We start from the raw sequence: 215,335 nt of genomic DNA, 5'->3' as shown, positions 1-215,335 counted from the left end.
TATATATATATATATATATATATATATATCCTCCTAACCTGGAAAAGAGAGGATTCAGGGGGAATATAATAACTACATTAAAGGATGTGAAAGGCTATCATATGAGGGAGGGATTAGATTTGTGCTATTTGGCTTTAGAAAGCAGGAGCAGAGAACAATGTAGAAATTGCAAAAAGGCCAGCTTTGGGTAAGATAGCAAGAAAAATGTCTTGAAATTAAAGGTATCCAAAATGGAATGGGCTGCCTTGAGATGGAGGCAGAGAAATGTTCTGTGACTTTCCTAGGGTCATACAACTATTAGGCATTTGAATTTGGATGTGAACACAGGTCTTGATTACCATCTAATATTTTATCCACTAGGACATATAGCTCCCACTAATGTGAATTAGGGAGTCAGGAAATGACCTGAAATCAGGAAGATGAGTTTTCCTGAATTCAAATCTGGCCTCAAACAGTAATGATGTGTCCTTGGGCAAGTCACTTTACTTTGTTTACCTTTGTTTTCTCATCTGTAAAATGAACTTGAGAAGGAAATGGCAAACCACTCCAGTATCTTTGGCAAGAAAACCCCAAATGGGATTTCAACAGGAAAAAAATATATGAATCAGCATGACTTCATTAACTAGTGAAATGTAACAAGTGGAAGATGGATGATGGTCACTATTCAGACAATCCTCTGTAAAAGCAAGAGATTGCAATATGATATGTTGCAGTAGAAAAAGTGCTGAAATTGAAGTTAAAAGACCTGAATTTGAAGCCTTGATTCATTTGAATTAAGTCTGACTCAACTTAAAAAAACTGAATAAGTGTAGTAACTCAACAGAGTGCATGTGAAGGCTCCTGAGATCCCTTTGAATGAGCAAATTCTGTTTCTGTTGTTTTCCAGAGTAGTTCAATGACTTGTTGACAGTCATAGTGATAGAAAGTAGTAAATTTGGGGTATGACTCTCAAGCCTTCTACTCTGAATTCAGTGCTGTGACTACTATGCCATGGCTAGTAATGCCATGGTTTATTTATTTATTAATTATTTACAGTATGTGCATCTTCATCCATGAAGCCTTCCTTGATCTACCCAGGAAGGAGGGCAACCTCAATGGACTTGACAGAGTTGCACAATGCTCTTTTACATATGCTCTGTTCTCATCTCTGTACTTCCATTAAGTTCTTCCTCCAGTGCGTCAGCATGGTGGGAAGGTGATCACAGAACTCATCCTTTGCTAGCTTCTGCAGAATTGACCAGATTTCAAGAACAAGCCCAGGATTTTGTGTTTGGTTGTCTGAAGGCTGACCTAATGAAATGTTAAAAAGGCTCATCACCAGTTGAATACCTACTATGGGATGATTTTATTTGACTTTTGCATCACATCAGCTAAGATCTTCTCAGTAAAGGAAATAAGCATACTTATGAAAGAGGAATTGTTTAAGTAGAGAAACCAGTAATAGGGATATTTAGGTATCTATCTAACCTTCTTGAGGACAGGGAGGGTATCTTTTATCATTGTGTATATTATACCAGAACCTCCCTACCACAGCATACAGTACATATGGATTATTTGATTTATTGATTGATTATTAAATCCATTATTGTAATGAAATAAAGGAATTATAAGGAAGTCTTGACTAGAAGGTCTGAACTCCAAAATAGTCCTGAAAATTAAGTTCTTGTGGAGTTTAGCATTCATTTGTGCAAGGAACTAAGTCAAATCCCTACATGATGTTGATGTAGGTGGGTCTATGAAAAGGCAAGCTTGTTAACAGATGTCTGATCCCAGTGAGACAATAGACACAAAGAGCTCCAATCGACTTGTCAAATTGGTAATGTCATCAGTATGTGATGTGGAATAAAATACACTATGAGCCAGAGTTGGGTTTTGAGAGTGGAAATGAAAATCTATCTTTCTCTCACATTGTCAGAAAAGATAGAGGCTGGAAAGAAAGGCCAGGAGTAGGGCTGGCCATGAGTCTGACTAGTCCAGGCTAGTTATATTTGGGAGGGCTAGTCCTAGAAAATTTAGTCTAATCTCTTTTTTGTTCTCCTAAAAGCTCTTGCCATCATTCATTGAGTGCAAAATTTCCAACTAGAAGAGATCTTAGAACAGGGGTTCTCAACTTTTTCTGTGTTGAAGAACCCTTCAGTGGTATGTTAAAGCTTATGAATCCCTTCTCAGAACATTGGTTTTTTGTTGTTGTTGTTGTTTCATTCATTCATTCATTCATTTATTTATGTTGTTGTTGTTGTTTTTAGAAAAATTTTCCATGGTTACATGATTCATGTTTTTACTTTCCCCTTCACACACACCCCCATAGCCAACATGCATTTCCACTGGTTTTAGCATGTGTCATCAATCAAGACTTATTTACATATTATTGATAGTTGCATTGGTGTGGTCATTTCTAGTCTACATCCCCAATCTTGCCCACCTCAACCCATGTGTTCAAGCAGTTGTTTTTCTTCTATGTTTCTACTCCCACAGTTCTTCCTCTGAATGTGGGTAGCGTTCTTTTCCATAGATTCCTCAGAATTGTCCTGGGTCATTGCATTGCTGCTAGTAAAGAAGTCCATTACATTCAATTTTACCATAGTATATCAATCTCTGTGTACAATGTTCTTCTGGCTCTGCTCCTTTCACTCTGCATCAATTCCTGGAAGTCTTTCCAATTCACATGGAACTCCTCCAGTTTATTATTCCTTTGAGCACAATAGTATTCCATCACCAGCATATAACACAATTTGTTCGGCCATCCCCCAATTAAAGGGCATACCCTCGTTTTCCAGTTTTTTGCCACCACAAAAAGCACGGCTATAAATATTTTTGTACAAGTCTTTTTATCTATGATCTCTTTGGGGTACAAACCCAGCAATGCTATGGCTGGACCAAAGGGCAGGCAGTCTTTTAGAGCTCTTTGGGCATAGCAGAACATTATTTTTAAAGCATTAGATAGAATCTGTGATTACAAAAAAATTGGTTATATGGAAATAAAATGGTCAAAATATATTTCTAAAATTCTAAGTTCATAGACACCAGATTAAAAACCTCTGAGGCAGCGAGGTGTCTTGGTAGATCGAGAGCCAGTCCAGGAGCTAGAAGGTCCTAGATCAAATCTGGTTTCAGATACTTCTTAGCAATGTGACCCTGGGCAATTCACTTAACCCTCATAGCCTAGCCCTTACTGTTCTTTTGCCATAGAGACAATATATTCTATCAATTCTAAGATGGAAGGTAAGGTTTTTTAAAAAGAGCCTCTGATTTAGAGGCACTCCAAGTTGGCCTCCTCCAATTCCCTTATTATGATGTAAATGAGGAAATTGAATCACATTCTCCTAACTGCTATTTTTTCAGCTATCTGCTAATCTGAGTACCTCAGGCCATTGAGCACAGGGGCAGTTTAAGTAACAATCATGGGGTCACATAGGCAGTAAGTGGCAAAGCTAGAATTTAGATATTCTCATTTCAAATCTAACATTCTTTCGACAGTATAAGGACAGTGAAATTTGAATCTAGGTCTCCTGATCCAATGTCCTTTCCAGGATATAGGAACATCACACTAGGTGGTTTTGAGGGATTAAATTAAGACCAACCTTACTCAAAAGTGAATTTAACCAGTGGCTTTTACAGTAATTTAAGGGAATATACAAAGAGTCTCTTACTCCTAACCCTGTCCTAGATGCTCTCTGAAATTCTCCATTTCTCTTTTTCATTTCAATTAAAATTCCATCAATGATATTCTTTTCGGCTAACCAGACACAAGAAAATTTTAAAAAGGTTGTGGGGGTGGGGTGGGGGAGGGAGAGTAAGGTGGTTCAGTGGATTGAGAATCAGGGCTAGAGATGGGGAGGTCCTGGGTTCAAATTTGATCTCAGAAACTTACTAGCAGTATGACCCTGGGCCAGTCACTTACCCCCCATTGCCTAGACCTTATTGCTCTGCTGCCTTGGAACTGATATTTGTGTGGATTCTAAGATTCTAAAAACAACTAAGAGGTTGTTTGTTTTTTTTTAAGTATGTGTGGGTAGGACTGACTACCAACCATTTCATAATTCAATGGGAATAAATTTAATCTGATTGCTTTCCTAGTGAGATGCCTCAAGAGAAGGGAATTAAGAGTTCTATAAGTAAGAGAAGAGAAAGGAAGGAAAGAGGGAATTTTTTAGCATAAGGCATTGCTAGTAGTGGGCAGAGCTGACTGAGATGTCCGAATAGGGGCTTTGAATAAAGGAGAATATTAGTAAGAAGGTCTTAAGGGCCACAATATGTTCAAGAAGAGCTAAGATTGGGCTAAAACTCTTCTAGATCTGTATGTGTGTGTGTGTCTCTCTCTCTGTCTTTCTCTCAAGTCCCTTTCTTTTGTCCTTCATTTTTGTTTCTCCTGTTTATTCTATAGCCCCTGATGCTCCTTATACCCACTGGAAGCAGACAGTTTTCTACTTAGAAGATTATCTCACTGTCAGGAGGGGTGAAGAGATCTATGGGACCATTTCCATGAAACCAAATGCAAAAAATGTGGTGAGTACAAGGGTGAACAACATATAAGAGATACTATTTGATCTGGAGTTTGAGGGAGGAAAAGGGAAGCTTAAAAAGCTCCTTAAGAGAGATTTCAAGGGAAGGTAGGTACCTCAATGGATAGAGAGTCAGGCCTGGAGATGGAAAGTCCTGGGTTTAAATCTAGCCTCAGAAACTTCCTAGCTGTGTGACCCTGGGCAAGTCACTTAACCCCCACTGCCTAGCCCTTACTGCTCTTTTCCTTGGAACTATGGATTCTAAGATGGAAGGTAAGGGTTTAAAAAAAAAGGGATTGTAACAAATTATTCCCAAATATGGCTTCATTGCAGAGTGTACATCACCAGCAGGAGTTTTTAAGTAACTTGAGCACACTCAAAGGAGGGAGGGAAGGGATCCAGAAGTTCCTTTTGAATATAGCTTGATGGAAGTAAAGGAATGGGTTTACCCAGCAGGCTATTACAGTACTAAGCCAAGCATAAGGTGATGAGAGCCAGCACTAAGATGGTGGTACTACCAGAGAGATTGGCTAAGAAAGAGTGAGAGAGAGTAAGGAATTCCGGAATATACACAGGCACATAGATGATCCTGGGTGACTGGGAAGATGTACCCTTAATAATAGTAGGAAAGGTTGGAAGAGAAGGGAATTTGGGAGGAGAAAATAACGAGTCCAGTTTTGGACATGTTGAATGTAAGATATTGGCAAAATACCTAGTTCAAGGTGTCCAATAGGCAGTTGAAGATTGAAGACTATCAGTCAGGAAATCTCGTATCCAAGACCAGGGCTCTTTGGCCTGCCATATTATTTCCCAACAAGATTTGCATTCGAACAGAGACTTAATTCAAAGATTTCAAAAGAACCTCCTGCAAGGATGGCAAGCCATTGGAATAGGGTGCTGGCCATGGTTTGTCTTTGGTAGAAAGTTGCAAGAGTAAGAGAAATGCCTCCCTGTGTAGGAGGGGCTTGACAAGTTCTGTCCAGAGGAAGGGCAGGAAGTCGATTGACCCTTCATCTCTTCTCTTGGCAGCGGGACCTTGATTTCACAGTGGACTTGGACTTTAAGGGACAGCTGTGTGAAACATCTGTTTCTAATGACTACAAAATGCGTTAGCACACAAAGAAACTTGAAGAAAGCAAAAAAAGAAGCACTGTCTCATCTCGATCTGCTGCATTTGCCCACCAAGGAAAACTGTTTGCAGGACTACACACACACGGGGACTTCAGAGTGTTAACTCGGCCCAGAAGTTTGGTCACCTCAAGAGGTTCCCAGCAGGCCTTGCTCTAGGTTGGAGATTCAAAAGAACCCCTAGCCCGGCTCTGAAAGTCCAACCTAAAGGCCATCTAGGCAAAGAGGCTCTGGTGCTCCAACAAAACCACCCAAGGATGGAAAAGGACACATGCGTACCAATTGTATTCCTTAACTGTGAATCTCTGGATCTTCCAAGTTTTGCATGCTGCAGGCAATTAGAGCAGACTGTTTACATTAAAACACGGAGACATAGTGTCTTTGATAGCTTAACCAAGATTATCTGTCTATCTGTGTGGTGTGTGTGTGTGTGTGTGTGTGTGTGTGTGTGTGTGTGTGTGTGTGTATGTGTGTGCGTGTATGTGTGTGTGTGCAAATATATATTCATTTCTATATCCACATATGCCTGTATATGCATGCATATACAATCAAGTGGGTATACCTAGACATTAATGCAGAGTGGTATGTAAGTATGTATATATGTGCAGATATATGCATATATATATTTGTATTTATATCTATATATCTCACTTAGAGGGTTTCTGTTGCTTTTGGATAAGGACTTTGTTTTGTGGTTAGTTTCTCCCCCTTAAACAGATGTTAAGTAGCCAGTGAAAGTTATCTGTATGGGCACTGGTTTTTCTGGAACTGGACCTGTCTCCTAGTGCCTAGCATAGTTCTACATGTCTAGAGGGCACTGAATAAAAATGGATGAAAGTGAGTTGGACTGAAGTAAAGTGCTTCTTTTGTCCAAAATGTCTCTTGCCCCCGAAGGTTTGCAGAGAAGACCCACCTAGATGATCTTGAAGTTGAAAGAGCAATAGGAAATCAGCTGCTTCGTCTTATCCAAAGCCCCAAACCCAAACCCAGCAGAACAAAACATAAGAACTTCTTGGTAGTGTGCCCATTCACTCCGTGGAGTCTTCAAGAAAATGCTCAGTGGAGATCAGCTTCCAAGCAGCAGGGGAACCTTTGTTTCCGTAAGAGGCATTTGAGTTGACTTACTCATGAAGGAAGACCTTGAAAGAAGGCTTTATTCCATAGAGATCTGCCCCATTAATGTGGGTAAAAACCTTCCCTTTCTCACCTCCACTTTTCTTGGAGATTTAAGCTCCTGCCCTGAAACGCCAATTTGCCCATTCACCTGCAAGCTCAAGCGCCTAATGTGCAGCAGCCACTAAATAAGTGGGAAAAAGACCCAGATGAGTTAGACGGCATTTGGGGAATCATTTCGTCCAATCCCACCATTTCTCCTATATGGACACTAAAACCCAGAGAAAGGAAATGATTTGCCCAGTAAAAGGAGGATTCAAATTACTTCTTAACTCCAAATGCTAAATTTTTTTCCATTTTGCATAGATCTATGTCTTCTCTAGACATCCTTTCTTTTTAAAATTATAAACCCCTACCTTCAGTCTTGGAATCAATATTGTGTATTGGCTCCAAGGCAGAAGAGTGGTAAGGGTGGGCAATGGGGGTCAAGTGACTTGCCCAGGGTCACACAGCTGGGAAGTGTCTGAGGTCAGATTTGAACCTAGGACCTCCCATCTCTAGGCCTGGCTCTCAATCCACTGAGCTACCCAGCTGCCCCCTTTAGACATCCTTTCTCTAATATTTTGAAATCTGACAATTCAGACAACTATAGAATCAAATTTGGTAGTACAGTGAGCAAGATAACTCCCTATGCTACATCACATACTTGGGGGACCTAGAGAGGTTTGGATTGGACTTTTAAGAATGAATAGGAACACACATACATGGTTACAGTAGGAAGATGTTTTTTAGTCTTCATATAGACTCAATAAGCAACATAATACTTCTTAATAGCAAGGAAAATTGTGAAATAAAAACAAAGTGACATCTCCCAAGACATTATGAACCTGCAACTCTTCTAAACCCTAAGATATAGGTTTAATCTGGACCTAGAACTTCTTGGCTATTTGTGACATGATTTTATTTTTTTCCTTATAACCCCTGTGATTGGGCAAAGGAGTATGAATAACAGTTTCCACAAGATGTTTAACTCCTATTTCCAAAGAACTGACCATCAGCTGCAGAGGCAAACCTTGGAATAAGCTGGTGCCTTGGATTCATAGATAGGAACGTGTATCTGATGGGGAATGGATCTTAGAAGAATTGTTTCTTCCCCAGGTTCCAGTTGTATGGTTGTTGGTGAACACTTTTAAGTATTTCTTCCCATCCCTAGCCTGGTGCAGAACAGGGTGAGTGGCTTCAACAGGCAGCTCTGGCAAGGAGCTGTGCTTCCATGTTGCCTTGTCCTTTCTGATTTTGTCCTTCTGTATTGCACCTCTTATTTCACTTGAACCCAAACCCTATGCCTCTGAGAAGCAGAGGAGGGACAGAGAAAGTGGGAAAGAGAAGCATACTATGTTTCTCAAAAGTAACAACCAGAACTGAACACACTACTTCAGATGTGACCTGACCAGGGCAGAGCAGAGTAAGACTATTGGGTCTTTGTGCCTGTAAACTTACCTTCTGTCTTAGAATGAATACTATGTATTCATTCCAAGGCAAAAGAACAGTAAGGACTAGGGAACCTGGATTAAGTGACTTGCCCAGGGTCACACAGGTAGGAAATGTCTGAGGCCACATTTGAGCCCAGGACCTCCCATCTTCAAGTCTGGCTCTTTCCACTAAGCTGCTTTGCTGTCCCTACCTGTAAACTCTTAATGCCTCTTAACTGTACTCCAAGATAATGCTTGTTTGGTTGTCATAATAATAATAGCTAGCCTGTATATAGTACATTAAAATTTGCAAAGAATGGTACAAATATGCCATTTTGTCCTCCCAACAATCCTGGAAAGTAAATGTTATTATTTGCCCCCATTTTTCAAATGAGGAAATGGAGATAGACAGCAAATGACTTGCCCATAGTGACAGGACTAGAAAGTGTCTGAGGCTGGCTTGGAACTCAGGCATTCCTAACTTCAGCTTTAATTCCATCACTGCCCTGCAGAGAGAGGGCCACTCTCAGAGAACTGGAGAAACCTTGGAACTTCCTCAGTATTTTTGTCTAGTTGGATGAGTGCATGTGCAGCCTTCAGGGTAAACATGGAAAAGCCAAGACCGACATCATCTCATTGCTGTTAAATAGCAGGGTGGAAAGTCCCCCAGTGCTCTGTCTTGGGCCATCTTCTCTCTACACATTCTCTCTCTTGGTGACCTTATCAGCTCTCATGGTCCAGTTACCTCCTCTATGCAGATGGCTCTCAGATACTGCTCCTGGTCCTGCCAGAAGCTAAGTATCCCCTGGCTTTTCCATCTGCCATGAACCTAATGTGAACAAGAGCCTTCCTCTCTGTGTTGTCTCTCTAAATTAGAACTCAGGCTCTTTGAAAGCATAGAGCGTCGCACATTTCTATTTGGATCTTCAACTCTTTGCTTCATAAACGCGTTTCTCTCCCATTTCATAGCATGCTGTTCCCTCCTATTGAGTTTGGAGCCTATTAAAACTCTTACACTTTTTCAGATCAACTACTTTCTAGATATAATTTTTCTATTATGGCATTATAAAGTTGATTTTTAAACAATAACTCATTAAGATTTAACCTTTGGCCTTTTAAGGTTTCATCATGTTATCCTTGTTCCAATATTCCAGTCTGTGAAAATCTTTTTAGATTCAGAATAGAAGGTGCGGTGGATAGAGAGCTGCGTCTAGAGACAGCTGGGTTCAGGTCCAGCTTCAGAGACTTCCTCACTCCATGATCCTAGGCAAGTCACTTAACCTCTGTCTGTCTCAATTTCCTCAGTTGTTAAATGGAGAGAATAATAATACCTAATTTACAGGGTTGTCATGAAGATCAAATGAGATAATATTTGAAAAATGCAGCATCATGTCTGACACCTACTAAGCACCTAAGAAATACTTATTCCTTCCCTTTCCCTATTCTTTTCCTCCTCCCCTTCTAAAATGTTAGATGTTTCCCCCTCCAGACCCTTCAAAGCTTGTAAGGACTAGGAACTTCTAGATTTGAGATCATGCAATGTATATATACATATATATATATATATATATATGACCATATGTATATATAGGATCCAGAATACAGGACAAAATTCTACTTCCAACTGGAAACTTCCCATCTGCTATCATTTCACTTCATCCAATGGTTTTCTCTTTTTGAGTGGTAATTTTAAAAATTATTTTTCTGTTAGTTACACCAAAATTCGCTGCTGTATCCCTCCTTTCCATCTCTTCCCACACCATAGAAAGCATCATCTGACAAAAAGTTACATCTCTCACGCTTCTATTTATCAGTTCTCTCTTTGGAAGTATAAATTCTCAAGTTATTCTTAAAATATGAATTCTTTAGCTGTATATAATAATTCTCTTGTTTCTACTCATTTGTTCTTCATAATTTCACGTAGGTCTTTCCAAGTGTAAAAAAATTAACCTGTTTATCATATCTTACATCACAGTAGTATTCTGTCCCGATCATATGCTACAACTTGTTCATTATTCCACAATTGATGGACATCCCCTCTATTTCTAGTTCTGTGCCACCACAAAGGGCTACTATAACTAGAATTTTTTCATTATATATATATTTTTCATACACACACACACACACACACTCACATATATAAAAGTATAGTTTAATTCTTGTCAAAAGTAATTCTAAAGACTGTACATGATTTGAAAATGAGAATGTTTGATTCCTGGCTTTTAATGAGTTGTCCATTTAACTCTTTTACATCATCACTCAGAAATATGATATTTTCAGCTATGGTTTTTGTGACTTGTCATTTCAATATCATTTTTATCAGCGTTCTCATCATTGTCTATTTTCCATTCCACAAAAATTTGAGTCCCTTTTTTTACATATTAATATGCCAGATCCCTCAGTNGAACCTGCAACTCTTCTAAACCCTAAGATATAGGTTTAATCTGGACCTAGAACTTCTTGGCTATTTGTGACATGATTTTATTTTTTTCCTTATAACCCCTGTGATTGGGCAAAGGAGTATGAATAACAGTTTCCACAAGATGTTTAACTCCTATTTCCAAAGAACTGACCATCAGCTGCAGAGGCAAACCTTGGAATAAGCTGGTGCCTTGGATTCATAGATAGGAACGTGTATCTGATGGGGAATGGATCTTAGAAGAATTGTTTCTTCCCCAGGTTCCAGTTGTATGGTTGTTGGTGAACACTTTTAAGTATTTCTTCCCATCCCTAGCCTGGTGCAGAACAGGGTGAGTGGCTTCAACAGGCAGCTCTGGCAAGGAGCTGTGCTTCCATGTTGCCTTGTCCTTTCTGATTTTGTCCTTCTGTATTGCACCTCTTATTTCACTTGAACCCAAACCCTATGCCTCTGAGAAGCAGAGGAGGGACAGAGAAAGTGGGAAAGAGAAGCATACTATGTTTCTCAAAAGTAACAACCAGAACTGAACACACTACTTCAGATGTGACCTGACCAGGGCAGAGCAGAGTAAGACTATTGGGTCTTTGTGCCTGTAAACTTACCTTCTGTCTTAGAATGAATACTATGTATTCATTCCAAGGCAAAAGAACAGTAAGGACTAGGGAACCGGGATTAAGTGACTTGCCCAGGGTCACACAGGTAGGAAATGTCTGAGGCCACATTTGAGCCCAGGACCTCCCATCTTCAAGTCTGGCTCTTTCCACTAAGCTGCTTTGCTGTCCCTACCTGTAAACTCTTAATGCCTCTTAACTGTACTCCAAGATAATGCTTGTTTGGTTGTCATAATAATAATAGCTAGCCTGTATATAGTACATTAAAATTTGCAAAGAATGGTACAAATATGCCATTTTGTCCTCCCAACAATCCTGGAAAGTAAATGTTATTATTTGCCCCCATTTTTCAAATGAGGAAATGGAGATAGACAGCAAATGACTTGCCCATAGTGACAGGACTAGAAAGTGTCTGAGGCTGGCTTGGAACTCAGGCATTCCTAACTTCAGCTTTAATTCCATCACTGCCCTGCAGAGAGAGGGCCACTCTCAGAGAACTGGAGAAACCTTGGAACTTCCTCAGTATTTTTGTCTAGTTGGATGAGTGCATGTGCAGCCTTCAGGGTAAACATGGAAAAGCCAAGACCGACATCATCTCATTGCTGTTAAATAGCAGGGTGGAAAGTCCCCCAGTGCTCTGTCTTGGGCCATCTTCTCTCTACACATTCTCTCTCTTGGTGACCTTATCAGCTCTCATGGTCCAGTTACCTCCTCTATGCAGATGGCTCTCAGATACTGCTCCTGGTCCTGCCAGAAGCTAAGTATCCCCTGGCTTTTCCATCTGCCATGAACCGAATGTGAACAAGAGCCTTCCTCTCTGTGTTGTCTCTCTAAATTAGAACTCAGGCTCTTTGAAAGCATAGAGCGTCGCACATTTCTATTTGGATCTTCAACTCTTTGCTTCATAAACGCGTTTCTCTCCCATTTCATAGCATGCTGTTCCCTCCTATTGAGTTTGGAGCCTATTAAAACTCTTACACTTTTTCAGATCAACTACTTTCTAGATATAATTTTTCTATTATGGCATTATAAAGTTGATTTTTAAAAAATAACTCATTAAGATTTAACCTTTAGCCTTTTAAGGTTTCATCATGTTATCCTTGTTCCAATATTCCAGTCTGTGAAAATCTTTTTAGATTCAGAATAGAAGGTGCGGTGGATAGAGAGCTGCGTCTAGAGACAGCTGGGTTCAGGTCCAGCTTCAGAGACTTCCTCACTCCATGATCCTAGGCAAGTCACTTAACCTCTGTCTGTCTCAATTTCCTCAGTTGTTAAATGGAGAGAATAATAATACCTAATTTACAGGGTTGTCATGAAGATCAAATGAGATAATATTTGAAAAATGCAGCATCATGTCTGACACCTACTAAGCACCTAAGAAATACTTATTCCTTCCCTTTCCCTATTCTTTTCCTCCTCCCCTTCTAAAATGTTAGATGTTTCCCCCTCCAGACCCTTCAAAGCTTGTAAGGACTAGGAACTTCTAGATTTGAGATCATTCAATGCATATATACATATATATATATATATATATATGGCTATATGTATATATAGGATCCAGAATACAGGACAAAATTCTACTTCCAACTGGAAACTTCCCATCTGCTATCATTTCACTTCATCCAATGGTTTTCTCTTTTTGAGTGGTAATTTTAAAAATTATTTTTCTGTTAGTTACACCAAAATTCGCTGCTGTATCCCTCCTTTCCATCTCTTCCCACACCATAGAAAGCATCATCTGACAAAAAGTTACATCTCTCACGCTTCTATTTATCAGTTCTCTCTTTGGAAGTATAAATTCTCAAGTTATTCTTAAAATATGAATTCTTTAGCTGTATATAATAATTCTCTTGTTTCTACTCATTTGTTCTTCATAATTTCACGTAGGTCTTTCCAAGTGTAAAAAAATTAACCTGTTTATCATATCTTACATCACAGTAGTATTCTGTCCCGATCATATGCTACAACTTGTTCATTATTCCACAATTGATGGACATCCCCTCTATTTCTAGTTCTGTGCCACCACAAAGGGCTACTATAACTAGAATTTTTTCATTATATATATATTTTTCATACACACACACACACACACACTCACATATATAAAAGTATAGTTTAATTCTTGTCAAAAGTAATTCTAAAGACTGTACATGATTTGAAAATGAGAATGTTTGATTCCTGGCTTTTAATGAGTTGTCCATTTAACTCTTTTACATCATCACTCAGAAATATGATATTTTCAGCTATGGTTTTTGTGACTTGTCATTTCAATATCATTTTTATCAGCGTTCTCATCATTGTCTATTTTCCATTCCACAAAAATTTGAGTCCCTTTTTTTACATATTAATATGCCAGATCCCTCAGTCCTGGCCTGAAAACTAAAGGTTCCTTTGCTTCTTCCCTGATCTCCTTAGGAAAGAGACACAACGGTGGCATTGTTGGGTTTAATATACTGTTTTATAACTCTGTAGGCATCATCCAATGGCTTTTAAAGATTTCCCACATTTGGTGTAAAGTTTTAGAATAAAATTAATTCATTCATTGAGTATGTTATTACTTACAATAAATAGGGCAGAATAACTTGATTGATTTATTTAATCACCCCAAACTTTGATGTATGTGTGTATTTTACATTACAAACATGAGATACAGCATAGCATGGTGACCATAATCTTGGATCCAAGAAGACCTGGGTTCTAGTCCTACTTCTGATATCTACAGGCTGTGTAACCATGGACAATTTATGTAACTTCTGCACATCCTTATCACAAAGCCTCACATCCATTGCTTAGCTCCAGATGTTCTATTTTTCCCTTTATTTGTCACATTCTCTTACCTTCCAACCTCTAAATATAGGTCATGTATCTTTATGTCATATCATCTCAGCTTATATAATTTCTAATGCATTACTCCTCAGATTATTGTTCTTTGTTTTGACATTGAAGCCCTTCTTCTTTGAATCTTTTTGTTTGTTTGTGTTTAAGGAACATTTCATTCTCTCTGATAACGAAGAGAAGCATTCTTTCCTTATCCTCTCAGAAAAGGCCAGCCTGTACTCTGAGCATATATTAAATTTCTTTACTATGGCATAAAGGCAACCACTGTGTACTCCTTGAAGTTATAAGTAATATCCTTAGTCTTTTTTCCCATTCTTGTTAGCCAGGTTACCTCAAGAAATTCTTTGACAACTATGTATAGATCTCAGAATATTCTAGAGTATCCACTTTCCTTCTTACCTTGCTACCACCCTTATAAACTTTTTTTTATTTCTCTCAGATCCTTATCCTTAAATCATTCTACCATTCCTCCTTGGATTTTCTATGTATTTCTGCTATTTTTTCCTTTTTAAACTCAAATCCTCCTTTTCTTTTTTGAATTCATCACAGTCCTTTTCCTTGAGTCTTTCCAAGATTTCAATAAATGACCTTCCAAATCTCCTTTACATTTTTTCTCCTTCTTCAACTTGAGTCCTCCTTTTTCTTCAACTCAAAATTTCCCACTATTATGTTTTTGATCAAGTTTTTTAAAGCTATTATCTCAAATGTTTGTAAATCTAAATAAAACAAGCAGTTTCATATGTAAAGAAAAAGAAGGTATGAATGAAATGAAATCACACATCTACTATACGTTTAACTATTTTTCTTCATATCTACATAATTATGTCCATAAGGGTCCCAATCCTTCCTCAGAACCTCCTACTCCTACCTCATATAGGTATCATCAAGAAGGCCAATGTGTTCATATAAAATAAATCTTTCATGTTTTATCTTTCTCTTCATTGCTTTCTCAGTTTATTTTTCCAGTACCAGTTCTGTGGCTATGTATGATATTCTGGTTCTCATTTCACTGTTCATTATGTTGTATATAGTTCTTTCCAGATTTTTAAAAAAATCAGTTTGTTCATCATTTCCTATGGTGCAACAGTATTCTATCACAATCATATAACAACAGCCATTCCCCAATTTATGGGTATCCCCTCATTTTCCAGTTCTTTGTCACTAAAAAGAGAACTGCTATAAATATTTTGGAACATATGGGTTCTTTTCTTATTTCTCTAATCTCCTTGGAAACTCATCCCTGGGTCTAAGGGTATACAATTGGGTATAATTCTAAATTGCTCTACAAAATGGTTGGATCAGTTCACAGCTCCACTAATAGTGCATTAGTATCTCTGCTTTTTCACATCCCCTCCAACATTTATCACTTTACCCTTTTGTCATTTTAGCCAGTCTGGTGGGTGTGAGGTTATTTCTTAGAGTAACATTTCTTCAGTTTCCATTCCTCTAATCCGTAGTTATTTGGAGCATTTTTTCATATACCTATATATGACTTTGATTTCTTCATCTGAAACTTACCTGTTCATACTTTTTGCCCATTTATCAACAGGGGGATAGGTTTTATTCTTATAAATTTGACAGAGTTCACTATATATTGTAGATATAAGATCTCAATCCAAGGGATTGTCTATAAAAATTCCCCTTTAATTTTCTCCTTTTTTCTCCTAATTTTGGCAGTGTTTATTTTGTTTATCCTTAAACTTTTCAATTTAATGTATTCAAAATTATCAATTTTGCATTTTTACAATGCTCTCCATCTCTTGTTAACTCGTAAATTTATCTCCCATCCATAATTCAGATAGGGTTATCTGATATTCCTTCTTCTAATTTACTTACAGTATCTATTTTTTATGTCTAGATCATGCACCCATTTTGATCTTACCTTAGTGAATGGTATAAGATGTCTGTCTAAGTAATAAAAACCATATGATTACATCAATAGATGCAGAAAAAGCCTTTGACAAAATACAATATTCATTCTCATTAAAATCACTGGAAAGCATAGGTATAAATGGAGTTTTTCTTAAAATGATATGAAACATCTACCTAAAACCAGCAGCAAGTATTATTAGTAATGGGGAGAAGCTAGAAACCTTCCCCAAAACATAGTATTAGAAGTACTAGCAATAGCAATAAGAGAAGAAAAAAGAAATAAAAGAAACCAGATGGTCAAAAAGGTAATAAAACTATCTCTGTATGCTGATGGCATGATGGTACATGTAGAAAATTCCAGAAAATCATCTAAAAGTTAGTTGAAACTATAGATAATTTTAGCAAAGTAGCAGATTACAAAAAATTCATTTAAATCATCAGCATTTTAATATATTACTGACTAAGTCCTTTATGAAGAGATAGAAAGAAATACTTCATTCAAAATAACTACAGATAGAATGAAATACTTGGGAATATACCTGCCAAAACAAACCCAGAAACTACATGAACGCAATTATAAAACAGTTTTTACACAAATAAAATCAGATCTAAGTAAATGGGAAAAAATGAATTATTCCTGGATGGGCAGAGCTAATATAATTAAGGTAATAGTCCTACCTAATGTGTTTAATCATTGCCATCCCAATTAAATTACCAAAAATATTACAAAATTTATATAGAAGAATAAAAGGTCAAGAATACAAAAGGAATTGATGAAAAAATGAAAAGGATTCAATTCTTTTCCTCTGGAAGTAAATGGCATTTTTCTTCATGAGTCCCTTGAGATAAATTGTATTGCTGAGAATAGCTGTTGTTTACAGTTGTTCATTGTAAAGTATTCCTGTTATCTCACAGTGTTCTTCTGGTTCTGCTTATTTCACTCTGCTTCTGTTCATGTAAGTCTTTCCAGATTTTTCTAAGCTCTTTTTGCTTCTCATTCCTAACAACACAATAGTATTCCATTATAATCATACACTATCACTTATTCATCCATTCCAGAATTGGTGGATATCCCCTCACTTTCCAAATTTTTGCCCTCCTAAAAAGAGCTTAAGTGTTTATGTGTGTGTGTGTGTATATCTATAGATATGTATCTATATATCTATATCTATAGATATAGATATATATCTATCCTTGCCCTTGCTATTTTTTTATCTCTGGGATACAAACCTAGTGTCAAAGAATATGTTCTCTTTTATAGCCTTTTGCATAGATCCGAATTACTCTCCTAAATGATTGAATCAGTTCACAACTTCCCCCATAATGCATTCATGTTTTAGCTTTTCTACATTCCCTTCAAGTTTTATCATTTTCTTTTTCTGTCATGATAGCCAATTTGATAGGTGTTGCAAGAATCATCTCCCCATGTAGGGAGTTATACAGTTTAACCTTATTAAATGTCTTTTGATTTATCTTTCCTGTTTACCCTTTTATGGCTCTCTGGAGTCTTATATTTGAGAGTCAAATTTTCCATCCAGCTCTGGTCTTTTCATTTGGAATATTTGAAAATCTCTATTTCATTGAATAACCATTTTTTCTTCCTGAAGGAATGTTCTCAGTTTTGCTGGGTAAGTGATTCTTGGTTGAAGTCATAGCTCCTTTGCCCTCTGGAATATTATATTCCAGGTCCTCCAGTCATTTAATGTAGAAACTGCTAAGTCTTGTGTTATCCTGATGATGACTCCATTATATTTGAATTGTTTCTTTTTGGCTGCTTGCAATATTTTCTACTTGACCTGGGAGGTTTGGAATTTGGCCATAATATTCCTGGGAATTATCCTATTGAGATCTCTTTCAGGAGGTTATCAATGGATTTTTTTTATTTCTATTTTGTCCTCCAGTTCTAGAAAATTAGGGCAGTTTTCCTTAATGATTTTTTGAAAGATGATATCTAAGTTCTTTTTTTGATCATGGATTCCAGGTAGTCCAATAGTTCTCAAATGATCTCTTCCAGATTTATTTTCCAGATTAGTTGTTTTTCCCACGAGATACTTCACATTTTCTTCTATTTTTTCATTCTTTTCACTTTGATTGTCTATATCTCATGGAATCATTGGTTACCACTTGCCCAATTCTAATTTTTATGATATGATTTTCTTGGGTGAGCTTTTGTAATCTCCTTTTCCATTTGGCCAATTCTAGTTTGTAAAGAATTCTTTTCATCAGTGAACTTTTGTACCTTGTTTTCCAAAGGACCAATGCTGTCTTTCAAGAAGTTTTTCTCTTGAGTGAATTTTTGTACATCTTTTTCCATTCGGCCAATTCTGCTTTTTTAAAGATTTCTTCTCTCATTTGTATTTTTGTGGCTTTTTTTGCTAGTTGGCCAATCTGCTTATTAAGGTATTAATTTCTTCATGATTTTACCTTTACCAAGTTATTGTCCCTTTCTTCATGATTTTCCTGTATCATTTTTATTTCTTTGCCCACTTTTCTTCTGCATCTCTTATTTAAATTTTAAAATCCATTTTGAGCTCTTCCTTTAATTCTTTTTGGCCTTGAGAACAATTAATATTTTTCTTGGAAGCTTTGAATGCAGAAGTATTGACTTTGTGGTCTTCTCCTGAGTATGAGTCTACCTAGTCACCAAAATAACTTTCTCCATTGAGTTTCCTTTTTTTGTTGTTGTTTTCTCATTTTCTTTCTTTTTTTCTTTTCTTTTAAATTAAAAAAACTGTTAAAGTTGGGATGAAGTTCTAAATTCAGGTTTTTTGTGCAGCTGCCTTCAGAACTGCCACTAAGGATACATCTGTTCTCAGTTCTTCCAAGATTTTATGATATAAGGTGTGTTTAATACTCTCCTAGTCTGTGGTCTCGTCTGTGAGTAATCACAAGCACTCTTTTTACCCCTTGGAACTGTGACTAGAGTCCCTTGCTGCCCTGTGACTATAAGTGCGGGGATATGTTAGCATTCCTCCTCACTCTGCAAATGCAACCCAGGACTGCAACCTGGTTCTGCATATGGGCAATGCAATAGTCTTGCACCCAGAGCTAGCAAAGGAACCCTTGTAATTTCCTTCTGAGCAGTTGTCCACCCACCCCCTCCACTCCTTACCATCTATTGCTGACAGTTCCAGAAGCCTTGGCTGCTGCTTCAGCTGTGCCCAAGGTCTGTTTTGTCTGTGGGCCCTGCCTTGATGAGCTGAACTCCGCTTCTACCCCAGTGCACGAGATCCCTTGTGCAGGCCTTCTAAATTATTTGGGGCTGAAAATTACTTTACTTTGTCTTTTTGTGGGTCCAAAATTCATTTTGAGGCATTATATCATAGCTTTTGGGAGGATAATTTAGTAGGAATTTGATGGGTCACTGTACCTTCTCTACCATTTTCTTTCTTTCTTTTTTTGGTCATTGATCAAGATCTATTTCCATATTATTGATATTTGCACTAGGGTGATCATTTAGAGTCTACATCCCCAGTCATATCTCCATCAACCCATGTGTCACCACCATTTTCCATTCATGTTTTAGGGTTTGCAAAATGCTTTTCTCATAGTAACCTTGTGAAGCAAATATTATAGTTATTATTTTCCTTGCACAGATGAGAAAAGTGAGATTCTGCATAAGGCAGTCATGTGCTAGGCACTGTCCTGAGTTTACAAAGAGAGGCTGAAAACAGACTATATCCTCAAAGAGCTTATATCATAATGGAGTGTGGGGAGAAGATAACATGCAAATAACAAGGAAAATATAGAATAGATACAGAGAAGACATAAGATAGTCTTATAAAGGAAGGTATTGCAGGAGGATAGGTCTTTTGACTCCAAATTCCAATTATCAAATTGGAAACATACCAAGAGTATAGATTAACTCATTAACCCATCAGAGCAACTATCCCAGATGCCCTCTCTGGGGTCCTCGTGTCCTGGAAAGCACCTTGGAAAACCTGTAGGGAGGCAGGTCTTCCGTCTGGCTGAAGTAGCTGCCCTACAGTGCCAGCTGGAGACATGCTCTCATGCTCTGTGCTTCATGCTGGGCTTTTTCATTTGCCTTCTGGCCCAGCATGACACAAATGTTTGTGCCAACCTTCTTTTCATAAGGATTGCTTATACTGTATACCTATCTCTGTCCCTTCATCTCTCTTGTAGTTAGCTCGACAGAAATTTAACCCATTTCATCAAACAAGACCTTTTATGATGAGACTAGAAGAGGAGTCTTAGTTTCCTAATCTGTAAAATGGGAATAGTATATCACTTATAGGCTAATGTGAAGCACACATAAAAAACCTCACTTTGCGAACTTTAAAGCACTATTTAAATATCCATTATTATAGTAAGCAAGGAGTTCTTTGGCATCTGGGGCTTATGGTTCAAAAGGTGCTATGAAAGTGCCTCTCTCTTGGCCCTTCCTTCACAGGCTTTTAGAATTAGAAAAGCCATATAGATCAGGGGTCTCCAAATCATGTGCCTGTATCAGCAAATAAATGAGTGCTTATACTCAATATATATATGCAATTTTAAAGAGGTGCAAGAAATAGACTATTATAAAGGATGAGATGAAGTAAACAATGTATTTTATTTGGTTTATTGGGTTGAGTCTGGACCTGTGATTTCATTGCTATGGAGAACTCCCAAGAGAGGAAATTCCCTTTACCAATACAGGCGGATAACTTATCTGCAAAATTATAGTCTTAGAAAATTACCTAGAGCATTAAGTGGTGAAATAACTTTCCCAAGGTCACATAGTCAGAGGTAACACTGGTACACAGGTCTTCCTGGCTTCAAGGGTCTTCTCTATCCATTTAGTCATACTACTTCACATTTTATTCATTAAAAGTACAAATAAAGCTTTTGCTCTCATTGAAATATCATCAACAAAAATATTTTTAGTGAGAGTGGCATGACTGAATAAACTTCTTAATTCCTGTGGGTATACTGGGGATAGGGCCAACCTATAAATAATATTTATTTATTACTAATTAATTCTTCAATAAGTATAGTTAATGAGGAGAATTTCTTTCTTTAGATGCTTTTAAAACATACATACTATAAAAATTAATTTATAGATAATAGCATTTAAGTGAATATAACTTTTCAATAAGTCACGTTTCTCTGTGTGCAAATATCACCACACAGAACAAAAATTATAGGCAAAATAAATTGTCTCTGATTTCAATTTAACAGATAGTTTTATTTTTAAAAAATTAGTTTAATATTTTATTTTCCCCAATTACATAAAAAACAAATCTTAACATCCATTTAAAAAATTCGGGTTCCAAATTCTCTTCTTCCTTACCCCTCTTTGAGAAGGGAAACAATTTGATATAGGCTATAAATATGAGGTTATGCAAAAACAAAGGAAAAATAAAGTAAAAAACAAAATGTTTCAAGTTGTATTTAGAGTTCATCAGTCTTTTCTTTGGAGGTGGATAGCATTTTTATCACAAATACTTCAGAACTGTCTTGTTTCATTGTATTGTTGAGAATAGCTAAGTCATTCACAGTTGATCATTATATAATGTTGTTGTTACCATGTGCAGTATTCTTGTTCTTCTTGCTTCACTTTGCAGCAGTTCATTTAAATCTTTTCAGGTTTTTCTGAAAACATCCATTTTGTTATTTCTTATAGCACAAGAATATTCTATCACAAGCATATACCACAACTTATTCAGCCATGCCCCAATTGACTGGCATCCCTTGAATTTCCAATTCATTGACACCACCAGAAAAGTTGCTATCTATTTCCATATCTATGTTTTGTACATGCAGATCATTTTCCTTTTTTTGTCTCTGGGAAACAGTTTTAATACTAGCATTGATGGGCAAAGGATATTCCTGATTTTATTGCCCTTTGGGAATAGATCCAAATTACTTTGTAGAACAGTTGAATCAGTTCACAACTCTACAAACAGTACATTAGTGTCTCAATTTTTCTTCATCCCCTCCAATATCTGTCATTTTCCTTTTCTGTCTTATTAGCTAATCTGTTAGGTATGGGATAATGCCTGAGTTGTTTAAATTTGCATTTCTTTAATCAATAGTGATTTAGAGCATTTTTTCATGTGACTTTGATTACTTCATTTGAAACTTTTGCCTGTTCATATCCTTTGATCATTTATGAATTGTGGAATAACTTGTATTCTTATAAATTTGACTCAGTTATCTATTTATTTGAGAAATGAGTCCTTTATCAAAGAAACTTGCCATAAATTTTTTCACAGTTTTGAGTACTTTGTATTTCCTCCACATCCTTTCCCCCCATTTTTCTACTTTCTCTCTTTCCTTTCATCCTGTGCATCCTAAAAATTATTTTCCTTCTGACTTTTGCCTTCTCCAATCTACCCTCCCTTCAATCACCCTTAAGCCCTTTTCCTTATCCTTTTCCCCTCCTTCTTTCCTATAGGGTAAGGTAGATTTCTATACCCAACTAAATGTGTATGTTATTTCCTCTTTTAGCCAATTTGGATGAGAGTAAGATTCCCCTCTAATCTAGTCCCCTCTAATGCAAAAACTCTTTTGGGCTTTTTTTTTATAAGAAATAATTTACCACATTCTACCTTACCCTTTCCCCTTTGCCCAGTCAATTACTCTTTCTCATCTCTTATTTTTATTATTTTTCAAATATTATCTCATATTTAACCCATGGTCATGCCCTTTGTTTATGTATAATCCTTCTAACTGCCCTAATAATGACAAAGTTCTTAGAAGTTAAAAGTATCTTCTTCCCAGATAGGAATGTTAATAGATTAGCTTTATTGAACCCCTTATGATTTTTCTTCATTGTTTATCTTTTTATGCTTCTCTTGAGTTTGAACATCAAATTTTCTATTCATCTCTGCTCTTTTTATCAGAAATATTTGAAAGTTCTTTATTTCACTGAATATTCATGCTTCCCTTGAAGAATTATTATCAGTTTTACTTGGTAGATTATTCTTGGCTATAATGCTAGCTCCTTTGCCCTCTGGAATATTATACATCAAGCCCTCTGTTTCTTTATTGTAGAAACTGCTAAATTTTATGTTATCTTAACTATGGCTTCCTGATATTTGAATGACTTCTTTTTGGCTGTTTGCAAGATTTTCTCCTTGACCTTCAAGTTCTGGAATTCTACTACTTTATTTCCGGGAGTTTTGATTTTGGGATTCTTTTCAAGAGGCTATTAGTGAATTCTTTTAATTTCTGTTTTAATTTCTATTTTATTCTCTGGTTCTAGGAAATGACAATTTCTTCAAAGATGACATTTAAATTATTATTTTTTAAATCATGGCTTTCAAGTAGTCCAATAATCTTTAAATTGTACCTCCTAGATCTATTTTCCGGGATAGTTATTTTTCCAATGAAATATTTTATGTTTTCTTCTATTTTTAAATTCTTTTGATTTTGTTTTATGGTTTCTTGATGTCTCATGGGGTCATTAGCTTCCACTTGCCTGATTCTAATTTTTAAGAAATTATTTTCTTCAATAAGCTTTTATATCTCCTTTTCCATTTGGCCATTTCTGTTTTAAGAAAGTTCTTCTCTTCAATGGATTTTTGTGCCTCTCTTTTCATTTGACCTATTCTGTTTTTCTAAGGTGTTATTTTCTTCAGTATTTTTGTGCCTTCTTTACCAAGCTGTCCACCCTTTTTCCCTTGATTTTTCTTGTATCACTCTCATTTCTTTTCTGCCTTTTCCTGCTATGTTTCTTATTTGAATTTTTAAAATCTTTTTTGACTTCTCTAGGAATTTTATTTCTTTATTGTGGGTGTGGGGGGAGAGAGATCTGAAACCAATTCATTTTTTTTTTGGATTTAGCAATTTTGGCTTTGTTTTTTCTTCTGTGTTTCTTTCACCATAGTAACCTAGCATGGTCAGGTGGTTTTCATTTGCTCATTTGTTATTTTAAAGTTGTTTGGAGGGGAACTTGGGAGACCTTAGGTGAGTCTCTGCCATTTCTCTGGCATCTTGGCTCCACCATCCAGATATTTTTCAATATTGATCTATTCCTATTTCTTTACATGGTTCCATTCATTGGAAGATAGTCTCCCTTATTTTCTTATTCATGTTTGACTATCTTCATTGTGTTTTGTGTGAATGAGGGGGAAAGAAAGGATAGTTTATAAAAAATAGGTCAGGACCAGGTTGTGAAAAGCCTTAAATATCAAATAGAGGAGTTTATATTCTAACATGTAAGTAATAGGGGGCCAATGGAATTTATTAAGTAAGGGAATAAGATGAATAGATGTATATTTTAGGAAAATTATTTGGTAGATATGTAGAAGATAGATTGGGTCTGAAGAAAAGTTTTAAAGCAGGTATACCAAGTATGAGCCATGAGATAATAGGAGAGAAGAGTAGAAATCTTGAGGGGGAAATGGGGATTTTTTCAATGGTACTTTTGTAACTACTTCTGTGGAGGAATATGTTTAAGGGCTGGCACAAAAGAAAAAAGATCAGGTTGTAAAAAGAGAGTATGGAATGGACAAGTATTATGAGATAATGGGTGAGAGATAGTTGTGGTCATGTTAGGGGGGAAATGGTTGGCTATTAGGAGAGGATAGAGTGCAGCCCATCTTCCCACCTTCTGATTATTGATCACATACCCCTTGGGGTCATACCATGCCCTCTTGGAAATCACCCCACAGCTGCTATTTTAGAGAACACTGTATCAGGAAGTATCTCTTCTACTTTTGTTGTTGTTTTATTGGGTCTGATTCTTCTTGCCATTTGAGGTTTTCTTGGCAAAGATACTAAAGTGGTTTGCCATTTCCTTTTCCAGATCATTTTACACATGAGGAAACTGAGGTAAACAAGTTATTTAGCCTGGGTCACATAGCTACTACGTGTTTGAAGCTCGTTTGAACTCTGGTGTTCCTGACTTCAGGCCCTGTGTTCTGTCCACTGTACTACCAAGTTGCTACCATCTCTTCTACAACACCCCCCCAAATGGTTATCCAGACTACATTTTAAGACTTTAAGTAGTAGCAAACTCATTACCTTATGAAGAAGCCCATTACATTTTATGACTGCTCCAACCCATTAAGTAGGTTTTTTTCTATATGTTAAACTGAAAAATGCTTCTCTAAAACTCTGGCACATTGTATTTAATCAATGTTCTGAAGCCAGACTGAACAAGTCTAATCCCTTTTCAATGTGACAGCCCCTCAAAGACTGCAAGATAGTGTCTGGCAGCCTTTTCTTCCTCAAGTTAAATTTCCTTCAAGTGGTGTTTGCCCAGCCAATTACATGCCATTTCACTTTAAACATCATCTACTGTTGTTTCTGGCCCTTTCAGTCCTTTGCTAGTTGGGTGATAATCCCCGACCTAGCCCTGTGGTACAGCAGCTGCCCCCTCATTACTGAATGCCCTGTAACATCTGTAATATCATTCCAAAACTATAGAATTGGAGTCAGAGAACCTGAGTTCTCTGACTTCCCTTCAGCCATTTCCTGTATGACCTGAAGTGATTTAATTACCCTTTAAACCTCAATTTAGATATCTATAAATCTGTAAGATCTGTAAAAATATGGGAGTTAGACTAGATGATCTCTAATGGCTATCCCTGTTCTAAATCGATATACCTATGATTATCTTCAGAGTTGTAATGACTAAAATCCGAAAACAATTCCTCAAAAACAAAAACAAATACCTCCCTCTCCCTACTCCCCACTAACTCAAATGTTCTTTTTCACAGCTTGAAAATGTCTCTCTAACTATAGTGTGGCTGACTATCTAGAGCAGTGGTTCCCAAACTTTTTTGGCCTACTGCCCCCCTTTCCAGAAAAAATATTACTTAGTCCCCTGGAAATTAATTTTTAAAATTTTAATAGCAATTAATAGGAAAAATAAATACACCCATGGCCATCACCGCTTCCCCTGGATCACTGCAGCACCCACCAGGGGGTGGTAGCACTCACTTTGGGAATCACTGATCTAGAGAGATGGTACTATCTCCAAGAAAGGTACTGAGACACCAAAGAAGGGGCAGTCCATGCCAACATGGGAATAAATTGGTTTCACTGGGGGGAGCTTACTTACAAGGCTGGTCCTGGGCAGTGGCGGGGTAGTGGTGCATGGCACTTAGGCTAAGTCAGATATTATATAGAACATTATATAGAAACAAAACAAAGAATGCTTAGTGTCCAAAGATGGTCCAGAGTCCCAAGCAAAATTTCCCATGAAACTTGCATTACAGTTTACAATAACTGTGATGACATGAGTCATGTTCTCAGCCTCTTGTTCCCATTGTACACTGACACAGAAGGTAAATGATTCTGTGTAGATGCTGTGTTGGCTGCCATTTTGGCCAATGACATGAGGTTGTGCATTTTATTTATGTATCATTCCTTTCATCCCCACTCTTCCTGTGCTATCCCAGAGAGCTGGGCTGCCTGTCATTTTCCTCTGGCACTCTGTAGAATATAAATAAGCAAAATTTTAGTCAATAAGCAGATAACATTAGCAACTTGATCAAAATACATTTGGGAGGAGGAGAAGCATACTAAATATACAAATAAATAAAATTATTTAATCAGTTGATTGATTAATGAGTTTGCCTTGATGCTTTACACCTTCTTCTGTTTCCACAAAGACTTGAGTTTCATCATCCCACCAGTTGAATTTCCTGGGGTCTCAGTTCATGTGTTTTCTCCAGACAGAAAGGGCAGCCCTGATATTAGCAGAAAGAGGTTTGGATGTGGAATCAGAGAATTTCTATCTGTTAGTACTTGCAAGACCTTAGGGAACTCTCTTTAGGTCTTAGATTCACCATTTGTAAAACATCTGTGATTATCTCTAATCATAACCTCAGATTCTATGATCGTATGATTCTTCCAAAGTCACCTGCACTTTATTTTTCCAAGAGGAAGAGTGAGCAGTGACCAAAGTACTTAGAAACTTTCTGGTGACCAGGCAAACAGTAGTTCATTTCCCTGTACTTCCTGTCCTGTCCTTCCCTTCTCCTACAAATGCCAAAACTCTACTGAGAATTGAGATTTCTCTCTGATTCGCTAGGATAAGCAATATTGCCCTTGACTGTATTATGAATGGAAGATAGGGCATAAAAACAATACTTAGAATGACAGTGTATAAAGTGCCATTCAATTATTCTTCTTTTCACAACCTGTCTCTTCTTTCCTCTTAACTATACAAAATCCTAAACTTAGTGATGTTTTCCAATCACCAGAATGTCCAGAGGGATTCTTCTTTCCCTTCCCACACTTGTATCTTCAGCCATGACATCTACCTCATTATGCAATTTGTACTCAATCATTCTAAATATGTTTCCAGGTGCCCTACTCATCTCCTGGTGTCTCATTTCTCTGATTAGCCTGGGAGTAGATCCCAGAAAATGCAAAGAACCCAAAGTTTATTCCAGAGGAAGCCTGTAGATATAGCATCTAGTAACTTTAGCGTCCTTCTTCAACTTTATCTTATATTGAAAAGTCATGTCCCCAGAATGTGTCTACTTGGGCTAGGGGCTCCAAGGTAACCCTGAGAGGCATCTTTCAGCTGTTCTACTTTACATGCCCCCATCGCTACCTCATGATTATCAGTTGATTTCAATTAGTCAGCCAGATTTAATTGGCTTTTAGAAGGACTATATACTAAGGTGGCATAGTAAGAACAATTGGTATAAAACATTTCCCTACAAAAACCTGTAATGCACTTTTCCTCTAGTACATTCAGAGTGTGGGGAAAGTGGGCTCCAATTTAGAGAGAATATATACAAAGGAGTAACATTCCTTTACTCTAACACTCTGGTCTGTATTTTGTCATCACTTATTCAAAAGGTGGGGACCCAATTCTTGCTCCTTTCAAGAACTGGGATAAAGAGGGTAGCTAGGTGGCTCGGTGGACTGAGAACAAGGTCTAGAGACAGGAGGCCCTGGGTTCAAATTTGGCCTCAGACACTTCCTAGCTGTGAGACCCTGGGCAAGTCACTTAACCCCCATTGCTTAGCCCTTACTGCTCTTCTGCCTTGGAGCCAATACACAGTATCTATTCTAAGATGGAGGGTAAAGGTTTAAAAAAATTGGGGTTAGATTCTTCCTTGCAGGTTTCTTGGCTACCATTAGCAACAACCCTCCTAATACTCATTGTGATGGAGATGGATAATAAAATAAAATAATTGATTGTTCCAACTTCACAATGTCACTTATTAATGGTATTCTTTGTAAGTAGTAAAAAGATTATTATTTCTTTGAGGAACCACTTGTAAGAAGAACACTAAGCCTAAGTAATTGAGGAGGAAATCCCATACATAGAATGGGAACATACAGGGTAAAATGGCCTAGAGGAGAAAAGAGGATAGAGGAAAAAACCAATTATCTTTTGGATAGAATGAATTTCTATGTGCATGCAGAGCCTAGTACTAGATGGATACCAATAAAACAAGTTTCATCATACTGTGTGCAGATGGAAACAACTAATATAATAGGTTATAATAGAGAGAAAACCAAACACTAATTATAACATTGAATGCAAGTAGAGTGAACTCATCTATAAAAAAAGAGAGATACACAATGGAAAAAAAAAAACAGAATCCAACAATATGGTGATTATGTTGTTATTGTTTGTGTCTTACTCTTTGTGACTGCATTTGGGTTGATTTTTGGCAAAGATACTAGAGTCGTTTGCAATTTTCTTCTCCAGCTCATTTTATTGAAGAAGAAACTGAGGCGACCAGGGTTAAGAGACTTGCCCAGGATAAAACAGCTAATAAGTGTCTGATGTTACATTTGAATTCAGATCTTCTTGACTCCAGACTCAGTGGGATCTATGCCATATAGCTGCCTCAATAATGTTGATTATAAAAACCCTTAATATAGAATTACATGCAGATTTTAGGTGAGACACTAGAATAAAATGTATTGTTTCAGGTAAATCTAAAAAAGCAGGAATTTCAAGCATAAAATCTCAGCTAAGATTGAAATCAAATTATCTCATTAAGAGATAAACGCAAGGAAACATTATGCTTAAAGGCACCATAGGCAAATGTTATACATATGGGCACCAAAGAGCACTTCATTATGGCTAAAAATGTCAAAAAGATTTAGATGGCAAAGCATTAACAACAGAAGATAACATTTTTTATTTTTAAAAAACTTAATTTATTTATTTAGAATATTTTCCCATGGTTACATGATTCATGTACTTTCCCTCCCCTCTTCCCTCTCCCCTCCTGGAGCAGACAAGCAATTCCTGGATTATACATCTAAGAATATAATATTTCTAAATTATATTCCTGGATTATACATCTAAGAATATAATATTTCTAAATACTTGGGTTAATGAAAAGAGAAAAAAAGGAATAATGAAAATATTTTTTAAAAATTAAAAACAAGACAAATTATGATCCCAAAGCAAATACAGAAGAGAAAATATTAAAAATCTAAAGGGAAATAATAAGAAAATTAAATAAAAAATAATTAAAACAATAAATTTTTTGAAAGTGTTATTTTTGAAAAATCCAATAAATTTGACAAACCATTTGCCCATTTCATTTTTTTTTAAACCCTTGTACTTTGGTGTATTGTCTCATAGGTGGAAGATTGGTAAGGGTGGGCAATGAGGGTCAAGTGACTTGCCCAGGGTCACACAGCTGGGAAGTGGCTGAGGCCGGGTTTGAACCTAGGACCTCCTGTCTCTAGGCCTGACTCTCACTCCACTGAGCTACCCAGCTGCCCCCCCCCCATTTCATTTTTAAGGAAGCAAATCAAATTAATAAAATAAAAAACAAAAAAGTACAAATATTATTGAATGGAAAAGAAATAAAGAAAATTATTAGAAATGAGGGTTCTCAATTATAAGTCAACTAAACTAAAAATGCAAACTAGGCAATTATCTTTAAAAAATACAAAATATCTAAAATGGAAAAACTGGGAAAAGATAATTTGAATATCTCAGTATTAGAAAGAGAATTCAAGCGAGTCATAAAAAAATAAAAATAAATAAAAAATAAAAACTACAAGAAGAATGGGAGGACTTTTGGAACAGAGAAATTTCTAAGTGAATTTCATCAAATGTTTAAAGCATGAATAATCTCTATACCACAAAGAGAGCTAGTCCTTCTCTTTGCCATGTCCAAGTCCTCTTCTCGAGTACATGATACCAAACCCTTCTGTCTCTTCTGGAAACTTTCCTTATTAATCCTTCTCCTTCCTTTCCCCTTTATTTAAAAACTTAGTTTACTATCTGTTTTCTTACTTCTTACAAACATACCGAGATCTATCATTTGACTTTCATTCTACCTAACCTTCCTTCAAGCTATCATTTTTAATCTTTCTTTTTACTCCTCAAACCCTAGCAAGACCCACCCACAATTATTACCTCTACTTCTACTCTTCTCATGTTAGTCCCTTGTAGAAGAGTTATCTAGTTTCCTCTGGCTTCCATGATACTATGTTCCCTCAGATTTCCTCTTACTTAGCTTAACTGACACACTTAGAGGAGAGAAAGTTTGGTGAGGAAAAGAGGAAGAGGGTCATATAGAGATGATAGCTGTCCTCAAATATCTATAGTGTTGTTAGATAGAAGAGAGATTTGATATGTTCTGCTTGACATAGGAGCTATGGGTGGAAATTCTATAAATGAGTCTAGATTTGATATAAGGAAAAACTTCCTAAGAGAACTAATTAAAAGCAAAATACCTTGGAAGATAATGGGTTCTCTCTTGAAAAGTTGTCTCTTGAAGACTTCTTATTTGGGTTATTATAGAGGAGATTTTCAGGCTAATTCTGAGGCGTTGTGATTTGTCTTCCCTAAACGCTTCCTCTGGGCAGACTTCCAGTTATGATTCAATACAAGATAGCCCTCATTCCCATTTGATCCACCAAAGCCCTACTAGTGTCTTTGCCACCCTCTATCTCCTCCCCATTCCCTGACAAACGGAGTAAGACTATAATGCTCTTTACTTCAGCCTGTAATATGTATGAGACATTTTTTTTAAAAACTACTCCTAGACAGAAGATCTGAAAAATCAAAGTTGTTTTTATTGTCAGATACCATGTGAAACAAAAGAGAGACAGAGACAGAGACAGACAGAGAGAAACAGAGAGAAAGAGAGAGAGAGAGAGAGAGAGAGAGAGAGAGAGAGAGAGAGAGAAAGAGAGAGAGACTTTTCTTCACTCTCATCCTTCTTGACCTTCCTGCAGTTTTTCAGTCATCCTTGAATACTCTTTCCTCTCTTTAAGTTGTTGTGGCACTATTTTTTCCTGGTTCTCCTCCTAACTATGGACCTTTCCTCAGTCTTATATACTAGATTTTCATCCAGGACATGTTCATAAACTGTGGGAGATGGTCTATCCTTAGCCCTCTTTTTTCTATATATTATCTTATCTCATCATTTCCCATGGGATTAATTATTATCTCAGTGCATATGATTCTAGCATTTATCTATCCATCCCTAGCCTCTCCTTTGACTTCCAATCTCATCTTACCAATTACCTATTGGATATGTTGAATTGGATGTCGAATAAACATCTCAAACTCAATATGATCAAAACAAAATTAATAATTTTCTGCATAAAATTGTTCCCTCTTCCTAATTTCATTATTACTTTTGAAGTGTACCACTATCCTTCAGTCCCCGAGGCTGAGAAATCTCAGGGCCTTGCTCAGTTCCTCATTTATACTCATTCTATATATTCAATCTGTTGCCAAGTCTTGTCCTTTCATTCCTTCCTTTGTTCCTTTGTTCTTTTGTTCGTTCCTTTATTCATTCATTCCTTCTTTCCATCCTTCCCTCCTCTGATATTGCCACCACTCTGTTGCAAACCCTTATCACCTCATGTCTGAATGACTGCAGAAAAACTGCTGGTTGGTCTCCCTGCATCAAGTTTATCCTCACTCCAGTTCGTCATCTAGAGAGACAGGAGAGAAGACAGGAGAGAAAAGAGGGATGGTAGGATCAGTTCCTTTCTTCAAAATCAAACCTCCACAGACTATAAGACAAGCAGAGAGGCAAATGGATGTATTTTTGTATGTTTGTTTATTTTTTCATCAGGTGTACTCCAGTAGCTGGAGCTCTGAGAGAGAAACAAAGAACCTGGCAGTCTTTACTTCCACTCCTTATTTCCTCACTGTATAACTGGTCCATTTCTAATCGTGTCCTTTCTTATTCTGTAAAATACTGCATATGATGGGTCTAATCTCATTTCCCAGATGGGCCTGTGGTTTACCCTTTCCTTACATTTTCTGGTGTCACTTTCTTTGTGGCATGACAATACAGACAGCTCTGGGAGCCACAGAGGAGAGAGAGTGACCTTTCCTAGAGCAGGGAGGGGAATCTCATCTCACCAGCACATTGTGAGTTTTTGTTCTCTGAAAGGAGACCTCATCATGAACTATTTCATAACTACTCTTCCAAGGGGAGAATTACTGCAAACTTAGGTCATTAAAAATTTTAAAAGAGGGAGCAGCCAGGCAGCCCAGTGCATAGAGTCTCAGGCGTGGGGTTGGGAGGACCTGGGTTCAAATCTAGCCTCAAACTAGCCTAAGTGTCACTTAACCCCAACTGCCTAGCCCTTGCCCTTCTTTCTATCTTAGAGTTGTTACTAAGATAGAAGGGGTTTAAAAAACTTAGTGACCAAAGATTACAGTTCGTAACCTAGCACTTAGCACAACCATTTGTGATGATGATTATATTGATGCTGTAGTGGAAAGAGTCCAAGTTTTGAAGTTAATGAGACCTGGTTTCAAATCCCAGTTTTGCTGTTTTGAGGGCTTCGCCTTATTTTCTCTAGGCTTCAGTTTCCTAGACTAGTTAACCTCTAAGATCCCATCAGCTCTAACATTCTGTGATCCTACAAGTACATTAGGGTCTCTGATCAGCTGGATGTGAAATATATCGCTGCCTTTCGGTAGTCATCCTCCATATCTATTCGAGACAGAAAACTAGCTATTGTTTCTGACTTTGTGTTATGGTGTTTCAGTGATTTATCTGGCTTTGTGCTCTATAGTGAGTTTCTGATAGACCTAATATTGTTATCTGCCTGGTGGTTGGGAGCTCTGTAGGTTAGATTCATGGTTCAACGAGACCAAAGTCATAGGCTCACAGAAAATCTGCAGAGTGTGTCAGCAATGTTCATGTACCAGATTTGCCATTTTTTGGTTGGGTGACCTTGGGGAAGTCATATCTTTATCTGAAAAAAGGGAGTATGTACTTGAAAAAAACTGTCTGGGATTTCATCAGCTTAAGGAACACCTGGTGAGGAACTTTCTCCACCAGTACAGATCTCTGCAATTTGTAATTCAATAAACATTTATTAAATGTCTGCTATGTGCCATGAAATGTGCTGGGCTCTGGAGATACAAGAAAAATAATCTTTCCCTCAAGGAGCGTAAGCTCTAAGTCTATTGGGGGAAGGTAATACACAAAATGAAATTGAAATGAAAAGGGAGGTTCCACTAGAGAGTACCTGACTCAGGGGGGTGTCCCAAACAGAACTGCTGGTGCAAAGTGAAGAATTACCTGGAAAGGCCTCCATGAAGGAAGGATTTGGGAGGAATTCTGTGCTCTACCCTCCAGCCTTCCAACCAGAAGACAGAGAGGCTGAGGGGCTGAGAAGATGTTGAGGGTCAAAAACTGAGACAATCAACATAATGACGAATTTTCAGGTCATTGGCTTTTTCTGGATGAGTCACAATGTTCTGTGAAGTCCAAATCAAGCAAAGTTGCTTCTGAGAAGCGTTATAGTGATCTTAGAGAGATCTACCTAAAAGGACTGAGAAATTAAGTGACTTCCCAGAGTCACAGTCAGCAAGTGTCTGAGTTGAGTTGGGCTCTGCTGGACTCTCTATCCAGTACTTCAGTGATGATCTGATAAAAAACTAGACATAAATACTCTGCTCAAGATCTCTGAAGATAAGGGATTATTGTCATTATTGGCAAAATAACAATAGCATTTATTGGCAGTTACAATAGAAATTCTGGACCTGGAATCAAGAAGACCTGAATTAAAATCTGGCCTTAGACACTTAATAGCTGTGTGAATTTGGGCAAGTTACTTAATTCTGTTGACCTTAGTTTCCTCATCTATAAAATGAGTTGGAGAAGGAAATGGAAAACCACTCTACTCTCTTTGTCAAGAAAACCTCAAATGGGGTCACCAACAGTTGGACACGACTGAAGCACCTGAATGACAACAAAGTACTTCAAGGTTTAATTTTTACATGTTCACATGTGGTTCTTCACATGTAATCTCATTTAGTACCTCATAGGATCACAGGAGCATATATTTAGAATTGAAAGGGACCTTAGAAGTCCAATCTACTCATTTTAAAGTTGAAGGAAATGAAGCCCAAAAGATAAAATAATTTGCCCAAATTCACACAGGTGGTAAATAGGAGAGATAAGAAAGAATCAAACCAAGGTCTTCTGACTCCAAATCTGATTCTCTTCCCATCTCCTTATGAGATTCTCAGTCTGGTGAATATCTCATTTCAATTAAATCCAACAAAAATTGATCAGGGAATGTAATTAGCACAGTGGATAAAGTACCAGGTCTGGAGCTAGGAGGACCTGGGTTCAAACCTGGCCTCAGACATTTCCTAGCTGTGTAATTCTGGGCATGATATTTAATCCTTATTGCCTAGCTCTTGCAGTAATTAGAACTGATATTAAGGCAGAAGGGAAGAGTTAGAAAAAATAATTGATTAAGGGATCATTATATACCAGGTGAGATTCAACTTGGTATAATGGAGAGAGAGCCAGTCTTAAAATCGTGATGACTTGGATTCGAGTCCTGCTCATCTAAGATTGTGAAAGACAGATGAGTTGCTGATCTTCATTAATGGAGAAAGGCTTTGCCCCTAGAAATTTCTACCACTAGAATTCTAGATATCTATATCTATATCTATATCTATATCTATATCTATATCTTTCTCTCTCAAGGGGCAATTAGTTATTGTTTAGTCACATCAGTCATACCCAATTTTTGGTGGCCCCATTTGGGGTTTTCTTGACAAAGATGCTGGAGTGGTTTCTCACTTTCTTCTCTACCTCATTTTATGGATGAGGAAACTGAAACAAATAGAATTAATTGATTTGCCTAAAGTTACACTACTAGTAAATGTCTGAAGCCAGATTTGAACCCAGGTCTTCCTGACTGGTATTCTATCCACTCTACTATCTAGCTGCATGCACTTAAATAGAAAGAGCTGTCTTAAGAAGAAGTGAACTTCCTACCAACTAACATCTCAAAATATGTCATCTTCATGTATTGAAGGAGAAAACATAAATTATTATTATTATTATTATGGTCATTTGGTAATGATCCAGAATGCATGAGTTTGAGAACCTATTGAGCTCTCAATAGAGGTTTCTATTCCAATGATATTTTTTCTGTACTGTACACAAAGGCTCATGATGTTAGAACAAGATTGTGTTATGGTAAATTCACCTGAGGCATAAAAATAAGTGCATCAAATTATCATTATGTGATATTGATAACAACAGTAATAACAAATTGGAGCAAAGATCATAGAACTGGAAGAGATGTTAGCCCTTCTCCATTAATGAAGTTCAGCAACTCATCTATCTCTCACAATCTTAGATGAGCAGGATTTGAATCCAAGTCATCATTATTTTAAGACTGGCTCTCTCTCCATTATACCAAGTTGAATCTCAGCTGGTATATAATGATCCCTTAATCAATTATTTTTTCTAACTCTTCCCTTCTGCCTTATTATCAGTTCTAATTACTGTAAGAACTAGGCAACCAGGATTAATCAATACTTTCAAATGATAACAGTGAAAACAGAAGTTTCCCAGAACTACACATATAGAGTGGAGCCAAACTTACTATTTGTGTGACTCTGGGAAAATCATTTAATTTTTCTTTGCTTCAGTTTCCTCAACTATAAAAGGGAATTATAATAGTACTTTTCTCCCAGGGTTGTTGCCAGAATAAAATGACATAATTGTTGTTCATCCTTCATTTCAGAGAAGACCAGTGAAATCATGATGTTGATATCTCGACTTGAGCATGAGTGGGATTTTTAATGAGGCAGAGTTGTACAAAGTTGTTAGCCTAACTCTCCCTTCCAGAGTCGTCCAAGTCTGGTGATAAGACATAAGTCAGGATGATTGACAATGACCCAGGATGCAATGGAAGACCTTGGCACCTTAGATATCTGGACAAGCTCTAAGAACTCCACAGCAACTGCTTCGGCCACCTGCATGGCCATGAAAACAAATTGTCTTAATCTACCCATTCTGCTGTGGGAAGTCTTCACATGCTCAGGACAGAAATATAACTAATTCAATGACAGGTTTGAGACTCCCCTCAACCTGGCTTTATTTGTCTTCTGAGACAGTTTTACTGGGTGAGGCCATGGCATATGTTTAGCTTCTTGGAGTCAGGGGGACAGGTGGACACCAAAAATGCATAAGCAACCCTGAAAAGGGCTCAGCAAGCACTCCCACCAGAGATACTAGTTTTCCCTGAATACTCCCTACACCCCACCTGGTACATAGTAGATGCTTTGCTTAACTAATTCTTCTTTCTTTGGTATCCCACTGGATTGATCATTGATCCAAAAGTCCTGGCATTCGAATTACCTCATGAAGTAAGCTCCTTCTAAATAAATATGTTATTGTCCCAGGCTTAATAAATGATCTATCATATATGTTATGTTGCATGATATTCTAGTGTTTTCTACTTAGAGTGCAAATAACTAGCTAACTTTGATGAGTACTTTTAGCCCTCAGTTTCTTCTTTTTTAAAATGAGTGATCAGGTGCTTGCTTCAGCAGCACATATACTAAAATTGGAACAATACAGAGAAGATTAGCATGGCCCCTGCGCAAGGATGACATGCAAATTCATGAAGTGTTCCATATTTTATACTTATAACTCTGAATATGAATGGGATAAATTCACCCTTAAAATGGAAGCAAATAGCAGAATGAATTAGAAACCAAAATCCTACCATATGTTGTCTACAAGAAACACATATGAGGCAGGTGGACATACACAGGTTTAAGGTCAAGGGCTGGAGCAAAATATTTTGGGCTTCAAATGAGAAAAAGAAGGCAGGAGTGGCGATTAAGATTTCTGACAAAGTCAAAGTAAAAATAGATATGATTAAAAGAGACAGGGAAGGTAATTACATTCTGATAAAAGGCATTTTAGACAATGAGGAAATAACAGTACTCAACATGTATGCATCAAATGGTATAGCATCCAAATTCCTAAAGGAGAAAATGGCAGAGTTCAAGAAGGAAATAGATAGTAAAACCATACTAGTGGGAGATCTAAATATTCCTCTTTCAGATCTAGATAAATCAAACTAAAAAAAGAAATAAGAAAGAAATAAGAGAGGTGTATGAAATCCTAGAAAAATTAGATTTAATAGATATATGGAGAAAAATAAATAGGGACAAAAAGGAATACACCTTCTTTTCAGCTGCACATGGTACATTTACAAAGATTGACCATGTAATAGGGCATAGAATCATTGCAAACAAATGCAAAAGAGCAGAAATAATAAATGTAACCTCAGATCATAATGCAATAAAAATAATAATAGTAAGAGCACATGGACAGGCAAACCAAAAACTAATTGGAAAATTAAATAATAATTGGAAAAATAAATAATTTGGAGAAAAATTCTCCAAAATCAGTTAGTTAAAGAAGAAATCATAGAAAAAATCAATAATTTTATTGAAGAGAATGACAATGATGAGACATCTTACCAAACTCTGTGGGATACAGCTAAGACAGTACTCAGAGAAATTTGTATCCTTGAGTGCATGTATTAACAAATTAGAGAGGGCAAAGATCAATGAAACTAGAAAGGGAATAAATAAAAAATCCCCAGCTAAAGACCAAATTAGAGATTATAAAAATTAAAGGAGAAATCAATAAAATTGAAAGTAAAATAACTATTAAATTAATAAATAAGACTAGAAGCTGGTACTTTGAAAAAACAAACAAAATTGACAAAGTACTGGTCAATCTAGTTTAAAAAAGGAAAGAAGAAAACCAAATCATCAGTATCAAAGATGAAAAGGGAGACCTCATCTCTAATGAAGAGGAAATCAAGGCAGTCATTAAAATCTATTTTGCCCAATTATATGGCAACAAATATAGCAACTTAGGTGAGATGAATATTTACAAAAATATAAATTGCCTAGATTAGCAGCAGAAGAAATAGAATACTTAAATAATTCCATATCAGAAAAAGAAATTGAACAAGCCAACAAAGAACTCCCTAAGAAAAAATCCCTAGGACAAGATGGATTCACAAGTGAATTCTATCAAACATTCAAAGAACAACTAATTCCAATACTATACAAACTATTTGACATAATAAACAAAGAAGGAGTTCTACCAAATTCCTTTTATGATACAAATATGGTACTGATCCCAAAGCCAGGTAGATCAAAAACAGAGAAAGGAAACTACAGACCAATCTCCTTAATGAATATAGATGCAAAAATCTTAAACAGAATACTAACAAAAAGACTCCAGCAAGTGATCACAAGGGTTATTCATTATGATCAGGTGGGATTTGTACCAGGAATGCAAGGATAGTTCAACATCAGGAAAACCATCCACATAACTGACTATATCAACAAGCAACAAAAACTACATGATTATCTCAATAGATGTTGAAAAAGCCTTTGACATAATACGACATCCATTCCTATTGAAAACACTAGAAAGTATAGGAATAGAAGGACCTTTCCTAAAAATAATAAACAGTATATATCTAAAACCATTAGCAAAGGGGATAAATTAGAAGCCTTCCAAATAAGATCAGGTGTGAAACAACGATACTCACTATCACCTCTATTATGTAACATTGTACTAGAAACACTAGCAGTAGCAATTAGAGGAGAAAAAGAAATTGAGGGTATTAAAATAGGCAATGAGGAGACTAAGCTGTTACTCTTTGCAGATGATATGATGGTCTACTTAAAAAATCCTAGAGAATCAATTAAAAAGCTAGTAGAAATAATTAACAACTTTTGCAAAGTTGCAGGATACACAATAAATGCACATAAATCATCAGCATTTCTATATATTTCCAACACACCACAGAAGCAAGAGGTAGAAAGAGAAACACCATTTAAAATCACCCTAGATAATACAAAATACTTAGGAATCTACCTACCAAAACAAACACAGGAATTATACGAAAACAACTACAAAACACTTTCCATATAGTTAAAACTAGATCTAAACAATTGGTAAAACATTGATTGCTCATGGGTAGGATGAGCTAACATAATAAAAATGACCATTCTACCCAAATTCATTTACCTATTGTTATAAAGAAATAAAAAGATGCTACTAGGGGGATATATGGATATTGGTGAGTGAAGTTGTGTCTTTGTATTCCCCTAGGTTGCTGGTGACTGGGGAACACCAAATCAGTCACTTTTGTTTGATGGTATAATTCCCTTTCTAAATGATAGTGCCCAGGTAGGACCCTAACTGGTCAGGTGGATGGGTAACCCTTCAGGTCCCAACTGGGGTTGGATAAATTATTAGTATTGGACTCTTATTAGCCTTGGATCACGTTGTTTATCTGACTGCATTTGCTCCCTCCCCAAAGGAAATGATATAATGAACACTCAGGAAGGTACTTATTAAATATTTATCTTTGATCTTAATTAGGGAAAGGATTATAAGGATATGGATTGGGGATTGGAGACCCTGTCAAACTATTATTTATAGGCTATAATCCCTCAGGACTGGAGGCTTATTGATTTATAAAGCTGGAGCTATTGTTCTTCACAACCCCTCTGATTCAGCTTGGCCACTGCCAATCCAGAGAGACTGCTCTGCTGGATGCACTGTATTGATGATTTCTCTCTCAGCTTCCTATTATCAGTTTGAGATGTGTTAGCCTTCACAGCCTTCAGGAAGTAACCACCCTTTAAAAAAACCACCCTTCTTCTTCTTATACCTCCCTCCTCCTGGTCACCACCTGAGCCCAGAGATCTAAATAGCTATGATGATTTAGATGCCTAAAGATCTAGGGAGATTTAGAGAGAACCAATGACCAACTGTCAGAGACCCACAGATCGATGGCCAAGGACCAAGGCCCCAAAGATCAATGGTCAAAGGCCTCTTCCAGATGGCTGTTGGGGTATTTATACTCTCAGGCCAACCAACTTTTGCCCCTGGCTCATGGCATCTGAGAACATTTTGATGTCTTCAATTGCCTCCCTTGTCAATCAAGGTGAGACCAACATTCCCAGGGTTTGAACATAACACTATTTTGTGCTATACCTATCAAACTACCAAAAAAACTTTTTTACTGAATTAGAAAAAACTATAACAAAGTTCATTTGGAAGAACAAAAGATCAAGAATATCAAGGGAAATAATGAAAACAAAGTGAAGGAAGGTGGCCTAGCAGTACCAGATATTAAACTATAATATAAAGTAAGTGACATCAGCAAGACAGTGTATGATAAACCCAAAGAGCCTAATTTTGGGGACAAAAATCCACTATTTGACAAAAACCGTTGGGAAAATTGGAAAACAATATGGGAGATATTAGGCTTAGATCAATATCTCACACCCTATACCAAGATAAATTCAGAATGGCTGAAAGACCTGAATATAAAGAAGGAAACTATAAGTAAATTAAGTGAATGTAGAATAGTATAGTTGTCAGATCTATGGGAAAGGGAAAAATTTAAAACTAAGCAAGAGTTAGAAAAATTACAAAATGTAAAATAAATAATTTTGATTAAATTAAATTAAAAAGGTTTTTTTTGTACAAACAAAAACAAGGCAACCAAAATCAGAAAGGAAACAACAAACTGGGAAAAAATCTCTAAACAAAAAACTCTGACAGAGGTATAATTACTCAAATATACAAGGAGCTAAATCAATTTTATGAAAAATCAAGCCATTTCCTAATTGATAAATGGGCAAGGGACATGAATAGGCAATTTTCAGTTAAAGAAATCAAAAGTATCAATAAGCACATGAGAAAGTGTTCTAAATCTCTAATAATTAGAGAAATGCAAATCAAAACAACTCTGAGGTAGCACCTCACATCTAACAGATTGGCTAAAATGAGAGAAGGGGAGAGTAATGAATGGTGGAGGGGATGTGGCAAAATTGGGACATTAATGCATTGCTGGTGGAGTTGTGAATTGATCCAACTATTCTGGATGGCAATTTGGAACTATGCTCAAAGGGTCATAAAAGATTGCCTTCCCTTTGATCCAGCCATACCATTGTTGGGTCTTTACCCCAAAGAGATCATAGATAAACAGACTTTTACAAAAATATTTATAGCCTCACTTTTTGTGATGGCAAAAAATTGGAAAACAAGGGTAAGCCCTTTAATTGGGGAATGGCTGAACAAATTGTGGTATATGCTGGTGATGGAATACTATTGTGCTCAAAGGAATAATAAACTGGGGGAATTCCATGTGAACTGGAAAGACTTCCAGGAATTGATGCAGAATGGAAGGAGCAGAGCTAGAAGAACATTGTACACAGAGACTGATACACTGTGGTAAAATCAAATGTAATGGACTTCTGTACTAGCAGCAAAGCAATGACCCAGGACAATTCTGAGGGACTTATGGTAAAGAACACTACCCACATTCAGAAGAAGAACTACAGGAGTAGAAACACAGAAGAAAAACAACTGCTTGAACACATGGGTTGATGCAGACATGATTGGGGATGTAGACTCGAAATGACCACACTATCAATAATATGGAAATACGTCTTGATTGATGACACATGTTAAAACCAATGGAAATATGTGTAGGCTATGTGGGGGATGAGGGGGTTAAGGGGAAAGTAAAAACATGTAATCATGGAAATTTTTCTAAAAAAATAAAATATTTAAATTAAAAAAAAAAGAAACCTAAAAATAAAATAAAATGAGTGGTCAGACCATGTAAGATACCCCAAAATTCTAAACCTCTTCATGGAAGGAGAATGATAGAAATTGCAAAGTGGAAGAGAAGGTGGAAATCAGATAATCCAATCCTCTCCTCTTTTATAAGGGTCTGTGTGGTCTTGGGGGTAATCTGAGACTTTGAGGTACCATTCCTTCCTCAGTGAGCACCAGAGAATGAGATCACGCAGCTACTTAGTGGTAGAGATGTGGCTTGAACCTGGATTGTCTGATTCTGTGATATCACATATGGCTCTTCTACACCATGGGCAGAAGACAAATGAATTCCCTGACAGTGAAGCCAGAAAGGCATTGTAGGGAGCTTGTCAAAAAAATGTCTAAGGAAAAGGAAGTGGAATTTGAGACAGCAAAGCTTCCACTGGTCTTTGATTTTAAGTTACTAGTGTCTAAGGCTCCTGTGGAGATGAAGCTATCTTTTGGAAAAATCATTTTAATAACAGAAAAGAAAGAGAATTAAGAACGTTTATTGCCTGCAGTAACACTGAGGTCACCCTGCTGTCAATTGGGAGGGAATTTAATTTGGCTTAGCTAATGTTGTCTATTGATCGCAGCCGATTAGATTCTTTTTCACATGTCTTAGTTAAATAAATCCCTGACATGTTTATAAGCAGCAGCTCTTGGGAGATGGGATGAGAAGTGGTTAGCCCAGGGGTAGGGAAACATGTAAAGAGTAGGGTAGGGAAGTTCAGCAAGATAGGCATTCTGGGAGGACTGGTCAATAAAGCCTTTGAGCTGATGCTAGAATAGTGAGTTTGTGGTCTCTTTAATTTCTCCCAGTCACTTATAATATGGGCATAACAAATTCTTAATTATCCTTTGAGGGCTCATAGGTACAATCAAGATATATACAGAATATAGGGAAGGGAATCTTTTAGGAGACTCCATTAGCAGCGAGAGAGACTGAAACAGACCTCCTATAGAAGGTAGGACTTGAGCTGAGTCTTGAAGGAAGCCAGGGAAACTAGAGAGGCAGGGCATTCCAGGAGCATGGGACAAGTGCAAATGCATAAAGATGGTTATTGCCCATCCTTCATTTTTAAAAAAATCCTTACCTTCCATCTTAGAATCAATATCATGTATTGGTTCTAAGGCAGAAGAACGGTAAAAGTTAGGAAATAGTAGTTCAGTGACTTGCCCAGGGTCACAACATCTAGGAAGTGTCTGAGGCCAGATTTGAACCCAGGACCTTTCTCTCTGGGCCTGTCTCTCAATTCACTGGGTCAACTAGCTGCCCCTTCCATCTTTCATTTTTTAAGAGAGTGAGGAAGAATTTTACAAAGTTGTCAGCCTCACTCTTCCACAGCCATTGCAGTCCAATGCCAGGACAAAAGTTAAGATGCCTGGAGATGGCTCAGGATGCATTGAAGACCTTGGTGTCTTCAATATCTGCTGAGCTCTAAAAACTTGTCAAAAAGAAATGTTCAATGTACAAATATAACTGCAGAGGAACTAACATGATGTTAGAAATGAACTTATTACTATGGACAGATCACCTCTCCTTTCGGCCTTAATTTCTTCATCAATAGAAGTAAAGAATTGATACAGATAAATTATGTCCTATAAAGCAAAGTACAAATAGGCCAACAGAGCTGGATTTTAAAGTGCATGCAGGGTAGTACAGTGTAAGCCTAGAAATGTAGGAAGGGACCAGGTTATGAAGACATTTAACAGTCAAACATGGGACTTACTACTATTTGATTGTGCAGATAATAGGCAGCCAGTGGAGTTTATCATCAATGTTATCAACTGTTTTTTGGACATCTGGAACTAAATATCATTAGGAATCCCAAACACAATACAAATAATATGGAAATAGGTCTTGATCAATGACACATGTAAAATCCAGTGTGTGGGCTATGGGAGGGGGGGTAAGAGGAGGGGAAGGAAAGAACATGAATCATGTAACCATGGAAAAATATTCTAAAATAATTAATTAGCGACCCTGGGCAAGTCACTTGACCCCCATTGCCCACCCTTGCCACTCTTCCACCTATGAGACAATACACCGAAGTACAAGGGTTTAAAAAAAATAATTAAAAAATAATAATAATAATTAATTAAATGGAAAAACTTAATTTAAAAAGAAAAACATTCTAAATCAATTAATTAAATAAAAATTTTTAAATAAAAAAGGCTCCTATATTAAAAAATAGTTATAGCAGCCCTTTCTGTAACAACAAAGAACCACAAATTGAGGGATTGCCTAGCAGTTTGGGAATGGTTGAATAAATTATGGTATATGCAATGGTGAGCTCATAAATGTTTGATAAATTACTCTATCTCCCCCCCTCAAAAAGCATGCATGTATATATATAGTATATTATAAATTTAACTCACATAAAAGTCATATAACATAATTGACACATATTAACAAAATATATAATATTCTTTATTCTAAGTTCCATATAGCCAATTGATTTTCACAGAATGTTTTTGTTGATTTTTGTCAAATTCTTCTATCCATAGACAACTGTACCATCATGATTTAACAAGTGGACTTGCCACCCAAATCCACTCTTTCCCAGTAAATTTGTTGTCATTAAATCTGATATGTGATCTTCTATTAAACTATTTCTCACCCTTGTACAAATTACATCCACTAAACTAAAACCTTTTGCAGGTCTGGCACTGCTGACTGTAAGAGCACTATCTTCCTTGATTTTTTGTATAGTTGTAGGGTTTTGAATGTCATTTTGTCCTACATCATTATCTACCAAGTCCCCAAAATAGTTCAAATAATTTCATGTAAACAATGTTTTCACTAGCTATCTATCTGTAGTGTCAAGTCCCTTAGAAGGCCAAGTAGATGGTTCTAATAAATTAACATAATTAGAAATGCTGTCAGAATTGAATCTTTCCAATAAAAAGATAAGTTCATGTGTAAAATTATGTATTCTAGTAATACATTCCTGGAAGACCATTAAGTTTATTATTTTTGTTGAATGGAAAGTCTTTAAACTTATCCGACTTAATAACGATTTTCAACTTGTGAGGCATTCTTTCCAGTTCCAATCTTTAAATTTGCCAGACTCTTATGGATGATCCAAGTGTTATAGGGAATAGAGTTCTATAGGAATACCTGAGGTCCAGTCCAGTCTCAGACCCTTACTAGCTGTGTGAACCTGGGCAAGTCACTTGCCTCATATTTGCTTCAGTTTCCTCATCTATAAAAGGAGCTGGAAAAGGAAACGGCCAACCACTCCTGTATCTTTGCCAAGAAAACCCCAAATAGAGTCACAAAGAGTCAGACATGACTGAACAACAACTCATTGATTAATTTTTGTGCTTTCTGAATACGTTCGTCTTAACTTCAATGTAGTTAGAAATAAAAAAAATTCTTCAAGGATGTCAATTGTTAAAGCAAGGTCTGCAAAAAAAAATTGTTAATTAGCCTCTTTACTAAATTAGAATGTGAAAAATGCATATTTTCTGAGGCACAAGTATTCCTTTCAGTAGAAGCAGCTCCTAAACTACATGCTGTCCAATTCTTGACTGTTTTTAATCATTTCTATTCCAATTACTTTAGCTACAATGTCTAGATCAGTTTGGTTTTTATTAGATTGGTGATAAATGGAATAAATTTTATCTAGAAATATTTTTAAATGATTAACTTCCTTTTTTAGATATTGAATCATCAATGGTAACTGCAATCAACGGTTTGAACAACACCAAATGATTATTTTAGGAAAAATTTCCAACAGCTTCATAACTACTCCAGACTTTCTTCATAGCATTCTATCAGCACCAAAAAGCAGTTAATTTTGCTTCCAAATAGCCATAATCATTTAAAGTGGCATGATAATTCAAAATTCTAAGACTGGCTTCTGGGTAAGAATTTATTGGTCAGACTAGTAATAATCAATAAATTAATGAACTATGATTTTTTTGGCAATCAAAGACAAGGAAATTCCCCCATGCAGATCCATAAATATAATTTTGGGAGCTCGTTATTAAGTCTCTCTCCCTTGGACATCCTAAGACATCTTTAATTGGTGAATAGTCAATTTGTCCATCAAAACTCTCAGCCCTTCCCTATCTCCTAGGTAATGTTTGGTAGTCATGTATTTGGTTCTATGCCCCAATATCTAGGGGGCAAAATGAAATTCTGCCCAGTTAAGAGGGTCCTTCTGTAATGTTTCTTAATGAGAGATTCAAAGCATTAGTTCTGCTATTAGCAGTAACTCCTAAACTAAAGTGGTTCTGATTTACTGAGCAAGATGAACCTACATAATCTCTGCTTTCTATCTACTAGGCTCTAGCATGAGGCATTTCTTGAAGTTCCTCGTAACAAAGGAATGAGTGCAGAGGTCAATGAATTGATTTGAGCCTCTAATTCAAAATGCAGATACAGAAATAATTCAATATATTAAAATAATGTATGGAAAATACACTCTACTAGGATGGCCACCTCTCTCCTCTCCTTCCTTCTCTTCTTCCTTCTCTCCTTCCTTTCTTTTTAATGTACAGGGGGGCATGGAAAGAAAAAAAGGATTTGTTCATCAAAAAGAATTTTTTTGATCAAAGGAACCTTCTTAATTATAGAGGAGACATTCTAGAGGATATAATGGAAGGAGTGGGCTGATCTATAGTGGGACTTTGGTAGGGGTGCTAGGGTTGAAGTAGATGGGGTCAGAGGTGTAGGCAATTAAGAATTTAAAGCTGGAAAGGATCATCTAGCCTATCCTCTTTTTACAGATGAAGAAACTGAGGACCACAGAGGTCATAATCAGGGCCATTCAATTGATAAGTAGCAGAGCTAGGACTCAATCTCAAATCTTCTGATTCCATTTTCCATGCTCTGACTGGTCCTATCTTCAATGAATCCAAGATCTTATCAATACTAGCATTCTCTTCATTATCTGCACCATCTCAATCTGTACCTTCCATACTTTGTGCATTATGATTTATTATAAGTACAGGATTCTAGCTGGTCTATTAATGCTTACGCCTACCAAATAAACATCTCTCCTTTTTTCTATTCATGCATTTCCTTGCTGGCATCTTTCACATTTCCATTTGATTCTTGGTGAAGTGTGTAGCCTCCTTATGTCCTCCATTTATTCATCTCTATTCATCATCTTTTGATCATGTACAATTTTTACTCTTCAAAGACTTATAGTCACATAGCATTATTGGGAGAATATTGATCAAAGATTGTGATGTGTGTGTTTGAGCATGTTTGAGAAAGTGTGTATATATGTCTGTCTATATACGTGTGGACAGTTTAGGATCACTGAAAGTACTTTGTTAGTTCCTGGACGTCATCTAGTCCACTTTTTTCTTTTTATTCCGTCCTGGGCCTCTGCTCATTGTCCACTTGCAGTGAATGTATTGTAGTGGAAAGGGAGTTAAATTGGCAAATACATTAAGCAGACCTGAGCAAGAACCAGCTTAATCCTGAAAACCCAAAGTCTGATAATGTATTTGATGAAGAGAGGGAAGCTTCTGTTTTCTCTTTAACTCTTTCTTGCTAATAAGATATGTAACAACATTCCAAGGTTTGATGACAAACATTGGCTGGTAACTGGGATGGACTAGAGAAGAAGAAAAATTGTGCTAATATAGAAGTATAGTTGCTGCCAAGAGACGAAGGGAATCCTGGAATGCAAAGAGTTTGTTCATCAAATGTACTACAGTTACTGGGGCACCTGGGTAGCTCAGTGGATTGAGAGTCAAGCCTAGAGACGGGAGGTCCTGGGTTCAAATCTGGCCTCAGACACTTCCCAGATGTGTGACCCTGGGCAAGTCACTTGACCCCCATTGCCCACCCTTACCACTCTTCCACCTAGGAGCCAATACACAGAAGTTAAGGGTTTAAAAATAAACAAAACAAAACAAAAACAAAAACAAAAATAATACAGTTACTTACAGACTTGATATATCTGTGGTAAGAGAAGTTATTTTTGCAATGTAGTTGGGATCTTTAGATAGGGAGCAAAGTGGGGCAGGAAAAAGGAATGATATGGGGTCAACAGGGACAGTGTCTACATAGACAATGGAGAAAGAAGACATAAAAGACCCTGTGAGGCTTCTGGGAATTTGATCTAGGAGAGAGTATAAGATACTACTTTTGTGACTAAATTGAGTCATGTGACATAATTCAGTTTCTTGGATTCGCCTTTGGAATCAACAAATCCTCGAAGGAAGGGAGAATATGACTGAAACATGAATTCAAGGATCAATACAGCATCTTGTCTTGAGCTGACTTAATAGGCATCCCACCCAACTATCCTGTGTAGGTCTATCTGGACAAGCCTATCTTTTTGAAATAACATTGGATTAAAGCAGTGATGGGCAAACTATAGCCCTCGGCCAGATGTGGCCCCCTGAAATGTTTTATCCACCCCGAGACATTATTCCTAATCTGACTAATACAATGAGTAGGATACAATACAATGAAACTTCGAAAGAGTTGCCTTAGAAACAGACGGACAGATGAGCATTTCCTTTCCTTTGGCCCCCTCTTTCAAAAGTTTGCCCACACTGGATTAAAGAGTTACTCTAGTATCCTGTAGATAGATGCAAATAGCAAAATGTCATTCACAAAGAGAAGCATCTGGAAGAATTCACTATGGGGAATCTTTTTCCATTTGGACTCCATTCGAGGCATTCTTCATGACAGTGATGAATACCATTGAACATACATATCCCTGCTTTCTGCTTCATTTGAAAATGATAATCAGATTACTGAACAAAATGATCTCTGTAGCTACATTTATCCAAGAATACTTTGCAAAATTAACATGGGAAATACTTTGTTGGAAAAGAGTCTTTAAAACTCTGTTTTGTTCTATTGAGTTAAATGCTTTAAAAAACACATTAACAAATAACATATATTGTGAGATCTCACATTTTTCTAGGCCTTTTAATCAATTGTGTAACTGTGAAAAAGTAATTTGTCATAGAAAACCACCTGCAGGAACTTGCCTGTTCTTTTCTCCTCTTTTTATTAAGGATACTTTTGATGCCTGAGTAGATAATTCTGATAAAACTTTAAAACTGATGAGAAAGTAGAGCTAGTGGTTACTAATATCTTCTTGATTATCTTTTATAAAAAATTATAATACATGGACCCATGAAAGGAATTATAATTCCATTGGTGTAGGTACTCTCCCAATAATACCCATGACTTTATTTCATTCTTTTGATATCATTCCCTCTTTGAGATAGCTTGGAAATCAATGCCTTTGTAACCATATACTATGTCCAGTACAGATTTGAGGGGACTTGTCCAAGTCTAATTGTTTGTCCCATATTCCTTTGTGGAAATCCCATTTCTTCCTGCTCATGCAGCACACCAAGTACTAGTAAGTGGGAGTCAAAATTTGGTGTTTCCATTGTCATTTAGGATGAGAATGGATCGATATGAATACACTCCAAATATGTTCCATTTTGCATCAATTTGTTTCTACCTCCAGGTTTCTCCTATATAGGGTGTCCCAAAAGTCTTAGTACTGTTTTTGCCTTTCAAAACTGCATAAAGATTTTTGGGATACCCTGTGAAGGTGTTTTGGGAAAGACCAACTTAGACTATATCTAAGTTCGTTCAGCTCGCTTTTCACTTCATTGCTTTATTTACTCTAGTATTAATACCTTTGATCTTTGGGCAAAGATCTCACCTTTAGAGGAACAACAGTTAAATTAATGTCTATAAATGGTATCAGAACTGTGATTCCTAACACCTTTTTTTATGCTACTATGCATGCATCTGTATCTGAAGAAGAGGATGAATGTCACATGAATGTGAAGGGACTTAGTATTTTTCTTCATTTTCATTGGGTAGCCATAGGCAAAGAATTCATCACCATTTGGGCAACTTGTTGATTTTTGATTTTCAAGTTGATTTTCAGAGCGAACACATAGTTTACCACTGAATCTGAAGTGTTAACTATTCCGGCATGGCAGAATCTGTACAAGTTTGGCTTTTCAAAGTCATAGCTTTCAAGGTCATAGGATTATCTCTGTAAGATAAGACATGAGTAGGATTAAACCTCTATGAAGAATTACTCAATTCTCCTAACTAAATGCCTTTACCATCTTGTTTGTATTTTTATTGCTGCAAGATGACCTGTCAAGGTTACTCTGGACCAAGGCATCTGTGTACAAGGCTATAAAACTGCAGCAGCAGCAGATATGACCTAATGACTCAATAGGTCCTTTCTATCTTGGTTTACGAAGAAATAATTCACAGCCAGGGCAAACTCTGTGATTTGCAAAGCTGTAGACACTACACAAGAACAGACCTGCCAGATGTCTGTCATTGAAGGTGTGATGGATGGGAATAAATGCTTTGTGACAATAATGCTAAAATGCTAATAGACATAACAAGGGAAATGTCTCATTGTTGCCTATGTGCAGCAGATCCAAGAAGCAAACAAAACAAAGCAAATAAGAAAACAACAGTCTGGAAAAAGTTTTCTGGCTCTTTTGCTCATGCAAAGAAAGAAACCAATGAGCCAGGATTCTTTCTGTTTTCAAAATGACTTCATGTAAGATTTTATCCATCGTAAAATTTCCACATAGTGAGGTGACTTGCCATTATAGCAACTGGAAAGCTAAAAATTGTCAGGTACTTGGTCAGTGGAACAAGCCATAATGGATTTAGAACTGTAGGGGCCTCAGAGACTGTTGAGTTTACTCCCATTCATTGTAGAGATAAGAAATTGAAGTCTAGGAAGATGATGACAAAATTATGTGGTTAATAAGTGATGATACTCACAAGGAGGTCTCTTGATTCTAAACCAAATGCTGTGCCCATTTTCCCATAGTGGTCTCTGACTTTATGTTAGTGTTTCAAATACTGAAATGGCAGGAATAGAAATAAATGGTAGGGCATCACCTGGCTGAGACTTAATGATAGTCAAGGTCAGCACTCATAACTCATCCAGAGATGGGTTTATAAATCACCTGTGAGAGATCTTCTTCCCAGTAGTTATCATCTCTGAATTCTTAGCATTCCCCTCTACCCTCAACTCTCAGGTTTCTCCCAGGGCTAATGCCATTCAAAGAAAGGTCAGACTGACATTTTCCTTGATGTTATTTGGTGTCTTGCCTTTGTATATGAATTCTTATACATTACCCAGAACTCAGCCCCAGACAATAGTGCCTCTCCTTTGTTCCCAGAAAAATATGATTTCTTGGTGAAATTTCCAGCAAAGTCCATTGGTCTGACCATGCCACCAAAAAAGGTAGAATAAATGTTATAGAACTTTATGGCATTAATTAGCGTGGAGAATTGAACATAAACCTTGGGCTGTAAGCCACAGACTAAAGCAATGTTTTCTTAAAAAAAAAACCTGATCTCTACATCCTAGGACTTTGGAGAATTGACTAATATTCTATAGCACATTGAAGGAATTAGTTTGGGTATCTGGCCCTGGTGATTAGAGTGAGGCCTTGAGAGAGGGTGATGGATTGGTCTGAGAGTAGCATAGCATGTAAAGGGAACCCCTTCTTCCCAGGGTCGTGAACTATCTTCCAGCAGAGCAACCAAAGCTGAATCACAGAAAGACCCCCAGCCAAAGACCTCCAGAGAAGAACCTCCTCTCCTCTACTGTCTCATTTTTTTAAAGTCCTCTTTCTCCACATCACTTCCTTTCCCTGTGCGCTGGTCTGTCACACCTCAGGAACTAATCAAAGTCTCTCTGATCTGGACCTGTAACCCTTAGTTCCAGGTCCTGCTCCTAGGGCTGGTTCCATGGAGCAGAAAGTTCATGACCCTGGGGATATAAATGATGCACACTGATATGGTCTTAGGTGGGTTGGGTGGTGAGTGGAGGAATCCAATAATCCCACATTCCTGGGGAACTGGATTTGTCAATTAATTGATCAATCAACAAGCATGTAATAAGTACCTACTATGTGCCAGGCACTGTGCTTGCCACTGTGGATATAAAGACAAAAAATGAAATAGTCCCTGTCCTCAAGGAGTTTACCTCTTAAGACAGATGGGGAAAGACAACATGCAAAATAAAATCATATATAAAAGACATACAAAGATGAGAAAAGGTAGCCTTGAAGGGAAAAACACTAGAAGTTATGGAACAAAGAAAAATTCATGCTTCTGACCACTGACCAAGTACTTGAAAATCTTTAGCTTTCCAGTTGCTATGATGCCAAGTTGCCTCACTAGATAGAACCTTTTAGACTGATAAAATCTTTTGTGTAGCCATGAGTTGAGTTTTGAAGGGAACCATGAACTCAAAGAGACAACAAATATTCCAGGAGAAGGGTACAGCTAGTGAAAAAGAATCAAGATAGCAGAGGGAGTGACACATGTGAGGAAGAGTATGAGTATCTTTGCTGAACTGTGGAGAACATGGGGGGGGGGAATAATGTGAAAGTGGGAAAGGTAGAATGGGGCTAGATTTTTAAATGCCAAGCAGGAGAGTTTATAATTAATCCTAGAGACACTAAGGAGCCATTGGAGTTTATTGAGTAGGGAGTTACATAATCAGACTGGTGCTTGAAGAGAATCACTTTAGTTAGCTATGTGGAGAGTAAATTAGGGTAGGGAGACACATGAGAAGGGGATGCTGGTTGGAAGTCTATTACAATTGACCACGTAAGAGGTAATAAGGGTCTAAACAAGGCTGATGATTGTCTGAATCGAAATAAGGAGATTTGTTGGAGAGAGAATTTTGTGATTAAAAAGATCAAGACTTGGCAAACTGGTGGATACATCGAGTGAATGAGAATGAGTAAAGGATGATACTGAAGCTGAAAATCTGATTGACTGAAAATACATGGTATCTTTCACAGACTTAAGGAAGTTCTGGAAAAGGTTAGGTTTAGGGGGAAAGATAATGAGCTCAGTTTTGAACATAATGAGTTTGAGATGCCTAAGGGAAATCTAGTTCTAAATGTCCAAAAGACAGTTGATGTTGTGGATAGAAGCTGAGGAAAGAGTCTTGGGCTAGGTGTATATATTTCTGGGAATCATCTGCATAGAGAAAATTGTTGAGCCCATGAGAGCTAATACTGAGGTACCAAATGAAAGAGAAAAGAAAAGTGGACCCAGAACAGAACCATTAGGCAAATAGGGGAAAAAACTGAGAGCAGTATCAACACAGAGAGTGACTAAGACAGAAAGACAGAAGGATAGAAAGACAGATAGACAGAGAAAAAGTTACAGAGAGAGAGAGAGAGAGAGAGAGAGAGAGAGAGAGAGAGAGAGAATGGCCAGTAGTGTCCAGTGGTGCAGAGAAGTCAAGAAATGAGAGCTAAGAAAAGGTCTTCATGTAAGGCAATTAAAAGATCACTGTTAACTTTGGAGAGCACAATCTCAGTTGAATAAGGAGGTCAGAAGTCAGATTTATATAAATATAAATAGGTATATGTATATATGTATATATATATATATATATGAAATGAGTGACTAGAGACAGAGCTGACAGCTTTTTCAAAGGAGTTTGGCTGAAAAAGGGAGGAGAGATCTAGTATGATAGCTAAGATGGTAGGAACTTTTTTTCAAATGTAGAGGAGACTTAAACATGTCTATAATCAGTAGGACAGGAACCAGGAGATAAGGAGAAATTAAAAATTAAGGAGAAAATGGATGATAGCAGAAGGCAATTCACTGGAAGAAACAATAAGAGAAGGTATCTAGGATATGTGTAGAGGAATGTACTTTGGGCAGGAGTCTACTCTTGGAGACTGAAGTAAAGGAGGAAATAGTGAGAATTAATATCAGTGAGATATAAGATAAGAAGAAGATAGGGGTGACCTCACCAAAAAATGGCCTTGCTTTTCTTAATAAATTATGAAGTGAGCTAGTGGGTTAAGATGATGGCAGAGTAGAGGCAGGGTGACTTTCTCTCCTTACCAACGGATATAGAGTACCTCCAAAGGACAAAAAAACAAATCCAGGTGAAAGAAGGGACCACACAATAGGGCGCAGTATCGAAGGTATGTGGGATTTGGGCACTTCCACACTATACGCGGGGGGGGGGGAGAGAGGGGGAATAGCTCCATCAAAATGAGAGCAGATCACTCCTCCCCCATCCCCACCCATGGTACCAGAGGCAGAGGCTGCACTTCAGAGTTAGAGTCAGCGGAGTAACAAAATCTAGCCCTTTGGCAGCTAACTGGCACCATTAGGAGCTTGCCCCTGAGAGCAGCAAGACCTGAGGGCCCAGGTAGCTGGAAAACTCAGACCTTGGACATAGGAGTGGGCCTAAGAGAGGCAGCAGCAGAGCACAGTGCGCTCAGACTCAGGGGAAAACCTCATGTGGTGGAGCAAGCGTGGGCCAATTTCCCGGCTCTGGGAAGCCAGCTAGGACCATGGGGGCTTGACCTTGAAAATAGCTAGACCAGAGACCCCAGGAGGCTGGAAAACTAAGACTTTGGGCACTGGAGTGGGGCTGAGAGAGGCAGCACCAGCACCCAATGCACTCAGACTCAGGGGAAAATCCCAGGTAGAGGAGCAAACATGGGCCAAGTTCTGGGCTCTGGGCAGCTGGCTAGGAACAGAGACCCCAGGAGAATCCTCAGAAAAGCCAGGAGACTCACAAAGTAGCCTCAGGCAAAAACTGCTCCCTAACTCCATAAAAAGAGAATCAGATTGCCTTACTCAGACTTCTGGCTGACAGAGCACAATGATGGCAAGCAAAGCCCAAGAAATAAACAAGACAAAGGAAAAAAAATTCTAAAACTTGATAACTTCTTCACAGAAAAAAACCAGAAAACAGAGGAGAACAAACAATTAAAGACATCAAAACCTTCCCAAAAAAATGAAAATGGGTCACAAGATCTTGAAGAGTTCAAATCTGATTTCATAAGAAAGATTGAAGAGATCTGGTAAGAAAATAACAGTTTAAAGGCAGAATTTCACAATTAGAAAGTGAGGCTCAGAAATCAAATGAATTGATAAGCAAATTAAAGACCAGAAACAACCAGATGGAAGCCTTGAAGAACCAGATAGACCAGGCTGAAAAGGAAAACCAAAATATGTTAGCTGAAAACCAGCCTCTAAAGGCTAGAATTGTGTAATTAGAAGCTAATGATGTCACAAGACAACAAGAATTAATAAAGCAAAGTCAAAAGACTGACAAAATAGAAGGAAACATGAAATATCTCAAGGAGAAGTTAATAGATCAAGAAAACAGGTCTTAATAGATCAAGAAAACAGAATCATTAGTCTTCCTGAAAAAGCAGAAAGTAATAGAAATTTGGATTCCATACTAAAAGAAATTATTCAGCAAAACTACCCTGAAGTTCTACAACAAGAGTGAAATATAGACATTGAAAGGATACATAGATCATCCCCTACACTAGGCCCTGAAAAGACAACACCCAGGAATACAATAGCCAAATTCAAGAGCTTCCAAGTAAAAGAAAAAAATGTTACAAGAAGCCAGAAAGAGAAAATTCAGATATCAAGGAGCACCAATCAGGATCACACAGGATCTGGCAGCTTCCACACTACAAGATCTCAAGGCTTGGAATATGATATTCAGAAAGGCAAGAGAACTGGGTCTACAACCAAGGTTCACCTACCAATCAAAACTGATTATATACTTCCAGGGGAAAGTATGGGCACTCAATAAAATAGATTTCCAAGTATTTGCACAGATAAGAACAGGACTAAATGGAAAGTTTGACATCCAACCACAAAAATCAAGAGAAATATGAAAAGGTAAATAAGAAACAAAGGGGAAAGAAAGAAAACTCTTATTTTTAAATTTGCCTCTTTGAGGGCATTAATAAGATAAAATTATTTGTATTCCTATATTGAAAAATGTTATGTGTAATTTTCAAAAATGGTATTCAGTATTATAGTAATTAGAAGAATTATTCTTCTAGGAAGAGGTTGGAGCACTAAATGGTCTAAGATGAGACAGGGTGGGGAAAAAAAGAGGGGAGTAAATAGCAGGGGACACCAAGAGAAAATTGAAAGAATAAGAAAATTGGATATTCTATACCACACAAAGAGAGCATATGAAGGGGAAGGGATCAATATTATTATAAAAAGGAGAAGAAGAGAGCATTAAGAGGTAATATTTAAACCTTACTCTCAGCGGAATTAACCCTAAGATGATATGATGGTATACTTAAAAAATCCTAGAGAATCAACTAAGAAGCTTGTAGAAATAATCAACAACTTTAGCAAACTTGCAGGATACAAAATAAATGCACATAAATCATCAACATTTCTATACATTTCCAACACATTAGAGCAGCAAGAAGTAGAAAGAGAAACACCATTTAAAATCACCCTAGACAATATAAAATACTTAGGAATCTATCTACCAAAATAAACACAGCAATTATATGAAAACAACTACGAAACACTTTCCAAACAAAAAAAAACTATATCTAAACAATTGGAAAGCCATTGATTGCTCACGGGTAGGACGAGCTAACATAATAAAAATGACAATTCTACCCAAATTGATTTACCCTATACACAGAGACTGACATTCTGTGGTAAAATCGAATGTAATGGACCTCTGTACCAGCAGCAATACAATGATCCAGGACAATTCTGAGGGATTTATGGTAAAGATGCTACCCACATTCAGAGGAAGGACTGCAGGAGAGGAAACATATAAGAAAAACAACTGCTTGAACGCATGGGTCGGGGTGGACATGATTGGGGGTGTGGACTCGAAACTACCACACCAATGCAACTACCAACAATTTGGAAATAGGTCTTGATCAAGGACACTTGACAAAACCAGTGGAAATGTGTATCATCCATGGGTAGGAGGAGTGCGGGGGGTGAAGGGGAAAGTAGGAGCATGAATCATGTAACCATGTTAAAAATGAATATTAATAAATGTTTAAATTTTAAAAAAAGAGATTGGGAAGGTAATTACATCCTGATAAAAGGCAGTATAGACAATGAGGAAATAACAGTGCTCAATGAGTATGCACCAAACGGTATAGCATACAAATTCCTAAAGGAGAAACTGGCAGAACTCAAGAAGGAAATAGATAGTAAAACCATACTAGTGGGAGATCTAAATATTCTTCTTTCAGATTTAGATAAATCAAACCAAAAAATAAATAAGAAAGCGATAAGGGAGGTAAATGAAATCCTAGAAAAATTAGATTTAATAGATATGTGGAGAAAAATAAATAGGGACAAAAAGGAATACACCTTCTTTTCAGCTGCACATGGTACATTCACAAAGATTGACCATGTAATAAGGCATAGAAATAATGCAAACAAATGCAAAAAAGCAGAAATAATACCTGTAACCTTCTCAGATCATAATGCAATAAAAATAATAATTACTAAGGGCACATGGACAGGTAAATCAAAAACTAATTGGAAATTAAATAATATGATTCTCCAAAACCAGTTAGTTAAAGAAGAAATCATAGAGACAATCAATAATTTCATTGAAGAGAATGACAATGATGAAACATCCTACCAAACTCTGTGGGATGCAGCTAAGGCAGTACACAGGCGGAAATTTTTATCTTTGAATGCATATATTAACAAATTAAAGAAGGCAAAGATCAATGAACTGGACATGCAAATTAAAAAACTAGAAAGGGAACAAATTAAAAACCCCTAGCTAAAAACCCAACTAGAGATAACAAACATTAAAGGGGAAATCAATAAAATTGAAAGTAAAAGAACTATTAAATAATAAATAAGATTAGAAGCTAATACTTTGAAAAACAAACAAAATTGACAAAGTACTGGTCAATCTAATTTTAAAAAGGAAAGAAGAAAACCAAATCATCAGTATTAAAGATGAAAAGGGAGACCTCACCTCTAATGAAGAGGAAATCAAGGCAATTATTAAAAACTATTTTGCCCAAACATATGGTAATAAATATAGCAATCTAGGAGATATGGATGAATATTTACAAAAATATAAATTGCCTAGATTAACAGTAGAAGAAATAGAATACTTAAATAATCCCATATCAGAAAAAGAAATTAAACAAGCCATCAAAGAACTTCCAAAGAAAAAATCACCAGGACCAGATGCATTCACAAGTGAATCCTATCAAACCTTCAAAGATCAACTAATTCCAATATTATACAAACTATTTGACATAATAAGCAAAGAAGGAATTCTACCAAATTCCTTTTATGATACAAATATGGTACTCATCCCAAAGCCAGGCAGATCAAAAACAGAGAAAGAAAACTACAGTACAATCTCCTTAATGAACATAGACGCAAAAATCTTAAACAGAATACTAGCAAAAAGACTCTAGCAATGACACAAGACAGCTATGAGGGATTTATGGTAAAGAATGCTGCCCACATTCAGAGAAAGAACTGCAGGAGAGGAAACATAGAAGATAATCAATTCCTTGAATGCATGAGTTGAGGTGGACATGATTGGAGATGTAGACTCGAAACGACCACACAAATGCAACTAACAACAATGTGGAAATAGGCCCTGAACAAGGACACAAGTTACAAACAGTGGAAATGTGGGTCAGCCATGGGTGGGGGGAATGCGGGGGGTGAAGGGGAAAGTAGGGGTATGAAGCATGTAAACAGGTTAAAAATGAATATTAATAAATGTTAAAAATGGAAAAAAATTAACCAACATATGGGGGAAAAAAAGACTCTAGCAAGTGATCACAAGGGTTATTCACTATGATAGGGTGGGATTTATGCCAGGAATGCAAGGAAAGTTCAACATCAGGAAAACCATTCACATAATTGACCATATCAACAAGCAAACCAACAAAAACCACATGATTATCTCAATAGATGCTGAAAAAGCCTTTGACAAAATACAACATCCATTCCTATTGAAAACACTAGAAGGTATAGGAATAGAAGGACCTTTCCTAAAAATAATAAACAGTATATACCTAAAACCATCAACAAGCATCATATGCAATGGGGATAAATTAGAAGCCTTCCCAATAAGATCAGGAGTGAAACAAGGATGCCCACTATCACCACTATTATTTAACATTGTACTAGAAACACTAGCAGTAGCAATTAGAGAAGAAAAAGAAATTAAAGGTATTAAGATGGGAAATGAGGAGATTAAACTATCACTCTTTGCAGATGATATGATGGTCTACTTAAAAAATCCTAGAGAATCAACTAAAAAGCTAATAGAAAAAATCATCAACTTTAGCAAAGTTACGGGATACAAAATAAATGCACATAAATCATCAGCATTTCTATGTATTTCCAATACATCACAGCAGCAAGAGGTAGAAAGAGAGACATCATTTAAAATCACCCTAGACAATATAAAATACTTGGGAATCTATCTACCAAAACAAATACAGGAATTATATGAACACAACTACAAAACACTTCCCAAACAATTAAAACTAGATCTAAACAATTGGAAAAACATTAATTGCTCATGGGTAGGACAAGCTAACATAATAAAAATGACCATTCTACCCAAATTAATTTACCTATTTAGTGCCATACCTATCAAACTACCAAAAAACTTTTTTACTGAATTAGAAAAGACTATAACAAAGTTCATTTGGAAGAACAAAAGATCAAGAATATCAAGGGAAATAATGGAAAAAAAAAACCATGAAAGAAGGTGGCCTAGCAGTACCAGATATTAAACTATACTATAAAGCAGAAGTCATCAAAACAATATAGTACTGGCTAAAAGACAGAAGGGAGGATCAGTGGAATAGACTTGGGGTAAGTGACATCAGCAAGACTGTCTATGATAAACCCAAAGAGCCCAATTTTGGGGACAAAAATCCACTATTTGACAAAAACTGCTGGGAAATTTGGAAAACAATATGGGAGAGATTAGGCTTAGATCAATATCTCACACCTTACACCAAGATAAATTCAGAATGGGTGAATGTCTTGAATATAAAGAGGGAAACTATAAGAAAATTAGCTGAACATAGAATGGTATACCTGTCAGATCTATGGGAAAGGGAAAATTTTAAAACCAATCAAGAGTTAGAAAAAATTACAAAATGCATAATAAATAATTTTGCTTGCATTAAATTAAAAAGGTTTTGTACAAACAAAAACAATGCAACCAAAATCTGAAGGGAAACAACAAACTGGAAAAAAATCTTTAAACAAAAAACTCTGACAGAGGTCTAATTACTCAAATATACAAGGAGCTAAATCAATTGTATAAAAAAATCAAGCCATTTCCAATTGATAAATGGGTAAGGGACATGAAGAGGCAATTTTCAGATAAAGAAGTCAAAACTATCAATAAGCACATGAGAAAGTGTTCTAAATCTCTAATATTTAGAGAAATGCAAATCAAAACAACTCTGAGGTACCACCTCACACTTAGCAGATTGGCTAAAATGAGAGAAGGGGAGAGTAATGAATGTTGGAGGGGATGTGGCAAAATCGGGACATTAATGCATTGCTGGTAGAGTTGTGAACTGTAAGAAGGAAAATTTAAGTATTTATAGATATATATTAAATATGTGGCCGCCAGGAATCAACAATTTTGGTTGCTTGCATAATTAAATCAGACCCAAGTCAGCATCGGGTTGAAGAGTTTATTTACAATCAGGTAGGTAAAGAGTAGGAATAAAGATAAAAGGAGAGGCTAGTCCAGACTGAGAGCGAAGGTTACAAAGCTTAATAAATGAAGCTGTAAGCCACAAGGCCCAACAGCCAGATAGGCAGAGTTTAGAATTGGCCCAGCTAGGCCAAGGAAGTCAGCCTAACTTACCCACGTGACAATATAGAGCGTAATCTGTCTGTGGTCTCAGGAGATGCTTCTTCTTCCAGTTCGAGACAGCAACTGCCCCCACAGGAAGTTCACTAACTTACTTAAAGAGATCGTGTCTTTCATCACTTCCTGTGGTCCACCTCTAATTCCAATGGACAAATGGCAGTCTCCACACTGATTTGGACTGCCCAAAGGGCAGTCCCTTATTCTTGATTTGTTACTTATTGTCACGTGTGGGTAACTCATCTCCCCTCCCCACTAAGGGAGGTGGGAGTGACATCATTAGCACGCCTGGGTTGAGTAGAATTTTGACTATTAATGGGCTGGAGCTAATTCTATTTACACAGAACTGATCCAACCATTCTCGATGGCAATTTGGAACTATGCCCAAAGGGCTCTAAAAGACTGCCTGCCCTTCAATCCAGCCATATCATTGCTGGGTTTATACCCCAAAAAGATCATAGATAAACAGACTTGTACAAAAATATTTATAGCCTCACTTTTTATGGTGGCAAAAAACTGGAAAACAAAGGGATGCCCTTCAATTGGGATATGGCTAAACAAATTGTGGTATATGTTGATAATGGAATACTATTGTGCTAAAAGGAATAATAAACTGGGGGAATTCCATGTGAACTGGAAAGACCTCCAGGAATTGATGCAGAGTGAAAGGAGCAGATCCAGAAGAACATTGTACACAGAGACTGATATACTATGGTAAAATCGAATGTAATAGACTCCTGTACTAGCAGCAATGCAATGACCCAGGACAATTCTGAGGGATTTACTGAAAAGAATGCTACCCAAATTCAGAGGAAGAACTATAGGAGTGGAAACAGAAGAAAAACAACTGCTTGAACACATGGGTTGATGCAGACATGGTTAGACAGTAAACGACCATACCAATGCAACTATCAAATAATATGTAAATAAGTCTTGATTGATCACACATGTTAAAACCAGTAAGGTGTTCAGGGGAGGGAGAGAATGGGAGGATTGAGGAGAGAATTTTGGAACAAATACTATGGTAAATGGCATAGAAAATCAGTTAATGGAGGAGACAGCTGGGTTGCTCAATGGATTGAGAGCTAGGCCTAGAGACTGGAAGTCCTAGGTTCAAATCTGACGTCAGACACTTCCCAGGTGTGTGACCCTGGGCAAGTCACTTGACCCCCATTGCCTACCCTTACCACTCTTCTGCCTTGGAGCCAATACACAGTAATGACTCTAAGACAGAAGGTAAGGGTTTAAAAAAAAAAAGAAAAAAAAAAAAGAAAATCAGTTAATGGAGAAATAAAAGAATTGTCTATCTTTAGGGAGGGACCAGTTGAGATTAGTGCACCTCGTTCATCCTCACAATGACCTCTGATATCCCCACCTCTCAGTACTCTCCTGGGTTATCACTCCTGCTTTGTCTCCCTTCTCCCATCCTAATCTTGACCCCTTAGTTGACCATTTAAACTCTACATGATTTTTACTCTCAAATTCCTTGTTCTCTTCTTTTCTCACTGATAATTTCTTGTCTAATCCAACCCTGGATAATTGTCACCATGTATCTCTTCCACTCTTACTACTGAATTTCTCATTGAAGCTGGAGAAAGTCATACAAAAGAATTAAGACACAGAAAGCAATTGAATGATCTTGACTAGATAAAAGAACTTCAGAATTCTTGATCAAAGAATTGTAAGACTTCGATGACCAGCTAGTAGCATTCCTGGGTGTAGCTGGGGTGTAGTGAAGAAGCCTATGGGATTAGAATGAGGAACTGAATGGCCTTTGAGGGAACAATAACATGAATGTTGATGTTCCTTATTATTTGGGCAGGAGCAGAGGTGAAGAAGACTGTGACATAGCCATTAAACTTACTTGAATAGAGGGAGAATGCCCTGAGGATCAATAGATGCCATCCATCAGTTTATAATGATACAATTAAAATCACAAAACAATTTATATGCATTGTTCCCCTTGATCCTTCTGCCATTCTCAGAAGCCTGGTGTCTTCAGGTCTTCTTCAAGTTGGGTCAGCAATCCATCCGCCAACAGCACTCTCTCTCCCTCCCTTATAGAGGAGGAGGGAGATGAGCTTCATGAATGAAAAATTACTTTCTCTCTCTGGGGAGTGGGAAGGGAATAGGAGGGAAATGGAACCTCATCTGCTTGTTTGTGTTTCGCTGTGTTTAAAATGTCGACTCTTAGCATATTTTTAAATTCAGCAGACGTAGAAGGCGGATTTAAATAGCCCCACAGTGTGAAGTTGGTAATTTCACTTGCCATGTTATAGATGCTGGCAGGAGGCTGGAAGGGATACAACAATGTTCATGCAATTTTGGAGAAGTCATGGAACATAGATTCCTCTTTGGTAACCTTTTCTGGTCCAAGAGTGTCCTGATGCCTTCCTACTGGGGTCTGTGATAGTTCTAGAATAAGAGAAGAAAAATGAGAATGGGCAGGAGGGGAAAAATATGTAAAGATGGGCAGAGCGGGGAAAAGGAGGACCATATGTAATTTTTTAATTTTTTACTTGCATAAGTTGGAGTAGATGAAGTCCTTTTCAACAGTCCAATTCTGTGATTCAGTGAAAAAAAAAGAGAAGGAAGAAACGGATGAAGAGAGACAAAGAAAAATAAAGGTAAACAAAAGTTGAAAAAACAGCAGTGAACATTTATTAGGCTCCTATAGTATACAAAATACTATAAGATTAAGTCCCTCCCCTCAAGAACCTAGAGGTATAGGAAATCAGTGTCTAACAGCATTCAGATGGGGCAAGATCCAGTTTCTAGTTCAGGTGAAATCCTGGGCCAAGTTAATATTATATCAAATATTTTAAGGGAAAAAAAGGCAGGCACCAATTCCAACCATAGGACCAGCAGGAGCCTTCCCTATTTTGTTCTCCCACAGTCTAAGCCCTGCGGTCTCCCAGTTTCCAAGCAGAACATATCTCCAAGAGCCAATTTTTAGAATAAAAACAGGGCCATCCCAGCTGGCAAAACCTCTGAGTTTTAGTCTTTTCTTTTCATACCCGTTCTAGAAGGGCAGATAAGAAACCTCACCGTAGCTTATGATGGCTACTTTGTGTTTTACCTAAATTTGCGTCTCTGCAGGCCAGCTCATAATAGCCCATTTCCCCAATGACCTCTGAGCAGATCAAGTATTGGGATTCTCCCCATTTTTTGCCTCTAGGTTTCTCCTACCTGCCCAAATAGATGGCAGAAGGGGCGAGGTGGAAGAAATATAGAGGCTAAGTCACCCAGAAGTCAAGGCCATTGTCTCTGCCAGGCAGAGTGAATTCTAGACCTTTCAGTGCACAGCTATTACTCCTTGAAGTCTTAAAAGGGCTTTGGCACTCACCAGGTGCTAGAGGTCCCAAGCTCCAAATTGGAAGGGGAGCTGAGACTTTTCCATGGAGTCCACATAGCCCAAACTAGTTATATAAAAATACTAAATCTCACTTTAATTTCAAATATGATAGATACCAATAGATGTATTCTACATAAAGAAAGGCTCTTTGGGGAATCTTCAATCATTTTTTAAGAGTTTAAAGGGATTTGGAGATCAGAAATGTTAGAATAGCTGATCTAAGCCATCTAATAGTTAACAAAAAGAAGTTCATGTAGCCCTGTCATGGAAAGAACACCAGCAAGGATACTGAGTCAATTAAGTGAAGATTTCCTGCTTTTATGCAGGTACTCTGTCCGACTGGAGAGGGAGTAAACTTGCTTTCGTGTGGTCTGGCTCCTGTATTTAAGTCATCAGGAAGCTGCACGACACGTGTTTCCCTGTACCAACTGAGTGTGGAGGACAGTTTCAAAGCCTTTTTAGGAGGAACTAACCGCATGGCAAGTATTTCTCCTCCCACAATAGATGTTAGCAAGTTCTTCCTACTTCCTGAAGGACTACAAATGCTGTCTGTAGCATCTAAATTTCAGGGCCCTAGGGCGAAGTTTCAACTGCCTCTCTCTAGTAATAACTCTGCCTGGAAGCACAAAGCTCAGGCAAGAACTTGACCTGATTTGTAGGTCAGAGAAACAAAGAGGACTTATCTCAGACTCTTGGAAAAATATTGACACCCAATAAAAATCAGCTTATCCCCAGGGAACTTGCCACTTATGGTCATGTCCTAGGCTTGCTGCTAAGTTTGTGGGACCTATTATGGTTCTCCAGAGCCCTCAGAAGGGTGCAGGCATCATTTTTGTGGCTCTCCATAGCATCGGCAGGTAGGGTCAATGTCTTTGGGAGTTCTCCACGTTTCTCTTGGTTCTTTGTCCCAAGTCCTGTACATCTACCAGCATTTGGCATAGTATGCCTATTCCCTGCCCTCCTTTAAATTTTTCCCATAGATTCCCTGCTGGCACAGACAAAATCTTCCTAATGTAGAAAGGAATTTCTCTGGACATCCTTGTAAAAGGAGACATTTCCTTGGATAGAGATTCAATATTCCAGACCAGGTGATCCCCTTGAATCCCTCTTCTGCTCAATAGTTCCCTCCCCGCCCCCCAGCCTCTGACCTCCTAGAATTTTCTGTAGGAGTTGCGATCTTCGGTCTTCATCTCTGGTCTTTGGGTGGGTCTCTGTTTCTGACACTGATTCGGGGCAGGGTGAGTCTGCAGTCAGAGGGTCTTTTCCCCCCAGCACCTCAGCATACCACAGAGCTCAACTCTTAGCATGGCAAATTCTTCCAAATTGTCTCTACAGGTCCGGTCTCTCAAGAGTCTACTATATAGGATTATTGAAATGACCCAGATCTGCTGCCCCTAATAAGAGAGAGTGAGAAGATCCAAGCTCCCAACAGACTCAATATAGTCTTTGAAAGTAAGGGGAGATGGAGTTGGGGTGCAGCAGGGAGTAAATCCCTATGAGGTACCTCATATGTAAGCACAATTGCATGTGTTTTCTCTCTACATAGACTGTAATCCCCTGAGAGTTCCTCTGTATCCCTAAGTATGATGGGGCATTTGGGTGACACAGTCAATACAGTATGAGCATAGAGTAGGAAAGATTCCATCTCCCCGAGTTCAAATCTGACTTCAGACACTTAAAACTCTAGGCAAGTCACCAAACCCAGTTTGCCTTAGTTTCCTCATCTGTAAAATGAGCTGGAGAAGGAAATGGTAAATTTCCACTCCAGTGTCTTTGCCAGGAAAACCTCAAATGGAGACAGTAAGAGTCAGACGTGACTGAAAAAAATGACAAGACAAAACTCTAGGATAGTACCTTGGCTCAGAGCATGCACTTATTTGAGCCCAAAGGTACCTGGAGAATTATTAATTAGACAGAGGTAAGGAGAGACTGATAGGGAAAATTGTAGGGAGAAGGATCTGGTCATGAGCAGAGAAATATGGGGAACCTTCAGGAAGGCAGCTAATTATCAGATACTGATATAGTTCTTCAGTCATTCTTGAGAAATAGGGAGCAAAACATAAGTGAGAGAAGGAAGGGTTGGAGCTTGGAAGGTGAAGACTAGATGAACAGATAGCATAGAACACAGAATGAACAACTAAAGCCAAGGAATTATCCAGAGATGGAGAATGTTGTTGCTTTGGTTGATTAGTCACATCTGATCTAATTTGAGGTTTTCTTGGCAAAGATCCTGGAATGGTTTGCCATTTTCTTTTCCAACTCATTTTAAAGATGAGGAAACTGAGGCAAACCAGAGTAAGTGACTTGCCCATGATCACATAGTGTCTGAGGTCAAATTTGAACTCAGGTCCTCCTAACTCCACTGGGTCTCTATCCACCTCACTGATTGTGCACAACTAAAACATTGTGCCAAGAGAACATCAGCTACTTGAGGTCAGATACTGCCTTGTTGTGTGTGTGCGGGTATGTCCCAGGCCATAGAACAATGTCTCATTTAGAAAACACTTAATAAATAAATATTTATTGTGATACTGTGCCTTTGTGGTCAATCACAGCTCAGTAGTCCAAGGTGGCGCTCTTCATTTTTGTACTTCAAGAGGTTCCATCCACCCAGATACCCAACAAAGTTCTTTTTTTTTTAAACCTTTAGGTTCCATCTTAGAATCAATCTTGTGTATTGGTTCCAAGGTAGAAGAGCAGAAAGGGCTTGGCAATGGTGGTTAAGACTTGCCCAGGGTCACACAACTGGGAAGTACCTGGAGCCAGATTTGAAACCTGGATTCCCCATCTCTGGTACCTAACTGTCCTCCCTAGAGAAGTTCTGATAGTTGACTGAATTCAGGAAAGCAGGGCTGAAAAAACATCTAGCTTGCATTAAAGCAGATTTATGGTGTTCCACCTCCATTTCCACCCTAGGGTCACTTTATACCATAACGGGAAGATAGGAAGTAACTCCAGAACTCTAATCAATGCAATGACTTGACTGATGATGAAGTATGCCTTGGATCTTGAGGCAAAGAGGTGGTGGTAGATTCTGAGTGTGCAACGAGACATACATTTTCAGACATGGCCAATATATTGGTCTGCTTTGTTTGACTGCTTACATGTAACAAGGGAATTCTTTATTGAGTCAGCAGAAAGGGATAGTGACATTAATTTTTTTTAAAAGTACCAATAATTTATTTTATTTTATTATTTTTTAAACCCTTAACTTCTGTGTATTGGCTCCTTGGTGGAAGAGTGGTAAGGGTGGGCAATGGGGGTCAAGTGACTTGCCCAGGGTCACACAGCTGGGAAGTGTCTGAAGCCGAATTTGAACCTAGGATCTCCCGTCTCTAGGCCTGACTCTCAATCCACTGAGCACCCAGCTGCCCCCCCCCAATAATTATTTTTTAAAGATCCCCACTCCTCAGACACTTTTTAGCTGTGTGACCTGGAACAGTCACTTAACCCCAGTTGCCTCGTTGTTTATAAATATCCATCACCACTAGAAAGAAAAAAAGAGAGAAGTATCCTCACTTTGAAGGGCCTTTTACACTCACAAATAGGGGTATCCTGCTCCCCCCAACCCGCAGCCCTTGATCAAAGGTCTCCTGAGCAAATCTGAGGGAAAGGCTAGAATGGGCTTGGTGTGGTGGAAGGAGTGCTAGACTGAGAGGAAGGAAACCCAAGTACTCTTCCTGCCTTTATCATCACCTCCCCGATTGTCCTCTGCTCTATGGGCTTCAGGTTCCATATTTGTCTAATAAGGAAGTCAGATAAAGTCATCTCTAAAGTCCTTTTGTTCTTCTTCCTTCTCTTCCTCCTCCTCTTCCTTTTTTTTTTAAAACCCATACTTTGCATCTTAGAATCAATACTGTGTATTGGCTCCAAGGCAGAATTGCTGTAAAGGCTAGAGAGTTATGGTTAATGACTTGCCCAGAGTCACATAACTGTAAAGTGTCCAAGGCCAGATTTGAAGCCAGGACCCCCCCCCCATCTCTAGGTCTGGCTCTCAATCCAGTGAGTCACCCAGCTGCCCCCAGTCCTCTTTTCTTCTAATTTCTACAGTCCTGTGATGAAAGTATTTATAAGTCCTGCTTTAGCTCTGACAATTTTGGATATCAGGCTTTAGAGAGGGAATGTGGTTTAGGGGAATGAAGAGCGTACTTCAAATGAGATGAAATCCAGGTTGATTTTTATTGGTGATATGATGCTGGCAAGCCTCGCTTTTCCTTCTGTAAAATGGGGTTAATTATTTCTACACTACCTACCTCAGAATGTTGTTATGAGGAACAAATTAGGTAAAGTGCTCTCTTGATTATATTCCTCTGCCTCCAAATACCCAGGACCGATGGAACTGATGGAGGAGGCATATGAAAAAGAGAGGGGGTGGCACCTGTTTGTTTCTGCAGGAAGCAAAGGGAACAGAGGCTTGGAAGCATTTTTTTTCCTGTATGGCAATGAGTGAGCCAAAGTGATATTGAGTTGTTATTTTTCATGTAATAAATTGTCACAGGTAGCAGTGAGAAGGAGGCTCTCAGGGAAGGGAAGGGAAGTACTTTGATATGCATCACACTGCCTGAGAGAAAGGCCGATCAGACCCCAGACACTGGCACGCTCCTGCTGTATTTTATTTTACAAAGTCAACAGCATGCAGCTCTTTGCCCATTAGCACAGAGAAAAGCAAATTCCAGGCAGTCACCTGCCTGCCCTTGGACACATTTGCCAGGCCCCTCGATGCAAAGCCTTTGGAGACGGGATTCTGAGCCGAAATATCATCGTTAGCTTTGTTCATTATTTTTAGTAAGAGGAGCGTTTGCTTTCGATCACGCTGTGGGGGAATGGAGGAAGGAGTGGATTTAGAATCAGAAATCCGGGTTTGAAGCCATCCTTTTCTATTTGCTAGCATTGTGATGCTGAGCGAGTCATTCCATAATTCCAGGCCTTGGGGTTGCAGTGCCAGCACTCTAACTTAGGTGGCTGCCCATCTCTCACTTGCTCAGATGAGGCTGGCTGGACATAGAAGAGTACTAAGGGCAAGAGCGGCAGAGGAAAGCTGATTGTTAAATGTTCAGAGAGCCCATCTCAGATATCAGAACTTGACTTCTGGTTCTGTTGATTGTCTAGAATTACGAAAGTGGAGAAAATGTAAATCATGCAGATTAAACTAAAAAGTGTGTTTTGTTAAATATTTACCATTTTCCTACATGCATTCTATTGTTGTTTGTATGACAGATATAGACAGTGAATCCTAGATCATAAATATTAACCTGCTTCCACATTTGTCCTGTCTACTCAAATTCCACTTGTTTTAAGAGGAGGACACTTGGAATTGGTTGAGACCTGGGTTCAGATTCTGATGTTATTGAGAGCCAGGCCTCAAGACAGGAGGTCCTGACTTCAAATCTGGCCTCAGATATTTTCCTAGCTATGTGACCCTGGGCAAGTCACTTAACCCCCATTGCCTAGCCCTTACCACTCTTCTGCCTTGGAACCAATATATGATATAGTTTCTAAGACAGAAGGTAAGGGTTTAAGAAAAATTCTGATGTTAACACTTTTACCTACACAAGCCATTTAAACTTTTTGGTTCTTAGTTACTTTTTGCTATAAAATAAGAATAAAAATATCTGTCCTACTTACCTCACAAGGCTATAATATTAAAGGTGAATTATTGTTAATTGTTGATTATTTGAATTTATCTGAATAATCTGAATATTCTATTTGATTATTTACAAATTATTTGAATTGTTAATTTTTTATTAATGTTGTGGTTAATGTCAATATTTGTGGCAGAGCTACATTGTTCAGAATTTCCCTGTGTGTTCTCAGAAGTTATTTCTCTGCAATGTGAAACAATGTCATCATCACTGCTGTTTAGTTTAATAGCCCAGATGAATCTGGTCTTGTATGTGCTTTTTTGGAACAATGCTTTGTAAAAATCAGTTGTTGGGATACTTATTTCCTGCTGATAAGACAAGTGTCTGGATGTTCTTTCTGAACTCAGGTTAAAGGAGGATAGATCCCATTTGGAAAGTTGCCTGGTTAATGTATGACATTGCCCTGGTTTTCAAGGAGATGAAAAGGTTTATTTGGGTGCTTCTCACTTACCATATTGAATTTACTCCTTCTCTCAGAATCACATGGTTTCTTTCCAGTAAAGTGATCAGTTCCAGCAATTCCCTTTGCTGCACTGTTTGAAAAATGACATTCTTGTTGCCTATTTTGTGCTGCCTTGTTTTTAACTTCTTTTGGCCAGTGTATGGATAGAAATGGTCCTTAGATGAGTTGATATCCTGCTATTAGTCCTCTGTATTCAAGTTTTATAGGCTGTTGCAGAGATGGATAAAATAACTGCTTTTGGGAGTAGATGAAATGATTAGTTTTGGTCTGAATCTGAGATTCCATTGAGGTTGGAAATTCCCAATGAGGAGGCTCCTTCCACAGATGCAGATCAACATTTGTCCTAAAACTTAAGAGTCTCAGAGAGTTTTCTGTGGTCCTGAGAAGTTAAATGAATTGTTAGAGATGGATCAGAACCTGAATATGAACCCAGGTCCTTTTCATCCACACACTATGATGATTCACTTACTCCTATTTTTGCCAAGGACAATATAGTCAGAGTTGAGGACTAAGATATGGAGAGGAGTATCAAGAGATCTGAGTTCAGCCTTCATTGAGTCTTCATGGAGTCTGACCACCAGAGAAAGGAGTCAGGCTTTAGCACTTCTACATGTACCTTTGATATCCTCTTCCTCCTCCTCCTACTCCACCTCCTCCTTCTCCTCCTTCCTCACACCACATATTTAATCCATTAACAAATCTTTTTGCTTCTATAATCACCTCTTGCCTGCACTATTGCAACACTTTTGTAAAGTTTCTTTAAGATCTTTGAGATCTTTCTTTAAGATACGGACCTACTTGCTATTTCTTGATATTTCCTCCTAGGATGTTCCATCTCTCTTCTCTGACACAAGTGTCCTTACTCAGTGGCCTTCTCACCCTTGGCCATCCTCCCCTTTAACTCTTGTATAGTCTTTGAGAAATCGAGTCACATCCAAGGAATAAAAAATCAAACTCAACAACCCATTAATTGATGTAGAATTGGCAAGATCATTGATCATTCTGGTCATTCAGCAGACTTAGTCTACTCTAATTCATTGTACTATTCATACTCTCAAGGAAAGAATAGGGATAGATGCTGCCTGTGATTTCACTGGTAAAGGGATCTCCTGGAAGAGAAAATACTTCTTAGTCTTGTGGGGCTCATTCCTCTGATGAATTCCTTCCAGGGATCTCCATTTTTGAACAGACTCCAATCATGCTTCATTCCCTTCCTAACTGTGCTTTTGACTTTCTGGTCTTTCTACCATGATACTTTAACTACTCTCTATATGTCTGTGTGTCTGTCTGTCTCTTTCTCTCAACCTTTTTGTTTCTTTGTTCTGTCTTTCAATCTTCCCCCCACCTTCAGCTCCCCACTCCCATTCTTTCTCTCCCCCTAATTCTGTTTCTTTCTCTGTATCTGTCTTTTTCTTAACCTCTCTGTGTCTCTGTTGCCATCTCTGTCTCTTTCTTCTTTTTTTGTTCAGTCCCCACTACCTTCTCTTTCTCTTTCTCTCCCTCTATTCTCTCTTCTATCCCATCACTTTCTCTCTCTCTCTCTCTCTCTCTCTCTCTCTCTCTCTCTCTGTGTGTGTGTGTGTGTGTGTGTGTGTGTGTGTGTGTGTGTGTGTGTGTGTATACAGTACCCCTACTGGAGGGTATCTTGTATAGCTATGCTGGTGATACCACAATACCTTGGCAATGCTACTAGTGTTCAAATTCATTCAAAAGCCACTCCTCTTGAGATAATAAAGGATATCAGTGCTGAGAACTTGGCTATATGAAGCAAAATCATAATGGTCACAAGATATGAGGCATGGGAGATAGAACCATAGAGTCTTTGAAGAGTGGCCATCACTTGGTGGAAGATGTTGGGAACTATCAGAAGCAGAGTATGATGGTAAGCAGCAAATATAGACCCTCCTCTACTCCAGGGATTGGGATGGGGTTACCTAATAGAAGGAAAATTGATTTGGGGGAGGAAATGGTTAGAAGCAAGATGCTTGTGAGGAGGGACAGAGTGAAAAGAGAGAGAAAGAGTAGTATCAAAAGGGGAAAATAGGGTGTAAAGGAATGCATAGTTAGTAATCATAACTGTGAATATGAATGGGATGAACTCATAAACCAGCAGAGTGGATTAAAAACTAGAACCTTACAATATGTTGTTTGTAAAAACACATTTGAAGCAAGGAGACACAGAGAATGTGAGGAGCTGGAGCAGAATCTATTATGCTTCAGATGAAATTTAAAAAGTAGGAATAGCCATCATGATCTCAGACAAAGCTAAAGCAAAAAATAGATCTAATAAAAAAGAGATAAGGAGTGAAATTAAATCCTGAAAAAAGGAAACATAGATAATGAAGTAATATCAATACTAGACATATATACACCAAATGGTATAGCATCCAGATTTTTAAAGGAGGAATTAAATGAGGTATAGGAGGAAATAGAGAATAAAACTATACTGGTAGGGGAGCTCAGCTTTCCCTTCTCCAAACTAGATAAATATAGCCAAAAAGTAGACAAGAAAGAAGTTAATGAAGTGAATGGAATAAAAGTTTGATTTAATAGATTTCTGGAGAAAACTGAATGGGATTAGAAGGGAATAGATGTCCTCAGTAGTACATGACACTTACATGAAAAATGGCCATGTATCAGGGCACAACAAAATGAAAAAAAGCAGAATAAAGGCATTTTTTTCAGATCATAATGCAATAAAAGTTACAATCAATAAAGAGCTATGGAAAGATAAATTTAAAATTACTTGGAATCTAAGTAATTGAATTCTAAAGAATATGTGGGTAAAAGAAAAAATCATAGAAAGAATCATTAATTTCATCAAAGAGAATGAAGAGACGTTAAAATTTATGGGATATAGCCAAAGCAGTTCTTAAGGGAAATTTTATATCTCTAAACATTTACAACAATAAAATAGAGAGGAAAAAAAGATAAATGAATTGGGTATGCAACTTTTAAAAAAAGAAGTTAAAAACCCCCAATAAAAAACAAATTGGAAATCCTAAAAATCAAAAGAGAAATTAATAAAAATTGAAAATAAGAAAACCATTTAATTAATAAATAAGACTAGCAATTGGTATTATAAAAATGAATAAAGTAGATAATTGGTTAATTTGGTTTAGAAAAGGAAAGAAAACCAAATTTTTATTATGAAAAATGAAATAAGTGAATTCACCTTTAATGAGCAGAAAATTAAAGTAATCATTAGGTGCTACTTTGCTCAGTGACATGCCAATAAATCTAATAATCTAAGTGAAATGGATGAATATGCAAAAACACAAATTGCTCAGATTAACAAAAAAGGAAATACTTCAATAAGTCTTTCTCAGAAAAGAAATTGAACAAGCTAGCAACAAACTCCCTAAGAAACATCCCTAAAGCCAGATGGATTTATTAATGAATTCTACGAAACATTTAAAGAGTAATCAATCTCGAGATAAATAAACTATCTGAAATAATTGGCAAAGAAAGAGTCCTTTTATGACATAAATATGGTGCTGACACCTAAGCCAGGAAAAGCAAACAGAGAAAGAAAATTATAGACCAATTTCCTTAATGAATAGAGATGCAAAAATTTAAATTAAATACTAGCAAGGAGACTAAAGCAATATATCATAAAGATACAAAGATCATTCACTATGACCAGGTAGGAGTTATACCAGGAATATAGGGTTTGTACTGGCTAAGAAATAGAATGGTGAACCAATGGATTAGATCAGTTATACAATAAAAGTTGTAAATGACTATAGCAATGTAATGTTTGATAAAACCAAAGCTACCAGCTTTTGGAACAAGAACTCACTGACAAAAACTGCTGGGAAAACTGAAAAACAGTTTGGTAGAAACAAGATACAGACCAATATTTCACACTCTACACCAAGATGAGGTCAAATTAGAGGAGCATGGAATAGTTTAGCTATGTTTATCCAGATCTATGGATAAGGGAAGGCTTTGTGAACAGAAAAGAGCTAGAGAATGTTATGAGATATAAAATGAATAATTTTGATTATATTACGTTGAAAGGGCTTTGTATAAAGAAAAACAATGCAAGATTAGAAAGGAAACAATAAACGAGAGGAAAACTTTTCCAGTGAATTTCTTGGGTAAAGGCCTTACTTCTCAAAGGCCTCATTCTCAAAAATATGCAGAACTCTGAGTCAAATTTATAATATGTCATTTCCCCAATTGATAAATGATCAAAAAATGTGAAAAGGTAGTTTTCAGATGAAGAAATCAAAGCTATATAGAATCATATAAAATGATTTAAATCACTCTTGATTATTAGAGCAATACAAATTAAAACAACTCTGATGTAACTGGCTAATATGACAATAAATGAGAAATGTTGGAGATGATGTGGCAAAATTGGGACACTAATGAACTGTTGATAGAATTGTGAACTGATCCAACCATTCTGGAGGGCAATTTGGAACTATGTCCAAAAGACAATAAAATTGTGTATTCTCTTTGATCCAATAATATTCCTGCTAGGTCTGTATCCCAAAGAGATAATAAAAAAGGGGAAATGGACTATTTGTACAAAAATATTTATAATAGCTCTCTTAATGGGGGCAAGGAATTGGAAAATGAGGCAATATCAATCAACTGGGGAATAAATGGTGGTATATGATTGTAATGGAATACTACTGAGCTATAAGAAATAATGAGGAAAAAAAACTAGAAAGATCTTCAGGAACTGATGCAAATTGAAGTAAACAGAACCAAGAGAACATTATACAGTAACAGCAACATTGTATGGTGATCAGCTGCGATAGACTTAGTTACTCTCAGCAATACAATGATCCAAGACAATTCTGAAGGATTTATAACAAAGAATGCTATCCATCTCCAGAGAAAGTACTGATGATAGTCTGAATGCAAATTGAAGAATACTATTTTTCATTTTATTTTATTTGTGTGTGTTTTTTATTTTGGGGACTTTGATTTTATCTGAGCATTCTCTCACAACAACCAATAAGGAAATGTGTTTTGTGTGACCATACATGTATAATCCAGATTAAATTGCTTAACATTTAAGGAAGGGATGGAGACAATTTGGATTTTATCACTTTGGAAAACACAAGTTAAAAATTGTTATTACAGTAATTGGGAAAATAAATTAAAAAAAGAACAAAACGCCACCCCTCCAACTTGCTGAATCCTTATCAAGGCAGCATTGTAAATAGTAGAGATCATACAGATGAATGAAGAAGGTTTTCACTATGCAATGCGGTTCTGTTTAGTCTCTGTGGGCTCAGAAGAGAATCCTTTCTATCTTCCACATAAGCTTTAGTTAGGAAAAGAACCTTAGAGGTCAAAGAATCTAGCCCCTTTATTTTAAATGTGAGAAACACACCCAAAGAGCTAACATGAATTACCCAAAGCCATACAGGAAGAAAATAGCATAGCTGGGATTTAAATCTAGTCTTTAACCCCAGAATCTGCACCATTTATGTCATTCTGGCCTTTCTAGAAAATTATTCTAAGCACCCTTTCCCCCAACCCCATTGATGCCATGCTACAAATTATTGGGGCAGTAAATAGCACTCTTAGAACTTTTGCTAGCTACAATTCAGGGAAATGGCAGCATTGGCCTGAAACCCTGGAATCTTCCCAGCTGAATGGCACACTATGAATCTGCCTAACTGCCAGTGGGCAGAGGGAAAATTGACTTCAGTATTAGGATTTTATCTGTCTCCTTTTCCCTTTCTCCAAATCTATGTAAGAACAGGACACTTCCCAGAGTGACCTCTGGTTTGGAAACTAACAGAATATAACCACACATGGCATTTAGGGTAACAATTCATCGAACTACAGAACTAGACAAAATCTAGTTCACCCATCTACCAACCTTCCTCCAGAAACTGAGCCTCAGTTACGCCCGTTCTTTTTCCATTCCATCCATGAAATAGCAACATTTCTTTTCTTTCTCAAATTCCATTAGAATATCAAAAGACACAACTACAGATTTTTTTAATTTAGTTTTTAAAATATGATTTCCTGGGGAAGGGGTGTGGGAGGAGGGAGAGAGGGAAGGAAGGAGGGGAAAAAAAGAATATTAAATTGGTAACTATGAACCTAGTGTGGGGCCTCTCTGGCATATCTGAAAGCATAGTGATTTTTCTTGCCTGAGTGTCAATCTAGCCCATTAATCATCAATTACAGTTTTTCTAGAAGCTATTTTGAGAAACATTTAGAAAATGGCTTTTATATATTTATTTATATCCCCTAGAAATGGTTTCTGTTTTAGCAGCAGATGGGCAGATGGCTCTCCTTCCTTCCTTCCTTTTTCTTTTTCTTCTTTCTTTTTCTCTTTCTTCTTTCTCTCTCTCTTTCTTTTACTTTCCTGCTCTTTCTTCCTTTTTCTCTTTTTTCTTTTGCTCTCTCCCTTCCTTCCTTCCTCTTTCTTTTTTCTTTCTTTTTCTTCCTTCCTTCCTTCCTTCCTTCCTTCCTTCCTTTCTTTCTTTCTTTCTTTCTTTCTTTCTTTTTCTTCCTACCTTCCTTCCTATTTATTTTTCTCCATTCTCTTTCTTCTTATATCTCTTTCATTCTCTCCCTCTCTGTCTCTGTCTCTTCCTTTTTTATCTCTTTCATCTATAATGTGTTCCAATAAGCTCACTTTTATAACACCTGATGTAGTACAATTGCCCCAGTTTTAGTGTGAGTGGGGGGATCTATAGGCTTGGTGGAGAGGCCATGGGTCCTTTGTAAAGCACACTTCCAAGGAAACTGAAGGTGACCAATAGAATGAGTAGAATCACTGGCCCTAAAGTAATAGTTAATCCAGATGTTGCTCAGCTTGGGTCATGGCTGGACTAGTGCAAATGGAATGGAGATTTGGCTTATTATGAACCTCTGCTGCACAAGGATTTGAAGGGGCCTTGAGGTATCATCCAATCCAACCTTCTCTTTTTATAGATAAGTAACTGAAGCTCAGTCCCACGGCCTTTTGTTAGTCAGGGTATCCTGGAGAAATTTAGAATGAGAATATGAGTAGCTCTGGTCTTGGTATTTTCATAAGAAATGTTTGTTGAATTAAGTAACTTTAACATAAATAAATAAAATCAAGGCCTAGGAAGTGCGTACAGAGAAAGTTCAATCTCCTGATGTAGTCCCTGAGGAATGCTCAAATTGCTGTTCAAAAAGCAGCAAATCTATAAAAGTTGCCTGGGTCATTATTATTTTGAGGATATCCTGGATTGGGGAAGAAAAGTAGATGTGTAGAAAGGCACACAGTGACCTTTGTCAGACCTATATTTCCTCTCCCCAGTCCTTCTCACTTTCTCATCATAGGAAACCAGTTTTTAAAAATGGACATGTGAGGTTGAGGAAGAGGAGAGGGGAAAATGGACCCTTTGGGTCTAACAATAGCTTCCTCTAGGTTAGGCTGTTACAAAAAGGAAGAAGTCATAAAAATGAATCAAGCTCTGGGTACATCTTGGCTGGTAGTTTCAGCAAAGAACTTGCTCTCAGGATCTGATACGGGATCTCCAAGTACAGTTTCGGTTCTCTACTGCTGGCCACAGCAGGCCTTTTTCTTGGATTGAAGGTGGACCTGGACAATATTCTCTCTTACAGTGTCTTCTTGTTCCTTGAGGATCCTGGGAAAGGAAGAAGATGAATCATTAGTTATGGAGAAGCAACCCCCAAATGAGTCATAGGGAAGGTTAGAGGTAGGCACTATAAGTATAATTTATTTCCATCTGAGAGATCAGGAAACTGAGGTTCACAGAAAGAAGATGACTTGCCCATAGCTATATGACATTTACTCCTTAGTAAGTAGCAGTTACAATTTGATCTATGATTAGAATGTCAGACAGTACGTTTTAGCCAACATTGTTCTGCTGAAAGGTTTATGGCTATAGCCACAAGGTAATATGGGAGGTGAGTGCCAGAGACTTTCAAGTAACAGCAGTGATATCTTGTAATCATATAAAACTTTATATTTTTTAATGTTAGTTCCTTTCTATTTAGCTCAGTGCTTTGAATATCTTAATTTATTAATAAATGTTTTGTTCATTCATTAAATGGTTCATTTCATTCTTTTAAAATTCATTTAGAAATGTTATTGGTGTTTTTATATCACTTCCATTTCTCCTGTATCCTTCTCCCTCCCAGAGAGTTGTCCCTTAAAATAAAGAATTATTTTTTCAATATGAATCTCTTTCTCAACATGATGAACATGGAAATATATATATATATTGCAAGATAGCATATGTACAACCTATATCATATTATCTATTGTCTTGAGGAGAAGGGAGAGATGGGAAGAAGGAAGAGAACATGGATCACAAAATGTCAGAAAATGATTATTAAAATTGTATCAATATATAATCTAGGAAAAATATTATTTTTGAAAAAAGACAGAACATGGCAGGATTGCTGCATAAGAATGAATTATTTTTAAGAGAAAAATCTGAAAAGAAAAAATTTGTAAGGCCAATCAATAGATTTCTTAAAAAACTTACAAAATATGCAATGTATCATGCTTGAGGACTCTAGCCTGTGCAAAGGAATGGGAGAGGTCTTCTTGAGACTTTGGAATATTGCCCATCCCCATTTTACAAATGTGAAAACTGAGACTCAGAGAAGTTAAGAGACTTGTCCAAACTTTAAAAAGGGTCACTTAGCAGCTAATACGAGAAAGAATTACATCTCCTGGCTTCTAGTTCAACATTCTTTCCACTGATACTCTCTACTGGATACACAAATTAATTGTTAGTACAGGAGTATTTTTAGAAAATCTTTAAGCCCTCAGGAAAGAGGCCAAGTGCCCACAATGTGCTATGTGGTTTGTGATACTATGTGATATGGGTGGCTAAAGGTCACACTTTCAACGTTATCTTTGTTTCATCTATCTATCTATCTATCTATCTATCTATCTATCTATCTATCTATCTATCTATCTATCTGTNTCTATCTATCTATCTATCTATCTATCTATCTATCTATCTATCTATCTGTTTATCAGAGCTTCTTTCCATTTACCCCAGGGGCTGCTTAATCTTGCATTCTTATCTGGTTTTCTCTTTAAGTCTTAGCTTGGTTACTTATTATCTGAGTGACCTTGGGCAAGTAACTTCATCTCTTTGGGTATCCCTTTCTTTAGTTATAAAAAGAGGATAATAATGTCTTAATTACTTATCCAACTCGGCAGTTATAAGGCTCCAGTGAGTTAATGTGTGGGAAGCACATTATAGACTAAGACATTATGTAAATCACTACTTCTACTATTATTCCACTACTCTGATGCACTTATCATGAATTAGATGTGTTGTAGTCATCTGTGTTGGTGTCTTATCCCCAACTAGGCTGTTAGTTGTATGAGAACACAGATCATATTTGATCTAAATTTCCCTTCTCTCCTACTGGTTGGAACATATGCTTCTATACCCAGCAGGTACTTAATACATTTGGAATTCTTATATTATATTGTGTATTGTTGTGTTGTGTCATGTTGTTTTAGGTTGTACTGTATTTTATTTCATTGAGGCCAGTCCTGTCTATCTTTGGTTGTCAGTCAACCAGGAAACATAAGACCACACCATTTGGTACTTGAAGGGATGTTAAATTATCTAATCTAACCCCCTCATTATAGAGATGAGTAAGCTGAGACCTGAGGAAATAGCAGAAGTAGGTCCTTTGACTTCAAATTTAGCACTCTACCCACTCTACCATGCTGTCTCTCCCTCCAACCCCCAAACAGATGAGAAAACTGAGGCCCAGAGAGAAGTCGAAATATTACCCACAATCTGACTGCTAATCATTGTGAGATTATAGAGGATGATCCCAGGTCTCCTGAATTGTACTTCAGGACTCTTTCCATGACATGCGAGTTACTTTTTCTAATGCTGTATCTCTCATCATTTCCATGCTTTAATCCTCTGTCCACTTGGACTGAACCCACACCCTTGAAACTGATGACCACAATTTGTGGTGATCATTAACTCCAAGCTTTGGGGATTCATTTTCTTGTTAAAAGTTAAAATGTTATCTAATCTAGAGATGAGGTTGTCACCCGGAAGAAGGTTCTATTTCTCCTTACATTTGTTTTCTTAAAAGATGATTATTCTAGAATCATGCTCCAACTATGGCAGAAACTGTTTTGTCTTGGAATGAGGATGAAGGGACTAAAATGATCACCAGCAAACTAACTCCAACCCTTATTCTATCTGACATTTGTTTTCTTTAACAAGCCAATTATTTTCTTCTCTCTTTTTTCTATTGTTGATTCATTCATTTTTTCCGACTCTTCATGACTTGATGGATCATAGCATACCTGGACCTTCTATCCTCCACTATCTCCCAAAGTATGTCCAAGCACATGTCTGTTGCTTCCACGACATGATCTGTCCATCTCACTCTGCTATCTCCTCTTTCTTTCTAATACCTTCACACTATGGCAAATTTTAGACACATTAAACAAACGATTCACTTAAAAGGACCATGTCTTTTCTAATAGCAGCTGCCTTCAAAGATAATAAGGAGACACAGCAGATTAATTTCTAAAGTTACTTCTGGGTCCACATCACTGAACACAAGGGCAAAAATGACAGAAAAAAGAAAAGCTGACCTTACAATTTTTTTAAACCTTGATTCCAAAATCTGCAAATTCCAATTAAATTCAATCCACCAAAAATTTTAAATTATCTTATATATGCAAGGTACATAGTATGCCTTTCCCATTGATTACTATACTTCTCAAATCTCTTGAAGGGAAAGATTTTTAAGATCTTTAAGCCCCCACCCCCATTCTAAGTCTAATCAGTACTCTTCCTCTGCTCTGTTCCTCTGAAGAGATGGATTAGACCTTCTCCATCTAAACGCAATGGCATTCACTCCTGCCATGTCCTGTGGGGAACACTACAATGACTATAGTTAAACTGAGTCACAACTAGATTCGGTTCCTGCATTCTTTTCCTCCTTGGTTCTCATATTCCTTTTCTTTTTGAAGAAAAGACATTCATAACACAGTGAGTGGTAAAGTATTATTTTTTTCTTTACCTGGCAAGGTGAAGTAGAGATTCCTTGACATTATGGCCTGAATACGCACTGCATTCATAGAAGATCAAATCATTATCCTAGATTCATGAGACAGAAGGAAAAGAAGTGTTTTCAGAGAGGCAGGAGGGTACAGATTTTTAGGAAAAACATTAAGATCGAAAAGCATTCTGCTGTCCTTCATCCAGAAGCCTGGATGGCTTCTATTAAGACTCACTAGCTCCTTCCCACACCTCCCTAACTCAACATTATTCTGCTTATACTTTATATCCTTTAAGCTCCCTGACCCAGAGGAAGCCAGTGTCAAAGCAAGATACTTGCAATTTACCATTTTCATCATATGAGAAGGATTCCAAAATTGCTCTCATTAGACTGAGTCACATGTAGGTTTGGTTGTTCTATATTCTCTTTCTTTTTTAAGAAAAGAGATTCATTAAGCTATGGGTTGTAGGTATTTCCAAAAAGTTTTTAAGGCATTCGTTTGGTCCAGATTAATACCCTAACTCTGCCACTTTTTAACTATGTATGGACAAAATAATTTCACCCTCTAAGCCTCAGTTCAGGTATTGTTGTTTAATCATTTTTCAGTTGCGTCCAATTCTTCATAACCCCCTTTGGGGGGTTTTCTTGGAAAAAATACTGGAGTGATTTGCTATTTCTTTCTCCAGCACATTTTACAGATGAGGAAACTGGGGCAAATACGTTTGAGTCTTGCACACAACTAGCAAGTATCTCAGGCTGGATTTGAACTCAAGAAGCTCAGCTTCAGCAGTCTGTCCACTGTGCCACCTAGGTGTCATGCCTATAAAACAAAAACACTAATTCATACACTGGGCAGCAATGTATGTCCTCAAAGTGCTGGGGGAACTGTTTTGACTCCTATTTTTGCTATTTCTTTGAAGCAAATGTTTCTTTATAAAAGCTAATTGATGCTAATTGGTTAAAAGGAATAAAGAATTAGTCACTGAGATTAGCAGTAGCTGGCCCATGCTGGAATGGGGTCCCAAGACAATGACATTAGAGAAAGACCCCACAACCCCTTAGGGGTAACTCTAGATCTCTGAAAGGGATATGTAGCTGGTCTTACTCAAGGCACACTTTTTCCCCTACTGGCTGCTTTCAGGCCCTCTTTCCCTCTCCCCACAGAAGTGACCAGCCCTTTAAGAACATAAAAACTTCAGGGTCTCATGGAATGCTTTAATGGTGAGTCTCTATGTCTGTGACTCTTAATTACACACGTGTGCACATACACACACACTCACACATAATACTCTCGCCTTTATTGGTAGTCTAGAGGAATGCTAATGATTTATGTGAGCTTTTTTCCTATCCTGCAACTTTGCTAAAGTTGCTAATTGCTTGGATAATTTTGGGGCTAGTTCTCTAGCACTTTCTAAGCATGCCATCATAATCATATCATCTGCAAAGCGTGATAGCTTTATGTCTTCACTGATGACTCTAATTCCTTCAATTCCTTCTCCTTCTCTTATTGCTATAGCCAGCATTTCTAGTACAGTATTGAATAGTGGTAGTGATAATGAGCATCCTTCCTTCACTCCTGATGTTACTGGGAAGGCTTCTAGTTCATCCCCTTTAGAGAGAATGCTTGTTGATGTTATTTGTCACTTTAAGGAATGTTCCATTTATTCCAATGTTCTCTAATGTGTTTTAAAAGGAATGGGTCATACACACACTTCTCTGGAGGCAATTTATAGGGCCCAAGTGAAAGAACCATCGTGGAAAAAGAGTGTAGTCCAAATCATGGTATAAGAGACAAGAAAAAGACATTCCAGGTCAAGTCAGAGATTATGTGGTCATCAAATCCTAGGGGTTGACGGGATGGAGTGAAGGGAAAATTCAGCAGTAATATAGTCAATAACTTAGCACAGAATCAGGGGCACCTTAATATAAAGGGAGCAATAGGCTGGTGAGATGATCATCTGCCTCAAAAATGTTCCTACAAGAAAGAAAGTGTGCTTTCTTGGCATTGAAGAGATAACCATGCCCCCTCTCTGTGGCACTGGCATGGGACCAGCATGGTCTTCATCAAAATTCAGTTCTCCTACCCCTAAGGTTGGTAAGGCATCATCCAAAAACCCCAACACACACACACACACACAAACCAAAGAAACAAACAAAAACCTGCCATAACCCTATATACATATCTGGATAATAGCCTGGCAGAGCATTTAAAAAAATTTTGAGTATCTACCACCCACTCCTAATGCTAGACTAACTCACCTTTTTGCTCTACTTTGGCTCTTTCTCCATGCCATATGTAGATATATTATATCCTATATCACATATATGATATTATTTATATATATATATATATATATATACATATGTATACATACACACACACACNGGCTGGTGAGATGATCATCTGCCTCAAAAATGTTCCTACAAGAAAGAAAGTGTGCTTTCTTGGCATTGAAGAGATAACCATGCCCCCTCTCTGTGGCACTGGCATGGGACCAGCATGGTCTTCATCAAAATTCAGTTCTCCTACCCCTAAGGTTGGTAAGGCATCATCCAAAAACCCCAACACACACACACACACACAAACCAAAGAAACAAACAAAAACCTGCCATAACCCTATATACATATCTGGATAATAGCCTGGCAGAGCATTTAAAAAAATTTTGAGTATCTACCACCCACTCCTAATGCTAGACTAACTCACCTTTTTGCTCTACTTTGGCTCTTTCTCCATGCCATATGTAGATATATTATATCCTATATCACATATATGATATTATATATATATATATATATATACATATGTATACATACACACACACACACACACACACACACACACGCACGCACTTTCCTGTAACCAACATGATCAATCATTCCCACCTTGGCTCTGACTAACCTTCTGCTCACAAACAAGAATTCCCAGAAAACCAAATATAGAGAATAAAAACAACCAAAGAAAATGCTTTCCCCTCTGGGTCACTGACTGGTTTTCATTAAGTCTGGTCTTATTTCACTGCTCTCCTAGGCTTGGAGGATTATGTGTGTTTTCAAAGCACATTTAGTTTAGCAGTTTCTTCCTGAAAATTGTCCCTCCATCACATCCCCATCATCTTGACTTTTGAGCTGCTGATGGTTTGAGAGATTTACTTCAATCCCTTGTGACCTTTTATGAAATTCTATTGATCATCTGTGACTTGCCCCAGGAGGAACCCTTTTCCCATCTATATGGATAGATGTACCTGCTTCTTACCTTAGCAAGCCGTTCTCCATGTCCCTGGGGGACTTCTCTTTCTTTTTCATTGTCAACTTTATTTCCCAGAAGGAGGATGGGAATGTTCTCTCCCACAGCTTCCTGTAGGACAAATGAGCCCCAGCTAGATCCAGCCCAAAGGCAGTAGAACCCAGAGCCCTGAAGGGCTTACAAAGACTAGCTTATAGGAAATAATTGGTACAGTTTAGATCCTTCTGTGATAGGAGATAACAAAGTCATCAGAAAGAAAAGAGACAGGAAAGCAGATTTCTCATCAGGGCTGAATAGTGCCAAGTATTTTCAAAATTCATTGGTTATAGTCATACGTCTAAGTGTTAAGTCTTAGTTGTGCTTCCTAATTGATCTTGGAGAAGTTATTTTCTGCAGACATTAGCTTCCTCACTGATAAAATAAGGGGGAGTAGACTATATGATTTCAATGATTTCTCCTAATGCTAAATCTTATGACAATTATCAGGTTTGTCAATGAATTATATGTGGTCCCCAAAGTGTACCTTGCCCTGGCTGGCACTGTAACTGGTTCAGTGCCATACATACCCCCAGAGGGGTGTAGGGTCTTTTGATTCAGTATAAACTGAGGTCTTGTGGTATTGTGGGTATCCCTTTCTTTACACCAGGGGTCGGCAAGGTATGGCTCTCAAGCCATATCTGGCTCCACCTCCTGACCAGCCAATCCAGGCAGAGCCCCAGGTTGTGCCCCAGGGGGCCCTTCAGCCCCTGCCCCATATTCCAGCGCCTTCCGCCTCCATCCTCCTCCTTCTGCAGGCATTTATGGCTCTCATGGCCAAAAAGGTTGCCGACCGTTGCTCTATACCTTCAAGGAGAGCCCAAGGCATTTCCAGGAACACCAGAGATGCCAAGGCTATAGGCAGTAAACAGTAAGGGTCTAGGGAGACCATCCAGGTTTGCAGCTGCTTTCTTGGAAACTTTTCTAGAGGGCTGTCCTAATGAACACATTACCTAGGACCTTAGCATATCTCTCTGGGATATGCATCTATTTCTTTTCTGGATTGCCTATGTTTTGAAGAAACTCCATCCAGAAAAATATATTCCTGAGTTATAAAGGCTCTACACATACAATCAGGTCAGTAGACTGGAGCTCACTTTCACCCTAGCTAGTCGTGTGACCATTAGTAGGTAAGTCTGTACAATAAGGGTATAAGAATATGAGGGTTTAAGACTGGATGATCCCTAGCATTTTCCTTCAGTTCTAAATTTCAAGATTCTACAAGTCCCTGAAGCTCTCGAACCCCTCTCTCAGGTTTATAGTGAAGAAATGATCAATTAACAAGCTTTCAAAAGCACCTATGTGTCGGGAAGTATGCTAAGTGCTAGTGAAGAACTTTGTAAACCTTAAAGAAACTGTGACTTCGTTTTTTAAAAATTATTATAACAACATTATATTACTATTAATGTAATATATAATAAAATTATTATTTTACTATTAAGGAGTTAAAATAGGGTAATATGTAATTCACTCTCATGATGATTGTTTTTTAATAAAGTTCCTATACTTAGACTTTAGGACAAAATATTTGTGTATTCACTTTTCCAAATCCACAAAATGCAATATATATTTGCCTCACCTCTCTCCTGAGTCTGAATAATGGGCCTAGTAAGTGGGAAGCACAATATGAATAAAATAATAATGTCCACATTTAATAACCCAAGGCAAGCTATTATTTTTATTTTGTGAAAAATCTAATTAGCACTTTAATACTTATTTGACAACTCATGCTAATTCCTAGGAACTGAATTTAAAAAATAAACTAAATAGAGGTGCTATGGAGTCATAGAAGCTATGAAACTTGATAGTCTTATGCATTCTTTTAATAATCACCATAATTCCAAATAAATGGCTAAGTCTCATCTAATAGTCATAATAGTTTTGAGTTTAATTCACAATTATACTTGAAGATTTTCAATGAATTCTTAATAGGTATATGCAACAACATAGACAATTTTGTTGAATTTCAATAGTTTAAAATAATATATAACTTATTTATAGAAGGGAGAACCAGGGCCCAGAGAGACTGAGACTATTTCAAAAGGATCCACAGTACTTGAACCATGACATTAAGCCTCAATTTGCCTCTTAGTAGCTTCTATTTATTGTCCTTTGGGAGCAAAGAGAACAAGAACAAAGTTGATCCTTCTTTCAAATGACAGAGTTTCAAAAACTTAGTTATTTCCTCCAATATTTCCTCCATGGATCCCCCACCCCACCTGAAGCTAAACATTCCCAGTTCTTTCAAATGATCTTACTATAACATTGGACTCAAGGCTTTTCACCTCCTGTTTACTCTCATTTTATCAATGTCTTTCCTGAAAGTGACAACTAGAAGTGGCCACAATATTCCAGAATTGGTCTGATCATGGAAGAATCCAGAGGAACTATCACCTTCTTTTCCTGGCACTGATGTCATTCCTGATGCAGATCAATATCATATCAGTTTTGGAAGCTACCATATCACAACTATAAAATTTAGTCTGCTTGCCATTCTGACTGAAGTTATTGGCCTCTGTTTTTTGGACTACCTATGGGCATTTATACCTCACCCCTAAATTCCTAGTTAAAAACTTTGTATATCCTCTAGTCACCTTTTAGTAACTTGATAGCTATATCCAAATTCATTTCTTTTATTCTCAATAATTCCTCTTCTTTCCAACCTCCAACCTATTTCATTAACTTGCCTCATCTCCAAATGACTTTTCTAGTCTGTTTTACATAGCAATTCACTTCATTTAACCTCATCTTACTTAACCTGCATTGCCAAATACCTTCGCCTTGAGCTTTCCTCTTCAGGTCCCTACTTCTTTTTTTTTAAACCCTCACCTTCCATCTTGGAGTCAATACTTTGTATTGGCAAGGGATAGGCAGTGGAGGTTAAGCAACTTGTCCAAGATCACATAGCTAGGAAGTGTGTGAGGCCAGATTTGAACACAGGACCTCTCATCTCTAGGCCTGGCTCTCATCCACTGAGCTATGCAGCTGCCCCCCAGGTCTCTATTTCTTAATCTCACCCTTCTTCAACCTTTTCTCACAGAAGGCAGAAGTAGAATATGAACCTGGAAATTGTTCTTTAAATTTTCTTTGCTTTTTCCCAAGTTTGTATGAACTTCTGAAATTCAAAACTTCCTCACAAACCCATATCCTACAAGTTCTGCCTCCTCCTCCAGCCCTGCACTGAAATCATCCATAAGATTTCCTTCTCTTTCTGTTCAAGTCCTCAAATTTCTTCTGCAATGCACTCCCCATTAAAGCCAGAAGTAACAGAAGTAACATAACTACCTTGTGAGGTAGTGAAGTATTATTAGGTTAATTTTATAGATGAAGAAATTAAAGTAATGGCAGGTAAAATTGCTTGTCCATGGCTCTGGAATAATTAGATATCAGAGGAAGGATATCCTGGGTTTGGAGAACATGAGATTAGATATAGATTCTGCCAGGTATAGAGTCCAAGTTCAACTTGGAACATGTGGCTCTGTCGAGTGATGTCATTTTGCTGGACTTCAGTTTCTTTATCTGTAAAATGATATTAGACTAAATATTTGAGATCTCTTTCAGCTTTAAATCCCATGATTTATTTCCACATCATTGCCACCTGAGATCAAACCCATAGTCCTACTAATCCAAGATGCTGCCTCTGATCATGGCCCCAGGAGATAGTCTATGGGACAATAGTCTCCTTTCATTACATCAACCTTGAAACTAAAACATTTCCCCTCACACTTCTCTACCCTTTCATCCCCCCTCCCATTTCTCATTTCTCTTTGGAAACTCTTAAGGGTCCATCATTTATTAATGTATATACTCTCCTTGAACATATACTTCCTTGAACATTCTAGCTCTTCCCAAACCTTGGAGTAGGGACATCTAAGTTTGTTCTCTCTCTATAGGGTGAGTAAAGTCCACAGAATTCTCCTTTAAATGTAATATGGACTGGAAAATGAGGGTATGCCCTTCAATTGGGGAATGGCTGAACAAATTGTGGTATATGCTGCTGATGGAATACTACTGTGCTCAAAGGAATAATAAACTGGAGGAATTCCATGTGAACTGGAAAGACTTCCAGGAATTGATGCAGAGTAAAAGGAGCAGAGCCAAAAAACAAACAAACAAAAAAAAAAAACATTGTACACAGAGACCAATACACTGTGGTAAAATTGAATGTAATGGACTTCTGTACTGGCAGCAATGCAATGACCCAGGACAATTCTGAGGGATTTATGGAAAAGAACCCTACCCACATTCAGAGGAAGAACTACAGGAATGGAAACACAGAAGAAAAACAACTGCTTGAACACATAGGTTGATGAGGATATGATTGGGGATGTAGACTCAAAATGGCCACACCAATGCAACTGTCAATAATATGGAAATAGGTCTTGATCTATGACACATTTTAAAACCAGTGGAAATGCGCATTGGCTATTGGGGTGGGGGAGCAAAGGGGAAAGTAAGAACATGAATCATGTAACCATGGAAAATTTTTCTAAAAAATAAAATTTAAATGTGATTTGGTGATTCCAATTCTATTCTTCTTTGATCTGTGATTCCATGAACAAGTCTCTGTTTGTTCTTCCCATACTCTATAATTTTATAGATCTCAAACAAATCCCTTGTCAGTCTTTGACTTTGCAGACTGATGAGTCACAAAATTGTAGAATCTTGATTAGTTGGAAGAGTCATCAGGGGTCACCTAATCCTACACTTATTCCTCTTTGGCATTCCTAAAAAGTAGTCAGGCGCTCTCTCTTTAAACATCACAAGGGTCAAGGAGCACACATTCATAGGGGCAAACCCATTTATTTTTAGACAACATTTCCTAAGGAAATCTTAAAAAGTATTTTCTTATACTAAGCCAAATTTGATCTCCCTTAACCAGTCATGTAGACTCTCTTTAGCAAGCCCAGGTACCATCACAGGTTCTTCTGATAACTAGTCATGAGATCTTGGGCAAGTTCCTTTTCACTGGATCTGAATTTTCTCATGAATAAAATAGGGGGCTGGAGCAGACTGTCACTGAGGTCCTTCTCAGCTTTGAGATCACGGAATATGGAAGATTTTCTCTCTTTATGATGAGGGAATTGAGGGGATTAGGATAGCTAATGGTTAATGGTGATCTAGTCCAAATTGTCTTGTGAGAAAACTTTATTCAATTGTGAGAACTGGGAGAGAATCTAATTGTATTGTTTGAACTTAGCTCTGCATGGCTGGAAAACTGAACCAGCTCAATTTGTTGTTTAGAGACCCTTAACTAAGGACCAAGGTTGTGCCGGCCAAAAATGCAGTCAGATCCAAAGACTGATGCAAGGAGTTTTTTCCATCATATATCTCAAGCAACCCATTCGTCTCATCTGAAAACTGGACCCATAGCAATCAATCAATGACTGTCGCCATGTTCCTTTGATTGTATACAGATACTTGGGGTGGGGGGAGTGGGACACCTCCTTTACTGATTTCAGGGAATCGCGCCCATTCATTTTCCCTGTTCCCTTCCCAACTTGGAAAGTCCTTAATCTGTCCTTCAATTAAAAATCAGCTTACCAAATGTTATATTGTTTCCTTTTAATTCACTGGCCTTAATTGGTTCCTTGTTTTTAATGTATAGAAGTCTGTCTCCCTCTGTATTTGGAGAATGTGGTCCCAGGCAATTGGCATGCATTACTTAATAAACCAAAATGCTGGAACATCTAGGTAGCTCAGTGGATTGGAAGTCAGGCCTAGAGACTAGACATCCTGGGTTCAAATCTGGCTTCAGACACTTCCCAGCTTTGACCCTGGGCAAGTCACTTAACCCCCAGTACCTAGCCTTTACCTGCCTTCTGCTTTGGAACCAATGATTCTAAGATTCTAAGATGAAAGGTAAGGGTTTAAAAATAAAATAAAATAAACCAAAATGCTTAGGAGCTTGAACTTTGTTTTCTGAGTCATTTCATCTCTCACCTGCCATGATGATTGTTTTCGATGATCATCTCTGAACTTTAAACTTGGGGAAGATAAGACTCTGGAATTTACAACCCTACCTCTTTCTGATTTTAAATATGACAGGCTGTAACTCAGAAAGGCAGCCTGCTTTTTGGTATAGAATATGGAGTTGTTATATTTGGGGGATGTGGTGTGAATGTGTGTGTGTTTCAATATATATTTATTTGGTGAGAGGCAAGAAAAAAAAAACATTTAAGCCTGGATAGTGCTGGTGTTTCTCTGGAGCAAGAACAAAAAAATTTCTCTGCATAATAAAATGTGCCATTATGCTCAGGAAAAATGACTGCAAAATTATATCTTGGGGGTTTCCATATTTATCCAGCCCCTGGACTATGAGTCAAAACAAGATTTATTTGTGTAGTTCATTCTAAACTGCCAGCACTTCAAGCTCAACTTGGAACATGGAAAAAAACCAAACCAAACCTCCAACTGTGCTATTTTTTGCTCTGTGCTTTAAGGTGCCACCACTCACAAAGACTGTGCAATGTGAATTAGCTAGCAACCGGGGAGGGGTGAGTGAAGCAGCCCTGCGCATGCGATTTGAGAAGAGAAGAACTGGGTTCCTCCCATGCTGGGGTGGCGAGGCCAGGAGCCTTGTGATGACCAAACGCAGTCTCCAACAGAGGCCCCCTGGACACAAGGGTGGCCACAAGATAGGACAGAGAGAACAAATTACTGGGAGACCAAAGATGGAATTTCTGATCTTGGCTCTGCCATGAGCTTGCTGTGTGGCCCAGGACAAGTCACCAAGTCTCTGAGCCCGTTTTGTTTTGTTTTTTTATATATATGTTTAGTGAATAGGTTAAACCAGATCCCTTTTGTCCCATCGTTCTGTGCTTTATGCTGGAGATGGAGAACAATTACAAAACTCTCTGGCATAGGCACTAAACATTTTTTAGGTTAGGCAAGTTCCTTTGACTCCAGTAGGTAGAGAAGGCTCCAAGAGAGAAAGAGGCCACAGAGATTCCCAGGTGCTTCGGGTTATGGTAAATGCAATGAAAATATATGTAATCAACAGCAAGTATTTTCTAGGCAAAAGTTTGGACTCCTTTGAAGAGAAATGTCTATTCTCATTCCTAAAGCAAGCCAGAATCTAATGAGTAGCTAATGAAAGAAGATCAGTAGGGAAGGAGATAAAAAAAGTACAGTCCTGATAGGAACTGAAATGTGGAGCTAGAAGGAGTCCTTGAAAGCATCTAATCCAACCCCCTCTATTTTTACAGGTAAGGAAACCGAGGCCCCAAGGAAGGGAAATGACTTATCCAAGCTCACCTAGGTAGTAAGTGGCATATCTAGGATCCAAATCCAGGACTTTCAGTGGAATCCTGTTCCTCCCCTTTCCTGAGATATCTTCATCAAGGAAAAATTGATATTAAATGTGGACTATTCTGTGGCTTTAGAGAAGGATTATGAGAATCTTCGCACTGTAAGAGACTACTATAAGTTTCAGTGAGGCTGATTTTTGTTCAATGTGAGGGGAAAAAACTACTTCATCATAAAAAATCTATCCACCCTTCTACATCCAAGCAAGACTGTACTTATGACAGCCTTAATATATCAGGATCTCCTTCACCAAAGAATTTCCTAGAGAGGTGAGTGGGCCACCCCACATGTCAGAGCTTGTTAATGGTAGAGCTGGGATAGGGGTCCTGCTTCTCCTTGAAGCTTCCTTGGGAGTTACTCCCAGGCACCTGCTCCAGTCCTCTTTCCAGCAGAAAATGTGTTCTTCTGTCTAACCTGCAGCAATTTAAGCCCATTCCTTCTTGTTCTGCCTCTCGGGGGAGGAGAGAAATAAAGAACAGCTGGTCACCATTCTCTTAATAATAACTCTTCAAATACTTGAAGGCTGTTATTAGATCTCCCCCTCTGTCTTCCCTTTGCCAATTCAAGTGACTTAGAACTCCTTGGAAAAAATATGGTAGAGCACAAATACAAAGCATTGCTTGTCAGTACCCCCCTCTGTCAAATGAGGTGTCAGGTTTTAATACATCAGCTGACATCTCTGATTGCTGGTTGCCAAGGCAGAATGACTTAGCTTTTCAAGAGCCTTGAAAACAAGTGTCTCAATGATGCCAGTGTTCCATACCTTGAACATGCCTCCTTTCCCACGACACAGTTCTGCTCCCTTCACAAGCCACTCACAATAACACTCAGAGACGCCATGATTTCATGGCGGCCGGGGGCTCTCGCAGGATCACTCAATGGGCAGCCTTCTGGTGAGTCAACTCCATTTAACTCAATAAGAATTTATTAAGCCTCTACAACATACAAAATACTGTGCTAGGTGCTGGGGAAATGAGGACAAAACAGAAAACTGGGTTGTAGGACAGGCGTATAACCAGTTCCTTGGTCCACCGTACAAGACTTTCCAGTTTGGTAAGGTCTGCCACAACTCTATGGGCATCTGTCGGCTTTGGGAACTGAGGCTTATCTGGATGTTGGGATGAAGCATTTGAGTTGGACTTTAGTGGTTTTCCTCCATGCATATTTAGGCTGAATATACATACCACATCTAACCATAACTACTATCATCTATAGAGCACTTGAAGGTTTCCAGGATGTTCCTACACAGTGTACCTTAAAGGAAATAGTACAACTATTAATGACTCTCCATTTTCCCTTGGGAAAACTGAAGCTCAGAGAAGTTAAGTGATTTGCTCAAGGTCATGTTGGTAAGCGGAAGCACTGGGATTTGAACTCAAGACCTTCTGACTTGAAGAGCAGTATTCTTTTCACCTTCTTCTAGGCTGCTTATGATGATGTGCTTGCCAATGGAACACAAAAGCTGAAAGTCAATTATCCTTTGTTCTCACTACAGGACTGGCCTGCCTCTTTGAGCATAACTTTTCTGTTATAACACTTCTTACACACAATCTTTCACTGGCATTCAGCTGCAGCCTATTTGTATCCAACATGCATCTTCTCTGTTGCCTTTTCAAATTTGAATTCTTTAGAAGAGCTTGTCACATTCTATAGAGGATTCATTATAAACGTCACACCAATTTTGAAGGGAAAAAATATCTTACATCATAGGGAAATTGGTAAGGAGCACCAGAAAGTAGGATCTCTCTTAGTTACAATTTTTTTTAGTACATAAGGGTTGAGGGAGAAAACTAAGGTCAGCATTCAATATTAGTTGAACACAGATCCCATGTGGGATAGAATATATATCTTGTACACTATGTATTAAACACTTTCTGGAGTCATGAAAACTTTAATCTGAATCCAGTGTCAGATAGTTATTAGTGAAGTGTTAAGTCACTTATTTTCTGAATGCCTCATTTTCCTCACCTGCAAAAATGAGGATAATAATATTAATTGCTTTTTAGGGTTGTGAGATTCAAAATAAGATATTTTTAAGTACTTAGCATAGTGCCTAGAGAATGGTAGAAACTTAATGATCACTTCCTTTCATCCATTCATTCTTCCTTGCTTCCTTCCTTCCTTTTCCCCAGTTTTTCTTCAATCTTACCATGTGATCTGCCCATCTTTTTTGCCATATACTTATCTATTGATATTTTCTCTACTCTACTTTTTATTATATTATGTTGCAGTCTGCTTTCTTCCCAATCTCTCCACTGCCTTCTGAGTAATACTCATTTTTGATTCTTCAGAGACTAGAAATGTTCCATGACTCACAGTCATACAACAACGTCGTTAGAATAATAGCATTAAAAAGATGGGTGTTTGTTACCTGGAGAAGATTGAGATCATTAAAGGAGCTCTATAAATCCCCAAAGCCTGCTCTCTTCTTCTGGTTTAACTCTGGACCCAACTTATGGTCCATTTGTAATAAGACATACACACTCACCCTCCTCCATACTCACTCACTCATGAACAACCTATATCTATATCTTTGCTCCTCCTGACTCTCTTTCTCCCTTTCTCTCTCTCTCTCTCTCCTCATGATGAACAAGCTCTGTGGGCTGTCTATCTAACTGCTTGCTATATAATCTGTACAATAAACAATTTTCATTCATGTTGTTCTTCCTAGGGGTTTCTAAATTCATTAGAGTAGTTACAAATCTCTCCAAAAAGCTCTACCTATTTCCTCGAATTGTTGTGAGGATCAAATGAGATAATATTTGCAAAGTGATCTGCATAGTGCCTTGTATATAGTAAGTGCTTAATAAATGTTTAATTTCTTCCCATTCCTTATCTACAGTGTTCCATGGCATATTTCAAATAAGGCAGTGTCATCAGCAAAAAGAACACATGGAGGACCTTACTATCTAGTCTTATTCATTGTGAAATCAGCACTGGTTTTCCTTCATTCCTTTGGCAAATATCCCAGATTTGTGGTTTACTTAATATTAATAATTGGTCAATTGCTTAACAAGGTTACCTCTATTTTTCCTATTCTGTGGAATTTTAAATAATTTGAATGCTTTCATGGGACCATTTTATTAGAAGAGAGCCTTTAAGACTATGTATTGCTCTATTTAATCTAATTTTTTAAAAAATCGGCAAAAAAGAATGAGTAAGATATTGTATTCTCTATATCTTTCAGTCAGTTCTTCGATGGTAAAGATATTGCCCAATGTAGAATATCACTTGCAAAGGCCTGACTGTTTCCTACTAATATTTTCAACAAGGAAGTTTTGATACATGTGTTCAAGATTATCACAAAAATTATATGTAGGTAGGAAAGTAGACAGAGAGAGAGAGGCAGTTGCTAATGCTCTTTAAGTCATCTTTTTTAGTATTGATACAATCCAAGGGTTTTTTTCCCATGGATTTGACATCTCTTCTTTCATATGCTTTTTAGAGCAGAAACAATGTTTTATACAACTTTGTACATTTTACACAGTCTGGTACAATTGGGTGTAGCCTAGTGGAAAGTGCCCTGAACTCTGTGAACCAGTATCTTAAAGTCCTCAAAATCTTCTAATATCCCACTTTTCTCTCTCTTACGTACAATTTGTCTGATCCAGCTGCTTTCCCTGCATTATTATTCTCTGTAGTTCCATTTCTACTTTCTCTATAAACATAACTAGAACTATGTCAATAGAATTACAAGTGGGATGGCTCCATTGTCCTTGATGGCAAAAAAAAGTGTTATAAATCTCTTTGTAGATCTTTGTTTTATAAAATCTTTTTTTTTCCTGTTTGTTTTCCTTTTATTACACCCACTATCCCTTAAGCAGTGAAAAGAATCCCGAGCTCTTAATGCAAGAAGGGACCTCAGGGGTCATCTTAGTCTAGGCCCTATTTTAAGTAAGGTTTTTCCCAATTTACATATACAGGAACTGAAACCCACAATTCACTTGCCCACATTGTCCTTGGCCTTGGAAAGTTTTTAATAAAGTTGAAATGACAAGAATTACATGGAGGAGTAGAGACCTGCAAACCAAAGATTTTTATAGCTTTCAAGAATGGAGAACTGAGGTCCCAAATGTGAAGTAACTTTGTTTAGCTAGTAAATGGTAGAGTATGTATTCAACCTAGATCCTTATACTACATCTCAGATGACCGTGAAGGAAGGCACTATATAAAATTTTATATATTCCTCAAAGCCCAGTATGGCTCTGGGTTCACAATGAATATATTAACTTATATAAACAAATGAAATTAAGGTCCTGTAATCTCATTACAGCTACCAAGGAATTAATTATGATAAATGATCTCTCATGGACCCTGCCCCAAAACATGAAATACCTACAAGTCCTATGCTTTGTTCCACCTTCACCTGTTACAAGATATCATCCTAATAAGGATGCTTCAAGGACTCCAAATTCTATTTTCTGCTTTTTCTCACTTACTCCTCCCCCAAACCTTCAAGAAATAGATAATGTAGATGTTAGCAATATTTTTACAGATGAAGAAACCAGGGCCCAAAAGAATAAAATAATTTGGCCACTATCACTCAGAATATTAAAGGGATCAGGACTTAAACAAAGATCTTTTTTACTCTAAGGTTAGTGTTATTTCCATCATACCATTTGTGTATGTAAATACATACACCCATACATGTAAATTAAGTGTCAGTTAAGTACATTAGGGGCTGAGGAGATAGAGAAAATAAATGAATTGAGATGGGTGGAGATAACCAGGGAAATTTTGTGGAAATAGGCAAATATTGAGCCAGGTTGCTAAAAATGGAGAGGAATATAGATTGGCAGAGAGGAAGATCATTCTAGAATGAATGAAAGTAGAAGATAGGGGTTGAGGTAAAGTAAGAGGCAGAGAGGGAGGCAAAAGAACTGAAAGTAGCTATAAGCTATGATTAGTATTCGCTGGTTTGCTAGGAATTCAAGTAATGGCATCAGCTCACCTCAACACTTGTCAGCCACTGCCGGATGGACATGAATGTCTGCTTGGCTGTGATGTCGTACATCACGATGACACCATCTGCCTTGCGGAAGAACTGCTGGGTGATGCAGCGATACCTGCCAATAGTGGGTGTCCCCCAGCTCTGTCAGAAATGTAACATTCCCTCCCCGACCCCTAAGAAATAGAGGAAACTGTATCTTCAGCTATATTCTGGGAGGACTACTCAATATGGGGTCAGAGGGAAAGGGGAGCATGGAAGAAAGTTAAGCTGGGACCAGAAAAGTAGAAAAAAAAGGCATTTCCTCACCTCTCTTGCCCAGCTGTGTCCCACAGCTGCAAAGCTACCTGGGATTTGTCCACTCTCACTGTCTTCACATGGTAGTCTAACCCTGAAAGATTAAAAAAAAAGCTTATCAGGGTTGCTCTGGGCCTATCACAGGGAACAGTTGAATTGGGTTGTAGAATCAGAAATTTAGATGTAGAATGAACTATTATAACTTTACCATCTTACAGCTGAAGAAGCTGAGGCTCAAAGATATGAAGTAACTAGAGTTGTTTTCTGAAGTAGAATGTCCAAACTGGATTTACCCACTCCTTCACAAAAGGGAGAAGCTTAGAGAAGGCTCACTTCCTTCCTCCTTAAAGGCTTTTTAGGAGTTCATTCTTAAAATGAAAGGATGTCAGGGGCAGCTAGGTAGTCCAGTGTCTAAAGAGTCTGTCCTGGAAATGGGAGGTCCTGGGTTCAAATCTGACCTCTTACCTGCCACTTAATCCCAAATGCCTAGCCTCTACCATTCTTATGTCTCGGAAGGAAGGAAGGAAGGAAGGAAGGAAGGAAGGAAGGAAGGAAGGAAGGAAGGAAGGAAGGAAGGAAGGAAGGAAGGAAAGGAGGGAGGAAGGGAGGGAGGGAGGGAGAGAGAGAGGGAGGAGGGAAGGAAGGAGGAAGGAAGGAAGGAAGGAAGGAAGGAAGGAAGGAAGGAAGGAAGGAAGGAAGAAAGGAAGGAAGGAAGGAAGGAAGGGAGGGGGGGGAAGAAACACAAGCCTGCCTGGAAGAGGTCATACCATTAACTTTTATAACACATGGTGGAGAATGGGAGAGATAGAAAAAATCAAAATCAAATTTCATATTTTTGTCTAGAGAAAGATGGCTAGAGAAGCCTAGAGAAAGATGGCACCCACAATGCTCTTCCCATTCCTGGCTACCCACACCACTAAATGTCATCATCACAGAGGCCTCTTAGAGAGTAGGTATATGTCTTGGTAAGGATCAACACCAGGACCTCTCAAAGAAAAGGGCTTTTCTCCTAAAGGCTTAGTCCTCCTAAAAATATTAATGAAGGTTAATTGATTAAAAAAGACCCATGAAGTAAATGACATTATGGGGTAAACTCCTCCCACAAGAATAAGGTTACTTAAATTCTCACTGGATCACAGACCAAACTTGTAATAGGATATGTCAGGGGGTGGTTAATTATGTTGATCAGGGAAATCTTAGTAAACCTCTTTAGAGGATAAACAGTGTTCTGTCTAACTTGGCATACTTTCCCATCTCCTTGGGAAAAGTGCCCTGGACTCTGGGATCCCATCCTATCTCTGCCACTTACTGTGTGGTTCTTAGCCAGTGGCCACCCTGAGCATCAGTTTCCTTTTTAAAATGGAGACAATAATACTAGTGCCACCGATTTCATAGGGTTGTTGTATGAATCCAACAAGATGACAAGTGGATGTAAAGTACTTTGCAAACCTTTAATAATAGCATCTTTATATTACTTTCAGATTTACAAAGTACTATATAAATAGTATCCCATTTTATCCTCATAAAAACCATGACAGATAGGTGCTATTATTTTCTTCATTTTACATATGAGGAAACTGATGTAGTCAATGGTTAAACAACTTGCCTGGGACCACATAGCTAATAAGTGTCTAAGAATGGATTTGAATTTCTTTTCCTGAGTCCAGGTCCAGGGCTCTAACTATTGTGTCACCTGTCTGTACTATATGAAAATAAGCCACTGTAATAACAGATGTTTAATAAATAAGTGTTCTTTGGTCAATTGATTCTTCTCCCCTGAGTTTTTCCCAGATGTATCTCCCCAGGGTCATGTGGAAATGCTGAAAGATTGAAACTTCTTTTTTGATGCGACCAGAGCAGAATTATATGGATGTTCAGTTTCTTAGTCTGATGAATTGGGATAGAATAGGGCAGCTCTGGCTATTCAGACTGAGAGAAAGCAGACAGACAACAAATGGATTAAGCAGAATGCAGGTAACAAAAATGTAATTAAGTGGAAACTATCAGATATTAGCATTACTTCTGGGATGCAGGGGCAGTGAGTGGGGGAAAGCCAAAGGAATCTGACATTTAGATAGACTAGGAAGAAGAAGACCAATTATTTACAGACATTCCAAAGGACTTTCACATTCATCACCCAATATGGTCACCAAAGCATCCTATGAAGGAGACAGGTTAGATATCAATTCCCTTTTCAAATGAAGAAACTGAGCATTAGGAAGGTGGTGATTTGCTTAAGGTCTCCAGACTCTTGTTCAGTGATCTGTCCTTTGCTAAGGACAACCAGCATGGAGTAATGGAAAGTGCACTAGATTTGGATTTAGGAGCCCTGAGGTCTAGACCCAGCTCTGCCATCTGTTGGGCAAATCATTTCTGACTTTCTGAATCTCAGGGTTTTTTATCTGTAAGATGGAGATGGTAATAGTCGCACTATTATTATAACTCACAGGGTTGTTGTGAGGGCCAGAGAACATGCCGTATGTGAGGCACTAGACAAATGTTATTTTAATATGCTGTGGATAAGGACTGGGAGAACTCACTGAGCTTCAGCCTTTATCTTTCTTTTTTAACTGGGAAATCTCAGGGCTATCTGCTCATTATCAAAGCCATTTAAAACAGACTGGGAAATGAATCCAAAGTTAGTTTAAGTTAATTTTTTCCCAAAGTCTGGGAATCTGAGAAAGTTGTAGGAAAGAATGAGCCTATTCTTTGCTCTGTCTGGCAAAAAGGCAACCTGTGTGTAGGGTTGTAAACAGGAGCTAGAGCTTAATATAGGGGAGCAAAAAGCAGAGATAAGCCATGGAATCAGAGAATGTTTGATGTAGAAGAGAATCGAGCTCAATTTTCCCATTTTTTACAAGTGAAGAAACCAGGGTCTAGAGAATAAGTGTGGCTTATATAAGATGAGTGAGTAGCACACAGGGGACTTGTTCTTTGTTTGCCACTCTCTAAATGTTTTGTTCCCAGATATCTTTATCTTGGAAATTGGACCACAAGTTTAAACCTCTTAGAATGCAAGTGACTCCTGCTTTTGAGAGAGAGAGAGAGAGAGAGAGAGAGAGAGAGAGAGAGAGAGAGACAAAGAAAGAGTCAAAATGGAGAGACAGAGTCGAGAAACAGAAATAGAGAGCAGTCCTAAGTAGTACTTGTTATTATGCTAGCTGATAGCATCACTCCTGTGGATTAACATCTAGTTCACCTCAGTGGCTAAGGAAATTCCTCTTTGTCTCTGGTCTAGAGATATAGGTACAGGCTAAGTGATGCAAGGAAAAGGAAAAGGAAAAGGAGAAGGAAAACATTCTATACTGCAGATGTTCCAAAAGATCTGGTGAAAAGTCAATGGATTTCTTCTCTTTATACTGTCAGTTGGTCAACCAATCAATCACAGGAGCCTCGACTGAGTGCCTGAGGTATGGCTGGAGCAGAGTGTCAAGAGCACTCAAGGAGTTCACCGTCTAATGAAGAAAGGCAGATTGATTATTATAGGACCAGAGGAGGTTGGACTAAGCCAACTGGTGGTAGAATGTTGATATTATATAAGCACCACAATGGTGGAATTCAGAGGGGAAGGGCTGAGTGGATGGATGCCTGGCTTGTCGAATGGAGGAGAATGGTGAGTTTTATTCAGGAAAGCAATGAGAAGGTGAATCCCATGATATAATTTAAGTAAAGGGAAACTTTCAGCATTTTGTTGTGAAGAAGAATGGCATGGAAAAAATCCAAGATCTGAAGTTGAGACCTGGGTATGAGTTCCGGCTCTTAAACATCTGAGCTAGCCTTTATTTCCTCATCTGGAAAGGGGTGATAATGATATTTGTCCCACCTGACTCACAGAAGATTGTTATAAAGAAAGTACTTTATAAACCTTAAAGTTCTATATAAATGTGTTTTTTTAAGGACAGAGAGCATTACCAAAAAAAACCAATAGGGATTAAATCACATCTACCAGAGGAGGGTGAAAGCAGAATACTTTGGCAACCTCTGATGTCCAGAATGGGGCTCAGATGAAGAACCTTTGCCAGAATTTTGCCTAGATCTGACCCTTCTAAAGAGATAAGTGACGCAAGGACATCTACTTTCTGCTAAAAGGGCAGCTGGGTGGCTCAGTGGATTGAGAGCCAGGCCCAGAGATGGGTGGTCCTGGGTTCAAATCTGGCCTCAGACACTTCCTAGCTGTGTGACCCTGGACAAGTCACTTGACCCCCATTACCTAGCCCTTGACACTCTTCTGCCTTGAAACCAATACACAGTTTTGATTCCAACATGGAAGATAAGGGTTTAAAAAAAATTTTTTTTAAATAAAGGGACATGATGGTGTAATGGAAAGGAATATGGAATAAGATTCAAATGACTTGACTTCTATGCCAAATCCTGCCACTTGCTAGCTCTGTGAAATTAGATATATTATTTAATTTGTCTTGGCCTCAGTTTCCTTATCCACAAAATGAGAATATCTAACTATGTGAATCACAAAGGCTTTGCCAGATCTAAAATGTTATGATTCTATTATTCCATGCATCATCATTTGATGGGAGAACTCATCTTGCTTCTCCTGCACCCACTATGTACCACCTATTGAGCTACTAAACTGAAGAGACATGATTGTCAGCACACCTCCCACTTCTGTCCTCCTAGCCTTCTGCCTCCAGATCCAGTTGAAAGGTTCATCCTAAGGTCCCTTATACCCATTCAAAAAAAATTTTTTTTCTAAAACTCTTACCTGCTGGCTTAGAATCAATATTAAATATCAATTCCAAGGTAGAAGAGTGGTAAGGGCTAGGCAGTTGAGATTAAGTGACTTGTCCAGGGTCACACAGCTAGAGTGTGTCAGATACCAGATTTTAACCCAAGACGTCCCGTCTCCAGGCCTGATTCTCTATCTGCCGAGTCACTTATCTTCACCCATTCTCATTTGCTAACCATCCATTAGGTATCTACTATGTGTAAGGTATTGTGCTAAGTACTGGAGGTAATGACAAAAATGAAACAGTTCTTGTTGTCAAAGAATTTACATTCTACCAGGATGCTACAAATATATCAATAATGAGTTTACATCAAGGAAACTGTATCAGGGAAAGAGTCACCTCTTCTTCAAAGAGAAGAAAATTTCAAGCAGCTGAGGGGCTGCCATGGGGGAGCAACTCACCAACTGTGGCTGCGGTGCCTGGGCAAAATCGGTCTTCACAAAACCTTCTCAGAAAAGACGTCTTCCCCACGCTAGAATTGCCCACAAACACAATCTTGAAAAGTCGATCTGGGGAGGTGGCAGCGCTCTCCTCCTATGGAGAGGTAGATAAGTCTGCCCACTGCTTAGCCAGCCCTCTAACCCATCCTCCTGTCCAACCTCCCCACATTCCCTGGACAGAGTTGTTAGGGGAACGAATGCTCAATTTGGAGTTGGAGGACCTAGCTTTGAACCCTGGCTCTGCTACTCATTACTGTCCGTGTGACCTTGCACAAGGTATGACCAGACAACCTCCCTTAGAGCTCAGCTTCATTATCTCTAAACTGATGGAGACTGACTAGATGACATGCAGTTCCTTCTAGTTCTAAATCCTGGATTACTGGTGGGATCTCCCAGTGTCGATTCATAAAATGGGCATGGAGTGAACCAGGGTTCAAGGAGGACTTGGCTGCCAATATGGCAAGTCCTGACCTCCAGGACAGAGTTATCTTTGGACTTGGAACAGAAAACACCTTATGGTGTGGAAGAGAAAAACCTTTCAACCCTGTATCAGTCATCACACAGAATGTGTCCATTTTACTGTGCTGGTTGTTAAGGAAGTCATAGATGAGGATTTAGGGATCCTTGTTCCTATCTCAATAATGAAGTTATGGATTATATGCAATAATTACTAGGGGGCAGCTAGGTGGTAATGTCTAGAGTCAGAAAGACCTAAGTTCAAATCTGGTGTCAGATACTTACTGGTTGTATGACTTTGAACAAGTCACTTAATGTCTGTTTGCCTCAGTTTGCTCATCAACAAAATAAAGGATAATAACAGCATCAGAGTTGTTTCGAGAACCAAGTGAAATAATAATGATAAAGCACTTAGCCCAGTGTCTGGCACATAGGAAGGACTATTTAAAGGTTAGTTGTTATTATTATTATTATTATTATTATTATTATTATTATTACTAGTGATGCATTACTTCTATTAGCCTTTGCTTCCTCACCTATGAAATTAGATGTAAACCCTTATCACTCTGCTACTTCTGAGGGTTGTTATGAGGAAAACATTTGGTAAATCTTAAAGCATTATAGACATTTGGATGGTTATTCTGATTGTTAAGTAGAGAGCACATTTTCTCCCTTCCACAGTAGCTTGTTTTAGCTTAGACAAGATCATATTAACCTGGAATCTATGATCTTATTCTTTAAAAATAAATTGGTATTCGTATTTCAATATGTGACATTCTTTGTAATATTTTATTATAGACATTTAAAAACATTATTCTGACAAAGGACCCATAGTCTTCGCCAGATTGCCAAAGAGGCCCATGGCTAAGAAAAGAAAATGTCAAGAACCCTTGGTTAAGGCTAGGATTTTCCCATCTTTCTTATAAGCCAACAGGATAGGAAAGTTAGGTCAATCAATCTAATTCCAAGTAGGGACAAAGAGATGGAAAAGAGCTTTTGCCCTCCATTTTTAACATGGGGAAACTGAGGTCCAGAATGATGAAGTAAGGTGAACGAAGTGCCATACAGGGAATTATTGGCAGAACTGGACCAAGAGAATAAAAGCATTTTAGCTCAGGGCTTTTTCCAGTAGCCTACACATCCTCTCCAGGAAGCTGCTTACTCACCCAGGAATTTTGCCTCTGAGTTCAGGCGTAATATTTTCTGAATAAATGAGAAGCATCTTTTGGATCTACTTAAAAGTGGATTTGGTGGAATTAGCTCTCCTCATTAAAAATAAATCTGTAATGTGACAGTAAATGTTCTTGAGTTGTAGAAAAAAAATTATCCTAGCCTTTTGGGGAGAAATCGATACTTAGGAACAAATTCAAGGACAATTACAGGAATTTAAATGAAAGACAAAACATTTACTTTACAGGGTGCCTACCACTCAGTCCTCCCACCTTCTCTTTTTTCCCCCTTAATTCTTCTATATTGACAAGGACTAATTTTCATCAGACAACATTACTCAGACGCTCATGGTCATCACTTTTCAGACAAAAACCCCGATGACTAATTGTATCATTCTTCCAGGCTATTTGCTACCAAGTCAAATTTTCAATAGTTTCAGGGATTTGAGATCATAGGGTTTAGAGTGTGAAGGAACACAGAGATCCTCTAGTCCAACCCTTTCATTTTACAGATAATAGAAATGAGGTTGAGAAAAGGGAAATGAATAGTTCCAAGTCTCTCAGATAGCTCTTGTGCCACGTATATATAATACATGCTCTGTGCCTACAGTGTGTTGTGACATTAGGGAAGAAGTCTATAAATGGAGACCTAGATTACATGCAAATAAAAACTTAGAGAAGTTTCAGGATAGTAAGGGCTTTGTTGTAAAGGATAACACTCAAAATGCACATAGAGCATTTCATTGGAACTCAGAAGACCTGGGTTCAAATCTTTGAACTGCCTACCTATATGGCCTTAGGCTTGTCAAAGCTCCTCTTTGAATCTCAGTTTGTGCCTCTATAAAATGGAGGAGACTGTACAGAAGTCCTAGTTAGCATTGAATCTTTTGACTGATGGAAAATGTTCAAAACACTGTAGAAGAGAGAGTAGACATTTTGGGAGCCCAAAGTCTCTAATTGGGGGCATGAGCTAAAAGACCAAAAAGATTCCTCAAAATTTTAGGAAGATTTCTCAAGAATTTAAATACTAGGAAGGTCCCAAGAGGATCCAACCACATTTTTTTAAAATTATAAACCCTTACCTTCTGTCTTGGAATCAATACTGTGTATTGGTTCCAAGGCAGAAGAGTGGTAAGGGCTAGGCAATGGGGGTTAAGTAACTTGCCCAGGGTCACACAGCTAGGAAGTGTCTGAGGTCAGATTTGAACTCAGGACCTCCGGTCTCTGGACCAACCACATTTTTTGATGTTCGGTCCTTTCAGTTGTGTGTGGCACCTGATGATCCTATTCAGAATTTTCCTGACAAAGAGTCAGAACCTGAAACTAGATCTTCCTTACTTTGTGACTCTATTCATGATGCTACATTGCCTTTCTGAGTTATCATTAGGAATAATAATTTGAATGCAATATAAGGAAGCTCCTTGGGAAACCCAGAGGGAAAATAAAGATGAATGCAAGACTACATACAGTCAAATTTCTGTGTTGTCCTTTGTGTCCTTTGAGATGGGATGGCTACTGTGGGACACAAGTAGAAGAAGGAAACACATCAGAAAAAACATCACGAAATATCCCCTTACATGGACCACTGTTTCTTTTCCTACTGGTTGCTCTCGAGGAGATGCCAATGTGGATTCCAAGGATGGTGCTTGTTGGTTCGTTTCCTCTTGGTGCTGCCTAGTGCTCTCTTCTGACTCTGGACACCTACTCAGTTGTCTCTCAGAGTGCCCATCTAAGAGCTGAGGCAGGGGATCTTCCTCAATGGAGATAATCCTCCTCAGAGTCCGAAGAGATGGCCCACTGGTTCCAGGGTCACCATCTGTGATTCCATTCAGGCCAACGGAGCTTCTCCTTCTTGGTATACTGAACACATCTTCCTCTTCAATTGACTGGCTATAGGGATGGGGCAGAGGAAGAGGTAGAGGGGAAGAAGGGGAGGGAAGCATACACATAGAAATAAATTAGTACAAGGAAATTTGGGGACTCTGGCAAACATGAGATTAGTAGGCTTAGCTGGACTCCTCCCACACTAGGGAGGTCTCTAGGAAAGAATGAGAACAGCATTTAATGAATTTTAGATTCAGGGAATTGTCACAGCTGGGAGAGACCACTGAGGGCACCTAGTCTAACCTTTAACTAAAGAATGTTTCTTCTGCAATATCCCTGACAATTGGAACGTTATCATCCTCTAAGAAATATTATATTCCAGTTTTAGATAGTTCTAATTATTAGGAAGTTTTTTTTTTATTTTCTCATGTTGAACCAAAATCTAACTCTCTATAACTTCAAATTACTGATCCTAATTGTGCTTCCTGGGGCCAAGAAGAATAAGTCTAATCCATCTTCTGAATAATTCCTACAACCCAGCTGTACACTGGGTTAAGATCCTAGTGCCACTATTTATTAGCTGAGTGACCATGGACAAATCAGCTTCTCTGGGCCTCAATTTCCTCAAGTGTAAAATAAGCCCTACCCTTTTAGTTCTAAGCACTTTGATCATGAATAACTCCAGTAAAGTAGCAGGCTACAAGAAACTCATAAAAATCAACAGCATTTCTATATAGCAATAACAAAATCCAGCAAGGAATAATAAAAGCAAAGTCTGATTAAAAATAATTACAAAATGCATAAAGTATCTAGGAGTCAATTTAAGCAAAAAATCAATACCTGTACAGATATAATTAAAAATGCTCCTTAAAGAATTAAACTAACAAATAACTAAAGGGAGATTCAGTACTCATAAATACTCATTATAATAAAAATGACAATACAACAAAATTAGTTTATAGATTTAGTGTTATATCAACTTAACCACCAAAGGGATATTTTACAGATATAGACAAAAAAACAACATTTATTTGGAGGAATGGAAAAATCTATAAAGTTAAGGGAAATATTTTAAGTAGGAATGAAATGAGGAATAAGCACTTCCAGACTTCAAATTCATTATAAAATTGTAATTATTAAAACTATTTAATACTCATTAAAGATAGGAAATTAGTTCAGTGGAATTGATTAAACAATAAGAAGCAGAAATAACTGAACACAATAGTTCAGTATTTGGTAAACCTAAGAAATAAACAACCAAGAAAAAAATCTTATTTGGCAAGAATTGCTGGAAAAGAGGACAAGCAATGTGGCATAAATTAGGTTTAGACCAACATCTTATACCATATACAACAACAAACTGGAAATGGATGTGACCTAAATATTAAAGATGTCATATCACAAAACAGTGGAAAGGGGACCACATCAAGTACCTTTGATTTCTGTGGGTGGGAAGTGAATTCTTTTTTTTTTTTTTACTTTAAACCCTTAACTTCTGTGTATTGACTTATAGGTGGAAGAGTGATAAGGGTAGGCAATGGGGGTCAAGTGACTTGCCCAGGGTCACACAGCTGGGAAGTGTCTGAGGCCGGATTTGAACCTAGGACCTCCCGTCTCTAGGCCTGACTCTCACTCCACTGAGCTACCCAGCTGCCCCGGGAGATGAATTCTTAACAAACAAGGGGAAAATTATGTAGATAATTTTGGTTATATGAAATTGAAATGGTTTTATATGAACAAAATTAATGCAGCAAGAACAAGAGAAGTTGTTGAGTAGGAAACTATCTCTAATAAAAGTCTTATATGCACAATATATAGGCAACTATCATAAATAATGTAAGACAAAAACCCATTCTAGCAAATCATCAAAGGATATGAACAACTTTCAAAAAGAAGAATTGTAGAGTATTAACAATCAGATGAAAGAATGCAATAGATCCCTGAAAATAAGTGAAATGCATATCAAAATAGCCCTGAAGTTTAACAACACACCTTTCAAAGGTGACAAATGTTGGAGATGCTATGGAAAAATGGGTACCCTGATGCACTATTGATGGAGCTATGACTTAATCTAACCATTCTGGAAAGTAATTTGAAATACATGAAATGGAAGAAGGAAAGAAGAATACAGAGTACTCATTAGACACTATGCTAAGAATTTACACATCTTTCCTCATCAGATCATCACAACAACCCTGTATTAGCACCTACACTTTACAAATGAAGAAACTAAATCTGAGAGAGGTTAAGTGATTTACCCAGGTCACCAGGCTCAAAAATGAGTGAGGTAAGACTTGAACTCAGGTATTCCTGATTCCAAAGTACAGCACTCAATCCATTTAACTGCCTCTAATACTAGAATAAGCCTTATAAGTACAAGCCTTCAGGGCTTCCTTAGGGACCAGGCTTGGGTTCTACTGTTCAATAACAGGAGTATGAGATAGAAGAGAAGAATAGAAATAAGGTTTCTGAATAATTCATGCTCTGAATTATCATAAATCTTGTTCTGTGTTGACATAATATTCATAAAGTTCTTAGCACTGTGCCTAACATATAACAGGTGCTATATAAATACTAGCAAATCAATCAATTAATAGTACCTATTATTGTGCCAGGGTCTGGGCTAAGCACTGGGGGTACATAAAGGGACAAAAGACAGTCCTTGCCCTCAAGGAGCTTATACTCTAATAGGAGAAACAACATGCAAATAAATATATACCCAGCATAGGAAATTATTAACAGACGGAAGGCACTAGAAATAAGTGGAAATAGGAAAGATTGCATATAGGAGATAAGATTTTAGTTGGGACTTAAAAGGAAATCAAGGTCATAAGCAAAGTGGAAGAAGGAGAGCTTCCAGATATGGTGGATAACTGGAGAAAATGTGTGGAATGGAGGGAAGGAGTGACTGGTCCATGGAACAGTGTTACTGGATCAAAGCATATGTATGGAGTATATAAGAAGATTGGAAATGGAGGAAGTGAAAGATTGTAAAGAGCTTTGAATGCCAAATAAAGAATTTTGTATTTGATCTTAGAGGTAATTGGAAGTCACAGGATTTTATTGAATGGGGGTTGGGAGTCGGGGAGAGACCTGTGCTTTAGGAAGATCACCTCAGTACCTGAATGGAGGATGGTTTCGAATGGGAAGAGACTTGAAGAAGTCACACCTACCAGCAGACTATCACAGTGGTCAAAGTGTAAGGTGATGGGATCTTTATCAGTGATGGCAGCTTCAGAGGAGAGAGAGGGACTTACTCACGAGATGGTGCAAAGGTGAGATTGGCAAGATTTGGCAACAGTTTGGATATGGGGATAAGAGACAAGCAGGAATCCAGGAAATCTCCTAGGTTGTGAGCCTGAGGGACTTGGAGGATAATGCTGCCCTCTGTAATTGGGAAGGGAAAGTTAATAAGCTATTAGCACTATTTTGTGCTTGTCATTTCATTCATACAAAGTTTCCCCACTGGAAGTCAAGAAACTCCCTCTACCAGGGCAACTCCTCTGAAACTTTTCATCTTAAGATTGCTGCTCAGGGTACCAGAGATGAAGTGATTTTCCAAGTAAGGTCATGCACTCCTCGTGTGTATGAGGCAGGACTTAAGCCTTCCTGATTGAGAGTTCTGCTCTTCACACACAATTGCCACTCAAGTTATTGATATAGAAATAGAAGGTACTTCAGGGATTCTATATACGTTTTAGTGGACAGAGCACTGGACTTGGTGTTAAGGGAAATGAATCTGAGCACTGACTCTACTATAAAGTACCTGTATTATATTGGGCAAGTCACATTCTCTTTCTAGGTCAGCTTCTTTATTTGAAGAATTAAAGATAGGTTTGAGGGGCAGCTGGGTAGCTCAGTGGAATGAGAGTCAGGCCTAGAGATGGGAGGTCCTAGGTTCAAATTGACCTCAGACACTTCCTAGCTGTGTGACCCTGGGCAAGTCACTTGACCCCCATTGCCCACCCTTACCACTCTTCCACCAAGGAGCCAATACACAGAAGTTAAGAGTTTAAAAAAAAAGATAGATTTGTATTTAATCAGGGTCTCCTAATGCGAGGTCCATGAACTTAAAAAATTGTTTGATGACTTTTTCAATATTATTGGTTTCTTTTGTAATCCTATCTAATTTATTTTATGCACTTTAAAAATGCTATTGGGGGGCAGCTAGGTGGCTCAGTGGATTGAGAACCAGATGTAGAGACAGGAGGTTCTGGGTTCAAATCTAGCCTCGGACACTTCATAATTGTGTGTCCCTGGGCAAGTCACTTAACTCCCACAGCTAGCCTCTTCCTCCTCTTCTGCCTTAGAACCAACACAAAATATTGATTCTAAGACAGAAGGCAAGAATTTTTTTTAAGTATTATTTCGAGAACTAGTCAATAAGCTTTACCAGACTACCAATAGGGTCCATGATACAAGTTAAGAACCCTGGACTAGATGGTCTTTAATATTATTGGCAGTGATGAAATCCTCTGATTCTATAATTCCAAAGACAAGGAGTGGGGAAATCCCTTCTTTACTTCTCTTGAAGCTCTGGGCTGACCATTAGTACAAACAAGACCAAATTAGGGCTGCACCTAACAAATAAAATCTTGAAGAGAGCAGAAATGATGGAAGGGCAACGAGCTGTCTCTTCAGAATTTAAGAGGAGCTGTAAGCTTACGCCAGAAATCAAAGCTGAATGCCTTGACCCCTACCCTGCCCTGGCTCGAGAGTGTTAACCAAGCAAGCCATCAATGCCATATTCAGTTTTGATTTGAGGGAGAAGGAACAGATTTCAGTTCTAGAATTGAACTTCATTATGCAGGCAGCGAATGTTCAGCTGCTTGGCACAAATCACAATGTACCACAGGCAAGTAGGCAGGGGGGCTATTTTCTAGGCTGCCAAGTGGGTGGTTAGTTCTCAGAATGGAACATTAGTAACACCAAGATTCCATGTTATATACAGAAGCTCTGCTGGGCTTGCAGGGCAGTCCTATGATTGAGAATGGTCCATGGGTCAAAAGGATGCTAGGCATCAAGCTTAAAATCCACATCTTATTTTTCTCTCTTCCTTTTCAGTATATTTTCTCCATAGAAATCCAGTTGGAAGGGACAAAGAGAGAGGCAAGCAGGAACACTGAGTATAATTGCTCCAGGCTAACCATGAGTCTCAATGAGTAGAAGGAACACTAGAAGGAAAGCTAAGGTTGGAACTTGCCCAGCTAAATGCTGAACTTGGAGTCAGGAAGTCCTGAGTTCATATCCATCTACAGATGCTAGCTATGTGATCCTGATCACTTAACCTCCATCTGCCTCAGTTTCTTTATCTGAAAAATAGAGAGAACAATAACATCTACCTCTCTGGGTTGCCATGAGGATAAAATGAGATAATATTTGTAAAGTGTTTAAGTGAAAAGTGAAAGTACATTATAAATGCTGGCTCAGTAATAATAGTGGTGGTAATAATAATAATAATAATAATAATAATAATAATAATAATAATAATAATAATATGGATGTGACCAAAACAGTTTGTGCTTTAGAGATATATAGCACAGACCTGAAGATATTTCTAGTTGCTCCCTAAAAAGTATACCATTGGGCTGTGTACAAAAAGAAAATCATGAAGTGAAAACGATGAGGGTGATAGGAAACTGAAATCCAGAGCTGTGGTGCACTTGACTGGGAATTAGAAGACCAGGGCTAGGGGGCAGCTGGGTAGCTCAGTGGATTGAGAGTCAGGCCTAGAGACAGGAGGTCCTAGGTTCAAATCCGGCCTCAGACACTTCCCAGCTGTGTGACCCTGGGCAAGTCACTTGACCCCCATTGCCCACCCTTACCACTCTTCCACCTAGGAGCCTTCCACAGAACTTAAGGGTTTAAAAAAAAAAGAAGAAGACCAGGGCTATTCTATACCTGGCTCTGCCATGAACCAGGTAGGTAACTTTCAGCAAAATGTTGTCTTTTCTGGCCTTCAGTTTACTCAGCTGTAAAATTAGAGGGTGGGACTAGAGCAGAGCTTCTTCATTTGTGTGTGTGTGTGTGTGTGTGTGTGTGTGTGTGTGTGTGTGTGTGTGTGTGTGATGAACCCTTTTGGCAGCCTAGAGAGGACCATTTCAAATAAGACACAATTTCCAAAAAGTGCTTAGGACAGTGTTGGGCACATAGTAGGCACTAAAAAAAGTGATTATTCCTTTCTCTTCCCTGCCTGCTTTCTTTATGGATCTCTTTTAAAAATATTTTAAATATGTAAAATAAAATATTTAGGACACCAGTTAGATTGAAAAATGTTTGTGAAATTTAAAGTAAAACAAACCAAACCAAATCAATAGACCTTTGGTTAATAGCTCCTGATTCAAACACATCAAAGACAGAGGATGAGAGAAAAAAATACAAAGAAGAGAAGGAAAGAAAAGGATGAGAGGATATTTGAGCTTGAGAAAGAAAAGAGGAAATAAGTTCCTTCCCTTTTTTTGCCACCCCTGACATATGACATATATTACTACTAAAGACAGCACCATCTGCATATAGAACATGGGGAAAAACAACGAATGATCACATATTTGATTCACATTTTTATTAGAGACAATAGTTTAAGTTAGATTGCACTTTCTCTTGTAAGTACCAGCATTCAGGAGATGAAGCCTATACTTAGGAGAAATAAATACTAGCCAAGGAAACAGGAATGTTGGCTTAATGATGGTAGACTAAATGACCTCTTCGATATCTATGCTTTCTTAAAAACCTAGAAGCTAGAGGCAGCTAGGTAGCACAGTGATAGAGAGCCAAGCCTGGAGTCTGGAGGACCTGAACTCAAATTTGACCTCAGACATTTCTTAGTTGTGTGACCCTGGTCAAGTCACTTAACCTCAATTTCCTAACCCTTTCTGTTTTCTGTCTTAGAATCCATACTTTAAGACAGAAGATAGAGGTTAGAAAAAACCCAACAACTTTGAAACTATGTTATAAAAACTATAAAAAACTAACCTTATGGAAATGCAAATATTTTCATTTGCTTATGGGCACTAATGACTTTAGGAAGGGGGAGAGGAAATGGACTCGTGTAATGTCATTGCAACAGAGAAGTCCTCCAAGTGGAAACTCCCTCCACTGATGCAAATTGGCGCCTTTTCTGCAACTTAGGGTTTGCAGATCTGCCTAAACCACTGGAAGTGACTTATCCAGGAATACAAAGTTAATACCTCTGCTCTGTAAATGGCATTAATGGAGACAAAGCATCTTATTCAAAACAAAATTTTAAACAGTTTTGACAATTCAATTGTTAATACTTTAACTAATGAATTTCTAGCTATTCCTTCTTTCTTCTAAACATCAGTTGCTGTTCATCTTTTACTCAGACAATTTCTTACCAGAAGAACAGCAGATCTGAAGGAAATAATAATAATAATAATAATAATAATAATAATAATAATAATAGCTAGTATTAATGTAGCACTTTAAGGGGAGCAAAGCACTTTTGAAATATCTCGTTTGATTTTCATAGCAACCTTGTGAGCTAGGTGCTATCATTATTTCCATTTTATAGGTAAGAAAATGAGGCAGACAGAGATTGACTTGCCCAGTGTCCCATAGCTGGCAAGCATCTGAGGATTTGAATGTGGTTCTTCCTAATTCCATGTTTAGGGTAAGAACTACTCTGTACCCTAGCTGCATCACCTCACAGAGAAATGCATTTCAGCTTATTGAATTAAAATTTAATTATGATTCAAAATGTTTAAATATCCAGTAGGAATCTCAAAAGGCAATGTGGCATGGTTTCAGAGAGAGGAAGGCACAGGTTGAAGTCCTACCTCTGACACTTTCTGATTGTGTGATCCTGGTCTGGGTAACACTGGTTCTTGATTATTCTACGTGAGAAGAGGTAAGTTCCTCATTGGTAGCAGGTAGATGAAATCAAAGGTCTGAACCATTTTTTAAAATAACAGCCTCCACTAAAAAATTAGGTGTACAGCTGGGTGGCTCGGTGGATTGAGAGCCAGACCCAGAGATGGGAAGTCCTGGGTTCAAATCTGATCTCAGACACTTCCCAGCTGTGTGACCCTGGGCAAGTCACTTCATCCCCATTGCCTAACCCTTACCACTTTTCTGCCTTAGAATAAATACATAGTATTTATTCTAAGACAGAAGGTAAGGGTTTAAAAAAATTAGGTATTGATAAATGCAAATAATGAATCCACAAGTGGTATTATTCTAAGTTTAATTCTGTATTTCCATTGAGCTGGAACCAATTACCATTATTTTATATAATCATAACGTAAAATAGTGGCGATCTGAATACATGTGATCACTTCATGGGATTCATTAGTCATACTAATCAGACCTAGATATAAATTTCTGGTTTCTCATCTTGGTGTAGTGTTGACATTGGGGTCTTGAAATCTATGCCAATAGAACATGAGTCCTCCTAGGTCCTACTAAAGAGCTTGCAGGACTCTTAGTGTGGACATGACGATGGACTATGTGCTTCTCCTTTGGAGACCAGCCTTGCTAAGTCTTGAGAGGCTTGTCATCAGAAAGTTGGCCATCAAGGGAGAAGCTGGGTAGCTCAGTGGATTGAGAGCCAGGCCTAGAGACGGGAGGTCCTAGGTTCAAATCTGGCCTCAGACACTTCCCAGCTATGTGACCCTAGGCAAGTCACTTGACTACCATTGCCCACCCTTACCACTCTTCTGCCTTGGAGCCAATACACAGTATTGACTCCAAGATGGAAGGTAAGGGTTTAAAAAAATTAAAAAAAAAAAAGAAAGTTGGCCATCAAGTGATGACTTTGTCTTTTTTTTATCACAGAAATTGATGAAGACCACTTCTTTATGCATGGAGGGGTTCTGTTCCTCTTCACAATAGCAATAACAGTGACAAAATTTGACCTGGCAGACTGTCCCGTGCTGAAGTTCAGTTACATGTCCAGATGTGAAAGGGGCATGTAAAGACCCATTACTTATCCATGGGATACTGCCAGTTCTTTCTTCCCTGCCAATTAGCATTGGCAGAAAGTAAACTCAAAGATGTTTGGTTCAAAGGTGGAGTTGATGGACTACATAAGTGAGATCCCCACTGCATCATCCTTACCGTATATAGCTATGCTTTTGTAGTATAATATTTGTTTTATGGTTAGATGACTAAAATGGATCACAAAGCAAGTACTTTTCATTTTTGTGCATGCTATGGATCCTTTTAACCATCTGGTGAAGCCTGTGAAGCCTTTCTCAAAATAATACTAGGTGATCTACATTCAAAATTGAATGGAAAGCTAAATTTCACTTAGAGATTATTGAAAATAAAGATGTCATAATGGACTTTTCTACTATCAGCAATGCAAGGATCCAGAGCAAGGTTGAGGGACTTATGAGAAAGAACACTAGCCACATTCAGAGGAAGAACTGTGGGAGGAGAAACACAGAAGAAAAACAACCGCTTGAACACATGGGCTGATGGGGATATTATTGGGGATGTAGACACTAAAAGATAACTCTAGTCCAACTATCAACAATATGGAATTAGGTCTTGATCAATGATACATGTAAAACCCAGTGAAACTGTGTGTCAGCTAAGGGGAGTTAGGAGGGGAGAGGGAAAGAACATGAAACATGTAACTATGGGGAAAATATTCAAAAAAAAACTTTAAAAAAAGAGAAGAAAAGAAAGATGTCAGACATGTTAAAAATGAAGTAGCTAGCTAATATAGATAGAGAGTAGGATCTGCCATGAGGAAGACCTGAGTTCAAACCTAGCCTCAACATATATTAGCTCTGTAACCCTGAGCAAGTCGCTCAACCTCTGTCTGCTTCAGTTTTCTCATCTTTAAATGGGGATAATAATAGCACCCACCTTCTCAGGGTTGTTGAGAGAATAAAATGAGATAATATTTGTATGAGCATTATATAAATGCTATTGTTACTTTCTCATCTAAGTTCATGAACCTCCTAAGATCTATCCAAGAATTTCCATTTTGGGATTCCAGATTAAGAACCACTGCCTTAGAAATAATTTAATTAAAAAATGTTGATAATAGCTTTTTCCCTTGGTCCCCAAGAACAGAAGTAGGAACCATTGTTGTGAAAGTCACAAAGAGATGGGTTACAGTTAGGCAAAAGGAAAAATTTGCAAACAATCAGAGCTGACCCGAAGTAGAGGGATCATGATTCTAGTCACTGGAGGTCTTCAGGAGAAGGCTGAATCATCACTTGTTGGGGATGTTTCAATGAAGATTCCTGTTCAGGCACAGGTTAGATTCAATGGTCTCTGAGGCTCCTTCCCACTGAGAGCTTCTTGCTCCTAACAGGCACTTAGGAAATGTTTATTGATTGAATAATAAAGCCCTCTCATTCTTCAAGTGATAAAAATCAAGCCTGAGAGATGAAGTGACTTGCCCTCGGTCACAGAACTAGTTAGTGTCAGGGCTGGAACCAAATTCCGAGACTCTGGATTCTCGAATTCCACTCCATTAGGTTGGCCTCACACTGGAGGATTCCTCATAATTTAGAGCATTTGTGTTAGATTGTCTCCTTCGGGCTCTCTATGTGGCTGGGGGAAAAGCCTTGCCAAAGGAGGACAAAATGTTATTGGTTGGCCTTCTTTTTGGATAAGCAATGAGCCAACACTTCAGGGAATCAAGTTCAGTCACACTGTATCCCTGCAGCAGCAAAATGTTACCTTTGAGTTAATTAAATATGACTCACTGGAATTATCTGTCATGCACTTGCCCTGCTCTCACTTTCAAGGAGAAGTTAAGAACTAGAGATTCCATACCGTTATTTAATGAACCTCCCCCATTCCTCTGCCCTCCCTGTAATGATTGAACACAGTCTTTTGTTTGACAGATGATGGAGCTTCAGTCAAGCTCACTTTCTCAGCGGCTTTATTTCTCCTACTCCTCACTTTGTTGTAAAAAGTTAGGGTTCATATGGGTTCATTTAGACTTAGAACTGGAAGAGAGACCTTCCAGACTGAGTCCAACTCTTATATTTCACAGATGAAGAAACTGTGGCTCAGAGAAATTAAGACACTTAACCCAAGGCCAAGTAGCTAGTAAATAACACAGACGGGTTTCAAATTGAGGTCTTCTGACTCTAAATCTGGATTATTTTCTCTCCACTGGCCTAGACTTTGGTTTCATATTCTGTCTAAGCCTTGCGATCCTGAGCAAATAACTTGGGGCTTATCTGTAAAAGGGAGATGGTATCTGGCCTGCTTACATCGCACAGGGTTATTGTTTTATTGTTATTATTGCTAAGATCACAGAGTTTGGCCCTAGAAGGCACCTCAGAGATCAGACAGTCCTACTCCATTTTATTGACAAGGAAATTGAGGGTGAGAGAAAGGAAGTGATTTTTTTAAAGAACACATAGGTAATAAAGTAAGTGGAACACAACTTTGCAATTTAAATTCTCTGACTCTAACTCCTGTGCTTTTGGAATATATCAACCACACTGTACAGAAGATAGAGTTCTGGATTGGGAATTAGGAAGATCTGAGTTCAAACTCAGTCTCGGACACTTAACTAGCTGCTCAACACTAGGTAATCATCATAATAATTAACATTTAGATAGTACTGACTATGTGCCAGGCACATAGTAAAATAATGATTATCTTACTTAATCCTCACAGCTCTGGGAGGTAGGTTTAGTCACTTAATATGCCTGCCTCAGTTTGCCCATCTGTAAAAGAATTATAGCCATACCTCTTAGGGTTTCTGTGAGGATGAAATGAGATGTTTGTAAATCATTTTGCATGACTTAAATGCTAGATGAAGGCTGCTGCTGCTAATCATAAACTTAAATATTAAATAAACATATATTACTACACTGGTATAAAAATAGGTGACCTCAAGCATAAGCTATACTTCTAATGATAAGATCATTATGAAATGTTTTTAAAGTACACTGAAAAATAACACTGATTATAGGTTGCAGTCAGGTTTGATGCAAGCCAGATTTTCTTCAGGAGAGGTCTATCTTCAGATCAAGAAAATAGTATTATTATTCTCTTCTCTTCTCTTCTATCTCTCTCCTCCCTCCCCTGGCTTCCCTACCCAGTTCTCTACCTCCTCTTTTCTTTCCTGCCCTTAACTCTGCTTTCTTTCTCTACTCTCCATATCTTTTCCTATTAGCCATTTCATTTTGATACTTGTATCCTCATTATAACTTCCCCCTACCTCTACCTCCAGGGTAAGTTCATCACCAGAAAAGCTCATCATTATTGAGATTGCTTTAGCTTTGGTACTCACACTTCATTGATACACTCAGTTACTTCTGTCTCTAATTGGAGTGCTGAAGGGCAGAGAAAAATTTCCTCTCATATCCTTCCTTTAAGAAGACTCAGACTCCCAGCAATCTCTTCATTTGCTCCTAGCTGATCCGCTTGGTTTTAACCAAGCCACCATAATCATCAATGTCCTTTCTCAGGGTACCCTCTGCCTTTAGACTATAAGCTGATTGAGGGCAGAGACTAAACCTAGCATACAGTAGGTGCTCAAGAAATGTTAATCGAAAGATATTCCCCTGTTTAGGTGCCTTATTCTTGCCTCTGGTTTCTTCTTAGAAATATGACAGAGTGCAACTGTTGAAAAGTGCTGCTGGACAGTCGAAAAGCGCTGCTGGTCAGTCGCTCAGAAATTGAGGAACTCTCCTGAAATAAGAGGAAATAGCAGCAGAGAGTCTGTGCAACAGTAAAATGGACACCTGCTTATTTGGAGTTGCCCAGAAGGCTGGTTATCTTTGCTAACTTCCTCTCCACTCTGAATTTCACAGCCAAGTGACTCTGAGTGGGCAACAGCATTAGAGTTCAGAGGAATCTGGCAAACAGTGTCAAAACACTAGGGGACCAGTCAATTATAATGATAATGACAATGGCATCTTAGCTTACACTGAAAATTTAAGTCATTTAATATCTTAAACATCTTAAATATCTTAATAGCTTACATTTACAGTTACAAAAGCACTTTCTACATGTTTTCCTGCTTAATCCTCATCATCAGCTTGGTGATGTTTGGGAGGCTGGCATTATTATTCTCATTTTACATCTGACAAAACTAAGGCTCAGAAAAGTTCCTTTGATTCAATTAAACAAATATTTTAAGCACCTCCTACCATGTTCAAAGCACATTCCAAGTGGTGGGAATAAATACAAAGACAAAAGTGACATAATACTTGCCCTCAAGAAGCTTATATCCTACTGGGCTTTGAAGCATATAGAAGACTATAGGAGAACATATAGATTTATAAGGTTGGAAAAATAATAAGTTCACTGAATTGTTGATAGAGGGTGCCCTATCGGAGTCACTTAGTCTAGCTCCCTCAGTTTATAGATGAGCTTCAGAGAGTTTAAATGGCTTGGCCAAAGAGCCAGTAAATTAGAGTCAAGTTCTGAATACTGGTCCTATGACTTAAAATGCAGTATTCTTTCCATTATACCACACTAGTTATTTAGTTCAACTCCATTATTTTCCATATGAAAAATACTGAGGTCCATTGAAGTTATGTGTTGAGAACCAGGATCCCTTCAACTTCACACAGTGCTTACCATCTAAGGGGACCTTTTCCATCCACATATTTTCCTATGATAGAGCCGGATCTTTGCTTTCTGCTGGCTTTTGATGTAGTTGCTGCTTTATCATTCTGTGGAAACAAAGAAAGATCTTTAGGTCAGAGCCTTTGAGTTTCTGAAAATGTTTCCTCTATTTCATACTTGGCCCTAAGGCCTACTCTGAAGTATTCTGTAGTTGTCTTAAAAGCTCTTTTTTTTCTATTCTTCTTCCCCTTTTAATATATTCTCTAATGCTAAGCCTCTTGTCTTCATGGTATTTTTTCATTCTTGTCACCGTATCCCATAAATTCATTCACAATATGGGTATTAGACAGTATTTGCATTTTATTTTTGAAATTTTTTTATTTTTTAAACCCTCGCCTTCCACCTTAGAATCAATACTATGTGTTGGTTCCTAGGCAGAAGAGTGGTAATGGTTAGCAATGGGGGTTAAGTGACTTGTCCAGGGTCACACAGTTAGGAAGTGTTTGATTCAATTTGAGCCTAGGACCTCCTGTCTCTAGGCCTGACTCTCTATGCACTGAGCTACCCAGCTGCCCTCTAGGATTTGCATTTTAAAGAGTATAATAGAAAGCACAATCTTTAACCCAAAGGAATCCTATCACTGGCTTAGGAATTAGGAGACCTTTACTGGTGATCAAAGTGCCATTTTTTCCAAAACAGTTCATCATTAAATCTGGCTACAGAAACTGTCAAAAATAAAGATAGATTAAAGATCTGTATTTCAGTAAGAAATGAGAGCAAGGAGAATTTACTGTGATTTATAATGATATCATCATGCTTGTCATTTACCATAGTCAAACAACTGTTTTCCAAAAATGTAGGATGGTCTCTCTGCCAAAAGAGAAAACAAAGGTATGTAAGGAATATCTTTTCATTCTTCATGTTATGCCTAATGCCTTTTTTTTTAACAGAAGAAAGGTCTCCAGATTTAAAAAGAAGAAAAAATATTGAAAAAGAATAACTTGTATCAGAAGGTTGAAAGATGAGGAAGAAAAGAAAGGGAAGACTCCCTAAAACAAGAATTATGCACAAGTAAAATAATAGCAACTGTGAACAAAGGGTAAGATACCAAGAATCTCAATGATATAAAAACTTGATGGATTAGCAGCTGAAAAATCTAATCCCTAACTCGCAATGTGCTCAGTCAGCATGTTCTCATAAATTAACCCACCATTTTTATTGGGAACCAACAGACCTCAACTATGCCTCCCATCCCAGAGGAGTGGAGATATGGGAAAACAGTGATGTTATGCACCTAGAGCTGCAGCAAGCTGTGCTTCAGCAGGACAAAGTCAAAGAATTTAAAAAGGACCAGGAGAAGGACACCAATGCATATATTGCTCCAGTGCAGAAGAAAAGGAGATTAAAATCTAGCTGAGACTAGCTTTTCCTCCCTAGAAATATTATGGGGAAGGGAATGAATCAAATGAAAAGGGTATTCCTCAGTATAAGAAGAGGCTAAGACAAGCTTTGAGATCAAATCCTTGGGGATCTTTGATCAAAGTGTAAGGAATCAGAAAGTAAGAAAAAATAGGTGAATAAAAGGAAAAATTGACTGAAATTACCCAAAGTCTCAGGAGGAAGAAAACTCAGTTAAAACCCCCAAGTACAAAAAGATAAATGAATAGGGATGACATTAGAAGCAGTAGGGAAGATAGCCTCCTAATCGTCTAAATGAGTACAAACATCTCTAAATAAATATTGCAAGACAAAGGAAAAACAATCATGTATTATTATAAGAAGGCTACGGATCCCTAGTAGGATGTTCCTAAATGGTTTGAGAGAGAAAAGGAATCATAAAAGTAAATTTATAGCTTGCATAGCAGAAATAACTGACAAAATAGAAAAACTCGAATCCATTATGGCAAGTCTCTCCAATGATACAAAAGGCATAACAACCAATTGGGATTGTAATATAGAAGATAAGGACAATCTTAAATAAGAGATGTAAAAAGCAAAAATGTTAAAAGAACATAGGTTCTCTCTATAAGAAAAAATATTGATCTTGAAGACAGGATGCACAGAGATATTTTAAAAATTATAGGTATCCAAGAAGAACATTAGTCAAAAACTTGAACACCGTAATATAAGAAATAATGAAAGAAAACTGACTAGAACTTCTAATGTTCTCTATAAATTGATTGCTAGGATGAAAATGATGGATCCTGGAGGGGGAAATGGTCATGCCATCTTAAAATTTGGCATAGAGAGAAGGAAAGACAAGAGTACCTTGACATGTACTCCAAATTTATGAAAAGTAATATTTTGGTTTTTCCTCCAATTACACTTAAAAACAATTCATCCTGGACTTTTGAAGAACAAATTAAAAAGGTTTCAGCAAAAAGAAAGACAAAATGTGGTTGACAAAATTAGACAGGTGAAGTCCCCTGAGGAAAGACAAGAAGGTATAAAAAAGGAAATTTTTAAGAAGATAAGAAATTCTTCATTGATTTAAATATTTAACATTTTAAATTTAACAAATTATTTTTCCCAATTAAATGTAAAAATAGCTTTTAACATTTGTTTTTTGAAATTTGTGTTCCAAATTATCTTCGTCCTTCTTCTCCTCCCTCTCTGACATGACAAGCAACTTAATATAAGTTATCTGTGTTCGGTCATGCAAAACATTTCCATATTACTCATGTTGTGATAGAAAACATAAACCAGGGGGCAGCTGCGTGACTCAGTGGGTTAAGAGCCAGAGCTAGAGATGGGAGATCCTAGGTTCAAATCTGGCCTCAGACAATTCCCAGCTGTGTGACCCTGGGCAAGTCACTTAACCACCATTGCCTAGCCCAGGGGTTGGCAACATATGGCTCTCGAGCCATATCTGGCTCTTTCGAGGGTCAGATATGGCTCTTCCTGCAGGAGCCATAAAGTCAACTGCGGCACAGTAACTAACAGTTTACACATGACATCATGCGTCACGTGATATGTCACGTGATCCTTTTGGTACCGCGACTATCTTCTAAGATAGAAGCTCCCTCATTGATATTGCCACGTGAGACGAATCCTGGCCTTTAGTTCGGCTTGGAAAGTGTGCTGTGTGTTCCTCCTTCTGCCCTCCTTTTACTCTTTCCACACCTGTTACTGACATCTTGGGGTTCTGTATAGTGATTGATCACTTTTGCCTACATTCTCTACCCCTCTGCCTCTGATTGACATGGCTTTATCTCAGTGCATTCATGGGGTCTGCACTCCCTATTTGTGGGATTGTTATTGTTTTTAACTTTTCTACCTGCTCTTAAAGGGGAACTATAGTCAGATTACATCTTTACATGTGCTTCATTAGTGAGAAGCATTTCTTCCCAGTAGTTGTTTCATTTGATACAGAATGATTGTGTAGGCAGCACTGATAAACACCTGTACCTGGAAATGTGTGTGATGTGTCCTGGCCAGTTTTCCATGAAAAGGTACCTCCTCCCCCACTACTTACTAATGCCTGCACACAGTCATGTTATTTTCTGTAATCTCCTGATCTCCTACTTAATTTATGTGGCCAAATGGCTTAACCAGCAGGCCGGCAGCTTTTTCTTCTCCTGTTGCATGACTTGAGAGAGGGAGAGGAAAAAGTATTCTTCCATGAATTTTTCTCTCTTTATTTCAGCAATTTTCTTAGTGTAAAGGAGTTTTATATGTATGTGTGCAGTTATGTCAGTACTATAATGCCCCATTAAGTCTTATTTTTTTATTAATAATCAAAATAATTTTGATTAATAATCAGCAAAACCATGCAGCACCAGAAGTCACATTAATGTACTTTATTCATCATTGGTTAGCACATAATAACATTATTAAAAATAGTTCAGATACTTATTGTACTTTAAAAGTGTTGTTCTTACATAAAATGTACATATTTACTTGTATTCAGTGTTAAACATATTGTACAGCTCTCATGAAATTACATTTTAAAAAATGTGGCATTTATGGCTCTCATGGCCAAAAAGCTTGCAGACCCCTGGCCTAGCCCTTACCACTCTTCTACCTTGGAATCAATTCATAGCAATGATTCTAAGATGGAAGGTAAGTGTTTTTTAAGTAGTCCAAAACAAATAAATAAGAAAAATAAAGTTTTAAAAAAATATGTTTTGATCTGTATTCAGACTCCATCTTTCTTTGGAGGTGGACAGCATTTTTCATCAAATGCCCTTCAGAACTGTCTTGGATCATTGTATTGCTGAGAACAGATGTCATTCACAGTTGCTCATCTTACAATATTGCTGCTACTGTGTATTATGTTCTTATTATTATACTTACTTAATTTTGCAATTATTCATGTGAATCTTTCTAAGTTTTCCTAAAGTTATCCTGCTTTTAATTTCTTATAGCACAAGAGCATTCCATCACAATAATTTACTACAAATTGTTTGGCCATTTCCCAATTTATGGGCATGCCCTTGATTTCCAATTCTTTGCTGCCACTCTAAGAACTACATTTAGTATTTTTGCACAAATAGATCCTTTTTGTTTTTATCTCTTCAGAATACATATGTAGTAGTGGTATTGCTGGAGCAAAAGGTACAGAGTTTCATAAGACCTTTGGGCATAGTTCCACATCGAGCTCCAGAATGGCTGAAGTAGTTCACAACTCCACCAACAATGCTTTAGTGCAGGGGTTGGCAATGTATGGCTCTCAAGCCATATCTGGCTCTTTTGAGGGCCAGATATGGCTCTTTCTGCAGGAGCCATAAAGTCCATTTTTTTCAGGCGCTGTTACAGGAGCGCACTGTGAGCACTGTACGGCTCTCACGAAATTACATTTTTAAAAATGTGGTGTTTATGGCTCTCACAGCCAAAAAGGTTGCCAACCCCTGCTTTAGTGCCTCAATTTTCCCATACTCCCTCCAACGTTTTTCATTGATATGCATAAAAAGTTCTCTCAGAGTTATTTTAATTTGCATTTCTCTAATTGTTATTTAGAGCATTTTTATATGACTATAAATACCTTCAATTATTCCTTGACTGAAAACTTCCTGTTTGTATTCTTTGACCATTTATCAATTGGAGAATTGCTGGAATTTTTATATTTTTGGAATTTTCATATAGTTAACTCATTTCTTCACAGATATGAGAAATGAGGACTTTCTCAGAGAAACTTAGTATAAAATTTCTTCACAGTTATTATTGTATATTTCCCTCTATCCTGTTTTTCTTTGTTTATCCTACTCTCATTCTCATTTCATTCTGCCTCTCTTAAAAAGCATTTTACTTCTACCACCCCCACAATCTACCCTGCCTTTTGTTAGCACCTCCTTCTGTTTTTCCCTTTCTTTTCTATTTACCTTTGGGTAAGAAAGATCTCTATACCCAAATGAGTATAGTTGTTATTCTCTCTTTGAGCCAATTCACATGAGAGTAAAATCCAAGTGCTCACTTCTCCTATCTCTTTTATGTGAGATAATTTATACCATTCTGCCTCTCCTTTTGCCTTTCTCCCAGTGTATTTTTCCTACTTGCCTCTTATTTTTATTTGCCTAGATATTATTCTAACACATTCAACTCATATGCTTGTGCTGTATCTACGGACAGTCTTTGTAATTGTCCTAATAATGAAAAAGTTCTTGGGAATTACAAGTGCCATTTTACCATGTAGATATGGAAACAGTTTAATCTTATTAAATCCCTTATGATTTCTCATTCCTGCATACCATTTTATGCTTGAGTTTTATATTGAAAAAGATAATTTTCTATTTAGCTCTGTGGTTTTTTTCATTGGGAATTTTTGAAAGTCCTCTATTTCATTGAATATCCATTTTTCCCCTGAAGGATTATGCTCAGTTTTTCTAAATACATAATTCTTAGCTTTAATCCTAGTTTCTTTGCCCTTCTAGAATATTATATTCTAAGTCTTCAGATCCTTAATGTAAAAGCTGCTAAATCATGTGTTATACTGACTGTGGCACCACAATATTTGAAGTGTTCTTTCTCGTTGCTTTCATTATTTTTTCCTTGATTTGGGAGTTTAGGAATTTGGCTATAATATTGCTTAGAGTTTTCCTTGGAGATTCCTTGGAGATCTCTTTCAGGAAGTGATTTAGTGGATTATTTCAATTTCTATTTTACCCTCTGGTTCTTGAATATTGCTGTTTTGCTTAATAATTTCTTTGATGATGATGTCTAGGCTCTTTTTACAATAATAGATTACAGATTGTCCAACAATTCTTAAATGATCTCTCTTATTTTCCAGGGCAGTTGTTTTTCCAAAGAGATATTTTACATTTTTTCTAGTTTTTAATCTTTTGATTTTGTTTTATTCTTTTTTATTTTTAATAATTTATTTTTTATCAATTACGTGTAATAACATATTTCCACATGTTCTCTGAATCATCATATTATCCAGATTCTCTCCCTCCACCCTTCCCTACCCCCTCCTAGAGCTGGCAAATAATTAATTCTGGGTTATACATGTATCATCACACAAAACGTATTTCCATATTGTTCATTTTCATAGGTGACTAATCTTATAAAACCAAAACCCCCAAATATACATACAAATAAATAAGTGAAAAATTGTATGCTTTCATCAAAGGTTATTTAGTGACTTTCCCAGAATAACACAGCTAATAAGGGCCTGAGAAATCAGATTTGAAGTCTTGTCTTCCTGACCCCAAGGGCTCTCTTTGCTTCATTATCATTTGCTGGAGTTTTATTAATTGTTGATGTCCCATGGAATTATTAGCTTCCATTTGCCCAATTCTAATTTTTAAGAAATTATTTTCTTCAGTGAGCTTCTGTATCTCCTTTTATGTCTGGCAAATTCTATTTTTAAAAGAGTTCTTTTCAGTGACTTTTTAAATATCTTTTTCCCATTTGATCAGCTATACTTTTCAAGAAGTGTCTGTGTATCGTTTACCATTTGGCCTATTTTGGTTTATTTTATTTTCTTCATTATTCTTTATGTTTCCCTTACCAAGCTATTGATTTATTTTTTCATGATTTTCCTAAGTAACTTTCATTTCTTTTCCCAATTTTCTCCTAACTCTACTTGATTTTAAAATCCTTTTTGAGCTCTTCCAGAATTTTTTGGGGGCCTGAGACCTATTCGCATTTTTCTTTGAAATTTGGATGTAGAAGTTTAGACTTTGTATCTTCTTATGAATTAGTGCTTAGATTTTCTCTGTCACCATAGTAACTGCCCAAGATTTAGGACTTTTTGTGCAGCTGTTCTTAGAGCTAGTTTTTTTTTTCTTTTTGAGTGGGGGACAGTCTATAAGTTGTCAGTTCTTTCAAGATGATTTGATATAATGAGAGATGTATTTACTACTCTTCTGGACTGTGTTCTGGTCTGTGAATGACTAAAAACACACTTTTCTTCTAAGGAGCTCTCACCAGGGTTTCCAAATCTGCTGAGGCTACAAGCTCTGGCGTGCCAGGGTTCTTCCTCTCACTGGGACTGAGAACCAGGAGTGTAACCAGGATTCGCATATGGATAATGAGACAGAGTCTTGCATCATGTGTCAGCAAAGGGACTCCCATAATCTCTTTGTGATTAGTTGTCTGTCCCTCTTACTTTTTGTGAGCTGAGAGCTCCAGAATCCACTGCTATTGATTTAGTTGTTCTCCCAGGCCTGCTGCTGACTTGCCAAGGCAGTGTCTGCCCTGGTATCATCCAGGCTTGTCTACACTCCATTCTCATCCCAGTGAGACAGACTTTTTCTGCCGACCCTCTAATTTGTCCTGGGTAGAAAATGTTTTCATTCTATTCTTTTGTGGTTTCCCTGCTCCAGATTTTGTTTTGAGGCATTATTTTAAAGTCATTTATAGGGGAATTTGGGAGAGCTTAGGCAGATCTCTGACTTTTCTCTTTCATCTTGGCTCTGCCCTTAACACAGATTTTTAAAAAGACACATAGAAGAGAGGCAGTAGGAGCAAGTCAGGAAGAATAAATGAAAAAGCATGGTATAGTCTTATAATAAGTGTCAGTAACTCTAAAGATCAGTGAATTAATAAGGAAAACTTTTTTTCAAAGTGGGGGGTCTTTTTAAAGCTACGTTAAAAAAGAAGACTCAAAGAAGGGAAATAATTGTTTTACAGAGTGCAGAGGAAAATGATAATGGATATTTGAAAGAACCAAGAATTAATTATAATTTTGCTCCTGTTTTCTCTTTGGAAATAAAATTCTTGTCTCAAAAGACCAGAACAAAAATGGCTAAATGTCATTGAAATCCAGATAATTAAGGAGATAGTGAAAACTTTTCAGCCTTCAATGAGTTCAAGACACCCAGGCAAACTACCTTTAAGGATACTGAAAGAATTGGTAGATATGATGGTTGAAGAAATGGAAACTACCAACAGGACTGGAAAAGGGAAGGAAGACAGTAAGCCTACAGCAATAGGCTTTTGACTTGACTTTGATTTGTGGCAAATTTCTACACCGTATTATCTAATAGTTGGTCAATGAGCATGTAGAAAAGGATCATAAAGAGCAATGGATTTGTGCTTTATGGTCTTCTTGACAATTCTCTTTCTGCGCTAATAATGTCTTCCAGAATACCCTGCTCCTGCTCTCACTCCACCTTGTTCAATTGTTTCATTTGTGTGTGAGTCTTTGTGATCCTCATTTGACATTTTCTTGGCAAAGATACTGGAATGGTTTGCCATTTCTTTCTCTAGAATATCCCATTTTACAAATAAGGAAACAGACAAAACTGAGGTTAAATACCACCCCCACTCTAATACATCTTTCACATGCCTGCCAAATTGGTTCTCCCCTTCTCAAGAGGCTTCAGTGGCTCCCTAATGTTTCTAGTCAGGAATGATAAGCTTTTCTATTTGATATTTAAATATTTTTGCAGTCTGGATCTAGCCTATCCCTCCAGATTTTTTGCACATTACTCTAACTTTGGGCACTCAGTCTTCTTCTCATACTGTGGCACTTGCTATAGGAAACAGAGGCAGCTGGCAATGTAGCAGGTAGCATGCTGGGCCATGAGTCAAGAAGATCTGAGTTCAAATCTCGACCCAGACACTTAGTAGTTGTGTCACCCTGGGTAAATCACTTAACCTCTGTTTTGGGGAGAATGATAGTACTTACCTTATAGGACTATTATAAGGAGCAAATGATATAATATTTGTAAAAAGTACTTAGCACAGTGCCTGGTACATAGTAGTTGCTTAATAAATTCTCATTCCCTCCTCTTTCCCTTCTCCATATATGATGATCCACTACCTCCTTCCTCTGTACTATTTCATATGCTTTACCATCCTCTGACCTTCCTTTCATGTATTTCCTACTCAAGTATTCAATACTCAAGTCCCCTCAATCCACACAAAAACTTCGATTCAGTTTAGGAGGCTTGTTTACTAGTGCCTTTTTCTGAAACTACAATGTATTTAATTTGTGTATATACATATTTATCTCTATGGCTATACAACTGAAAATCTTCTTAGGATAGAAATTATTTCTTTTCTATCTTTGTATCTCTAGAAATTACATGGTGCCTGATACACTGTGGACACAAATATTTTTTAAATGAATGAACTAGGAATGTTTAGTTTGGAAAGGAAAAAAAATCAAGGAGGTGCATGATATTTGTCTTCAAGAATATGAAAGACTTTTACATGGAAAAGGAACTAGACTGGTTCTGTTTAGCCTCAGAGGGCAGAGAGTTGCAAAGAATAGAAGATGCAGCCAGGAATCTTCAGACATGATAGAAGAAAAACAAAGTAGAGCTAGGCAAGCTTTCTCATAGTACCAGGGGTCCCTTCTTACTAGAGAGCTTTAAAAAGACAATGGCCAGGGGGCAGTGAGGTGGAATGAGAGCCAGGGCTAGAGAAATGAGGTTCTGGGTTCTAATATGACCTCAGACATTTCCTAGTTGTGTGACCCTGGGCAAGTCACTTACCCCCATTGCTGAGCCCTTACTGTCCTTCTGCCTTGGAACTGATACACAATATTGATTCTAAGACAGAAAGGAAGGGTTAAAAAAACAAAACAACAATGACCATTTGGTGGAGATGGTGTTCAGAGGGGATTTGGGTGTATGGCGGGACTAGATGTTCTTCAAAGTTTCTTCTATCGCAGAGATTCTATGTTTCTTGTTCTAGTCTCATTTTTTCAGTGTCACTGTGACCTTTGGCAAGTCCCTTTACTTATTTCTTCATCTATAAAAGGAGGCAAGGTGGTAATAGTCCTAGATTCTTGAAGTACAGAGAGACTTCATGACCTCTAAGGTCTCTTAGATTCTATGGCTCTCCTATTGTGTAAATTGCTAATGGGAAGACTTTCAAATATGAGATTAGAAAGGTATTTTTGGTCAAGTCAACCTTGCTTCTAAAATCACATACATATAGGTATTATTCTGTCTATTCTGTTGATAAAGTCAGCTCTCCTCTCTACTTAGCTTCAAATTCGAATAGATAATGAAAAAAGGGGAAATTTCAACTAATCCCTTAACCTTTATTCTGCTTCCTTTCCATCTATAAGAAAGGATTTGAAGATGGTGTTGGCAGAAAGGGAGGGGCACCTTATGCTCTATTTGTCTGTGTCCCCCTGACAGAAGTCTTGGGGGTAGGGAGGAAGCAGAATCACATCACAGAAAGAATTTCATGTTAATCAGCTAACCTTATGTTTTCAAACACAGTTTAATAGGGGGAAAGGATGTGCTGCTGCTTCCCAGGTGCCTGAAGATATGAGCTATGATGACTTCCCAATTAATTTTTAATTATTATTTGGTAGTTGCATTTTTCCTACATACTTCACTTTCTCAATGATCTCTTTTTCTTTTCTTAAACAATCCTGAGTTCACCAGACAGAAGAGGGAGCAGGGCATCAGGGTCATTTTTATTCAAAAGTTTTAAAACAAGTTCTCTATTGTTTTAATTGTTAACACCCTTATTATGGAACTGGAACACAAATAGATTGATGCTGGACCCTTAGCAATGACAGCCAGGAAGCGGGACAAGTGTGCTGCAGGTCTGCTTTACAAAAGAAACAGAATTATAATGAGATCTTTTGCAATTAAACCACCTTGGACAAGACTCAAAGCAGAGCTGCTTTATAATAATAGCTCATACTTAAATAGCTCTCTAACATATGTTGTCTCTTTGGATCCTCACAACAACCCAGGAAATAGACAACCATTCCCATTTTATAGATGAGGAAAGTAAGGCTCTGAAGGGTTAAAAAGATAACCAAAACTCATGTGGCTAGTAAATGGTATGGCAAAGGCTCAAAACCTGATCATCTTACTTTAGAGGCAATGTGATAAAAAAAAGGGGGGGGGGAGCACTGGACTCAAAGTCAGGAAACATGAATTCAGTTCTTGGCTCTGCCATTAAATGGTTATGCAAGTCTGTGCAAATCATTTGACTTCAGTTTCCTTAACTATAAGATGTAGGAATTGGACTAGTCAATGGGTTCTTAACCTGTGTTTTTTTTGTGTTAAAAAAGACAACAAACTTGTATTTTAAAAAAATATACATTTTGTAAATGCATTTCAATTGAATGTTTCTTTGTAATTCTATTTATTTTATTTTAAAATGTTATTACATTTATATTTATAAAATTAAAATGTATAGATTACTCTGAGAAGCCTTCATGACACTGCCAAAGGAGTACATGACACAAAAAAGGTTCAGAACCCTCGGCCTAGAATCAGTGGTTCCCAAACTTTTTTGGCCTACCGCCTCCTTTCCAGAAAAAATATTACTTAGTGTCCCCTGTCACATACTATCTCCACCCCCTTACAGTTATTCACCACCCCCAAATACACCTGTGGCCATCACTGCTTCCCTGGATCGCTGCAGCACCCACCAGAGGGCAGTGGCACCCACTTTGGGAATCACTGGCTTAGATGATCTCTAAGGTCTTTCCCAGACCTATATCCTGTGATATCTGCCTTCTAAGAATCTCAACTCAAAACCTCCCTATAAAACAGGAAGTAAGTGGGAGAATATTCTTCTTTATGTTATCACAGAACATAAAGAAGTTAAGTGATTCACCTCAGATCACATAACAAGCAAGGTGGGATTACTTCCCTAGTTGTAAGGAAGTACATCTGTCTGATGCTACCCCAGGGCCTCTTCCTATCTTCCCAGGTAAGGTGCTCATGTGCAGATGCTGTAAAAAGTAGCATCTTCACAGAGAGTTTAAAAGGAATCGGTATCAAAAAGGGAGGTTTTAAGGTCATTTTAGCACTTTGCACTATTTGGGAAGTATCCTCATAGAAGCACAGAAATAGAAGACACTTTAGAGGCCAGCTAGTCCAAAATGGATCTAACTGACAATAAATGGTTATCTGGCTTTTAAGTCAAGACTTCTATGAAGGGGAACACACCATCTCACTATCCGTGCCATTTTGGGTAGCTCTAGCTAGGATAACTAGGAAGTTTTTCCTGACATAAAGTGTAAATTTGCATCTCTGAAAATCTCACCCTCTCATAGCAAATAGAATGAGTCTAGTCCTTTTTCCAAGTGACAACCCTTCAAATACTTAAAAACAATGATTATATTTCCTTTAGAAGTCTTCTCTTTTCATAGATAAACAGGCTTGTACGAAAATATTTTTGTGGTGGCAAAAAACTGGAAAACAAAGGGATGCCCTTCAACTGGGATATGGCTAAACGAATTGTGGTATATGTTGATGATGGAATACTATTGTGCCCAAAGGAATAATAAACTGGAGGAATTCCATGTGAACTGGAAAGACCTCCAAGAATTGATGCAGAGTGAAAGGAGCAGAGCCAGAAGAACATTGTACACAGATACCAATACACTGTGGTAAAACAGAATGTAATAGACTTCTGTACTAGCAGCAGTGCGATCACCCAGGACAATTCTGAGGGATTTATGGAAAAGAATTCTACCCACATTCAGAGGAAGAACTGCAGGAGTAGAAACACAGAAGAAAAGCAACTGCTTGAACACAATGGGTTGAGGCGGACATGATAGGGGATGTAGACTCGAAACTACCACACCAATGCAACTATCAACAATTTGGAAATAGGTCTTGATTGATGACACATGTTAAAACCACTGGAAATGCGCATTGGCTATAGGGGAGGGAGGTGAGGGTGGTGAAGGGGAAAGTAAGAGCATGAATCATGAAACCATGTTAACTTTTCTAAAACATAAATATTATTAAGTGAAAAAAGAAATCTTCTCTTTTCCATAAACATCTGCAGTTCTTTCAACAGATATGTGGCTATTGACCAAATTATGGCAAAGTTGGCTAGCCACTCTTTCTTTTTATAACAATGTCCTTCCCATAGAAACAAAAATATTTAACATAATTCTCTTCACCAGAATCTGGAACCATCTTAGGTCATGCAGAGGATATAGCTCAATTCCTAGATTGCCTAATGCCTTTTAGTCCATTCCTTGGGAGATGGGGGGTCTTGATTTATTACCTGCAAACAAATGTCCCGTTCATCCCGTAGGTGCTTGTTCCTTTCCCTGTGAGATAGAAAGAAAAATAAAGCAAGGAGAAATAGTCATATATAAAACTCATTCACAGGACTGGCTTATTCTGAACACTTTATATGCCATCTTGGTGGGACCTGAGAGACAGAGAAGGCAAGAGGGAGTTTGGAATCTCTTCTTCTGGAGAATGTGAGCTAGATGATGGTTTACTTGTAGACCTTGTGAGGCAGAGTGAGTAGGAATGAGTAAGATTAAGGCTTTTAGATCTTTTTTGATTTTCATGTCCTTTGACTTTCAGTAAATCTTTCTTTACCCCATATTTAATATGAAATTAAATAAATTCTAGAATTTATTGGCTATGTGCATATAAGAAATAAAATCTAGTTGCAAAATATTCCTTGAATTCTCTTAATAAATTTTTTCCTATTCCAGGTTGGGGACCCCTAATTAGCTGATTTTAAGGTCACTTTGATAACCATGATTCCCAGAGCTTTTGAGAATTTTTACTACAGACAGATTTTCACACATAGCAGTGTTCCAAGGGAGAAGCATTACTCAACAAACATTTATACTGTGCTAGATGCTAGGAGATACAAAGGCAAAAAGGAAACAGTTCATGACCACTGCATGGAGGTCTAAGGAAACAAAAGGTAATTTTAAAAGAAATACAACATTATAATTGGAAAGAAGAGATATAAGACAATGTCTTATAGGGGAGGAAGGAGAGAAAGTATGAGTGCTGAAGAGAAAATGAGAATGAATAAAAGTGGCTAAAAGGTCAAGTTCCTGGAAGACAGATGAGAGGGCTTAGAATCAAGAATGCAGTTACAGGTGCTGGTCTTGGCAAGGAAATAGGTCATTAAAATAAAAAAATTAATTTCCAAGGGGCTAAGTAATATGCTCAGTTATTCTATGTGGTATTTTAACATTATTATATGAAAATTAAATCAATAAGCAATATGTAATAAAATATCTACAGTGTAATTTGATGCTCAAAGCTTCTTCAGACAATATACAGACTGCTTCAAACCCAGGAATTCTAGGAAAGGCTAAATCAGTTTGCTTAACAAAACCCCTTCCACTACTCCCATTACTACATCACCCACAAATGGCTTAAACAACATAGACAATGTTACACATTTCCTAGATGATGTTTGGCTTAGATCAAAGGGAGGATCCATCATTATGTATAGACTTAGAAACTCTGAACTCCATCTGCTTGGGACCAGGTACAGGCTGAAGTTCTTGTCTACTGCCATTTTGTTCACTTCCTTTCAATGGCATGGAACTATGATTACTTCTTGCCATAACTAGTTCATCACTCATGGAAGGGATTATAAACAAGGGCAGGGATATGCAGAAAAAAAATCTCTTGGTCTGATTCATCCTCTTTTTCCTTTCTTTCCTTAATTCTTCTGAATTTCCATTCTAACGTGCAATGGCCCAGAAATGTGGCCCATATCCTCTTAGTCTCCAAGTCCTATTCATCTATAGTACCTCTCTTTGCTGCTACATCTAATCTTTTTTGCTTGCATAATTCCTCTGTCACTTCTCATTTAGTCAGATGTAATATCATGCTTCTATACACAGCAAGGGAGGCAAGACAAAGCGAGAGGGAAGCTTTATTGGTCAATTAACCCTTCTTTTTTAGAAAAGTATTTGCTTGTTTCATCCTTCCATGGTCGCAATTTAACTTCCTTCTGAGATCTCCCATCTCATCCCTGTTTCCTCTTTTGCTCATCTCCAGATCTCTATCCTTTCTGCCAAAATCTCTTCATTTCACTTTGGTGGCAATGTCTGCCTTCTGGATCTGTGCTCCACATCTCAGTATCCTGACTTTAATTTATCAGCTCAGTGTTACCCTGGTCATTGTGCAGTAACAGCTTCTTTGGGAATATTTGTCTACTTTTAAAAAAATAACCAGTTTTATGTATTTTTCAAGGGTTTTCTGCTCTTTCCTTCCTTCCTTTTTTGTCAGAATTTGCCCTCTTATTTTTTCTAAATAAAAAGGCAAAGAACATACTGCTTGCAAGTGATGACCTTGTACATCATGTGCTGTTTTTTTTAATCGTGAAGAAATAAGTTGTTGTTGATGTTTTCCCCCTAGTTCTGCTAGAACCTGGACTTTTTACTTCCTTATACCCTTCTTGTTGAGACTGATTTTAATCACATATCGAGTGGTACAAATCTGAAATGCATTATATTTAACATATGCTTAAAATTGTTAACATTTCAGACACTAGATGCTGTGGCTCAGTTATCCTTTAAAGTAAGAGATTTCATGCTAACTCGAGAAAGTGAATTCAAAATATGTCTAGTTTTTAACTCTCCCACTTTTCTCCAGCAGTGATCTAAAAAGAGCACTAAATGGAACAATGGCCAAAAAAAAAAAAACAAAGAAAATCCAATACACTTAGCCTAGTACAGAACAACAATAAGAAGAAAATTAGAAGTTATGTACACTGGAAGGTGGGTCTTGCCAAAGAAGCCAGCATGAACACAGGGAAATAGGCCAGAAATCCCTTAGCATGGGAGTTCCCAGTATTACCCTTACCAGAAAAACCCCAAAGGATCAATATCCATAGAACCCTGACCAAGAGAGCCTCAAGGGATGCAGAAGCAGCAGTGCTCTGAGTTGGAAATCCCAGAAGAAGGGGATTTGAACACAGAACAGGGAAATAGGTCCTGGGAAATATATAACAGGCAATACATTGATCAAGAAAGTTCCAGGGAATTAAATGCCTTCCCAATAAGATCAGGAGTAAAGCAGGGATATCCATTATCACCACTATTATTTAATATTGTACTAGAAAGGCTAGCTTTAGTCATTAGAGAAGAAAAAGAAATTGAAGGAATTAAAGTAGGCAATGAAGAAACTAAACTACCACTCTTTGTGAATGATATGATAATATACTTGGAGAATTCTAGAAAATCAACTAAAAAACTCATTGAAATAATTAAAACGTTGGCAAAGTTTTAGGATATAAAATAAACCCACATAAATAATTAGTATTTCTATATATTTCCAACAAAAGTCAGCAGAAAAAGTAAGAATGAGAAAATCCATTTGAAACCACTCTGGACAACATAAAATACTTAGGAATCTATTTTCCAAGAAAAACACAAGCATTATATGAACACAATTACAAAACACTTTTTATACAAATAAAGTTAGATCTAAACAACTATAAAAATTGCTCCTGGGTAGGCTGAGCTAATATAACAAAAATAACTCTCTTATATAAATTAATTTACTTTTTCAGGGCCATACCAAACTACCAAAACAGTACTTTATAAAATTAGAAAAATTATAACAAAATTCATATGGAAGAACAAAAGATCAAGAATAGCAAGAGAACTAGTGAAAAAAAAAAATGAAGGATGGTGGCCTAACACTACCAGATCTTAAACTGTATTATAAAGCAGTAATCATCAACACAATCTTGTACCGACTAAGAAATAGAAGGAAGGATCAATGGAACAGATTAAGGGTAAAAGACCTTAACAATCTAGTTTTTGATAAACAAAAAGATTCCAGTTTTGGGGATAAGAACTCACTATTTGACAAAAACTGGTAGGAAAACTGGAAAAGAGTATAGCAAAAATTAGATTTCGATGAATATCTCACACCCTATACCAAGATAAGGTCAAAATGGATATATGATTTAGACATAAAAAGTGATATTATAAGTAAATTAAGGGAGCAAAGAATAGTTTACCTATCAGATCTATGGAGAAGGGAAGAATTTATGACCAAACATGAGAGAGAATTATAAGGTGTAAAATCAATCATTCTGATTATATTAAACAAACAAAAACCAATGCAGCCAAGATTAGAAGGGAAACAACAAACAGAAAAAAATTTATAATAAATTTCTCTGATAAAGATCTCATTTCTCAAATATATAGGAAAAAGTCAAATTTATAAGCATATATTCACTCCACAATTGAAAAATGATCAAAGGATATTGTGATAATTAGATTAAGTCTACACTGCCCATCTTTAGATTTAATCACCAAAGGTGATTTAAAAAGATGACTGTGCTGAAGTGGGTAAAATTGGAATCCACTGACTGCTGCCTAGGCAGTCCTAAGAGAAACTAGGAGGGAAGCACAGGAAGTGACACATAAGTGACCCCTTTAAAAAAGAGAAGGTCTTCTGCTGGAGAGAGGTCTTCTGGAGAAGAAGGCTTCTGGAGAAGGAGCTCTTCTGGTGAAGGAGCTCTTCTGGTTCATGGAGGAGTGCTGGCTGGGACCCTGAAACCTTGGTGAGACCATTCTTAAAATCTTTCTTTGAAATTCCACATGGTGAGTTTAAAGACTGAATCTTCCAGAACTTCTCTTAAAGAAATTCCCTTTAATAGAGACTCTGTGACTGAAGCCTTTGTTTCATTCGCCTCCAGGCACCCTGGCCCTCTGACTCTCAGATGACTCTGACTCATCTTCCCAGAATTCCCCAATTCACTAATGCATTGTTGGTGGTAGAGTTGACAATTTGGAATTATGCCCAAAAGGCTATAAAAGAATGCATACCTTTTGATTCAATAATACCACTACTAGGACTGTATCCCAAAGAGATAAAAAAAAATAAGAAAGGATCTGTTTGTACATTATTACTTATGACTACTCTTTTTGTGGTGGCAAAGAATTGGAAACTAAAAGAATGTCCTTTCAGTCAGAGAATGGCTAAACAAATTGTGGTATATGATGGTGACGGAATACTATTGTGTTATAAGGAATGATGAATAGGATGATTTCAGAAAAAAAGCCAGAAAGACCTATATGAACTGATGTAGAGTGAAATAAGAAGAAGCAGGAAAACATTGTATACAATGATAACAATATTTGTAGAATGATCAAATGTGAAACTCTGCTAACAGCAATCCAGTATAATTCTGAGGGATTTATGAAAAAGAATGCTATCCACTTCAAGAGAAAGAACTGTTGGAGTAGGAATACAAATGGAAGCATATGATTTATCACTTGCTTATTTGAGTATATGTTTTGGGGTTTGAGTTTTATAAGATTGTTCACTTACAAAAATGAATACTATGAAAATATATTTTGCATGATAATACATGTATAACCCAGATTAAATTGCCTGCCAGCTCTGAGAGGAAGGAGGGGAGTAGGGAGGGAGACAATTTGAATCATATAACTTCAGAAAACTTGTGTGGAAATTCGTTATTAAAATACATTAAATTAAAGAAAAAGTCCCAGGGAAGAAAGAAAACTTCCCAGCATGCTGACTGGAGAAAGTCAACCACTGAGCTCTGACTTTGGAGTCCTGAAACTTTCCATGACTCTATGTACAAACATATTAAGGACAATAGAAGCCAGCAGCAGAAAGCCAAGGAAGGAAGATCATGACCAAAAAGGCCTGAACCCATTCAAAAATGTGGAAGAAAGTGGGGTCAGCCACTAAATCTGAACTTAAGAACTCGGGTTAGGGATGTGAGTAAACAGAAGAATATATCAAATATTATAAAGAAGTGTAATAAGCCAAGAGTCATCTAGAAAGAAAATTAGGAATAACGTCATAATATTTAAATGCAGAACATCAGAGAAGAGGATGCTTTGGTGAAAAGGGTTATGATAGCATCTTTGTAGAAATGTAGTAAGAATTGTAAATGGAAGTAAAGAAAGGAAGAATAATAACTTAGAACAGAAGCTAGTAAGCCTCACCAAGGAAACAGAACTCTTGAAAATTAGAATGTATGAATCAGAAATCAGTGACCCCATGAGAAAGTAGTAAATATTAAGCAAAACCAAGACTGGAAAAAATAGAAGACAATATAAAGTATTATCTATGAAAAACAACTAACCTAGAAAACCAATCAAATAGAGGTAGTATAATTCATGATCCAAAAGAAGTACCTGATGTCATATTTCAAGAAGTCATAAATGAAAATTGTCCAGCTATATTAGAACCAGTTTGTAAGGTAAAAATAGAAAGACTCTACTAGACACCTCCTGAAGAAAAATCTAAAATGAAAGTTTCCAATCAATATCATAGTAAAATCTAGAACTTCCAGGTCAAAGAAAAATTACTATAAGCCTCAAAGAATAAAGTTCAAGTTCCAAGAAACCATAACCAGAATCTCATAAAATTTGGCAGATGTGATATCAGAATATGATATTGCAAAGGGCAAAATATAAAAACTTATAGTGATGAATAATTTGTATTGCAAAACCATGTATAATCCTACAAGGGGGAAATAGAGTTTTAATAGAATAAGAATATAAAAATAATAAGTAAATATTTAATAGAATAATGCCAGCATTCCTTACGAAAATATTAGGAAAGGGTAGTAGTTACATGATAATGAGGTTCTTTTTTTCTAGTGGGATGAAAATAAACAAATGTCCTTCTGAATCCTAATGCTATTTGATATAGTGTCATTTCTTGTTTAGTCTTTTCAGTTGGGTCCAACTCTTTGTGACCCCATTTGAGATTTTCTTGGCAAAGATACTAGTGGTTTGCTATTTCCTTCTTTAATTTATTTTAAATTGGAGCAAATAGAGTTAAGTGACTTATGCAGGTCACATAGTAGGAAGTGTCTGAGTCCAGATTTGAACTCAAGGAGATGATATCTTCCTGACTCTGGACCTGGCACTCTTTCACTGTGCCACCTAGTTGCCCATCAAGGGTCATATAGGAGTTAAATAATACAAACAGAGCATCTAGGGTAGTTTTGTTCTGCTGTAATGATCTAAAGAAAAGAGAGATAAAAGTGAATATATGAGGCAACAGAAGAAGAAGGAAAAGGAACATACTGAAAATAGGGTGAACAAAGTAAAGACTACAAACAGGGAGGAAGGTATAGGGAGAATGGACATCACATGAATCTTACATCTGAACTAGACAAATGAGGGTTGAATTTACGCGCAAAAAAAAGTTTAGAGAAAAAAAAATATTAAACCCAAGAGAGAAGTAGGTTTGGATTGGGTGAGGGGAGAAGAAGTTTTAAAAAGATCAGTAAGAGAGGCAGCTAGGTGGCTCAATGTAGAGCACCAGACCTGGAGAGATGAGGTTCTGGGTTCAAATCTGGTCTTAGACATTTCCTACCTATGTGACTCTGGGCAAATCACGTAACCCCAATTGCCTAGTCTTTAGTGCTCTTCTGCCTTGGAACTGATACCTAGCGTTAATTCTAAGATAAGAGGTAAGGGTTTGGTTTTTTTTTTAAAGAATCAGTAAGAGATAAATTAATGCAACATAAACTCCAGTGACAGTGAATTTTGAAGAGGGATTCTGTTTGTGCATAGAAAATGAATTAAACAAGTTAAAACCCTTTTACCATATTCTACCTATACTCACATACAGAACATGAGGTAGGAAACACTGATTCTTAATATACTATGGTTCTTGACCATCATTTGTGGAATGGCTGAACAAATTGTGGTATATGATTGTGGTGGAACACTATTGTGCTGTAAGAAATGATCAGTAGGATGATTTCAGAAGAACCTGGGAAGACTTACATGAACTGATACAAAATGAAATGAGCAGAACCAGAGAATATTATATACACAACCAGCAATATTATATTTATTAAATTTTGTTTGCAATTGAGAAAAAATAAAATAAGGGAAAAAACATTGTTATGATTCTGTGATTTTCAGGGAATTAACTTTGAAATGGTACTTCCAAGTTGATTTATCTAGAATTCAATCTTGTGAACACAAGCTATGGACTTACCTCAGGAAATCCAGCTGCTTCAAAAGTCCTGACTTTTCCCTCTGCAAACTTTCCGTCACACGGTATACTTCCCTGGGAAATATGAAACCACAGACTTTGTTAGTCATAGTAGGCAAAGTAAAGGTAGTGGGTAAGATGAAGAAGTCAGAATTACACATGAAGCCCTTCCTAATGGGAAAAGAGTGTCAAGACAATAGATAATGCTGCATGATAGAGGATGGGTGGGATTTGAACCAAAGAGAGATGCTCTAAAGCCATTTAGAAGATTGTTGAATTTATCTTTGTTTCTAAGTTCCAAAATGAACTGGGCTCTTATTTGATGGGGTTGCTTAATGTTTTTAGGGTCTAAAGGCATACATATCAATCCCTAATCTTATCTCCTTTCCCTGAAGATTTCCATTAAATGGGAAGAGCAAAGTATCTCCAAAAAAGAATTAGGGGGCAGGGGGCATGTTAAGAACCTCTGTGACCCTCCACTAAGGCATCTTTCAATATTTGCCTCTGTATCCCCAGTAGCTGGCATAGTGTCTGACACATAGAAGACAGTTAAAAAGTGATTTTTAATCTTAGTCCCAGGTTTGAATGGAGAAAATGTCTCTCTTATTTTTTAATCAATATGGAAGTGGGGAAGTATAAATCTTAATCAATATCCTGTCAGGTATATTGATTGATTTGGCTGATTTTTTTCTTTCTTTAAAAATCTGTGTTCCAAAAAATTTTTTCCCTAGTTAACTGTTTTCCCCTTATTATCTTAGCTGCATTTGTTCTATCAAAAACTTATTTGTTTTATGAAATCAAAATTGTCCATTTTACATTTGTAATCCTCTCAATCCCTTGTTTGGTCATGAATAAAGAATCCCCTGTCCAATCCACATTTTTTCATTGCTCCTCTAATCTGCTTATGATGTGACCTTTAATATCAGTCATTTATCCATTTGGAACTTGTCTCAATGTATGTGAGATGTTTATCAAAACCTAAATTCTACTGTTCTCTCTTTCCAGTTTTCTCAGTACTTCTTGTTCAATCGTGGGCCTTTATGTCAGTCACTGTGATCTTTGGTTTTAAAGAACATTAGGTTACTGTGTTCACTTGCTTTTGAATATGGTGTTCCTAATTTATTTCACTAATCAACCTCTCTTTTTTAACGAGCCACAAACCATTTAATGATCATTCTTTTGTAGTACATTTTGAGATCTGGCACTGATAGGTCCCTTTCCTTCCTACTTTTTTTTTTATTACTTCCTTTGAGATTCTTAATCTTTTGTTCTTCCATGTGAATTCTGCATTTTTTTCTAGTTCTGCAAAGTAAACTTTTGATAGTTGGTATAAAAACGAACAAGAAATTAATATAGGTAGTATAATTTTTATTATTTTGTCTTGGCCTACCTATGGACAATTAATATTTTCTCACTCATTTGGTCAGTCTTTATTACCATAAAGTATTTTATAACTGAATTCATATAGTTCCTGCATGTGCCTGGGAGGTATGGAGATGTGTCCTGGCAACTGCTTCTGTGGACACTGCAGCCACAGCTACTAAAGCTACTAAGCTACTGAAAATGCAGAAAACAAAGTTTGCACCACCAAAATATTTGCCACTGTCAATGGTTCAAGATCAGAAACTGATATAATTTTATCAGTGGAAATGGCATTAAAGAAGATGCATTATCTTCTGCTTGTCGTCTATACCCTGAGACCCTGGGGCTTGGAACCATCTGACTAGCACCTGAAACCTTCTGAATGTATTATCTATTTGAAAGGGAGCTCCTTGGGAGTCAGGTCTGTTTTCTAGTTTTTTCCCTAGAGTTTTGGACATTGTGAATGACTTAATACATGCATTTTAATTCATTCATTTGCTCTTTCATCCATATAAATACAGGATAGAACAATCCCCATCCAGGTAGTGTTGATGGTAAAGAAGGAAGTCATGTCACCGGGCCAACAGTAGACCACTAGTAAGTAAGTGTGTAATGGCTGAGAGAGAAAATAATGGGAGAGTGCGAGATCCCTGGAAGCAACAGCAGTAGGACTGGAGATTTCCTGCCAAGCTGATAATAACTTGATTCCTTTGGAGGTCTATGTGGAATGAAGCTCTTTCCTCCCCACCTCCCATAATCCCTCTAGAATTCCCCTCTATAATTATGTAATAATTACAGAGTTGATATGAAACAACAGCAAACAAATCAAATTTTGGCTCACCTCATACAATCCTAATTATGTAACAAAACTTCCCTGTATCCTGCAGAGCTAGAAATTCCAAACGTTTTATTACCAATGATTTTTAATTTCAACTTGAGGAGAAAGCAATGTATTTTCCATTATCTATGCTGGGTCCCTAAATACCTGCCCATCTGAGAATTCTGCTTTAATTTGTACTATGCTCAGGTAGGCTGCTCCAGCTCTACTAACTTTCACCCTTTACCTTTCCTCCTCATCCTGTTTCTTCTCCTCCTTCTTTTAAAAAATTCTTTATCTTTTTTCTAAGAATCAACACTAAATGTTGGGTTAAGGGCAGAAGAGTGGTAAGTGCTAGGCAATGGGGGTTAAGTTATTTGTCTAGGATTGCACAACTAGGTAGTGTCTGAGGCCAGATTTGAAATTAGGACCTCTTTTCTCCAAGCCTGGCTCTCTATCCACTGCAACACCAAGCTTTCCCACTTCTGACTCCTTCCCAACTCTACTTCACCCCTCCTAAACCTCTTCTTTCCATCTAGGTTCTGCCTAGAAAACCAGAAATAGAATGAAAAAAAGCTCTGCAGAAACCTTAAACCTGGACTCCCTCAAAAAGGGTCTGTCTGTGCCCCTGCCCACTATCTCATTATCACATTACCCAAAATTCTGTGGCCCCTTTGGGCATGGCACCGAGCCAACATATGAAGAGATTGAAAGAAAGAAAAACTAAGTATTTGACAGATTCTATATAAGTTGATCCTCACAACAATCCTGGGAGGTAGGTGGTATTATTATCCCTATTTAACAGATGAGGAAACTGAGGCAAACAGAGGCTCAGTGACTTGCCAAAAGTCACACAGTTACCTATCTGAGGATGGATTTGAACTCAGTTCTTCTTAACCCCAAGCCTGGTACTCTATCCCCTGGGTCACCGAAATGCCTCCAAAATGATGTAAATAATTAGGTATCTTGTGAAGAGGCTACTTTTTTGAGTATGCATTGGATTATATGGGTCCAGAGGCCCCTTCCAAATCTGAAATTTCATGATTCTATGGCCTATTTCTTCATTAGATTCTTTTTCTATTGAGTTTGAGGGTACAGTCCATGGCATTTTTGTGTTTGTATTCCAAGTGCCACTTGTGGTTAGGAGTTGTTCTGAGAGCCACTTTTCTGTGTCTGGCTAGCCACATGAGCAATTAGTGCAGAGGGAGGTTGTCACTTTGAGATTATCCCCTTGTTAATCATTGATCAAGAAGAGCAGATGACTGAAGGAACCTTTAAAGAAGAGTTCATTCCTAGTCCTGTCCTGTTTGACCCTCCAGGTGGCATCCTGCAGCTCTGAGATTTCCCATGACAATCCGGGAGAAGGGTAGTGCCTCATCCTATCTTTCACCCTTGTCACTATGAAAAGTCCTGAGGGAGTCTGATTGCAGTTCTGTGGCTTACTCTTCTGCCTGTATTTTTTCCTGATTTTAAGTGAATGAGTGCTGATGCCAAGGTGGACTCATTAAGTACCAACTCTATCTTTTACAAAATATTAGAACTGGGAAGGACCTTTGAACTTATCAAATCTCTTATGCACTTTTCACAAACAAGAAAGCTAAGGTCTGAGAAAGTAAAACTGACCAACGGAATTTATTAGCGGCAGAGCCCAAATTCAAATTCAGGTCTTCCTTTCTTCCAGGTCTAGTAATTTTTATTTTACTAAATTACTTTTTCCCCCATTCATTTTAATTCAACAAACATTAAGCTACCATGGGAAAAGCACTGAGCTAAACACTGAGAGAACTATACAGATGAGGTAAGATATTAGTCTCCTACCTGATGAATTTACAAAAGAATAAAGAAATAATACAGATCTTTCTCCCCTCACCTCCTCTCCAATGACTCTGCCATCATCCTCATTCAGGCCCTCATTATTTCTTATCTAAATATTCTAATAGTAGCCTAATTCAACTCCTTGCACCCAGTCTCTTCTTTCTCTGAACCACTGTCTATGCAGACCAAGGCACAGGTCTGACCCTTCAATTCCTCTGTTAAAAAGCTTCGGAGGCTGCCCAGGTATTCATTGACTGAATGTCCTGGAGAAACTTAAGTTGCAGATGAGTGGAGTATTGGAGAAATAGACTTAGAACCAGAGAATGTTAGAACTGGAAGGAACATCTTACAACCTGAGCATTTTATAGATGAGGGCACTGAGGCCCAAGAAGGTTAAATAATTTGTCTCAAGTCACACAGCTACTTTACAGCAGAGCCAGTACTAGAAGATCAGTCAGTCCAATGAGAACGTTACTACACCATACTTCCTCTTTCATGGAAAGGCAACTGCCTGCTTTCCCAGTCTAAGCTTTCATGATAGGAACTCTGCAAAGTTGGGACTAGATTTCCCATCTTCTGACTCTCATTCCAAACTCTTTCCATCATTTCAATCTGTCTTGACAACGGTAAGCTGTTAAAGGTTTACCAATGGCTACAGGGCATACCTCTAAGTGTAATCAGCATTATTAATGTTTTCTCTTTAACTTCCTTATAACAATAAGTTATAACATAAGTTATAACTTATAACTAAGTCTAGATAATCAACAAAACAATAAATCAAGCCCTGATTGGTAGTGTTTGCTGATCACTGAGTTATAAATGCTTGCAATGAATTTAACAATCAACTCTCACTTTGAATTTAACAATGCAGTTGAACTCCAGCACACCCTTAGCTAGGGCTTTATGTCTACAAGACATAAAGACATTAAAAAACTAAATTTAAAGATTAATTCATGAATAGTCATCAACACTAGATCAATTTTTTGATCAGATAATGAGTTGTAATCTTAGAAGGAAAAAAGAAGAGCCTAAATTCCATAAGACACAAGATGGATAACTTATTATTTTCTTTTTAAACCTTACTTTCTTTCTTAGAACCAATGTGTATTGGTTCTAACGCAGAAGAATGGTAAGGGCTAGGCAATGAGGGTTAAGTGACTCACCCAGTCACACAGCTGGGAAGTTTCTGAGGCCAGATTTGAACCTAGGACCTCCCATCTCTAGTCCTGGCTCTCAATACAGTGAACCACCCAGCTGCCTCCAAGATGGGTAACTTTTGACAGGAGTAGAGAAGAAGGTTAGTTCTGGCATGTGAAATTTAATCAGAGGCTCGCCAACATGATTTGCACCACAGCTCACCACTCACATCTCCTTCTCCTCTTGCAGCTTGCAGGCCTCTTTCTGAAGGCTCTCTAGCTGCAGCTGGGCATGCTGGAGCTCACTTGAGGTCCTTTCCAGTTCCTTGGCCAGCTCCTGGTTGGTGAGCTTAAGCTTAGTGTTCTCTGCTTTGGTTTCATGTTTGTCGTTGTTGAGGGCCATACACTGACCTTCCAGCTGGAAAGGCGCAACAGAGGGGAGGAGAAAAGGATGAGTCAAACAGACATTATTAGCCCCCCAGAACAGAACATTCTCAGGTGCTCTCCCTCTCCCCATGTTATTCGCTCAGTTCTACCAGACTGTGGATGCTGTTCAGACTACAGCTTCTTGGAGCCACAGGTGAGCATTAGATAAAAGGTAGACAGTAAAGGTGGATGAGCAGCCCTGGATAAAGGGTTCAGCAAGCCAACTACCAGAGGTGCTGGTCCTCCCTGGGTAGTGAGGTAGTGCCACAGTCCACAGAACACTAATCCTCACACTAGAGGTTTTAGTCCTACCTTAATACCCTATACACCCCTTAGAAGTCCAAGACCTTGACCTCCCTCCCTCCCTCTGTAACTTTCAGGATTAATTGATTCCCTATTTTACATCCACATTTTCATGTAAGAAATATATCCTTTAAGCCATCTCTTGCATCTAGGAAAGACCTCAATAAATCAACCCAGACAGATCAATCAAATATCCAGGAAATAGCATCCTTTATCTGATAATCGTGAAAGGATATTCTTCCTAGGGTCTAACTTAAATCAGCTAGGACTGAGGCAAAGAACAATTATGAGTCAGTCTTCACAAAACTGTCCTCCTTAAGTATGTGAAGAAATATTAAATTATATATTTCCTTAGCCTTCTCTTCTTTATATTAAATAATCCCAATTATTTTCATCTTGAGGAGCCTGACATGGTACTCTGCTTAGCAAACAACTCTAACAGATCAATCAAAGTTTAAGTAAAAAGGTGCATCCTAGCACCATGGTATGAGTCATGGATTTAGAGTCCAAGAATCTCAACTTGAATCCCATCCTGCTACTTATGACCTGTCTGACCTTGAGCAAATCACTTGACCTCTCTGGGACTGAGTTTCCACTCCTATAAAAGGAGAAATTGGACTATGAGCTCTGAAATCTCTTCCAGCTGTGGGTTCTAGGGCAAGTCATTTTTCGCTCTCTGGTTTTCGTATTCCTTGTCCATCAAACTAAAGAGCTGGACTAGATCTCTATCTCTAAATTCTATGATCTTTTTTCTTCATCCTGAAACCACTTACCATGGTAAGAGGAAAACACAATGAACTCGGATAACAATAATAGCAGAAACTGCTTTTTATGTAATACTTGAAGTTTTCCTAACAGCCACCCTATGATGTTGAGCAACTATTATTACTCTTACTTTACAATTGAGGAAACAAAGGATGAAAAAAAGTTAAGTGATTTTCCTAGAATGACACAGCCAGAACTAGAAGTCATACCAAGGCCTTCTGACTCTAGGAACTATATTTTACTTTTCACTATGCCCCACTCTCCTGAGTTCAAATCCCAGATCTGTCATTTTCCAGTTTGGGTGACCATTGGCTGAAACCTTCCATTTGGATGATCTCCATTAGAGTGTAAGCTCTCTGAAAACAAGAACTGTTACTTTTCTCTTACCATTCCCGGCACTCAGCAGAGTGCTTTGCTGGTAATAACATCTTAATTAATGCCTTATTCACTCCTTCAAGTCATCTCATTTCCCAATATAGAAAATGCAGTGTAAAGCAGTTCCCATATCCCTTTTTCTACCTCCTATATTGGGCAGGGAAAGGACTTTGTAAACAGTAAGGCACCATAGAAATGGGATCCTCCAACTTCTCTCTCACAGCAGACTATCTGTATAATTTCAACTCTTTCACTAGACAAAGAATTGTACCATTAGAAATATATTACCAAAAAAAAAACTGGACTAATTAATGCAGCTGGTGGAAGACAGAGAAGGATGAGAATAACAACAAGTTCTGGAAGATTCCTCAGGGGCTCTTGGGTAATTAGGCAAGCATTTAGTAATTAAATAGCATTGCCATCATTCATTTAATAGATAAATCTAATTGGCAAAAACTTCATGGGTAATCGGGATAAAGAGGAGAGGAAAAAGGAGATATCCCCAGACCACTAAAATGAGCAAATTACCCTTTCCACAAGCATTTATTAAAACTTGACTTTTCCTCTTCCTTATCCCTCATTTCCAAACAGTTGCCAAGTCATGTTGTTTCGGCTTGGACAATATCTCCCCCTTTCTCTCCACTCACACCATTACCACCCAAGTCCTGGCCCTCGTTATCTGCCACCTGGACTGCTGCAATTGCCTCCCGATTGGCTCCCCTGCCTTCAGTCTCTTCCTTCTCCAATTTATCCTCCACACAGCTGCCAAATTGATATTCCTAAAGCACAGTTCTCACAATGTCACTCCATTGCTCAAGAAGCTGCAATGACTCACTCTTATCTCTAGGAGAAAGTACAAACAGTTCAGTTTGGCTTTTAAAGCCCTTCACAATTTGGCTCCGGCCTCCCTGCCCAGTTTTAGACGTGACAGTCTCCTTTCTGCACTCCAGCTAGCAGTCAGGGTTGTCTACGGGCAGTTCAGTACACAACGCTCCATCTCCTGACTCAGGGTCTTTAAGGCAATGGCCCCAAGTCCCTGGAATGTTCTGCCTCCTCCCCTTGGGATCCCTAACTTCTTTCAAAGTTCTGCAATGAAACAGATAAAACTTCAGGAATAGTTAATACTGATTACTTCCATGATTTATTTCTTAACAGTCAGTCCTAGCAACTAAGTTAAACTAATATAAATGCTTGCTTTAGGAGTCAATTACCTATAAATTCAGTCCAGAATGAATCATTTAGGGGCAGATAAATGAAAGTAAGAAATGTATTTACAGGAATAAGACTAGATATTGTGTTAAGGTAGAGATCAGAGGTTTTAAATCTCCTTTCTCATAGCTGGCTGCTAAGGGGAAACTTGTCTTTTTTTCAGCAGCATCAGTGACCTTGAACCCCTGCAGTAAGCAATATTCAATATCAAACCTCTTGTGGCATCAAGCTTCTTAAACCACAAAGTCATCCTGAAGGTGCCCATTGCCTAAAAGTTGGCAATAGTGGAAAAACTGAGGCAAGAATCACCCCCAAACTTGCATCTTCTCTGTTATAAGAGCTCCTATTGTAAATTCTCTCTGTAAGTTCCTCTTTTCCACCTTAAAAGAAGCTCCATGTATCAGGCAGGGGTCTTTGGCCAAACTGGAGGCTCAGAAGACCACTGATCTATTATAAAGCTGGCTTAAATTAATCATGCTCACAAATCTGCTTTCCCAACTTTTTCCTTTCTAGGTAAAGGAATTTGTCTTTTATTTATTCATGCATTTTCATAACTCTCATCTTCTATCTTAGAGTCAATACTGTGTATTATTTCCCAGGCAGAAGAGCAGTAAAGCGCTAGGCAATGGGAGTTAAGTGACTTGCCCAGGGTCACACAGTTAGGAAGTGTCAGAGATCACATTTGAACCCAAGTTCTCCTGTCTCAAGCCTTGGCTCTCAATCCACTGAGCCACCTATCTGCCCCCCCGCCCCATGAAATGTATTTTTAATTGCTTGAGTCATCTCTTCCATAAAGCCAGCCCTAAGCCACCTTGGTGGTTACAACTCTACTTCCCTGAAATGACTTTTACATATTTTTGTTGACTTTTTTTCCATTCATGGTCTTCCCTTCCACTACTTCCACTAATAGAGAACAGTGAGGCATAGCACATTGCATACACATACCATGTGTAGGCATTATTTAAGCCCCTGTTACATTCCAGGCGGGCAGCTGGGTGGTTTGGAAGATAGAGTGCCAGACCTGGGGTCAGGAAGACTCATCTTCCAGAGTTCGAATCTGTCCTCAGACCTTTATTAACAAGGTGACTCTGGGCAAGTCGTGTAACCCTGTGTGCCTCAGTTTCCTCATCTATAAAATGAACTAGAGAAGGAAATGGCAAGCCACTCCAGTATCTTTGTCAGGAAAACCCCAAATAGGGCCACAAAGAGTCAAACATGACTAAATAACAACAATAATACATGCCAGGTACTGGGCTTTGTGCCAGGAACACAAAGATAAAAATGAACCAGCCATTTTGATAGCAGAGCATTAAATAGGATTCTTCTGTAGGCAGAAGAATACTCAAACCACCCCACTATAGTCAGATGTATGGGAAAATCCCCATTTTGGGAGATGCAGAGACTGAGCCCAAAGCCTTACTCTGCTCCTGTGTGACCTTGGGAACCCCCCTGACCTTTCTGGGTCTCAGTTTCCTCCCCTGCAAAATGAAGAGGTTTAGACATGACTATCCCTTTCTAGCTCTAAAGCTATGATCATATGATCTTTGAGTCAATCCATCAGTAAGCATTTTAGGAGGCAACTACGTGGACACTTCCTAGCTGTGTGACTGGGCAAGTCTCTGAATGAACCCTCGCTGCCTAGCCCTTACCACTCTTTGGCCTTGGAACCTATACTCAGTATGGACTATTAAAACAGAAGATAAGGGTTTTAAAAAGAGAGAGAGAAAGCATTATTAAGTGTTAACCATATGCCAGGCATTATGTTAAGTGCTTGGAAAACAAAGCCCTCAAACAGTCCCCTGCCCATCAGTGTTATGATCTGAGTCCCTTCTGCCCCTGATCTGGACACTAGCTGGTGTGGCACTATCCCTGAGAGCTCCAAACCAGTCGGCTCCTGCACACACAGGGCTTTCCAAGAGGATTTGATGGTCCCACTAAAAATAGATTCCTACCATTCAAACCGAAGTACTGACAGATTGTGTCTGGGTCTGTCCACAGCAGAGATGTTTCCAACTGCAGGCAAGGCAGATTAAACAGTTGGATAACATTCCTCTTCCCTGGACATTCCCTGCCCTCTCACCTCTCATCTATGCCTTTGCTCATGCTAACCCCCATTTTCTCCTTCTTTTAGACAAAAGTCTGAGCCACCTTTTAAAGTTCAACTCACTGGGCTGCTTGCTAGGTGACTCAATGAATAAGAACACCAGGGCTGGAGACAAGAGGTCCTGGGTTCAAATTTGACTTCAGATATTTCTTAGCTCTATGACTCTGGGCAAGTCACTTTAACCCCCTTGACCAGCTCTCACCACTCTTCTGCCTTGGAACCAATACACTGATTCCAAAACAGAAGGTAGGGATTTAAAATAATAATACTTATTATTGTAGTAGTATTTACCTAGGACTTTATATGCTTTATTTCATTTAATCTTTGCAACAACTCTGGGAGTTCAGTCTTTTACATATTATTTCCTCCATTTTACAAAAAAAGAAACCCAGGCTCAAAACTGTTAAGGGACTCATTTATGCTTTGTCCATGCCCACAGAATGAGCAGATGGTCAAGGCAGTCCTTGGCCACAAGCCTTCTGACTCTGGATCAAATTTTTTTTAACCAACCCTTATTTTGTGTCTCAGTAACAATTCTAAGACAGAAGGTCAAGAGCTAGGCAATCAGGGTTAAGTGACTTGCCCAGGGTCACACAGCTAGGAAATATCTGAGGCCAGATTTCAACCCAGGTCCTCTTGAGTCCAAGCCTGGTGCTCTATCCATTGTGCTCCCTAGCTGCCCCAATCTTGTGCTCTTTCGACAAAATAAAAATTAGTATTTGCAAAATGCTTCCTCTCCACAACCTAGGAAGGTAAAGAGTTCCAGAACTGGCACTATTCCACCCGGGGAACTGAGGGGCTGCAGTGGAGTCAAGAAGAACTGAAACTCAGACTTGCCTCTGATACCTACTACTTCTAGTTCTTTGATTCAACAAAATATGTCACCATAAATATTTTTGTGTGTCTTTTCCCTTTATCTTTGACCTCTTTGGGGTACGTGACTGATAGTATAATCACTGAATCAAAGAGTATGAACAGTTTAGTGTTCTGAGCATGTATTTCAAATTGCTTTCAAGAATGGTTGGATGAATCCATGATTCTACCACATTTTTTAAACCCTTACTTTCCATCTTAGAATCAGTACTATGGAAGGGAAAGGGCTAGGCAATGACAGTTAAGTAATTTTTCAAGGGTCACACAGCTAAGAAGTATCTGAGGCCACATTTGAACCCAGGACCTCCCTCTCTAGGCATGGCTCTCAACTGTATCACTTTCATCATTAACTATCATCAGCAAGTTCTTGAGTTTTTGCTCACTATTTGCCAGGCACTGTGCTAAGTGCCAAGGATACAGAGAAAGGGGAAAAACATGATCTCTGCCCTTAGAAAGTTCATATTCTAATGAGGGAAAAAGCATACTAACAACTATGTATATAAAAGGATATATGTGATATAAATGGGAGATAATTCAAAATGTCTTTTAATAGGTGAGATTTGAGTTCAGTCTTGGAGGACTTCTAATTGCCAAATCATATGGTCTTTTCTTAATCCTCATCTTTCTCTTCTTCAGTAGCCTTTAACAATGACCTCTTCTCTTGGCTAGTCTATTCTCTCTAGATTTTCCTGACACCAAGACCTGGAAATAAAGCGGATGTCCATCAATTAGGGAAGTGATAAATAAAATATGATACAAAAATGGAATGTGTTGAAATGTGAAATGCTTCTGTACTGTAATGTTACTCTAACACTGTAACAAATAATGGCTATGACAATTTCTTCCCAGAATTCTGGGATGACCTGCATGAATTGGTAAAAAGTGAACAGGAGAACAATTTTCCACAATAACATAAAACTCAACTCTTTCAGAAAGAAACAACTCTTTCTGAAAGTCTACGGAATAGCTCAATGCAACAATCTTTGCTTCAAAGAACTGTTGATAAAGAATTATACCCATCTCTTGGCAAAGAAATGATGGACAAGAGCTATAGAATGAGACCTGAAATTGCAGACATGGGCAATATGTTGCCTTTTTCGATTCACTATACTCATTTTTATATGCAAAGGCTTCTATGGGTCAGAGGGAGTAGGGAGTGATAGGGATGCCAAAGAAAGAATAAATAATATGTTTTAAAACAAAGAAGAAGAGAAAAAAGATTTATAAGGGGACCCAAAGAAACAGGGCAATTTTTGCTACTGCTACTGTGTTGTTTTATAGAAAGAAGGATCTCTATAAAGGGATCTCTATATTAGAGAAAGGCCATATCTGTTAAATTTAGTATACACAATAAAAACTACAGAATAGAAAATCATGAGATCATATACAATCCTCTTCTGTCCTTTATATGGTAAACTGTTCATATTTATTAATGATGTTAAATAAAAAAAAAGAAAATGGGGGGAAAATAGGAAAATGCCTCTCATCACCTCATGGGAAATCAAAAGCAATTTTCCCAAGTTCTGCTCCTAGAATTAGAGTTAGCATTCATTTGATTGCCTGTGTTTTGAAAGACTTTTACTTTGACAGCTAAATGGAATCTTCCAGAAATTTTTTAAAGTGAAGGGCATGGCCCAGAGAATATAAGAGAGGTATGTAAGTATAGGAATGTAATACAGGTACTATTTTGAAGTGGTATGAAATACCCGTTTCTGCTTCTGGACAAGTTGCTCCAGCTCCTGCTCCTTTGATACCAATTTTTGTTCCAGCTCTTGACTCTGGCACTGAAATCTCTTCATATCCTGTCCAACCAGAAGAGAAAAAAATTAAATCCAGATACAACCTAGTAAGAAATATCTTGAGATTCAGTCAAAGAATAAGTTGGAGCTGGAAGGGACATCAGAGACCATCTAGTCACAGGATTTATATCAAATGCTGAAAAGACACTCAGAGGTCATCTACTCCAGCCCCCTCATTGGAAAAATAAAGAAACTTGGATCAAGGAGTTTTAAATGACTTGCCTAAGGTCCACTCACAGGTAAGAAGACTCAGAGGAAGCATTTGAACCCAGATCCTTTCCCTAAGAGTAGATGGGTGGTACAGAAGTTGGCTGGGTCTGGGGTCAAGAAGACCTAAGTTCAATTATGGCCTCAGACATAGGTCTTACTAGCTATGTGACCCCGGGCAAGTCACTTAACCCCAACTGTCTCAGTTTTCTCATCTATAAAATAAGCTGGAGAAGGAAATGGCAAACCACTCCAGTATCTTTACCAAGAAAACCCCAAAAGGGGTCACCAAAAGTTGGACATGACTGAAAAAAGGAATAAACAATATACATTCTATCTTCTCTGTGTATCTCATTCTATACATGGTTTTCTTTAGGAGCAGGGACTATTCTGTTTTTGTCTTTGTGGTCTTAGCCGAGTGCTTTGGATAGATAGAGTGAACACTTGATGTTTATTCAATTGAAATGAATTTATATCAAACCTAAATCTGTCCTTTAAGATTTCTACTGATTGCTACTCATTTTGCACTCTGGGGACAAAAAGAGCAACTGAAATTTTCGTTCTAAATGATAGTCCTTCAAATACTCAAAGACAGTTATCATATCCTGGAAGTCTTCTCATCTCCGGGCTAGACATACCCATTTCCTTTAACTGATTCTCATGGGCAGGCTGTGAGGCCCCTGGTCATCCTATTTACCCTTTTCTGGACATGTCCCAGTTTTTCAATGTCTTTCCAGAAATCAAGACTGAGATAATAGACCTAAATCAGTGTTCTTAAAAAAAAAAAAAACAATGAATTTGAACCCAGACAGCCACTAATGAGCTTTTCCTTCCTCTCCCCAATCCACTCCAACCTTTTAGGCCAATGTAATTGTTTGGTGTTCCCATGCCAGGATTTCTTATGAGAGTACCTAAATTTTTCTGCATTTTCCCTGGCAGGACTGGCTGAACTACAAATTACATAGAACCATTTCTTTTTTTCTTTCTACTCTCCCTACACCAAACTCCCATGCTACTTAAAGAAATAAAGGTTCCTTTTCCTCTTATCTTCTCCCACTTCTTCCTGGAAAATAATCCTTTGGTTTAAGGAGAAAAAAAAATTAGGAATTTGGAAGTTAACAACAAAATATGGTGCCCTTACCCACTCCACCCCCTATCTCCCATCTCTATCACCATCCCCACTCCTACTCTTCTCCTTGCCTCAAAAACAATGCATGCTTTTTAGTGGTGCTACAGATTATGTATCAGTCATCTCTGCTTTTGTTAAAAAGCATAACTACTCAATCTAGTCAGTTTCACAGATATTGTGTTAAAAAGGAAGTTGAGGGAGTTGAGGGTGAGTACTGTCAGGTTCTGATTATGTTAAATTGCACTCATTTGTTCTTTAATTTTTTTTCCTCCATCCCCTTTACTCTCTGGAAGTTTGCCTTCAATGTTTTCTTTATTCACAAGGGCCCATGTTTGACCAAGAAGATAGTGGCGCATGAGTTAAGGGCAATAATAACCCAACAAACTCTGGTCACCTAGTAGATTAAACCCAATGGGATAAAAGAAGTAGCATGGAGTTTGCCAGTAACAATTGCTGGTCCCAGAAGATCACTCTGCAGTGTCTGACAGACATGAGAGCGTGGGTTTTGACTATGGCTTACTCATCCAGCCAAACTGATGGTCTGGGAGCAGACAGAATTTTCTGGCTGTGTTTTAGAGCCTGGGGGTGGGTGAGGAGTAGAGAACAGTGCAGCAACACTGACATGCCTTCATTGGGTCTACAGCTGTTGGCTATGACTAGTCTTTTCTCATGGAGATTTAAGTTTCTGGGTGTAGTCACAGGAAGTATGATGTAAGGAAAAGGGCCTTTTTTAGATAACAATTTGGAATCAGAAAACTTGGGCTTAAATTTCCAATTCTAGGTCTTACTATCTGTGATATAATAATAATAATAATAATAATAATAATAACCCTACCACTTATTAGCTATGATATCATATAAGCAGTACTATAATAATCATAATCAAAAATTAATTCAGTCTCATTGATTTAAATCAACCTCATTGGTGTAAATGTTTTATCCACTGATACAATTCACAGCTCACTGACACCTGTCCGTCCCATGCTTGTCCATGCTCTCCCCTAAACTCACTAAAGGGGTCCCTCCACTCAATATGGTAGAAGTCTTACTTGCCTTCTCCTGACATCAAAAGCATTCCAGCCATCCAGCTGTAATCTCTTACAGTGTGACCAACCTATCTTTTCTAATTGTAGATTTCTCTAATACGATTTACTCAGATTCTTCTTTGAAGTTCTCACGTTGATACTGTATTGCTAACCTGTTCGTACATACCATGGGCTTCTCTCTTGCATTCATGGCAAAACATAATAACAACAACGACAACAACAAATAACAGCAGATATTTATAAAGTCCTTTAAAGTTTGCAAAGTGACTGCATTCAATAAAGAATTTGAACTTAACCTTACGGAGTAGCTTAAGAATACAAAGTATTACTACCCTCATTTTATAGGTAAAGAAACTGAGATCGAGAGAGTTTAAGTAATTTGTCACCCAGTAAGGGTCAGAGGAGAAATTTAAACAAAAGAATTCTTGAATTAAGAGCAGCCAGGCGGCACAGTGGATAATGGTCCAGGTCTGGAGTAAGGAAAACCTGAGTTCAAATCTGGCTTCAGACACTTACTAACTGTGTGACCCTGGGCAAAGGGAGCTTGTTTACCCCAGTTTTCTCATCTGTAAAATGAGCTGGAGAAGGAAATGGCAAATCACTCCAGGATCTTTACCAAGAAACCATGATTAGAATAACTAAACAAATCCCTGAATTAATGTCTCATAGTTTTTTCAGCTGCAAAAGATTGGATTGGACTTGATGGTTTCTAATAATCTTTCCAGGTTCAAATCTTAGAGCCTAAGCAAATAAGAAACAATGTTGAATAATGGTAAGAGAGCTGAAACTAAAGTTAGGAGATAAGGGTTCAAATTATGGACTGACCACTTACTACCTAAATAACCATGAGCAAGTTCTTTGTTTTTGAGTTTCATTTTCTTCATATAACAAATAACCTACACACTTATATAAAGTTTTGCTTCAAAAGTTTTAAAGAGCTATAAAAGGATGTCATTTTTACTTATGGAGAATCAGGGCGAGTTTCTATCACAGGTCGGTTCAAGAATCATCTCAGACATGAATGGCTTTTCCTGATCTCCCTCACTGCTTGTGTCCCCCTCCCCCAGATTTTCTTTGTATATTTTTACATTTACTCATATTTGCAAATGTTATAGACAAAACTATAAGCTCTCTAAGGACAAGAACAGTTTGATCTTTTTTTTTTTTTTGCCTTTGTACTTCTAGTGCCTGGCTTGTAATAGGCATTTAAGAAATGTTTGATTTATTGACAATTTTTAAGGGAGAATAAACTTTTTAAATCACCAGTTTGGTCTTCCAGGTCCAGCTACTTACCTTTAGTAGAAACTGTTCCTTCTCATTTTTTATCTGCTGCTCCATTTCCTCATAGAGATTCTGAACTTCTTCATCGTATGTAGCAATTTTCCTAAACAGATGGTAAAAAGAGGGTTTTGACTAAATCTATACTGAGGTTACTGCCACTTTACATATATAACATATGTGATTTGGGAGACATAACTGATTTAGAAGCAAGCAGTGTAATTGGTGAATGTAGGAGTTTTGTTTCAGCCAAGGGGGAAGCTCAATTCTAAATCAACAAAAAAGGCACATATAATATGGCGATGCAAATTAGATACAATAATACTTTTTATTTTTGAGGAGAGAGCTCTGTCCTGTGATTTTATCGGTTCTAGGAATTTCCAGTGATACAATTCCCTCTACCAATGAAAATATACTATTATTGGATAATTTGTAGTCAAGGCAATAAACATTTGTTAAACACTGGCAATTTGCATGGACACATAATATAATTTCATATTATCTAATGTGTCTTGGGCACTCATTGCTGCTTGGTAATACTTTAATTCTTTTATAATTTTTAAATAGCTTCTTCTCTCTTCAAACCCTTTTAACCACCCCCAACATTTTCCTCATTCAGCATATAAACTTGCTGACTTTATTGAAAAAATGAAGGCCATCCCCCATGACACTCCCCAACATGCCAACCTTGTTCTCTTCTAACTTGGCTCAGCTCCTGATTCTCCAGAATACTTTTCATCCCCCCCCCCCTTCAACTTCCTATTATGTGCTATCTCTCCCATGAGAATTAAACCCTTTGAGGATAAGGACTGTCTTTCTTTAGTTTATATTTGTGTTCCCAGCAGTCCTCTCCTCTCCTATCCTGCCAAAGCTTCTTTTATTAATAAAAATTATAATAATAAACTTCATTCAAGTCTGCTCATCCATGTATTGTCTTTCATCTCTATAACTTTCTACTTCCAAATTCCCCAAAAGAATTCTATACCCTCTGTGCTTTCACTCCCCCAATAACCATTTATTCCTCAATGCCTTAGAAACAAGATTATGATTCTGCTACTCTATTGCTCTCTCCAAGGATGCCAACGAACTCTTACCTGCTAACTTCAATGACCTTTTCTCAGTCTTTATCCTACATGAATCCTATATAGCTTTTGACACTGCTGACCATAATCTTGGATGCGCTCTACTTTCCTGGTCTCTACTGAATCTACTTCTATCTATGACTTCTCTTTTTAGGCATCATGACCTATTTCTCATATCCCAAGAAAGGTTCTGTCTTGAATTATCTTGTTTTTCTCTCTCTCTGAATTTTCTCTTTGATGATCTTATCAGCTGCCATGGGTACAAATGAGCATTCCTACAGATTTGGGGAAAGGGAAGGCAAATAAGCATTTATATGGCATCTATAACATACCAGGTATACTAAGTACTTTTTACAAATATTATTTCATTTGATTCTCAATAACAACCCTGACAGGTAAGTATTATCATTATCCTCATTTTACAGTTGAGTAAACTGAGGCAAAAAAGGGGTTAAGTGCCCAGTCTAGGGAAATATAGTTAATAAGTCTTTGAGGCCAGATTTTAATTCAAGTATTCTCAACTCCAGGCTCAACTCTATCCATCGCACCACTAGCTGCTTCTCAGTTGGCACATATGTGTGTGTGTTTTTCTGTGTGTATACACATATACACATACATATATATTATTTATATATGCATATATACACACATATTATATACACATGCATATGATATATGTAAATAGCTAGATATGGAGATCTAGAAAGATAGAGTTAGATACCTCTTAAGAACTCTACATCTATATATCACTATGCTTCTTCCTCGTCCAAACATACCCATTTCCACCAAGAGCACCACAACCCTCAAAATAACCCAGGTTTACTAAAACCTGGGATATTCTTTGACTCTTCTTTCATTCACCATTCTATTCAGCTGCCAAATCTTGATTCCACCTCCACAAAATCAATTGCATCAATTCCTTTCTCTTTTTCTCTTCTCACCTACTCTATTACAATGGCCTCCTAATTAGTCCCCCTAACTTTGAGGCTCATCTCATCCCATGTACAACTAAAAATAATCTTCCTAAGGTACATACCTCGACATACTATTCTTCTGCTCAAACAAAAGCCATCAGTGACTACCTATCACCTTTCAGATAAATGACAAATTCCTTCATTTGACCATCTAAAGTCCTCCTCATTCTGGTTCCAATTGATTTTTCCAGCCCTATTTAAAATTACTTTTTTCTTCAAAATCTATGTACCAGACAAACTGCATTACTAGCTTCCCAGAAACTAGCATTCCATTACTTGCCTCTAGGCAGTTACACTTTGCTCCAAAATCCCCATCATTTACTCTCTCTCCTCATCTCTGCCCCTTAGGATGTTTCTCTTCCTTCAAGGTTTGGTTCAGGTACTACTTCCACTGTGAGGCTCTCTAATCTCTTCCCATTTCCATTTCAGTGTTAGAGTTAACTCTTCTCCTCAAATTGCTTTGTTTTTTTTAATCTCCATAAATATCATACCCTTCAATAGACTATGGCCAGTAAGACTTTCATTTTTGCCTTTGTATCCTTAGCTTCTAGCACAGGGCCTTGACACATTTAATAAATGTCAAATTGAAATTCATTCAGTCCAGCAATGTAGGATTCAGAGTCAACCCACAACTATTTGAAGATTAAAAAAAAATATTTATATATATATATATATGATAAAGTTTCTGCTTTACAAGATCAAAACTTCTATCTAGGCACTGGGGAAACAAAAACAAACATAGATTATGCCCTCAAGGAGCAATAAATACAAAAATAAGTATAGGAAAAGTAATTTCAAGGGGGAGAAAACATTCTTTAAAAACTCTTACCTTCCATCTTATAATCAACACCCTGCTTTGATTCCAAAACAGAAGAACAGAAAAGGCTAGGTAATGGGATCTAAGTGACTTGCCCAGAGTCACACTGCTAGAAAGTTTCTGAGGCTAGATATTGTGTAATTTGAATCTGTTACCCTAAAAACTATGATCCCCAGCAAAACTAGATCCTCAGCAAAACTACAATTTTCAGAACCCCACTCACTTCCTGCCATTACATGCTGAATTAGACAGGATATAAATTGGGTTGAGTTCCATGCCAAGGGCTCTTTTCCTTCCTGTTGGTGGCTTTTGGTTTTGCTTTTTCTCTTTCCTATTTCCCTCTTATCTCTAACTATTGTAGTTTTCTTTTAGAAGGTGCAATATTGTATACACCTGTAATTAGAAGATTTTTAGAGGTATAAGCCAATTACGTTAAATGATCAATTGGGAAAATCAGTATCCCAAATGATTACAGTGGGGATTGTGAAAAAGAGATTAACTCTCCCCTGCCCATTTTTAGATTTAATCACCAGAAGCATTTATGTCCCACTTATTCTTAAGTGGGGGAGGTCTGTGACCCACGTGTGATAGTGGGTGACAAATCAGAATCAACTGACTGACCCAGGAAGTCCTAAGCAAAACTTTAGCTGTAATTGGTCCTTGTAAAGTGGAAGGAAGACACAGGAAGCGACAAAAGGAATGGTCTTTAAAAGTGGCAAGAACTTTCTGTGACCAGCTTTATCACCTTTGAACTTGAACTTAGAGGAGCTCTGGCTAAGGACCTTGGACTGCTCTTTGATTTTTCCCTTAGAACTACCACATGGATGAATGAAAAAGACTGACTCCCTTTCCTGGCTTTTCTGAGGGTACTAGCCTCCAGAGAGGCTCCTCATCTTAGAGGAGGCCTAGTAGCTAAAACCCTTGTTTAATTTACCTCTGGGCCCCCTTTGCGGGGGCCTCTGAAGCCCTGCCTGGTTTGGACTGGGCCAGAGTAATTATCTCTCTCTCGCTCTGATTTTCCTTGTTTTTGCTCTTTCTCCTTTTATAAATAAACTACCATAAAAATTCATTCTGACTTGAATAATAATTTTGGCTACCACATTTCTCATAAATTTATTCCAACCTTTAATTTTTATCCCTTACAATATGAACCCAGAATTTTCTGTATCTGAACTTGGTTCTCAGTGCACTGAGCCTCCTAGTTGCCCCCCATGGAGAGAACATTAACAGTTATGATGATCAAAAAAGGGTCTTACAGAAAGAGATAGACCTGAATTCATCTTTTAAGGAACTAAAGTTTCCAAAAAGTATACATAAGTGAATGTACTCCAGACATGTGAATTTCATCTGTGAAAAGGAATGAGAACAAAAGATGGAATGTTGTGTACAAAGAAACAACAAGCAATCCTGGTTAACACCAAAGTATGTAAAAGGAGGTAATACGAAATAAATGGGGAGGGGGCAGAGAAATAAGATGGAAAAGGTAGTTAAGAACAGATTTTAAAGGACTTTAAGCATCAGGTAAAGGATTTTGTATTTTCACTTAGAAGTCATAGGAGAATATTGCTGATTTTCGCATAAAGATATTGATGTCTTGATATCAGTTTGGCAGCTGTGTAAAGGGTGTTCTCATGGGGGTAAAGGAAGGATAATTTCTTCTTGAAAGCTAGAGTCTTTCTTCATAGCTGGCCATTTTCTTGTCTATTAAAGAAGACTCTCTTCTCTGAACATTCTCCTGCTTTTTATGTCCCCAGGGAACCTGGATAATCTTTTACTAGCTCTATCCAGTGGTATGGGAATTACATGGGAAAAGCAATAATTCTGACATGCTTTTATTTTGGAACAGAAATAGCCATGTGTATATGCTTCTACTGATATTAGGGTGCATTTTGAACACACAGACCTCGACTAAATAAAACTGAACCAAGATAGCTCTCATATTTTTAGTTCATTTTTTGTCAAGTGACTGCAGGGTTTCATGCTATATGCATGTATTTCTACTTTTTATGTTTTTAAATAAGAATTTTAAGACAGGATATTACTTCAAGAAGCCATGCAAATGTTACAGTTCTTAAAAAACATGTATCAATAACTGTTATAAATATTGTGGTAGCAGTTGGTATAGAAAAGTAAAACTTTTTAATAACCTTTCAAGCTACCAAGAAATAGAATTAACCAAAGGAAAGTATGATAGGCAGCAAAAACAACTGCAAGAACTAAGCTATGGCTTAGAAGAACTTAATCAATCTTCAGCAAACAAACAACTTTCAGGGAGACCCAGCAGATAGAAGGGTGACTATTATTACTCTATAGTGTTACATTAGCTTCTGAATGTTAGCAAGAAGATCAGGAAAAGAGGGGGGAAACTCCATTGAGCTTGTGTTAGGAAGAAAGAAATGATTGTCATGGTCAAGACAACAGAAAGACTGGAGTACTTAAGATTTTTGAAAAGGTAATTTTTTTATGGACGAAATTGGATTTTTCATTCAAGACTACCAAAAATTTTGTCAGAAGTCCAGGTGGCACTGTAATATTTGATCATTTTCTTAAGACTGGAAAACATCCAGCCAAAAACTTGTTTGGATCATTTTCTTTACTTTCACATTGGCCTGGAAATCTTGTCACTATTGAAGGAATGATGAACTCTGATGAATATATTGCTATATTGAGATGCAGAATTGTTTGGGAATTATGGAAATTCCCAAATCCAGGTGGGAAGTTATAACATGATCTTATGCTATGCCACATGTTATGAAATGTCCAAGAAATGGCTTAGATAAATATGGTTCAATGGTCTGGGAATTCTCCTGATGTAAACCTCAGAGAAAATCCATGTGATACAGAGAAGATAAATGATTTGCCCAGGTTCACACAGGTAGTAGGCATCAGAGGTAGATTTTTTTAAAAAACGTTACATTATATCTTAGTATCATTTCTAAGACAGAAGAGTAACAAGGGCTAGGCAATCAGGGTTAAATGACTTATTCTGGGACATATAGCTAAGATGTGTCAGCAGTCAGATCTGAACTCAGGTCCTTTCAACTCCAGGCCTATTACTCTATCCATCTAGCTGTCCCTTCAGAGGTAGAGTTTTAACCTGGATTCTCTGACTCTAAATCCATTGGTCTTTCCATGTACTACACTGCCTTTGTCTTTGTATTGCCAGGAATTAGCCCAATGCCTGACACACAGTAGGCATTTAGTAAATGTTTGTGGAATGACTTTTTTAAAAAAGAAAGAAAACTTAAGCTAGAGTAAAGGCTAGACTAGGTCTTCATCAAAGTTATACTCAATGTCAGTTCATTTTATTTAATTAGTTAATATTGATATTGCATGTAATACATGGTTTCATGATGAATTAAAGAATGTCAAAATCTTATAAATTTGATGCAAAATCATGTAAAACAAATGACTGCAACAAAAGGAGAACATATTCCATATTAAAAGTTTTAAAAACATAAAAATGTTGTGAGGCTTATTATATGTCAATAAATGTAATTATTTTACTTTGTCCCAACAATGCACATGTTATTCTATCAAATTAATTGAGGAACAATTTCACATTTCCTAAAGGAATAAGACTTCTTTATTCTTCCTTTACACTGACCCATAAAGTATAAAGAGGGTGAAATGCTTTATGAAATTGGCCATTCCCAGTTTCATACCTTTCATTAATCTTGGTTCTCTTGGGTTGTTAGCCACTTACGGTTTCATAAGCTTTATGAGCTAGGAATGAAACCACTAGGAACCTGGAAGGGGCAAAATCTTATTTCGATTATGCCTTTTGTCTGTTGCTATCACTTACATTCTATAATTTTTAGTGGGTTGGGGTAAATTGTTCAAGGGTCCTCTGATCAACCAATCCTCTTTCTCCACCTTCCCTAACCCTTAGATTAGCTTCAAAGGTCCAGAGGGGCTTTCTTCTCTGCCTCCTCCATGTCACTTTTTCTCATGCTCCAACCTCTTACCAAGTCAGTATTCCCTTTTGCCTCTTCAAATTTTCATTTTTGTTGTCCAGTCACATTTTTAAAGGGACACATTCACTTTCCTGTTTTTTTAGGGTACCTACAACTACTTTGAAAATAGACAATAAATAGTTGGCTATGACAGGAGGCAAATGTACATTCTGTGCGAGGGTCTATGAAATTTTCAAGGAGTAGTATATAGGTCTTCAGTAGTCTATAGTTCTCATTGACAGCTTTTCATGTCCAATTCTTACATCAAAATGCTGAGCCAAACTACCAGTTGCTGGATTTCATGCCTTAAACCTGTGTTTCACGGCTCTTTTGTTATGGTTTTTGTTCTGGGGTTTTAAAAGAATGGCTGTATCTCCAAGGAAACATGATCAAATTGTAGAGACTATTTCCCTGCCGGGCTGGAGTGGGAGCTGTGGGAAGTCCTGAATAAGACTTTTTACCTTTTTTCAACTGCCTTTTAACTTTTCTCAACTGCCTTTTATTGGCAGTTAGCAACTTCCTACAGAGGTCCAATGCCAAAAGCAACAGCCCAATGCAATGTGCAATGAATACTAGAATCAGAGCCAGAGGATCTAGTTAAGAATTTCATGGAAGAGAAGGGTATAAGCATGTATTAAACATTCACTATTACCAGGCATTGACCTGAGTTCTAGGCAAACACCTCATTTGATTCTCATAACAATCCTCAGAGGCTGATGTGGCTATTATCTTCATTTTATAGTTGAAGAAACTAAGGCAGGCAGAGGTTGTGACTTGCCCAGAATCACACAGCTAGCAAGTACTGGTGCCAGTTTTGAACTCCGGCATTTCTCTCTCAGAGTCAGCACTCTGTACCATGGTACCACCAGCTGCCTTCGAGGTTGGCCATATGACATTGGGCTAATCACTGAAACTTTTGCAAGGGTTCCCAGGGTTGGTAAGACAAAAGGAGATCATATTTGTAAATCATTTCGCAAATTTTAAAGCACTGTATAAATGGTAATTATTGTTGTTGTTACATTGCTGTTACTATTACTATTATTTTAGAAAGCTGACTTCAACCCCTCTGATGTCCCACCCATTCGTCCAATCTGGCTTTGTTCTCCCAGATTAAGTAGAACAAATCAAATCCCTCTTCTATACAATGAATATCCAAATATTTGAAAATGACTATTATGTCCTCCCACATTTTCTCTAAGCTAAATATGCTGTTATTTCAATAATTCTCTTATGTCATGGTCTCCAGTCCCCTCTCTATCCTCGTCACCCTCCTTTATATATGCTCCAGCCTGTCAATATCCTTCTAAAAATAAGATATTTAGAAGTGAGTACCAGGGAGGTCAAGATCTAGCTGACACAGGCCAAGTGGAACTCAGTTAAGGGAAAAAACAAGAAGGAAAATGCATGGTCTGGGGGTAATTCATAAATGATCATCATGGGGCAAATGTTATCTAGTCTTTATAAGTCCTGGGTTTGGTAAGTTTAGTTTAGGACCATTTTAGCATGAATCCTGGGATGCTCAAATATATACACATTTGGAATTCATACTACTGAATATTAAGATACTATCATGAAATGTCCAAACTATTTGTGGAGTCCCCTATTGAGGTAATGTTAGGAGTATAATGGATCAACTTCCATAAATCCCTGCTCACCCTAATCTCCTGAAGGGGGTTCATAGTTATCTGGCTTAAAGACACAGGTGGGGTGAAATGACCTTCTTTAAGTTGCTTCCAAACTCTACGAAAACTCTTCCTTGAGCTTTTATCACGTTTTTCTAGATCATGACCTGACCTACTTTAAAAGATGGTTTCACTGCTTAGAAGATGTATTTACCTTTTCTTTGTTTCTGGCCCCGACCTCCTTTCTAGGGTCCTCCCAATTTAGAAATTCCTTGCATTCTTTCTATAAGCCATACTATTCTAAGTAATGAAAGTCCCAAACCCAGCCACACTTTCATCACCTTAGTCATTTTTGGCCTAGATATTAAGCAAAAACTCCTCCTTCCTTCTTTGACCCTTCCCTTCCTCATTCTTTGTTCTGAGACCTGTAATTAGATCAATATTATACTTACTTCTGGAAAGAATGTCAATCAACTGTTTAATTGTTTCATTCACTGTGCTAATGATTTTTGCTACCTATCTGTCTGTCTATCTGTCTCTCTGTCTTCTATCTATTTCTCTGTCTGCACAGACACACACACACACACACACACACACACGTATCTTCTTTTGCATATTGCCTCCTCCTTGAAATAGTGAGCTTCTTGAGAGCATAGAATATCTTTAATTAATTGTATCTCCAGCGCTTAGTATAGTGCCTGGAATGCAGTTGGTCCTTGTCCTTAGTACTCAGAGGATCCAAATGACATCACTGGTGTTGTCTTTTAATGCATGGATTGAAGTGATACATAGCTGCACAAAATTGTCAACCTTATTCTGTCTTCCAGATTCATGAAAATCCAGAGGCAAGACAAAAATCAAAATGACTGGTAATAGCTAATGATGCAGTGGATGACCTTGGAATCTTCAATGTCTAACTAAGACCTAAGTGCTCCATTACTCATACTTCCACTGCCTTCATGGACTTGTTTTCCTCCACCCTTTCTACCAGAGGAAGTCTTCACATGCTTGAAGTAGGCACCCCACCAACTCATCGATAGGTTTGAGGTTGGTTAACTTCAACCTGGTTTAGCCTGCTTGCTTAGATAGTTTACTGGGTTGTGGCTACTAAACATCCTATAGCTTCTTGGAACCACAGGCATGAGCTAGGTGGCAGGTACACAGTAGGTATTTAATAAATATTTATTGAATTGGTTTGAATAATTAATATAAGTTGTTTCTCAAATTCAGGGCCAATATTCCAATTCTTATATTTTTATTCCCAGTGTTTAGCACAATGTCTAGTATACAGTAAGCACTTAATAAATGCTTCTTCCTTTATTCATCCTTTATTCATTTATTCTTTGTTCATTCACTAACACAGCTGAATATATCAGCTGGAACTCAAGAATCTTAAAGAGTTTTCAGGGTACTGAGAAGCTAAGGAACTTGCCAGAATCTCTTCTACTTTTCCTTCTCCCTACATCCAAGTCCATTAGTTGAATATAATGCTATCTTACTAAAGAATGATTTTAAAACATTCTAGGATGTTTAAATGGAAGGTTCAAAAGAAACACTGATGTATCTATTCAGGTAGAGGGAAGACACTGAGAGAAATTAAGTTTGGATGCTCACTTTTTCAGAGCACACTCCAGTTCATCCTTTTCCTTATGGGCTTCTTGGAGCTGGAAGAATATTCTGGAGAGAAACTCTTCAAAGTTGGACAGCAAGTGAGGCTCATCTTTCTTCAGTTGCACCCAAAGTTGCTTAATATCACTTTCACTGTTAAGAAAAAAAAGTGAGAGAGGAATGGAAGAATAGTATGATTACTAGGGTAATATGTAAGATCAAGTCAGTAAAGGCTATGTAATTCCTTCTGAGCCTAGCAACCAACATCAATCTATTACCTGCCTACCTCAGATGTGAATTATGTGACCAAGCATTCTCAATCCAGTAGCTTCTAATATTTAAAGGAAAAGATGGAAAAGGTAGGAGAGTCCAGGTGTGGTAAGAAAAGAGGGTTATGAAGCTGGAAGAGAAGCTCTTCATCCTCACCCCTGAAAAAGATTGGCCTTTGATGCTCCAGCTGAAAGTTTTCCAGAAAAGAGCTAGAAAAAAGTGCTCCTCTGACCACTGGGAATTAATACAAGGAGTGTGACTGAGAGCAGAGACAGAAAAATAAACAAAAGTTGAGGCATATACAGAGAAAGAGAGAGTCAGAAGAGATGAAGAATTTTAATTACATTTATTTGTTTGTTTTAAAGGTCATATGTCCAACTTATTGCTGAAGTACATATACCTGGCAGTCCACAATCCCTCATCTCTAACTGTTATATTCATTTGTTTCAAGGAAAAATTTCATGTGGGTGGGGGTTATCATTGAGAAGTTTTGGTGTTATAAAAAAACAAGTATCAATAAAGCAGAACAGAGCCCTGAAGAGGACAGGAAGTCCTTAAAAATGATATTATGGAAACACAAAAGGAAATCTCTGAAATGGGAGAAAATAGGTAGTTGTCTAAAATGACCAATGTGGATGCAAAGAAAATCACAAACCAACTTCAATTCTAAAAAAAGACAGAGAGGCTGGAGGCAAAAGCAGAGAATGGAGGATGAACACGACATGACACTGTCTTATATGGAAAGTGTCAGAAATGCTAACATCCAGAATATACTAACCCTGTCAAAGAAAATTAAGAGTAGCAAAAGTTTTTAAGCTCAATGGCAAGGGGTTTATAGAAGAAGATATTGGCTCACTGCTAGAGAAGGTTGAAACAATAAGTAAAAAGAGAAAGAAGGAAAAGATGAAAAAATAATAAGGGAAAATAGGAAAAAGGCGAGAAAACAGAACTCCTTATTTTTTTTAATCTCTTCTCTCTGGCAAGTGAAAGATCTTTGAATGGAAAGGCCAGGGGGGGAAATGGCCAACAGTAAGCATGTAGTTATCCTTGAGTTCAAACTACTTGGCCCAAAGAAAGTTCATTGCTGGTTTTCTCATTAGTGGCAGTGAAAATATTTCTATCATCTTTCTCCCAGGGCTTTTATAGCCCAGAATATACACAATTATCAGAAATATCTATAATTTATCAGCTGTCACTGAAATGTGTCACTAACATGTGATATGACTCTATATTAGGTAGCTAGGATTTCCCAGTCTTCCTAGTGAGAAATGGTTTGCCCATAGCTGCACTAAAGCCCTCTGCCTCCCAAGTGACATAACTCCTTCATGTTCCTTAAACTTTGCCCTTCTTATCATGTTTACATTCATTGGCTCCATGACTTTCTTTTTCTCCTTTATAGACTATAGCAAGACATTGGGTGGCAGGGAAGCTCGTTAGAGAATTTTGCCTCTACAGAGGCTCTGATTCCAGTCCTCGTGCTAGAATTAGTTGGAGGAGGTCAGTGAAAAGTGCTAGGGGGAATTCAATCTCACTAGCTTTTGTGAAAGTTGGAGGCACATGCTGCTTTAATTCTCATGCTACCCATGTTATACAATGGGAGTTCACCTTAATGCAGCAGGGTTCATGAACATGTTTAAAAATTTTTTTTTGATAACTGTTTTTTGATATGACTGGTTTCCTTTTTAATCCCATGCATTTTATTTTATACATTTAAAATATTATTCCAAGAAGGGATCCATATGCTTTACGTGACTACCAAAGAGATCCATGATACATAAAAGTTTAAGAACATCTGCCACAAGGGGACCCCAAACCCACCCAGGTACTATATCCAAAGGCCCCTAACTCAACTTAACTAGGGTTCCGCATTCAAACTCATCCCCTCTATTCATATACCCTAACTCGGTGATGTTCCCCTTAGTCAAGCTACTCACTAATCATTCCCTTTCCCTAACTCATATCACAAATCACTCTAAATCCAACAGTACCATTCTCTGTGTTCCTCACACCCTCCTCTAGACCCACTCCATCCTAAGCACTCAGGAGTGAGCCTCCAAACATAGCCCCTCCAACCAGAGTCAATAGAACATACTCAAGCCCCTTTATAGCCCCACAGATTAGTTAATTACTGCAAATAACTTAAGGCACTCTTCAACTAAGCTCTTCTGTTGTTGCCTCTTTACTTAGCATCAATCATGCCTTACCAGAAACTTGTTTTCTTATTCTTCGATTCATTAAGTAGTAAGCTATGTGCAATGTAATAAATAGCCACTAGTCAGAAAGAGAAGTAAATGACATGGTCCCTAATCTCAAGGCAATAAGACAAAATAAAAGATATAACATGAATTTAGGATATAAAAAGCAGAGAATGCTTTGAGATTAGGGAAGCAAGAGATCACTAATAGTTTAGGGAAAGGAGAAATAAGGACAGTTTCACAGAAGAGAGAAAATTCAAGATGACCTTGAAGGATTTCTGCCCTTGGTGGAGATAACTAGTCACTAGTGTCTTAAGCCTGCCCTTTCACTGACCTTCCCTACAGCTTTCTCTTATCTGGGACAGACCCTTTGGGTGGTAGTTTTCTCCCATTCTCTGGCATCAGGACCCAAAGGGACACTTCATGATTTCTATCTACGTATAGGCAGATAGCTACCAAGGCAGTTTGGGAATGTTACTTCTCTCCAAGAAAATCTATCTATTCTTGATGAATGAGGGATATGGTACAATTGATCTGTGAAAGAAAGACAGAAAAAAGGTATTTCCAATAATCCTAATGGGGACATCAGCCTCCATCCCAATCTGAAACTGCCTGTAAAAAAAGAATTTAGACTCCTAACATGGCCTTTCTACCATATCTATAGAGCTTTGTGTGTTCATAGGATGGAGAACAAGAGAGCCAGGCAAGATATTTTTGTGGTGGAGCAGTCAGTGTAACTCTGGGGAGTCTGGTCATTTCAGAAGGCTGTTGTGTGTGTCTCTGCTTTTATTCCACTGTGTTTGTTTGTTGTGTAGACCCCTAGGGAAAGTCCTGTGTGCCAGTTTTTAACTAGAAGCTGCTTGAGGCATTAAGGTCCCAGAATATCACAAAAAAGCTGGGCAATACCAGGTCTGTGTTTCAAGACTAATACAGAGCTAATCTCTGCCACAAGCTGTGCCACCAAGGCAGCCTCCTTGATGACACTTTGCTGAACCTTTCTCTGTTTTCTCAGGTATGTCTGTGCTAGAAGTTAGATCCTCCTCTCAGGAGAAGTCTTCAAACAACAGCAATATTCTGTCACTTGGATTTTTGCAAAGAAGCCAATGCAGGTGACAAATTTTCTGACTGCTCCCTCCCTGTGGCTGCCAGCTGCTGTCTTCTCCTAAAATCCATCCATTCTTGCAGCTGAGCTTATTGCTGCAACAATCATACCCATAAAATTCTCTTTCAGGATTCTGGCAGTGTGCTCATTGCCTGATACACTCTTTCACTGGCCTCTCTTGACCCTGGTATAATGCTGCAAGTCATCTTCTAAAATCCTTTAGTCCACAAACAATATATCTCAGCTAACAAATTGTATACTAGTCCTACTGATATATCCCCTCCACTTTGACTCATTCTTCTACCCTGATCTACATCCTCTTCTATTGTTACCCTTTTTCCCAAGCTCTGAAAGTCAGTCCTCATCTGCAGGGACCTTCCACTTTGGTATATAAGATATTTAATCTGATTCCAGTGGATATAGCACCTACAAATAATGAGATGACAAAAATTATATGAAATTTATTTTAGAGAAAGACCAGTTTCTATTAATCCCAACCCAATTCTTTTTTTAAGAGCCAACACTCAATTTCATTTGATTTAGAGGGTTTTATGGAAAAATGGTGTGTGTACAGGATTATGTGTTTGGTTTGAAGGCCTGGATACCTAAAAAGATCAGTCTAACAACTGATTAATTAATTTACACATTAAGCATTGACTGATGCTTGGGCCTGCTATGAAAAAGGTTCTGGACCCAGGCTGGTCACACTGCTACTTACTACCTGAGCCCGGACGAGTCAATTCATTGAGCTGCTATTTCTTCCTCTGTAATGAGAACATTTTCTTGTAAGTTTGCTTTGATTTCTAAGCCTTTTAAATTATGATTAAATATGCTGAACAACAATTTTGTTGTGGTTATTGAATTCCCAAAGATAAAGAAAGAGGGTATCCTATTTCTAAAAGAAATGAAAGGTTTTTTTTTCCCTCAGAAAAACTGGGCCAGGGACTGTTACAGAGAGTGAGTGCCAGAGCTATTTTTCTAGAGTATTATGGGCTGTTCATGTGTACTGCAGAAGGATGGAGACCAATAAAGATATTGTCTCAGGTACTGAGACTGTGAAGAAAAAAAAGACTAAAAAAAAAATGCTTCATGCTGACAGCCCTAAGTCTCTTGTGGCTCCTTCTAGTCTGGTCAGGCATGAAAGAAAAGCTTGGTTCCAGGGGAAAGGACAGAGGAAGGAAGAGAGAGAGAGAGAGAGAGAGAGAGAGAGAGAGAGAGAGAGAGAGAGAGAGAGAGAGAGAGAGAGAGAGAGAGAGTACTTCAGACAGGTACCATTGTTCTCAGCTGAAGCCCTGGCTGTGTGTAGTGTATAGAACCAATGGTTGTGAAACTGATGGAATAATAGACCCCAAGAAAGAAGAGATGAAAAGTATAGACAGGTTGGCTTCTGCTATACTGTCCATACCTCTTAAACCCAGGTTAGAGAAATACCCTTCAGAGTAACTACCATCTGGAATAGGCTGCTCTTAGCCCTCATCTCTTTTGTGGATGATTCTTGATACAGATTTCTTATTTGTCATTCTTCTCCCCCCAAATGAAGAGGAAGTTTCCCCAGCTCTAAAAAGAGTGCTGACCTCATGTGAGTTATGATGTCCCAGGGCAAGGGGACCCGAGTGGAATAGATGCTGTTGCTTACGGTCATCTTGCATTTCTATCTCCATATCTTTGAATAAAACCTAGCAAGCAAAATCAACCTGGAGATGGCTGTATTTCTCAAATGGTGATTATCCTTTGACCTCAATAAGTTCTTACCAAAAATGAAAGGGAATGAGCAAGTTTTATTCTGTGAAGAATCAGAAAAAAAGAGACATGGATGGGTCACTACAGGAGGCATTAAGAAAGAAGTGTTTCTTTACCAATGGACACATGGTATCAGGAAAAGACTGAGCTAGCAGCTAGGTAACATAGTGGATAGAATTCTGAGCCTGGAGGCAGGAAGACTTGAGTTCAAAACTGGCCTCAGGCACTTACTAGCTGGGTAACCCTAAGTAAGTCATTTAAACTGTTTGCCTTAGTTTCCTCAGCTGTAAAATAGGGAGATTAATAGTACCTACCTCCCAGAGTTGTTTTGAGGATTAAATGAGATAATATTTGTAACAATCACTTAGCACATTATCTGGCACACAGTAAGCATTACATTTCTTATTCCCTTTCCTTCCTTCCCAAGCAGAAAGAACACTAGCTTTGGAATTAGAGGACCTGGGTTTAAATCTCAGTTTTACTGCTTAAGGCTTGTGTGACCCTGAACAAGTCCTTTAATCTTCGTGGGACTTAGCTTTCTCCCTCATAAAATAAAGAAGGTTGGAATGACCCATCTCTACGAGCCCTTCCAAATTTACATCCAATTCAATCATTCAATGCAATGGTATCGGAAGGGAATTTCTCTCTCTATTGTGTTGCTTTGTGGACATTATTTCTCAGAGACCTGGAGGCCAGCTACCACTAAGTAAATCCAGGATAGACATGCCCCTCAAAGAAAGGAAGTAAAAACAAATACAAGAACTAATGAAACAAAAAACTGATCCCACAGGCACTGCCCCCCTGGATGGTGCCAGGCAAATTAAGAAACTATGGTTAGTTCCTGAGATGTGAGGTAAGAGAGTTAGTGAGTGGAGAAAAGAGCTTATAAGGTCAGACCAGGGACCTGGTTGAGGTCTTCTGGTCAGTGCATGGAACCTGAAGGAACCCTTGTGGGTTATGAGCTTCAATCCATTATGGCGGCCAATAAAGTAGTGAGCTAAGTAACTCTCTACCTCTTTCCTACATTTCCCTCTATTATTACTACTTTGATGTAATAAAGTTATTAAAGCTACTAACGGCCTCATAATTTAATTTTAATTATTACAGATGGTCAGGGTAAATGGAGAAGTTCCCTTTCAGGCCAACCCCCAACACCAGGAACCCAAAGCAGTTGTTACTACCTCACAGGACTTACTCTTGTAAAACCTTCTGGGCTCCGAGTTTATCCATTAGCATGTGGAATTGGTCCTCCTCATTTTCATCTCTGTTGTCAATCACCTCTTCCCACCTGGACTGATAGACTTTCTCCTCCTGGGGCTGGGCCCCCTCTTCATCAGACTTAGAGTTATTTTGGCTAAAAAAGAAATGACCTAGGGATCAAAGTGAATAAAACAATTTAATAACTGTAAGGGAAGAAGTTTCTCCTCCCCCTACCTCAGTTGATGGTTAACTGACTGTAGAGATGTGTCTGTGCCCTAGTCCTGCTGGGAAGTGTAAAAACCTCTTCAATTTATTCAACATGGAAATAATTTAATTGGCAAACAAATTAGCCATGCCTCTTATGTGTTTTAAATTTCTAAATCTTGGAGAGACAGAAATTTTATTAAAGAGGAGCTTCATATAGAAGAGACCCCAATTGGGAAGAGGGGGGAAGAAGAGAATCTCTTTATCATTCCTCACATCTTCTATATAGCTTCATAGATGAGCTACTAGACAAGTAGAAGATTTTGCACCTAATAGAGAGCAGAATCACAAACTACAGATAACTATGGATACAGAGGTCATCAAGGAGCTAGCCTCTGGTAACAGAAAAGAGAATGAAATTGGAGGGGAGTTGACACTGGGAACCTAACTAAGGAACCTACCCAACAGAGCTGCTGCACTCAAGGGAAATTACATAAAGATTTTATAAGAGAAAAGGGATTTCTGAGCTTTACAGTAACAGGGGTTATGACTTATCTTTGTCATATGTGTACCTCACTGCATTTGTGCTCTTAAGTTTGAGTCCACTCTTCCCACAGATTCTATATGCAACTGTGGGATAGAGCACCCCAAATTTGTGGGTGAAATGTTTTGTAACTATAATTATTGTCCTTTCTTTTGAGTAAATGACTTGCTAAGAGGCAATTAAATGTAGTGGCTAATTAACTAGAGTATTAAGAGTACAGATCCATAGGATTTATATATTGAACCCAAGAATCGCTACTCTAAGGAGATTCAATTCACAAGTGTGAGTGCAAGTTGCAGGAGTAATCCTGAGGGGATGCTACATAATAATTCATCTCTAGAGACCTTCCAGTTTATCTAGCTATCAGTAGTCCTTTGAAGTCTAAAGAATAAAAAATATATAAAATCAGACTGTAAGTACCACATTCCAAATGTCATGCCCCCTTCTCTACTACTTCTATCTGAAAGATACTTTTGCCACGGTGAAGATTTGGTGCATTATAATAATAATAACAATAATAATAGCAACATTTTACATACATGTAGCACTCTGAGGTTCCAAAAAGTGCTGTGAGGAAAACCTCCTAACAACCCTGTGAGGTAGATAAGACAAGTGTTACCATTACCATTTGAAAGATGAGGGCACTGAGAAGCTTAAAGATATTATGTACCATGTCCACAATCTCAGAACTAGGAGCTGTCAGTGCTTGGATCCACAGAATCACAGTATTAATCAGAACAAACCTTAGAGGTTATCTAGTCCTGGCTTCACCTAAAAAAAAACTCTCTCTAATATACCTGCTAAGTGGTTATTCTCTTGTAGCTAGAACTCTAGTGATGGAGAAAGCATTATCCTCCTGAGGCATCCCATTCCACTTTTGGAGAGCTCTAATAGCCTATTTTTTTTAACCTACATCATCTGATTTGAGTCCATTATTCTTTTTTTAATTGAATTCTATTTTAACTTCCAAATTTTCTCCTTTCTCTTTCTTCTCTCCTACCTATAGAGTCAGAAAGGAAAACAAGACCCATTACAAATATGTATAGTCATGCAAAACAAATTTCCTATTTAACCATGCTTTTTAAAAAAAGGAAAAAGAAAAGAAAATGAAAAAACATCCTTCAGTCAGCATTGTAAGTCTGTCACTTCTGTAACTGGAGGTAGATAGTATATTCCTTCATGAATTCCTTGGAATTGTGATAGATCATTTTGTTAATCAGATTTATTATGTCTTTCAGAGTTGATTATGATATTGCTGATTTTGTATAAATTGTTCTCTTGATTCTGCTCACTTTCCTTTGCATTATTTCATGAAAGTCTTTCTAGATTTTTCTAAAACTATCCTCTTCCCTTTATTTAGAACAATATTCATTGTATTCTACCACAACTTGTTCAGCCATCTTCCAATTTCCTATACATTGTCACCAAAAAAGAATTTTTCTGCATAAGTGTCCTTTCTTTTATTTCTTTGGGATATATACGTAGTGGAAGTATCACTAGGTCAAAGAGTACGTAAAGCTTAATATAATTTGGGTTGCAGTTCCAAATTATTTTCCAGAATTGTTAGGCTAGTTCACTGTTCCACCAACAGTATGTTAATGTACTCATTTCCCAGTAGTCACTCTAGCACTTGTGATTTTCCTTTTCATTTATCTTAGCTAATCTGATGGGCATAAGGTGGTACCTCAGAGTTATATCAAATGTCCACATCTCTATTACTGATTTCAAGCATGTTTTTGTATGGCTCTTCATGCTTTGATATTCTTCCTTTGAAAATTATCTTGAATAGATTTGAATAATCCTTTGATCATTTATCAAATGGAGAATGAGTCCATTATTCCTAATATGTACATGTCACCTACCCTCACAAAGATTATAATATAATATGGGAAGTAACAAATGTTCATGATATTAGATATTAAAATGTGGGAATAATATAAGAGAAGTAGCATATAAGATGTTATATAATTGCACAAGAAGGAATAAAAATAATATTAGTAATAATAATGATAATGATTAACATGTATATAGTGGCCACTATGTGCTAGGCACTGTAGTAAATAAACCTTTTATAAATGTTAATTTATTTGATTCTCACAATAATCCTAGGAGGTAGCTGCTATTATTAGTCCCATTATAAGGCAACTAAGGTAAAACAAAGTTAAGTGATTTGCCTAGGTTCACCCAGTTTGTGAGTGTCTCATGTTAGATTTGAATTTAGGTTTTCCTGAATCTGCACTTGTTATGGACTTTGGTGCAAAAGAGGGAATTCTGACCTGGAAATGAGGAAGTCTGGGTTCCAGGCCCTACCCTGACCACTGACAATCAATTTAACTTTAAATAAATAATTCACCCTCTCTGGGCCTCAGTTTCTTCCTCTGGAAATTGAGGGATATATACACATTGCATCTAAGGTTTCTTCTTTTGGTATACATCATGCCATTCCAATGCCTGTGCATGTAAGTTTACTTTTACTAAGAATCCCTTAACCATATTCATCTGGTAAAAATCACTTCTCCTTTTGTCATAGCTGGTTCTAAAAAGTAACTGTCCTTTGACAATTTTTTTTTAGTTTTGGTGTTAACAAAACAAAAGAAAAAGTAGACTTGTAATCAGTAGGCCCAGATGGTGGAGAAAAAACAGGGAGGGACCTGCCTGATCTTTCCCAAATTCTCCTCCAAACAACTTTAAATGATGTCATAAAACATACTCTGGAACATCAGAACTCAGAAAAGGATAGGTAAAACAATTTTCCTGCCAAAGACAACTTACAAAATCTGAAGAAAAGTAATGTTGCCCAGAGGTGAAAATGGAGCACAGACTTGGACAGTCTGCTTTGGGACAGGTCCTACCTCTACAAACATGCACAGGTTTTGGGGATGTTTGAATTGGCAACAACAGCTACACTTACTAGAGCTCTCAACCCAAGATAGTAAGGGGGTCAGCCAACTAGTCAGAAGGAAATTACAGGGGTTTCTTTGCTGGCACTGAGTGTAGATTCGGTTGCATTGCCTATACACAGATCCTGGTCATAGTTCTGGGTCATAGTAAGGAGGAACACTAGTACACAAGCATTTGCAGTCCCTGGGTAGCAAAGATCCTGGTCACAGTTCCAGGGTGGAAAAGAGTGTTTGTGGTCACTCACAGAACAAAGTACAGGCCAGAAATGTAATAAGTACACCTCTCCTTAAATCATTCTATCTTGAAAGAACTAAAAACTTAGAGATGTCCAGAATCAGCTCTGAAAATAGCTGAACAAAAAACCAGAATGTTAGGACAGTGCTTCCTATAACCCAGGAACAGAATCCAACTTTAACAGTATTTTTTAAGTTAAAAGTCAAGAAATAGACTGGAAAAAAATTAGCAAACAACAACAACAAAAAGACTCTGACCATAGAAAATTACTATGGTGATAGGGAAGATCAAAACAAGCTCAATAGAGGACAACAAAGTCAAAATTGCTACACCTAAACCTCAAAAAAGAGTGAATTTGTATCACGCTCCCAAAATAGTTCTGGAAAAAGTTCAAAAAAGGGCTTAAAAATCAAATAAGATAGGAAAAATTGGGGAAGGAAATGAGAGGGATGAAAGAAAGTCATGAGAAAAAAAGAGTCAACAGATTGGTAAAGGAGGCAGAAAAATACTGAAGAAAATAAGACTTTAAAAAGCAGAACAGACTAACTGGTATAAGAGGTACAAAATACAGAGAACTCCTTTGTTTATTTTTTATTTTAATTATTTTATCTTTATTTTATTTTAATAACAAATTTCTACATATCCAGTGAAAGAACTGATGGAGTCTGAATGCAGAACAAAACATTCTTTTTAAAAACGTTATTTTTCTTGAGTTTTTGTTAGTCCATATTTTCTTTCACAACATGACTAATATGTAAAATATGGGGGGGGTCTGTACACCTCCACAGAAAAAAATAAGCATTTTTAATTTTATTTCTTAAAGGATTTTTCTTTTTTGATATGTCTTTCACCCCACAATATGACTAATATGGAGATGTTTTGCATTTTTACACATGTATAACCTATATCAAATTAGTCACCATCTTGGGGTTGGGGAGGAAAAAGAATTTGGAAATCAGGATGTTAGAAAATAAATGTTGAAAATTGTTTGCCCATGTAATTAGGAAAAAATAAAAAAATTTTCTAAAAATTGGAATCAAGAGACCTATACTTTCTTTGTCACTATCAGCTCCAAGGCCATGGACAAATCATTTAACCTTTCTGAGACTCAGTTTCTTCAACTGTAAAACAGCACTGATAAAATTTGTAATACCTCACAAGACTGAGAAGAAAATATCTCAACTTCAAAGCATAAAGTAGCAATTAAACGAATTATTGTCAAGCAGCAACATGATGATATGATTTCCTAAATATGAGCCTGCTCTTAGCTAAACTCAGATTGGAATGAACTATCCATATAGCCCATTCTCCATCATTCAGGGTGAAGGAAAGTAATACAGTGTGTGGACACATCAATTAAAGAATGCCAGAGCTATCAGGGACCTCAGGAGCCATCTAGTTTGAACCCATACCCTCTATGACAGACCAGTGGTCACAAAATCTTTACTTAAACATCTCTAGTAAAAAGGCACACCCTTCTCAAGAAGCCCATTCTGCCAAAGGCAAATCAAATTGTTAGTAAGTTTTACCTTAATCTAACCCCCTCAAAATACATTCATCACTTCTCCTATTTCTATTTTCTAGGACCAAACAGAAAAAAAAAACCCTAAACTTCCATCCACATGATAGCAAAAAAAATAAAAAATTTTTAAAAAGAGCTATTAATTTCCCTATACATTTTCTCTTCTCCCAGCTATTTCTATTTATTTTCATTTCCTTCCATTCCAGTGGACCTGAGGCTTTTTGCTTTCCTGGTCATTCTCTACATAATAGGACCAATGTCTTTCCTAGAATGTGGTTCTTTGAATGAATGAAGCTCTCTTAGACCTGTGTATAATGCTACAGGCATAACCTGAGGAAATAAAAATATACCAGAATTATTCCCTCCCTAGATCTTGTCTTCAATTCATTCACTCTAAGATTACATTGACTGCTGGGTGGTGCAATGGATAGGGTGCCTGGTCTGGAGTCAGGAAGATTTATCACTTAACCCTGTTTTGCCTCAGTTTCCTCATCTGTAAAATGAGCTGGAGAAGGAAATGGCAAACCACTCCAGTATCTCTGTCTAGAAAACCCCAAATGGAGTCAGGAAGTCATAGACTACTGAAAATAACTGAACAAAAAGATAACATGAGTTGGTTTTTTTTTTTTGTCTGCCATGTCTTACTGTTGATTCAAATTGAACTTGAAATCTACTTAAATCCTCAGATCTTTTTCACACCAAGTGATGTCTAGCCATTCTTTTCCCATCCTATACTTATGTAATAGATGACTTTTAAAAAATTCTTTTTTAAAGTCTTTGGTCTTAGAATAGATACTAAGTAATTGTTCTAAGGCAAAAGAATGGTAAGGACTAGGCAACTGAATATAAGTGACTTGTCCAGGGTCACATAGCTAATAAGTGTCTGAGGCCATATTTGAACCCATGATTTCCTATCTCTGGGCCTGGCTCCCTAATCATTCATGAAAAAAACAATTTTAAACCTTTTTTTTTAAAATTTGAGCCAAATTCTCACCTTCCTTCCCTCCCAGCTCTCCCCCCTCCATGAGATAGCTAGCAATCTGATGTAGATTTTGCATATGTAATAGTGCAAAACAACTTTCCATTTTGTGAAAGAAAGACAAACAAAAAGTGAAAAAAATAAAGTGAAATAAACTGTTTCAGTCTGCTTTCAGTTCTTTCTCTAGAGGCAGATGGCCTTTTTCATCAAGAGTCCTTAAGGATTTTCTTGAATTTCTGTACTGCTATGAATTGCTAAGTCATTCATAAATACTCATCAAATAATATTACTGTTACTATGTACAATGTCCTCCTGATTCTCCCCACTTCATTTTGCATCAGTTCATGAAGGTCTTTCCAAGTTTTTTCTTAAATCATCCTCATAATTTCTTATAGCACTGTAGTATTTCATTACAGTCATATACCACAACTTGTTCATCCAATTGATGAATATCCCTTTGGTTTCTGATTCTTTGCCACCATAAAAAGAACTGCTATAAATATTTTTCTGCAGCTACATCCTTTTCCCTTTTGAAAAAATCTCTTTGGAATATAGACCAAGTAGTGATATTGCTGGATCAAAGGGTATGTACAGTTTTTTGGGCACAGTTCCAAATCACTCTCCAGAATGGCTGGATCAATTCACAAACTCTACCTGCAGTGCATTTGTGTCCCAATTTTCCCACATCCCATCCAGCTTTTATTATTTTTCTTTTCTGTCATATTAGCCAATCTAATAGGCATGAGGTGGTACCTCGGAGTTGTTTTGATTTGCATTTCTCTAATCAAAAGCCATTTAGAGCATTTTTCGCATAATTATATATAGCCTTGATTTCTTCATCTGAAAATTGCCTATTCATATCCTTTGATAGATGACTTTTTAAAAACAAGTATGCTTGCCAGTTCTTGGAGGAGGGAGGGGAGGAAGGGAGACAATTTGGATCATATAACTCCAGGATTCTTATGCGGATATTTGTTGTTACATATAATTGTTAAAATAAAATATCTTTATAATTAAAAAAATAAAAGCAAGTATCTCTTTCCTCATCTCCAATTCCTACTTCCTTCAGGTCCTAGCTAAAGTATCACCTTCCACAGGAAGCATTTCCTGATCCTCCTCAATTCTAGTGCCCTCTTTCTGTTGATTAAGTCCAATATATAAGATATAGGTCTTGTTTATATGTAGTTATTTGCATATTGTCTCCCACTTTAGATTGTGGGTTCCTAGAAAATAGGAACAGTCTTTTATCATTCTTTGTACCTAGTATGTAACAAGTGTTTAACAATTGTTTATTGACTGACAAACATGTAAAACTATTAAATTGTTCCATCCTTCTATCCTGTTAAGAGCTTTTTTGTATTCTTATTCTATAATGTAATAGATTGGCTATTTCTCCCAGTTTTGTGTCATCTTTAAATTTGATAATGACATCATCTATGGAGTGTGAATTCAGGTGAGGAAAGATTTCATGAAGAAAGCAGCAACTAAGTGGGCCCTCAAAGGATGAGTATATAACATTGAACAATCAAAAAGAACAAGGATAATGAAGAGGGTTAAATAAACCACAGCCTTAGAGCATGAGCCTCTGAATCACTGAGCAGGAATGGCAGGAATATGAATCATGGTATATTATTCTCCATCATGTCCAAGTTCACATTCTTCCCAGAAGTGAGAGAACTAGAAGCTACAGATAAATGACCACATGTGAACTGGAGACTCACTAAATCCACAGGTGAACTCCTCTGGCGTCAGGAAGCCATTTCCATCAGCATCCAGGGTATCAAACACATCCTCCAGATCCTCCAAGCTGAGAGGTAATTCATTGTGAAGCCGCTGAAAACAACAAAAACTGTATTTGTTAGAGGGATTAATATTTTCATTGGGGGGCTGACTAGGGTGGCATTTGGGGATTGCATGGATAGAATTTGCTCCCCAGGACTCTCTTACCCAGCATCCCATTTGCACTGTAATAAGTGGGTAACATGGCTAATAAATGGGAGCTGGTGGTATAAGTGAGCCACCTGGGCCTGGGAGCCTGTAACTACAGTAGCAGGTGATTTGAGACTGTCAGGGATGTGTAGCCTGAGCTGTGATGCCCAGTCAGTCTCCCTGCAAAGTCTCTCCTTTAAGGTGGAGAGTGAGGGGCTCCCTCCAGGCTGGAGTGAAAGCAGAACTCAACAAAAAGTGAAGCTCACACACTTCCTGGATACAATGGATGCTTGCCCAGTACTCCCTTTAAAGTCAACTGGTTGATATTCTCCCCTCTCCTCAGCCCCTTAGCCCAAGATGATGTTGTAATAACTATAGAAACTCTCAGTTTCAGGCTAAGAGTTTATTTTAACACGGAAGGGAAAACTGAGGTAAGAGGGTGTAGGGCTCTTGAGAGGCTGTTGCTAGGAGTGACTGGCAAGTGTTGGCTATGGACCTAGAAGGTGAGGTCAGGCTGAGGGAACCAGCCCTCAGCTAGAGATAATTTGGCACTGCCCTGATATTAATAGTCCACCAGCTTAACAGAATAGTTGATGAATTGGTTTAGGGGTATCCCTCTTGCTAGGCTACTCTAAGCTAAATTCTGCCCACTTTCCACAACCCAAACCTCCCTTCAACCTCCCAGGGTCCCCAAGGGAAAGTCAAGGATAGCTGGGTTTTGGGTGAGGTCAAGGAAATCAGAACCCCCAGGTTTGCACCTGCTGGGCCAGAGTTCCATTCTCCTGACAGGATTGCCTAGAGTAATTTTGCAAATGCAAGAAACCTTGTACAAATCCTGCATTACAATTCAAACACTGAGTGTGTACATAAATGGTATGCTGGGTAAGAGAGACCTGAAGAACAAATTCTCTCCACTCCGGAACCACTATAAATTGTCCTAAGGTTTAGCTGATTTCATCCTATGTGTCAGGAACTGCCTCTTTCCCAGAGACTGTTAGATCTAGAGTGAGTTTTGCCTCTCTTTGTGTCCCCAGCACTAAATACTTAACATTTTTAATGAAATGATCTTTAAAGCCAGGAAAAACTTAGTCCAAATCCAAACTTCATATTTTGAATATGAAAAAACTTGAGTCCAAAGCAGTGAACAACTTGTACAATGTCACAGAATTAGTCAGTGAAAGAGTTGAGACTCCAACCTTCCTGGTGTCCTGATTCTCAATTAACTCTTCTTTCTGAATTTGATACACAAGAATATACTTAAAGGTTAGCTCTTCTTAGAAGACCTTTTGAATGAAGTTTTCTGGTTCTTCCTCATGCCTAATGTTGGGTTTTGCTTTAGAAGTAGCATGAAAGAAAACATCAAATAATTTTAGGATAAGAACAAGGAAGTGTGCCAGCCAAGTAACAAAAAATGACAGACAAATAGTGACAAAATGCTACATGGATATCACAGGGATAATCAATTCTTAGATATTCAAAGAGTCATAAAGAAGGCTCTAATACACAGGGTAGTTCCTCCACTGGAGATTTTTTAAAAGACAAGAACAAGAATCACACATCAAGAAAAGACATACATGAGCAGTCATCTGAATTGGTGGAGAAGATACCCATACTCATGATATCATAGAATCTCCAAAGGAGATAACTATAAAAAGACAAAGTCATTCACTAGAAGGGAGAGGTTAGAGTTAGAAGTTCGAGCAGAATAGAGAAGTTTTGTTATGAGAAGGTAAATGTGATAGGAAGTAAACAAAAGGTTTGTTATATGCTTAGAACTTGGGTGGAATCAGCACAAATTTATAATGGGCCAATCATCAATTTAGTGATTTCTAGAAGTTTTTGGCTGTTTCAGAGTAGTTTTGGAAAAATAAATGGAAGGTTTGGAGGTCAAGAGTATGGAAATGGCTTGGGAAGGCATAATGTTTAAATGGCTAATATTGGGTCAAGACTAGGTAGAAAGGGAAGAGAAGCACAGAGATGATGAACTGAGAGAAAAGGTGATAAGAGGAATGAGGTTGAAGTACAAACGAACCTTTGAACTGGAAACAAAGTAGAAATTCATCAAATGGGAAATGGCTGCCCAAATTTTGTTTCATAAACCTAATAGAATATTGCTATGTGGTAGGAAATCATCAGTATGAAAAATTTGGAGAAGCAAGAGAATAAGGGTATGATTAAAAAGTGGCATACTAGAAGAAGTATGGGATCAGGAGTAAGAAGACTTAGATTCCAACTTTGCCTATACTTACTGCCTACCTAAGTGACCTGGGGAAAGTAGCATGTCCCATAAATTTCGTTTCCTCAAATATAAAATGAAATAAATTCTAGACTAGATGACTTTGAAAGTGCAATATTCTATAATGCAAGGTGACTAAGTGACTTATTCTCCATGTATGATATTATCCCAAGGCTAGCTTATTTAGTATCTCCTATTTACTATTCCACCATACTCACTCTATTTCCTTGCACCAGGAAATAACTCTTCTGGAAAACTCTTCAGACTAACTCCACTAGAATCCAGGTCCTCACATAATCCAGGTTCTTACAAAATTTGCATTTATCTCTCTGTACAATCAGTCGTTTACATTTATACTGACCTGGACTAGGTAATTGTAATCTTGAGTCAAAGTTAGCAGGAGAGATAATTTTGAGTGACATGTTTTTTACACAGTCATTACCAATCTATGTTAATTCTTCTTAGAAAGAAACATTCTCCATCTAATCTCCTTCTCTCTGTGTCCCCTTTTCTCTCCTCCTACTCCAGGCCTTCTTATCTAACTGGCTTTAAAACCACCTAGAAAAACTATGAAAGGAAGAAAAATATCATTGTTGCCATCCTTCTCAGACACTTTTCTTTCCTCTACTCTCCACTCCTTTCCTTTTTTCTCCTCTCCCTTTTTTAGGTATTAATCCATGGAAATATAAATTATTAAAGCTGGAGGGGAATTTAGAGATCATCTAGTACAACTCATATTCAAGTCAATTTTCTACTTGAAAAAAACAATAGAAATTGACACAAAACCACATAGGTGCAGATCTGGGACCAGAATTCAGGTAATCTGAATTTAAGACTAATTAGGTTAAGCTTAGTATTAATCTATATAATTGGTAATTAAAGTGCAATCTGATAATGGCTTGAGGAAATTTATTGAGGAATTTAACTGCTAGATGGTATTGTTGGCTACAAACATGAGTTTACTCATCAACAAAGACCAAGTCTTGGAAGTCCCGAATTCTACCATTTTAGCAGGATTTTTTAACTGAGTCTATGAACTAAATAGACTTCAAAGGGTTCTTGAGTAGGAAAAAAATTATATCTTTATTCTCACTATCAGCTAACTGAAACTATTTCCTTCAATTACAAATGTAGACTATAACCATTCCAAGAAGAGGTTCCTGGTTTCTTCCAGACTACCACCAAAGGGGTCTGTGATACCGAAAAGATTAAAGAGTCCTATTTTAGAGGAAGTCCTAAAAGAGGGCCAAATTGTGTAGCATGCTTAGAATGTGGGTGCCTTGTTTCTCAGTTCTCTCTCTCCTGGATAGTCTTTCTCATCTCAGTCTTTGGGTTCAGTTTGTGTGGATTCATTCAATTATAGATCATAAAATCATAGATTTTGATTTGCAGCTAGGAAGGACTTTGAAGTGATCTATTCCAAATGACTTGCCCAAGGTTACATGGGTAAGTGACATAGCTGGTATTAAACCAAAGTCTTCTAACACCAAAGTTAGTGTTCTTTGTGATGTACCATGTTGTTTCTGACAATTAGCTCAGCATTGGTTCTTCAGCTCACAACTATCCTCCTCTCTCATTCTGTAGGATTTCACTTACTTTAGTCATGGATAGTGGAGTCATTTGCTCATGAAGATAAACAGTTTTATTTAACTGTATACCATGCTTTTATTTTTTTGCCTACAATCAATAAATTAAATTAAAGGGTAAATACTAGAACATCAACCAAACAGAATGCTAACTACAGCTCCTCCTAAACCCAGACTATATCCAAATAATATACAGGCATGTTCCAAATGAGTGGGGCCAGGAAAGACACAGTTCAGTTGTTTTAAACTAATTTCCATCACTCCTCTTGGGAGCAGAGAAAAACAATGCAGTGGCTAAATCCTATTCAGCTCATGGCCTTGCAGGAGGCCAACTTCTGGATTAGGGTGGAGGCCCATAAGTTTAGGTTAGCTTTGAACATGATTGCTTTTTCACTTATTGTTGTTGAAAACTACAAAGTGTAATTTTCTTTCTTACTGATTTCCTGCCTTGATACTCCTTAGGTCAGCTAGAACGACAGACACCATTCTTGATTTTTATTTATTGATAGGGGAACAGTGGGTTGCAGGCAAAGGTGGGCCTTAGCTGAAGAGGAAAAAGTGGCAGAGCCCTTGGCTTGTTACCTGGTTTTCTTTTTGCCTCTACTAGGCAGAGTCTGGTAGATTTGCACAGCTATAAAAAGCCACTGATCATTTAATTTTATGAAATGGAAAAGAACTGGATTTTTAATCAGGTGGCCTGGATTTTAATCCTACCATTAAATAGCAAAGTGTCCCTGAACAACTAACTCATTTGACTTGAGCTTCCTCATTTTTAGATGAAGGGGTTGTACTAAATTATTTCTAAGGTTCCCTCCAGTTCCAAATCCCATGAAACTATTATTCCTATGAATCTGTTTTTGTTTTTGAATCAATCATTTCTTAAATCATCATTGAAACCATTTCAGTTGTATCTGACTCTTCATGACCCATTTAGGGTTTTCATGGAAGAGATACCAAAGAGTTTGACATTTCCTTCTCCAGCTCATTTTACAGGTGAAAAAACTGAAGCAAACAGTGTTAAATGACTTTCTCAGGGTCGCATAGCTAGTAAGGCTAGATGTGAACTCAGGAAGACTCCAGGCCCAGCACTCTAACCACTGGGAAACCTATCTCAGTCTCTATGAGTTCAAATAGGTGTGGTGTCATAGAATTCTTCTATTTGGAAGAAGTATTTCTTCTTGCATAGTACTATTCTAAACCTATGCTTCACCCAAAGGCATAAGGAAAACCTATATTTGTTCCACAAATACTGAAAGTACTTATGAAATAAAGGAAAAGATGATGCTGTTAGGTGGGGAAAGAAAAAGGGACTATACCTCTTTTGTGATACCCATCTGAATAATAAAGCAAATAACTAGCAGGTGTGAAAGTCCATAAAACAACGTACAAGAACACTTGGCAATATCCTGTGGCAATCTTCAAGCAGATCAACCATTAAATTTAATTTGGCAGGTAGCTACATTAAGAGAGACTGTGATGCACAGCAGAATAGGAAGATGGGATGATGAGGAAGCCATTTGGAAGAATTAAATTAAATATGAATGTTCTTTAAAAGAAGGAGAGAAGGACAAGGGAACAGAGATTGTAGGGATGCATCTGTTTAGCATCCCAAAGAATTTCTGATTTTATCTATAATCCATAAACCATCTGTCTTAAAAGCCATATTGGACAGTGAAGAGAGGATATGCAGAAAAGAGAGAGGCTTTATTTTGCAAGGGAAACATATATTAGCCCTTTAAACCAAGTATCACTGTCATAGAGGTAGAGTATGCAACACAAGTCACCTCCCATTATAGTCTTTTCAGGGATAACCCTGCTAACAGTGGGTACCCACAGCTTTCTTTGCCTTAGTTCCCCTCTAAGTTTTGTCTCCTACATCTTGATGTACACCTAGAATACTCTGGCTGGAAGACAATTCCAGAAGTTACTGAATCTATTCTCCCACTTTTAGGAACACGTGCATCTAATCCATCATACCTACATAAGCCTAAGGCTCACCAGGCAGGTCTGTGTCCTTGCTGTCACTCACTCCATTATTTTCTAATATTGACTCTCATGAATCTCCTCAAATATCTTAATCCAAATCTTTCATACTGTGTTTTATGTTTATTTCCTGATTTTCATCAGTAGAGATGAACATCAGATGTATGTATTGTCATGTACCTACAGAATATTATTGAGTATCCCTTTAATATTCTTTTTTTAGACCCTTACCTTCCATCTTAGAATCATTACTATGTATTGGTACCAAGGCAGAAGAGTGGTAAGGGCTAGGCAATGGGGATTAAGTTACTTGCCCAGGGTCACACAGCTAGGAAGTATCTGAGGCCAGATTTGAACTCAGGACCTCCCATTTCTAGGTCTGGCTCTCAATCCACTGAGCCACCCAGTTGCCCCCTAATATTCTTAACCAAATAAGTTTTAGTTAAATAATTCTACTTTCTTGAGCTTTTCTTCATATTTGTTTCCACTCAAAAAGCTGCGAGGTAGAGTTGCTAAAGTGAGATTGAAAATCATTCCTCTGCTAAATAAGTTTGGGTGGCTCCCTATTTTCTCTTAGAATAAAAATACAAGCTCCTGTGTTTGGTCTTTAAAATCCTTCAAAATCCAACTCAGTCAACTTTTATAGACTCATTATTATATACTCCATAGTCCAGCCAAAGTGACCTTCATTCTCTTCCTCACATATAACACCTCTGTGTCTTTGTACAGGTTGTCCTCCAGATCCAGAATGAAATCTCGGTTAGCTTTAGTCTCTTATAATCCTCGGCTTCGATTAAAGTTCAGTTTAAATGCCATATCCTAAAGCCATGAGGCCTTTCCTGATCTTTACCCTTCTTCCCCTATGCTATTAGTGTTTTACTTCAGAAAATTTCCTGCATTTTTCTCTATATATATTCATATGTATCCATGTGGTTTCCTGTGATAGAAGGTAAATAATTTTGTTCAGGGCAGGGGCTGTTTCATTTTAGTCTCCATTTTTTTATAACAGAGTGTTTGGCACTAGGTAGATATTTAATAAATGTTTATTGATTATATAGATAGCCTCTGCATGTATCTAATGCTACCCCAGTGAACACACAAAACAAAAGAAACAAAACAATCAAGGTACTGTAATGGGATCTGGGAATACAAAAATAAGAAGGAAAAAAATTCCCTTCCATCAAGATTATTGGTTAAAGGGTCTTTTTAAAAAAAAAAAAGCATAAAAACCCTTTAATTTTTCTATTCATTATTTCATATCTATCATCCTTCTAAGGAAATGTAAAGGTTTTAGTCGTATATGAGTGAGCTCTTACAACAATGACCAATATGGAAATGTGTTTTCCATGATAACACATGTATGGCCCAGATCAAATTGCTTACTTTCTCCAAGTCAAGGGAAGGAAAGGGAGAGGGAGATGGTCTAGATTTTATAATTTTGGAAAATGTATATTGAGAATTATTATCAAATGTAATTGGGGAAATAAAAATACCTTTGAATGACAAAAAAAAGCAAAACAATGCATTAACCCCCTTAGCCACACAATATCTCCTAAGTATTCAATGTTATATATAAACTGTGAAGGGACAATACATATAACTTGTAACTTGTAAGCAATAGTAGTAGTAGCAGCAGCAGCAGCAGCAGTAGTAGTAGTAGTAGTAGTAGCAGCAGCAGCAGCAGCAGCAGTAGATTATATTTTTGTAGGTATCCTTCCATTTCTCTTACACTGTTAAATTTGTTGGCATGTAATTGAGTAAAATAACTCTTAATAATTGCTTTAATTTCATCTTCATTGGTAGTATATTCACCCTTTTCATCTTTAATGCTAGTGATTTGGTTTTCTTTTTTTTTAAATCACATTAACTAATGATTTATCTATCTTGTTGATTTTTTTCACAAAACCAGTTCAGTTTTATTTATTAATTGAATGATTTTCTTACATTCAATTTTATTGATCTTGCCTTTGATTTTTAGGATTTCCAATTTGGTGTTTAGTTGACGATTTTTAAGTCGCTCTTTTTCTAGTTTTTTAAAATTGCATTCCCTGTTCATTGATCTGTTCTTTACCTTATTGATATAAATATTTAGAGATATAAATAAATCACAGATTTTATTGTATCCCACCGGTTTTGGTACATTGTCTCATTGTCATTCTCTTTCGTGAAATTATTTAATGCTTTGATGACTTGTTCTTCAAACTACCCATTCTTTGGAATTAGTCTCCAATTAATTTTTCCTTTGTGTTTCCATGGTCTTTTATTATACACAACATTTATTGCATTGTGATCTGAAAAGGATGCATTTATGATTTTTGCTTTCCTATATTTAACTATAATGTTTTTGTGCTCTCAACATACTTTCAATATTTATAAAAGCACTATGTGCTTTGTATTTCTTTAAATTTTTTTTCTGTTATTCTGAACTTGATTAACAAACACAAATGTTTCCATAAACATATCTTAATGCTTAAATGACACTCTTCTTTATTCATTTTGTGGCATCATTATAATTTGCCCCAATCTCCTTAAATCTCTCCCCCAATTTAAAAAATGTCTCTTTTGTAAAAAACATTTAGCAAAGTCAAGCACACATACACAAACACAACATGCAAACACTAGCCATTTCTGACAATGAAAGCCTAATTCTGCAACTCCAATTCATCACTCTTCTGTGAGTAATGGGTAGCATGCATTATCATAGTCATTTAAAAATTTTACATTGTTGCAGTCATTATATAAACTGTTCTTGTTCTGCTCATGTCCCTCTGTACTAATTCATATGAATCTTCCCAAGTTTCTCTGAATCCAATTCGTTTCCTTAGAAAAAAAAATTGTCACCTTCCTATAATTTCATTGGTTTAGTCATTTCCTAATTGCTGGGCAATATATTAGTTTATAGTTTTTCACTACAACAAAAAGTGCTCTTAAGAATATTTTTGTATATATGTATCCTTTCTTCCTTCTTTCATAGTTTTGCTTAGTCATTTGTGGTATTTCTTATGAGGCTATGCAGAATTTAGTGATTTTTCTGATACCATTCCAAATTGCTTTCCAGAATAGCTAGATCAAATCATAGCTCCTTCAATTGTGCATCAATATGTCTTTCTATCTACATTGTTTCTACAATTTATTATTTTCCTTTTTTCTTAACTTTACCATTCTGATGGTTATGAGGTAGAATTTCAGAGTTGTTTTAATTTATATTTCTCTAATTACTGATGTTTTGCAGTATTTTTCATATTGCTATTGATAGCTTAGGTTTCTTCCCATAATAACTACTATTCATATATTCTGGTCATTTATTTTGGGGGAATGGCTCATATTTTTATATATTTAAATCACGTTCCTATATATTTTAGATATCATGCCATTGTCAGAGACATTAGTTATGAAAAACTTTTCACTAGATAATTATCGATTTTGTGTGTGCAAAAGCTTTTTTAACATTATTGTTAAATTATGATCCTTTTATGCCTTGTTTGATCAAGAGTTCTTCCTATCCATAGTTAAAAGTATTTCGCTCCTTCCTAATCTAATTTTTTTAAGATGGTACCTTTTACACACACACACACACACACACACACACACACACACACACACACGCATGTGTGCACACACACGTCCATTTGGAACTTATTGTGGTATGTGGTGTGATTATACTGGTTCAAATTAAATTAAATATTTCTGGGTAATAGCAATATCTAGTATGGGACCATCCTTATACATGACTATGGTCATGGATTTTTTTGTATGAGTAGGTCATAGATTTAAAGAGTTTCAGTAAATGAGAGATTAGGGTGCTCCAGGGACATCTACATGGATAGTAGAGTTTCTTAGCATAAGGGCAAGACTTTTGGAAATAAAGAACTTGGTGAACCAGGTGCTAAATTCTAATTCTAATTTTAATGTATACAAAATTTTTATTTTGAGTACTTCAAAAGAAGAAAGGTTACTAAGTATATGTTATACTATTTGGTAGACATATGTATGTAAATATCTATACACGCATATATAAAACATTATTTTTTTCTATTTTGCCTTTAATCATAAAATAGTTTGCCTAAATATCTTCATTTTTACCGTTGCTTTATTTGAGATAATGATTGTTACCCTTGTTTTGAATTTGCCTGAAGCAAGATAAATTCTGTTCCAGCCTTACATTTTTATTCAGTGAATGTTTGTTTCAAGTTTGTTTCTTATAAATAGCACATTGTTGGATTCTGATTTTGAATCCATTCTGTTCTTCCCCTTCTGTTTTATGGGCAAGATCATCCCATTCATGCTTGTGAATGGTTAATTTGTATTTCTCTCCATTTTCTCCTTTTATAATTTCTCCCCCTTTGCCCCCTCAGATTCCTCTTTATAAAGAAAAATGTCATGTAAGCGAAGTGATGTGAAGAGCACCAGTGATCTATAATTGATTCCATTCACTTTTTTGCGCAGATTTAGATCACTGGATCTTACCCTTTGTTACTTTCTTTTTAATTATTCCTTTTCATTTTACCCTCCAAAGCTGAAATGTCTTTTGCTTGTGGCTAGTAACTACTCAACTCTACCCTCCCTTTTATGTATCTCTCTCCTTTCTCACTCTCAACCTACCTTGAGTTTAATATTTTTTTACCCTCTGTGTGTGTATGTGGTTCAAATAAAAGTCAAGTGATGCCTGTTCCTTTAACACTTTCCTCCATCTTTCTATATTCTTGTTCTCTCAGATTCTAAACAAAATAAACTTCCACTCCTCAGTTATTCCCTGATATAGTTCTTTTTCTCTTCCTTCTCTTTACATTCTTAAAACCACAGAAACAGAAGAAAGAAAAATCATCTCGACGAAGCTCTGATTGTGGTTCCCTTACTCCCCTAAAGAAATCAGGGTTCTGCATTGACACTTGTCTCTTCTCCCTGTTAGAATATGTGATTGATTTTTGTTTAACCCCTTCCAATTGCTTGAGAAACCTTTCTAGGTTTCTCTCAACTTCTATGCTTGCATTTCAAAGTTTCTACTCAGGTCTAGTCTTTTCATCATTCTTGAAAGGCTTCTATTCCATTAAAGTTTCATTTGTTTTTAGCCTGAAGAATTATATTTAGCCTTAAAGGACTAGTTATTCTTTTGTAAGGCTCTGTCTTTTTGCCCTCTTGAGTAACATATTACAAGATTTCCTCTCCTTTATTAGCTGTCCAGGCTTTTGATCATTTGCAATATTTTTCTATGACTTGAAAGCTCTGGATTTAGTTATAATATTCCTGGGAGATTTCATCTGGGGATATCTTTCATGAAGGAACCAGTGGGTTCTGTCTGTTCTCTCTCTGTCTCTCCTGGTTTTCCTTAGCCATCACTCATAAATCCAATCTCCCTCCAGATTAGCATGGGAACTTTGACCTCCTTTGTTTCCTACCTGAGATGGTTTGCTCTTCCTTAGGAAATTTGGCATTCCCCCCTTCCAACTACTCAGGCACTTGACATAATGAAGTCACCTAGTTTAGACATCTAATGGACTTTAGCCCTCTAGATCATTGAATTACTGAGCTGTAGTAATCTAACAGCTTCAGCCTCCCCAGTAGCAGGAATTATACACATGTACTACCATATTATTTTAAAAGATATGGTACCTAGATTTTTTGTTTGGTTGTGGTGAGAGTCTGATAAGACTTAAATTTTCCCTTTTTCATCTATTTTCAAGATTAATTATTATACTATATAGTTTACATTTTCTATTTTCTTCTAGTCTTTTTTTATTCTAATATTTCTTATTGTCTCATGGAGTCTTTGAGTTCTCTTTGCTCCATCATCTTCTATATGGAGTCTATTACTAGTTAAGATTTTCTAACTTCTATTCTAAGCTAATTATTCTTATAATTCTTGTCTATGGAGTTCTTCTTTGACGTATAATTTAATTTCTAATTTCTTGTTTTAATTCTTCCCAGGTACTCTTGTAGTCCTTGTGATAAATGTTTTTGTTCCTCTGAGATTTTGCTTATAGTTGTATAGTTATTTTCTTGTAGTTATACTTTTTTGGTGTCTGTTGATAAGGTCCAATGACTTTTATTTACTCAATTTCTGTTCTCAGTTTTCGATTTGGATTTTGTGTCAAAAATAGACTCCATTGTGGGGCAGCTAGGTGGCCCATTGGATTGAGAGCCAGGCCTAGAGACAGGAAGTTCTAGATTCAAATCTGACCTCAGACACTTCCTAGCTGTGTGACCCTGGGTAAGTCGCTTAACCCCACTGGCCTATCCCTTACCAATCTTCTGCCTTGGAACCAATATTTAGTATCAAATCTAAGACAGAAGGTGAGGGTTTAAAAAAAATAGACTCCATCCCTTCCTTCTTGGATGAGGCCCTTTTGGTCTTTATTTCAACTCCCTGGGCTTTTTCCATTGAGTTCTACTTCTTCTGGCATATCTGTGTTTAGAGTGCCAGGGGGATTTAGGTTCCCTTGGATCATCTGGGTTTCAAGTTCTGTGGTCTTCAGAACCCTCTGGAGTCTCAGGTCAGACTGTTGTAGACTTCTATCCCCTCTGAACTGTTCCACTCTAATTTCTGGTCCTGGTTACTTAGTCAAAGAGGCCAAAGAACTGCTGGTTTCTGACTCTCCTACAGCTTCCTTGTCTAAGCACTGAGCTTCTCTCTTCCCCAGTTCTGAGTGTCATAGGCTTTCCAGCTTTCAGTCTAGTTTTAAACTGGAGTAAGGCACTTAGTGCAGCTTCTCTTTGGATTTATTGATCATCTTTCTGTATGGAGCTACTTTAAAACCTTTTTCTGGAGTGTCTGTGGAAAAGCTAAGCTTCTCTGTGACCTTCCGCACTACCATCTTACCTGGAAGCCTTCATAGTTCATTTAAAATAAAAAGACTCATATTCCTGGGAAATGTTTAATATCATTATTTCTAGTTAAAAAGGGATACATGGGATATCATCTCTGAGGTCTTTTTAATAGTGTCTTTATTGGCTAAAAAGGATTGAATATACACTGGCAGTTAGGTAGCACAGTGGATAGAGTAATAATGGGCCTGAAGTCAGAAAGATCTATAATCAAAATTAGCCTCAATCACTTTCTAGTTGTGTGACCCTAGAGAGGTCACTTAACCTCTGCCTCATTTTCCTCATTTGTAATATGGGAATAATAATAACTATCTCCAATGGTTGTTATGAGGTAAATTAAGATGATTATTTAAAATATTTATCACAGTGTGGCACATAGTAGATGCTACATAAATGTTAAATATTATACCTACCAAAGCTACTGTATTTACAAGGCATTCTCCCATAAGCAATATTAACATTTAATCACCCACCATCAAGACTACATCTGTATAAGACTTCTGTGTATTGCACAGAGCTAGCTAATCCATCCTAGTAAAAACTCTTGAGGCTGTCTGTCTTATCCTAAAGTCACATCATAATTGACTGACAATTCAATTAAACAAACATTTATTAAGCACCTACTATGTAGAGAACACTTTCCTAGGCTCTAGTAATAACAGAAAGTTTAGATTCCTGTGTTCATGAAACTTACTACATAGTAAGAATATAAGATGCACATGCAAATAATTCTAAAAATATTATATTATATTTTATTGTCATGTTGTGTTGTATTACATTCTATTCTATACTATTTTATTACATAATATTTACATAATAATATATTTTATATAATACAGTTTAAGTATGTTATAGAATTACACAACAAAGTGATATATTAAGTTTTAAAGGAAAGGCCATTACCAACCCAGAAGCATAAGAGAAAGTTTTGCTGTGGGCTTCAAAGGAATGGAGGTTATTCTAGGTACAAGGACTGTTAGACTTCAGAAGTTAATCATAGGGAGAAAGAGTTGGAATTTTGGTGATTTAAGGAACTACTCCTCTAGAAAAATCCCAAAATGCAGGGCAGCACCTTTCTCTGCAACTTACAGAGTTAGAACTTCCTAAAACTGTTGGAGGTAAAGTGACTTTCCGGTATTACATAGAGCTGGCATGGGGCAGAATTTGAACTCAAATCTTCCTGATTTCAGTGCCAGCTCTCTATTCATTATGCCATGTTGTTCACATTTATATAACGTTTTAGGTGTTTTCCAGAATAATCCTCTGAGTAGACTTTTAGAAATAAAAATATGTCTGCCTCTCCTTAAGTGAGTTATCAGCCTTGTGGGTTCCCCACCACAGCCACTTCTACCTCCCATCTAAGAATAGTGCCTTATTGGAAGTGGGGGAGTAAAGTAGGAGGAAGAGAGAAAGTGTCTGAACTTCTCTTTGATTATGTCTGATTATATTCCAAAATTGAATGTAAATACTCTTTGTTTTGAGCCTATCCCTATTTAGTATTCTCTTTTGAAATGTTTTTTTTCAAGTAATAAGCATTTTTAAAATTAATCTGTCCATCCCACTACCTCATCTTAAGCAAAATATAAATAAGTAAATAAATCCCTTGATACATATCTACATAGTCTATAAAAATTAATTCTCACACAAGTCATGTCTAAAATTGTATGCCTCTTTTTCCATTATGGCTTACCATTACATTGATCAGAGCTCTACAATCTTCCAAAAGTTTTTTTCCACTCCAATGTTTCAATCATTTTATGAATTAGTCTCCTAGTACTGCTCACTTCACTCTGCTTCTACTCATAAAAATCTTCCCAGTTATTTCTGAAACTTCATTTTGTCATTTCTTAGGGCATAAAAATATTCTACTATATTTACGTACTATGATTTGTTTAGCCATTCTTCAAAAGGAAACAGTCTTAGTTTCCAACTTGTGACTATTAACATTCTCACAGGACAGCTTGGTGGTATGGTGGTGTAGTGGTACCCTAAAGTTCAAATCCAGCCTCCAAAACTTAACCGTTTTTTACCTCAGTTTTCTTAGCTGTAGAATGAGCTGGAGAAGCAAATGGCAAACCACTCCAGTACCTTTGCCATGATTGTTCAGTCATAACTGATTCTTTGTGAGCCACCATCTATAACATACCAATAATGTCTATGGGGTTTTCTTGGCAAATTTAACTGGCGGTTTGCCATTTCCTTCTCTCTCCAATAGATTAAAATACAACCTCATCCTCCTGAGTTCAAATTTGACCTGAGACATTAAGCAGCTATGTGAACCTGGGCAAGTTGCTTAACTCTGTTTGCCTCAGTTTCTTTATCTGTAAAATGAGTTGGAGGAGGAAGTGGCAAACTATTCCAAAACTTCTGTCAAGAAAATCCCAGATGGGATCAAGAAGAGTTGGACACAACTGAACAATAACAACATAGTTGTCCATGTAGTTTCTTTCACCCTGCTCTAGACTACAAACTCCTTAAAGGCAAGGACTTATCTGAATTTTGTGTCTGCTCCAGACCTAAGGCCACAGGGTTCCACACATAGAGCTTAATAAGCTTTGGATAAATAATAAAATATAAAAGACTAAGCTACTCTGATCATTACAATGATCCAAGACAATTCCAAAGGATTCATGATTAGAAAACTGACAAACTCTGAATACAGATTGAAGCTATTTTCTTTTGCTTTATTTTTCTTGCTCTTTTCCTAGCTACAATATGCTTAATATGAAAATTTGCTTTGAGTGACTTCATATGTATAACAGGCATAGCATTTCTTCCCTTTTCAATGGGTTGGGGAGGGGTGGAGGGAGAGAATTTGGAAATGAAGATAAAAAAATGCTGAATCTTTACTGTTTTAATATGGTAGAATGTATAGAGGTTAAAAATAAAAATAAACATTGGTTAAATTGGATGAATTGAATTACACCATAACTCTTTGAGATATCTTCAAGAACTCAAAAATAGGTGGAGATATCATTTCTAGTTTATCCCCAAGATTTTACTGGGGGAAAAAAATAGTATCAATTCATTCTTTCCTTTCTCCCTTCTCCAAGGTCATAAACTGGCTGAAGAAGTAAGTTATTCCAAGAGAGAGTTAGAAAGTGGCCAATGTTAAGCAAAACCACCAGCACTATCAGTTCAGACACTACCTCCCTCAGACCTATATGGAGAAAGCCCAGGACCCTGAGCCTAAGAGTCCTGGGAATAGTAGTAGTCACTAGACTACCAGCCTTGATTCCAGTCTGACACCCAAATCATCATTAAGGAGAACAATCTCTAAGGAGAAAGAACTCACCCTTCCTCCTACCACCAATACCAACAACTAACCAACTGCCATTAATGAAGAGGTAAATCCAAGAGCCTTGGGAATAGCAACAACACTCTCCTCCCTCAATTGCTGAAGAAAAATAAAATTCTCATCATCAAAGTTCTTGGCACAGTCAAATGGTTTAACACCAAAAATGGATGTGGTTTTTATCAATGGGGATCACAGTAAACAAGACATATTATCATCTGCTTTCTCACTGCACCTATAGGACCATGGAATCTTTCCATCTCATCTGTAGCTGAAAACTCTCCTATGTGTTGCTTACCTTGGTGTGAATGTAAACTCCTTGAAAGCAGAGGTTCACTGTCTTGATTTTCTATGTATATTCTCAACACTTAGCATAGTGCTTCGCACACAGTAAGCTCTCAATAGATGCTTTTTCATTAATTCATTCATCCATCCATTCATCCATTCAGTGAATTAGAGGCAGAGTAAACTTTATTCAGCTGTCCTTGCTCCCAGTCTAGTTCTTTAATAATCAGTTAGGCTGCTTCCAGATCACCTCTAGGTGCCTTTTAGTTCCAAATCTATGATCCCATGATCCTCTAGTCTCCAGAATCTAGAGAACAATTATTTGTGGATATTTATGCAGGTTGAGAAACAGGAAAGAAGGAATATTTTTTCCTTTTTGGGAAATACTAACAATTCACATTTTTATTGTGCTTTAAGACTTACAAAGAACTTTTCTTTTAAAAACTCTATAAAGGTAGGCAGTGCAAATATAGTTATTATCCTCTTGAAAATGAGAAAAACTGAGGCTCAAAAGACAAGTGATTTACTTATGATCATATAGTTAGTAAACATCGAAGTCAGGAATTGAACCTAGGCTTTTTGACACCGTCTTCTGCATATATATGTTTCCCTCTATGCTATATGGATGACATCTTTTCTAAGGAAGATGTCATTAGGGATGATTATGGATGATTAAGACTGGCCTAGAACATCACCAGTCTAACCCAAATCTACATGCTATCACCTTAACTCTGATTAGTCTCAGCAGCAGATCCTCTTACCTGCATGTCCTTCCTGGCAATAAAGCCTTTGCCCTCTGTGTCACAGGTCTGGAAGAACTCCTGAGCTTTCTTCAACATGTCCAGCTGGCTTGGGTCTTGTTCTCTTGTCTCACCCCACTGTGCATCCCCTGGGGCCTTCGTACTGACCTCATTTCCCTTAAGTCCAAATCTGGCTTTCCGTGATCCTCTGATTGCTCTCTTTTCAGGAGCAGCCATACTATCAGTTCACTGGGCACTGTCCAGTTCTGCTCCTGGACCTGAATGTGAAAAGACAAAAAGCAATGAGGTGAGAATTAAGAGAGGACTTGGGGGATAAGGACAGAGGGGAGAGAAGGAGGGAAAACTGAGGGAGGATAAGAATGAAGAATAGAACCACTCACCAATGATCCCCAACATCTCTTTGCAACCACCTCTTTAATTAGCTATTGAAGCCCAAAAAAGGAAGAGGAGAGGGGCTTAAAAATCTCTACCATGGTACCCAATAAACTAGAGTTTGCAATCAAAGGGAGTGGGAAGGAATAGAACAATAATTTAAAACTATTTTCAGGTTGAAAGGTAGGTAAAACGGATTCCCCTTAAATTTACCCCATAAATCCAAATGAATCCTTCAAATAGCTCATAAAATCTTGAAGCTGGAAAAGAATTTTAAATCATTCAATTGAACTTTTTTTTTTTTTTACAAGCAAGTAGAGGCTTTTCCAAGGCTAAGAAGAGCATGTGCTACTGAAGTTAGTGGCAAAAACTTGAATTTCAAGGTAGGGAAGTTACTTACTCACTACAGAGGATCTAGAACCTCCACTGTGGACAAGGTCTTTACTTCCGAGAAGGTATATCCTACTTTGTAGAGGCAACTACGTGGTACAGTGGATAGACAAGCCTGGAGTCAGGAAGCCTCAAATTCACATCTGGCCTCAGACACTTATTAGCTCTACAGTTCAGGGCAAGTCACTTAACCTCTGTTTATCTCACTTTCCTCAATTGTAAAAAGAGGATAATAACAGCAGCTATCTCCAAGGGTTGTTGTGAAAATCAAATGAAATATTTGTAAAGAGTTTAGCCAAGTGTCTGTCACATAGTAAGGGCTTAATAAATGTTTTATTTCTTTCCTTTCATGATAAAACTTTCTTGCTTCATATTTTATACATTTTTAGTTATTCTGAATGAGACTCCCCTTTCTATCATTGCATACTCAAGTTTTATAATAATAATTTATAAAAATAAGGAAAATAATTTAGTAAATTTCTTTTTAGATCTGAAATTTACTCAAGATATAAAATATCAATTTTTGTTTTTTGTTTCAGAGGTACTATCTTCTCTACCCATCATTTAATTAATTAATACTTTTTTACTTGTTATAATCACTGCTTTAGCCCCAGAACCTAAAGATAACAAAATATTGCCCTCTGAAGTTGAAGCAAATGAAAATCAACAAAAAATGCATGCTATTAGCTGTCCCTAAAAAGTGAACCACCCTAAAAGGTGATTTTTAAGTAACTGCTGATAAGATTAGATTAAATTCATAGAATGTGAAAAGTAAAAAGGAGATTATCTAATCTGATAACTTCATTTTATTGAGGAAGAAGCTGAAGTCTTAAAGCTAGTGAATGGCAAATTTTGGAAGTTGAGGAGATTTTAATACAAGAATCTTCAAATGACAAGGAGACTAAGGAGATCTTGTTAGCTGAGAGTGTAGCAAGATTGAGGCCATTCCCTCTAAAGGTCTCTAAAGGATACTGCTCTCTCCTGTCCATCCCCAAGCAATCTTCAGGTTTCCAGGGCCTAAAAACCTACTCATCTGAGGTCTCTGTGGCTACTATTCTAGTCATATCTTGTTACCCTATTCCCCTACACCTTCCCCAAAGTATTTCATTTTAGGCTTTGAGGCTATTCCTGTAGTTAAAAACTATAATAAAGATCAAGTTCATTACTAGTGGGCCTGCTTCTCTTAAGAAGCCCTTTAACTGAAAAGCCCTATAAAACATGAACCTAACCACCAATGAAAAAAAAAAAGAAAAGACATTCAACAAAAGAGAGCTATTCCCAAGAAAACGACAAAAACAAAACATTCCAAAACCTCAAACTTGAGTAGATTTTTAGAATTGGAAATATGGTAAACAACAGAAGTACAAGAAAGGTCATTAAGTACAACCACCAAGGAAAGCACAAGAAACAAAATTATTACTCCATCTCTTAGTAACTATAAAAGAAAAAATAAAATGCTATGGATGTTTATGGAGGCTTATAAAAAAAAAAGAAGCTGCAAATGAGGTGCTTTTAAGAGACTTCTTTATAAAAGTACACAAGAAGACAAAGAGGAATTGAAAGAGAGAGGAAATGTGACAATGAAGGATCAGACCTGAAATACCATGGACCAATCGATACAACACCCCCAACAAGTGAATCAATGTATTTTGTGGGACTGACAGAATGAGACAGTATATAAAGTGGGAGAAAAGTGAGTAGAAAGAAAAGAATTAACTTCAAGGTAAATAACAATGGGAACATAACTAACTTCTAAAGTAAAGATGAGTCATAAGAAGATGAAAATGAAATTCACAAAATGAAAAATGAAAAAGGTAAATTTACCACAAACTCAAAAATAACAAAAAAGAATTTTTATAATTCACTATAGTCACATGCCAACAACCTGAGAATTCAATAAAAATCAAGGATTATCTATAAATATGTAAAATATCCAGATTAAGAGAACACAAAAGAGTAGTCTTAAATAATCCAACTTCAATAAGAGTATTTGAACTAACTAGAAAAGGAACTAGCAAAGAAAAAAACTCTTGCTATAGTTGAATTTACAGGAAAACTCAATAAAATTTTTAAAGAAAAATAAATAACACCTATAATACCCAAATTGTTCTGAGAAATTCAGAAAGAACTCATTCCACCAAATTCCTTTAAAACAAAAAGATAGGCAAAGTGGAGGGGGAAAAAATCCCTTTTTGTTGAAAATAAAATAGAGAAATCCTTAAGGAAAAAAAAACTCCAAATTGATTTTTTTAAGTAGCTTCAGTAACATTGCAAACCTAAAAAAGAAATCTACTAAAATATTACTTTCCATATTGTAATTTTTAAAAATGAAATAGGCAACTATAGAAAACACATTCAATATTTACATATACACAATTATAAAGTACTCAAAGAAATAAAGCACAGCTTAAAAATAAATAGAAGAGGAAGTAGCTAAGTGGCTCAGCGATAGAGAGTCAGGCCTGGAGACAGGAGGTCCTGCATTCAAATTTGACCTCAGATATTTCTTAGCTGTGTGAAGCTGGGCAAGTCACTTAACCCCCATTGCCTAGCCTTTATTACTCTTCTGCCTTGGAATCAATACAGAGCTAAGTTTACCAGTATTGCAGGTGGACTTCAGCCTTGCTGCAGTTGAATCAGTGTCTAAACTAAAACAAAGATTGCATATATTAGCCTAGTAGGAAAACCAAGAATAATAAAAATTTAACTAGCAAAGATATAAGATAACTTGAAAATTAAATTTTTAAATAGTAGAAATGAAGGAGACATTGCCCTACTTGACCTAGAGAGTCCATTGATTGCTTGAGATATATTCCAAAAATGTTAATGACTAAACACTCCATATACAACAATACTTATTACAGCTTTTTCTGTGGTAGCAAAGGACTAGAAACAGTCAATAAGAGAATGGCTAAATAAATTTTGGCACAAAAATACAATGGAATATTGCTGGGCTATAAATGATGAACACAATGCAGAGAAGCATTTATATTAACTGATGCAAAATGAAGCAAATAGACTCTGAAAAAAAAAAACAACCATATATAATGGCTGTAAGAATAAGATAACATGACCTTAGGAGGAGGCATCATAGAAAAGAAAGGAAAAAAGATCAGGTCTTATGACTCAAAATGCGGACTAAATACCAGCAAATGACACTGATTTCTTCTTGAACATAAATTTCCAAAAATGAGGCAATAGAAAAAAAAAAAAACAACTAAAGCAAGACCAAGACAAAACAAAGCATACATACATAAATGTAAGAAGAAAAAATAATACTTTTCATTTATAACAGGATATCAAACCTTTAATTAAAGGACTAAAAACATAGAGACATCTAGACAGTCATAGGAAGACTCTTTAGACTCTTTTAAAGAAGTGTTTCCCCTATTCAGGACTTGTAGGAGCACTTAAAATTCCATCAGAGGAGCAACACAGGCTGAATGCCATGCTGTTGAACCCTTCATCTCTGTGTCTTTCTTCTCTCCTTATGTTCTTTCTCCCTTAATATTTAAACCCTTCCATGGCCTAGCAGTACCAGATATTAAACTATACCATAAAGCAGTGGTCATCAAAACAATATGGTACTGGCTAAGAGATAGAAGGGAGGATCAGTGGAATAGACTTGGGGTAAGTGACATCAGCAAGACAGTGCATGATAAACCCAAAGAATCCAGCTTTTGGGACAAAAACCCACTATTTGACAAAAACTGTTGGGAAAATTGGAAAACAATATGAGAGACATTGGGTCTAGATCAGTGATTCCCAAAGCAGGTGCTACCGCCGCCTGGTGGGTGCTGCAGCGATCCAGGAGGACGGTGATGGCCACAGGTGCATTTATCTTTCCTATTAATTGCTATTAATTCGTATTGGTATTAAATAAATTGCTATTTTAAAAAATTAATTTCCAGGGGGCTAAGTAATATTTTTTTCTGGAAAGGGGGTGGTAGGCCAAAAAAGTTTGGGAACCACTGGTCTAGATCAACATCTCACACCCTATACCAAGATAAATTCAGAATGGGTGAATGACTTAAAAATAAAGAAGGAAACTATAAGTAAATCAGGTGAGCACAGAATAGTATACTTGTCAAATCTCTGGGAAAGGAAAGATTTTAAAACCAAGCAAGAATTAGAAAAAATTACAAAATGTGAAATAGATAATTTTTATTACATTAAACTACATTTTGTACATTTTGTACAAACAAAACCAATGCTACAAAAATTAGAAGGAAAGCAACAAATTGGGGAAAAAATCTTTATAACAAAAGCTTAGACAAAGGTCTAATTACTCAAATATATAAGGAGCTAAATCAATTGTACAAAAAAGCAAGCCATTCCCCAATTGATAAAGGGGCAAGGGACATGAATAGGCAATTTTCAAATAAAGAAATCAAAACTATCAACAAACACATGAAAAAGTGTTTAAATCTCTTATAATTAGAGAAATGCAAATCAAAACAACTCTGAGGTACCACCTCATACCTAGCAGATTAGCTAACATGACAACAAAAGAAAGTGGTGAATTTTGGAGGGGATGTGACAAAATTGGGACATTAATTCATTGCTGGCAGAGTTGTGAAATGATCCAACCATTCTGGATGGCAATTTGGAGCTATGCCTAAAGGGCTTTAAAGGACTATCTACCCTTTGATCCAGTCATACTACTGCTAGGTTTATACCCCAAAGAGATAATAAGGAAAAAGACTTGTACAAAAATATTTATAGCTGCGATCTTTTTGGCGGCAAAAAATTGGAAAATGGGGGTGGGGGGGATGCCCTTCCATTGGGGAATGGCTGAACAAATTGTGGTAACTGTTGGTGATGGAATACTATTGTGCTCTGTATAAATGGAATTAGCTCTAGCCCATTCATAGTCAAAACTCTACTTACCCTTGGCATCTAGATTATGTCATCCCCACCTCCCTCTGTGGGGAAGGGAGATGAGTTACCCACAAGTGACAGTAAGTAGGAAATCAAGAACAAGGGACGGCCCTTTGGGCAGTCCAAATCAGTGTAGAGGCTGCCATTTGTCCACTTGAATTAGAGGTGGACCCACAGGAAGTGACGAAAGACACTATCTCTTCAAGTATGTGGGTTACTCCTGGTAAGGAGTTCGGGCTTTGGACTTGGTGCTGGAGGTGCTCGGCTGAGACCTCAGACTGCTTCTACTCTGAATTGTCATGTGGGTAAGTTAGGCTGACTTCCTTGGCCTACCTTGGCGTTTCCAAATTCTGCCTTAAGTAGGATTAAAGCCTCTCTGATTGCTAAGGTCTTGTGGCTTGTAGCCTAGTTTAATTAGCCTTTTAACTCTCTCTCTCCATCCAGGCTTCTCCAGGCCTGGACTAGCCTCTCCCTCTCTTTATTTCCCTACCTTTTACCTTCCTAATTGTAAATAAACTACCTTAAAACCGATCCTGACTTGGGTCTATTTTAATTATGGAATCAATCTGAATTGTTGATTCCTGGAGGCCACACTTTAAATATAGAGAAGGAAATGGAAAAACACTCCATAATCTTTGCCAAGAAAACATCAAATGGTATCAAGAAAAATCATTAAGAAAATCATTAAACTTTTAGTAAATTTGATCAAAAAGAAAGAGATCAAATTACCAAAAACCAAAAACATTAATGAACTAAGTGAATTCACAACAGAGGAGAAAAAAATTTAAAAGATGTATGGAACCTCTACATACTACTGTACACTAACAAAAAAAAATAGAAAGGAATTGTATTTGTATTTGAACAAATATCAGATATCCAAATTAAAAGAACATGAAAGACATGCTAAATGACCTAACCTCAGAAATTGAAATTGAACAAACTATAAAAGGACTACCAAAGAAAAATGCCAAGCCAGATAGATTTTCATTTCGATTCTATCAGACTTTTAATAGCAGCTATTCTAAATCTATCATTCTCCAATAAGCAAGAAAAACAACAATCTAACAAATTCAATTTGTGAGACATATTAATTTAAATGCCTAAATGAGGGAGGGATGAAGCAAAGAAAGAGAACTATGGGCCTATATCACTAATGGATATTAGTGAAAAAATGTTAAATACAATTCTATCAAAAATACTAAAGAAATAGACACAAATATTATGGATTCTGAATGAAAGTTGAATTTTTCCCAGAATTTAAGGATAGTTCAAAATTATGAGGATAATAAAAATTACCCTATAATAATAAAAACAGCTGAAACATATATTTACATTAATAGAGATGAAGATCTTTGACAAATCACTCATTTATATTAACATCCTTTAAAATATATAAACATAAAAGGTCATTTAAAAATAGGTTTAAAAGTACATATCTGGGCAGCTAGGCAGCTCAGTGGAATGAGAGTCAGGCCTAGAGACAGGAGGTCCTAAGTTCAAACCCAGCCTCAGCCACTTCCCAGCTGTGTGACCCTGGGCAAGTCACTTGACCCTCATTGTCCACCCTTACCAATCTTCCACCTATGAGACAATACACCGAAGTACAAGGGTTTTAAAAAAAAGTACATATCTAAAATCAAAATCTATAATTATTTGCAGCAAAAATTAGAAGATTTCTTAGTAAGTACAAGTGTAAAGCAAAGGTGTGCATTGTCCTATCTTCTCGCATAGTTCTAATAATACCAAATCAGCAATGTGACAAAAGAAATCAAAGATGTAAATAATCACCAAGAGAAGAAAAAATTATGCCCATTTTCAGGAAACCAATTAGAAAATTCCAAAAAAACGGCAAAAGAATTCATTGAGATAATATCTTCAGAAAAAAGGCACAGTGGAAAATAAACTTTTTAAAAAGGCATTGTGGATAAGAAACTGGCCTGGAAATGATGAAAACCTGATGGAATACCAACCTCTAACACAAACTATGTATGTAAACATGGGGAAGTCATATAATCTTTCAACCTTTTAATATCTCTTTATACTGCATGCTGCCAAGATGATGTTGTCTGGAAGTGATATAGGTGGCATTTTCAGATGATAGTTCTCTCTGTCAGTGAAATCACAAATCCAGTCCTTATCCCCAAAGGAATAACATATAAATACAAAATACAAAATATAAAAAAATACAAAATACAAAATGCAAAAATACAAAAAAAATTAAAATCCTTAGCACTTCTAGTAATAACAAAAACTATGAAGAAATAATAGAAAGAGAAATCTCATTCAAAGTAACTCCAAAATGCATAACATATCTGCAAATCAATGTACTAAAATACATATACAACATATGGATATGATTTTAAAAGAAAGATTTAAATAATTGGATGAATATTCATTGCTCATGGTTGAGACATGGCAATATAATAAAATTTACAAAACTATAAATTAATATAAACATTTCAAAGTATTTAGGAATTACATAATCTTTATAGAATAGACTACATAAACAAGAATCAGAAATAACAGCACTTGAAGCCCAGTTTTTAATAAATATTAGAACATTAAAATTAATTGAAGAAAATTCCCCTATTTAACAAAAACTTCTGGAAAGACTTGAAAGTTTTTTAAAAATTTAGAGCAGCCTTTTATACCATACCACAGAAAGTTCCAAATGGATTAGTGACTTAACTATAAAAGATAACATAGTTTAACATTACAGAAAATGTATTGAAGTATCTTCCATAAGCATGGATGATCATAAGAAAGTAGCTTTAAAGCTGGAAAGGATATTAGATATTAACTATAACTTCCTCATTTTACAGATTAGGAAACTGGGGATCAGAAAAATCAGGTAATTTGCCTATGGTCACCCAGTTAACAAACATCTGAGGTGAGAGTCTAATCCAAGTCTTTCTAACCCTCAGACCAGTGTTCTATCTAGTATTTAAAACTAAGGTGAGGATCTTTAACTAAAGTAAAATAATTTTGATTGTTTGAAAATGAAAAGCTTTAGAATGAACAAAACAAATGTAATTGGGATAAAAGGGAAATTATTCAGTGGGGAGAGGGATAATCTTTACATCACATATTGAGCCATTCCTGGTCAAATGATATAGATGAGATATTTTTAAAAAAGAACTGAAAACTATCAACAAATTAAAGGTCATTTCAAACCACTAATAGTAAGAGAAATTAAAAGAATAAGCAATAATTTTTTTTTCATTACCCACTTCACAGGATTGTAGAGAAAAAAGCACCAGCCTCTCTATGGTTTTCCTCAATCTTATTCCAACAGTAAAACATATTCTCTATTTCCAGTGTCATGATTTTCCCCAAATTGTACATTTTGCATCTTGCATTTATCCCTAAAGTCAACTTAAAGAGAAGGAAATAGGGGAAAGGTGAGAAGTGTTTGTTTGTTTGTTTTTAATGAAAACACTAAAACTCAGAATGAGTAAAGCTAAATAAATTTTAGAGTGATTAATCAAGTAGTTCAGTTTACTCTCTGCTTATGATTCTTTGCCACTCAGTTTGGTCTGCAGCTTCTGGCTTAGCCTATAATATTTTTGTTAAAAAACAAAACAAAACAAACAAACAAAAAAACTAGGGGATGGGGCAGCTAGGTGGCTCAGTGGATTGAGAACCAAACCTAGAGATGGGAGATCCTGGGTTCAAATTTGACCTCAGACACTTCCTAGCTGTGTGACTCTAGGAAAGTCACACTACTTAGCCCTTATCACTCTTCTGCCTTGGAAAACAAAACACAGTATAAGATAGAAGGTAAGGATTTAAACAACAAATAAACAAGGGGGTAGAAAAAGAACATAGAGCCAAAAGACTTACACTTAGGATCAAAACAAAAGAATTCTTTCTATGTGTTCTGGCTATAAAACATCTCATTGAAGTTCAGCAATGCTTCAGGCACAAGTTTTGGCAAAGCTTCTACCTCAGAGAATTTTAATCTATATAAACAAGTAGCTAGACAGATGGCACATCTTCTAAAGGGGAAGTTAGAGGACCTACTCCAAAGGCAAAGGGACATGAGCCATAGGGAAGAAGAAATAGGAAATGCTTTTGTTTTGTAATAGCAACAACTCACATGATGACAGCTCTTTATGGTTTACAAAATTCTTTCCACACAATTCTACTAGATAGACCATCCCAAGTCTAGATTCCTGATATCCCTTCAGGGAGAGAAAATAAAATCAAAGTTGGGGTCTAGGACATAGCCACCAGCTTACCTAGGATCTATTTCATAATCTATTGTCCCATGACTAGAAAATTATTTCTTCTTGCTCTCTAATTTCTGGTATAAAACTGCCTAAGAAGGAAATTAAAGGAGTTAATAGTCCATTCCCTTATTATCATTCCTTACTCTCTCAGTCTCATTCACTTCTTCTCTATCCCTCCCCAACCCTGTTTTGCTCTAACTTCCCCATCCATCCATCATTCTATTGTTTAAAAACCACCATTTAAGTTATATTTCATCTTCTTTCCTTCAATCTTCTTACAAACACAGAACCTGACCATTCACCTCTGATAGTGAATGCACATACTCCTCCTTCTTCCCTCTTTCCACATACACTGACATAAGAATAGACATACTCCTTGCTCCTTATTGTCACTGCCAGACCCTATTGCTGCCATCATCCATCACCAAATTTTCCTCCCATGAGGTGCATTCTTGATATATGACCCTACTTAGAATCTCATAACAGTTATCTTGCTACTTCCTAGGTCATTTTAATTCCTTCCTCAAGGAATTTGGTACCTGACTCACAACCTTCTCTCTCATAAAACCTGCCCTTTTAGTTGGGAGCATCAATACACATGTCAAACTAAAATAGCTTGTATTCCCAGTTCATCAACCTCAATAGGATTCTTCCTTGAGATGGGGAATGTGGAGATTCCTACATTATTCCCTAATAGCCCAAGCATTCATCCCACCAGAGTGGGATTGGGAAGAGTTAGGAGACAATTAAATGGTCTGGCTTATGATATGGGGAATTGAAATTCCAGTCAAGTATAACTTTGTGAGAAGGGCAGAAAGAATGCAATCTGCTCTGGATACCCTTTCCTTCCCTCAGGACTCCTTGCCTCCATTCTCAAGGTACTAGGTGATTAAATGGAGGAGGGCACAACCTGAACAGATGTGTCTATGCTACTATACACAGCCCAGTAAGCCCAGGATACAAACCTGACTTTGTGTGGAAAAGGGAAAAGGGAGACACAGAGGGGTCTAGGTTTGGAATAGAGGGAAAGCAAGGTGGCTGAATTCAGGAACCTCCTTATTAAGTAGAATAAAGTGTCTATTCCTTCTAAACAAAACAAAACAAACAAAAACAAAACTCTGTACCTTTATACTAACTCAGATAATAAACTCAGGGACAATTACAATCGATTTCAATACCATCCTCAAGGTCCAGACCTCTGAAATCCCTCTGAGTGTAGCTTCTCTTCCATTCCTTCAGGTGTCTCAACTCTCCTAAACCTTTACTTTATCCTCATCCAAACCTCCAATTATTCTGGCCTACTCAGATTTCCTATCCAATTCCTCAGTTCTGGCTTCATTTTCTACCTTTATATTCTTGGCACTATAGTTAACCAGTTTGACTTTTCAATGTCCTTTGCCCTTGAATCTTTTGCCATTCTTGTCCATTGCAGGAAGAACCTAGGCATTCATCAGTTTTTGAAGCCTTAACCCTAGATTACTCTTATGTTGCATCTTTTTTGCCCCTTCTGAGATACTGCTGAATAACACTGGAGACAAACATACAAACATGCTACTCAGGTTCACAGCAAATTCATATTATTTCATCTCAACCAGTTCCTTTTCACTACATGACAACACTTCTTTTCCCTCAACATTTCACCATCACTCTTTCACAGGCTATAATAAACATTTCCTCTCTCTTCAGGCCACACACACACACACACACACCACCCCTTTTTTCTCCTCATTCTTTACCCAAGAAATTGACATCTATCTCAACCTCTCTATTCTCTTCAATTCTATACCACAAATGCCTTCAACATTCCAATTCTTGATCAATAACCATTTAATAATTTTTAAATTATATTATTTATACTAAATATGGTATATGTTTAGTATATATACACTAATATAGTATATATTTAGTATATATATTGTGTGGGGGTGAAGGGATGAAGGTAGGAGGATTGGAGGAATGGGAGAAAGGAGAGAGGAAGGTAGAGGAAGGGAAAGGAAGGTTCCAGCCCTGACAGGGGGAAATTTATCAGAGCCCTTCAGGGGCTCAAATAAATGATCAGAGAGCAACTTTAGGGTTTAGAATAGCTACGTTTTATTTAGATTAGGAAAGGGGAGGTCTAGGGAAAACTAGGAGGGTAGGAAGAAAGGGAAAAAGGGCGCCAAGAGAAAGAGATCAGGGTCCGAGAGTCTCCAGCTAGCGAGAGCAGAGCTCAGGGTAGAGAGAGAAAAGGCGCCAAACTTTCCTTTTTATACTTTCTCTGACACCTCTCACAAAGGAAGTGGGAGTTGTCAGGGGAAATTGTAGCAGAGAGAGTCCTGGGAGTTGTAGTCTTCCTGGGCTTATAACAATTTCAAATGACACAATATTAATATAATATATGTGTGTGTGTATACACTAAATAAAGGATGGGAGAACAAGCAAGACAAGCAAGAGTAGTCCCTACCTTCAAGGAACTCATATTCTCATGGGGGAGACAATTTATACATAAATAGATATATGCAAGAAAAACAAGGTGACCGTAGAGGGGAAAACTAGAGCATCAAGAGGGACTAGGAAAGATCTGCAGAAGACAGCACTTAATCTGTTTTTTGAAGGACACGAAGGATTCTAAGAGGCAGAGGTGAAAAGGAGAACATTGCAGGCAAAGCAGGAGGTTGGCTTGGATGAAGGCAGATGGGAGATTGAGTACCATGTGAAAGGAACAGACAGTAAAGCCTGTATGGATAGACCACAGAGTATGTGAAAGAGAACCATGGATAATGTATAGAATTATTCATTAATTAAGAGTTCATTAGGAGATAGGGTTAATTAGCAAAATTTATTGATAGGTACAAGAGAGAGATGAATGAGTGGGGTTTCTTTAAATCTGAATGGAATTTCAGAAATGATTGATAGGAGAGAATTTTCCCAAGGAGCTTTGGGAAAGACAATTGAACCAACATCTCTCTTTTGGGCTGATCTGGTTGAAGGAAGGTTGTCCAAAGAGTGGCTCTGTGAGTTTGGAAAATCTTGGTAAATTCACATCCTGAAAACCCATCTTATCAAGACATAGAAGATTGTTGAGTGCAATACCTGTGCTTGACCCAATAGGTGGCAGCAAAGTCTGATCTGGTTGAGTGGACAAAGCAGTGGGATTTCTGACCAGCTGGAAATCAATTCTGAGCAGCAGGAAAGATAACCCTGACTTATTCCTCTCTATTATAAGTTTATATTTTAAATTAGGATAAATAGTTAAGGATTTGGGGCTTTAGATAAATAGGAAGAGAAAATAGCCTCCACTCTGTTCAAGGGAGAAGCAGGCCATCGCGAACCAGATTGGTTTGGGTGATTATACTTAGAATTTATTAGAATAGAGACCTTACAAAAACATAAGAAATACTTTTCTATCTGTTTTTCCTTTTACTTTACCTTCCTTGAATTTTTATACCTACAATAAATAGTTTTATATAACTGGCCAGAGCCAGGATTCTTTTAGACTGACTTGAGAAGCCATCTTTCTCAGCAGTCAAATACAATAGCCTGTCCACTCAAGACACAGGTATTGATAATATCCATACCAATACCAATAATCAATAAGGGCCAAGTACCCTTACAACATTTGGCAACCGTTAGAAATCAAAGATATCATTGTGGTTGGACTTGGCACAATTGTGTGTCATTTGATCACATGATTGTTAATGGCCTTCAAATCTTACACAAATTTGTAGACTGGCTGCCATTCTTATCTATTTTGGGCTTCTGTATTGGCAATATTGGGGTGTTATATTCTGACATACAGAGCACTATGATCTTTTGCTTAATTAGGGATTCAATTTCAGGTGAAATTCCCTCTATAGCTTCTTTTGGGTACTATGGGATGCATGGAAACTGGACTTTCCTTGGTTTTAATATGCACTGGCACTGCTGACTTCAGTAGGCCCAAGACTGTGGAAGATGTGGCCCAAATAGAACAATTTAGAGGAGGTATCAGAAGATTCATACTGGAAAGAAGCTTTATAATTGTGATATGTGGGAAAGTGTTTATTTGGGGCTCAATCCTCTTCAGATATCATAAAATTCATGCTGGACAGAAGGCTTACAAATGTGAAGATTGGGGGAAAACCTCCATTGAGTCAGATCTTAATTTTTAAAAATAAAATCTTTTTTAGGTACCAAAGAATTCACTTTGGAGAGAAGCATTATAAATGCAAGGAGTGTGGGAAAATCTTCAACAGAAGTTCATTTCTTGTTAGGAGCCAGAGTATTCATTCTGGAGAGAAGTCTTATTATATATATATATATATATATATATATATATGTATATATATATATGCAATAAATCCCTCAATCCTCAAATCTTATTGAACACCAAATAATTCATATTAGAGATAAGCCTTGAAAATGTGAGGAATGTGGGAAAGTCTTCCCTGAGATTTCAAATTTTAATACAAATCAAAAGATTCATATTGGAGAAAAAGCTTAGAAATATGTGGTGTTACAAAATATTTCAGTCAGAAATCCACCCATATTTCATATCAGATTATTCACACTGGAGAGAAAAGCGTTATAATTGTGGTCAACTTAGGGAGGGAGGTATCTCTAAAAACTCCAACCTTATTTAATATCAGAGTCATATTGGAGCAGTCTTATGAATGTGAGGAGTGTTGGAAAGCCTTCATTAAAATGCCAAAACCATAAATATCAGAAAATCTATACTCAAGAGAATCCTTATAAAAGTAGTAGATGCAGGAAAGCCTTTCCTAAACTTGATTCTTATTAAACAACATATAATTTATACTGAAGAGAAGGCTTATAATTATAATGTACATATAAGAGCTTTCAGTATCAAATTTAACATGACTTGATATCAGAAAATATATATAAGAAAAAGGCCATATAAATGTCATGCAGGTAGAAAAGTCTTTATGAAGAAGTTACTACTGATTTTACATAAAAGGAAGAATAATGGAGAGAACATAGGAATATAAAAGATGTGGGGAAATATTCATTCAATATTTAAGGCTTATTATACAACAGAAAATTCATCCTGTCTCCAGTTCAATCTTACCAGTTTAATTAGACCATATCAGTTTAATGAAAGCTTTCATTCAAAACTCAGTCCTTAAATATATTACACAATACTGGAGTTATAAAGATTTTATAAATATGAGAAATATCCAATGGTCTTCTTGTGATTTTAAACATTAGAATATTTGTCCTAAAAATAGCCTTATTTTAATGTAATGTTTATGGGAATGTTTCCTATGCCAGATCACATGGTATGGAAGAATGAAAAAGTTTTCATTGCTTATTATGCCAGTTACTGAACTAAAAACTGAATATACAAGGAATGAAGGAAGATAGTTCAATTGGAGCTGTTCCAAAGTGTTATGAGGGAGAAGCTTTAAACCCTGGAGGACTTATGATTAAAGTTTATCATTCATCCAGTGGGAACACTACAGAAGGCATTCTTGGTCAGGAAGAACTTTGTCAGGATCAGAGGCTCATCTTTTTTAGTACCAGTAGCTTATTAGTGCTTTATGGTTTTGAAATTTATAACACTACAGTTCCCCAAAAATGATTATAACTCAGAAAAGAAAAGAGAGGCACATGTTGTATAGAAGGCAAATATGAATTATCAATTATGAAACATGGATGATGTGTTTCTATTCTTTTATGAGAAGACACATGAATCCTCTATAAATTCTATCATCATTATAGTGATAGAGAGGATCTAATTACACAGAAGGCTTGGGAGTATGGGGGCAGCTGGGTAGCTCAGTGGATTGAGAGCCAGGCCTAGAGACAGGAGGTCCTAGGTTCAAATCCGGCCTCAAACACTTCCCAGCTGTGTGAAGGAACACCAGGTGATACAAAAATAGGGTAGGAAGATGAAGGAAAAAGAAGAATGGTGAAAATTATCTTATATAATTATGGATCCCAAGTAAATACCTAAAGGACTGATGAAGGGGAAATGTCAGGAGCAGGTAATAATCTAAAATCCTTGACATGTGAACTTGGCAAAGTAATGAAGGATACACATACATGGTTGGGTACAGAAATCTATTTTCCTATGACAGAAATTGGAGGAAATGGAAAAGGGAATAAGAAAGGAGGGAAGAATTAGTTAGAAGCAAAGGAAACTCAAAGAGGGAGTAGAAAGAAAGAAGGAAAAGTAAAAGATAAGCTGTAGGAAAATGAACAATTAAAAATTTTACTCTGTACATGTATGGAGTAAATTCACCCACAAAGTGGAAAAAAAGTAACAAAATTGATTTAAAATCAGAATACAACACTATAGTTATAAGAAGTACCCTTGAAATAGGTGCAGAGAGTTCAAATAATGGACAGGAGCATCATCTATTATACTTTAGTTGAAGCAGCAAAATACAGAAATAGTGATCATCCTCTAAAGAAAAAAGAAATGCAAAAATAAATGTAACTAAAAGAGATAAGTAAGAAAACCACATTTTATTGAAAAGATAGCATAAACAGAGAATATCAATACTAAATATATTCCCCAACAACAAAAATAGAAAATTCCCTCCACTCTGCATGGCTCCTTCACAAAAAATTGATTGTGTATTAGGGCATAAAAATATAACAATTATGGAAAAGCATCTTTTATAGGCAATAATAAAATAATATTCAATTTTTTTTAAATATCCGACCAAGACTGGAAAGAAGCCATAAAAAGGCATAAAGAGAACCAAGAAAGAATAATGCCCCTGCTGAACAAACAAACAAACAAAAAGTCCCTAGGATATAAACTCCTTCAATTAATTTACTGAAACAACTATTTTTTGTGAGGATTGGGGTAGGAGGGAAGGAGAGAGATAATGACACATTTGTTTGCTGGTAAGGTTTTCTCTAACAAAGCCCAAACAAATTTGGCCTTTTATCCTCTACTTCTCCTCAGTCCCACTAACTACACCCCCATACACATAATACACAAATGTACACACACACACACACACACACACACACACACACACACACACACAC

The 215,335-nt window shown here is 37.4% G+C and overlaps 2 protein-coding genes and 1 non-coding gene across 3 annotated transcripts in view; 2 read left to right on the top strand and 1 right to left on the bottom strand.

Annotated features, from left to right (window-relative positions):
• Positions 1–5,615, top strand: part of PRMT8 (protein arginine methyltransferase 8) — a 161,583-nt gene extending 155,968 nt beyond the window's left edge. The window contains exons 8-10 of the mRNA XM_044679091.1: positions 2,045–2,139; positions 4,385–4,506; positions 5,532–5,615. Of these exons, the coding sequence (XP_044535026.1) occupies positions 2,045–2,139; positions 4,385–4,506; positions 5,532–5,615 (301 nt within the window). The remainder of the gene's footprint in view (positions 1–2,044; positions 2,140–4,384; positions 4,507–5,531) is intronic.
• A 31,055-nt stretch (positions 5,616–36,670) lies between these two features.
• LOC123250852 lies at positions 36,671–36,777 on the top strand. The gene has a single exon (XR_006506469.1). It is a non-coding gene; the product is annotated as a U6 spliceosomal RNA (small nuclear RNA).
• Positions 36,778–76,441: 39,664 nt separating this feature from the next.
• Positions 76,442–198,692, bottom strand: CRACR2A (calcium release activated channel regulator 2A). The gene is made up of 17 exons (XM_044679090.1): positions 198,477–198,692; positions 181,301–181,412; positions 173,191–173,365; positions 166,695–166,841; positions 156,645–156,735; positions 152,877–152,972; positions 145,346–145,533; positions 139,989–140,060; positions 132,274–132,319; positions 118,897–118,991; positions 105,123–105,435; positions 101,882–102,014; positions 96,748–96,829; positions 96,442–96,556; positions 84,156–84,257; positions 80,923–80,999; positions 76,442–77,519 (listed from the first exon to the last, which is right to left on the bottom strand). Exons 1-17 carry the CDS (start codon positions 198,690–198,692, stop codon positions 77,429–77,431), a joined length of 2,151 nt encoding a protein of 716 aa, XP_044535025.1. The 3' UTR covers positions 76,442–77,428.
• Positions 198,693–215,335: the final 16,643 nt, after the last annotated feature.

Source organism: Gracilinanus agilis, chromosome 5 (assembly GCF_016433145.1).
Source record: "Gracilinanus agilis isolate LMUSP501 chromosome 5, AgileGrace, whole genome shotgun sequence".
Lineage (NCBI taxonomy): Eukaryota > Metazoa > Chordata > Mammalia > Didelphimorphia > Didelphidae > Gracilinanus > Gracilinanus agilis.
The sequence above is the reverse complement of the archived record's forward strand: the minus strand, read 5'-3'. Positions and strand labels throughout refer to the sequence as shown.

Excerpts from the sequence above, each read along its gene's own strand:
- CRACR2A (XM_044679090.1), bottom strand. The coding sequence starts at position 198,692 with ATGGCTGCTCCTGAAAAGAGAGCAATCAGAGGATCACGGAAAGCCAGA. Across the intron at positions 105,436-118,896 it reads GGAAAAGGTCCCCTTAGATG|CCAGTCAATTGAAGAGGAAG; the intron begins GTAAGCACTGTG and ends CCATCCCTATAG. Across the intron at positions 84,258-96,441 it reads AGTGGCTGACAAGTGTTGAG|GAAGCTGTGGGAGAGAACAT; the intron begins GTGAGCTGATGC and ends TTTGTCCTACAG.